Source organism: Eleginops maclovinus, chromosome 9 (genome assembly GCF_036324505.1).
Source record: "Eleginops maclovinus isolate JMC-PN-2008 ecotype Puerto Natales chromosome 9, JC_Emac_rtc_rv5, whole genome shotgun sequence".
NCBI lineage: Eukaryota > Metazoa > Chordata > Actinopteri > Perciformes > Eleginopidae > Eleginops > Eleginops maclovinus.
The window spans coordinates 14,006,338-14,267,092 of NC_086357.1; the positions used below are offsets into that span (position 1 = coordinate 14,006,338).

At 40.3% G+C, this 260,755-nt stretch overlaps 15 protein-coding genes across 28 annotated transcripts in view; 9 read left to right on the plus strand and 6 right to left on the minus strand.

Annotated features, from left to right (window-relative positions):
- The window catches only part of pdcb (phosducin b), a 3,620-nt gene extending 3,549 nt beyond the window's left edge, over positions 1-71 (plus strand). The window contains exon 4 of the mRNA XM_063890897.1: positions 1-71. This exon is cut by the window's left edge and continues 1,010 nt beyond it. The gene's annotated coding sequence lies outside the window, so the exon portion shown is untranslated.
- A 5,606-nt stretch (positions 72-5,677) lies between these two features.
- tprb (translocated promoter region b, nuclear basket protein) lies at positions 5,678-27,980 on the plus strand. 3 transcript variants are annotated; one of them, XM_063891107.1, is made up of 52 exons: positions 5,678-5,834; positions 6,158-6,262; positions 6,811-6,884; positions 7,466-7,562; positions 7,669-7,772; positions 7,901-8,065; positions 8,368-8,460; positions 8,632-8,712; positions 9,030-9,117; positions 9,276-9,416; positions 9,530-9,633; positions 9,859-10,056; positions 10,184-10,291; positions 10,388-10,614; positions 10,743-10,906; positions 11,080-11,222; positions 11,744-11,892; positions 11,995-12,157; positions 12,248-12,382; positions 12,464-12,604; positions 12,845-13,013; positions 13,436-13,602; positions 13,824-13,976; positions 14,158-14,274; positions 14,616-14,819; positions 15,050-15,237; positions 15,419-15,566; positions 15,800-15,937; positions 16,028-16,159; positions 16,243-16,373; positions 16,489-16,699; positions 16,874-17,020; positions 17,473-17,671; positions 17,802-17,995; positions 18,334-18,407; positions 18,535-18,728; positions 18,897-19,187; positions 19,511-19,665; positions 19,820-19,900; positions 20,321-20,503; positions 20,603-20,770; positions 21,679-21,772; positions 22,385-22,533; positions 22,729-22,797; positions 22,925-23,004; positions 23,227-23,336; positions 23,550-23,648; positions 23,814-23,949; positions 26,152-26,273; positions 26,385-26,480; positions 27,053-27,121; positions 27,680-27,980. In XM_063891107.1, exons 1-52 carry the CDS (start codon positions 5,684-5,686, stop codon positions 27,727-27,729), a joined length of 7,149 nt encoding a protein of 2,382 aa, XP_063747177.1. In that variant the 5' UTR covers positions 5,678-5,683; the 3' UTR covers positions 27,730-27,980. The 3 variants fall into 3 exon arrangements, with proteins under 3 accessions (XP_063747177.1, XP_063747178.1, XP_063747179.1); XM_063891108.1 differs by having other exon boundaries at positions 27,056-27,121; XM_063891109.1 differs by lacking the exon at positions 27,053-27,121.
- prg4b (proteoglycan 4b) lies at positions 27,489-34,297 on the minus strand. Its single transcript, XM_063891110.1, is given in 16 exon segments — positions 27,489-28,097; positions 28,857-28,985; positions 29,373-29,438; positions 29,441-29,479; positions 29,608-29,764; positions 29,875-30,011; positions 30,200-30,286; positions 30,778-31,524; positions 31,728-32,003; positions 32,101-32,160; positions 32,737-32,793; positions 32,880-32,960; positions 33,039-33,161; positions 33,401-33,517; positions 33,880-33,957; positions 34,043-34,297. Coding segments are annotated over 15 exon segments (2,253 nt in total). The 5' UTR covers positions 33,947-33,957; positions 34,043-34,297; the 3' UTR covers positions 27,489-27,987.
- A 6,823-nt stretch (positions 34,298-41,120) lies between these two features.
- Positions 41,121-86,655, plus strand: fcho1 (FCH and mu domain containing endocytic adaptor 1). Its single transcript, XM_063890857.1, has 27 exons — positions 41,121-41,229; positions 51,032-51,080; positions 64,197-64,288; positions 66,768-66,842; positions 67,951-68,092; positions 68,371-68,523; positions 69,735-69,839; positions 71,221-71,319; positions 71,844-71,940; positions 72,287-72,404; positions 72,543-72,567; positions 74,521-74,581; positions 76,088-76,281; positions 76,781-76,805; positions 76,918-76,974; positions 77,959-78,010; positions 78,392-78,516; positions 78,655-79,752; positions 81,067-81,173; positions 81,733-81,931; positions 82,807-82,921; positions 83,021-83,176; positions 83,256-83,388; positions 83,648-83,844; positions 84,388-84,452; positions 85,254-85,421; positions 85,998-86,655. The coding sequence occupies exons 2-27, from the start codon at positions 51,054-51,056 to the stop codon at positions 86,024-86,026; spliced, it is 3,714 nt and encodes a 1,237-aa protein (XP_063746927.1). The 5' UTR covers positions 41,121-41,229; positions 51,032-51,053; the 3' UTR covers positions 86,027-86,655.
- LOC134869238 (protein FAM200A-like) lies at positions 59,877-62,752 on the plus strand. Its single transcript, XM_063890719.1, has 2 exons — positions 59,877-62,190; positions 62,329-62,752. Exon 1 carries the CDS (start codon positions 60,106-60,108, stop codon positions 62,185-62,187), a length of 2,082 nt encoding a protein of 693 aa, XP_063746789.1. The 5' UTR covers positions 59,877-60,105; the 3' UTR covers positions 62,188-62,190; positions 62,329-62,752.
- On the minus strand, positions 86,652-110,546 carry rfx2 (regulatory factor X, 2 (influences HLA class II expression)). 6 transcript variants are annotated; one of them, XM_063890859.1, is made up of 18 exons: positions 110,332-110,546; positions 100,308-100,416; positions 99,798-99,884; positions 98,421-98,503; positions 97,677-97,947; positions 96,351-96,425; positions 95,045-95,226; positions 94,740-94,859; positions 93,518-93,639; positions 93,123-93,241; positions 90,760-90,872; positions 90,377-90,528; positions 90,097-90,194; positions 89,576-89,725; positions 89,234-89,442; positions 88,994-89,147; positions 88,852-88,894; positions 86,652-88,743 (listed from the first exon to the last, which is right to left on the minus strand). In XM_063890859.1, exons 1-18 carry the CDS (start codon positions 110,520-110,522, stop codon positions 88,622-88,624), a joined length of 2,400 nt encoding a protein of 799 aa, XP_063746929.1. In that variant the 5' UTR covers positions 110,523-110,546; the 3' UTR covers positions 86,652-88,621. The 6 variants fall into 6 exon arrangements, with proteins under 6 accessions (XP_063746929.1, XP_063746928.1, XP_063746933.1 ...); XM_063890858.1 differs by having other exon boundaries at positions 88,852-88,918; XM_063890863.1 differs by lacking the exon at positions 99,798-99,884.
- A 1,408-nt stretch (positions 110,547-111,954) lies between these two features.
- On the plus strand, positions 111,955-131,445 carry acsbg2 (acyl-CoA synthetase bubblegum family member 2). Of its 2 annotated transcripts, none has more exons than XM_063892072.1 (15): positions 111,955-112,086; positions 120,082-120,199; positions 120,837-120,958; positions 122,186-122,457; positions 123,717-123,805; positions 125,413-125,533; positions 126,113-126,193; positions 126,284-126,433; positions 126,920-127,096; positions 127,378-127,559; positions 127,849-128,091; positions 128,198-128,415; positions 128,595-128,734; positions 129,353-129,599; positions 129,902-131,445. In XM_063892072.1, exons 2-15 carry the CDS (start codon positions 120,105-120,107, stop codon positions 130,018-130,020), a joined length of 2,256 nt encoding a protein of 751 aa, XP_063748142.1. In that variant the 5' UTR covers positions 111,955-112,086; positions 120,082-120,104; the 3' UTR covers positions 130,021-131,445. The 2 variants fall into 2 exon arrangements, with proteins under 2 accessions (XP_063748142.1, XP_063748141.1); XM_063892071.1 differs by lacking the exon at positions 111,955-112,086 and adding an exon at positions 116,089-116,277.
- Positions 131,446-132,129: 684 nt separating this feature from the next.
- Positions 132,130-135,005, plus strand: LOC134869245 (protein FAM200A-like). The gene is made up of 2 exons (XM_063890729.1): positions 132,130-134,437; positions 134,576-135,005. The coding sequence occupies exon 1, from the start codon at positions 132,353-132,355 to the stop codon at positions 134,432-134,434; it is 2,082 nt and encodes a 693-aa protein (XP_063746799.1). The 5' UTR covers positions 132,130-132,352; the 3' UTR covers positions 134,435-134,437; positions 134,576-135,005.
- A 296-nt stretch (positions 135,006-135,301) lies between these two features.
- On the minus strand, positions 135,302-153,599 carry mllt1a (MLLT1 super elongation complex subunit a). Of its 2 annotated transcripts, none has more exons than XM_063892137.1 (12): positions 153,505-153,599; positions 148,744-148,924; positions 148,238-148,320; positions 146,943-147,086; positions 145,617-145,742; positions 143,741-144,379; positions 143,314-143,404; positions 143,093-143,204; positions 142,542-142,641; positions 141,966-142,034; positions 141,379-141,450; positions 135,302-140,868 (listed from the first exon to the last, which is right to left on the minus strand). In XM_063892137.1, exons 1-12 carry the CDS (start codon positions 153,514-153,516, stop codon positions 140,740-140,742), a joined length of 1,758 nt encoding a protein of 585 aa, XP_063748207.1. In that variant the 5' UTR covers positions 153,517-153,599; the 3' UTR covers positions 135,302-140,739. The 2 variants fall into 2 exon arrangements, with proteins under 2 accessions (XP_063748207.1, XP_063748206.1); XM_063892136.1 differs by having other exon boundaries at positions 141,957-142,034.
- A 4,626-nt stretch (positions 153,600-158,225) lies between these two features.
- acer1 (alkaline ceramidase 1) lies at positions 158,226-164,988 on the minus strand. The gene is made up of 7 exons (XM_063891753.1): positions 164,838-164,988; positions 163,996-164,108; positions 163,696-163,810; positions 162,873-163,011; positions 160,133-160,270; positions 159,905-160,042; positions 158,226-159,332 (listed from the first exon to the last, which is right to left on the minus strand). The coding sequence occupies exons 1-7, from the start codon at positions 164,842-164,844 to the stop codon at positions 159,155-159,157; spliced, it is 828 nt and encodes a 275-aa protein (XP_063747823.1). The 5' UTR covers positions 164,845-164,988; the 3' UTR covers positions 158,226-159,154.
- A 2,808-nt stretch (positions 164,989-167,796) lies between these two features.
- myo1f (myosin IF) lies at positions 167,797-183,315 on the minus strand. The gene is made up of 28 exons (XM_063890944.1): positions 183,131-183,315; positions 179,829-179,957; positions 178,825-178,914; positions 178,640-178,734; positions 178,442-178,529; positions 178,243-178,332; positions 177,334-177,465; positions 177,066-177,200; positions 176,487-176,619; positions 175,526-175,710; positions 175,292-175,372; positions 175,058-175,144; positions 174,771-174,857; positions 174,428-174,595; positions 173,783-173,868; positions 173,610-173,691; positions 173,366-173,472; positions 173,177-173,275; positions 172,471-172,615; positions 172,269-172,383; positions 172,011-172,180; positions 171,696-171,841; positions 170,893-171,039; positions 170,665-170,813; positions 170,454-170,519; positions 169,710-169,917; positions 168,769-168,929; positions 167,797-168,503 (listed from the first exon to the last, which is right to left on the minus strand). The coding sequence occupies exons 1-28, from the start codon at positions 183,131-183,133 to the stop codon at positions 168,427-168,429; spliced, it is 3,261 nt and encodes a 1,086-aa protein (XP_063747014.1). The 5' UTR covers positions 183,134-183,315; the 3' UTR covers positions 167,797-168,426.
- On the minus strand, positions 183,170-222,590 carry adamts10 (ADAM metallopeptidase with thrombospondin type 1 motif, 10). 4 transcript variants are annotated; one of them, XR_010166410.1, is made up of 28 exons: positions 222,494-222,590; positions 217,614-218,002; positions 212,270-212,409; positions 211,945-212,154; positions 209,479-209,647; positions 208,820-209,022; positions 207,612-207,695; positions 205,379-205,524; positions 203,823-203,866; positions 203,163-203,268; positions 201,294-201,440; positions 200,926-201,067; positions 199,945-200,052; positions 199,304-199,449; positions 198,356-198,419; positions 198,081-198,183; positions 195,804-195,937; positions 193,465-193,588; positions 190,656-190,736; positions 190,257-190,420; positions 190,011-190,137; positions 189,382-189,511; positions 188,761-188,965; positions 188,026-188,202; positions 187,777-187,942; positions 187,377-187,529; positions 184,662-184,748; positions 183,170-183,296 (listed from the first exon to the last, which is right to left on the minus strand). XR_010166410.1 is itself a non-coding variant. In XM_063890942.1 (27 exons), the coding sequence occupies exons 2-26, from the start codon at positions 217,714-217,716 to the stop codon at positions 187,420-187,422; spliced, it is 3,333 nt and encodes a 1,110-aa protein (XP_063747012.1). In that variant the 5' UTR covers positions 217,717-218,002; positions 222,494-222,590; the 3' UTR covers positions 184,887-187,266; positions 187,377-187,419. The 4 variants fall into 4 exon arrangements, 3 of the variants coding, with proteins under 3 accessions (XP_063747012.1, XP_063747011.1, XP_063747013.1); XM_063890942.1 differs by lacking the exons at positions 183,170-183,296; positions 184,662-184,748 and adding an exon at positions 184,887-187,266; XM_063890941.1 differs by lacking the exons at positions 183,170-183,296; positions 184,662-184,748 and having other exon boundaries at positions 184,887-187,529.
- A 2,980-nt stretch (positions 222,591-225,570) lies between these two features.
- Positions 225,571-236,805, plus strand: LOC134869337 (tyrosine-protein kinase ZAP-70). 2 transcript variants are annotated; one of them, XM_063890881.1, is made up of 13 exons: positions 225,571-225,736; positions 229,661-230,125; positions 230,992-231,152; positions 231,248-231,386; positions 231,500-231,581; positions 231,779-231,801; positions 231,883-231,922; positions 232,584-232,776; positions 232,901-233,107; positions 233,519-233,711; positions 234,319-234,459; positions 234,546-234,658; positions 235,344-236,805. In XM_063890881.1, exons 2-13 carry the CDS (start codon positions 229,721-229,723, stop codon positions 235,459-235,461), a joined length of 1,815 nt encoding a protein of 604 aa, XP_063746951.1. In that variant the 5' UTR covers positions 225,571-225,736; positions 229,661-229,720; the 3' UTR covers positions 235,462-236,805. The 2 variants fall into 2 exon arrangements, with proteins under 2 accessions (XP_063746951.1, XP_063746952.1); XM_063890882.1 differs by lacking the exon at positions 225,571-225,736 and adding an exon at positions 228,471-229,459.
- Positions 236,806-237,010: 205 nt separating this feature from the next.
- mob3a (MOB kinase activator 3A) lies at positions 237,011-243,290 on the plus strand. The gene is made up of 4 exons (XM_063890883.1): positions 237,011-237,259; positions 238,545-239,110; positions 240,862-241,064; positions 242,574-243,290. The coding sequence occupies exons 2-4, from the start codon at positions 238,693-238,695 to the stop codon at positions 242,601-242,603; spliced, it is 651 nt and encodes a 216-aa protein (XP_063746953.1). The 5' UTR covers positions 237,011-237,259; positions 238,545-238,692; the 3' UTR covers positions 242,604-243,290.
- Positions 243,291-248,335: 5,045 nt separating this feature from the next.
- mknk2b (MAPK interacting serine/threonine kinase 2b) lies at positions 248,336-260,629 on the plus strand. The gene is made up of 14 exons (XM_063891117.1): positions 248,336-248,551; positions 249,068-249,282; positions 249,741-249,828; positions 250,048-250,149; positions 250,255-250,352; positions 252,636-252,715; positions 252,852-252,925; positions 253,039-253,143; positions 253,363-253,418; positions 253,539-253,634; positions 256,891-257,085; positions 257,175-257,339; positions 257,435-257,475; positions 257,575-260,629. Exons 2-14 carry the CDS (start codon positions 249,232-249,234, stop codon positions 257,846-257,848), a joined length of 1,425 nt encoding a protein of 474 aa, XP_063747187.1. The 5' UTR covers positions 248,336-248,551; positions 249,068-249,231; the 3' UTR covers positions 257,849-260,629.
- Positions 260,630-260,755: the final 126 nt, after the last annotated feature.

A 260,755-nucleotide genomic window follows, 5' to 3' on the forward strand; every position in this document is an offset into this window, starting at 1 on the left:
GTGTGTTAACATGTCTTCCAGGTGTATTTTGTTTCTGGAATAAACATTTATAAGCCTCTGATTGACCATCATCAGTGAAGAGTTTGCACATGATTGTATCTTACTGTATTACTGTATTATATACATGTGAAATATGACTTGGCACTTGTCAATTATCATCTTTGTCATATTTGATTTTGCTATGGATTTGGGTACTTTACTAAACTGTGTTCCGAAATATTTGAAACATAGTCCAATGTATGTGTTGTCAAGAATAAAAACAATAACAAAATTGCATAAAATTATAAAGTTTTGCATTGCACATTTTTGATGTATGATACTGGCGACTTCATTGTGACTGCAAGACGTAGGAAGTGTCATTTTAAAACTTTTTTTTGCAATGAATAAACAAACTAAACTACCCAGAATAGGGCTCCATCATCTAAATGTTCTAGGAGGGGGTCATTACATAAACCCTCTGTCTTTAAGGGGCTTGGTATGCATCCTTTTGGAGTATTTCACTTCCCAAGAGGATTGTACAACATAATACTTATTTAATATCTTTACTATGGAAAAATTAAAACATTTAACAAAAATCATACAACTGCAGTGTATTCAAAAACAGAGGCCACAAGCGAAGAAACCTGCAAAATGCATGCAGGGGTACATACCACTGCAGCAGACTCCACTCCTGTTAAAGCAGGCTGTCACATGTTAAATAATCTCATCAATTATTGTTGTAGCATAGACTTGACTCCACTATGACCCCAACAGGCTGAAGGTATGTCATAACCAAAACATAAAGCCGGATTTGATTTTGAAGTAAAGGCTTGCCAACACTCTGATACGTTAAGAATTAAATTAAATTTGTTCATGTCTGTACTGAATCTGCCAAACACCGTGCTACATAAACACATTCACTGGTACTGTAGGACACAGATTTCTGTAATAAAGGTAGACCAGTACACATTCTTATAAAGGTATGTGTAAGTTACTATTTTATCCATTTAGTCAGTTCAACTTTGTTATTTTAAAACTTGATGAACATTGTCATGATCTTTTGAAGATGCGTTGTTATTGTTTTTCACTTTTGCAAGTCTTCTGTTAGTTACATTACATTATACAGTTAAATCCTTATCTACTGATTTAACTTTACTTACATCGATTCAGTGTCATTTTTACTATGCTTAACATATTCTTTATATCAGGTGGCAACATGTGACGCTTCCATCAAAGAGTGTCATTTGCTGCGTAGGGCAGAGATCTATGCTGAGTTAATCAGGCTAATCCTTTTAGAGGATTAAGGTCGTACCTTTACTAGTAGTGGTATACCAATTTGGGGCGGCAGTGTGTCAGGATCAGATAGAGTGGGTTATCCACCAATCAGAAGACATGCGGTTCAATCCAGTCTGCATGTTGAAGTGTTGTTTGGCGAGAAACTTACACCCCAGATGCGTGAGTGCATGTACGAATGAACATTTGATTGGATGATGTTTTTGGCACCTGGTATTGCCATCAGTGTTTGATTGTTGGCAGGTGGTGTAAAAGCACTTTGAGTGATCAGAAGACTTGGAAAAGTGTTATATTAAAACTTTGTAAAAAAAAAACTATATAAATAGAGGTCTATGTTTATTAATATTATTTATCTGTTTTCGTTCAAATACAAAACAGGGTAAAAGTTAGCTCAGTCCTCCTGCTAAATTGCATAATTTGAAATGTTATAATAATAAGCGTGTGCCAGCTTTATACCTTTGCAAAACACCTCAAAGCTAATTCTTAACTGTCTACTTTTATGTGGTTTTCTGTAAGTACATTCTAATGATCTCTTAACATATTGCCTGCAAAGAAGCTCTTGATTTTCTAATTACTCAAAATGGAAGAGCTTTAATTGTGAAAGGCTAACACATATTTCTCTGACGATATACCTGTCTGTTTTTCCACAGCCACGCATCTGGCACAGCAAGCATAGCCTCTAGCTTCTAACACCTAATGTTCTTACTGTAGCGTGCCTAAAATTGATCAAAACCTTTTGGATACCTCCCTTAGGAAAGAGAGATTTTCCTGAGGTGCCCAAACATGTCAGCTAGACACGGTGCTGCTGACCTAACTGCATGCAAGAGTTGCAGCCAAGTAGCCAAAACTACTTTGTGTGCCTCAATTGGCCCACAAGATTCATCTCACAGAGTTGTACAGTACTGTATGATTGGCAATCTTCCAAGAGGGATTAAGAATTAGTGAGTGCAACAAAAACCACTGAGAGTCCAGCCAAGGGATGAGAGAAGATTCACTTCAAAACAAGATTACTCATATGTAAACTCGGAATAAACAATAAACCATTAAGATGTGAGTAGGCGTACTTTGCCTCAACATTTTGAAGAACATACATTTGCATTGGCTTCTTTTACAATGCAGGTTCACCGAGTAATCTGGGTAGTTCTAAAAATCTAAATTCAGAACTGGCAATATCCAGGTTTTAGGGTTTTCGAGGTTTATGCAATAGCTACCATGTGGATTGCTTCTTGGAACAGGCCAAAGAGCATGAATTGACTCATCTCTCCCCTCAAACTAATGTTTACCTAAATGTTTACCGCACAAATGACCACATGATCCGCCCCCATTCTGACGTTTTGATTCCCCCTTTGTTTACACTGGTCCGCTAATTAGACAACTTTTGTGATTTTTGTGTTTGGACTCTTGGAAAGCCAGGCTGCTGCGCTCTAGTTCACCCAAATAAAACACAATTTTACTGAAGGATGAAATGACATGGCAGCGGAGACCTTGTTTATGCCGTGTTTGGCCCCTATGACCACATTTGGACAACGGATGCGTGCGAGAGGACATAACCAAAAACAGCTCACTGCTGTCACCCTAAACGTAAACCTATTTTAAATCACTTTGTTTAGATATTTTAAAGTTCCTTGTGACTCATTATTTTAAATTGTAAAGTGATGATTTAAATGACTCATTTACTCCTGATGAGATTCAACTTGGATGTATTTAAAAGAAACAAACATCTACTTGAGTGAAACTAGTTGATACAATGCAACCACTACACATCAACACAGAACACTATCATGTTATTCTTTCAATAAATGTGTAGTGAGCAAGCAGTTAAAAATAACATGAGGAAGGATAGAGGGGTTAAGAATCAAGGCTTTGAGGATGAGAAACACAGCTCTAACTGTCTCAGAAAATTAATTACACACCACAGTCCACCTTTGGGCTGGTCCTTCCGCTGTTTCTCACGCTAGGCTTTACAAATTGTTTGAATGAATGAAATAGTTAAATGGGTTAATGAAGGGATGGGGGAAGGATTCGGAAGAAGTTACAAATCACAAAATCAGTGGAATTCATAACACATTTCACTTCACATACATTTGTGTTTCAAAGTAGTACAAGAGGTCACTGCATTTGTTTGTCAATGTTTGAGAAACTTGTCAGCACGATTCACACCGTAACTACACATAGATTGCAGGGTGCCTGTGTCCATACTGCTGGGTTTCCCTCTCATGACAAGTGCTGACAACCACCAGCATGATTAACTCAGATTAAGGAGTTTGCAAAGCGATGTTGCTATAGGTTACTGTACATCTCGGTATCTGGGCGTGACAGTTAAGTGTAATAAAAATAGTTATTCTGCCTGGAGCAAACCTTTGCTTTGACATTTCATGTGTTCGTGCCATCAGTATTTTGTTCCTTAGAAGTGGTTATGAATCAATAAACCACTGAGGTATTTGTCAAAACCGGTCCAGACAGAGACTCAATAGAGTGCCCCAGGAACGAGTCATACAACCCGGAAGTAAGTTAGCATTGTACAACTTCCGGTTCCCTCGTCTTAGAGTCAATGCGATTTCTCCATATGATTTTGGAAAATAGCTCAAAATAAGGCCTGTGGTTGACACAAATTTAAGAGAAGGATCACGTCTGGTTCTACGACATTAAATACATCAGCAGTGACCCCACTGGTGATTTTGTCTGAAAAACGGTGGTTGTTAACAAGTGGCTGAATAGGACTAGGCCTACAGAAGTTGTCGAGGACGTTGTACGTCATTACACCGAACACCCCCGTTAAGTTTGTTTTCCACTGTTCTGCTTGAAATACTTCTAGTTAAATTCTGTGTGGCTAAAAGGAAAAGATTTGTTAAAATATGCAAGCGCACGAAATTCAGTTGAAACGATCTTAAATTGGCGTGACATTGAAGTCCTGCGGCCCTGCTGTAGTTCGTTTATAGCATAAGGTTAGCATTTTGCTCCTGGCGATTATATTTATGCTTCGAAAATTCTAAAAGTAGAGAAGACATGTGGAGATTATCCGGCTGAACAAAACGTGCATTTATCAAACAGGTTCGTTTTCCACAGATCTTATTTTTTACAATATTCCAGAAGCCTATGGAGAAATTGCATTGGGTTTTTTTGTCAAAGGAACCCATGCGCAGCTTACTTCCGGGTCAGCCTAAAAACTACGTCATCCCTGTGGAGCTCTATACCCAATACAGACATAAGTCACCAGAGACACAGTTAATAAATTACATGACAAATGTAATGTAGCCGTACGCATAAAAAAAAAGGAAAAACATATTTGATGAAATGTAAACATTCACTCTTTAAATACCTCTTTAAAAAAAAAAATTCTCTGATGTAACATTTTTATATATATATTTAAAAAGAACACCCTCCATGTTTTGTGTTTGTGAGAGTAGAATGTGAACTCTTCTTTGTGTTATTAAATATCCCAAGCACATGAGCTCTGTTTTTCAATGGCAACTATACTTCCCCTGTGTGATTTCTAAAATCTTCCTCATCAACATCACCATCTTGACCTTTTTGATTATATTTCAGGAATGGTTTAAGCATGTCATTTAATAGCAATGCTCTGGTTTATATGTTTTGCTCTGGGCTGTTTGTATTATATTGTTTTTGTTTTTTATCTGTTAGAGGTCAAACTTCTTGGTCATCGATGGACTTTCCAGAAGTGCACAAGTTCTCCAAAGGGAATATACTGGATTACATCCTCCCTCTGTGACACGTGCACACACACAGGCACATACTGATTGATACTGGCAAATGCAGGCCTGCACATAAAGAGCGTTGGTGCCATCTGGTGACCATATTTGACTAAGAGTGCGTTCAGCATAAGAGGTCATTAAACAAGACAAATAATCTTCCATTATATTCAATTGTTGCTTTTGACATGGACATTACACTAAGTAGGCCTAAATCTGAGATATATATAATAATTGGAAGAAATGTCATTAGGAGTGGCCACACATTTGGGATACTGGAAACAAAGGATGAAAATGCATTACAGCGAGAAGTGGGCCCAGTGATGAAAGCTAAACGGTGCAATTAGGATGAGAGTATCCTGAGGGAGGGTGTAATGTATAGGCAAAAAAACAGTGGAGCATGTCATTTCCCACTGCCAAACAGAACTAGAGAACAGAGAAAAGGGAAAGAGAAATCAGGGAGCATAGAGTGGAATAGCTGAGACTCTATTACAATATTTGAAAGAATAAAGCTGATCAAAATAATTAAATGTTAAGTGATATATTATTATTTTATTTATAAGGGGTTAGATAATTGTGGTGCATTCTCCAACACAGTAGGTGGCAGTAATGCCCACAGCTATTAAACCGAAAAGCACGAAGAAGAAGAATGAGAAGACGTCAAAATTAAATAGCCAACTGCGGCTGCTCGCGCTGGAAAAATGGCGGCACTGCTATTGCAGGAGTTGGAGGCCAGTGATATTTCAAAGTTACCAAAAACTATTCAAAACAAACTCGAAAAGATTTTTTCTGATCAGCAATATGAAATCGATTCTTTGAAAGCGCAACAGGAACAGTTTCGAGTTGACAGCGGTAAGGGTTTGCCTGGTATTGGCTAGCGGTGCGAGTGTGCTGTAGTGTGCTCATCATGCACACATAGCTTAACCTGGGCAGAACAAAGTTGCACTTATGGTTTGAACTTAGCCTACTAACACATTGACATCATTCCGTTACTTGTATGTCTATCAACTGTTTTGGGAATATATAATTAACGCTATGCCACACGGCCGGTTATCAGTAACTACTATTAGATGATAGTGCTAGTGTTAGCTACTGAGCTAACGTTAACGTCAACAAGATGACATTGATCAGTAAATAACTGTATAACGTTTCGTGCTTTTGCTCCCTCATTACAGAGCAACACTTCTTCGAAAAAGTGAAACAACTTGCTCAGTGCCAGGAAGAATATCTGTCCACGACTCAAGAACATCTTAAACTCAAAGAGGAGTTTGCCAAGCAAGGTAAGAATGAAATTATGGCCAGTGGTGCAATGTAACTGAGCACATTTACTCTGTACTTAAGAAATGGAGGTACTTGCACTTTACAGGAGTAATTTAACATTATATTACCTCATCATCTTTTACGTCACTACATTTTGTGGCAAATGTAAGTTTATGACCACTAAATTCTTTTATATATTTACTTGCCGATTTAGGTTATTAATATTAATAATATTTTGACAGGTTATTATATTATTATAGGTTAAGCTACCCGTTAGTGTATAAAGTAAGTACTTTCAAAATATATTTAGCTTAAAAGGGCTATTTTCCATAACGAGTGCTTTTCCTTTTGGTACTTAAAGTCATTTTTAATGCTAATACTTTTTTACTTTTACTTAAGTACAATTTTTAATGCAGGACTTTTACTTATACCTGAATATTTTTAGCCTGCAATATAGCTGCTTTTAGAGTCCTTGCTCCACCTCTGCTTATTGCAATACACATTTTACTTGACTTGGCTTGTTTGTGTTGAATGACTTTATCGTCTTTTTCCAAATCTCCACTTTTAGAGGAAGATGTTAAAAGCTTGCATGAGAAAAACAGGGAATATGAATCCTCTCAAGAGAGGCTCTCATCAGAGCAGGTAAGAAAAACACAACATGCCATGTTTTTGTCACATACCTGGTGGTTATACTTTGTTTCTTCATTTTTACTGATTTTGTCATAATAAACACAAACTATAACACATGTTGAGATGCTTTCTTGTTAGAAGTAGTTTTGTGGTAATGTCATAGTTTGTCTATACTTTGTCATTCAACCTATCTGCATATTTGAGTACCACTCGATGTATTCTAAACGATAAGAATTGCCCATATTAGTTTACTTAATTGTTTTCTTTATATTTACAATCCTCTTTCCACACATTAGTTTGAACTAGCTTTTGTCAATATGTAAAGTAACCAAAAAAGATGTATTGTTGGCTTTTTGGAAATACAGTACGTGTTGATGATGTCAGTGGTTTGCAAGAGGTACATTTGGTTAGTGTCTTTGTTTGACATATTTGACAAAGAATACACTTTGAACCACGTAAAGAGATGGAGAATGAACCATCCCTTTGGTTAGTTAAGTTGTTCGTTTAACTAAGGAAAATATTGCTGTCACCAAAATTCCAGATATACATTTTAAATGACACACTGTGGTCAAAAAATGCTTCTCGTTTTTCAGACTTTGCTGTCAAAAGCCAAAGATGAATTGGAAGCAGAGAAGCGAGTGCTTTTGAGGACACTGGAGAAGAGATCCTTAGAAGTTGAGCATTTAAATGGTATGGTATGACAGATGAATTTGTCTGGAGACACTTGTCAAAACTTTCATTTCTGTCTGGTAAATACTAATATTCACTTTGACGTTGTAACAAATTTGCCCATCAGATGACTTCAGGCATCTCAATGATAAGTTGGCTGAGGTCAACACCTCTAAGATGGCTCTGCAGATGAAGTTAGATGACCTGGAGTCGGCTGAAGTCAGCATCAAAGTAAGTTATATTTGCTTTGATTAAATAATATCTTCACATCAGATTTTTCTTTAGAAGAAGTGGCTTTTCGAACATCTATTCGAATAAAACCTATAAGTGAAAAATGTTGTGGTGATTTGTCATGACAGTACAAGGAGAAGCGTATGGAACAAGAGAAGGAGCTGCTGAATGGCCAATCATCTTGGCTTAAGGAGGAATTGAAGGCTAAGAGTGAGGAACTGCTGTCCCTATCCCGACAGAAGGGAAACGACATCCTGGAGCTGAAGTGCAACCTGGAGAACAACGAAGATGAGGCATGTCTCTTTCTGTTTACATTAAATATTTATAGAGCTGAATGACAGAAAGAGAGACATGATAGTAGAAGCAACACATACAATGATCAAGCTGGCACGAGAGTTTGCCATTTTCTAAATCACAACACATTACACATAGTTCTGGGTGTGATTTGCCAACTATTGACCAATAGTTGTGTTCCTACAGTAAATAGATATGTAACATGATGGAGTTTTTTTTAGATGCGTCCCTAACACTACTGTTGAAACGCATTTTAAATTGTGGTCATTACTAAATACGTTGTTTTGCTTGCGGCTTTCAGTTGAATAGATTCAAAGAGCAAGTGACCAGTTTGAAGTCTTCAAATGAACAACTTCAGAAACAGAACGAGGACATGATCAGCAAACTAAGAGAAGTATGTGTATAGTATTTCCTACAGCCCAGTTTCCATCCTGTCTTGTTTTACAGAGAAACAGGATTTCAGTTTTTGTCGTACTGAATATTCTGCAACAAACTGACCAGTTTTGGTCCGCTTTTCAATCATGTTAAATCATTAAGTGTTTGACTGGATCTTTGCTTGTGCTAGGCCAAGGAACAACAAGCCACCATGGAGGAAAAGTTCAGAAATGAGCTGAATGCCAACATTAAGCTTTCCAATCTATACAAGGTATGTATATGCATGACAGCAAGCTGATCTGGCTTGGGATTTTGTAACACCAAGGCCTTTACTCCCAGTGATTAATTTCAGTTAATGTGTCACTATTTTTAATTTCTGAAATAATTCAGCGCACATCATGTCTTTTTGCTGATTTTTGTTTATACAGAACATTACTTATTTGTTCTCATGAAACAAATTCCGTAAGACAAAGGTTGCATATTTCTTTCACCTATGCTTATATTAGTATGCTTTATACTAACCAGGACCAATATGATTTACGCTTTGCCATTATTTTGCCAACTCTTACCCTCTTGTTGTGGTTGCAGGGAGCAGCAGCGGATTCTGAGGCAAAAAGTGAAGAGCTGAGTCTGGCAGTCGAAGAGCTGCATAAACTCCTGAAGGATGCTGGAGAAGGTGCAAAGCTATAAAATATTTATCAAATGATTTATGACTTGCCTTCTACTTCGATGGAAAAAGTCTATATTTTTTGTTAAGCTTAGTGGTTTATCTGTTCATTTAATTTCCAGTTGTTTGTATTCTCTGACATTGGCTATGTTCACTTTCTTTCACAGCCAACAAGGCTCTTGAGGAGAAGTTGCAGGATATGAATGGTGCCACAGACAAGAGTGTTGCTGAGCTAAAGGAGAGGATCCAGGTTCTTGAGAAAGAGTTGGACAATACCAACGAGTTGCTATCAAGTTCCAAACTTAGAGGTCTGTTGGGTTGATTGCGTTATTTTGTTGAATTTGAAATAAGCCAAAATCAAGCCTTGTAGGGGATTTCTTGAAATGACCTGTGATCTCGTCTCTGCTTGTTGAATGTCCAGGTCCTATTGGTTCAACATCTGTGATGAAAGAAGAACAACTGACAACAATGTCTCCAACAGCAGCAGCTGTGTCCAAAATCAAGCCTGGAATGAGGTTGACAGAGGTATGCTCTACAGAATTCTAATACCACGTTATTTTTTATTATTGGTAATTCCGCATGAAAATGTGTTTTTATATGAATTGAAGTACAATAAACACAATAGAGTTCAAACACTGTTGAAGGGTGTGCATTCTATAGATTATTTTTACGATTAAAAAGCGCTGAGCTCAGTTGTCTGCCCTGGTCATTTTTACTTACTTCAATATAAGATGGCATCTGCATTTTCAGTTGTATACAGCATATTTGGAGAGCCAGGAGCATCTGCAGTTGGAGCGATTAGAAAACAAGCGGATCAACAAGTACCTGGATGACATTGTGCAGGAAGTGGAAGCCAAATCCCCTATCCTCAAACGGCAGAGGGATGAACATGAGCGCATGCAAAAGTCGGTGGCAAGCCTTTCTGCTAAGCTGGAGAAAGCTGTTATGGTGAGCAATACAGAGACATGTTCACTGTGGGTTAAAATAAGACTCAACATTACAATAACAAACAAAACACTCTGACTGCCTCACATAATACCTTCTGCCCTTTACAATTATCTTCTTCTTTTTACAGGAAGTTCACCGTCTGCAAAAGGAAGCTGATGAAGCTAACAAGCGCTCGTCTGTTCTGGAAAGGGACAACCAGAGATCTGAACTGCAGCTGGGAGACATGGCTCAGCAAGTGAGTGCTCACACTCAGTTATTTTGCATGCAATTTATAATATCCGATTTCTCCAAAATCTTATTGTCTTTGCCTTCCTTGGTCTTTTTCTGCCAGGTGCGTGTGCTGCTCATCGAGCTGGAAGAGGCTCGTGGAAACTATGTGCTTCATGAGGAGGATGTGAGCTCAGCTGATGTTAGCAGCACATCAGAAGTGATCAGCCAACACTTGGTGACCTTCCGCGGTGTAGAGGAGCTGCAGAAGCAGAACCAGCGTCTTCTGGTGGCCCTCAGGGAGCTCAGTGAGGTCCAGGAGAAAGAGGAGATTGAGGCCTCTGGTGGCAAGTACGTAAGACTGTGCTGATTTGTATTTTAGTTTTTTGCAATCAAAATTCAAAATTGGAGAAAAAGGAATCCTAACGATCAAGAATGCTTGGGACTGTGCTAAGGCTAAGAAAGATGATCTGTTACAGACGTGGTGAACTGGAGCAGAGTTTGGGTAAAGCCCAGGTAGAGCTGGAGGCTCTGAGGGAGCAACGCGCCCAACAGATAAAGATGGCAGAGTCCATCGTGAGGCAGAGGGACATGTACCGTGTGCTGCTGGCTCAGGCAACAGGAGTCAGCTTCCCCCAGCAAGGTAAGAGATAAACCAAGTTATATATTGTACTTGACAATACATCCACTACGTACAGATTTACTGTTACAATGTGGGTTCAAAGCAACTAATAGTAGCGGTCGGATGGCAAAGGCTGATAAAGAATTGTGAAGATGTTTTTCTATTTGGCTGAACTTTTGATTGATGTCCTAAAGGTACACCACCTGAGGATTTCTCCATGACATCCACCCCCCGACGCTCACCAGCAGCCATTGCCACCTCAGGAACTCCCACTGCACTTGTCTCCATGACAACAGAGTCTACTGAAGCCTTGGAGGCCAAGGCAGCTTTGCGACAGGTAAGCAAACATTTTAATACTTTTAAAATAATTTTAACAATGCAACAAGCTTTACAAGGCTAGCTTCTGCTGTATCTTTATCACTGAATATAGCAACGCTATTTTTGGATCAGCATTTATGGACATGGTCACCCACTGCACTTATGGGCTTTACTTGTTACCATTGTCTTCCACTCTTTAGAAATGGGTTTATATTAAGACGTATGCATACACTTTAGATGATCTATTCCATATTTTTCCTTAAATATAAACTGACGTTAAGAAAGCAAAAAGAACAAATAAAGATGAAACCTTTTCTTTTTATATTGATTAACTCATCAGATAATGCATACAGTGGATGTCTATTAAAACCACAGTTGCAGACCCCGATTTTCTTTTACTGATGCAATTTCTCTTTGGTAGTGCTCACAAATGAATAGGTCAAAGGCTGGTGTAACGTGCGTTTTGTCCCCAATGAATATTTATTTGACAACTACTACATTATGCTGACTTTAAGTCAAAGTGTCTGGTTGCCTCTGTAGTTGCAGGAGGTGTTCTCCACCTATAAGAAGGAGCGCATGGAGAGTGACAAGGCACTGAATGGGCAGAGTGAGAAGCTACAGGAGCAGCTCTCAGACCTCAACTCCCAGAATGCCAAGGTATCCACTCAGCTTGAGTTCGCCTCCAAGAGGTAAGTTAGTTTGAAAACAAAAGTCTAGTTTACCCAACAATATTTTTTGTATAAATAATGCAAAAGACGGCACTGAAAACAATGTCTTTCTCAATATATCAGGTATGAAATGCTGCAGGACAATGTTGAGCGCTACAGGAAAGAGATTGCTTCCCTCAGAGAGAAAGAACAGAAGACGGCTGCTGCCACACAGAAGCACGAGCAGACCATACACTCTTTGAATGAGGATCTGAGAGCTGCCAAAGAGAAACTCTCCATGGCCGAGGTTTGTCTTTGTTCCAGTAACCTTTTGATGTATTCATCATTATTGGGGGAATTGTAAAACCATTGAGACTTCTCTCCCTCTGTTTTTCAGGGAAAAGCTGAGAGCCTGCGTAGGGAGAGAGACATGTTGAAACTGGTGGAGTCCAGGCTGAACCAGGAGAAGGAGTCACTCCAGAGCCAACAACAGAGCCAGAACCAGCTGATGACCAACCTCCATGCCATTCAGGTAATCTAGAAGTACGAAATGTCACTTATTGTCTCAAACACACACAAACAGTCCAACATTTGAACTACTGTGTGCTTCCAGGCCACTCTTGAGCGTTCAGAGACTGATACACGTCAGCGTTTGAATGACCAGTTGGAGAAGCAGGAACGAGAGATCTCCCAGCTGCAGAAGAGGCTGGAGAATGAGGTGGAACAGCGCCACCTGCTCAGCAGAAACCAGGAGGTAAGGATTCAATTGAAAGGCTGTTTCTGCTGATATACAAGCTAACAATGTCGGCCTTGGTCATTTAAACCTTTTTTAGTGTGTACTGATAAATTAGCACTGTTACAGAAGAACTTCTGAGCCTGATTTAATCTTGAACACACAACCTTTACAAATATAAATACAACAACTGTCAAACCAGATACAATATGCGGGAATTCAATAGTTAGCTTACTTCTGAATGTCAATGGTCCCTCACAGATCCAGTTGATGGATGCAAAGAGGCAGCTGGAGATACAGGTGCCGTTACACCAGAAGACCAAGGAGCTGCTGAATGCTGCAGAGTTTGAGATCAAAACCCTCAGAATGCAACTCGGCAGCGGCGAAGCACGTCACTCCCTGAGCTCCCCCTCCACGCCTATTCTCAGAGGTTGGCACAAACACACATACAGGAACATTTGCACAACACAACTGCACAATATACAGAGGAATCAATACTGGTTGTAATCAAATCCCATGACCACGATTGAAGCCAAATTATTTTATTAGTTTTTGAAGTTATAGGCACTGTTGATTTGTTGAAGTGAAATGACCAAGTTTCATACTTGAAGGCAAGGATGCTATGGTCTCACTCTCATGTTGCTGAGATGGGGTCACACTACAAAGATGATAAAATAGACAACTTTTCAGTCATTATAAAACATCTGAGACATACTTTTGTTTTTGTTTTGCTGTTAGTCTGTTTAAGGCACAAACCCATTCATTAAATGGGTCTGCATCCTTAGCATCATTGCCCTTTTTCTCATGATGCTGCGGTCAAACACGTCTGCCTCTGATCCTTCCTGCTGTCAGGCTTACCGTATTCAGATCAAGACCGAGAGGAGCTACAGGGCCGCCTGCGGCTTGCTGAAACCCGAGCAGAGGAGCTGGCAGAGAGCCTCAGGGCTGTCACCTCCAGCATGGAGCAGTACAGAGCCATGGCTCAGAGTCTGGAGGAATCCCTGGACAAAGAGAAAAAGGTACACAAAAAAAGAGAGCCTGTCAGTGTTCCACATCTCCTAAAAGCACATCTATAGGTAATGATCAGGCAAACATGTCTATATAAAGACAAAGATCAATTTTGCAGTCAGTTGTTTTGAAAACGTGTTGATAAGCAGTTATTTATGTATTTTTTATCAAAACACCAAAAGGAGATGGCTGGCCTTATAACATTTTAAATTTGCCCATGCCTAATGACCAGGTGACGGAGCAGGCACGCTCGTCCATTGAAGCCCGTTTGAAGGAGGCTGAGAAGCAGCACCAAATGCTGGAGCAGAAACTTCTGGAGGTTGAGAAAGAGAAACAAAACTCAGAGGAGCAGAAGAGAAGCGCCCTGGCCTCTCTGGAGGAACAGGTATATTACATCTCATATTATTAGCACACTGTACACATACTAAGTCTCTAAACAATAGATTAAAAAAGAATCATCAGTTCACAAAAGTTTTTCCGTCACTACGTTTGATCCTCCTGGCACTTCGTTATATTTACATTATGCAAGAACACTGTTCATTTTACTTTTCCCTCCTGTCTGTTAGATGGAGAGTCTCAGGAGGAGTCTCAGCAGTGCCCACGCAGAGCACCAGGCGGTGCTGCAGTGCTTAACTGTAGCTGAAGGTCAGCAGCAACAAGCACTGCAAGACAGCCAGGAGCAGGTAAGCAGCATTTATAAGATGTACACAAGAGGAATATGAATATGTTCTCTACCCAATACATCTTACATGAGGATTTCATGCATACAACTATTAAAGAAAAAAAAAAGATATTTTTGAAAGTACAAATTCATAACATCTTGTTGTGTTCCCTCAAACGTTTTAATCTGTAGTTGCCGTCTTTTTTCTGCATCTGTTAGTGAAGAGGATTTTGAGTCCGTTTTTTTTCTTTAGCACGTTGCAGCACCACCTATTGAGATTTGAGCTTTTTTTCAAATAATTAGTGCATCTCCATGTTTATTGCATAGCAATGATGAATTAAAATCCTCTTCCCCCTTTGAAAGGCTAAGCTGGCAGCTGAAGCACAAGATAAGTATGAGCGGGAGATGATGCTGCATGCCGCAGACGTGGAGGCTCTGCAGGCTGCTAAGGCTCAGGCCCTGCAGGCCGTCGAGCTCCGACTCCAGCTGGATGAGAGATCCCAGAGAGTCAGCGCTGAGCTGCTGGAGGCCAGGGTCTCATGGGAGACACAGGAAAAGATCATCAAGGTGATGACTAGACCAGATTAGATAAAACAACATGGACTTCACAAAATCACAGAGACATCTATTGCATAGTCTCCAATAAATAATTAACTAAATACGCCCAACTACAACCTTTATTTTAGGGCAGATTGATTTCATCATATTGTAGATGTCATGCTATTTTCGCTTACACGTATTAGTACGAGAAATTGGCCATTGCACCTTCAATCTTCATTTTGTTGCTCTTATTACAGGAGGAGATGGCGAAGATGGAGAGCCGTTACGATGAGCTGCAGAAGCAGAACACTCTCCTGCATGAGCAGATCCAGACGATGAGCAGGAAGATGGCTGACACTTTGCAACATGCTGCCAACGAGAGTCCGATGAACATCTCCCTGACTGAGGAGGGCAAATCTCAAGACCAAGTCCTTGAGATTCTCAGGTAATACATGTTCATGTCAACTTCGACTCGAGGAGTCTTAAAAATCAATGTTTTAATTTTAGAATCAACATAAAAGGTAAAATAAGCAAAGCAAAGAGTTCAGACATCGCTATTATGCCATCCTAAACCTATTATACTAGTCTTGTTCCTCACATTTTTTTCAATTTCTCCTTTTTCCAAGGTTTGTGCGTCGGGAGAAGGAGATTGCAGAGTCTCGTTTTGAGGTCGCCCAAGGGGAGAGCTTCCGTTACCGCCTGAGGGTGGAGCACCTGGAACGAGAGCTGAAGGAGATGCAGGACAGCTTGAGTGCGGCTAAGGAGAGGATGCAGGTATGTTTGTAACTCACTGATACTCCTTTCCACTAAATGTCTTGCTGTTTGACTTTCAGATTTTTTTTTTTTTAATAGTAAGAATGAGAATATATGTATGTATATGTGTAAAAAAAAAAATCCTCCATTTGCTCAAATTCCTTAACGTCAAGGACATTTGACCTGTGTCTAACCTGCCCCCTGAAACATAGAGATAGCACATGTATCTTAAACCCAACTCTAATCTTACTTAGGTCACAGCGAAGACACTGGCACAGCACGATGAGCTGATGAAGAAAACAGAAACTATGAGCATCCTGATGGAGACCAACAAGATGCTGAGAGAGGAGAAGATCAAGATGGAGCAAGACCTTCAACAAACCCAAGCAAAAGTATTGTTTGCATGTTGTATTAACTTTTAAACACCCGATTGACACTCGCAACTGCAGACTGTTTCAACTGTCGATATGTTTGTGTTTCAGTTACAAAAGCTGGAGTCGGACATCATGCCACTACAGCAGGCCAACTCTGAGCTGAGCGAGAAGAGTGGCATGCTGCAAGCGGAGAAGAAGATACTGGAAGAGGACATCAAGCGCTGGAAAGCTCGGACACAGGTCAGTGAAAAGAACAGAAGGAGAAATACTGTAAATGATGCATCCATTTTCTAATTACTATCTTGTTGATCATGTTCTTTTAGCATTTGGTGAGCCAGCAAAAGGATTCAGATCCAGAAGAGTACAAGCGGCTGCACTCAGAGAAGGAGGCCCATCTGAAACGCATTCAGCAGCTCACTGAGGAGTGTGTCCGACTTAAAGCAGAGGTTACCAGGTAAGACACTGTATCATGATGCAGCTATTGAAATGTTTACCTTGTCAGAGTTATTCAACCCTACCAGTCATTTTTTGGCCACTTTAAACTTTTTTGATGCACTTTCTCTTTATAGGACCAATAATCTAACCACGTCTCTGCAAAGCCAGATACAGAACTTGCGTAACAATATGAGTAAGATTACTGAGGAGAGGAATACACTGAAAAAGGATGTGGAGACTAAGAACCAGGAACTTGAGGCGAAATTGCGAAACATCGCTCAGGTCAAGAAGATCGGACGTCGCTACAAGACTCAGTATGATGAACTCAAAGTGGAACATGACAAGGTGAGGGCCCTGTTCATGTCACTGCCCTTGTGATCTGTAATCCAAAGGTTTAAACAATAAGGACATGGTTGTACTACTGTTTCTTTCAACCCATCTTTAATAGTTGCTCAAAGGACACCCCTGTTGTAATTATTGGAGCATACTAATTGATATTTCATCCTGTGTTTTCTCCAGTTGGTGGCTGAGGCAGCAGCAGGCCCATCCCAGGAAGAGGAGGCTCGTCAAGCCTCGGTTCAGGAGCTACAGAGCCTCAGAGATTCTCTAAGCCACGCTGAAGCAAAGACCAAAGAGCTAGAAGGGCAACTGGAGAATATCAACAAGGTGAACCCAGAAGTTCCAGCAAAGTTGTTTTAAAAGAACTGTCCATTCTGAAGTTGAAAGGCTACAGAGAACACTAGAGAGAGAGGGAGGCCATGCTTATCATACACTGTGATCAGTTTGTTAGTTAACTGCTTATAGCTGGCGTATTTCACACCATGAAAAACTGACTTAGTAAAGATCGAACAATAATCAGCTTTCAAATTTAATTGTTATCCAAATTGCAATTAGTTGTTGCAGTAAAACAAGGTGCAGTGCTATAAACATCTTTTGTAGCTTTTAATTTAACATTGCTCAAAAGCGTCTAGACTAAGTGTTGTGTTCTTAATGACACTTTTTCCTTTTTACTGCAAATGTAAATTGGTTTTAAATATATTTAATCGGCATATATTGATAACTCATTCTTCTCAACATGCACACCTTAATTTGTATCTTATCTTTCTGTCCTGTCTCAGGTGGTTACGGAGCGTGAGACTGAAGGGCGTAATGCCCAGGAACAGTCCACCAGGCTGCAGGCAGAGCTGACCAGGCTGAGGCAGGAGCTGCAGGATAAATCTACGCAGGAGGAAACGCTGAAGAAGCAGATGACTGAGAAGGAGGACAAGACCAGAAAGGCCATCGTTTATGCCAAGCAGAAGATCAACCAGCTCACAAGTGAGAGGGTGTTCTTCTTTTTACAACCATGATACATTCTTTATTTTATAGATCCCTCTTCTATTGGCCACTATTGTAGTGTTGCTTGTTTAGGTTCTTTGAATCTCAGACCCAAATGATTTATGTCCAGGCTCCAAAGACCAGCTGCAGAAGGAAAATGAGGAGCTGAAGCAACAGCGTGAGGAGCTGGAGGTGCGAGTGAGCGCTCTCAAGTCTCAATACGAGGGCCGCCTGAGTCGCCAGGAGAGAGAGCTGAGAGACCTGCGAGGCCAACAGGAGAGACAAGAGCAGAGAGACGAGCCGCCTGAGGCAGGGCCAAGCAAGGTGACACTCCCCTCAGAGTTTTCATGTTGTTGTTGAATGTAACCAGAAGTCATACCAAAAAAAAGTATATGCAGTTGGATAAATGTTCAGTGTTTGGGAAGCATTCAGTCATGATTTAATGCAGATTCCTACAAACAAACAAACATACTGTTAACAAAGGCAGGCCGATGCTAAAAACAGGTTGTCAAGGAAAGAGGTGGAAGCCGCAGTGTTTTGTTTACCAGGGCAGCATATTGCATAAGGGATATTGTTGCACATTTTTGTGGAAATACTGTATTGTGAATCCACTCCTTGTTGGTTACCATCATTACTTTTGCCATTCTTTCCTGATTATTTAGACCCAGGAACAGCAGAGGAGCACAGAACAGAGACAGATCAGTCTGAAGACAACCCCAGCTGCAGACAGGGGCAGGTATGATATGACCACTAAAACTATTAACTGTTGTTAAGATGCTAACCTGCTTTTAGTTGTTATTTTAGAAATGAATTGCATACATTAGTAAAGTCTTAATTCATCTCCTTATCTTTGCGTCTGTCAGTGCCAGCACATCTGAGCCTCCAACAGCCAACATCAAGCCCACACCTGTGGCGACAGGCAGCAAGCAGCCTGTCAATCCCGGGAACAAACCCACCCCAAGAGCAAGCATCCGGCCCATGATCACCCCAGCCACTGTGCCCACCCCAACACCCACTGCTACTGTCATGCCCACCACACAGGTGGAGACCCAGGAAGGTAAGATATAAGCTTCCAATCTAATGTAGGAAAATAACCAAAGGAGCATTGCCCCCAAAGAGAAGCATCAGCAGATATACGTGTATGTCATAAGGACTTTTCCCTGTGTGTTTGTTTAGTCCAATTTGAAAAGTAAATTCTGTTTTCCCCAATAAAAACCGTCTACAGCCATGCAGAGCACTGAGGGCCCCCCAGTGGAGCATGTGACTGTGTACGGCAGTGCCAGCGGCTCTGTGCGCTCCTCCAGCCCCAACGTCCAGACCACCTTAGCTAGTCCCATGCTGAATGTGCAGCAGACCCAGACACAGGCTACAGCATTTGTCCAACCAACTCAACAACAGAGCGTGAGCCATGCCGAGCCAACCAATCAGGAGCCGCCTCCCGTGGTCATCGAGGCGACACCTAGCTCGCAGGTGGAATGGCCTTCAACGTCCTCCACCTCCTCTGTGTTTGGGACTGGTGAGAAGCCTAACCTTTTTGTTATTGAGCTGATTGTAGCTTGATTTGGAATAACATTTTATTTGGATAATAGGATGGAAAAAGTACATTTCAATGAGAAACAAAACAGATACAATAGTTTATTGTGGTGTTGATTAGGTGTATACAAAAGCACATTTTTGGAATTGTGTCATAAGAAATGGGAATCAGTCCATTTTGCATAATTGCAACATGTTGCAGAATAAAATATATTTTTGTTTACTGCTTTTGAAAAGAAAACTAATACTTAAAATGTATTCTCAAGTCCAAATGGTTAGTCAAAGGTGCCAATGCCTTCTCTTTAGTTTCAGCTACTCCAGGAAGTTCCTCCATGTCAAAGAGGCCTCGGGAGGAGGAGGAGAACACCACCATGCTTACTGACACAGAGTCCACCCAGGAGGATTCCTCCCGGGCTCCTATACCTAAGAAGCTACGCATCATCCAGATAGTGGGTCCAGAGGTGAGGAGGGGGGTTATGAGGTTCTATGGGACGGATACCTTTATTCTGATTCTGATATGTGGAAATCTTGATGGGTGTTTTCTTTGTTTTTATTGATCCTAAAGCTAGCAATATGATGTCATGGCCCTCATGAAGTGTTTTGTGTTCTCCTCAGGAGGAGGTGCTGGCTGGAGACAGTGCTGAGGCTGAGGGGGTGGTGCCAACAGACAGCCAAGATGGCGCAGAAACAAGTCAGGTAGGCCAAATAACACATCCCATAGACATCCCTAACAGTATCTCATAGTAATAAGGTTTTTAGCGTGTCCTAATATTACTTTAACATTGTTAATGATGGAAAGAGGCTCTTTGGTCAGTTAGAAGCGTTTTCTTTTGCTTTTCTCAGAGGATAAATACTGCATGTGTTTTACCCTTCCTGCCATTGGAAGAGTTATAGCCTGCAGCATTTTTTGTAATCTTACAGTGAAATCATGTCACTGATAAACGCTGTTTCGGTAAATGCAGTGTAACATGCAGGAGTAGCAGTAGAATGACACAATAATTAATACCTGTTGATAATAAATCTATTTTTTGGTGCAAGAGTTGGTTTGTAATGCGAAGTTGTATAGAATGAATAAAAAGCATGTTGTTCATTGGTGTCCATTGTTTCGCCCTGCAGACAGAGGAGTTTCAAGACCTGGAAGAGGGAGACGAGGGTACAGCCACCCAGTCCGTCATGATGGAGCAAGAGGTCACCCTGTCCAAAAGTGACACCCCCGAACAGCTGCAGCACGAAGTAATTGTCATAGTAACAGACACAGAGAGTGAGGATGAAGAGGAGGATGAAGAGGAAGAAGAGCAGGTAGGGAGTTTCCATTGAGAATGTTAAGTGACATTAGACGGCTATCAGAATTTAAAAGGACCCTGTTTCATGCCACGATTTTGACCCTACTAACTGCAGGATTACGATGAGGAGGAGGAGGAGGAGGAAGAAGAAGAGGAGGAAGATGAAGAGGACGAGGAAGACGACGATGAGGAGGAGGACGATGGAGAGATGGGGGAGGAAGGAGAGGACAGTAACGAGGGCAGCGGAGACGGGAACGAGGCTTACGAAGGAGACGACACAGAGGTCTGATCACCCGTGACGCATGCTAACTCACAGCAACAGCGCTGACCTTTTTACACATTCACTCCCACACAGGGCTCTCACATCCCATACACCGTGTTAACCCCTTTCCCACACTCAGTTTTTCCACACTGTCATCTCAGGGTCACTTCATTATGCCCCTGTTTCGTAACTTTCTGTCTGTTAAAGCTGTGCGGGTGTCGCTCTGGATGTTTACCCTTTTACTCTGGTCTTAGTCCTGCATGTTCAGTGGGATGAGACAGTGTCTGCGAAGGGACAGCTAACGGTCTTTCACTTGAAATCTAGATCTTTGGGGGGTCATCAGTTCAACATTCCTATTTAGAGCATTAACAATAGCAGCACATGGCTATAATCAGCGATGGGCCTGTCAAATATGTGTTTGTGTGGTATACGGTTTGTTATTACGGTGTTACCTATACTTTGGCAAACTGCCAGCGTTTTACAATGAACAAAACATAGTTTTACACATCTCAGCGGATGGACTGGCACATTTCCTGCACCGGTGATGATAATGAACCAACATACCCATCTCGTTAACAGTGCTTTGTATTTTTTTTAATCAATGTTTGCCTGCTGCCTGGCTTAGGATGGTAAACATTTTGAGCAAATTCATATGGAGTTTTTTTATTTTTGGCCCTTTCTGAAGGGCATCTTTGTTCCATATAGGGACAAAATGAATCATAATCTGTATGTGTTCTTTGCCAATATAGTGTGTGGAAACCATCCCATAACCTGCTTCCTATAATTTGTTCTTTTCTACCCATTTTACGTCCTTTACAATTTTTCATTTATTTACCATAGTTAGACTTTTTTTAAACTCTCCTTGTGGTTATCCTTTTCACTGACCACATTTTCTCTTTTTTTTCCCCTTTTGATCTCTCCTTTCTCAGGGAGCTGATGTAACAGACCCGGGCACTGAGACAGAGGAAAGTTTGGGGGCGTCTGACTCAACCCAGAGGCCGGCAGATTCCCAGACACCCAGCTGTAAGATCCAGGAAACCCTTTGAAATGCACATTCACCTCAGACTCTCCACATGCTCTCACAAACTGTGCCGCCATTCAATTAGTTATCTGACACATGACGATGCCCGTGAAAGATGTAATGTGTTGTTGTCTGTCTGAAGGGAAGAGTACAACCTCTGTTTGTGAAAAAACATTCAACTAAAACTTAAAGTCTAAAAACAATAGACCAATTGGGGCCCATAGTTGGTAAAACATTACTGATTCCATTAGGGAACCAGCAAGATTAAGTGTTTTATGTTTATTTTAACTATTTTATAAATCCACTTCTTTAACAGATATACTAATGTATTTAATTTAAAGCATTTTTTCTCTTGAGCATTCCTAATCCCCTCAAATCATGTTGACATTCCCTTGTATATCGTTAGGATGCTTTCAGGTAAACAATTTTTTCTTTAAAACTAAAAGTTGTGTCTTTTCCAATTGAATTTTAGTACTTAATAATTGAACAAGTAAATTGGTAGAGTTTTTTTTTTGTTTTTTTTAAGGAGGTTTGTCCAGTTCTTACAGCTCTGATCAAATGTGTTTTGTTTAAAAATGGACCTCTGTTTTATTTGAGCATTTTTGTTGTTTTAGTTGAAGGCAGTGCAATGGAGGCCTTCTCTACTGATCAACCTATCACAAGCTCTGGTTCTCGAATGCCCCAATCTCCACGGAGACCAACACATCAGCTGCCCTCTCGAATGAGCATCGCCCCCACATCAGACCTGGGACCACCTACTCAGGTATGAAGGAAGAAGAATCTTTCGTAATAAATAAACAGGACGTTCCTCGTAAGGAAAAGAAAAAGAAAAATATGTTTTTAAAGATATTTAATTACTCTTTCAAAAATTGATTTTCACAGTATTTATCTTGGGTCATCTCTGTGTAAATCAAAAGTGAACTTCTGTTAATCACATATGTAAAATGTAACTTCACAGCGTAACCCCGTCCGTCGTCAGTCAGTGGGAAGAGTTCCTCAGCTCACCTCCGGGGTGCAGGGCACTTCTGTAAGTCCTCTAAAACCTCAGAGAATTTATAGCCATTACATTATTTAAGCAAATTTCAGTGTGAAACCTTTACTCTGTTCCATCTGTTTGTATCCAACCCTTTCTGCCACCTCTCGCACTGCAACAGCATTTCTTTGAAGAGGATGACAGGATAGTTCCCAGCACTCCCACTCTGGTGGTGCCGCACCTCTCCGAAGGACTTGACAAGTAAGTCTCACAAACATAGACAGAGACAAGCAAGTCAGATTGCCCAGAAAAAAAACCTGTAACGTTGTTTAGTAGTAACAAAACTATTGGTACTAGGTCAGACACTGACACTGACATTAGACACTGAATAAATAACATGGTTTAACTTTGTTGTTGGTTGCCTCTTACAATGTTTCTATTTCAATATTTAACTAAAACATTAAACGTTTGTTTGTTTGTTAGTTCCTCCCAAGTGGCTGGTGTGCCTCGCTTCAGGTTTGGTCTTTCAGACGACATGTCTCAGACCAGCTCATCTTCACACTCTGACCTGGGACAGCTCGCATCACAAGGAGGTACATATCCACAGCATGCAGAGATGCAGATTATGAACAACAATATTAAAAGCCAAAGGGAAAACAAAAGAAAATGCAGAATAAAACAAATAAACATTAATTGTTTTAATTTAAAATATACACATTTAATAGTTTACCACAATTTGTAATTAACAGCTGAAGAAACCAAATGCCTGTTGTGTTTATTCAGAGATATGTTTTTCTTGTTATCAGGTCTTGGAATGTTTGACAGCCCCTTGTTCCAAGCACCTCATGAAGAGGAGTCGGGAGGACGCAGCGTTCCCACCACACCATCACAAGTTGCAGCACCAGGTATCCGTCTTTGTCAGTTCTGTCTGTGTACCGAAACACCCTTTTCCCCCATGTACTCAACACAGTTTACAGAAAGCCGGGTAGAAATTGTCAGTTTTGGGAGTGCTAGCAAAGGCTATGACAAAATCAATGAGTTTATCTTGTGTTTGTGTGCTTCTATTCCAGCTCAGTCCGACACCACAGAGAACGCCTCTCAGTCAGTACCCACCGTGAGCATGTCCACGCCAGGCCTGGTGGTACCAGGAGCCGCTGGGGCAGGGGAGGACAGAGACGACGCCCTCCTGGAGCCAGACACTGATCGGTGAGGCTCACTCCTCTCTGCTGTCATTTCATTTCTTTTTTTGACTGTTGCTGGAATTCAGCAAGAATTCCCCTGTCCTTTTATCAGCAATATTTATTATTTGTTGACAAGTGGGCTTCATCAGGAATGTGACCCTTTCTTTTTTTTAATGGAAATCTGGTTATCTTTTCACTGTTAGTATTTACAGCTGAGTCTTATATACAGTGGGGAGAACAAGTATTATTTTATTTTTTTCAAGGTTTTGATACACTGCCGATTTTGCAGGTTTTCCCACTTACAAAGCATGTACAAAATCACATTGTATGATTTTTAAGTGACAAGTATTTGATACATCAGAGAAACAGAACTTAATATTTGGTACAGAAACCTTTGTTTGCAATTACAGAGATCAGACATTTCCTGTAGTTCTTGACCAGGTTTGCACACACTGCAGCAGGCCCATTTTGGCCCACTCTTCTCCAGATCCTTCAGGTTTCGGGGCTGTCGCTGGGCAATACGGACTTTCAGCTCCCTCCAAAGGTTTTCTATTGGGTTCAGGTCGGGAGACTGGCTAGGCCACTCCAAGACCTTGAGATGCTTCTTACGGAGCCACTCCTTAGTTGCCCTGGCTGTGTGTTTCGGGTCGTTGTCATGCTGGAAGACCCAGCCACGACCCATCTTCAAAGCTCTTACTGAGGGAAGGAGGTTGTTAGCCAAGATCTCCCGATAGATGGCCTCATCCATCCTCCCCTCATTACGGTGCAGTCGTCCTGTCCCCTTTGCAGAAAAGCATCCCTAAAGAATGATGTTTCCACCTCCATGCTTCACGTTTGGGATGGTGTTCTTGGGGTTGTACTTATCCTTCTTCTTCCTCCAAACACGGCGAGTGGAGTTTAGACCAGAAAGCTCTATTTTTGCCTCATCAGACCACATGACCTTCTCCCATTCCTCCTCTGGATCATCCGGATGGTCATTGGCAAACTTCAGACGGGCCAGGACATGCAGTGTCTTGAGCAGGGGGACCTTGCGTGCGCTGCAGGATTTCAATCCATGACGGCGTAGTGTGTTACTAATGGTTTTCTTTGAGACTGTGGTCCCAGCTCTCTTCAGGTCATTGACCAGGTCCTGCCGTGTAGTTCTGGGCTGATCCTTCACCTTCCTCATGATCATTGATGCCCCACGAGGTGAGATCTTGCATGGAGCCCCAGACCGAGGGAGATTGACCGTCATCTTGAACTTCTTCCATTTTCTAATAATTGCGCCAACAGTTGTTGCCTTCTCACCAAGCTGCTTGCCTATTGTCCTGTAGCCCATCCCAGCCTTGTGCAGGTCTACAATTTTATCCCTGATGTCCTTACACAGCTCTCTGGTCTTGGCCATTGTGGAGAGGTTGGAGTCTGTTTGATTGAGTGTGTGGACAGGTGTCTTTTTATACAGGTAACAAGTTCAAACAGGTGCAGTTAATACAGGTAATGAGTGGAGAACAGGAGGGCTTCTTAAAGAAAAACTTACAGGTCTGTGAGAGCCGGAATTCTTACTGGTTGGTAGGTGATCAAATACTTATGTCATGCAGTAAAATGCAAATGAATTATTTAAAAATCATACAATGTGATTTTTCTGGATTTTTGTTTTAGATTCTGCTCTCACAGTTGAAGTGTACCTTTGATAAAAATGACAGACCTCTACATGCTTTGTAAGTGGGAAAACCTGCAAAATCGGCAGTGTATCAAATACTTGTTCTCCCCACTGTACAGCCGCGGAAAAAATTATGAGACCATTTCAGCATTATCATTTTCTCTTGTTTTATTATTTATAGACATGTCTTCGACTTAAATTATTTTTATTTTTTTTGTATTCTATAAACTACTGACAATTTTTCTCTGTTGGAATTCAACAGACACTGGAATTGCCATACATGTAGAGATAAACATTTAAGAAACATTTTGTGTGGTCTCAATTTTTTCCGGAGCTGTATACAGTGTATATACATTTATATAACTATTCTGTTAGACCTTTTTCCAATAGGTTCCTTGAATTTCTTTGAATTCAAGTGGGGGGAAAGGTAGGACCCTAAAAGTTTTTGAAAATGGACAGTGCGCGAGTCTTTATATACATTTTACAAGAATAGAAACTGATATTCTTTTGCTTGGTTCTGGAACTGGAAAAACACCTTTCTGCCTTTTATTGCCCAACTCAACTGTTGTGGTGTTCTGTTCACCGCAGGCCCAGTGGAGATGTGTCACTAGATTCAGTGGTCTCTCAGGGGGATGTAGAAGAGCCAGGTCAGCAGTCTGACAAGGCCAGCCTCCCCTCCACCAGCCAGGAGCCCTCCTCAAGCTCTGCAGGTACACGTTAGCCTCATGGCTTTGCAGATCCCTTCTGTATATTCAGATAGATCTCTATATGGACCCTAATGAGTGTTCAGTTCTGATTGCCATGTTGTTTTATTCTTCTAGATACAAGGAGTGCTCCACCTAAACCCTCCAGACCTGGATCCAGCAGACAGCTCCAGCGCTGGCCGGAGCACCGCGGTGGCCGCATGAAGAGAGGAGGTAACAAATGGTTGGGTGGTGATGGAGCAATTATAACTTGTGAGCATAACACTGTACAAGACCCATAGTGGCTATAGGCTTATTAAGTCCATTGCTTTTTTGCAAGATGATAAATCCGGGCAAAACAGTTTCCAAAACTCAAATCAAATGATCACAAATGTATTATAAATATTTGTGCATGATTTAATATTGTGAATAACAGCAGCAGAAATTTAAAAAATGATGTTCAAAATGTGTATCACAGGATCAAAATGACTGATCATAGTCACTCAAAAAATCAAAGCATGAAATCGAAGCATTAGCAACAAGAGAAACGGCTGCATCAATAGAGGAATATCCTGTTTCTTCTGGAGAGACACTGCACGTTGAGCACAGTTTTCTTTTTGATAAGCGTCCTGCACAGTTGTGTGACTGTGTGCTCTCCATACTTTGTCCAGACATTTTATTTGGCTGGTCATACCACACTGGTTTTGTTCTGTTTTTGCAATGACAGTTAAGTCTGGTTCCAAGCATCTGGCATGCTGAATGTGATGCTGTTTCACAACATGTTTGTCTTCTCACATCAAAATCAGCAGCATGGGAGGCGCCAAGGTGGCCTAGGGGCTCAAGGCTGTCCATGAACCACAACCAACAATCTTCTGGTCTGGGACCTTCCTTACACTACATTTAGCATTTCTCATGTACAAGTAAAAACATTAAAATACTGTAAAATAGGCAGAGTAAAAACCCACCGCAGCAATTTATCTATGAGAGTTTTATATGAATGACTCTAGTGGGCACTTTCCAAATTGTTACAGACTTGGGGGGAACAAAAACATTGAACAAAATATAGTATGTTTACTTTAGTAATGAATTAAATTAAAATATTATTGTAATTTGTTGAAAAGTTGTAGTGAATCAACCTAAACTTGTCTCGTTATTGACTCATTTAAAATGCACATTATTAGTAGTGCAACATTCTTTTTGACAGCCGTGCTATCATTCATATATATATTCACACACAAAGCATTTGTTTCGTTAATCACCATTCATGGCATTTAATACATGTTTGTGTATTATAATACGGTTACATCTTAATGAGAATAACAGATGAAACACCACCTCTGTTTACATGTCATACAAGTTTTATACAGCCACTGTACAGAATCTTTATATCAGTATAGCAGGCTTCATTTTAACAAAATACTGTATCCCTACAGGCCAGGGATTTCCTTCTCGGGGTTTACATGGAAGACGATTTGCAAGATGAAGCACTCATCACAAAGCTTGGAGACGGAGGTGACTAGGAGGAGATGTCATTCCCTTTTAAGAATTACATTACACATTTTCCAATCAGCGTGCTCAGATTCTGTATTCAGCTTTGATAGTGTTCACTTGTTCCGAGGCCTGTTATTTTCATTTTTGCTTTTGTTTTTTAATGTACTAAAGTACCTTGTTTGATCAGTCCATGCTGGAGCGGTGTGTTTTATGAAGAATGTAATAAACTATAAGAAAACAAAATCTTTCATCAGACTTTCTTTTGGCATTTGAAGGGGTCTGTGCTCTTAGGTGACTTGTTGGCTGTTGGCGCAGCAACCACGGGACGTTCCCCTCCAGTCTTCACGTTGTAGGATGTGGCTGCAAACAGAGCAGAAAGAAACATTAGGCATTTTCATTAATGCATCGTGTACAGGATGGTCTTTATATCCGTGAACATGCCAATTTCCATTTTAGTGAGCATGAATTTGGCATAAAAAGAATCTCAAGCATCTTTAAACAGTCTTGAGTTTTAACAACATTAATTTGAATAGCTTTTGGCCACAGTAGGACATAAATCTTAATAACTGGAGGCTTTCTTAAATGACAAACGACTAGACGGTAAAACACTCCTAACGTAGGCTTAAACTAAGTACGTTTTTCACTCAGACAGGGATTACAGTACTGTTTATACAGTATGCATCACCATTAAATCTTTTACTGTGGTTACTTCAAAATGAACTTGAGCTGTAGGTGAATAGAAACCGCCCTCAATGACCTTTACATCTGCCTAATATCCCACCCCACCCTGACACACCCAGACACACATGGTCCTCATTAGGCATGTCTGACCTGAATGAGGCTAACAGAAAGTCAGCCTGATGTTTTGTTCAATTTGTCCACAATTACTACTTAAAAACTATTTCATCCTATTTTATTTAACTGGATGTGTTAGGAGTTAATCCGAAATAAGGCGAAGATGTCTGTCTTCTATATTAACCTATATAAATGTAAGCCTTGTTTGGAACACAGCCTTACAACTTTACTAGACTGATCCAAGAGAAAATATCCTTAAATAATACTGAAACCATTCCCTTAATCTGTTTAAAGGAGAGATATATAAATACAACAAGTATTTACATCTGGAGAAGACATAGTATTTGTATCCCTCCGGTTCTGTGCGGCTGGGCACGGACACAGCAGCTGTGATGGTCGAAGGGAAACCTTTCCATGATGTCCGGATGTTGATGGATGGCCCTAAGAGAGATACTGAAATCAAAAGAGTTGAGAGGAAAATGAGTTGACTTGTATAATAGTTGCTGCATATTTATGTCTTCGCTTTTCCATTCTTCTACTTATAAGCGGCAGTCCCTTAAACATCAAACGGGTGACTTATTTCCACTTGCAAAGTATTTATAAGGTAGACCTTGCTGCACCTTTCACCTCTTCAAAAGCATGACGCACTTTTTCAGAGAACTAAATGTGCTGCAACTCAAGTAAAACATGTTACATCAGCTAAGTAAATCTAAGTAAAATGTCGCATTTTTACAGACCACCAAAATGAGGAGTGAAAATGCAATTGATGGCATAGTTAAGAAGTATTTCTGAAATACCAGTTTATTCTTATCCTGTATGAATTTCTAATTCTTAGAATACCTGCTTGTCGAACCATTCTGCTGCCGCCTGTGTACACAGCGTTGTGGACTTTCTTGCCACATGTTGACTGGTGCCAAAATGGTAGGAATATTTCTGCACAGTTCCCCCTGAAAGAAACAGTCAAGAATCACGTTTCACAATGTATGAATTCATTCAGGTCAATTGAAAAATACAGTAACATAAGCAATAAATAAAGTACACATATATCAAGTAGCTTGTAACAGTAGTTTATCACCTCTTTTGAAGAAGTAAACTGACTCTCTCCTCCTCTGGTACTGAGGCACAGACAGAGCTGCTGTGATTTGGCCTCGTAGTCCATCAAAGCCCACTTGAACAATCTTTGGATAGTGAGGATCCAACACACCGTTTTCAAATCTCCAGTATTGGGGTCCCTGAAAAAACACAAAAACATCAACCCCAGGCAAATAAATTAAAAACATGCAGCTCCTCACAGAGGGGGATAGATTAATTAAAGAAATTCATTCTGATATAGTGCAGGTACCTTAAAAATGTATGTTTTGCCCTGGCAGTTGCAGCGGGTGAACACAGTGTCGATGGGGGAAGGGACCCCCCACATCTGTGTGATGCTCTGCGCTGGACTAGGCACCATGTGTCTGTCAAGAAGCCAGAAGTAGTGTCCTGGAAAGTAAAATAGCAGATAAGGTTTATCATCGAAATCATTCGTATCTTAATCTTTTTACTGTCAAGGTATAAACAGTACATTCTTTATTAATGTATAGCTGTACTTTTTTTGTTTTCTTTTCTGAATAAAAAAATCTTAAAAGTACTACAAACTTTTATGTAATGTTTAGATGGCAGACACTCACCTCTGAAAACGACCATGGTGCCGTTCCTCAGTGTGGTGACTGCACCGACCGGTCGTCCGTTGCACAGATTTGTATCATTGCTGTCATCTGAGAAAAAGGATTAATATGTGAGAAAAACCATCTGTTTGGATAAAAAAGCAATATTACAAAGAAATGTGCAATAACTGAGTTTACTAGGTGTTAAACATAATGTTGTGCTCCGGGAGTTGTGGGCACTTGTTTCCATTCTTTAAAGTATCTGAGCTTGCCAAATTCAAAGGAGTGTTTGATTCATTTACACAGTGGGAAAACAACCACCTCCGTCACTTAATATATTGTTGTATTGTTGCACTGCTTTGACGCATGCTCTATTCACCAAGAGGGATAATGTCAAAAACAAGCTCATAAAGCAGGCTGAGAGCCGTAAACAAATAAAATAACCATAATATACTGTAGAAGCAGCAGAGCCAACAGGAAAAACATTTCAATACTTACATTGAAAATGATCTTCTCAGAGTCACAAAATCATCTTTAAGGCAATTTGTTTTTCCTGGATGTTGTGTTATTAATGTGAACCAGAAATAAGAAAGGTTTCTAACCTGCTTGGTAGTCTTTAGGATTGTCTATGCTGAGGGTTTGTGTGGGGATCAGAGGCTTAGTCTCAGAATTGGAGCCGGGTTTAGGTGATGTTGGTTTAGTTTGTGATGGCGTGTTTGGAGCTGGTTTGTCTTGGGGTGTCGCGGTGACTTCAAATGGAGTGTTTTTGGTTGGGTCTGGGGTGACATTAGGCAGATCGACAGTGGTTACTCCTGATGTATGGTCCTTTGTTGTGTCATCCTGCAGTGCATCTGTAAACAATGGCGTTTGGGTGGTCAGGGCATCGAGGTCTGGCAGGTCCCCGGGCCCTTTTGGAGAAACACTGGACGTGGGGGCTGTTGTGACACTGTCTGTACTGCTCTCAGCATCAGCTGGTCCGGGGTCTGAGGCTGTTGCTTCAGTGATGGGTGTCAGGTCCAGTGCTAATGAAGAGATGGTGGTGCCCTGAGAGTCTTCCAGGACTGTGGAGGAGCCCTGAGTGGGTCCTGTGGATCTTGAATCCACAGGTGTGTGGGGGGAAGTAGATAGGGTTGTAACTTCTAGGTCATCTGAGTAAGCTAAAGTCATTTCTCCGAGAAGAATGTCAACCTCTGCCTGTCCCCCTGCCTGGAGGTGTTGGGTGTTGGCTGTAGGAGAAAAGTCAGATTGGGGTGCTGTAGTTGGGGGAGGGTGACTGGAGACAGCTGCTGCTGTTGTGGGCTGAGGGAGAGCTGTTCCTGTGGTGGATGAACTAGAAACATCCCTGGCATCTGGAAGAGGACAAACATGATTATGAATTCTTACATTTGAATCAATGTAAAACAATGGTATTAAAAAGCTTATCAATCAATGTTGGAAATAATGGTGTAACAATGGTGTATTTTTTAATTAGGCTCTTCATTTTGTTTTTGTTTTTGTTTAATTTGCTGGCCATCTCTTTGTTATTTCAAAGTAATCCCTGGATGTCACATACCTATGCTCTCAGTGGGGTATAGGGTGGAGGGGCTGACATCGAACTGTGTTGATTCACTATCTGGGAGAGTAGTCTGTGTTTCAGAGGTGGCGGTAAACGTCTCTGTGCTGAGCTGCAGACGATCTGGATCCTGGGTGGGTTCAGTAGATATTTGATCCAACAGGTCAGCTGCAGACAATTCGTAGCCACTGGTGCTCTGTGGGACTGGACCTGCCTCCGGGTCCTCAGCTCCATTGTTGGAAAACTCATCATTGGGAAAAACCTGGCTGTACATATCTAGAGGAATGTGGGACGATGGCACACCTGGATGTCATACTCGTGAAAGTTTACTGGTGGAAAAATACGTAGCTAGATTTATTACATCATTGCTCACCGTCACCGAAATCATCTTGTGGATATGATGATGGACTGACCAGAGGAAGGGAACTGTCTTCTGTGGACAAATGAGCCAACATCAAATGTAAATGTCAATGTTTGCCATTGCTGACACAACTTTTTAGTTCATACTACCTAACAGTATATTTTCCCTGCATTTGTTTTTTTTGAGCGTCACTGACTGAATGTCTTGACATCCTATACGGAAATCTCACAACAGATGCAAGAGTATCTCCACCCACCAATCTATTCCAACAAACTCCTGAATTAAATCCTCCAAGAAAATGTTCAGTCATCCTTTCTTGGCTTCATTTTGTGCTTTCCTCTCTCGTTACTGAGCCTGTGCCCGTTACCCTCCTACACACTCTCATGACAACACTGCTTCCTTGTGTTTCTTTTGGCCAGTGCGGTTTATGCTCTTGGCTTGTTCTGGTGAGACTTGGCCTCCAAAGCAAACCACAGCAACAGAGCCACAGTGTGGCAGTCCACCGTAAACATCTGCCTGCCGCTTTCCTGACATATGCCTTTTAAATTCCAATGAGTTCAGCTTAAAATCATCATTATATTTAAGTAATCTTAAACAAATAGCTTTATGGTTATGGGTTATTTCATTAAGAGAATTTCCACAATTCACCTGCATGGTTTTCCTCGCTGAATTTAGAAATATCTGTCGCTTCAGTCAGAGTCGGCTCTGTGGGAAAATGAATAGAGGTTAAAGAAAGTGAACAGTGTAATCCTCAAAATCCTAAATGACAAAAATTGCCAAGTTGAAAATACCTTTTGGCTTGTTATCATTTATGCTATTACATGAATTAGTCTTCATTGGTGCTGGTATACTGGCTGCTCCACTGATTGCTTCTGTGGTAATTATCCAACACAGAAAATATTGTCAAATGTATTGGTGCAGATTACTGCAATAGTGCTGACAAGGCTTACCTTCTGCATCACAGTGCATCTTGTGATCAGGACAACACTGGTTGAACTTAGCACAGTCAGAGTCGCAGTTACAATGTCGGCCTCTTTTGAAACCTTCTCCACACCGTCCCTTACAGGAGGTTTCTGTAGCACACAAACACAACAGACTTGTCCAAAGAGGCTACATATGCTGATTATAAAATAATGTTTGTTGGACTTGGGAAATATGTAATACATTTCCATTCAAACACATTTTTATTCATAGTATAAAGAAGTTTAATCAGTAACACAAATCGTTACCAAAGTCTATACATTGAAACCAGAGTACTTTTTGGTAGTACTAGCATTAGGGCTATATTTAAATCAGAAAGGAAAGCTCTCACTTGTGGTGCATTGGGATGCATAGTCTCTGCAGCACTCTCCATACTCTAGGCAGCCGTAATCACACTGGCACATGTTACCCCTGTTGTACTCATTGCCACATAGACCTTTACAGCTTGCTGTTCATCAAAAGAGCACAAGGAAAAAGAAAAGAATATCAGACGGATGATAAGGCATCTGTGACTTTAAAGATTTACATCATCTTTGGTCCAACCATGTCATCGTGTGTAAATAATAAAGCTGTGCCCGAAATTGATTTTTGAATAAATGACAAATACAAACTGTTTGTCCCCGCTCTAGAAAATAATTATTAACAGAGTAAACATGAACAAGTACAACAACAGAAACACATAGTACATTTCAGGAAAGCGCTTAATAAAAGCATACTTACGTCAATCAGAACTTTAAATTAAATGAATGTTACATTTCAGTTAAGTTAGGTTTCCCTACACAAAACAAATGTCACAGTAGTTATACTCACTCTGAGCTGCGCTAAATGTCAAAGCACATGCTAGCAGAGTAACAGCACAAAGTACAGTGGAAGACATCTTCAGTGAACCTGAAACAAAGCATAAAGAATAAATAAATCAGAGTGTATTCACGCTCATGACTGAAAATCCTGAATGAAGGGAATGGTGACCTACCTTGTGTGAGCCTCTGTCAGCGTTCTGCTGGAGGTTGGACTCGGCTGCTTTTAAAAGGCTGAGAGGGACCGGCGGACTTTCTGTTAATTGGCGGATCTGGTCTAATTAAAAGTGTGATGATCTCAGAGGCTGTAGGGAGGATCCTACACTGCAGACCAGACTATAGGTCCAGACATCATGAATCCACACAAACAGCTGGAAGCACATCAACACATATCTGTGCCAGACAGACCGATGACTCCAAACACTTCTGAACAACATGAGGAGGAAAACTGTTTCCAGTCACAAATGGGTCAAAAGTGAACACTTTCACTAGCTCACGGACTTGGCTTGTCAATCAGTGCCATAACAGAAGTGAAGTAATGCTTTTCTATTTCGACGATCAGCAGCGTTAAAATTCAGTCTTTTAAAAAGGGAGGGGATGACTGCTAATAATTTTGGGTGAAGTATTTTTCTTGAGTAAAAACAGCAATACCACACTACTACAAAAAAACTTGTAAAGTTTTATCCCTCAATTTGTTTTATTCCACTTATACAGGACAAATACAGGATTTTTTTCTAAATATGACTTTCATGTTATGGCTCATGAAGTAGAACTAATCTTTACTGCCTTGTAAACTTTGAACAGTTTAATCAATAAGATTTGTTTTATTTATAAATGCATCATACATTTTTTTATGTAAGATTATAACTATGAAATAAATATTGTTAAGTAAAAAAAAATGCAGGGTAGAAGTTTAACGTTCTTATAAGTAAAGCACTTAGATTGTTCCCAAGCCCTTCAAACGTACTTCAACAAGTAACTTAGTTACTTACCATTGCTTAAAGGGGCATTGAGTACAATATAGCACCAGTTCAGGCTATTATTAAAGATGAAAGATTACTCTATCTTTATTTTAAATAAATAAATGTTTTCCGATATGGTTTAAGTAAATCAGTTTACATGTACTGAAGCATCTTGGTAACTGTTGACTTAATGAAGTTTCCCCGAACAGTGTGACCACAGTGCAGTAGCGGTTTTGGGCATGGGCGAAGCGGGCAGCCGCCGGGGGCGGCATTTCATGGGGGGCGGCACGAGCGAGGACTTAAAGAACAAAAGTTCAGAGGGGATCTCGCCCGGGGTGTAATTCCATGTAGAACCGCCACTGCCACAGTGACTTTATGGTAAACTGTGTGATTATCTTATTTATCCCTGAAAATCTATGTATCCAATAATTCACTTAAATTCCACTTGACTTTTAGCTGTGTTTTGTTCTAATGTGAACAGATGTAAAGTATTTCTTAGTATTTATCCCATTTATTGTCATTACAGGGTGACAACCATAGACCCACTTACTGTACAAGACTGAACTCTGTGTTGATGTATTTTTATAATTAAGGGCACGTCTACACTGTGGATATTTTGTGACTGGAAGTGCTGATGCCTTTGGTATTTTCTCATCTTGTCATGGTCCAATTAGAGGAAAAGCACTCATTAGTGCTCTTGTGTCAAAACAATAATGATAACAGATGTGGTATAAATGACTAGGCCAATCAAACAGTCAGGCAAACAGACAACATGGGTCAACAATTCCACCACTACAGCACCATAGAAATAGGAAGTATCAAGCCCTTGACATGTTGGATTAAAAACACTAGCCCAGACACAACTCTGCCACTGAGAAGTGGACTGGGTCATGCTGAAGGTTTAGAAAGTATGATCAGTGCACCCCCTTGTGTTAAAAAGTTGTCTCAGTTTAATTTCTGCTCTGCAATAGTTTGACAGCTAATCGCACATGTTGACATTACAAGATGTTGAACTGTCAAGCTTGTTGTCGCAATTAAAGTTTACCAACTAAAAAGTTTGTGGACGCTGTCATCTTTTACTAGACTATTGTGTCTTTGCTCTACTGCACTTGTTTTTACTTCAGTGTGTAGAAACTGCGCTCTCGTTCAGACATTTAACAAAGTGAATGTGCTGTGAGGGTGACATGGCAGTCTTACGATTACAGAAATAAACTTGTGGTCCATTTTGATGTGTGAATTCAACTGTATGAAGGATCTTTTCAATTTACTTTCACCAAGTCTAAATATCTATCCAAAATATATAAATATATATTATGCCACTTTATCTCTCATCATATTTCAGTTTATTTTTTCAATCTGAGTCGTATTTAAAATATTTGAGTAATTCAATTGCTACTTGCTTGAGTGTAACACTTATTATGTGATGGCTCTCGCCTGGGAAATGCACTCTGGTTTATGAAGGGGGCCAATTTTGTTCTCTAGCAGCTGAGATTGAAATAAGACAAACCTCTCGTGAATTTGATCTGTACTGTCATTTTTGTTGTACTAAAATAGTTTTGTAAGCTGATGTGTACAAAATGAAAGTTAAGCTAATACTCAATTTGTGCATTATACTGTGAGTCTCTAAAAACTCTTTGAAAGTACTACTTAACCAGACAAATTCCAGTTCAGTGAAGCACTGGAGATTATCAGTCTAATGAGGCAAGAATAGCAGCAAAAAAAGTATTCTGCTTTAATGTTGATTCTGAACAGGACGTACACTAATGTACAAGTAATGCATAATAAGTTAGATACAGTATATGTTATGGATTTCTGGCATGAAATACAAAACGATCATTGAATAACATTAGTTCACAGACATGGGCAGCAGTATTCCTGTTCACCTCCCTGCAGGCCAGCAGAGACCTGACATATAGGGAAGGTAAAGGTCAGCAAAAGGGAGTGATGCCTCTGAGACGAGACACAAAGCCCTGATTATCACAAATAGAGGTTCAACACATTGGATCTCCTGGGGAGGGGAGAGGAGCCCTGAGGTGAGAGCTTTTTCTGGATCCAAAACTGTGTGTGTGCTTTGTCAGCAGTGGAGGTCGTTTTCAGTGTTGGCTGCTTTAATCAGCCAGGCTGTTCAGAGCCCTCCATGAGAGGCAGAAACACAGGAGGAGAGGTGATGCACAGCATGAGGGTGTACACATCGGGGTTCATTCGTAGTAGATTCATTTTGCTGTTGCCTTCTTCCAAGTTGAAAAGAGTCAGTCACTTTCTGGCTGCGTTTTTGGCAAAATGGTTTAAAACAGGAAACAATACAACAATCTTACACTTCTATTATCAGAGGACACGCACAAAACAACTGATCTTTTTCAGTTTGACTCCTGTTCCAGTTTATATAAATATGTACTTATTGTGCTTGATTAGGCAGGCTAAAGAAAACTAAGTTGTTCATCACACATCTATGAAATGATCCAGCCATTGAAAACCCACTTACTGTACAAGACTGAACTCTGTGTTGATGTATTTTTATAATTAAGGGCACGTCTACACTGTGGATATTTTGTGGTTGGAAGTGCTGATGCTTTTGGTATTTTCTCCTCTTGTCATGGTCCAATTAGAGGAAAAGCACTCATTAGTGCTCTTGTGTCAAAACAATAATGATAACAGATGTGGTATAGATGACTAGGCCAATCAAACAGTCAGGCAAACAGACAACATGGGTCAACAATTCCACCACTACAGCACCATAGAAATAGGAAGTATCAAGCCCTTGACATGTTGGATTAAAAACACTAGCCCAGACACAACTCTGCCACTGAGAAGTGGACTGGGTCATGCTGAAGGTTTAGAAAGTATGATCAGTGCACCCCCTTGTGTTAAAAAGTTGTCTCAGTTTAATTTCTGCTCTGCAATAGTTTGACAGCTAATCGCACATGTTGACATTACAAGATGTTGAACTGTCAAGCTTGTTGTCGCAATTAAAGTTTACCAACTAAAAAGTTTGTGGACGCTGTCATCTTTTACTAGACTATTGTGTCTTTGCTCCACTGCACTTGTTTTTACTTCAGTGTGTAGAAACTGCGCTCTCGTTCAGACATTTAACAAAGTGAATGTGCTGTGAGGGTGACATAAACTTGTGGTCCATTTTGATGTGTGAATTCAACTGTATGAAGGATCTTTTCAATTTACTTTCACCAAGTCTAAATATATATCCAAAATATATAAATATATATTATGCCACTTTATCTCTCATCATATTTCAGTTTATTTTATTATTCATTTTGCTGTTGCCTTCTTCCAAGTTGAAAAGAGTCAGTCACTTTCTGGCTGCGTTTTTGGCAAAATGGTTTAAAACAGGAAACAATACAACAATCTTACACTTCTATTATCAGAGGACACGCACAAAACAACTGATCTTTTTCAGTTTGACTCCTGTTCAAGTTTAAATAAATATATATTTATTATGCTTGATTAGGCAGGCTAAAGAAAACTAAGTTATTCATCACACATCTATGAAATGATCCAGCCATTGAAAACCCTTCATCTGCTAAACCTAGATAAAATTATGAAAATGCTTATCACAAAATATTCAACAGAGTATTGATTTGATGAATAGAACATGATCACAAAAGACCTTTAGAGGGAGACAAATGAGAGCGTATCAGCGGCTGTTTGAAGCAACACTCACACAGGACAAGAATAGGAGCACCAACAGGTGATAGGCACTAATGAGACATAATTAAATCTGACAGCTCATTTCATTTTATTTAGAAGATTTTTCCATGGATTAAAAGCTTATCATGCTTTTTATATTTGTTAGCAGATGGAAGCAAGGGAGCACTGCCAGCAGACAGTTTACAGTAAGATAGAGTTTGTATATAACCACACAGCTTGTATTTTACACTCTTGTATGTACACTCAACATATGGATGCATAATAATGTACAGGATTTATATGTCTTAGATATGTTGCCTTGTGACTGTGGTAAAGTGTTTGCTTCCTGTGAGGTGATGATTATCTAATCTTACTAAACAGGAAGTGTATTCTAAACTTACTGTCTTTGACATTATGATCCATAGCAGCCTGTCTTGATTTGAATATTTAATCAGTTAGCATCACATCAAGCATCAACACCTCTAGCAGAGGCCTCTCACTGTTCACTTCTTTGATGTGTAAAAACACCTGAAAGGACACAAGAAGCTGAAGCAGTGCGTCATAAAATCTGTGCTTGTTTGCTCTTGGTGTTAACCAAGAAACCATTTGCTGAGATGGAAAATGGCCACATGTATACAATGAGTAGTGAGCTGCAGCCTCTGTCTAAACATATTTAATCAGTGAATTTCTCATTTAGGACAGACCCAAAACAGACTCAGCTGTTAATGCCGAGATGAAGACACACTGCCTGTTTGCTAGAGGTTGTGTCATACACAAACGGGGATCTGAACACTAGGAGTGTATTTTCCTGGTTTATCATCCACAGCAGAGTATCTTTATTTGGCTTCACATTTTGCAGCAAATAAAATTGCACCATATGTTACAAGAAGGAGAGAACTCAATTCCCATCAATCAACATGCTCCTCACCAGTGATGCTAGCATAGCCTCCTGCTGGACAACTGCCTGCATCTCACCCATCTTATCTGATTTTAAGAAGGAGTTTGGCTCAGAAGTATATTTATACATGTATTCATGGCCATCAAGAAATATGCTTATTTCGTATCTAGAAATTATTATTTTTATTCCCTATCAATCTCCACAACTCATTTCCTGTACCAAGAGTATTCTGACTGACAATTACATTATAAAATATCTAAAAACTTCAGCTATGTGGTAAGGTTTTTAGGGCCATGTATTGACGAACATTTCTTTGTTATCACACTGGTATAGTGGGGGCCCTGCAGCTTCAAGAGTGACTAAAGGACAAGCTTATCCCAAAGACACAAAACAATTGAACAAAGACATTGTGTTGTGGTTATAAATTACACCTGTTGTGACTGTATGCAAAAGGCCATGTACACACCCTTCCATATTGGTGGTAAAAAACAGGGTATATTTAGTCTCCCAAGAGGCCTGACTGTAGAGATATACAGAAGTCAATATGATTGATACGGGTTGATTGATGAGAAACACAAAGCTCAGTTCCTTAAATTTGCCTGAGGCTTTTCTTGTTTTAACCACTAATACTACACTTAGTGATTTCAAACTCATGAAGTTCAGCCAACCATTGTTTAAGTGTACATCGTAGAGTTTCCAACCAGATCTGATATAGTATACCTGACTACATGTTTAGGGAAATACATTATGTTCCTTTATTGTCTACTTTGTGCATGCAGAAGGCTCACATGTGTTTTTGGTTTGCATGTTTAAAATCCAATTGACAAAGGTAAAATAAAACACACCCTATCACATCTGGAGAGGATGCATTTAAAAAAAACTTAACAGCAGGTACCCACTGGTGAGGGCTGAATTAAGCCTATATACAAATAAAATGTTATGGGCAAAGGGCACAAAATGGCTAACAGAAGCCTCTGTTCATATTGATTACACAAATGATGATCATAGGTGTTTTCGTTTGCACAGGTGACAGTACTTTTGACCTGAGGGCAGCAGTAGCTCAAAGATGTGATGGAATGCCTGTGATTAGGTGAGATTTTTAAACTTAAGCTTTGGATTGCTTGCATTGTTGATAGGACACTGGGCTTGCTTTGGAGTTGGTCACGAATTAAGATGAAACAACTGAAGAAAAATGTTGTAAATTACGTTTCAGGATAAAAACAACAACAGATTAAACAGTCTGCATGTGTTTATGTGTTGTACATGATTATGTTTGCATTGACATCATCGTTTTGTATTGTGTGCATTGAAGTGTATGCGTGGGTATTTCGGAGAATATCCATTTAAAACACATTCAATCATTAAATCATCATCAAATAGCTTCAATGCGAGGAAGGAACGACCTAATATATAATATATACAGTATATGATAATGTCAGACAGTAATGTTAAGATGGTGTAATATTAATCTCTAAATAGCTAAACTTGGCTTTGTTTGATCTTGATGCAGACAGGCAGATTATAGAAGCCACGTCCTTCAGGTTCCTTACACTTCGTTTATACGCTCTGTATTTTGTGGGCGTTGCACTGGAAACAAATACCCAATAGACTGCCAGTATTCTCCCTAAGACCCGCCTTTTTATGGTTGCTATGCCTACAACACGTTTCTCTCTGAATGACGGACAGAGAAACCAATCGGTTACGCGCTGGGCGGGAATTTTTGCGCACTCTGAAAACTGCCTGGTGAATTTCTACTACTATGATCAGACCGCTCAGGGTGCACGTTAGTCTTGGACCGTGGCAGCCAAAAACACTGGGGATGGAAACTATACTATAAACGCTGTTGGGAAAGTCTACGAAGGTAATCAAGTATTCGTTGTCTTTTATTCACCACCTTGTGTTACTTGAATATAATTGGCTCGAAAGACTCAGCTAATGCTAAGCTATATCAAAATATCGAGTGGGTCCTGCATGGCTGTGACATTGTTGAATTAAAACTGTCTAGCAGCAGCAGGAGACACGTTTGTTTGACACATGAAAGGAGGGAAATAAAGCTTACGTCAAAAAGTTATCGGGAGACAATTGAAATATCTTAAAATATCGCCTTATTGAAATGCAGAATTTAAACTTTAGTATACATTGTTCACTCTAAACAAATATGTCAGAATGTCTCAATCTCAAAAAGTCCTACTGACATGCATTCATTTGACACTGACTTCATGTCCGAGGATATTTCTGTCATCTAATGCTAGTTCTGAGTAATTTGTTATGTGGATGGTGGATTTTTAGTCTGTCAATTGTGTTTTGTACCGGATATGTTTACTTGAAATATATCGTATGCATTCATGTACCACAATGATCTGCTGCGTATCGATGTATCTGTCATAAACTGAATTTGGCAAATAATATCAAATGAAACCACTTGTGACACCACCTGCCTTGGATATTTGCTTGTGAGTAGTTATTATAAATATTACAGTAACACATGTGAATACTGACTATTCAGCACAATATCTGATTGCTGGAGGTCAGAAACACATTATTGAGTTTCTAGGTTATGGAGAGAGAGACATTTTGATGCCCGCAAATGTTTCATGTGCATTCTTATAGGTGTGAATGCATTGGAGAATGGTACACAATGGAGAAGGACTAGCCCACCTCATGTTAACACTGTCTTGATGATTGATACTGTCTTGAATGGAAATGATCTAGCTGTGACAACACTGCATTGGTGCATTTCAGTCACTATCATTACCTGATAGACCCATTTAGTTTTGTTATTTAAAAAGGATTATCTGTAATAAAAAAATCATTAAACAAACTCCTGAGAATGAAACACAGGAGGGGAGCCAGGCAACACTGTCAAATTGGTAGGTCAATGTTAATTATAAAAAAGTTATGTTCATAAACATTAAATTATGAATGTGAATATTCTTTCAACGTTATGGTAAAACCAAACATATTGGGATTTTACTGCACACTACTTGTCTGTGACCACACCATATCCTTTGATTTCCCTTTTTTTCAACATTTCTTTCCTCTCTACTGTATACTATCGAACGTAATAAAACGTGGTAAAAAGAAACGATTATTCTGTCATTTGTGAGCCAATGGGACGATTCCGCTTTGGTAATTCTCACAATATTGTTTATCTTGTGAAAGTAAGACAGGTTTATTTAGGCTGGTTTAGGGTTTTGAGGTAAAGATCCTCTTTTTATTGCATCATTTAAAAGATATGCTACCACTGTCTGGTGGCACCAAAGAAACAGATCTGGAATTCCCCTTTAACTGCCTCCATAGATGTTTAATTTCAAAAGAGCTGAAGCACAAACCACTGTATTTGCATCGTTACTTTGCAGCCCAGCTGTCCTCTTGTGCCACAGTGGTCTGTCTGCCAGTGTTGTTTTTTCTCTCTCTGCCTCTCAAGCTAATGTCAGGAGTTGAGTGCTGCTGGGTCTTTCGATATCAGAGACATAAACAACGTTCTCTGGTGCCTTGACTTCAACAGGAGATGGACTTTTTCTTTGCTGAATGCTCAGAAAGTGAGTCAGGATGGGTGGGATGAAAAGAAAGAGACAGAGTGAACAAAAGAGAGTTCGCTGTCATTAAATAAGCAAAAACTGGATGAAATTGTCTGCAGACATTCCATCCAGTAGATCAACAAGCCAAATACTTAAAGTTATTTAAAGTCTGATCATCAACTGAGGTGGATGCCTTGCAGGCAAAAGCACCAGCAATCTAAAATCTAACCCTGAAATTACATTTAGAAACCTACTGTGACTATTCCTGTAAGTGTGTTGGGGACACTCAGTCCGAGCTTGTAAATGATGCTGGCTGAGTGAGAAAAGCTCTGCGCTAAATGCTAGCATTGTCAGTACACCAAGATAATGATGAGGACTTTATTGTACCATTTTGCATAGTTCTTCTAATAGCTCAAAAGTGACCACACACTGTGACATGTTTACTGGATTTGAAAACATATCCCCCCCAAAAACACACACACACACACACACACACACACACACACACACACACACACACACACACACACACACACACACACACACACACACACACACACACACACACACACACACACACATACACCACCCCCCTCCCTACATACTCGCTCAACTTTGACAGGTTTTTGTCCCTCAATGTTCACATAGACCAACATTAGCTATTAACAGTGTCATGAACAATTTGACATGGCATACCCCTGCTATCACATCAACATTTAATAAAATGAAAGCATAAACGGACACATTACTCCAGGTGAGATATGTAGTTACACTTTTTCATTAAGGGGATCACAGAAAGTGAGGGGGCTGGCAACCAAGTTCCCAAACACCACCAGCTTTTGTTGACAGGCTGCTTCCTCACAACCATGCAACACACAACCAATTACTAAACCACAAACACCTCTGTAAAGCCTGATGCTATTTTAGACTTTCATTTTAACTTCTACAGACATTAATTGTGGCTCACATAAAAAAAGGGGAATGTGACAAGAGAAAAAGAAACGGTGAATTAACAAGAGCTCCCTGTTTTGCATTTATATTTGAATAAAGGAACAACATTCATTCGCACACAGTTGCACCCATGCATGAGCCGGACTCTTCACCTCACTTGATCACTCTCTTTCCTCCTCTTTGACCCATAAGTATCTTCTTACTTTTACTCTTTGGGAGCCTGCCCACCTCCTCCCCTATTGGCACTCCCACAGCCCATTATATGGTGCCAATGACAAATATTAATTATACATGCGTAGTCTCTCATATTTAGGCTAGAGTGCTGCTAGGCCTCTGCTATGCCAAGAAGGGCAGGACCCTGAGGCAGGAAACATGAGGCAGGAAACCATAAAGTTAACCTGTAATGTAATGTAATGAAAACACAAACAGAACTACTTAGCCCTGTCAATTCAAAGCTCTGAGTAACAAAGTGCAATACAGGTTGAGTGCCGTTATGACTACAGGTCTAAAAGTTCATTTGACTACCATTTAACAGTAAAATCATGTAAAACCATGACCTGTGCCTGAGGTCTCTTCATGGCAGATGGGAGGATCCTGGAGCAGAATAGTCCTGGAACTATTTCTGGGTTACTGGTTTATTGTATAATCTGCTGTGCTCAAAAGCTAAAAGTGATAGGGAGAAGAAAACATTTCAGTTGATTTGCTTAAAGCAGCATGAAGTATGATTTAAATTCAAGAATACTTTAATATAAAAGGAATTGGCCACAGTCACAAGGAGGAAAACACTCTGATTATAATGATAGGTTTAAACTGTTTGGCTATATAACGATGTGAATAACTTAGTCACATTCGTAATTGCTTCTTCTAGAATGCTGTCTTTTTCTTATTCATTATTCATAGAACAGTTATCAGATATCCAAAGCTGAAATGGTTAGTCTGTTAATCAATGCACTAATTAAGTCATTACATCTTCTGAAATGTAAATGCTGCTTTTCTCTAATTGTAAATTGAAAATCTTGGTTTGGATGGATATTTTGTAGACCAAACAATGAATCAGTTAATCAACAAAACAAAAGGCAGTTCTGTACAAACGTTTTTGTTTGTATGTATTTAAAATGCTGTCTGATCCGTTTCCCTTATATTACTCATTGTATTGTAAACCTGCCTGTTTGTAAAAGGTCCGATGCTGGGACTGTGGATTTGCCGCTTTCTGACTTTCTTGATAATTGTCGCAGCTAGAAGTTCAGACGTCATGCTGAAATAAGCAGAGCCCTGAAGCATCGCTGCTGCATAGAGCGATGTTCGCTTGTTCATTAATTTGATCAATTGCACCAAATCCGTTGCTGAACGCCCAGCAATATACTCACAAGTGTGAAGTAGATTAAACACTTCTCAAGTTATGCGAAGGACTGACACACTCCCCCAACCACCTATAGATTGAATTCATGTTCACACTAAACGTTTTATGCAGTTCTTTAAATGTAAGGATTAGCTGTTTCTTAATTGTGTAAAAAAAAGTGTAAAATTGGAACAGTTAATTAGTTAAGCTTTTATGGTTTACTAGAAGAGAATACTAAGAGCTGTTAATATATCCTCAGTCTCTCTTCAGATACAATAAACTAGTGTTAGACTGAGCTGCTGCACTGCTGCCAACATGCTCCTCTCTAGCTGTCTACACATGTTGACCAGTTTTGTGTTTGCTGGTCATGCCAGTGCTTGGTGATGCCCGCCTGGCACGAGGTCATAGACTGGACTGGACCCGGGCTGTATGCTGCAGTGACAAAAGCACATTGAGGCCAGGACAATAGGGAGCTGCCAGCCGGAGTTGTGTTTACCACTGTGCTTCTCTCTGTTTCTCTCTGCCTCCTGTCTATTGTGTTTGCTGTCTCACTGCTTCTCTCGTTCGGTCTCAGTCACTGAGAGCTCCCGCACGCGCTCAGTCGGCAGCCTGTTTACAGCTTTGACAGAATAAATCTGTGCAGTGCTGCTGAAGCTGCTCTAGTCATCAAACACAGGCTGTCATTAAATTGGTGGTGATGTGATGTTGGTTCCAGTGTGTCATAGTTAAAGTGCAGGCTTCGGTTTTACTGTTTTGGTGCTGTTGTTGACACATTAGGCTTTGTGGGCTGTGCCAACAATATGATTGCAGCAATTATCTTTCTCTTCATATTAGACATGCAATGAATCACCATGCGGATACTGCATATCATGTGAGATCATATTAAATATAGATAAATGTATATATTTTTGACTGATGGAAAGAAAGTTGAATAGGCCACCTTGTGATATTGTAAATCTTTGACGTTTTGGAATAGAACATCTACAAATCTAAAGATAGGAAATAATCCTTAGTTTGAACCCTGCAATGGTTCTTCATTCATTTTTTGGCACAGGTTTATAATCTCTCTCAGCATAGGACCAATGAAGGTTCACATTACGGTCATGTGATGACTCCTGAGCAGCTCTGTTCTCTGAATGAAGACTAGCATTGATAGCTCTGAATCAATTGTTGACCTTTGGAGCTTCACCATATGTTGTCGCCTAAGGTCAAGCACTTCACTGCTGGAGATCCCCCTGGAGTTCATGTGTTTGCGCTGACAGTCAATGGTGATGATGCAGACAGGAGCATCTAGTTGTGGAAAGACATAATTATAGAGAATATACGGTGGAGGAAATACGTATTTTCTCCATGCAGAAATAAAAATCAATTCACAATGGAAGTGGAAACTCAATTGGATGTCATCAGTACAGATGAACTGAAAGCTTGTATAGTGTTTGTCTTATCATATCCACCCACACAGGTTTTTTATTCAGGCACGAAAGTCCACCGTGAAGTCTTGCTTTAAATTACCAGCCGCAGTGAGTCACGCTGCATGAGAGTGCAGAAGGCTGTCTGGTGGCGGCGAAGGGGGAAATTAGGCCTGACACAGAATGATCTCTCCTCCACGCTTCGCCAAATCAGGTTTAAAACTAATACTGAGGGACAGACGAGTCGATCTGCAGTGCAGTAGACTGTAAGCCTGAAGTTGCTCCATGAAGTCAGTCCGTTTGTCCTTGTCCTACCTCTCGGGGCCACATGCTCATCGGAGGTTAGCTGGTATGCTGATTTTAGCATCCAGTTTAAAGCACTGCTCTGCTTCTGTAAAGCCTAACAGAGCAAATTGAATCGCAGTTTGTACATGATCAATTTCTGACAATCAAGTTATGAACTTCATTTTTTCCACATTAAAAATTAAGTTTTTTGAGCTTCAGTAGATTTCCAACTGCAACTATCCCTTTGTCATCTTTTGTTCATTTGAACACACCTGTCTCAAACATGGCTTTGAATCAGTTGCGTGTTAGATGACGGCCTTTATTTGTCTTACTCATGCTAGAGCCAATATGTCGCTTCACTTCACACGTTCGTCTCATTTCTTCATCTGGTTCCGCGTTTGTAGACGTACTTGTGTTTACCTGTCTGATTCTATCACTCCTGAGATCACCATCAGCCCATTTTGTTCAATTTCTATGTGGCATTTCTTTCCTCCTGCTCTCTGAATGTGTTAGTGTTCAGAGGTTAAATAAAGATGAGTTCTTTATTCCAGACCTTGCTGTGTACTGACATTTGTGCAGTTCAATTTCCTTTTGCATTTTGAGCTTGAGGAGGAAGCTGGTCTCTGGTTTTTGAAAATAGTGTGAGAAGTGTCATGGTGAGTAATCCTGTCCAACCTCTCTCATCTCTTCTCTCACGCCGAGCAGGGAGAGAGGCAGGTGGAGGTGGTGAGGAAGCCTTTATTACTTTGTTGACCCACCCTCTCTCCCAGCCTTAAGAGAGACATCTGGTATTAGATTGCTCTCTGGCAAAAGAAAAAGGAAATAAATACAGAAAGGCTTGTGTTGGCAGAAAGGATGAGCCATTAATAATTATGTTGTTGACATAGTTTTCTGTGTAAGACAATTTATTTCAGTCCTCTCCATCTGCTTTTCTTGAGTCCTAATTCTTCATGGCAGCCATCTATTTGTTGTCAGGCAGTTTAAGGACGGCAGAGGGCAAAATAAGGGGTCAGTGTGTCTTCATTGATAAGGCTGGTTGCTTGTATCTCTACTGTTTGCTGATGATATGATCCTCACCTCAAACCTTGTGTTTATTTTCTTACCCTCCTATCTGTGTGACTGCTGCTGCTCTCTCTCACTCCACACTCTGGTCCTGAGAGAGAATATTGACAAGGAAACAGGATTACAAGACATGGATAGTACTGTAGGTATTTTATGCTCAATCTCAATAGTTGTGCAGGACCAAAAAAGCTGGATTTACCAAAACGTATTTCCTTTTTGCTGGACTTTTAAACTTTTTAAAAAGCACAAATTCATTTTTGAACTCTGTCCAGGAGTCTGTTCCGCATTGGTCCCAGGTCTGCAACGCATCAATAACCACACTGACTTGTTACGAATCCTGTTTCACTTAGCAACACTAGACTGGTTCCTTGGCTACATACCATTAGCATTAGGGAATGTATTGATATTGGAAGAAACCAAATGTGTGAAGCACTAAGCTTTGTATTGAACTATTTGTTTTTCCACCTTTTTCATTTTTGTATTTATTTTATTCTTTTGCTAACAGGCAGAATTGATGATTTCTTTCAATGTTCATTGGAGATTACAGACCTGCAGTCCTTGTAAGAAAGGGCCACGTCATTGCACTTAATCATCCTCTTACATTGCAATATTGGAATAATAACCATATTTTTCCAACCTTTTTTATCTGAGAATATCATTATTAGCTACCCGTTTATAAAGTCACTGGCTGGCACTCAGAGGAATGCACAGAGGCAACTTAAAATATCCAGTATATGTACATTTATTTATATAGTTTCCCCTTTGACTATCCGTTTCTCACAGTAGTGTATTTGTGTCTGCAGTAGGTGGAGATTTGCTGCTGTGATTAATATGTACATGGGGGTAGGCACAGAAAGACCAACATTTGTGCAGGCATTTAATTTTTTGAATAAAAAATGATCTTGAGCATGAGGAATCAAGGTCAGAGTGTGTCCCACTTCTTCTCGGGGCTTTGTTTGCCTCAGAGCGGATTTCAGCTGAGCGTTTCGTTAGAAGCAGATGGAGAATGCTGGATGTCAGCTTCTTCTATACATCCCACCATGGCTGCTATCCACATGGGGTCCCGGGGCACACCTCTCTGCCTTTTGGTTTCTGGATCGTGCTGTGTCAACACAGTAAAGATTAAAACAAAGCAGCTAATTATTAGCTCAGATCTACAGTATGCTTCAATATGCCGCAGCAGACTGTCACAATAAGAGAACAACAGGCTTCTGTCATCCCTCACCATCACAGCATTTTTATCTGTTGCCCCCCTTTGTCCCCTCTGTCTGCTCCCCTGAAAACCATCTGGTGGTTTGTTCAGGATCTCTGTCCCTGCATGGGAATTCTGTTTTATTTTGCAGTGTGCCGGTGACCTATAGAAATCTTGCATCACCGATTGGCTGTGTTTATGTTCCTCTTTGTTTTGTTTTATTTAAGACCTACATTTTCTCCAGAGCTTGGAAGTACATGGACATGATATCTACATCAGTATCGTGACCAGTTAAAGTCAAAATATAACATGATATAAAAATCATTCAACCTTCAAGAATTACTGTACTGTATCAGAAACTGTGACCGAACGTAAGATTTATTAAGCTTTTTCTATAAAATAATGTAGATTTTATTACGGTCAGCAATCCTACACACTAAGTCAAAGATCTGTCAAGCGTAACTGTGTGATTTGTTCAAAAATCTGTTACCGACTGATCATTTTTTTTTGTTCTGTCTTATATTTGCCCTTGTGCATCTACTGTTCATCATTGCAAATACTGTGTACTCACTAGCCATGATCAGGGATTTCCTTTTTATTGAATCTAAAGAACTGTGTCTAACTTTTCATCCAGTGTTAATATTTATTTTCTAAATTTTAAATATTCCTCGTTTGTACAGAAAGTATGATTTTATGTTTATTGCCAAAATGACCCTAAGATATTGTTCACAAATTACAGCTGAGCAGCACATTTGATTTATTGACCTTATGAATATTTTAAAGATTCACTAAATACATTTTATGAATCCCTAAAAAGTTCAGAGAATCCTTAAAAAATCAAATCAAAAATCCTTCAGCGGTAGCTCTGTATGAATCCTGTGCAGAGCTAACCTGCTCTGCCAAACAGAACGCAGCCTGCAGGGAACTCCATCCCAACCCTGAGCTAATTAACAAGGTGTGAGGTGTGAGGTGTGTGTGTTGTGTGTTGGTGTAGTGGGTCGTGCTGTGTTTGATTCTGCGTGTTGGGCTGCCAGGTCACCAGGTCTGGGCAGAGGTTCTGTCAACGTATTGAAAGGGCTGTTGTCAGCACACAGAAAAACATACACAGGGTCAGCAGAATACCAGCAAACAGAGCACCTGTATGAGAGCAGCTCTGGGCAACACTTGCATTATAGATTCTCTGTGAGAGGGCTCGACCACATTCCAGTGCAGGTGTGTGTGTAGGGGGTCTGAAGGTGTATTCAGCTGCTGATACAATATAATCCCTCCTGAAGATCATCAAATTAAAACCTCATAAAAACACTGCAGTCAGGACAACTTCAAATAAATACATGTTTTGTTGCTCCTAGAGTTTTTGGTTTCTTCTCTTTCTAGATTACAATAAGTTTTGATCTGCTGATTTTTTTACGACTGGTGTGCAATGTTACACAAATGAGACAACTTAATTGACAAAAACCTGGCATGTGACTCTTAAGGTGACTCAGCCAATAGGGGAGGAGCACTGCAGCCTCCGGTTTTAGAAGATGTAATCATCTCCTTGGAGGATTGCTCCGCAGCGTTCCCTGCATCGATTTATCTCCCCTCCCCTGTATTCCCTCACCAACCGCCCCCATCTCCGCTGTCACTCCTCCTCCCTGCTTCCTTCCTCAGCTCCCTCCATCCTCTGAGTTTATCCTTTGAAGTTATCCGTTTGGCTCTCCTCTGTCCTCCTTTAGGACTTCCCTTCCCCATCAAAGGTGTCCTGGGAGATTTTGTGAAGTCAGGTTTCTCTGGAGGCTTTTTTATGTGTAATTCGAGAGATTATAATGCAGCAGTTTAAAGTCATAGGGCAGATGAAATGCTTGTCGAGCACATAAGAAAAGTATTAATGTCACTTTCTCTAATACTTTTTTTCTCCCCCACAGATCGCCTAGAATCTGAGTGAAGATGGCCTTATTTAAGAACAACTTCTGGGTAAGTGTCTGGATAACACCTTTAAATGAGTCCATATGATTTTAATCATCAACCTGTTCGACCATGAGCCGTTAAGCTTCACCTATTTATACTTAGCCAAGCCTCTGGCCTCCTGCTAATCCTCAAAAACACACCACTGTCTCCCACCTTCAATCGTTAGCACATAAAAGCCTACGGATGGATTTTATTTTCATCTATCTGTTAATATTCTGCTACATGGAGGGCAATGTAATTCATATAATTCTTGTTATCAGACATGATGACACTTTTTTCAGGCACTACAAAAGCTAAGTTTCTGCCCTAAATCCAGAGTCGAGCTTTTTTTAAATACCTTAGATTGGGGAATATGAATTTGTTGTACAAGCAAATGCCATCTGGAGATGAATGCTGTAAGATGCTCTTGAAAAGTTGTAGAGAAATCCAAAAAGTGCGTCTTGCGAATAATAGTTTGGCTCTGGTTTGGTTCGTTAATCTCTGAAGTGAAGTTTTGTCAACTCAAAAACACAATTTGATAGAAAGTTGATTCTGGGGTTCCCATGTCGCTCCCCAAAATTCCGATGTATTAATATTCTGACGATATAATAAAAAAATACCATGAAGTCACTCAACTCTTGAATGCAGTGTCAACAAAAAGCTGATAACCAAAAAGCCTTAAGGGTCTCTGAAAGGATTCATAATATTGAATGCATTACTTTTTACAAGTATAATCTGGTAATAAAACATAGCTGTACAAGTGTAATTGAGGCAGTATTTAGATGAATGTGTGCAGTAATGAATGGACTCACTAGCAGCTTTCCACAGAGGTGAAGAGGGAGGAGGGAAATCTGTCTTTAATCCCCCCAACACTCCTCTCATCACCTAGTGACTTTGTCAGCTGTTACAAGGTCTCTATCTCTTCCTCATTTTCTTCTCCATCCTCACTTCCTCCTCTCTGCTCCATCCCTGCACACCTCGTACATCTATTTAAAGTGCGCCCTACTTCCTCTCCATTGCCTCATCACTCTTCTCAGAGTCCTCTGTAATGTTTTACCCGTTGAACTTTAAAATGAGGCTCTCTGAATCAGACACAGAAATGAGACTCAGGTGGGGTGAGGAGCATATTTAATCAGCACGGCGTCAGGTTCTTTATATAAGATTATTTCCCCTTTATTGAATCTGTATCCAGGCTTCTGTACCTGGAGATTAGGAGGAGTGATAGCGTATAGATCCTTCTCCATTTGACGGTTCTGTCCATTAATCAAAGTTGGCATCTTAAAAATTAAGCCGATAAGTGTAAATGTTTATAATTAAAGGCCATTCATCAATATAGATGGTACTCAAAAAGCTTGTGGGGATGCATGTCAATTTTCAATGGATAATTAAAAATGCTGAGTCTATTGTAGCTTTATTTAAAAAAGTGTGCTCTGCTTAGTTGTTCTGTAGCCTGCTAAACATCCATCTATGATCCATGTTGCAGTGTTTGTGCTGCAGGAAGCAGACAGGCAGGTCTGCAGTCAGAGAGTCTAGTAGAAAAACAAGAAAATGAGAGCAAACTGGCAGGGAGGGAAGCAAGCGGACAGGGAGTCATGATGCAGATTTTCAGCCAGGTCGCAGAACATCTGAGCTTCTTGTCTCACAAAGAAGATTACATTTTAGGCTTTGTCACAGTGTTCTCAATCACAGCTCCCTTATTTGTACCATTTAGGCTTGTATGTGTTATTTGTGTGCTTGCATGTCTTTGCATATATCTGTGTGTCCTACCCAGCCTGCATCCACACACACGCACACGCACACGCACACGCACACACACACACACACGCACACGCAGCTGTGTAATACAAATCAGCCCTTCACTTAATTAGGCAACCCTGCCACATGGGAACAAGTCGCATACACAGAGCCTCGTCTTGTTTGGTTCAATAACATTACCCGGTGCTCACAAGGCCTCCGCACACATGGCATGCTGTCCTTCTCATTATGAGCTGCGGTTGTGGCCCACAGGGGGACCATCGGTTATCATTAAGTACATCTTGGTAAATAAAGGAACGGTTAGTCTGAAGGTTCGGTGCTGCTTAGTTGTTCTTGGAATTAAATGTTTTAATTCTCAGAAAGATGTTATGCTTCAGAATCCCCTCAATAGAGATGTTGGAAAATGTACGTTTTTTTCCACTAGTTGTGAAAAATGACATTCATTCATTTAATAAAGAAACAACCATTATCCTTCCTCTGCCATCATTTGAGTTTTTTCGAAATTAGGATCGGCTCCTCTACTTCTTTCTGCACTGTGGGCTTTCTTTAGCCCACATCATACTCAAAACCTGCTTAAAATTAGTATGTATATTTCATATGGGGAAACCACTTAAGACACCAGGAAGGTAAGGTTGCATTCCCACAGAGAGTTCAGTTATATTTGATTTAGGATCATGTAGCTTTAAATGAGAAAAAAGGAAATACCTCGATACTTTTGAGTTTATACTCAGTTCATAATTTGAGCCTGGACTGTTTCCCTGCAGAAATTAGCCTCACTGTGGTAGGATTTTTGTTGGTTGAAATCAACACCTCATAACTGGATAATGTTGACATGATATCCAAGAGATTTGAAGAAGAAATTTTTTCAAAGAACTATGGTCATAAATCTGTTCTGTTTTGAGGCTCAACAGTATTCAGAATGGTTTTCATTTCTTAGGAGCAGCTCGTTCTCAGCCCGTAGATACAAGAGTGTGTGCATAGAAACAAACAAACAACGCCCAGCAGCTTTTTATTGTGCCTGCTTCTCCATTTAGTGATGCCAATGTTGTTGCCCTCCCACAACTTTGAGTCATGGTTTTTTTTTTTACTTGGGATGAAGAACAGTAAACAAGTGTCACATTTTTTCTCCTTTCAATGTTTCCATTCCTCTAATTGTATATTTCCTCCTCTGTTCTCTGATCTGTTCTGTGGCAAGTTGGATTAAGAGCCAAGATAGAAATGGATTGTAGAGTTATTGTATTTGTTATCATGTGACAGCGTGTGGGAATAAAGCATGAAATCGAAGTCGGTACAGATTTGTTAACCTTTAGAGATTTTGCTATGGGGGATGAAAAACCTTTTTAAAGAATGTATAATTCTCTTGATCAGCCATGAACCATTTCTCATTTGATTCAAACTTAATCATAATACCAATATCTCAAATTTCCCCATGGGGATTAATAAGGTACATCTTATCTTAATATCATTCATAAAAGCAACGTTTAAAATGACAGGTACTGTATAATGACAGAAGATAGGTGCATCTTCCCAGGAACTGTTTCTTCTCCTCCAAAAACAGAAGCAGCTTAGAAAGCAAGCGGCACACAACAGATCACTCTGGAGCCATCACAGCTGACAGGCGGCTGCTACCTGCCCCTGATATTATTGACACCTCTCTGCTGTGGGACTATTCGTTCTACTCACCCTGCTGCGTCAGCATAGATAGTTTCTGTGAGTCAGCAAAACTCTCCGCAGCACTGACAGACCGGTGGCTCGGTGATATACCGCCTGATGCAGGGTGGGAATGTCTTCAGATTTACTTTTGACAACTGTCTGATTTTTTGCAGCTACATTGTGTGGTGTGCAGAGCTGATCTGTATTTAGATCGATTTGTAGTCTATCAAAATCGGAAGTAAATTCTATTTCATTTACCCGGGATTTTACCTTTGGAATTTGCCTCTATGGAAACCAGTGTAGCCAGATAAAAACATAAGAATAAAATACAGATATAGTTTAGGGTATATAGGTAGATGCCTGAAAAGTGTCAAAAAGCCATGTCACATATAGCAAATGAAATAGAGAGAAGTAAACATTTCAAATAAATAACTGCTGTTGAATATTAGATTTATTCCTGCAGGAGGAAAGAGACTTAACAGAGGAAACATAATGCAAAACAAAAATGTACCATTCTCATGCAGAAATTCAAATGTCAAATATGCAGTTAGTTCTGAATTTCTACAGCAGTCATCTCAAACGAATAAGGTGCCGCCTGAGCTTCAGTCGTGAATACAGCATTAATGGAGGCGTAATTTTGGGGCGCTGTCGCAATTTGAATGAATATGACAGTCTGGTGTCTGTTCATAACATCAATCCCTCTCTGGTGAACTTGCTGGCAATGTTTTGTTGTTTTCTCTGTGAAGTTACTGCACACATCTTTCAATTCGTCATGCAGACCAACAGGTCAAGCTGTTTCAGTCTATTCTGAATGCAGCGTGTTTGAAACGGAGACAAAGAATGGACTCACCCAAGTTATATGTAAACGAGTATGAGAGAAAAACGCAATCCTCTCAGAGCGACCACCCTGCTCACTGGCCCATGTGAAGCATAATTCCAGTTTTTGTCTTCTGCCTTTTTTTCTGCTCAGTACTTTTAGTTTCATTGGACTATTGGGCTGTATTACACAGCAAGAATGTCCTCAGACACTGGATCCCATCTCAGACTGACTGTAAAGACAGATTAGCCAGAACTAAAGGCACCGCCATAGACATTGCTGTAGAATAAAGCGCTGTATTATAAAGACTAAGACAGCGAGCCTGAGCGACACTTTTCCTGGTCACACATGTTGAAATCCACAAAGCAGAAAGGAGAAGTCCAGGCGAAAACACACTTATGAATGGGCAGTGTTAAAGGAGATATTTTACTTCAGTAAAGCTTTCCAGATAAAAGTGTTAAGATACTCTGTTACAAGTAAAAGTCTTCCAAAAGACTGCAAAGTGTCGACATTGAAATTAACTTTAACTACAAAAAGAAAAATAGTCATTATGCAGATTCCAGAATAATGTATTGAATGTTGTGCATGTGCTACTTTAATATAAAAGTAGCATAAATGGAAATACTGAAAATGTGAATGTGCTTAAATAGACTGCTTGAGGGTTCAGCTAGACTAACTTGTTGTATTGCTGGGATCAGTATATTCTGCAGCATCAGAATACTCCAGGGAGTAAGTGTCATTTTCTGATGATGAAAGATTTGTTGTTTTCTTAAAAATAAATTGGTGACATTTACAAGCATCACCAACTCTTCTGCTGCAGTCAGTCGATTTACTGTTGCACCATCATACTGTCCTTCAGTAACAAATTGGTAACATTTTTCGAGCAGGTTTTCTGGAGATCCAACGTTTATTCCCCAGGACGTTGGTAAAAGACGTGAAACTGTTTGCTAATTTGATTTCGATATGCTTGTGCTTGTTCCACACTGGTCTGCACCCACTAGAGGTAGAGAGTACATACTGTTCTTTACAGTCTTTTCAATTTATGCCTCAAATATATTCAAAATCAGATTTTTGGTGGATAGTTTAGGAGAATTGTGTTCATCCAGTCAGGTGTGGAAGAGGTTCCTGCTGAAGACCGAGTAAAGGAGACCGCTGTCAATCATCTATTATTCAGCAAATTGTTATTGTGTTCATAGCAATAAGAAAGCAAACATGAAATTGTGGACAGTTGTTGGCTTCCTAAGAGCTAGACCTTTACCTTTAACAGAGATTTTGTGGATAAAATGTTTGCAACCGTATGTTTAGTTCAAGAATAAACTCCAACTGAGATATCTTGTCACTGTCTAGTCCGCTCTGTCTGTGGTCGTCTGCACAACTCAGACATTTAAGTCAAATATGCAGATGAAGGTGTTTTTATTTGTTGTAGTAAAGCAGCTGTGACGCAGACCCTGCAGCGTTCAGTTTGGTTCAGTCCAGATTTCTCGCTCTCTGTAATTAGTTTAGTACGAGCCTGAGGGGAGGTCTGAAAATGTGTTTAATTAGAATCAAGTGAAAGTGGTTAGATCAGCAAAATGCACACACACACACACACACACACACACACACACACACACACACACACACACACACACACACACACACACACACACACACACACACACATTGTAAGATGACTGAGGTGGAAAATGTGCTAGTTGGCTCAGATACTGTAAAATAAGAAGTGTTCAGTTATCAAAAAACTGTGTGACATAAAAAAGAAGAAGAATTGCATCCCAGAAACTAATGACAGTTTCTTTCAAATCGTAATAGATACAAAGATAAAGTTAAACTACTTTCTTTCAAACTGTTTTATTAATTAGCTGTATGCAATATTTTGAGACTAACCTGATGTCTATGGAGGAGGTGCTGAGTAATTGATTAGAAGACTTTATTAACTGATCGGACGTAGAGTATTAAACTTGTCAGTGTCCTAATGTAGGTGCAGTATATGATCGTGAAAGAAAGATCTAGGTGAACTACTGAACGGGCCAATTCTATACTGTATATCAAGCCAATTATTCTGATGATTTCTTTATGAAATTAGTATTGAATAAATATAATGGCCTGTGTCTTCACAGCACACGTTGCCTCCACCAATAAAAAGGCTGAAGGAGCTGACTCGAAGGAGCTGACTCTGAGCTGAAACTAGGTGTCCACCCATTTGTGTTGTCTTCCTTTAAAAACCTTTGCCAGGCCTCTGATTTGTATTTTTTACACGTTTTGAAGGGAGACTGCTCGTATGTCAAATCTACCGCCAATGTTGTGCATCAATTTGTTTTAGAAGAATGAAGGTCAGCACACTTGTCTTTAAAGCTCATAAAGTTTAATGGCCCTTTAAAATGTAACAATAAACAGATTGAGGACGGGAGGAAAAACTCAAGGGAGCAGTGTTGCCGTCTGATTTACTGAGATAAAATGATCATTTCCCTGCTGCTCACCCTCCCCCTTCACACATTTCTGCAGATCCCCCACAGCTCTCAGTGGTCTTCAAAAGTCTTCATGAGAAACTTGTCCCTGTACAGCTTTTACACCTCCCAGCACACCCCCCTCCTTCCTCTCTTCTGCTCTCCCATCATTCCCCTTATTGTCATGCTAATGTGCTCCCTCATGCGTAACCAAAACGGTCAACTTAATTGATGAAAAAGAAATCACCAAGAGGGGAGCAAGAGGGGGTTTGCATATATCAGACATGAAGGATTTAAGTCACTTGTCTTGAGGAATACATTAGGACACTTGAAGACACTTGAAGCAGACTTTCCTTTAGTTGGCAGCTTTCATGTAATGTACTTCAGATTGTTTGGCATCCACAAGTACCAACTCACAGCTGTTTGCTCCATCAATAACATCAACAGTACTAAACGTGCACAAGTGTTGTTCTGTATTATAGAAGAGGGACCCGTCAGTGTGGTCACACTCATTTCATTTTTGTTGCACCTGCCAGTCTGAGGCATGTGTTCCCATTCAATGAGCCACACCAGACTCTCTTTTTGTATATCTGCGCATATTCCCTCCTGGAAGAAATTCATAGTGTTGCACTTGGCTATGCAAACAAAATGTGACAGAAATAGTTGTCTAACAAATGAAGAACAGACAGTGTGAAATAGGTGTGAATGTTGGACCCCCGTCTCCCAGTCTGACGTTGGTGTGGGTCGAGAGGATCTGAACGAAGCTATTTGAGCATCTGACAAACACTTGTGATGGAGAATTCTGGCATACTTAGGGGCGTCAAAACATAGAAATCGAAACTGGAACTAAATGGGAGTGGTGTCTGGAAAATAGGTATCTACTTTATGTCAAATTCTGATGATGATTATGGAGTCATAGTGAGCAGTTTTCCTGACAAGATCATGAGTAAATATTCAAGCATTTGCGAAAGTAAACATACATTGCTAAACCACTGAAATGCTCCCGCAGTAAAGTGACTACATAGCACAGACTGCTCATCCTTTTAATTTTAACATATACAACAAGAATTTTAACTGGCATTTATCATGATCAAACAAACACTATAATAATGGTGATGTGGACAACCTATCTTTTGTAACAGCGAACAGCCAAGCCTGCGAGCAGTGTGTGTGTGTGTGTGTGTGTGTGTGTGTGTGTGTGTGTGTGTGTGTGTGTGTGTAGGCTTAGCCTCAGCTCACCTTTCTGTGGCGAGAGTAGAGTTTCAACAAAAGGCGTCTGGCAACTGTCCCTGCCACTGAACACCACTACACTGTCTGTCTGCAGATTGCCCATTGTTTATAAAAGAGCTCATGTCAAAAGATGGTATAATAACTCAAAACCTATCCTTTAACAAATTAAATATAATATTTTAACATGGATGGGATTAAAACCCTGATATGGGGTTAATGCTATATTCAGTGTAATTAAGCCAAACATGACCTTTGAATTAATTCTAATTTACAATTAAATTAAATCCTAAATCCCACTGTTCTTTTTCAGGGTTCTGTAACTTGCCTCAAAAACACTGCATCATTGATAGTAGTTATTATTATTATTATCAGTATTATTATTATTATTATTTACATAATGGTGTATAGTAACATAAAAGGGCATCATCAAATCAAGTTTGTGAAATACATTCAGATCAGATGTCTACCGCCTCGATACAGTTATGGTGATAGGATGTAACTAGTGGTGCTCACAATACTGAAAAATGATATTTGAAAAACTTGACTCCCTGAGTTGTCCGGCCAGAATCATTGCCCAACAAACGTCTGTTGATAAAAATATACTGTGCGTTTGTTCAATTGAGCTGGCCTTTACTTAACAGCAAATCTGACATTTGTCTCAGAAAATGCGAATATTTCTCCAGCCTTTGCTTTTTGTTATGGAAAAAAAGACGCAAAACTGAAAGTTGTGTTCACATTCTGCCTAATGTGACATTTAAAATAACTTGATTCGTCGGACAAGCAACCAATGCTAAAACCTGTTACCCAAAAGAAAAACATAAGATGCAAATCTTCACAGTTTACAACCCCAGATTGTTTAACCTCATTGCTTTCAAAATGACTTAAACGATTAATCAGTTATTTAAATATTTTATCAACTAGCAGGGGTTTTCAACCGGTGGTCCGCGGACCCCTGGTGGTCCGCGGCGGCATTGCATGTGGTCCGTGACAAGAGCCTATGTTGATCAGTTCACCATTGTTTTTTTTTTAATATAAATTCGCTTTGATATTTCAACACATTTCCAGAATACCGTTACATATCGTGAAAAATATGTTTAAAATAATATAAAGGAAATTCAAGCTGACAGAATGTAGCCTTGCGCCTATCCAGTCTATGGTAGCCTGTGATTCGCTAATGGTAATGAGTTGCGTCGCTAACCTCACTTATTATTCATTACGTACAGTCTTGCGAGCAAAGTTGACACACATTTATAAGCATAGCCGACGAGAGTATTTTAAGATAGGTTGTAGTACAGCAAACATTTGTTACATATGTACTAGTCTAGCTATATATCTAGCACCAATGGATCGTTTTGTAGTGAGGAAAGTGCCAGAGGGACAGGCTGCCATGACAGAGGGTCAGGCTGCCACGACAGAGGGACAGGCCGCCACGATAGGGCAAGGACAGGCTTCCGAAGCGTCAACTTCGCAAAAAAGACGAAAAAGAAAATACAATGAGGAATATGTTAAATATGGATTCACAGTGACGACAGACAGAGCAGGAGAGGAGGTACCACTGTGTTTCGTATGTTCAACAATTCTCTGTAATGAAGCTATGAAGCCGTCGAAACTTACGCGGCATATGGAGACGCATCACGTCCACTTGAAGGCCAAACCCGTTGAGTACATGCAACAGATGTTGCGTGATTTCAAAGGACAGCAGGCTACCATGAGGAAGAGTGCAAAAATAAATGAAAACGCACTGAAAGCATCGTATCTGGTCGCTCTCAGGGTTGCAAAAAGTAAGAAGCCCCATACCATTGCAGAGCAGCTTATATTGCCAGCAGCCATAGATATGTGCAGAGCTATGGTAAGCGAAGAATGTGCCAACAAATTAAAAACTATTCCGTTGTCAGACAACACAATCGGAAGACGAATTGGGGAAATGGCAAATGATGTCAAAGACCAGCTGATGGCAAAACTTCAGACAGTTCTGTTTTCCCTTCAAATCGACGAGACGACAGATGTTACTAATGATGCGCAACTGTTAACATTTGTGCGATACGAGGACAGTGGCACTATGTGCGAGGAATTTCTTTTTTGCAAACCACTGCCCGGGCGAACTACCGGTGTAGAAATATTTAAAGCACTGGACGATTTTTTCACGGAGCACAATATCTCGTGGCAGAGGTGCGTTGCATTATGCAGCGATGGGGCCCGAGCCATGAGTGGCAGCAAGACTGGACTGTTTGCGCATGTAAGGAGGGTGGCTCCGGGGGTAATTTGGACACACTGCCTGATTCATAGAGAGGCTCTCGCCTCCAAAGATCTCAGTGTTGAGCTCAGTGGTGTGTTTGATGTCGTTGTCAAGACGGTCAACTTCATAAAACGAAACGCATTGAATACACGCCTGTTTTCATCCCTATGCCATGACTTGGGAAGTGAACACAGCTCTCTCCTTTATCATTCAGAGGTGCGTTGGCTGTCTCGCGGCGCTGTGCTCGCCCGTGTGTTTGAACTACGCGGAGCTATCTACGAGTTCTTGTGCGAGAAGCATTCTGATCTGGCTTCCAATTTCAACGATAGTTACTGGTTAACTAAGCTGGCGTACCTCACAGATGTTTTTGCAGAGCTGAACAAGTTGAACAGCTCCATGCAAGGGAGAGATGCAAACGTCATGCAGCTCTACGAGAAGCTCGACGCATTTGTGAAAAAAATGTCAAAGTGGATCGAACGAGTGGAGAGCAATAACTTGGCGATGTTTCCTTCAGTTGAGGAATACCCTGACAGCACTGACATCAACGACACTATATGTGAGCATTTGAGGAAGCTTGTGCGTCAATTCGCAAAGTACTTCACTGATTCGGAAGAGTGGCGCCGTGACAGCAAGTGGATCCTGCTCCCATTCAGTGACGATGCATCAGTAGGGTCAAGTCTGACGGCTGTGGAAGAGGATAAGCTGATTGAGATGTCCACAGACTCTGTCAGGAGGCATATGTACGACACACAGCCCCTTGTTAAATTCTGGATAAGTTGCCAGACAGAATTTCCACAGCTTGCTGCAAAAGCAATGAGGTGTCTTTTGCCCTTTCCAACCACATACCTGTGTGAGAGTGGTTTTTCTACACTGGCGTACTTAAAGAATAAGTACAGGGCTAGGCTTGATCCAGAGAATGACATGAGACTGTCTCTGTCTACCATTTCGCCACGAATAGACAGGCTGTGTGGACTTCACCACGCCCAGATATCACACTGACAGGTAGGCCTAATTCTCCCATGTTTTCACTGTTACGACCCTGGCGGGTTTAGGCCCCGCCCTGTGTTAATGGTAAGCCTGTTCTCTCTCCCTGCTTTTCTCAATCTCTCTCTGCTTTTCTCAATCTCTCTGTCTCTACAGCAGGTGATTGGTGACAGGTCTGTCCTGGCTGGGTTATAAAAGCCCTGACCAGCCAGCAGTTGAGGCTGCCTTGGTCTTCATTTGTTGGATTTTGGTTCTCCGGTGTTGTTGGATTTTTGTTCTCCGTTGTTGTTTTGTCACACACCTAGACTGACTTTGCATGACATTTTTAGTTACTTTTCCCAATACTGAATTGCACAACACTTTATTATTCTTTATTCTTTCTTTAAAATAATCTTTAATTTAATTTAATTTAATAAATCTACTTTTATTATTATAAAATCTGCGTGGCCTCTCTTTCATGTTTCATGCATTGAGCTATGCATGTAACACCAAATACACACGCGCACGCGCAGGCACATCAGTGGGCCGCGGATTGCTTTCTAGTCCGAATGGTGGTCCCTGGGACAAAACCAGTTGAAAACCCCTGAACTAAGGAACAAATCATCCTTTTTCTTCTAATGCGCTGTCAGATGTAGATACAGTATATAGATGGATGCATTTATGGCTCAACTGCTATTTCACATGAATTTAAAATATTTAAAAAATAGATCCACATAAATAGATGTTAACCAAAATGGATAACAGTTGTTCAGAGTCCAGTCCTCCACCTCATTTTCTCTATTTTACAGTATATGATCTCTCTACTGTGAGAAAAGGCTCTGGGAAAGTGACCGTCTGATGGCTGAAGTGATGATTTTAGTGGCTGTCAGTTACGTGTCGTCAAACTGTCTGAGACGCCTCGAAAAACAACCAATTCTCTTCCTGACCACTGGGTGTCTAAAGTCCAGTGAGCGTGTCTTTGCATGCTCACTGTGCAGGTAGACCATCACTGTGTGTGTGTGTGTGTGTGTGTGTGTGTGTGTGTGTGTGTGTGTGTGTGTGTGTGTGTGTGTGTGTGTGTGTGTGTGTGTGTGTGTGTGTGTGTGTGGTTTTGGGTGACCCTTAACTTTGCATTCCAGCCATTCCCCTGGTACCTGGGAACTCGTCTGTTCTCCTCCTGCGATGGGTATTTTTAGGTCCTGAGAAGCAGCTGTGTGCGTCTCTGTCTGCACAGACAGCCCGGCTGTCTGTTGACTCAAAAATGTGAGGCTCAAGAAACGACACGGTGTATTAGTAGCACTGTTGCATCATTCAGGCTCTTTTTAGGATTATGAAGATTTAAGTTTTCCCAGGTGTATGTTTGTGTGATACGTAATATATGCATCTGTCCATACCTGCTCATTCAACAACCTTGTCAGTAAAAAAAACATGTTGAATTGGGGTTCATTAAAACCAAAAGCAACAATGGCTGCAATTGATGTCTGTTAGTGTCTTGTTTTGTAAGTCCAACAATTCTAAGATACTCAAATGCTCAAAGTCAAATGCTCTTATAAATGTGAGCAGAGACACATTGGTCCTTCAGATTTGTGATGTTTACCACACCAACACTTTTTACATTTACAATGGGTACAAGGTGATCCTGTGACACCTTGTACCTTATTAAATACTATGGCTGACCCGGACATTGAAAATCTTTCTTAATGTATAATTCAGTCGGGGATAACCAGCGTCAATATACAAACAAATGGGTACTTCTTTTGAAATACTATTGAGAAAACTGCTGTATCACTGGTAAAGGCAATCTTTTTGTCCTTTTTTTCAAAGATTAGTGCTGGGTTTCTACATGGATGCACTTTCATCTGCCATCTGTTTTTTTCTACTTGACAAATGTCTGTTTGTATTCCTTTAACTTTCAACGCAAGGCGGTGCGAGGCAGAGATCTGAGACTGAACTGACGCCAGCTTTTTGAACTTTTCTAATGTTGGTCTGATGTTCCTTGTTAGGGTGCTAACAGACGGTGTGTTTGTTTTTTTCCACCTTGGCAGGGGGAGAAAAATGCTGGCTTTGACGTGCTCTACCACAACATGAAGCACGGCCAGCTGGCAACCAAGGAGCTAGCCGAGTTTGTCCGTGAGAGGTACGTTTTGTGTATTTGTGAATATGCATGTGGGAGGTGGTGTTAGTGATGGGACATAGAGATGAAATGTATTTTAAAGAAACTTGAACAAGTCTTTCTTTGTAAAAAAACCAACCACTTCAGTCTTCTATCTGCGCTCTGACCTCTGACCCCTGTCCTCACTACTATGCTACTTTTGAAGCACACTATCTCTCAAACAAACAAGCCTTACAGGTTGGATTATCTGCCTGCTTCAGATGTTTATTTTCTACTCGTGATTGCAACTTACCATATTGATCAAATCCCAAATTAAAACATGGCCTTTTTTACTTGAAGGTTGAAGAGTGAAACATGGGGCTTGAAGAAAGAAACAAAAATAGCCTGATTAATAGACGCAAATCAAACTAATACAGGCAGAAATAAATAATTTATATGTAAATCCTGACAGTTGCCAAAGAGCTGTTAGCTTTTCAGTCATTTTCTATGTGTGGTATCATGTATGCGTCCTCGGGTGCTTAGTACAGACCCTTTTACTAGATTTTCCTTTTATAAGTCATACATACATATCTTTTTAAACAACATTTAAGCTTACATTAGCTGAGTTTGCTGGGCTTGCTATCTGAGGAAATCTGCTGATAAGAACCCTTTGTTGACTAAGAATTTTGAGTTCTAATTGAGATTTGAGTTATCATTATATAATGCTGAGCGGGAACTGAAAGCCCAGCAATAGCTACGGGGGGCCGTCAATTTCCTAATTTAAATGGTCCCCTCAAAGTGGGTAGTTTGTTATATTAAGTGCTTTGTCCTCTAATTAGGAAGTTATCAGTGAGTAAATTGAGGGTCGTAATGAGCTTCCCACAGGGGTTTGTGCTCTCACAGCTGGAAGTTAACAGACTGCTCTGTCAGACCAGGGAAATAATCCTGAAACTGATTCAGAGCGCCTGCTCACATTCCTCACGGGGGAAATTCACTTATCTGCTCGGACAGCAGCAGACAACAAATCAGCAGTGAGGAAATGAAGTAGGGCCAGAGTAGTGTGTTATCCCGCAGGACGGAGGACAGGCCATTGTTTTGATACATTTCCTCCATCTTTCTCTTTCGCCACTCGTCTTAAAGGTCAATTCGATAAATGACACCAGATGAAACGCTCAGCTAAAGCATCACCACGAGTGCAACCAAATTGTCAAGGTTTCTTGCTTAATCCGTGGTATATACATATCACCCTGCTATTATGTTTTTTAGAGATGTACTGCTGCTTCTTAATGGGGGGGGACCATTAATATTGGGAACACAATAGAGGCTCTAAGTAGTGCTGAAACAACAATCTATTCATTAAGTGCCCAAAACAAAATGAATCGGGACCTGCGGTATTATAATTATTTATTTTTCCCTTTTTTATTAATGTTTTTCTAGTTTCAGACATTTTCTAATGAGTAAATTAGGAATATATATTTAATTGTTAGTTGCAGATCTAAATCAGTGAATGGGTCGTGGTGTTGTAAAGACACATCTTATAACAGATAATGATAGTTATCTTTATTAAATCCGCTTGTAGTAGGGTTTTATCACAGGTCAAACTAACTGATCATCTGATTGAGATCTCAACTTTGTGTTTTGCGTTGTAAGCCACTGGTACTTATTTACAAATCCAGCAGTTACCATTTCAAGTCGTACTACTTTGTCAAATTGTCACTCTCTTTTAGCTCAGTGTTTGGTCTCTACCAACTCCTAAATTACCTATCTAGCTCTTAAGCTGCTAAATGCTCTACTGTGTTCACCAGCGGTTCTCTAACTGTGCCTCTCTGCTGACTGGTGCGGGGCAGGAAGTGTGCACAGGTTCGAGTCATAATATTAGGTACAGCCGCTTTGAATTCACATTTTAAGTTTGGAGTTAGTGTGCAGGTGTTCCTTTCTATATGGATAAAAAAAAGGATGTGTTAAACTTGTTTTAATAGGCATTGTGTTCCAACTTGAGTTTCTAACACAATGTCTGCTGCGCTGTTCAAGAGCTATAGTCTGTTTGTTTGTGACTCTCAGGAGCAGGTTGTTGTGATCACCCTCAGGATATTTGGATCACTGCTGCTTCCTCCTTTCTCCTCAGGGTCTACATATGTGCCCACACATGCAAAACAAGTCCATTCATCATTTAGTTGTGGCTTATTACAACATTTACCCAACACTGATGAAAATGACTCTTTATCTGGCTTCCTCTAAATGTGGCTGCTCAGAGATTGGGCCGAGCTAAGCTCTAGATAACAGTATAATATATGAGGCCATTAGCCGAGTGAGGAAGTGCTATTTCAGTACATTACTTTCCCCAGACTAAAAGTTATTTAGAAGAGTTTAAATCTTAAAGGAAGCAAAAAACTTCAGTCTTCCTGTCGTTTTGGCTGCAACTCCTGTAGAGATACACAAATGCATAAAAGCACACACCGGTTTTATATAAAAGCTATTGTATCAGTTAATCCTCTAATAATAATATGTGTGTTTGTTATTGCAGTGCTGCTATTCAGGAGACTTATTCCAAATCTATGAGCAAACTGGCCAAGATGGCAAGCAACGGAAGTCCACTGGGGTGAGTAACACTTTAAAAACTCCTAACATTAAGGCAACTCGTCCTTATCCCCTACAGTTAAATTCATACTGTTGGAAAGTGTTCGTTACTGTCATTATAAATGTAATGTTCATATGGCTGCATATGACATATGAATGAGTACCATCTGCATCACCAAATGTTCATACTGTGAGATAATGCCCCCTCTGCTACTTAGCCTGTATGGTTTCATACATAGAGAATGTTTTCTGTTTTACGACACGTTTCCTTATAAAAACTAAATGTATATATGTAGTGCTAAGTAGTTGGATTAAAGAACAAATAAAGCGAACTTGTTTTAAAGGTGATGACATATAAACCATTGAAGAGCACATTAAGACATTAAAGGCTGATTCATTGATTAAACTGTTTCCTGCTATGAATGATAGCAGTCGGTTTAATATGAGCGTTTTCGAACTCGAGAAATGTCTGAATGTAAGATTCTGTTTCAGTGCTCAGTCCACAGCACTCAGATGAAGCAGAGTGGTTAAATGTTAAAAGTCTTAATAAATCATACCTTATGATGTTTCCTCCTACTAAATTTGACTCTTTCCATATAGGGCATCTTTCCATGTCTTCGTAAATTGCTATATTTTATCAAAATGTTTTTTTTTCTTCTAAGTCATATAATAATAATAATAATAATAATAATAATAATAATAATAATAATAATAATAATAATAAAGCTTTATTTATAGGACCTTTCATGCAAGATGCAGCCCAAAGCTTTACAGATACAAAATAAAGATGGAGAAACATACTGTAATTAAAAACAAGTTATAAACATACAGAAAGAGTTATATTACAGAACCATACAATTATAAAACATGAACAATGATGCAACTAAAATGACCCCAAAGAAAAGCCAAATTAAAAAGATAGGTCTTCATTTTAATTTTAAAAACTCCAATGGAGTTTGCTGTTCTAAGATCCAATGGGAGGCTGCATGAAATCAGAAAGCAGTATAATACCATGTTGTATGGCTGTGTGGAGTAAGACAACGTTGTAACCACAGTATGGCACTTAATCTTAAATGGAGAGAGAGTTTTAACCTAGCAGTGTCATTGATGCTTGTGTGTATTTTTCCCAGGACTTTTGCTCCCATGTGGGATGTGTTCAGAGTGTCTTCAGACAAACTGGCCCTCTGCCACCTCGAGCTGATGAAGAAGATGAATGATCTCATCCGGGACATCAACAAGTACGGAGATGAGCAGGTCAAAATTCACCGCAAGGTATGGGCCTGGGATCTTTATCGTAAGCTTTAAAACTATCCTGAAATCTGGTTGATTTTTGTTGTGCCTGTCTGTTTTTCTGTGAGGATAGACTTAGTTCTCTTTTCATTGTGTGCCCTTCATCGAGCCTCCCTCATCCTGATCTAATTAATCTAACCAAAATCTCATTACTGTCTCCTCCCTTCACAGTAATTGCTGCATATTCCCAAAAGTACAATGATGATATGTACAGGATGTCCATTTGTTTTGTTTTGTGTGTGCGTGTGTGTGTCAACCAGACAAAGGAGGAGATGGTGGGGACAGTGGAGGCGGTGCAGGCGCTGCAGGTTCAGAGCGGCCACCTTCAGAAATCAAAGGAGGGTTACCACGCCAAGTGTTTGGAGCTGGACCGGCTCAGGAAGGAGGGAGCTCCACAGAAAGAACAGGAGAAAGTTAGCCATCACTCTCTCTATTTTCAGATTTTTGTCAGATTTCAAACGGTCTTATCAAGTATCATTTAGAAGAAAATTAAAGGGTTGGTTCACAGAAAATGAACCAACACATCAATGAAAGCGATTAGAAAACTATTTCACAGCAGTAACTCAAAGTTTTTCAAGGTTTCACGGGATAATTAACAGACCTAAAAGTCTAAGAGTAAAATTGTGAATAAGCACCATTCTTACTCTTCTTTAGTTTGTGTTCAAATCAGCTAAGTGTTGCAGTGCCCAGAGGAAAGACAGCTGCACTCTGTACTATGACAGTGTTTTGAAGCGCTGATCGATGTATCTTTAGCACAAACATTTTTCCTAATGCAGGAGTGTGAGTTAGTTTACCTTCAGCTAGATATTACTGAGAAATAGTCCCTCCTATATCTTTTGACATTGATATTTTGTAATGTGGGAGGAGCGATTCATTAAACAATGAGGCTTTCAAGTGAAAAAAATAACAGATTTTTGGCAGTAACTTAGCATCGATCAGAGTATTTAGTGAGTATTCAGTTATCTGGTGTTGTACTGATGAAACTATGGGAAGTATAAATGTATACTAAATGTACCATTGGAGCCGCTCTCAAGGTATTTTTTACCTGGCCTTTATTTGTGATCACTGTTATTTGTCAGTGCAAGCTATACCTCTATAATTCAATTCAAATGTTATTTTAAAAAAGCCTTGAAAAAGTAGTTTGTCAAAACACTCCCAACCTAAGGTTCTCTTTTCTGCTGCTCAGTCTACTTCTGGTCTTCATTTGTAATAATCTGTGTTATTACTTTGGTATGCAACATCATTTTGGTACCAGTTTGAGTGAGCTAGGCTTATATTTGAGGAACTAATTAGAATATGAATAGATGATGTGACATCTTTTGTACTTAATACAGGTCCAAAAGCTGCTCCTCGTGTCCTGCATCGATTTTCCTAAGTAGGCTCTGGGACGTTGTGTTAGTGTCTGTCTTGTGACCCTAAATCCATCTTACGTTTGTTTATTGTTTTCCATTTATGAGACAATAGTTTCTGTTTTATGGTGGTTACTTGTTTTGTTTTTAATGTACTGACTGAATACTGAATGAAGTAGTTAAACTGGAGGCAGAAATTGTTCTCAGGTGTGTGAATGAGAGTCTTTAGCTAGAGGCCATTGTTTTCCTCACCCTTTCCTTTCCTTTCTCACTAGGCGGAGCTGAAGTCTAAGAAAGCAGCTGAGTCATTTGGGCTGTGCATCGAAAAGTACAACCGCGTGGGAGGAGAGTTTGAGCAGAAGATGAGCGAGTCTTCGCAGGTCAGCTCTGACACCAGCTGGGCCGTGGGGCCGCTTTTTCTCTGTCTCTCCCCCCTCCCCTCTGCTTTGGTGTTTTGATGTGTTTCTCCGTCTCTCAGGCTTTATCTCTCTTTAGCTTCTGACTCACCCTCTCCGTAACCTCCTCCCCACATCAGAACTCCATCTTATGTCTTATGCCTAATACCTTCCCAAAAATAGAAACCTCAACCCCCGACTCCTAAACACCCACCCACCTGCACATCGTGCACATCCTGCCCCCCCTGCTCATTACCTTTCATCTCTGCCTCCACACTTCCATGGTAACTGCTGCCGTTTCCATGGAAATCCTTAACAAAACCCCAAATGAGTGCGTCTGTGTCTTACATTTGAAATGATGACTGAAATCCTTTTGAACAATTATCTCTAGAAATAGCTGTGAGGGGGAAGATTCGGCCGTTAGCATGAAGGTTTGTGTGGTTCCTGGAAGATAACAAGTCAACAAATCAAAGGAGACGTGGAAGAAGACATAATAAATAACCGATCAGTAAATAAGGTGCTTTTATCAAATAAAATAGTTTGGCTCATTCAGTCCAGACTAGGGATAATGCAAGATGTAGAACGCATTCAGTGGACAGTTGGGGATTGCTCAAATGCTGACTGAACACAAGGTGTGCGTTAAGACTTAAACTACAGACTAGTCTGAAATATCTGTGAAATTGGCCCCTGGAGTCCTGTCACATGGCAGATGGAAGTAAAGTACCTGAAAGCTGAAAGCAGTTGTGAGGAGTGGGAGGGGAATGTTTTATCTTTGCACTCTATCCAGTTAATTGGAGCAAAGAAACTGGCAAAGCACACTGCCCACAAACTCACTTCACAAACAAAAGCCAACAGCACTATATCAAGCCAATTGCCCTGAACCAGACAGCGACAAATGAGCTGGCTGAATTAAAAGCAGGATCAAACCTAAATACTAAATCCTTTTAAATTATCGCTTGTTTACGGACCTGGCAACCCAGTGCCTCTTCTGCTGGCTGAACGCTCCTCTGCAGCGACTCCTGATGGCGCAGATCTCCTTATAAAGCTAATTTCTGTATGTGCAGGTGCAGGTTTCTATTTGATTTATTTCTGTTCTTCTCTTACCACCCCTAATTTGAGAAGCTAGAAAGTTTCCTTTTTATGTTTTTTTATTTAGAGACTTAAGCATACATTGAAACTGAAAGAATTAGCCAACTCTCATTATCATTACTTAAAAAGTTGTCTCAAATTCATCTTTTTAGAAGTTGAACAGAACATCTTGGATTTAACGTAGGAGTAGCTTTGACGTTATGTGGTTGGGTTTTGAAAGGATTTAATAAACAATGTAAAACATTCTTTTTGTTTTTCCTCTCTATTATGTGTGTAGAAGTTTCAGGAAATCGAGGAGGCCCACCTGCGACAGATGAAACAGCTGATCAAAGCTTACTCTCACTCCATAGAAGACACCCATGTTCAAGTGGGACAGGTATGTTCAACCTGAGGCTTTTCAAAGCCTGAATCCGTGAGCCTCCCCTGAGACAAAGGTTGGCAAAAGGGGCCCCCTTTGTTTAATTGCTTAGTCTTGTGATGTATCATCATTATAATATTTGATTTGATATTTGCTATTGATAATTGACATACCTGCAGACTTAACCAGATACTGTTAAACAAAGGTCTGTCTTGAAGCATGTATGTATACTCAAGTTTCTTACTTTTTTAAAAATATATGGGAGAGCATCCCTCATTTCATGTCAGAATTAAGGACAAATGAGTAGCCATCATGTACAAACATCACCGACAGTTTCATTTACTTAGAAGTAACTTTTGGAGTAGTGTTTATTTAAAGCTAAGTGGAATCATTCAGCAGATCAATGGCATTAGGAATTTTAGTTTTGTTCTTCTTGATAACATTTCAATATAAATCTCTTCATCACACAAAGTTTCGTTAAAAAAAACAATCATTTCAGTGCAACTTTGTCAAATAATACTTCTTGTTCTGCTCTGTTACAGGTCCACGAGGAATTCAAGCAGAATGTGGAAAACATCGGCATTGATAACCTCATCCAGAAATTTGCGGAGCAGAAGGGCACGGGGAAAGAAAGGCCTGGTAAAGTTCAGCTCACCATGATTCATTCTGGCTAATTTCTAGTTGGAGTGAAATGAACACAAAACTTCCCCAGCTTGCATCACAATCAAAACAGTATTGTGGAGGTGGATTAGTTCATTCTGAAACACAAGTGAGCTAGTGGTTCAACTGAAAGCCTGTATTTATATATGTGTGTGTGTGTGTGTGTGTGTGTGTGTGTGTGTGTGTGTGTGTGTGTGTGTGTGTGTGTGTGTGTGTGTGTGTGTGTGTGTGTGTGTGTGTGTGTGTGTGTGTGTGTGTGTGTGTGTGTGTGTGTGTGTGTGTGTGTGTGTGTGTGTGTGTGTGTGTGTGTGTGTGTCACCTGCAGCTCTGGTTGGTTTTGAGGAGTACATGACAGCTTTGGCACCAGAAGTTGGGAAGAAGAGTCGGGCAAAAGCTTTCAGGATCCCTGGCCTCGGCAAGAGGGACAAGGAGCCAGACTCTACGTGAGTGTGTGCACAAACAAACAGGGAGAAACAAACGTGCTGTGCTCCACAAGCTCTGATCTTGTTAGTCTTCCTTTTTTGCTGCTGCATTCAGTCTGACTTTCTTTTAAATGCATCTATGTGTTTTTGTATTTGCAGTGACTCCACTGCACCAGAAACCCTGGTGAGTATCTGATATAACACACACCCATACACTGCAGCTCCAAAGCCACTGACTTAATTATCAGTCCTGTCAGACTCCTAAATATTCAGTTCCCTACAGACTAATGTGATTTAGGTCTGCCTTTTGAGAAGGGTGTACGCCTTTTTATGAAAGATGGTGGAAAGATAATCATGTACATGTGTGTGTGTTTGAGAAAAGAGAGTGGGCAGGAATCATCTGTCTGATTATTACATCACTGATGGTGTGGGGTTTCCAAGGTTTATTCCGGTACTTCTGAGAAGAGGTTTCTGAGATACTTGGCAGCCAGAGGGGAAGTGCGTTATTGTGTACGACAGTGTGTGTGCTTTCCTGTGTGCAAGTGGTGTGTGTTTGTGTGTGAATGGGCTTTGGACGTGATCTGACAGCCTGACGTGGAAGAGAAGAGTAAACAGCAGATCACATTGGTGCAGTTATTCAACTCTTTCAAGGGCATTATGTTTCTGAATATAGTGTGACGCTTACTAGTAGTAAAAGCAGAGGTCGCCTGTTGCATAAGAGTGTACATGCAGCAACACAGTCCATTCACCATCTAGATTTCACAATGTAAGTTATTATCGAAACAAAAACTCGGAAAAAGTGCAAATAAATACTGTCCATTACTTTTATGTTTAAATATATATATATATAATATGACTGGGACATTTGGGGGTGTGCTGATCTGCTGTCTTAATCTTTAAAGGGGTGTTCACTTTATTGAATTGGTAGCTGGATAACATTTAGAAAGGAGTTTAAGACAAGGGGAAAGCCTGTACTACTTAAAGCTGCATTTAGTGATTTCTGACAACTAGACGGCAGGATAACCGTACCCCAAGCTGACAACACCCACTATTGACTAAACAACACCTTTATACATGTGTTTTCAGTAATGTGAAAGAGATGAAGCAGAAAAATGTCTTCATCTTTTGAAGTCGTGTTTCTGTTTATTGGAAGAATAACAGTAGTAACTCTTTCTCTCTGCTGTTGCTGGTAAACAGGCGGTGTAAGAGCTTTTTTTTTGCCTAAAACGGCTGCCTTTTCTATTAAGAGGGAACCAAAACAGTTAACTTGTTTGCTGTACCGCTAAACAACGAGCTGAAACTCACAAAAAGCTCAGTAAAGCCGAGGGGAAGCTACACAATCAGGAGCTAATTCTCCGTAGGCTCATCACGTCCAGCCTTAAACATTGTTTTTAAAACATTTTTAGAAAAATATATAGTACTGCTGCCCTAAATATATGTGAGTGAGTCTCACTACTAGCCTTATCACGCACTATTCTCTTCTGTTAGTATTGTTCGTAGTATTCAAAAATCAGATTTCCTTTCACTATTATCTGATAAAAAGTATACAAAATGGGAACAGTTACACGTGACCTACGGCGATCTGTTGACTGAAACCAGATCTCATCAGACACCATCTGTATATGTTCACACTCAGTCTAAAAATATCTGCTCTTACGTTGACTGAATTGTAAATAAGGCCTCCCTCATCTGTTATTTTGAAGATCATATGACCACAGCTGACATCTATCCAGACGTCCCGACCCTAAGAAATGTTTCTAAATCTACAGAAAGCTTAACTGCAGCTGCGCTGTTTGACCTGTTGGTAATAACACTTGTAGGAGTGAGTCACTGACACACCGTCCGCATTTTTAGGGGTCTGTTTATCCTCTCACACACTCTCTCACAGAAGGCTCTCAGTGGTACATGTAGGCTGCAGTTACACAGTATGACAAAGCACTTCTGTGTGTCCGATATGTGGCTGAAGTGCCATTTGTCTCCCTGACCCAGCTGGTGTCCGAACCCCTCTCTTACTTGTGTGTGTGTGTGTGTGTGTGTGTGTGTGTGTGTGTGTGTGTGTGTGTGTGTGTGTGTGTGTGTGTGTGTGTGTGTGTGTGTGTGTGTGTGTGTGTGTGTGTCTGTGTTCCCTTTGATACAGAATTCACCCCTGGAGGTAGACGACGAGGGATTTGTCATCCGAGCTGACAGCACTCACAATGATATCCTTTTTTGTGCTCACACATGTTCTGCCAGAATATTCACCATAACATCATATTAACACTTTTCATTCTTTATTCATTCCTCAAATGTTCCTGATTATAGGTGAGTCATGTAACTGCCAACAGGTGCTTGATCTGCGATAACTATTTGATGAATAAAAGGAAAAATAACGTTGCTCCTCCTCGACAAAAATTCACAAAGACACTTTAGATTTTTAAAGAAATGAATATCTTTCTTACAGAAATACAGATTATGTTTCAAACTAAATTCCTATTTTTTCATCAACAAAATTGCGCTTTGATATCGTTAGAGTTGGTTTTTAATGATATTGGTGCTGTCTTGTCATCATATCAGTCGTTGAAAAAAGTATATATATTTCCTATTTTTCAATAAAATGCACATCCCTTTACAGATGACTTTTTTGTGGTGAAATTCAAAAACATATATGCTTGTACATACAACCCTCGCGATGTTGCTGTTCTTAGTATTTCACCATGAAACATTTTTGCTGAATAGACTCTTAAGAGCACCCTTGCTAAGATGGAGGCGTTTCAAATGAAGTGTAGTCAGAAGGTTGGTGGGCGAGAGGCAGGTTCAACCAATTTGTTCACACAAGCGGCCGCATCCATCGCCTCATTAACTGCAGAGTTGTAGACAATTACAAAGGTCAATGCTCTATTCGTTGGAGCCAATTATTAAGTGACTGACTTTATCAGTTGCAGCTCTCAGCCCTCAGCGCTCCAAGATAAAAACTCTTCCTGACTTCTCCCCATCGGCCCCCGCCTGCTCAGAACACATGGTTTACATTCATCATACAGCCTCCTGCTGCATTAAGCGTCTTTGTCCGAATCTTCTAAATAACACGAGGCAAATACACTTCACATGATGTGTCGCAACACTTCTGCGTGCAGCAGAGTGCATTCCAGAGGAAGAGGAAGAAGGGGGGGACTTTCATTGAGGGTGATGGTGCAGCAGGAAGTTGCAGTTTGCAGGTGTGTAGCTCTGCAGTCCTCTCCTCCATCACACCAGGCAGTTCTTTTTCCTTTATTTGTGTTTTGCATAGTGTTTGTGTTGCACTGCACTCTAATCGGCTGCCTGCTTCACACTCATTTCCTGATTTAATCAATCTTACAATAAATCAAAACTACTCTTCGCTCTTGAAGGAAGTCATAGCATTTGTACAAATGGTAATTAAACAGTGGTATTGGTTTTATTTTTGAGCAAAGTTCTCAGAGAATAATCGATTTAGCTGAAGCCTACTTGACAGTATTTTACAATTTCTTAGGCTTTTCTACAACTAAATGTCATGGCACAAATTAAGGCCTTTTTTTTCATTCTGTTTTGAAAATTTAGCCAAAACAATCCTGAAGTACAGTAACATAAGCTAAAATGGACCTTTGTGCCATAACTCTTGCATTTCTTGATTAGCTCTTACCAATCAACATCACTTTTCCCTCCCTGTTTACACCGTGAGCTTGTTCTCCTTGACCATCCTCTCTCGGTACGCTGCTCTGTGGACAAGGAGAACAACTTTTACTCCAGTGACTCGGACTTCGATGACGAGGAGCCCAAAAAGTTCCACATCCAGATCAGACCGGTCACCAGCAGCAGTCGCAGTAACTCCGCTGCGACGGAGAAAGAGCTGAAAGCCACCGTCGGGTCGCTCACTCTGCCGCCCAACAGAGTCGCCCGGCCACAGGTCGAGTTTGTTTTGATGTTTCTGCCACGTTCTGTGTGTTTGTCAGAATCCCCCTGAAGTCCTTTTTACTCACCTATTCCCTGAGCTAGAACCATTTCCTAAAAGAGTTTTGGATAATCTTAAGTATAGATACCTTACAAGAAACTATTAGAAACACATCCTTTTTCCACTGTGTGACATGCCCCTTTATTACGCTGAACATGAGAGATTTAGATTATGGTTTAGCTTTGCTTCTGTAAATAGTCATTAAATCCCCAGAAACATATTATTTTGCAGCTGAAAATAACTAGAAACAAGCCCTATTCCTTTTGGACAAGCTGATCTGAGGTTTCCAGCTGTTTAAAGTTCAGACCGTATTTATCCATTCGTTGTTATTTTGAGATTTTTAAAGAAACAGGATTTTTTTTTTTACATTTTAAGAACAATATAGAATTCCATCATACATTTCTTCAACATGAGTCCTCTGTATTGACCATATGTCCCCACTTTTGAATTTCAGGTGACTGTGAAGCGGCAACTCTCCAGTAAGTTTAGTCAAATGTGTCCAAATGTGTTTGTCTGTTTTTGGAGTCGTTGTCAGTGTTAATGTACTTTAGTTTATAGCACAGACTTCTGAATGCTGATGTTTCTCTGCAGGAAACTCAAGTACTGCAGGACTTCGCTCAGAAGAGGGCGAAGGTGCCTCCCACAGGGGTGAGTCAGATTTAAGTCTCTAATTTTTCTTTATCTAACCATTTTATCAATCTGTCAACACCTTTTTCTATGTCCATTGTATAAACCTGAAGCAATGAATGTCTTTAATACATTCACAGAAAACAAATCTGCAACTATTTGGATTTTATGGGAATATATATTTAGGAATATGTATGTAATGTACACATTGGATGATTGGAAAAGTTTAACAACACAGGCTATAACCAACAAAAAACAACTCTAAACATTGGATACTATGGGGTTGATATAACACATGTTTTTTTCTATTGAACAAAAGATGAACTGATTTATCAAGAAAATAATGAAAGATTTAAATATAATTAAGGATAAAGTCATTTTTCAGACACAACCACATCTGCAGGACTAAATTGAGTATCAGCCTCTGTTGCCCTCTACACAGCCTATCTCCATTAGTCACACCCGGCCCTCTGCTCCTGCTCCACAGCATGTTTTATCACGGAGAGGATCGTTAGCGGCGGAAGGTTAGGCTGAAGGTTTCACAGCAGCAGGGAGTCTCTCTCTAAAGTCAGGAGGCAGCAGGATTAATGATTAGCTTCTGATTGAAGCGGTTGCTCTGCAGCGACCGCAGCAGCAGCAGCGGTGGCTGGAGCTTAGAAAGACCTGGATAATTGCTGGTATTTGTCACAGAGGAGGTAATGGCTGATGGGTTTTCCCCACGTGTCGTCCTATCTCAGTCGATCTCTCCCTGCCATCAGCGCTGTGACGAAGAACACTGCTGCTGATTAGTCCTGATTGGGAAACGTGCTCTGCAGTGAGTCGCTGTGTCTAACTTAAGGTGTGTGTGTGTGTGTGTGTGTGTGTGTGTGTGTGTGTGTGTGTGTGTGTGTGTGTGTGTGTGTGTGTGTGTGTGTGTGTGTGTGTGTGTGTGTGTGTGTGTGTGTGTGTGTGTGTGTGTGTGTGTGTGTGTGTGTGTGTGTGTGTGTGTGTGTGGTCTCATTACAGATGGAGAGCAGGAAGGCCTCCGCAGGTCCACCTCCAGTCCTGATCACAGCAGGTGAGACGGCTCTGCTCTACATATCTCATATCTGTCAGACGGGGAGACTAATTTGGAGGATCAATAACATCAACAGTGGACTTTACAGCTGAAACTCTTCCGATTTCATCCACAATCACTATCTTTTTATTTAAAATCTTTCAATTTCAATCTAAAATTATGTCAGACCCCCCTTGCAATAGATACGAAATGTCTTATTGCAAAATCTAAATGTACTTTAATAACAGGCTCCACTCTACTGTACATGCACAATAGCAGCAGTGATGTTTTTGTTTGTTGTTATAAGCTGTCCAGTTCATCCAAAATTCCAATCACTCCCTCAACCCCTCCTCCGCCCTCTTCTGATGTGTCTTCTTTGTTTCCTCTTGGTCACTTTACCAGGTTGAGTTCAACACCGTTGAGTTCTGACAGTCTTTTCGGACCGCCGCTGGAATCTGCCTTCAAGTCCAAAAGCTTTGATGGTCGAGACCAACTCAGAGAGCAGAGCGCCTTTGGTGCCTCTGAATGTATGAAATGTGTTAAATATATTCATTTAAATATTTTATTTATTACATTTAAATACCATATTGTAGTATTGACATTAGTATGAGTGTTTTGTTTCCAATTGGTATTCATCTCACTGGTGTCTAATGCTTTTGTTTCAGACGCTGCCTTCTCATCTGACTCCTCTTCTCCAGAGAACGTTGAAGACTCTGGCCTGGACTCGCCTTCTCATCAGCCTCTTGGGCCCTCCCCAGAGCCGGTGGGTTGGGCGGCTTGGCCTCCTGTGTCACAGAGTAAAGAACCAACACAAACACTGGCGCGACCTGCGGACCCTTTCCTCTCTGCTTTCCGTGACCCCTCCCATGGTCGTAGTCCTCACCCTCAGGACGACCCTGCCAGCGCCTGGTCCGTCGCCTCGTCACGTCCCTCTCGGGCCCCCCGAGACAAGGACCCCTCTTCCATGCGTTTCCCTGCATTCCCCCAGTCCCTCCCCCTGCCTGAGATGGAGTCGTCTGTGTGGAACTGCAAACACATCCCCGCCGAGGACCCCTTCCTCGCTGCGTTTGAGAGGAGCGTCACCCAGGAGAATGTGAACCTGTCTGACGCCTGGTCGCGTCCGCCGCCTCGCCCAGCCCAGGAGGGGAGGGGGGGGGAGGTGCGAGGGGAGTCATTTTCAATCACCTTTAACAACACAAAGACACTCCCAGCCTCATCCTCTTCCTCCTCCTCTTCATCCGCCTCCAATCGTAAAAACAGAGACAGGAAACGAGACCAGAGCCTCCCTCCTCCCGTTACTTCTGATGACCCATTTGCGATCACGATGATCGGCAGCCCAACGCACCAGTCTACGCTGGCTGCAGCAGCGGGGTTGATCCTTCCACACAGCAGCAGCAGCAGCAGCAAAGGGGCTGGGGGGGGCTCCACCAACAGCAATAGGCTGGTACTCGATGCTAATTCAAACTCTCTGCCCACGGCTCAGCCCAAGAAGGAGCTGATGCACTGGAACTCTGTCCACAACCCGTTTAGTGAAAGTGTCTCTGGAGGGCTGGGCAGCTCCAAGACACTCGAAGGAGGAGGAAAAGGAGAGGGAGGAGGAGAGAGGAGGAAACATCGGTCATCAGAGAGCGAGCCACGCAGGAACGCCCCTCCACTCACCAGGCACTCAGGACCACAGGAGGATCTGTGTTTCTCCACAGACAAAGATCAAGACTGCCTTGATCTGAACACCCCGATATCCTGCAGTATCGTTCCACACAAGGGTACGCATTTCTTTATCATTACTACGGCTGCATGTCCAACTTCACATCATTTCAGGATTACAGGAGTAGACATTATCAGTAACCTTGTTTTAAAAACTAAGAAAGTATTTTATAAAATAGAATGGTATCCCAATGCTTGTGCCATGGCCTCCCCACATGCACAATCTTGCAATGTAAACAAAGTGAAGAATAATTTGTGTAATTCCCAGTGAGTGTGATACACCCCAAAATCTAATATGATTTTTCCTTGGCTCATGCTTCACGATTCCACCAAGTTTGATTAAAATTCAGAGCAGTAGTTTTTCTGTAATCCTGCAGTCAGACAAACATACCAAGCTGACATAATACCTCCATGGCAATAAAAACAAGGTACCTTCAAAAGGGAAATACTCAGCAGTTTGATGAAATGAGGTTTTAAGCTATGATTGAGTTATAGCACTCAATCTCTACCTATTCTGGCAAAGCTCTGTACAAATGAGAGACATGGATTAAGAAGATCAGGAGGATTCTGCGACCCTCACGCTGGCATGTTTCCCCTCACACTAACTACACAAGACTACAGTGCACTATGAAATACCCTCTGATATATTTGGTATTTGAGATCTACCCCATACCACTATCTACCACACTTCCGAAACCAAACCTTAAATGAAGATACGTTTTCTTTCTTTATTTTACGCATTACATCCATTTCATTTTGATTTCTAACAAAAGCACAACAGCCTTTTTAATTAGTCAACATTGAGGTTAATCTCTCCATCAGAGGCCTGCCTGCTCAGTGGTGTATTAAGGGCTGAATCAGCTAAACCTTCTACTAGTTGATTAATAAGCCGCAATTTCTGATGCATGTTTCCTGGCTGATGACTAAACATATTAGCTGGATCTTTGTACCATGCTGATCTGAGTGGATACCAGATGAATAATTAGTAAAACGACTATTTTTTCGTCTATTAGTCTTCTGAGAAAGAGACGCAGGTACTCCGACTGGAGAACCAAAGGAATCCCAAACAATGTGCAAGGTTCACAAACAAATAAACAAGACATCGCTAGGAAGTAGGAATTGGGCAGGATTGTTTTTGTTGTTCTTTTACATATCTGTGAAGAAATCTCAGATACCATCAGGATGCTAAATCCTCTATTAATCCAATCCAAATCAAATGTTGTTTTGAGCCAGCTTGTATTGGCAGCGCGCCTCGTTCAGCTGTTCTGGACACTACTTCTGATTTCAGAGGATGTGTGTCTCTCGTCATCGTGTTTCACCGTTCGATTTCAAAATTGGCTATTAGTGACTTTGTGTGTTTGTGTGTCTGTAAGGGTCCAAGCTGAACTTCAGACAGGACACAAGTGAAGTGCTCACAGCTGCTCCTCCGAAAGTGACCCGGGCCAAGAGGACTTTAGGCCGACTCAGCGGCTGTGAGAGAGTGAGATATTTATTCATATTCTCCTAATATAAAGGTGTGGTTTCTTTAGTACAACTTGGCTTGATTACAAGTCTCATAGAATTATAACTTCAGCCCTTAAATTATGGTCATTCTCAACTAAATTAGAGCTATAACATGGCAGATGAGGAAAACCTTACTGAGTTTGGAAAATGAAAACTCCAGATTCAATCCAACCAGTATAATAATCTTCTGACCATAATAATGTAGACTGAATATGACGTGACCATTTCTGGCCATATAATGGCTGTTAAGGAACTTTTGACTCTCTTTACCTCCATTTTTCAAGTGCAGTTCTTTGTCAACAGTGTCTGAAGGTCAATTTCATTTATAGTTTGTTTCACATTCCAATTTCATGATATTCTTAAGAATGAAATGTGATTGCACTTTGTGTATATCTGCTATCATTATATCTGTGGCATCAATTGCTTTAAAATCACAATAGGATCATTAATCTGAAATATCCCTGGCACAGAATTTGGTCCAATGAAAGTAGTTATTGGGACAGGCCTGGCCTAAATAACCACTGCTTGTGTTTCAGTCGCGGTCTCTGTGCTCCTCCCCACTGCCGGAGCCCAGCCATTCCCTCACCTCCTCCTCCTCCTCCTCCAGCCCCAGTGAGTGGGGCCCTCAAGCCAGGGACATCGATTGGGCGAGTCAGAACCGAGCACCCAGTCCTGCTCGGGTAGGACAAGCCTCCCCGCTTACCTTCCAGCACCAGGACCTCCCACAGAGACAGTGTAAGCCTCCGAACGTGAATAAAGTTACTCTACAGGACTGATGTTATAAAGTAGAGGCACGATTAAAGACATTTACTTTAAGGAACTATTTGATAGTTTCGAAAAGGAGGCTTAATCACTTTCTTGGAACTAGATAAAAAGATCGATTGAAACTGTCATGTTTGATATTATGTAGCTTCAGCCAGCACACCGTTAGCCTAGCTTAGCATAAAGACAAGAGGCGGGGGAAACAGCTAGCCTGTACATCCTGAACTTCCTGGAATACTTTGATTCCCCACATTGGGGCGGTGGTGGCGGCGAAGTCCATAGGGGCTTGGCCTGGGAACTGGAAGGTCACCAGTTCAAGTCCCCGAAAGACCAAGTGCCACCGTGGTGTCCCTGAGCAAGACACTGGTTACCTACACTGCTCCCCGGGCGCCGTACATAATGGCAGCCCACTGCTCCTAACACTAGGATGGGTCAAATGCAGAGACTGCATTTCGTTGTCCTAGTACTTGTACTCTGTGAAATGACAATAAAGTTGAATCTTTCATCTTTCTTTCATCTTTCATTTGATGATTTAAGTCTTTGTTCCTTGTACAAATCAAACAAACAAGTTATTACATGGAAGTAAATTAATTAAAAAGATATTGGCGTGGATTTTGTTACATTAAATGAAGTCGAGTTTGCTGTTTTCCTCTGATCCTGGTATATGTATCTCCTGATTGAAGCTTTATATTTACTGTTCAAACATCAGAGTGGTGTTGATCCTCTTATCTAACTTTTAGCAACAAAGCCGATAAAAGCATTTTTCCATAACTGCCAAATGATCCATTAAAGTGACTTATTCATGTAAAAATCCTGATATTAACTGCACTTGTCACATCTGTTTGCAGTGCACCTGTCGCGAGGCCCCAGTCCCATTTCCCTCAGCACACAGGAGGCCTGGCCCGTGGCTGCTGCCATCACAGAATATATCAATGCCTATTTCAAAGGTGGACAGCACAACCGGTCAGTAAAGGGATACTTATTAAAACAATTGGTCTTGTTTACAGAATCAAAGTTTTTAAAAAGGATTCATTTTAATTTAGGTTTTCCTTCTTTCCCCAGTTGTCTGGTGAAGATCACAGGTGACCTGACAATGTCCTTCCCTGCTGGCATTACCAGGATTTTCTCTGCCAACCCCAACGTTCCTGTACTCAGCTTCAGACTGGTGAACATCGCGAGGATCGATCACTTCCTGCCAAACCAGAAGCTGCTTTACAGGTCAGCTGCCTCCTGCGTGTTGAGACTCTGTTTGTGACTGTAGTGTGACGCTGAGCGTTCCCTCTCCCTGTTCTTGCAGTGATCCGTCCCAGAGTGACCCGGACACCCGAGACTTCTGGTTCAACATGCAGGCTCTGCAGCTCTACCTGCAGAGAGAGGCTGAGCTAAACCCTCAGGCCTCATACTACAACGTCGGCCTGCTCAAGTATCAGGTCGGGATTTCAAACGCTCACCCTCAATTACTCAGATGTTCTGCTTATTTGTGACATTTAATTACAATATCTCCTCATCACTCCCACATCTTAGACATAGGATTGTGGGCATTAAATTAACTGATTTTTTGAGAATTAGCAGTTATCAGGGACCTAGATTTGATTTAAGACCCCATTCGCTTAGCCTACCTCTTTCAATTGTATACGACTTTAGGATTGCACCTTGAGACTGACTGATGATCCTTCGTCCCCCCCTAAGGTGTCATCTCAGGACCCGGGCCGCGCCCCCCTCCTGCTGTCTGCAGAGTGTCAGCGCAGCGGCACTGTGACCCGGGTGTCCCTGGATTACCACTGCTGCCCTGCCACCGCGCCCTCCACCCAGCTGGCTGCGGTCCAGGTGCTGCTGCCGTTAGACCACACCGCCACAGACCTGCAGTGCCAGCCGCCCGCATCCTGGTGAGTTAGGAAGTGATGAAACAGCGTCTGTGGGTTGTTAACACATGAAGCTGGAGTCTGTCCAGTTATTTACTTTATTAATATAATCAACAACGTGATCTGTAATGGAAGAATACAATTTGAGATGAACCATATAATCATATCCTATGAGCTACTAAACCACGCAGTTTTATCAGTTATATGTATTTTATTATTTCCTTTGTCAAAAAATCTTTTCATTTTCTTTAATAATCACCTGTTTTGTAAAATGTCAGGAATGTTGAAAATATGTCTGGCTTTGTTTGACAAACTGTCCAGTTCAAGTTTGAAGTTGTGTTTTTGTCTTTAACCCTGTAAACTGTTAATGTATTCAACAAAACAGATATATATTCCACTATTTTCTTTTATAATTAGTGATCAAACACAAAAATAATAAACTGAACAATTGATTACGAAACATAATGCAGGTTGTTGCTCTAAAACAAAAGCGTACCGTCTGAATATCTCTGGTAAGACATGATTTAATAATTGGAGTCAGGCCTCTAACTTTCTGCTCCTCTGCAGGAACGCTGAGGAAAGACGGCTGCTGTGGAAACTCCCCAACCTCTCCCCGACCAACCACAGCAAAGGTCAGATCTCTGCTGCTCTCAGTTTATACCTTTTTATTTATTAACCTCTTTTGAACATTGAAGTTTACAAAGAAAGTTCTAGATGCAAGAAGAGAAAAACGTTTCCTGAAAGACACACAGACACACTGCTTGTGTCTATCCTCAGCCAGCTTCTTAATAAAATGAGTGCTAGTTTTTATACTTTATTGCCTTCTTGTCAGGTTCACATCGGCACATCGTGTTGGACAAATGTAGAAATGAAATCTCTTCCCTCTATATCCTTCTCTTTTTGAAAAGTCTGAAGCTTATCATTACCTTTTGACAGCAGCATTAGCTTTTGAACGTGGCAGCTGCTCCACTCCAATGACATAAAGGCGAGCGTGAACTGTTCCTTTTCTATTTTAGTGTCAAATGGATTGTTGATCTCAATGTTTCCTTCACCTGCGTGCAGACACCAACATTTCTTGATAAATTGTTACCTCGGTGTGAAGCTGCCGGCAGGGAGAACAGAGAAAATAGACTATTGATAGTCATCAGTGATAGATGGGAGGTTGAAATGTTTATAGTCTAAGACTTCTCTGGTTTATGAGCCAATGACAAAGCACTGAAAGGTCACCATAACTCCTGCATGTTATTTCTGATAATACTTTTTTCCTGCACAATGTTTTTTGTGAGCGTTGCTTCAGTAACGTCTGGCTGTTTTGAGTCAGTAAACTGAGCTGGAGAAGACATCTCTCAGCTTAATGTGATTAATTAAATGTGAAGAAGAAGCTCAGTATTTCATGTTTATGTCTCTCTCTCCGCCTGCGGGTGGTGTCCCAGGCTCAGGGACCCTGTGCGCCAGCTGGCAGTGCCTGGAGGCCCCCCGCGGCCCCCCACCCAGCCTGGCTGTTCAGTTTGTGGGCTCCGGGGCCTCGCTGGCGGGCCTGGACGTGGAGCTGGTGGGCAGCCGCTACCGCATGTCACTGGTCAAGAAGAGATTCGCCACAGGTGATTCTGAACTCCCACACACTCACACTTATTTATTACTTCCTTTCTTCTTTTATTATTACTTTGTGAAATACTGGATTATGACCCTAACCCTATTTTCATGACATTAAATAGAATACTATGCTGACTTTAAAATGTTTTACGACCTATTGTACTGTAATGTTCTTTGTTACTTTTTGTTGTACCAGATCTTTTTAGTGACACACACCAATACTTTTGATGACATGAAAACAATCATAAACTGTAGCCCTGAAAATCAGTTTGTAGTTTAGGAACTTGTCTGATACTAATCGGCTTTTATTGTCCTTAATTGAAATAACTATTTTAGTAACTAAAGTTGTTGAATGTTTATAAGTTGAGCATATAAAGCATCTGTAAAACACAAGATGCAAGGTATATTAAATATTAAAAATTAAGGTAGTTTACTGTAGCATAAGCATGTTCGAGTGTGCTTTGTAAACTGCAGGGAGAAGAACCTTTGTTTTCCGAAAATATAACTTATATAATATTCTGTTGGTAATTTTGTTCACATACAGTACGTCTGGTTTAATGCTTATTTCCTGTTGGTTTTTACAGGGAAGTACATGGCCGGCTGCTCCCTGTGAACAGTGTGAAGGACCGTCGCTGCAGGTTCAGAGAACTTTGCACTTTTTCAAAATCAAAGGCCAGGAAGAGATGACCGAAACAAACAGCTCAGCCTTAAAGGACGATGTGCACTTACTTCTGACAGTGTCGTGCTGTTTGAGGACCAAGCCTTTCCTCTCCCCTCTAACTTAAGGTGTGTGTGTGTGTGTGTGTGTGTGTGTGTGTGTGTGTGTGTGTGTGTGTGTGTGTGTGTGTGTGTGTGTGTGTGTGTGTGTGTGTGTGTGTGTGTGTGTGTGTGTGTGTGTGTGTGTGTGTGTGTGTGTGTGTGTGTGTGTGTGTGTGTGTGTGTGTGACACTCAGTCGTTCTGCGTTTAGCGGGAGGAAACCTCTTTTTGTATTGAAACCTTGTGTTCTGAGACTGCAAACTGAGCTGGATGTCAGAACTTTTCTTGAATTGTAGAAAACTGAAAAACATGTGAATATAAGTTGCCATGGAAACTAGAATTTTAAATTATACTGTATGGAAGAAATCCCCTAAAGATCTTGTACCAAACCTTAGAAAAATAAATGTTTGTAAATCCGCTGTTTGTTTCAAATAAAAGTTTTGTGATGTTGATGTTTGATAAAAAAATAAATGTGCTCAAACGTTTTGGTTTACACCAATTTATTACACGTTGTGACCAAGTACAAAATACAGCTGAACTATGCAGTTTATTACAGACCGGCATCTGTCCTTATGATAGTTAAAGTGTAGTCAAGAACAGGTTTAAAAATGCACAAAAATAAGGGTTCAGTATACTTGTAAGAAGAACCAAATCTAGTTCAATAAAAAATAATCCTCCGCCAAAAATCTAAAACAGCCTTACAAAACATTACAAAGTACACACAGAAATAACTCTTTTCTCCAAAGCACTTAAAGGCAAATTACTGTGACAGGCACGAGTTACAAAAAGCCTTAATAAACTCAAGCTCAAGGATTCTCATCGCTACAACAAAATCATTCGAAGGGGGAAAAATAAATCAACCAAAACTATTGAAACACAAAGCTGATGTCAATCAGGTCAAAAAAAGCTCATAAATAGAAGTGTATCTTGTGACAGTTTAGTAGCGCAGAAACGCCACGGATATAACTGAATTTATTACATTGACAAAATTGAGATTGGAAACTAATTTATCACACACGCCTTTCTAAATCAATTACACATCAAAGCGTTTTCTTTTGATACAATGGGACCAACCGAGCACAGTGTGAAGAGAGATTAGACCGAAGGCCACAGAGCACACACTTTCTACATCATACAAAGATATATATATTTATATAATTTATTATGGACAAACTCCCCAAATAACGCACGGTATTTCTCTATCTAATAAAAACAGAACATAAGACTTTAATCTGAGTAACAGCATGAGGTCAGTTTCTGAAGTCAGGGAGCTGTGCGGGCTCTGAGCTCCTCTATTGTGTAAGAGTTTTGGTTTTACAGGTCCATCGTCTATTGATTTATCCTAAGATGAAATGTACAACCACTTTTTTATTTTTAATCAGAAAATGAGGCTCATTGAGACAGACCGGATTCCAGTTTGGGTTTTAAAATCCCTTCTCCATTAGGTGGATTCCTCTGGATTTATTCCCAACTCTGTGGCAGATGAGTGCACCGCCACAGGGCTGCACACGAGTCCCTGAATGCATCCTCACAAAACACGCAGGCGCAATCACAGGATTAAACTATATACATGAAAGGAAATTAGAGTGGGAGACACAGCCGCAACAGTGGCTACATTTTTTTACTTTTTCTTTTTTTTATACTTGCTTCATGTCATCTGAGCCAAACAGCATAGAAATCTATTGAGGTAAACAAACCAACATCTCACACAGCCAGGGCCACGCCGAGTTCCCTGCCTCCTGACTACTGCGACACTACGAGGCCTACAGAGCCACGACTGCGGCCGAGCTAGTGGAGACGACTGAGGGAAAGGTCCTTTGGGTCAGTAGGTTGCATGTTTTCTCTGTGTGTGTGTGTGTGTGTGTGCGTGTGTGTGTGTGCTGCAAGCTGCAGCAGAGGCAACAAGGAGTATACACACCTAAATATGTTGAAGGTGCTTTGAATGTCTGAGGTTTGGAGACGATACATTCATACTGCGGTAGAGGCACAGCTGAGGGACAGATAGACATCTGTAGTGGTGGTTTCAAGGTTAGCGATCTAAGGCACTCAAATGACACTATGGCACAGCTAGTTAAGGTTAGAAAAAGAGAGAGAAGGAGAATCACAAACACCACCGCTTAAAGTTACACATCCCATAAAAAGGTACTGCACAAAGTCATTCACAGTTGCAACAGAAACGGAAAGAAAATCAGACCTGTGTTACACTCCTGCGAGTAAAAAAACAAACGGAAAAAAAGAGGTGAGCTCCCGGGTAGAAAGACCACTATCATTATAAACACTAGTAAGGGGGGGGGGGGGGGGGGGTTGCTACTTTCTTCTTTATATACATTGCACACTGACTGCAGGAGGACGCAGGGCGCCACTGCGTCCCAAAGGGCCCCTGAAGCCACCCCTTTTCACGGAGAGATGCTGGTCCTCGTGGGTTTCACTCTGGCCCCGCGGCGACCGGACTCACATCTCCTGCAGAGGGTGGCTCATCTCAATCCTCTCTCTCTTCACTGCGGGTTCAGTCGGCCCTCTGGACGCGTCGGCATCGCTGCCAAGGTCACTCATCTCATCGGAGAAGGACGCGTCTAGAGGCACAGGGAGGGAAGGTGAGTGGAAACAGTTTGGACCCTAACAGCAGTAACCCTGTCCCTCTCAGTACTGTCTGTATTTGATATTAAATAATAAAGGCTTACCTTTTTCCATGAGTGATGGCATCATGGAGGTCAAGTCACTGAACTGTGATGAAACGGAACAAAACAACTATCAAACCATATTGTTCGAGGTCTTTTCATTATTTCTGAAAACCAGCGCTGTTTTAAATATAGTCGTTCTTACCTCTCCCATGACGGCTATAGGAGTTTCTCCGGTTGCCTGAGCCACGCGGTGCTCCACCAGGTAAAACATGTACTCGTCATAAAGCAGGCGGATCAGGTGGAAGGAGCCGAAACTAGCAGCACTGCGCAGGGTCAGGTCTCTGATCACCATGGAGCTGCAGAGAGGAAGGAGTGTTTAAACTGTGTGTGTGTGTGTTTTATTCTGCTGGTGTAGAAGCTGACGCACTCTCTCTGCTCGTACCTGTAGAAGGACCACTTGAGCAGGAACTGGCGCGCAGCTTTGGGGAAGCTGGGGCTGCCCTGGTGCGGCTTCAGGACCTGAGACACCACGTTGTCCAGCCAGGTGGCCCACTGGTCCAGAGAGCTCTGCTGCTGCAGCGTCACCTTAAAGTCCTGCTCCAGACGCTGAACCACACTCTCGTCACACTGACACACCCACGAGGCCTGCTCCTGTGAGAGAAAACAAACACACCCGACCACATTGAGCAAGGAACCACGACACAGCGAGGCGGGATATACAGAGAGCCTGACGTTTAAACATCATGTCCCAATGATAAACACAGGAAGCAGTCAGACATCATACCTGGACGTTGGCAAAGTCCACACGGTTGAGGTCGGAGAGCATCTGATTGATCTGGGAGGTGTTCTGCAGGACGGCTCGGGCCGCCTGGGCCAGGTGGTTTAGACTGGTGTAACGTCTCAGGGTCTGGGCAAATGCACTGACCACCGCCACCTACACCGGAGGAGACAGGACACACCCCGAACGCTTAGATCACTCACAGTTGTTACAGCTTATGATGAAATGATGTCTGACATCAGAGGGATTCTGTGATGAAGTTACATTCAGTTGAGGGTTGCACTGAATAGTTTGAAGCTTTAAATATATATTTTTTAAGGTTTTCAAAAACAAAATGTACTGAAAAAGATATAGATTTAATCAATGATTTAAATGTTTTAGTCTAACAAAATACTCAGCTTGAACCCAAATCTGTTTTCCAAAACATTTCCACTGCAGTCCAAAATGATTTGCAGCACAACTATCACAGACCACCGGGGATAACCGGTAACCATGAAGGCTTTGAGGTGTTTTAACTTTCTGGTTACCTTGGTGCGGATGATCTCTTGAGGGAAGTTGGTCATGGCGTTGGTCAGCCAGCCCTCCAGACTCTTGGCGAAGTTACGGATGGCTTGAGTGAGAGTGCCTGAAGGAACAGAACATGCTGGATATCAAACTGAGAGCATGGACCAATGAGAATGTTCCCTGTGAAACATAAACTCTCTTTGTTCTGTATGGTTTTTAGATTTGTTTATTTGATACCTGTTGGTTTTATGTTTGTAAACCTCAATAAAAACTGACATTTATTAAAATAGGAATAGTACTGACTGGGAACAGGACGCAGCACATCAGGGATGAGGATCTCCACCAGAGCCTGGTACAGGATGTGGTCACAGCTCCTCATCCACAGTCTGATTGGTTCATATTTACACAGAGCCAGCAGCTTCTCTCGGGGGATCACACCCTCCAGGTCATCATCACTGCACACATGGGGGGGGGGGGGCACAGATGTTATAAACTGCAGTCTTTCAAATCAAACCATGCAATTCAAATAGAAAACGGCATTTAGCTTGGACTAAAATCTGACTTGAAAAATAGTTATTTTCTTTTATAGACAAGCTAACATCGCATCTTATAGACTTGAGCTTTTTACACATAACCCATTATAAATACATGGATATTCTTTACACACACACACACACACACACAACCTGTTGGAGATGGAGGTGTTTCCGTCACTAGATGGCGGTGTTGAATACCAAAAGGTCTGCCAGAGTTTCTCAATGTAGTGAAACTGGAGGTTCATCACCACATCCAAAGTCGCCTGCAGGAGAGCAGCGAGGGAGGGGGGAGGGAGAAGAGAGGCAGGAAGAGGGGACAAAACACACAGAGCTGAACCATGGCAACCAGACACACAACAAAGTTTCTGCAGGCAGGCGAGCAGCCTCTCCTTCACTGCAGGCCCTCCTGGTTAGACAATGCCAGCTCACACACAGCTCCACATGAATCACCGGAGGATCCTAAAGGCCATGCTCATCTGGAGCTTTTTATACTCTTTCCCTCAGTTATTTTTAATCCTTTATAGAGCAGATTAGTCTTGTAGATGTATGCATGCATTTGCCTCTTTTAGTGGCGAAGCAATGACCTAATCTAACCCATGCGATTTCCTCTTTCTTGTTCATATGCATGACGCTCTTAGAGAGCAGAGCATACGGCACGTATAGGAACAATGCAGAGGAAGCAGTGGCTGGGGATCGAAAAGATAAACAACAGTTTCAAAACCCTGAGCCTGGTTAGAAAAAGAGTGAACAGATAAACTCAACACTTATCTTAGTACAAGTTAAACAGATCAGACTCTTCAGTTTTTGTTCTCTGTTATATTTCTGCGCAGAGACTGAAAGCGTGCCCGGAGATTCTCCTCTGTATCTGGCAGGAAACGCACTTGCCGCTAGATCTTGTTACACAGCAGTTGTAGGCTTTAATCACATGATATGTTTTTGCTTCCTCTGCAGCCGTTGCCTTGACAACCTTGTTTACGGTTGCCTAGAGCAACAGGTCAAACACAGAACTCCAAAACAAAAAGAAGAATTCCCCATCCCCTCTGAACGAGAGCGTTTTGCCGCCACAGTTTGCGCCACATAGGAAAAACAAGTTGCCTTCAAGAAAAAAGAAAAAGTCTGGAGGAGAAGAAACACACACGGTCACACACAGAAAGAGAGATTCCCCCGATCCTAACCTCTCAGATCTGAGCACACACACCACTACTGCGGTTTACAGTGTGATTAGTTAACACCTAATCGGTTTTGCTTAAACATTTATTTCATGACACTGCTGATCCCTGAGTATGTGGCTGTTGTTGCCATGACATTAACAAAGACATGGCTGACAGCTGATACAAGTTAATTCACAGCCCTGTTAAAATAACCCTCCTTTAACTGCTTGAAGTAAAGTATTTTGTTTATGCTTAAGAAAACTATTGTATTTGTGTTCTAACTTTAGATTATGTCAATTCAAGCCTGTGCTAACAGGTCACGGTTGGCTCAAATCTAAAAAGTGGAGAGAAGAAAAAAAGTAAAATGCATAAACATTAAACACAGAGGCAGTGCGAGCTGTGAGAGTGACAGAAATGCGCCGGCAGACAAAGGCAGGAGCCCATGTGCCTGTCCACAGACAAGGCAACACAAAGGGCCGAGGGGAGGCCACCACAAAGACACCAAGATGTCCACCCAGCGCGCTGAAAGGTTAATTGGCATGTCTTGAAAGCTGCACAGAGATGAAAAGACGGCTGGAACAAAGGGAGCGTGGTGAGGCTGGACCAGGGGAGGGCAGGGATAATATGATAAAGCCAGAGCTCCGCAGCTTTAATCACAGCCCCTCTCCAGCCTGTGGAGCCTCCTAAAATGTTTAGGGTTCAATATTATTATTACTGTCCTCCCTGTTCCGCTCCATCCTGAAGGGTTATTCTTCTGCCTACAGAGATTCACCTTCCTACCAAGAGAGGATGAGCTATGCCCTTCAACCTGTGAAATGTGGTTACGCAATATGCCCTTCCTTCATATGTTTTCCTAATACAGTTCTCCCCCTGCTGACTGCTGGAAGGTGCTTTAATTGTAGGACGCTAATTTATTAACCGTCTTAAACTAACAATGATTTCAATTCTTTTGAGTGACAACATACTGTTCTTTCTTTGATCCGTTTTAAAATGGGTCACGGTATTGAATAAGGTTTGTAACTAAAGGTTGATTATCGTTTTTAAATCAGCAGGGCACTGGAGTTTCACGAGAAACCTGACTCAAATAGCAGTGCATTTGTTGGGGACTATTTTCAGTGGACTAATACACATTTGCTGCTCTGATGAGAATGTACAACAGCAGGATCTTCTCTAAACTGAAATCAGTGTTCACAGTAATGAATGTGACATGACTTGAGGAACGACTTTACATAACCAGGTTTATGCAACTTTCTCCCCAGTCGCAGCCCTCAGACCTGCCCACACAATTGAAGCCACTTCTCCTTAAAGCCATTTACATTCACAAGTCAATGGAGCCTCAGTGAAACATTCGTAGAGCCGCACCTCGCAGTGTTCTCTGTAGAGCGTCTGCAGCTTCTTGATATCATTCATGTGGATGCGCTCCGGCAGGGGCTGGGTGCCCAAGACAGGAGAGGGAAACGGAGGCAAGTTGTGGGACGTATCTGAATGAGAAAGAAAACAGACAGGTGTCAATCTTACACACACACACACACACACACTGTAGAGACAGAATATAAATAAATAGAACCTAAACAGAAATAAAGAATATCATTTTCTCCACAAACACACGCCTATCTATTCATTTTACTGTAATTACACGTGTCAAGAAAAGCCAACATGTGGCCAAACATCTAGTGGTGTTAATAAAGATCAGCTCGGAAAGAAGAATGATCAACAAACAATGCTAAACATCTGTGGACAAGGCGCTCGCTCCTCACCGATGTACTGCTGGTGGTGCTGGCTTTGAGCGGCCACTGACTGCTCTGGGGTGCTGCTGCAGTGCTGAGAGCTCCCACACAGGCTGTCAGACATACCGTCCACCTTCTGCAGAGGCTTGAACCTAAGCACACGGTAGGAGATGGGACATGTATGTTAGCTGGGCTTTCAAAGGACTTACACACACAAAATGTCAGATCCAGTGCCACACAGAAAGTGCTCGGGTTAGAACTCCTTCAATAAAAGCTACAAAGTTAAATTCCAAAGTCTGTTTTAAGGGAAATGATATTTGTATAAAGTGTGCAACATTTGATATATTTCCTTAATGTTTGACATAGAGATGGGATAGTTTTGCGAGTGTGTCTAGTTTCAAATCCATTAACTACTGTACATCGCAGCAGTGACCTATATATATATATATATATATAAGCCAGCCGCTGTGACGTACGTATACACAATAGCCACTGAAGAAGCAGTAGTGGTTAAACCAGTTATTATGGGTGATTGAATCTTTTCCCACGCCAGTAGACAAGTATGCCTTTTTTTCTTTCTCTTGTGTCACTGTCAACGCAAGTTACAGATGCCCTGGAGGAGGAGGAGGAGGAGTGGTTTCTTTATTTGATACATCTGCTACATTATTATAATTGTGATTGTAAATTATTATAAATATGATTTCATTTAGCTGACACTTTGTTTAAAACAGCTTACAGTAAGTGCAATAAACCATACAACTCATACAAACTCAGAACTAGAGCTGATCAGCTGGTACTCAAAGAGGAACATGCATTTGTGCACATTAGATAAGATGTAGTTTATGGATCTGAAATTGGGATAATTCATTGTTTTCATAGTTGCCACAATAGCTGCTACTGGTCAAGTCACTGAATAAAGCAAAAGTAAAATATGAAAACATTATGGCAGTTTAGAAGCAGCTTTAATGTTTGGGTAGAAACTAGAAGATGGGTGAGTAAAAGAAACAGGAAGTGAAAATGGCAAATCAAAAGCAGCACAAAATTGTCAGAGGAGATAAATGAAGATGGCGCACAGCGAGCAGCAGAGACTGGTCAGTGACAGCGAGGCAGCTCTCACATGGGAAACGGTAACAAAAGTTAGATTTGTTTCACACATGATGTTCAGAAAGAAAAAACATCTGTTGCCATGAAACAAAAATAAGCAACAAAATGAAAGGCGTGAAGAAAGGTCACAATGGCAGACAGGGCTGACCTTTGTTTCTGGTGGACAGGCTGCTGCCTCATGGCCATGTACTGGGTGTCCTCCTGCAGCCGGTTGAGCGGTGAGTCAGGCTTCACCCGGATGCCATAGTAATGATACTTAGAGTTGCCTCTGTTGGATTCATGAGAGAAGAGAGAGAAAACAGTGAGGCGGAGATGATTTGTCACAGGTGCAATCACTGTTATTATCGGCCATCATGCATTCTCCGATGCCTCTGAGCACCATCGTTCCCGTCACATCTTTGATTGTATATGATTATGATAAGTGATTACAGTTATAAGCGTGTGCCTGTGTACCTGGTGCCGAGGCGGCGTGTCCTCAGGCCCATGAAGACCGAGCGGATGAGCTTGCCGAAGGAGGCAGCGTTGACGGGATCCAGCTTCTGCTCCTGACAGTGCCTCAGGTAATGGTTGTACAGGGAGCAGCGCGGCAAGCTCACCCCCTCCGCCGTCTCGTAGTTGTCCAGCAGCCACTGCAGCTACAAACACACAGAAGAACGCAGTTGCGCAATCAGTGATCCGCAGGCGAGACACTCTGCGATAGCCTCCTGGCCAGAAAATAAGAGTAGCTGGGCATCTTATTTACACATCAAAAAGACACACACACACACACACACACACACACACACACACACACACACACACACACACACACACACACACACACACACACACACACACACACACACACACACACACACACACACACACACACACACACACACACACACACACACACACACACACACACACACACACACACACACACACACACACACACACACACACACACACACACACACACACACACACACACACACACACACACACACGTGAGACCATTGCACTCCAGCTGTGACAACGCTTTATAATCTATATTTCCAATCTTGCCTTGGCTACGGAATAAAGAATGGCTGATTGAGTTAAAACTCCAAACATCTGAAGAGTGCTTTTCATTCTGTCAGATAAATCTCACAGATAAGTCCATCTTGAGAGATTCATTGCGCTGTCGGTAACTGCACAATCATAGAGAATTTGCGTAAAAAGCTTAAATTATAAATATTCAAAGCAGATTCACAGCAGCTCCTTAAAACAGGATTTATAAATATTGGTCACAATTGAAATGGGGTTGGAAGTTTGAAAAGTCGGAAAAGCATCTCAATCATATTTCCATGGGAGTAATGGATGTAATAAAACACTACTGCTTAATTATTTGTATTTGATTTTCATTATAACTGTCGAACAATGGATAAAGTAATATTGCAATAAGCTTGTGTGACACTGAGTGCATGTCCTGCTGTACTTAGAAGTGACACATTCAGAAATCAATCAATTTAAGGCCATGCAGGGTGGAAAAGATGTATGAAAGATGCATTATTAAGCAAAAAGCGATAGCAAATGCAAGTTCAGATGAAGGATGGAAATTAATTGAGACAATTTCAGTGGGACAGTGCAGAGTAGGTTACGCTAGCTGTACACAGTGCGTTTAACGTTGCAGTACACAAGTCAAACACACTGCCTAAACGTTCAGCTTTTGTTTGTTTGTTTGTTGTTTTTTATTTATCCTCATGTCCTTTTCAAAGAAAGTTCCTGGTTAACTTACATGGCTGTTGAGCAGGCTGCTTTTGTGACTTGCAATTCCTTCAGACTTTTGGAGGTTTTCAATCGCCATTTCAAGCTAAAGAAAGAAGAAGCATGCAAAAAAAGGAGAAGAGGTGGACACAGAAGAGGGAGGAGGCGGGAGAGAGAGAGAGTGATAGAAGAGGAGAATGGGACAGAAATAAGCAGGGGGGGTATATGAAGAAAAACACAAAAAAAATTAAAACAGATAAAGGAAATAAGACTGTTAGCAAGCAGCCAGATCTCTGCATTTCCATTAAATCAGTCAGTGTAGCGCCAAATCCATTACAGGCCGACAAAAGCATGCAAATCAAGGGGCTTCTGGGTTAAGCTGCTCAGTGAAGGTTTGCGGTCAGACACCCTAATGTATGCGTATAGGAACCACAAACAGGGGCACAGGTCGCGTCAAGTCTGAGGACAATAGGTCAACAATGCCCAACCCCACCCAGCCCCCAACATGTAAACAATGTGCCTGAAATGTTTTAGTTGAAAAACTAAAAATCAGATGGTTAGTTGTTGCTACAACATGAGAGAGAGTGACATGATATTAAAGACATAGGCATATTATTCTTTCTTTGGACAAAAAAAAATAATGCAGTCCAACTGGCGGGCAAAGTGAATGACAAAACCAAAGACCTTCTATTGAGCCGTAGAAGAAAACCAAAGTCAAAAAAGAAAAGATATGTGGTATTGCAGCCAAACTGGAGACATAGAAGAAAAGGAAAAAGAAGCAGGCAGTGTTCCAAGCCTTAAGAAGGTTCCAGAGGGCTCATGGCCAAATGGTAATGAGCCCCAGGGGTTGCTTTGTTTCGCAGGGCGCTCAAGTGCCTGTGAAAACCTCTGAAACAAGGCAGTGCTGAATTATTTAAGCCAGTGTCCCGGTTCTACAGGCTCTCTGCCCTGTGCTGCTCTGCTCTCGGTGTGCTACTGCAGAGCCAGGAGGCCCCAACTCAGGTTCCTGTAAACCCTGTGTGCCTCCCCCTGCCTTTCAGGCTGGTCCAGGAGCCGGGCCATTCTGGACACAGGCTCAGGTAGCAGGGACAACAGTCATCACCATCTCACAACACCTGGTAGTGGGGATTTCTCTCAGTAGGCCTTGCAGTAACAACTCATTTACGTACTTTAAAGAATAAAAACTTTAATTCGACCAGCAGTTTTGAGGAAAGATTCAAACACCGTAATCATGAGGTCTTTGGCGGGTGTAAACCTCTGATAAACAGTTAGGCTATTGTTTTCACTGCCACAATTATTCCCAATACATTTGAAAACGTGCATCAGAGCAACAAAGACATTGGTATGTGTCGCTCACCATGGCGGAGGATGAGCGTGATGAGTGTGATATGTGGTTGCGGCTCCCCTCCATGCTTCCACCGTGAATCAGGTAGGTGCTTCCACTGGAAATTATGTGGCTGCTGCCCACATCCATAGCGATGCCCACCATGCCGTGAGGGGCCACCCCCCCACTGGCAGAGGAGACCACCGTGGTGACATGAGCTCCACCCGCCTGCGAGTCAAAGTAGGGGCCCCCGCTGCTCTGCCCGTACAACTGAGCCTCGGGGTTGTAGGAGTAGGCTGTTCGGCTGGGGAGAGATCACTGCAGTTAGCTTTTAGTGAAGGCTTTCACCCTGATGCCACGTTACGTTTTTAGAAAGCAGATGAAGAGCAGTTACAGTCTTCAGGTTTTTAAATCCAAATCCAAAAAACAAGAGCACAGGAATTGATGAATGACACAGTAGATCACTTTGTAAACAAAGACTAAAATATAAGTGATATCAAAATATTTGGCTTTGCTAGAATCACATTGAAATAACTTTTTTTTTTAAAGAATTTACGTTATTATACTAATACAGCGCACAGCAAATCATTGTCATGGTTTTACATTCTGACATGGTAACATCCCAGTTTTTATTGTTATTATTAAGATCTATTTCAATAAAATAGTAGGCTTCACTGGGTTGAATTCAACTATATTCTGTAGTGTACATAAGCCACACAATGCAAAACATATTTCATATCCCTAATAATAATTGTGGGGTAATACAACATTACTTACATAGTTCCATTAGTGTAAACGGTCTCTCCGCTTTCTCCTACATATTGGACTTGGGATGGGTAGACATGTTGCACCTGCTGAACCTGCAGAGAGACAACAGGAACTTGGAATCAGGAAAAACAATTGATTTCCCAACTTACATTTGTATTCCCAACTCCCCATTTGTGCAAATGTAAAACAAACTGCGACTATAACTATAGAGTAACAGACAATTGTTTATCATAAAAGTCGGTAAAATGAAAAGACTTGTTTGTGAGTGTAGGCTTTTGCAGATCTATTAGTGTGTATGAAGTGCAGTGAAAAGCTCTGTACACACCTTTGGTTTTTGCATGATAATCAAACCCGAAGCCTCATTATTTATAAATCCAATACCTATTGTATTTAGTTCTACCGAGAATAAGTTCTATAATACTTGAAATGCAAAATAAGTGTGTTACATTAAAAAGGCGATGGGGAGATAAATGATTTGAAACAGTTTATGTAAAATAATAATGAAAGCTTGAACTGATAAACCTACATTCGGTTCAATAAAGACAAACTTGGTTCTACAAACATGCATTCAAATGGTGAAAAGCACGTAATGACTTGTCCATCTGCTATTGGCTTACCGTCTTATATTTCACCCTGAAATATAAGACAGGTACGTATGACAAGCTAATAGCAGACAGTCAGTTCACCTACTGGATTTCACATTAGATCCTCAACACAGAATTTGGTTCAAGTGCCTAAAAACCAGAAGGCTGTGGAGCAAGGTAACAAAACACCCTTGGATGCAGAGAAGCCATTCACACCATCACAAAAGCAGCAGCAAGTCAAACTTAGAGAAATGTTCAGCATCAAACACACAATAATACCAACCATTTGAGCCACGGTTTATGAGAAGCCTCCAAGAGTTGTATAAGATGTTAGTTTCATGTTATTCATGTACACAGGCAGTGGGCCAGGCTCAGCCAGAGAAAGACAACTTTGCACACCCATGAGGAGCACAGGAAGCAGGAGAAACAGTTTGGCACATGCTTGGGAAGAGCAGCTTTTGGAAGAATGAATGGGCTGCCATGTTGGGATCTTCATTCAATGGTAAACACGAGCATGGTTTGGTTACTGTTCAACTTGTTTACTAAAGCAAACCTGCAACACACTGTATCATTTCACTTTGATGTAAATTCAAACCCCACGAGATGAGAAGTTGACAAAACATTTGTTTGAAATAATCCCGGTGAAACAGGCCTTCTTTTGCTTATTTAATCGTAATTATGAAAGATAACAGTATATGTCTCAGGCTCAGTCGAAATAGCTAGAACTGAGAGAAAGAAGTAAAACCTCGAGGGGTGTACAAGTATTTTCACAGCACTGTATAGTATGTACAGCACTGTGTACCTGCTGAGAGACTTGAACCCTGGGTACTGAAAGCTGCTGTGCTTGTCCTCCTTTCTGAGCTGAGCCTGTAGCTTGAACCAGCACCCTCTGTGTGGATACAAGACATAACTCAATTACACAGGTATGCACCATGTACAATCACATACACACATAATTATTAACATATGACAATCGACACAAGACGGGCAAACATTTCAACACCCCCCCCCCCCCCCCAACAACACTTTAAGCTAGTGCGGATCGATTTATGCCAATATAATAAACATAAATGACTGCACAGACCTCTCCCTGCCAGGCATTGGTTTTTTTTGCGTGTACTCCATTGACAGTGCCATTTCATTTCAGACACCGAGCACAAGCTCTTCTTTAGTGAGGAGCAGGTTTGGGCTTTAAAAAAAATACTTATATTTTATATTTGAAAAGAAAAAAAGATGGAACCCTTTAGTCACAACAGACTTTCCACATGTGCCCTGTTATTGATGTTGGAGTGGAGTAGAGGTAATGACCTACCTGCTGGGAGGCTGGGACCGGCTGTACCACAGGGGCCTGAGCTGATGATGACGTCCGCAGCGCTGCCACGCTGGTCGTGGTGTCTGACCCTCCCTCGGAGCTCTGCATGCTGGGTTGTAGGAGATATGAAGAAGTGGAAGAGAGGAAAGACAGTACGAGGGATTTAATTCCAGACTGAATACTCATATTGGTAAGACTGGCTTTACATGGACAGTACTAAAGAAACGCTCTCCTACACCACCCCTTCTCTCTTGGAGCCTCCATGGCATCCATTGTGTGCAGGGGGGTTTCTGCCTTTAACAAGTCAAGCCGAGTCAGTGAAGCGCTGAGAGGCGGCCCACCTTTGGCCTTAAATCACAGACAATATAAAGAGCCCAACAGTTTTGCACAGACACTCTGAGTCATGCTGACAGACCGGCAGGCCAGGCAGAAAGTTACAGTGAAGTCATTTGAGTTACCAATAGGACTGAACTTCCTGCTCAGGACCGAACGGACTGCCGCCACTCGGCTTTCCACTGGGTGACAATGTGCACAGCATAGCAAAGGGGAACTAAAAATGGAGTGCAACAAAGGCTCTCTCTTTAGGGATAGAGAGGGAAAGAGCGGGAGTAAGGCAGGGTCAAGAGAAGAATGGAACTGCAAGGGGGAGTAAGTGGATAAAAAACAACTTCCCCACTCTCTAGAAAAATGTAAAAACTAAGGGGAGAAAGATGAGAATGGCAGTGGGGCTCCGGCCCCTGCCAGGGTCCTGATGATATCCAGCAATTGTTTGGTACGAGAGCCGTTCTCTGAGGGCTTCAATAATCCAGCTGATATGAGGAAATTCCTCAATGCTTTGTAAACGTTTGTCGGTTGCTATGGTGAGGAATCCATGACGACCACCCCCAACTCCACACCCCCTTCTACCTCCCCGTTCACTCCTCTATTTCCCCCCCTCTTTATAAAGCTCTTCCAGAGGAACTTTCGAGCGCGACCGCAGAGAGAAGAGAAGAGGGGGAGGAGGATTAGAATAAGGGAGAAGGAGATACAGCACAGTTCTGGGGGGGGGGGGTAGAAAATCCAGGAGCAACAGGATACCTCAGAAGGTAAATGGTGGGATGGTGTTCACTGGGAGCATTACTGAGAAGGACTGCAAGACAAACCCTGCTCCAAACATACTGGGATTAGTCACAACACGGCACGCTACAGTGAGACTTTAACTCCCTCTGAGAGAGACACCAGGCTGCAGTACTGTGGAGGCTAGGCTTTTACAGAGAGGCAACAGGTGCAGCAACGCACGCTTCTGGCTTTCCAAACCAACATTTCTCACCAGATAAATGGTCAAAGCTAGTAAACTTTTATAAAATCAAACCTCTGCTTGCATAAGAATGAAAAACACCTTTCTCCCTCAGTGTGATCAAACCTCTGGGTTTATCAATAAAGGACATGCTGCGTTATATTCTGTGTAAAAAAACCTCACAGTCAAGAAAACCCCCAGGCGATAGATAGGAAGAGAAATACCAAAATGTGAACGCCAAAAAAAAGAAGGTTATACTTTCTGTTGTGGACATTTTTTAAAGTTCAGCTGTCATACAGGATAACAGCATTCCTTTATTCAACCACCTAATTGTTGCCAAACACAACATGAAGAAGCCGTCAGACACTACCACGGGATCTACCGCACATGACCAAGCCGTTCCCACAGGGAAAAGGAGATTAAAGGGTAAATGTTATGCTACAAGAGGGTTTTGCTTCAGATATCAACACCCTAATGGTTATCTCTACTAAAGAGTATAAAAGAATGATTCTCAATTTATCCAGAATCATGCCGCACAACTTTTGACAAACTCAAGATTCTGTCAAGCGATGCACCCTACATGTTAACTCAAAGGAGGAGCGAGGCCGGTACTTTTGCTTTTTATTTTGGTATCAAATTGTTAACAGCATCACATTTCCACAGTATGTGATCAAAATACAATGTAATGCTATTAACAGAGCAGGCCCCCTGAAAGAACCAAAAAGACATCATGACAAATTGAACACTATTGAACTACGTTTAAGATAAATAAAACTACAGATTTGGGTGTGCCACCACTGGCCTTTTCCATAGATGGAGATGTTGACACAGTTAGCAATGTGACTAACAGCCTGAGTGGAGGAGGTCTATGTTGAAATGTCTGATATGTGTCAATCTCCAGGCAAACACATGGTCCTACCATACCCAGTCTACCCTGAGCAGCCATCTGAGCTGTTATCTTCGATGTATTTGTTAGCACAGGGCACAATTAGCACTTCCATGTAGCGACTCTCACATTACATTTACATTTGTCTCCTTCTTGTATGTTATTAAAGGACCAAAAGCCTATAATCACAATGATTCTAACAGTCAACAAATCATTTTAAAAGCCGCTGCGATGCTTAACCGTTTTTCTAAAGCATCGAATTTGTCTTTGGGGTGTTACTTGATTTATACATGCACGTAACAATCTCATCATTTATTTTCAGACTTGTCATTTTCACCAGAGGAAGTGACACAAGTCTGCAGGCTTTTTCGTGCCACTAAGGAGTGGGTGGCTACATGGTGATGGATTAGGAATTAGAGAACGCAGGTTTTTAGTGGTTGAAGCTCAACTAAAGGTACTGGCTTTAATATCTATGGTGAGTTATACTGAATCCTTGTGCTGGAGGGGGACAGACAGGAGTAAAGTAAACAGGAGTCTGCTTAGTGTTCAGGAAAGGTTAAAAGCCACACAAATTCCCCACAGCAGCTCTGAAAAGCACAAAGGTAGGACACAGTGGGAGACATAGAACACTGCTGCAAAACTGTTACTCCGGATGGGCTGGCGTCTAAGGCCACAAGTCCGTTTTCATGTCTAGTCTGGGAGCCTGGTTGCATTCAGGCAAATCCCAGATGAGCACTTTACAACATGAACAACAGCCCCTCCTTTCAAGAGTTACCTGACTTTTAAAAGGTAAACGGAAACAAGGAACGACACATTTAAAGAACCCAGAAGACTCACAAAACCTAACTGAAGCTATAATCTCAAATGTTCACAGTGCAGACAGGATTTAAACACATGTCACTGACAGATCTAACTTAAACAAGGCTCAATCAGAGAAAAACACATACAGATGTTCAATTAAAGCAGGAGCCCACAGACTTGGCTCGTGTTTGCACTGGCCCACATTGTTTGCAGAGCAACAACGGTTGCTAGTGGCAACACCGTCCACTCCCGTTTCCAGGAGCCTGTTGCTATGCAACCAACAGAATACTTCCCAAACCAAACAATGCCATCCCCCCACCTGATCCCTCTATCTCACGCTAAGAAGAAACTTACAACAATAAATACTATGCAAGCTAATCATTTCCGACACCAGGGGACACGGAGGTAGACTGATCCCTGTGCTGCAGTTATATCAAATGTACAGACTTTATGCTGGTTTAGACTTGATTGAAGAGGACAGGGGGAAGTGCCCTGTTTTTCTAACTACTCAGAGCTCGAAAGAAGGGGAATGTTCCAGTCATCTGGGAGACAACAGTCTATTCTTCAAGGTTACTTTACACTCTTGTTACCCAAAAACAACACTTCTAAAAGCAAGTTCAGTCTTTCTAAAGTTATTTGGATAGGAAAGACAGTTAATCAGCTTTAGCAGAGCAAAAATGTTATTAATAGAAGGAATTAGGCAGAGACAGCGGCGTGCAGCTCCTAAAAGGACATGATGAAGAAGCAGTAATCAGCACTATGCTTAGCCTATGTCAAACCCTCCGTATAAAAGAGAGGAGCAACAGGTGTCTGATGAAGCTTCAACATGTGTTCCCCAATTTGGTAATTATATGTTTTATTGTAAAACAAGTTAATTGAGATGGGGGGTGGGGGGGCTCTTTGATTTAATTTAAAAAACCTATAAGATCACAGAGGCACACGCGCTCACACAAAGAGGGAATTAAGATATGATAAGAGATTTCCACAACAGAGGCTGTTCTTCAAGCCTGTCTCATTAATTCATGGCTAATCCAATCAAAGCAGCTCTTGGGGTCTGCAGATGGCAGAGTTTAAGGGGGAGAGGAAAAGAGAGAGAGAGTAAGAGAGAAAGCATGAGAGGACGTATAGGGGGCACAGACCACTGTCTCTGATCCAAGAGCCCTCCTCCCCTCTCCACACTGGTCATCAGCTCAACCTGTCCACTCCGTCACCATGTGTGCTGCAGGCCTGACAGCCACAGAGAGAAAGATCAAACCGTTGCCATGGAGATTGTGTGTTCGCCCAAGCTCTACACTAGCAACTTCCTCCCCCAACACCCAACCTCTTCTAACCCTTTCCAGATTTCCACTGCCCCCCACTTCCACCCATCCCCAGCCTTCATCCTGAGTATTTAACATCTCTAGATGAAGAATGAGGATTGGAACCTGAACATGTTGACAAGTTAAACTGGAAAACCCACCACAAGAAGAGATGGTGCACACTGGAAATGTAATCGGCTTATGCTCATACGAGTAGGCGTCTTTCTCTTTCACGGTATTTATCTAATGTGATCCAAGGCTGCCTGATGGCACAAAAGAGAGGACTTCACTAAAGTCACCTGGCTGCCTTTGGGGTATTCTCCAGTTGGGACTCTAGTTATCCGTTTTATTCACCATTTTACACCGCTTTATGACAAGTGTTTGGCATACCCAAAAACACATTACGGTTGATCATTTAATTACATTGTAATCTTACAATTCACTTCAAGGACCTTTGTTTTTGCATAAGATGTTAAAAATAGCTAAAATCTCAATTTAAATAGGGTTATTATAACCACATCCAAAGCATATAGGATGAGAGGACCCCTTTAAAGCCATGACATCCCGGAACATATTCACAAATCCAGATACAAACTCAGAGAGCACCTACCCCTGCCAAGGCAGCACAATCTTCTAGATCTTCTTTTTACATTAAAAAAATAAGTAAATATTAAAACATTTCAAAAAAATGTTTTTCTTTGAAAGCAGTATTTCAAGAGAACATTTAAAAAGTGTATTATGACGTTAAAATGTCTTATTTTTCAAGGTGTTTCTACTAAAAGGATCCAAGATTTAGATCTTCATTACCCTAATCCCTTACTGATAGGGCCACTGCCTACCTTTTCACCTAATCTTATCAAATCTAGTTCACTTCATTTCCTTTCTAACTATCAGGCCAATAAATAGGACTGCAAAGATAGATAGAACGATATGTAGTTGTCAATTCAAAACCAATGACCAAGTCTGACAACTTGGAATGATTAGGTATTCTAACACTTTTGTCTAACCCAGACTTGCAACCTATTCTGTGGAAGAATAACAGTTTCACTCCAGACATTCGTGTAATCTGCGGTCCTTTACACTTTGAAAGATGTGTTTCCAACCTGTGGAGTTGCATTTCCAAGGGAACCACATTCTGCAGAGATGACCTCAGATGCTGGCAGTGAGCTGTGTCATTTTTGACCCATGAACCTGAGATGAGTGAGTGCTTGCCCTGGAAGACTCTGTCCTTTTAGTAAGCATTCACTTAACACAAATTTGACTCTGAACATCACCGTACGGTAGGTACAGTACATGTGTAGGCACTACTTGACACAAATAATGACTCATCAGTTGATGCCTGAATTATGAAACAGATCCAAGTGTCTGTTGTTTTTGCAGTAAATACTGCACCAATACTTGGCACCACTCAGATTTAAGTATTTAGGGTTATATAAAGAATCAAAGACTAGCATGGAATATAACTCCATTGCGATCAACCTTTCATACAGAAACCTCTATTTTTTCTGCAGCCTTATACGTGGCATGCTTCAGACATGAAAATATAATGCCAGTAGCATTTACTCCCTAATTCAGCAAAGCCTATTCAGTGTCATTTCCAGAACATTAGGCATTGAATAACTTAAAGACTTAACAAGTGTTCCTGCAGGGCAATTTGCATCAAGATGGCATTCATAGCTCATACAGTGAGAGGTTGTGACAGGATGCAGTTGACATCCTGTCTACACATTGCTGCTCCTCAAGTTGTTGATTAAAAAAAACGCCCTCATCTGGTATTTTTTTATACCTTTTGTTTTTCAAAATGTCTGTTTGACACTTTGCCACTTTTTAGACCTAGACGGTTACAATTTGTAAAACTCTTTAGTCAGGCAACACTTACGCCATGAATTTCACATGAAAACAATTAGCATACAATGTTTCATTTAAATTGAACATTGCAACATTAACATATGCTCGCCTTTCAAGCTAGTGAGCTGGTAAGAGAGGGTGGCCAATCATCAGGAATGGGTGACTGCACTAAAAAGGACTTCCACCATTTAGCTGAAACTGGGTTGTTTCCACATGGGACAATGGCATCCTCTGCACCAAATCTCCTAATTAAAGAGCTTTTGAAAAGCAATGCTGAAGACCCAGCTAATTCAATCTAAAAATACTGTCTGGGTCTACTACTCTTTTGTAAATCTGGTCAAATCTCCCTTTCCTTAATCTTGGTGTTGGCATTTCATTTGTAGCAAGTTATACTGACAAGTTACCTTTAAGCCAAATAAACATCTCTAACAACCTAGCATAAAACACTACAAAAGAAAGGAAAAGTGAGGAGAGAATGGGGGGCTGCTGCTATATTTGACTGAAATAGCAAGGGGGGGGGTCAGTTTTTGTAATGCAAATGTCACTGCCTTGTCTGCTGTTTGTGGCAGGAAATTTAATTAGCAGTTGTGTAGCTACGATACAAACAGGTGGAATGTTGAGAATGTTGTGATGACACAGACAGATAGAAGAGACAGACGGGGGGGAAAAATCATTTCACAACGAGTTTCAACTTGTTGCCACCGTGCGAGGGCCAATCAGTGGCAACATTTTTTTGGTATGGACAAGATTTATTTCTCCGTAACCTAGCAGCATAAGCCTACAATGATTCCTAAAAACACTTCAAGTGGAAGACGTGATGTGAGAGTCCTTAGGACACCTTCACTATTTTCCTTCCAACAAATTCTTGTGGAACGGTAACAGCACATCAAGTCAAATAAAAAGCCCTTTACGGATAAATAAAAGACGAAGCTCATGAAACTGTAACATTTCATCTGAATAAATGGCACTATTAATTTGCACTTAACAAGCACCACAAGGGATTCTCCTCAGTTCTTCGGCTTTGCTTTGTGATTTTCTGAGATGTCTGGAGTTATGGGACAGCCCATTAAATATATGTTAATATCAGACAATACAATTTGCAAAAGCCAGGCAGTTAAGTAAGCACAGCGGTAGGGTAATCCAACTAGAATGTGATCGACTATAAACAGCTACGACAGAACCAATGGCAGTGACAGGTCTGTGTGTATCAGGCTATTGGATTGAGAACTTCTCCCCGAGGCAACACAAGGCAAGACAAACTAAATAAAGCACGAGCAAACACACATAGGCTACACAGGCACATCCACACAGCACACTCATGTATGTGCACACACACACACACACCCACACACACACAAAACATGTGACCAAAAGCTGTGTCAGGTCACCCGCTGTCCAAGAGACCACTGCAGCTGTCCTATTGATAGCTGAACTGTACTGCACACACGGGTCCATTAAACACTCAAAATGGCACACGGGGAACGGTGGACTCTTCTTTGCACAATCATACGAGCAACTCCAGTTTTCCATAGAGGTTAGTTCTAAAGAACAAGCACCATTTCTGTAAATTACAGATCAGTATGGTATTTGTTGAAAATAAAACAATGTACGATCATGTCATAGGTTGCGGTCAAGACCAAAAAAGGCATATAGAGACACATTACAAGCACCCTACAACAAGCAAATAAGACTTTCCTACGTAATTGGCATACTACCAGCTGCTCTCCAGTTCGTCTCCTGTCTGAGCAGCATTTCTTTCGGATCCACCTCCCTGCAAGTCAAATCTATTAACTCTAAAGAAAGAGATTAAATGAACCCGATTAAAAACACTCACTTTTAAAAGAATAACATGTCAGCCCCTGGCCCACTCCATCCCATTTCTTTCCATGACTTGGGTGTATTTGTATATCAAGTTGCTATGTAAACATAACAATGTCATGCTCAAATTGGGGAATGGGGTTGGTGGGGGTTATACACAGCGCTGTCATCTCTTTATTTTCTTTTTAGCTGCAGTGAGTTGTCAGACCAATCAAAGTGAACTTTCTTTCTCTGACACTCAAAACCAGCCAAGTCTTCTGTCAGTGCTCATTCAACACCTTCTTCAAATAGCTCAAATAGAGAAAAATCCTGCTGTCGAAAGCTTCACAGAATAAAATATAAAGCAGCCTAGATAATTATTATGATTAACATAACCATACTCGTACTGCATTTTGATCTCTTTTACATTGAAGGAAATAGATAAGTGGCATCAATGACATTCAACCTTATATATATATTATTCAGGTCTCTTCCTTTTCAAGATAAATACTTTATGTAAATAAATAAAATAAGTCAATTCATTGGTACACAGAGAGGGTTTTAATTAGAGAAACGAAGTGCTGCAGAGATCCTTGATGCCGCACTAGCAAACATTACATATGACAGAGCACCTGATGGCTGTATAGCTTATAGTCCATTAGAATTCATTTAACTCTTGGGACAAAAAATACTAAATCCCAAGACAAGAAAAAATGAGCTATGTAAGGTGCTGGAAACCAGCCACATTGTAAAGGTAATGAAAATGGGAATTTAAAATCATTTGGGGGTCTACATTTCGTTTGGTTTCTTATTATTGCTATGGCACTGTTTGATATTAGCCCTCAGCTTTAAAGAGATCAAACATCCAACCTAATGAGACCTGCCACCCAAACAACGGAGCAGTGCAACTTTGCTATTAGCAAACAATTTGCCTTCAGGTCTTTTCAACTAGTTTGGCATACGATTAGTAGATGGAGCGAAACTACTTGTGATGAAATGAGACACATCAGGTAAAATCATTAATTCAACTTAATATGAAGTGCACAAGTGTATCTTCTTCATGCAAAGATTCAAAAGCACATGTAAAAACAGTACTTTAAATACTACATTTCCCACCCAAGAGACTGTACCAACAAGACAGAGCCGTATACTACCAAAGAACCATCGTAGCACCACCTAGCTGTTACATTTTAAGTTATTCAAGTCATTTCTGAAACATTAAAACAGCCAAACTATGTGAAGTACCCACTTTTTTCCAATTTAGATCGTAACGTTAGTTAAACTGATTAAGAGAGTAGTTCCTCTCTCCTGAGATAGAGACCAGTGGAAGCACCAAGTTACGTTGTAGCCAAACAGCGAGCTTCGTATATCGCCAGTAGAAGTTCTTATATCCGCGCTCGACAGCGTAACGTTAAAAATGTATTTCCACGATATCATATGAGACTGAAGGCTGCTTAAGGAGGCTGGCAAACTGCCAGCATAAAGGAAACTTATCCTCCTGCTCAGTTCACGTTTGCTCGCAGCGGACGTTAGTTTTCAGTTGAGCACCAAAACCAACGTTGCTAACGCTAGCTATCCACATTTCCACCTGCTTAAAAATATCGTTCTCGAGAAAGACACAACAGGAAATAAGTTTTTCCGTAATGTGACAAACAAGACAGAGCTGCCGCAAACTGCGCAACACACGGTTAAACAGAATGAACTCGAAGTTATTGCTGCTAGTTGTCCGAGTTAGCATTAGCTGTAGCTTGACTGCCTAGCCTTACCATCCATCCTGCTGGGATTGAGCTGCAAGTGCGTTCAGAGCTCGAAACACACACACAACACACAACGTAGCAACAAGTGTATGAATGTTGAGTTGGAGTGACGCTGAGAACAACGTTCAAGAAAAGTGTAGAAAATTTGAAGAAGGGGTGAAACGGATATTTTTCCAGGTACACAAAGCTGTTGCCAAGCAATAGGTGAACGTCAGTTAAATGGAGAGTAGAACGCCGTTCAAAGAAGGGAAAGTTTGGTTGTGGAAAATAACCACGACTGCTAGCAAAGCACTTGATCACAGAGTATTTTTTCCAAATGAAGAAAAACTTAGCATCTAAATGCTGTGAAGATAATAGTCACCTTAGCCTTGAGAAAAGTTCTACCCTGGCTCTGCTCTCTTTCCCCTCTCTCCCACTCGCTCGGTGACTTCCAGATGCTGCTGCTGCTGCTGTTGCTGAGTGTTGCGCCCGTTGGTAAGTAACTGTCTCCACGGCTACAGTCACTGTGGCGCGACGGGGTCTCGAGGCAACTGTTGCTACCCTCGAATGCATACGTCAGGGTCCTCACTATGCAAGGGAGGGACCGAAGGGAACAGAGGCCCGCCCAGTTCAATAAGACTGTAAATATTAATTTAACCACATGGGGGCAGTCTTGACTAGGTAACTGGTCGAAGTGCATTACTTAAATAAATTGATTTCATTCAAAATATGTTTTTCGAGATTTAAGTTCTATATGATCATATGCATATAATACAAAGAAGCAGCAATATTTTTTTATACACAGGCTCCATTATTGAGTGGAGTCTATTCAACCTCAGGCTGCATTCAATAATGCTGATTAAATATGTAGCCAATAATAATAATAATAATAATAATAATAATAATAATAATAATAATAATAAAAGAAATAACATCGTCATAGCTCACCCTACCTATACATCCAACTTGGAAAATAGTAATCCTTCGTTTAAAAAAAAGTATATATATGGCTTTATATATATAGCCTTGCCATATATACTTTTTTGCATATATATGGCCTATGCATATAAGAACTTTATTTAACAAAGGAATCATTCCATCCAGCACACCACTCACATGTCCTCTTCTTTATTATAGCTATGTTAATGTACTTACTTTCTTGGTGATATTAAGCTTTCTTTAACTGCATTTCAGATCTTTCTCACATGGTGGCAGCATATGTCTATTTTGTGACACAAGATAGTCACATTGTGACGCTTGCAAATAGTCTATAACCTTTTATTGATTGATTTGATTTAATTGATATGCATTTTGGAGCCAAAGATTGAGGTTGATAAAAGTCTTCTGTTGTGCCAAAACAACAAATGAGGAAGCTAAAATAATGTTTAAGAGCTTCCTGGGGTTGATGTGAAATATTCCAAATATCAAAAGCAGGTTTAAAATGTAAAATATCAATGACTATCGTGTCCTAGTTCAAACAGTAGCTATATATTTTTAGTCTACACTTACACTTTTTCTTTGAAAGAATTGCATAGGAATTATTAGGACAGAATAGATGAACTGAATTGAAGCACAACTCTTACAAAAACACGAATGTTTCAAGTCTAGTTTATATTTGAGTTGAAAAAAGCTTTTTCTGATTTTCTCTGGTAACTATCAATGCAATATTATTTTTAAAGAAAAGAAACCTTGTTATTAATATGTTTCTGAAAAAACAATGTCCCATTAATGTCCAATTCATATTTCCAAAGAAGGGGAGAATAAAAACCTTTAACATTTAGAACATTGTGTTGGCAATTAGACCCACAACCACAGTGTATTCCCACACTCCTGACCAAAACCCTATTTTTCCCATATAATCGAATGCCCACGTTGTTTTCACTGTGTATATTACAGGAGCTTTTACTCCACAATATCGTGTAGGCTATACTTCACATGAAATGCAGGGGGAAATTTCAACTGTTTGTTGTCTGAAGCCATAAAAGCGACAGCTGTCTCCAACAGGTGCGGTAGAGCAGCAGCTCTGCTCCACTCGCTCTGAATGTGACTTTCTGCCAGTGAAAAGACTCGATCACAAGTTGCTGACACTCACATGCAGGAAAGGAAAGGCACTGTCAACATTGTGAACATAGTCGTGGTGAGTCATGCCGTATGATTTAAGGCAATATCATTTACCTTGTTTATTTTAACATCAGCATCAAGCCGCATCAGTGACGTTGTTTGTCATATACACTATTATTTGTATGTAGCAATTAATGTCACGCAAATTATGTATTTAAGCTGTTAAACTTCTAACGTTACCACGCCGCGAAGCCTCTTCACATGAATAAGGAAATCATCACACAGGAGATACATGTAAAACATTTAAATGACTACATGGCTAACTAAGATATAGTTACACTTTATCCATATTTTTTGACTTAAAAAACACTTCTCTTTATACATCAATGCTTGAAATGTTGGCCATTTCTGTTTTTTACCGGGAAGCGTATTCAACGAGTCCCAACCAATAGCGAAGCCGCATTCGCAGCAACAACGGCAGGACTGCGGAGGAAACTCCGCCCCTTAGCTAGCTAGGTTAGCAACTACTCGGTTAGCATCTTCAGATCTTTAAAAATACAAACGTTGACACATGTTACTGAAGTTTCTGCTCATCATCTAAGCTAAATATTTTCTTAATGCTGTACTGGATAGTCAAATTTGAACCCATCCTCATTTTACCTTGGATAAAAATACTATTATTTGATAAGCACTTCATGCTCCATGAGTCTTAGCCATTTTTAGGCTGTCAAAGGTTTCTGGGAGTTGTAGTTTTGATCTTTTACAAAGTACTCTTTTGAAATGTGATTGTCCATGCAGTAAGTGCTCTCTTTGATAAGTATCGATACATTTCAAATGTGTTCATCTAAAATTGATTTAAAACTCTGGTAGGAAGAACCACTGAGTGTCTTTTAACCTTATAACTATAATTCATATAAACATTTGTTTAAGATGATTGTCAAGTGTGAATTGGATATTTATATTTGTTGAAATACATATTGACACGTGTTTTACTCCAATGCCGTACTGCGCAAACTGGCTTTTGTTATCTTGATCAGGAAAGTCGTTTGCAGTCAAATATTTATTTGAGATATGAAAAGACAGACTAATTTCCTCCTCTCTAGTGTTACATAAAGTCACATTATTAGCCTACTTGAGAATATGCTGCATGATGTGTTTTTTAAAACATTTTAAATGTAATTCATCAGAAATATCTTTACAGATATCAAACTACTACAGTCTAGCTATATTGTTTTGTAAACACACCTGCCATTGTTTTACAAAGACTTGATTTCATCCCCAGTGGTGAGAACCAAGTGTTCTATATTTAATCACTGTACTAACATTTGTATTTATGGTACTTTATTTTCTAGCAGTATTTTTCTGTAACTGTATACTTCTATTCTATATTTTAGATATCATTTACTAGTGAATCCAAACCTTAGTGACTTTTTTTTGCATCTAATCAATGTTTTGTGTTAAGGATTCAACTAGCAAACGTTACGTTAAATAGGCCTACTTAAAAACACATTTCAACATTCACATGCTCATAACATGTTCTAATGAAATTATTCAATTATATAATTGACTAATAAATAAAACAATGTAAATCTAAACTAAATAACAACTAACATACATGTCACTTGTCATTTTACTTAAGTGCTAATAATTGCTAAAAAAATGTGGTGTTTTTCTATAAAATGAAAAGGTATTTTTTGTAAATGTTTTCATGAACACTTAATTTCAGAACAGAATCCTTTTTTTCATATAACACAGATAAGAAATCATAGTTCAATAGGCTGCTTTTTATCTTAGTGTAAATGTTTAATTTTTCATCATTGGATTTTGACATTTGATCAAATAGAGTCTATTCAGAGCACTGCCTCTGCAGAGTGAGGGCTGGGAGAGGATGTCACCGACCGACAGTAACCTCAGTGCAGGGTGCATCAGCACTAAACACATCCTGCAGCATTTCAGCGCTTGCGCATGAGCACTCCGCCTCTGGATGTCATGTGACGCTGTGGTGTGGTGGATCTGCATTTTCGTCTCTCATGGCAATTGGCTGAGGCTGATCTTTCTATAGAGTAGTGATGACAACATCTGCACAGTTGGGTTATTTTTAGACTTATCATAAAAAGCAAGCCACAAGAAAATAATTACATAATCTTTATATTCCGACGCATGCTTAAATTGATTTCATGTGCATATACAGCCCTTATATCCCTTTTGCAGAGTGTATGTTTTTTTTTACGTTGTGTCACCTTATGGTCATTATACAATACAGCATTGCATAGGAAATGGAGTTGTACCTGCTGCTCAAGTCTAGAAAGAAAGAAAATGCATAAACAGATATTTAAAGAATAAAACTAAGATTTGACTTAGACAATAAGACTGGCAATAAAATACAACCAAGTTTATAAATGTTTAATCAAGGCAGTTCTATTGAACTGTCTTACATCTGTCAGTACAAACATTTTGCTGTTAGGTTAAATATAAAATGTCAGCTTTTGCTTGAGCCAAATTTGAGTTATTTTTATGTCTTAATCAGGAAATAAGATTGAGCAGAAATGTGCTTTCTTCCTCCTGTTTGACCTTTTGAACTTAAGAGGTAGGAGTTGAGAGGAAATATTGTAAAGGAAATTCCTTTGAGTGTACTCCGCCAGCAGTGAGACTAGTTATTTCTTTACCGCAAGTGATGCTTGTGTATTTCTCTAAGGATGTTTACAGTGTATATAAATGGCAACTTACTCTCATTTGGAAGTACACACAGAAAGTGGAAATGTGAGGCCTAATTGGCTGTGAATCTCCACCCAAACTTCACAGAGGCGTGCACGTTTACAAGTAGTAATGTTTACATTGTCACTCCTTTATTTATTTTTTAGAGTAATGTTCGCCAACAGCCAACTCATTTATGATAGGGGAAGTTCCTTAAACTATAGTGTTCCTCATGCTGCATTTGTTTCCTCTCTAGAGCTGCTGTCTTTGTAAAGCAGCCTGTATATCAGGTCATTGCTCAAAAAAACTAGATTGACTTGTTAACTGTAATTGGGCTGACGGCTTTGATTTTCAGCCTAAGGTCTAAAATCCGGTTTGCAAACATTGTCATGAGTAATGTTGTCAGAATGTTGTGAAATTAGTCTATCAGAAGAGGTTTCACATTCGTTCAGGTATATGTAAAACTGTTTCAATGCAGTGAGCACGGTTTGTATTTTCATAAGAGCTTTGGCATCCAGTGTGTGATCTATATTTCAGCTATTGAGCAAGTACAACACACTGTAAAAGTACTGCTTTGGAAATGTCACTATTGCTGTTAAATTGTAAAAAAAAATCCCATGATTATCCCTGCTGATGCATCAACTAGTGTTTTAACTAATTGATTAAGCATATCATGCAGTTAGGTCCTATGATGTTTAACAATATTTGTTCCATATTCTACAAGTTTGATATACATTGAGTTTATATAGTAACTGTAGCTTTTTGTGAGTTTTTTTTTACATTATAGACAGATTACATTTCAAATATATATATTTTTTCACACTTTATAGACAAAACAACCAGTCCATCAATCAAGAATATAATCTGTGGATGATTTGAAATTGTAAATAATCCATATTTGCAGACATAAACAATTTTAAATGTCTTCAAATTGAGGAATATGCAAAGGAGCTTGGAGATAAATGTTATATTTTTATGAATGTAGGTCAACGAGTGGGCATGTTTGCATTGTGCACAAGAATGATTTCTTCAATGAAAGTTCAAAAAGTATCCCAGCTGAACCTGAGTTACGTTTCGTCTGAGAGTAACCCAGCAGAGCAGCAATGTGTGTTTAAGTGTGTGAAAGTGTGTGTGTGCAGGGAGTATCTCCATGGGGGATGGTGCTAGAGTTTCATAGCATCATCTGTGAAGTGTGTGTCTGTGGGAGTCGTCCCCCCCCCCCCCCACCTTTTTCATTTGGATGCGTGGCCTTATATGGAAAATGGATCTCGTGTGGTGTGAGCAGTTTCAGCCAATCAGATTGGTTTGCGATGATGGAGGAGGGAGGGGTGTATGCCTGGAGGAAGCTGTCGAATCTGGACTGGGTGGGGTTTTCAGGGGGTGGGGTCAACCAAGCCGGCTGGCGTTTGAAAATGAATGATATGCTGCTGGAGTTGTAGAAAAAGTGGGCTGTCGGCGTGTTTGTGTACGAGTGTTTAGGACCAGACCGCATTTACAGAAAGGGAAAAGTGGACCATTCCAGGGAAAACCTGAAATACAAACCGGGGGAAAAAAATATTTCCTACAATGCAATGTGAGTAGCTCTATGTATTTGTTTTATTTAATGTAGCTGTGATGTAGCCCTCTTAAGCTCAGTTTTTACTCAGTCAGATCAGGTTTGGTAAGAAACTGGTTGGGAATGATGCCTGAGTTAACAGCTTGACTATATGTAGGTTTCATGTATGATACTACCATTTTATATAAATTCATGTAATTTGTTCTTTTATTGTCTTCTTAATTTAATGCCATATGTGTGATTTCCCCTGGTAATTGGCTGTGGTATTCCCTTTACCGTTTCAACTAAAGAGGACATTGCCTGATTTGAGCACAAATGCCATAGCTTTATACACACTTTAATACAATATTTATTTTTGGTAATGTTAATAGAGAATGAGAAATGAATTGTGTGTCTCTGCAAAAAATGAACATCTGCTCTCCTGTAATAGGGTGTAACCCCTCAGATCTGTGTATATCTGCCAGATGACAATTATTGTTATAAGGATGCCTTTAAAGCCTTTCCCTTTTGTTTTCTTTTTATAAAAATGAATGCATTATTTGAAACTGGGTCAAAAAAGTTGAGCTTTACTGGTAGCTGTGTAAGGATGCTAGAGATTACGCCCAGTCTTGAAGTGCTCTGCTGGGATCTGTTGAGAGGCAGCAGCTGGCCAAGGATGCAGATCGTTCAGACTCAGAGGATGTATTAACAGAAATCCTCTTAATTTCACTTGTTTTGGGTAACATTAGCTTAAGACAGTGAAGGGGAGATGGCTGTTATCTTGGACAAGGGGAGACATAGATGCATGAGAAAGAGATGCAACAAAAGGGAGGGAGGGGTCTTTGTCTGTTCTGTTTGACAGGGGATTAACCAAACTGAAGTTTTCAAGCTTTTTGTTATTGTGCTATGGACAGACCCTTTTTTTAACATTCAGTTTTTAGTTGTTTTTTTTAAGGTTGGGTCGTTATAATTGTCTGTTTTCTAAATTAACGAGGCACTGTTATACACTAATCAATAATGAAACAAGTGGTGTTATCTTTCAAACTGTTGCATTTTCCCTTTCTGAATCAACAGCTGTTATGCACAACTCTGCTCTACATTTTTAATCCTGTTCTGATTCCATGAATGTGGTTGCATTAACGATGTCACTGTAGAGGGGGCTTAGTCTTTTAGATAATTAATCCTGGTCAATAACTGTGCCGACACATGACAAGGAAAAGTAATTTGAAAAGTAAATGAATATGGACATTTTTAGGTCAGATATTTGAATAAGAAACTATTTTAATAGTCAATTTGTCTTGTTTGTAGCCAAGATATTGCTTGTTCCAGCTACCCCAACATTAAAGACTGCTGCTTTAACTGTTATATCTTTGCATATTTAAAAATCTTTTGGTTTTGGATGTTGATCAAACACAACAAGACATTTGAAGATGGCACATTGGCACTCGGGTTCATTTTTCACTATTTTCTGACAATCTAAATATCAGTTGTTCGGCAGGTTAAACTGAACTGGGGAAAAAAACACAAGTTTAAGCAAAAAATAGGTCAATTAGGAAGCAGGAAGTTCAAGTGTAGGGGAAGCCCACAAACGTTTCTCTATCGGTAAACCACACCTTTACCAGAAATGGATTATAACAAATCTGAAAGGGATAGTTGCATCACAAGGCATGGGGTTTATTTTTGTGCAAATCCTGCATAAATTTCTTGGTAACCTCCATAGGACATATGATATTTGTTTTTAGGCATGTGTCACTGCCTGAAAAGATGCATGGGGTCATCACACCATTTGTTGAATCAGAAAAATGCGTCTCAGCCTAAACGGTGATCTAAACTTGATGAGCTCATGTGATCAAAAACTACAAGGGAGCAAACAAAAAAGTTGCCTTAGGGCCTTGTGAAGTCTGATGTTGGAGGCTAAATTGTCCAGACCTCGAGGGTACAAGTGACTGAACCTTTTCTTAAGATCAATGTCAGGCCCCTCACCCATGTCATTTGTTCATCTCCATGCTGGAAGACAAAACAGACACAGCCTAAAGACATACGAGGAGGAGGAGGAGGGGATTTTTCGGATATCTCACTGCCCATACCACACCCCAGGTCACATATCCGCCTGCCTCCAACCTCAACTTAACTCTCTTAATACTGCTGCAAACTCCCATCCACTCACATATGTGTCTTTGAGGAATCTGCAGCTGCATTGGAAGGTAGAAGCCAAATAGAAATAGCAGCGATGGTGAGAGATCCCCCTGTGACATCCGTCCCTTTGGCTGAAAGACCTTGCGGCCTCTGTATGTAGGACTCATTAACAAAACCTCTTTGGGGTCAGCTGGTCACTGTCCCATGACTTGAGTAGGATTGATTTTCTTTTACAACAATGATGACAGCTTGAGTGGAGGCCTACTGATCCCTCTAGATCCAGAATTTCAGGAATGCTGGTATTTTAGCTCTGGCCATTTTGGACACAATTCGCTCATGGTGAGTCGGTCTGTTTTTGTAGTTATGTACCGGAAGGCGTGGTTGCTTGATGGAAAATATTTTGGTTCCTGCTCTCTGACCTCTCTGGGGCCCAATTGTACCTGACAAGAGAGTCATGATAGGCTGCATTCACAATAGGCAGACGAAGCCGCTGGTATGTGTTTTCAGACTGCTAAAATAAACATAGCAGCAGCAGCAGCTCTGACCTGTGTTAGCAAACAGAGAGGCTTGAATGAGTGCCATGGAGGTGTGGGTTTTATGGTGGCCGAGTGGTGATGCTTTATTTGGAGGCTTTGACATGTTTCCTGTGAGGAGGTAATGGCAAATGCAGAAAACAATTATCTTTAAAATGGAACTGATTACCTTTCAAAATGCTGTTACAGCATTGTATTAATGCAAGTTGATTGATCACATGTATTTTTATATATATATATATTTATATATATATATTTGTTGACAAAGCACACTAAAGAAGGGCATTAGCGGCAGGACAATCTTATCTGTAGCATGACTTTCTACTTTCCACAGCTCCATGTTTCCCACACTGTTGCCACACAACCCAATTTTGTCAACAGAGCAGTCATAGTAAAGGCAAATACGATGTTTGTTTAGCAGCTCATAAAGTCGGCTATAAAGGTTGACAACATGTCAGCATTTGTACACATTACAGTTGTTCCTTATTTTTATATGATCTCAGGATGTCAGTCACCATCACAATATTTCCTCAAAAGTATTTTATGCCCAAGAGACAGAGAGCAAGACTGGGTGCGTAAAATTACCCCAACTACAGTTGTTGGGAAAGTAATGTGACCTGCTGCCAACATCACTCAGGTGTGAGTCTTCTGTGAACTAAAAGCTATCGGCTGTCACACATTGGCGTGACTGTCTCGCAATTAGGGGAGTAATGCTTTTCTTTTTTTTAGGTCATAAGTTATCTTCTCAAAAGAGTGTGTCTAGTCTTCCTAAAGTATCAACACATTTTAAGAAAAAACTATATTTTAGAGACATGATAGTCAATAGTTCGCAACAAACCTTCAAGTTCCTAGTTGTTCGAATCCCTAGAAATAGTGACATAATGAGTCCGTATTTGTGACTGACCCATTATAAAAACAGACTAATTAATAATAATGTGCAAAAAATGAACAAATATCGGTTTTCATAGTTGTTCAAAATCAAAGCTGGAAGTGGATTGTCAAAATAATTACAGAGCAACTACTTAAGTCTTTCCAAAGCATGCATTTAGTTTTTGTCTTGTTGCATATGTACCTTTTACTGAAGTTATCACCTGTGACAGCCTTAATTTATGTTGTGCCTGTCACATATAGAGTACAGCAGCTAAACAGCTCTGTCCCCCCTCTCTCCTCACAGTGACAGTGTGTGAGCCCCCCGCCATGTCCGAAGCCGTGTCGGAGCCTCACAGAGCAGGCGGTTTCCTGGAGTCCTCCTGCGCAGCTTCCCTCGAGGACGGCATAATGGATACAGCAAAGTACGTCCACATAAATATATCCGGCACATCTTGACACTATCAGGACCCAAAATCCAAAATGTTGATATCAACTTTTGCTCCAGCTACTGACAACTCACAGATGTTAGAATAAGAAGAATAAGGCAGATAAGCAGCAGTCAGAGAAAAAAGTCTTCCAGTAAATGTTTTTTAATAAATAACACAGTCCAGATGCTAAACAGGGATTTCTATAAATCTAAATGAAACTAAAGAAAAGGAAAATGAACAAATAGAAAGGAGTTTGCAGCTTCACAGAAAGCTGCAAACTCCTTTCTTTACCTCCCCTTAATTCGGTGAATGGCATTTCCCCTTCTCCTAACTCAAACCCAGTACCTCCCCAGGTGATTATAGGATGAGCTCAACAAAGCAAGCACCCAAATCACACAGATATATGAACAACCAATAAGACAACATCTCTAAGTTACTGCTGGATTCTCAATCCATCTATAGGCACCCATCCATCCCAATAAGCTCACTAAGTATTAAAGACTATTTGTGTGTTATGATGAGTGAATGTGTTGGGAGCCACAGATGCTTGACTCAGAGCAGGTTTCGATTTCTGCTTCTGGATTTCCCCCTGGATTTGTGGCTAATATATTTTCCCTTTCTCTGTCATCAGTGAATCTTCAGAGGAAGAGTCCACAGGGGAAAGGGAAGAGGAAATTGGTGCACATGATCAAACCACCAGCAGCACCAAGACGACAGAGGTCCCTGCTGGACAGACGTCAAACACACAAACAGGTGAGAGCTAATGAGTGTAGCTTTAATGTGTTTACCCTCACTGAACGGAGGGTGGTGCAGCCAAATGTAGTTTATTTTAAGCTGTACACAGACAAACAACGTGCCTATCTTCTAGGTTGGCTTCAGGCACTGTGTTGGCTCTAGTTGCTGAAGTCAGCATTTGTGGATGTGTTTTCTCCTCTGACCTTTTATCCTCAGGAAGTCAGCCAAATCAAAGTGGGCAAACTCAACATTCTTTGGCACAACAAACTTGACTTCCCTTTTCCTGTCCAGTTTTTCCTGTTCGCACTTTGACATTCCTTTCTCTCTAAGTCACTGAGGGAAAATCCTGGCAATAGCACCTTTTAGTCCTTGACATTTGTTTAGTTTTTCTTTGACTACGATATGTACTTACGAGAAGCTTCATAAGTTTACTATGAATAATTAGGTTTGTTGTCATCTGGTGAATAGATTATAATATATACACTAAATACACTAACATCATCTTTTACAGTTTTTCTTAAATATATCCTATTGCTGAACTATTATTGCACATGTATGCTGCTGGTAGAGACAATAAGAAAAGAGTAATTGTACTGATAACCAGCTGGGTGTGTTTGGCAATAAATCCACCATCATTTAATTTGTGTGTCTGGAAGAAGACTCCATCATATACTAAATACATCCTGCTGGCTGTCCGCTCACTGACTATCTTTTCTTTCAGAGTGCATTTACTTTATAACATTTAAGTGTTATAGATTATCTAAACCAAAATACAATAAGATGTTAGATCACTTATCATGTTGCTAAGAATTGAACGAGGAAGTTCCTCTGCAAACTATGATCGACTTTTACTACAAGTTTTTGTTTTCTTTCAAAAAAGTTTGATTCATTTGACAAATGGGGAAAAAAATGTTTTTGTTAATAATAACGATTCACTTGATTTATGGAAGGCATACATTGAGAGAGAGTTTTTCTGTCAAACACTTGAAAGCCTTTGCGGTTGGTAAATGGTGAATTCTTAACTTCACTGTTTCTAAGAAATCTTTATCTAGCCAACAAGAGGTAATGACTTCCATCGTCCTTCACTATGTATCCTGAGGTTAGCCAGAGGATGTTATTACAGGGTGTCTGTTGCATCTCTCATGGAGTTTAGAGGAATAAGCAGAGAGTTTAGTTCTGCATGTTTTTCGGAAAATCTCCTGACCACTGTTTGCTTATCGTTTTTTTTTTTTTTTTTAATCCCAGTGAGTGCCCAGCGACCAAACTCCCTACAGGTGCAAGCAGCAGGAGAGCCTGGCCTATGGACATCACAGGGTGACGCTGAGGTGAAACTCAGGATGGGGGAGTCTGGCCTGGCTGCTGAGACCCCTCTGACCGTCAACCAGATGTTCAACTCAGCTGTGGAGCGCTTTGGTGACTATATGGCTCTGAGCTGGAAAGAGGGCGAGCAGCAGAAGAGCCTGAACTACAAGGAATACTATCAGACGTGCCGTACTGCTGCCAAGAGCTTTCTTAAGGTAGTTAATCAACCATTGAGAGAAACTCGTATAAATCCAAGTGTTATATGAGAGGATTACACAATCATCTGTTCAGTATTCTTTTATTTTTTAGGTTTCATTACAATAATCTTTGGGAGAATATTAGCAGCACAAACCATGAGTACCACCTGTTGTGAAGCATTATTGATTTTACTGCCTAGCCTCATAGAATGTTTTTTTTCAGCTGTCGGGGTAGTAAAGCAATTAAATTGATTAGGTAATCAACAGAGGATTGTTCCTCAGCTATTTTCATAATCATTTTTAAAGTGGAGGAATTTCAGCTTTTCTCTGTTATTATTATTATAGATTTGTTGATTGGCGTTCCTCAATTAGAGCAATTCCTCAGAGAAGTCTCATTTCAAAATGTAAACATATTTTTTATTGTGCAATCAAGAATAAGTACTATTTCTCAATTGCACAACCTTTATCCTACCTTTTTTTTTAAACTGAGGACAGTAGTATCCGCAAAGTGTATGCTCCCTTTTGTTTCAATCAACTCGCACAACATTTAGTGGTTTTGTTTTAAAAAATACAGTTGTGTACAGCCAGTCTAGACAACACATGACGCATCACAGTGTCGGGGCGAAGTTTGCATTGACTGTTTTTGTACAGTAGCGCTTTATTGTTAACCATGAAACTCAACACAGTTATTAGCATTGAGACTCTTATTGTGTACACACACGAAACGACATACCTACAGTTATCTCTCTGAACTCAAGCATACAAACTAACCTGAACCTGCACACACGCCGACACTTTGACATGGCAACATGATCTGTTGGGCTTCAGATGTCAGACTACGTATTGTACCCTCTGTTGTGAAAGACTTCATGAGTAATTTAAAAAAGCTCATTGGTATCGATTTCCATTCCTGGCAGTCTCATTTGTACACTCGGCTGTATATATGTTTCCATGCCAACACCTGTCATCGCAATGTGCTGGATAAAAGCTGATCTGCCGCTGGCAGCTCAAAACTGTCTCCAAAGTTTTCAGAAGTTTAACAAGCTTTGGTTTAGAATGATATCAGTGATTTTAAAAACGTTTTTAAAAATTATTATCATCATTAGTTTTTCTCCCTCACTTCCACAGGACAGTGTCAAGTTTCCTCTTTAAAAATGTAAAATCACTTTCAATAGCAATATTTACATTGCCTTATTTCTCTCTAGACCATTCTAGAAATATTTAACAATGTATTCATTTATTTATACTTAATAAATACTACTTACTTTTTTTTGCAGCTGGGTTTGCAGCGCTACCACGGTGTCGGAATCCTCGGCTTCAACTCGGCTGAGTGGTTCATCTCTGACATCGCAGCTATTTTGGCAGGGTGAGTTTCATCTTCACTCTGAATTTGTAAGCGATGAGCGCAGTGTTCCCTCACTCAGCTCTGTGTTTATATGTACATGTCTTCCATACGAGAGTGGTGTGATCCAAGACTTGAAATGTGAGTTCAGCAGAACTTTTGCATGTCAACCAATCCAGCATGTAGCCTCTGAGCGGAAAGACATTGTGATTAATGGGTTGCAGCAGTACCAAACAGAAAGCTGATGAACTGCACTGTTGGACAGCAGCTATATACATTCACTTAACTTAAGTTTGACAATTGATACTAAGTTTATTTGCCGTACATATTTATTTACTTGTGTGTGTAACATGTGCAATATACATTACATCAACATACAAGGATTTCAGAACTTGTTCCACCTAAAAGTAATAACACGCCTATCTGCGGTGATTGCATCATTATTCAGCATCGACGGCCCCAACCGAAAACAGAAGCCTTGTGCTTTCTTCAGCGTGCTAAAAGGGAAATGTTAACTCCCATCTAAGAATCTAAAAATTCCCAGTAATTAGGAAAGCTGAACACATGGATTGGTCAAGGGCAGATTTGTCTCAGCTGAGCTGGAAACCCACCGAACATCTGTGACAGGACATCGTTTTTTTGTTGTGCTGGCAGCTGCCCGATTTAAGCCACGATTATGGTGACAATTTGTATTTAATGCAATTCCTGAAAGGCTGATGACAAGATTGCCTTGCATGAAAAGGGTCTGGTCATACAAAAGATCAGGACATTTCATTTCTATTGTTTGCTAAGAAAACAGTGCAATACATAAACCGATACTGTGAGCGAATCCTCCAGTTTCCCACGCCTACCATCTGCTGAGTGCTGCTGAATAGCAAGAGCGTATTGAAACTGCAGTTAACTCGTCAAACCAGTGCCATAAATTCCAGGTCAATTTTACAAACTGAGTTGTCACTTACATTAGCTGCAGGTAAAAAAACAGCAACAATGCTGTAAGGTCAGGTTGTTTTAATTGTCTTATTTTTACAAAAAATAGGGCAGGAAAAAAAGAAAAGAAGACGGCTCACAAGACCAATACCTTCAACCTAAGGATTGACAAGAATAAGAGTTACAGTGCAGTGTAGAAATGCAATGATTGTTTGACTAGTCAATCGACAATAAAAGTATTTTAATAATCGGTTAATCGTTCTTTTCATGCAAACATGGCAGAAAATATCTTAAACATCTTTTGGTTTTGAACTGAGAAAACGAGACATTTAGAGAAAAGAATTTGGACATGGAAAAACTGGGATGGACATTATCAGAAATCGTCTCCAAATAATTCAATAATGAAAATAAAAGTTAGTTGAAGCCCTGTTGAAGTTTAAGAAATGTATAATTATTACATTTTATAAAAGGCAACGGCAAACAAGACAGCTTAATTTCAAGAAAAGTATTGCTGCGAGTTCGTTGCAGATGTATGGTGCATTAAACTTAGAGATCTGCAAAGTTTATAATGAAGCAGAAGATCATAAATCTTTCCTGGCCCTAGAACATTGAGTGCTGTAATATTTTCCATCATTACACAAGGGAAGAGTTTCATCTGAATCTCTTTGAATGTGATTATGACATTATCCTTTTGTCTGTTGCAGGGGCTTTGCTGTTGGCATCTACACCACCAACTCTCCAGAGGCATGCCAGTATGTAGCAGAAAACTGCAAGGCCAATATCATAGTGGTGGAGAACCAGAAACAGCTGCAGAAGATCCTTCAGGTGAGATCAGAAGGACACATGGACATGTCTATAAAACAATAGATAACTATGAATTAAAGATAGCAGTACAGGTTATTTTTTTTATCAACAATTTAGTTGTACCTGTTATTCTAGTAGTGGTATTTGCATTTTGTTGCCATTATTCATTGCCGAGTCAACCATAACAAAAAAATGTGACTTGACAGCATCTTGTGCAATTGGATAGTCATTGAGTGACAAAAGTATAACGACCTGTCAGATGTATTTTACAAACAAGGTGTCAAGTAGGACATTTCTGTGGAATGAAGTGATGGCTAAATGCTTTTGCAAACTTCAAGTTATTTTGGGATTTGTTTTGCTTTTCAGCCATGAACAATTTATTCAAGTTTACTTTGTGCATTACTTTTTGTACATCTGTATCACACTCAACATCAAGGGGTTATTAATCTGCTATGACAGTATTAGATCCTAATTGTACTTTTTTAGACTAATATAGCACTATTGTTCAAATTTTTTGTCAAACAATAATAAATACTTACACAGCCACTCATCTTCTTGTTGACTATTGCCTGTATGGAATTGTATTCTGTTTGTTAACAGGTTGAAGACAAGCTGCCACACTTGAAAGCCATTATCCAGTACAAAGATGCACTTAAAGAGAAGAGACCAAATCTGTACACAGTAAGAACCCAATCTGTTCATGGCAAACATGGAAAGATTTATTTGGTTAAAGAAGCATCATCCAAGTGATCCTGTTTTTTTGTATTACAGTGGGCGGAGTTCATGGAGCTCGGCCGGGATGAGCCTGACACTCCCCTCGATGCGATCATCTCCAGCCAGAAGCCCAACCAGTGCTGCACCCTCATCTACACCTCAGGCACCACCGGCCAGCCCAAAGGAGTCATGCTGAGCCACGATAATGTGAGTAATAGTGTGTTTGTACTTTGAAGATACACACACATTTATAAATACTAAAGCATAAATATTAAAGCACAGACGCAGCTGACATGTTAAAAAAGTGCTACACGTTAGTCAGGTTTCTATTAAGGTTCAGCCAAATACCTCAGGTGATTACAATGACTCAACCATTGAGTACTGTGTGTTCAAGAACATGGAACACAGGCCGTAGAAAGTGTTGGAATTTAAATTTACACCCTAGTTAAGGACATTTTAAAAGGTAGTTCTACTTTAAATATTTCCATTTATTTTAACTTGTTTTCATACACATATTTTATTCTTGTCAAAGTTCACTTATAAAAAATGCAAGCCGTTGGTCGTAAACATTCACTGTTGTTTTTGTGTACCTATCTGTATCTCGTTAAAGCTGTGTTTGTATGTTTCCTGCCATACATAAAATAGTTGGCATACCTCATATCTGGAGCTGTTTTCCTCTCTGCTTGCCCTCAGATAACCTGGACCGCGCTCTCCACCTGCCGTCATGTGCGTCTGACGGACGCCACCGTGTCTCAGGAGGCGGTGGTCAGCTACCTGCCGCTCAGCCACATCGCTGCTCAGATGGTCGACATCTGGGTCACCATGAGGGTTGGGGGGGCGACATATTTTGCTCAGCCAGATGCACTAAAGGTAAAACACAATAGTTCACAAACACATGAAAAATGTATGGCTTGTTTTTTACGGCAGAGATTTACAATAACTGTTTCATAAAAAGAAAACTGGGTATTTTTCCTTCCAACATCATCCCCTCTACACATTCATTAAAATATCCTGAGGGTAGACCTATTTAGTTTCATTTTAGTTATCCAAAGAATGTTGTGGTGGCTGATTTAATTTGTTATGCCTATTTCATCTTGATGTGACCTTTGAACCGCATTTGACATTATGAGTAAAACTCTCTTTTGTTGCAGGGCTCTCTGGTAAACACTTTGAAGGAAGTGCGCCCAACAGCCTTCATGGGCGTCCCACGTGTCTGGGAGAAGATGCAGGAGAAGATGAAGTCTGTGGGAGCCAAGTCCTCCGCTGTGCGCAGGAAAATTGCTGTCTGGGCAAAAGATGTCGGCCTGCAGACGAATCTGACCAAGATGAATCAGTACGTATATGATATGAAATAACAGCTTTATTTAAACAACGCTAGGTCCCACCTGAGCTAAATGCTAGTGTCACCATGCTAACATGCTTTTGCCAAGCAGGTTTACTCAGTCCTGTTCAGTTGTACTTTTGACCCAATAATAGCGATAGAGTGTTTAATTGGAAACCCATCCAGAAGTTATAGATATTTCAGTGTGAACCCACAGACTGACTGATATTACCGTCACTAGAGCCGATGCTGTAAGTCTGGCTCATAACACTCACGCTTGGTGTTTTTTGTCTTTCCTCAGAAGCGTAGCAACTGGCCGCACACCGCTCAGCTATAAATTAGCTAAAAAGATTGTGTTCAAAAAGGTGCGTAAGGCTCTGGGCCTGGATCGCTGCACTAAGTGCTACACGGGAGCCGCTCCCATCACCAAAGACACCCTGGAGTTCTTCCTCAGTCTGGACATCCCTCTGTACGAGCTGTACGGCATGAGTGAGAGCACCGGGCCTCACACCATCTCCATCCCTGAAGCCTTCAAGCTCACCAGGTATGTTTTTACTTCTAAATCTGACACAGAATTTCTTTGAGTTGACAAATCAGAACCAATCCATAAGTTATGCCTGGTGGGGAAATTCAAATGTTTTGTTTTGCAGCTGTGGGAAAGAGATCCCGGGGTGCAAGACGAAGCTGCACAACCCAGACGAGGAGGGGAACGGAGAGATCTGCTTCTGGGGCCGTCATGTCTTCATGGGTTACCTCAACATGGCCGACAAGACGGAGGAGGCTCTTGATGCAGAGGGCTGGCTGCACTCGGGTGACCTGGGCAAACACGACGAGAATGGATTCCTCTTCATCACTGGAAGAATCAAAGGTACATTGATATTACTTGTAGAGCTTGTAGAGCTGGACAACAGTCAAACAAGTGGATTTGTAACGTTTACTACATATGGAGGGATTGTCCTTTACAGCTTGAGGAACATTTTTCTTTTCCCTTTGATCAATAAACATGCCTGTTACTTAACCTGTGTGTGTCTTTGTATTGACTTTTAGAGCTGATCATCACAGCAGGCGGCGAGAACATCCCTCCGGTTCCTACCGAGGATGCGGTGAAGGAGGCTGTGCCGCTGATTAGTAACGCCATGCTGATTGGAGACAAGAAGAAGTTTCTGTCTATGCTGCTCACCATTAAGGTGAGTCTTTTAAACTGAGACCTGAGCCAAGATGCATGGAACATTGTATGTGTGAACGACAGAAATATGAATTATTTTGGTCAGATTTATGAAGCTGCACACATGCCTGGTTGTTTTATAAATCTCAAGTTTATGTGTGGGAAATGGCATATACATGTTTTTTGTGAATGTGTATGCGTTATACATCTCGCCCTGGGTGAAGACTTGAACTTTAATCTCATTTGAACTAGAGGACAGCAGGCCACTGTAGTGAGAACTGCTCCTGTAGATAACACAGGATGTAACAGGCTGTTGAACAGAGTCAAAGGTATCATGTACAGACTGAAGATGTATCTTGTCAGCAACACTGTATCTAAGCCTTGTAAACATCCTATCTTTACACCTTTGTCATCTTATCACATCTCAGTATGTCAGTCTTATCTGATAAAAAAGGATCAGCTGTTAAAAGTGAAGCTCAGCCATAGCTAAGATTTCAGATGCTGCCATCTAGTGGGCATTAAAGAACTGCAGGCTTTTGTAGTTAAAACAATTATAATGTTTAAATGCTTTAAGCTGCATGAGCAAGAACATTTAAATATTTGGCAATAAAATAACATTTTCAAATGTTTTACCCTCCAGTGCCAGGTAAACGCAGACTCAGGGGAACCAGAGGACGAGCTGACTCCTGAAGCTGTAGAGCTCTGCAGGAGGCTGGGCAGCAACGCCACGAGAGTCTCTGAGATCACAGGCGGCCGAGACCGGTTGATCCATGCCGCCATTCAGGAGGGAATCAACCGAGTCAACGAGAAAGCATGCTCCAACGCTCAGTGCATTCAGAAGTGGATCATTCTGGATCGGGATTTCTCGCTTCCAGGAGGAGAGCTGGGTGAGTGTGGCTGCTGGTCTTTATTCATTTTTTCCCCCTCACTTTTTCAATTACACAAATCAATTAATTTGCCATCGTAAAAGTGTTTCCTCCATAATATTGTGGTGAAGGGTAAGTATATACATTTTCAGAAATAAATCCAGTTGTTTTAGAAGAGTGAAGAAATCTGTCGTTGTGCTTAACTCTGACCATGAATCCCTGCAGCTGGGTTTAGACTAAAACGGATGCAGTTCAAAATACAGTTTAAAGAAGCCACATGCTCTTATTTAAAGTGCTTAACAATATATTCCTTACTTCCGCAGGCCCAACCATGAAGCTGAAGAGGCCGGTGGTGGTGAAGATGTACAGGGAGCAGATTGAGAACTTTTACAAGGAGCTAGCAACTCCAACAACCCCCGACAACCAGCTGCCTCCCAAATAGAGCTGCTCCTCCACCTGCAAGGAGATCCATCTTGTCTGAGCCCCCACCTCCTTTATCCAACCATTGTTCTCATGTAAAAAAAAATGTTTGCCTTAAGTTGTTGTCGTTCTGTCTCTGTTTACATTTGTGGGTGTACAAAAAAGGTAGCCGGCATAAGAAGCTATTGTTAAATTTCTGAATGATTTTGAAGACGGTATCAATAAGCTGAAGTCAACTATTTATGTGTATTACTAAGGTGAGCAGTAATACAGATTAGATGGGATAGTAGCTGCTTTATGTAGGAAAATGTTTATTGCACTGCGATACTTGAGATGAAAAGACAGAATCCCAAAAAATGAAGTTTATATGATGTTTCTTTAAAAAAAAAAAAAAGTAATTTTTGTTTCTTATTTCTTAATTTATTTTGGGTTTGCCAAAGTTTACATGGGCCAAATGAGCTTCAAAATACAGCATTTGTGATTCAACAATCATATCTAAATGTTTATTGGCCTACATGCACGTGGTGCTTTTTTATGTGTCTTCAACATCCGGGTTTCAAAAATTGTTTATTTTGTACGTGTTGAATTTTTCTGCAAAGGAAGCTGCAGTAACAAAAAGTTGTGTTGAAATCTATCTATCTCAGAACTAAGCATCCAAATGTTTTTCTTGTGCTGTGAAAACACGTCATTGAAGCCATATCTATTGCCTTTTGTAATTGTGACGTCAGACTCTGTTGTTCTGCTTGCTGACTCAATGCAGATCATAACACACCTGCCTGGTCCTGTGGAAATGTTTTCTAACAGTCCCTCTGTGTGTGGACCTGCTTTGAGTTTTGTGGACCTGCTTTGAGTTTTGTGAAATATTGTAAATATAATTTGCCTGCATCGTCATCATCACTTGTTTTTACTTTACAGTAGGTTTTTCAGCAGTTCAGAATTTGCATGAATAGTATTTTGGACTCAAACACGAAAGAAATTGCACCTAGACATAAATGTACACAAATTAGATTATATGTAACTTTATGGCGAGTATATCAACCTGTCTGTGCCATCTCTTATGTATCATCTCACATAAACATGTTTTGACCCAGACTACATATCTTCAGCCTCTTTGAAGACATTTCCTACGCCCTTCAAAGCAAAAGACCTTGTATATAAATTAATTGTGTATATAATAAGCATAGCATAGTTATTTGTAGCACTCGAGTTAATTAAGGTAAAGAAGGGTTTTGGTTCTCTCAAAGTAATGAAGTTCAGGGTATACAATAAAATAAGGAAATGACGGTGATTCAGTGTGTCTGATTTACCTGACCCGAAAGATCTGTTGTTTGTATCAGGGTTGAAAAAGATGGAAATCTGCATGAAGCTGCAGAAAAAGGATGCAGGCCTGTTTCTGTCAACAGACATGTGAATGTTTGAGTGTGAGAATAAAAGATGATTAAGCTGATGTGCTGAACTTTGTTGCTCTTCTGTTTGTCTTTTTATGATGTTTTCTATGATATTCTACCATGTGAACAAGCTAAATTAATACAAATTAACTCATTTTCATCTTCCTGGACTGGAGCTGTTATGTTTTTAGTAACACCTGTGCTTCTCCTGGTACGAGTCAAAATATCTGCTTCACTTAATTAGTGCTTGATTAGAAGCAAGTGTGTTCAGCTGACATCAACACAACAGGTTGAAAATGGTCAATGAAGTGAAAATTCAAAAACATTTCTCAGTTGATTTGTACACATTTGTTATATGTTCAGGTTAAAAATAAAAGGATAATTCACCGTGAAAATAAGATACTTCCTAGCTCTGTATGTAATGTTACATTGCAGTTTCAAATTATTTTCTTTATCAATCCGGCCTAGAACAAGTCAAAAAATATAAAAAATAAATCTTGTTCTTCCAGTGACTTCTTCTTCTTTCTTTTTAAAGGACTAAAACCACAGTTGTTGATTTGCTAATGGACTTATCAACTAACTAAATAATTGTTTCATTCATGTTTTGCAATATAGTTCATGTTTAAATTGATAAATGTAATTTTATTCTATATTCACTATTTAATAAAAAATAAAAAAAACATCCGTACGGACTCCTCAATATTAATTTGTATCTTGGCTCCCTATGGCCTAGCACAGGGGTTTTCAACCGGTGGTCCGCGGACCCCTGGTGGTCCGCGGCGGCATTGCATGTGGTCCGTGACAAGAGCCTATGTTGATCAGTTCACCATTGTTTTTTTTTAATATAAATTCGCTTTGATATTTCAACACATTTCCAGAATACCGTTACATATCGTGAAAAATATGTTTAAAATAATATAAAGGAAATTCAAGCTGACAGAATGTAGCCTTGCGCCTATCCAGTCTATGGTAGCCTGTGATTCGCTAATGGTAATGAGTTGCGTCGCTAACCTCACTTATTATTCATTACGTACAGTCTTGCGAGCAAAGTTGACACACATTTATAAGCATAGCCGACGAGAGTATTTTAAGATAGGTTGTAGTACAGCAAACATTTGTTACATATGTACTAGTCTAGCTATATATCTAGCACCAATGGATCGTTTTGTAGTGAGGAAAGTGCCAGAGGGACAGGCTGCCATGACAGAGGGTCAGGCTGCCACGACAGAGGGACAGGCCGCCACGATAGGGCAAGGACAGGCTTCCGAAGCGTCAACTTCGCAAAAAAGACGAAAAAGAAAATACAATGAGGAATATGTTAAATATGGATTCACAGTGACGACAGACAGAGCAGGAGAGGAGGTACCACTGTGTTTCGTATGTTCAACAATTCTCTGTAATGAAGCTATGAAGCCGTCGAAACTTACGCGGCATATGGAGACGCATCACGTCCACTTGAAGGCCAAACCCGTTGAGTACATGCAACAGATGTTGCGTGATTTCAAAGGACAGCAGGCTACCATGAGGAAGAGTGCAAAAATAAATGAAAACGCACTGAAAGCATCGTATCTGGTCGCTCTCAGGGTTGCAAAAAGTAAGAAGCCCCATACCATTGCAGAGCAGCTTATATTGCCAGCAGCCATAGATATGTGCAGAGCTATGGTAAGCGAAGAATGTGCCAACAAATTAAAAACTATTCCGTTGTCAGACAACACAATCGGAAGACGAATTGGGGAAATGGCAAATGATGTCAAAGACCAGCTGATGGCAAAACTTCAGACAGTTCTGTTTTCCCTTCAAATCGACGAGACGACAGATGTTACTAATGATGCGCAACTGTTAACATTTGTGCGATACGAGGACAGTGGCACTATGTGCGAGGAATTTCTTTTTTGCAAACCACTGCCCGGGCGAACTACCGGTGTAGAAATATTTAAAGCACTGGACGATTTTTTCACGGAGCACAATATCTCGTGGCAGAGGTGCGTTGCATTATGCAGCGATGGGGCCCGAGCCATGAGTGGCAGCAAGACTGGACTGTTTGCGCATGTAAGGAGGGTGGCTCCGGGGGTAATTTGGACACACTGCCTGATTCATAGAGAGGCTCTCGCCTCCAAAGATCTCAGTGTTGAGCTCAGTGGTGTGTTTGATGTCGTTGTCAAGACGGTCAACTTCATAAAACGAAACGCATTGAATACACGCCTGTTTTCATCCCTATGCCATGACTTGGGAAGTGAACACAGCTCTCTCCTTTATCATTCAGAGGTGCGTTGGCTGTCTCGCGGCGCTGTGCTCGCCCGTGTGTTTGAACTACGCGGAGCTATCTACGAGTTCTTGTGCGAGAAGCATTCTGATCTGGCTTCCAATTTCAACGATAGTTACTGGTTAACTAAGCTGGCGTACCTCACAGATGTTTTTGCAGAGCTGAACAAGTTGAACAGCTCCATGCAAGGGAGAGATGCAAACGTCATGCAGCTCTACGAGAAGCTCGACGCATTTGTGAAAAAAATGTCAAAGTGGATCGAACGAGTGGAGAGCAATAACTTGGCGATGTTTCCTTCAGTTGAGGAATACCCTGACAGCACTGACATCAACGACACTATATGTGAGCATTTGAGGAAGCTTGTGCGTCAATTCGCAAAGTACTTCACTGATTCGGAAGAGTGGCGCCGTGACAGCAAGTGGATCCTGCTCCCATTCAGTGACGATGCATCAGTAGGGTCAAGTCTGACGGCTGTGGAAGAGGATAAGCTGATTGAGATGTCCACAGACTCTGTCAGGAGGCATATGTACGACACACAGCCCCTTGTTAAATTCTGGATAAGTTGCCAGACAGAATTTCCACAGCTTGCTGCAAAAGCAATGAGGTGTCTTTTGCCCTTTCCAACCACATACCTGTGTGAGAGTGGTTTTTCTACACTGGCGTACTTAAAGAATAAGTACAGGGCTAGGCTTGATCCAGAGAATGACATGAGACTGTCTCTGTCTACCATTTCGCCACGAATAGACAGGCTGTGTGGACTTCACCACGCCCAGATATCACACTGACAGGTAGGCCTAATTCTCCCATGTTTTCACTGTTACGACCCTGGCGGGTTTAGGCCCCGCCCTGTGTTAATGGTAAGCCTGTTCTCTCTCCCTGCTTTTCTCAATCTCTCTCTGCTTTTCTCAATCTCTCTGTCTCTACAGCAGGTGATTGGTGACAGGTCTGTCCTGGCTGGGTTATAAAAGCCCTGACCAGCCAGCAGTTGAGGCTGCCTTGGTCTTCATTTGTTGGATTTTGGTTCTCCGGTGTTGTTGGATTTTTGTTCTCCGTTGTTGTTTTGTCACACACCTAGACTGACTTTGCATGACATTTTTAGTTACTTTTCCCAATACTGAATTGCACAACACTTTATTATTCTTTATTCTTTCTTTAAAATAATCTTTAATTTAATTTAATTTAATAAATCTACTTTTATTATTATAAAATCTGCGTGGCCTCTCTTTCATGTTTCATGCATTGAGCTATGCATGTAACACCAAATACACACGCGCACGCGCAGGCACATCAGTGGGCCGCGGATTGCTTTCTAGTCCGAATGGTGGTCCCTGGGACAAAACCAGTTGAAAACCCCTGGCCTAGCACACGACATTAAAGAGACAAATGACTTGGTATGAACGGTAAAAACTCACTCTACTTCCTCTCTGTGCAGAGCTGCGTCACAGAGCACAATTTATTGATCAGCCTTCCATCCCTGTAGTGACATTTCCTCGATAGATGGTCAATGCATCATGGGCATTACTGCCCGGCCCGCTGCGTGCCCTTTTCACCCCGCAGACTGCATTGACCGTCACACGACCTTTACGTCAACACTGCACACTCGGCCATGACCGGGTCAAACAGCGGTCAATGATGATCAGACACACAGGAGCAACAGTACTTAATGACTTTATTAATAATATGATTTCGAAATAAAAAATAACATTAAAATAACATGTTTTTCCTTGTTAACAACTTGCATCATATGGCCACATGGTGGCATTGTAATGCCAAGTCTTTATTTTCAAAAAATACCAAATTGTTCTGCACATCCAGTTCATTTGTTCTGCTTGGACCACATATATGGAACACATTTCAGACTCCACCCCCCTCCCTCCTTTACCCTCAGTTAAAAAAATCAAACCTTTATAAATACAGGCAACCCTGTGCCCCTGTCACAGACACATTATGACGACCACTGACACAGGAAACATCCGTCTGCACATGCCCCCTCCCACCCCCCTCCACATATTTGCAACAATTTGCTCTAAATAAAAAAAAAGTTTTTTCCTCCACCTTTAAAGATCCACACAGTAGATATTCTACCTTCGCTGTATTATACATGTATTATATATAATATTGTCTCAGCTGAAATGATGCCGCACTCCCACAGACCTTCACAGAGTTGCTGAGTGAGCGGGACCTGAAGTGTTTTGCTTCCCCATTTGCTTTTATTTATATCCTCAGTGTTGCCCAACAAATAAACACAGAACTCTTCCGGATATTGTACTGATCACAAATGTTAAAATAGGATCACAAATTGCTACAATTTCTTTATTACATTACAAGTTTCTGAGACAAGTCTCTATGGCTTGGCGGAAAGTTTCTAAATACTACTCCACCCATGAGCCCCCGCACTCTTTGCCATGGAGGAGTCAGTCAGAAGCAGACGCAATATTTGCCAAATGTATGTATTATTGACCACAAAAAGAAAAGTGAACAGAGTTGAACTTAAAAACTTGGTGATTACATGATTCTTGCCTCAATGCTCCTTGGGAGTTGTAGTTAATCAACCAGATATGTCCCAAATGGTTTGTTCATGATTTTCGACTAAATGATTGAATCGGAAGAGTTTATTGCTAAAACAAAGCAACACTGCGCGACAAAATGAGAGGCAGAACGAAACACAACAGCTCCCCCCCACTTCACAACTCTATTGTTTCCTATGATGTGTTTCTTCAGGCTTCAAGTTATCACAACATAACTACATTAGGTGACAGTTTCTGTTTGGGTAAAAACAATGAATGTGTTGAGAGGACATGAGGCAGAAAAAATACAACTTCAGTTCCCTGAACCAAAGTGTTTTTACTTCTCTTGTCCATATTCTGGTTCAGTTTTTCCTACTGGAAGAAGAGGTGTTAAGCTCATCCAGCAAACGTTTTCCTACACCTGCCTCTTGGTGTTGGTGTCATCAGAATCATGACACACAAAAACATACCAGAGACTTCCCCCATAATGTTTCACGCCTAAAATAGATCCAACAGGCATGTTTGTTTGTGAATAATAGTGACAAATCATGCCAAAATAAAGACAATTAAATAAGAAACAAACAAAAAATGGTTGGCAAAGAAAAAAAAAATCAATTCATATCGTATTGCATGTAAATATTGTATAAAATCCTTAAAAATACAGTTCAGGTAACTACGTAAGTACTGAAGTCATCACAGCCAAAAGTGCAGAGGTCCATAAATAAAACATTGACTGTGGGCAGACAGTGGGGCTTCTCTCGAGTCCCCAAGTAACCTCCCCTTCTCAACCACCGCAGGGGACTGAAAGAGTGCCTGGTCAAAGGTCAGAGTTCATGAACGAGGACTTTAAAGTTCCCACATCGATGCACAGAGGAGAGGACAGGAAGGTCGCTTTTCTTTAAATCTCTCCCATCGCTGACAAACACACTCTCAGATGCAAACGCACTCACACAAGTTGCAAAGTTCATTCTCAGTAATTACGGCCTCACGGAAGTTCAGTTGTCAGAGGCACACCTAGAGAAAAGGAGAGCAGGACCGGGGAAGAAGTGAGGGCAGGAGGGGGGTTACTGCAGGGCACATAAGGCGGCAGGAATCCAGGTTATTTTTCGGTTTTTGAGAAGTTTTCGTGTTCAGACAGCGTTTACAGTAAGGGCATAAGGGACTGTGTACGTGTTGATGAGCCAGGCAGGCAACAGAAAAAAGAGAGAAGTATTAAAGCTATAGTAACGTCAGAATAAAAACACTGTCGGCAAGAAGAAAACAGAGGAGGGGAGGGAGGGAATCACTCATTGACGGTTTGTACCACAGTGGGCTTGTGTGTGTGAAGCCTAAAGGGGCCACAGGAACTAACACACCAGGGGCCTGAATCAAGAAGCAAGTTCCCCTCATTGGCTTTCTTTGGGTGTTTTCTGGCTTCACAAAAACACTGGTGATCCTAGAAACCGGTCTCAAAAAGCTGGCTCTTTTAACCCACAATATGTGTAACAACAAGTCAGTGAGGTTATTATGGAACAAACTGTGGATATCTCTTTTCTGGAAATGTGGACAGTGCAGTAGCAAAAAGTTATATTCAGTGAGTTAAAAAAAGATACAAAAAGATTTTAAAATGTACAGTAAATGTAACAATATTTACATATATAACATTACTAGTAAAGAATAATGCTCAAATAATGCAATAATCAACTACTACAAGTAATAGACCATAGCTAATAGCGGGCATTGTTTTATTGGCTTAATTATCTTTTCTTTATCAACTCCATTATTAACATGATCTAGAGTGATAAGAAATGGATAAAGGTCATTTGTGCTTCAGTGTTTGTCGATGATTAACTAATTTATAAGTAACACTGTCTGATGCAAAAAGCTGGAGAGTTTTAGTTCTCAATTATTGCTCATAATTCTACGGCCAAAGTAAATCAAGGACCCCTCTAGTTGGCTTTCAGCTGTATATTTGAGGAGTTTAAACATATACCTACCTGAAACTTGGATCCGGTCAGTGCAAAATTGAGTTTGAATTGTTTTAAAATCAGTGCACGAGATATATTAAACTATATATCCACAGCAACTAAACTAAAGCTTTGCAGTGGCATGCCAGTGAACTCTGTAAACGATGATCTCACCAGATTTATTTCCTTTGTAAAGTGGGATAAGTGTGATAATGATGTTTCCTGTTCTTAAATGACTCAACATAAGTTCATAACCTTCTATAAGCTTAGTGTGTGAATACGATTTGTTCAAATTATGATACCATTAGGGAGTATTTCTCTTTACTCATGATCAACGTCCATTTAAAATATTTTGTGTTTGTGCTACAGCCATACCTTAAATGTGTTCTTTAGCTAGCATATAAAGCCAAGTGAGTCTACTAATGAGTAAACATGTTGCTTTGTGCTCGGTATTACTAATGGTTTACAGGGTTTGATGTACTCCTTTCAAGTGAAACTTCTCTGAAGCGGCACCGGTTTAGTGATCTAACCTGGTTAAAGTGAGCCAGCTTTGTGAGACTTGGTTAAAGTTATCAGCCTAAAACACTTACTTCCTGTTTCAGGCCTCTGAGATATGCATTTCAGATATTTAGGGTAAGAAAACCCAAGGAGGGTTTTCTTTAGCTTATTTTTCTCTTACAAACCCTTTGTGAATGCTTTTCAAGTTCCCGGCATTCAGCATCAAATACTTCACCCTTAGTACTTATTCTTCAAACAGCTTGAAGAGGGAACCCCGACCCTATTCAACGACAACCGTCCCACAAAACACACGACAAAGCTGAATCAACTGTTACTAGAGCTAATTAATGTGATCAACTACCACACAGACCTCTTCAAAACACTGAACCTAAATCTCACAAAGCAGGAACATGAAGACACGGCCACCATCAGGGAAAGATAGCAGTCGCTGCTAAAATAACAACAGCCATAAAGACACTGGAAAAGGAGAAGCAGGGATGGAAGCCGTTAAGACAATACTGGATTTTCAGGCATCCCTTCTAACACTTGTTTCCCCGAGGGGGGTATTTGGGGGGGGGGGGTTCAATCTGTGTGACCATGGCTAACAGAGCGCACACCCCCCCTCACACTGCAAGTCGCAGAAAAAGGCACTAGAGTGGGGCTGTTGCTAGCCGTAGAAAAGTAAAAGCGATATACATTCATAGCTCACAGGTTATCTTAACCGCAGTCTGGGAATAAATACACAAAATGCACTTGTAGAAAAATAAAATGTAAAAAAGCGTGGCCCCTATTAAATTGTTTCTTATTTTTGGATTCTGGGAGACAAGTATGGCTACTTTTTCACGGCTTTTTAAACCCCCTTCCCACCCTTCCCACCACTTAGAAGGCAATTCAGGAGTGATCCTCCACTGCTCTGGCCGCGAGCAGTCGAGCCCTTTCATGCACGCCGATATGAGAAACTGGGAGGAGGAGGAGGGATGAGTTGAGGGGGCTTCAGAGGGAAGGGGGGGGGGCATTGGTAGGAGGTCAAGGCTCAGCTTTCAGTGCGAGGAAGTAGAGGAGAAACTCAACAGAACGTGTGTTCAGACAACACAGAAACCTCATGCAGGACAGACTCACACGTCTCAGTGTTGTGTGTACAGTGATAGCAACTGAGACACAATTTCTGGGTACCCCTTTACTTTAACCCCCCTTTCATGATTTATAAGAACTGCAAAGATTTAAAAGGTTTATAAAACAATGCAATGCGGTTATAAGCACATATAACAGCATTTAAAGTGTTTGTTAAGGAACAGTAGCTGGCCATTGTTTGTATTTTTCAATAGTGTAAGTGTATTCATTATTAGTTTAAAAAAAACCCTCCACGAAGAAGAAGTTATAGTACCTATATCTGGTTACAACTACAATATAGTACTTATTCATCATCTTAAAGAAACTAATTGGGGGGTTTAAAGTAAAGGATGACCTGAATGTGTGTTTGTTTGGCCTGGTGTGAAAGAGGCAAACCGGCTGTTTGTGCCCGAGCTTCACAAAAAGAGAGAAGTCGGTTCCACAAAGACAACATCTCCTCTTAAACCTCAGCAGCGATCGCATGCACGCACGCACACACACGCACACACGCACACAAACTGCACAGTCAACACACACATGACTTAAAGAGTATGTGGGGAGAGAAATGAGCTCCAGCTGACGGCAGGGGGAAGGGGACTGAAGTGTTCTGCCGAGTAAGGAGTGTGCGTGTGAAGGGGGAGGAAGAGGAGGAGGGGAAGTATTGGGTTTGCAAAGACGGGAGTACAGGAGGGTGAAGGAGGGGGTGTGGGGTGCATACCACAGCTTCGCACAGGCTCAGAAGTATAGAGATGTGTAGTGGATATCCTGACTGTAGACTGAGTTCAGTCACTCCGCTCCTCCTCCTTCAGTTTCCCCCGCAGTGTCACGTGAAGGCGGTGTGTCTTCATGTGTGCTTGCTCGCGTGTTTCTGTTTGTATGGTAGTTATTCGGCGGTTCAGTCAGGCCTGTGAAACAACTGCGACGTGATGTGGTTGCTCCTCCTCTCCTTAAAAAGAGGAGATGGTGCAGAGTCTACCTCCGCCTCCTCCATCCACATGCCGCTTTCCCCATGCCAGTCGCCACTTCCTGTCACGTGGCCGTCGCCTCTAGGTAGCTCTGTAGTTTGCGGACGGTGGACTCGTCCAGTGAAAAGAGGTCAAAGTCAAAGGTGGTGTTGGTCACATTGAAGTGGCCCGTCTCCTCGATCAAGTTCACAATCTGAGAACAGAAAGTGCATCTATCATTAATAACCTTAAAACTATTTGGCTCATCAGATCAATATGTTCCTGAAAATATTAAAGTTTAAAACTTTTCTAGAGAAAGCCCTTTAATGCTTGTTCCACAGCCATCATAAAAGCCTGATTGAAATCAGAAGGGAGGGTAAGCATAGTACATTTATTATTTTCATGTCACATTTAATCTAATGTATTTCACGGTTGCCCGAACCATACAAATGTGACATAAATAGACAAATACATAAACTAAATAAAAATGATGGATTGAAGTTGAACGGCGCCACAAAGATGTTTTCTCCGAACTGTTCCATACAAGGTTCTCCACTTTTCAAAAATGCAATTTTTATTTTAGTTTATTTGTGCATCTAATCATCTAGTTTATTTTGCATGAATTCATATTATATTGGATAAGTAGTTCCAATTCGATTTCCAGAAGTAAACTTATGAAGTATGGCATGATGTTTATCTATGATGGACAGTGTGAAACACACACCTGCTGCAGGACGTTTCGCTCCCTTAAAGCCATCAGTCGGCGGTGGAGGTCCACCAGTTCTTCCGTGTACGCCTGCAGAGTGAACATGGTCAGTGTTAAACAGGAGCTAAAGAAGTCACAGCTTTTCATTCTCGATTGAAATGTGAAGTTCTGTATGGGCATTACTGTAGATACAGCAACAATATAGGTGGAAAAACTGATGATAAAGTCAAATTAAAGCATTTTTGCTCAGATCTTTCCTTTATTTTTTTAAGTATCGAGGCATCATTTGAAATCAATCATTATGGGATTTAAACTGTTCTTCTGTCTCAACAAATGCAACTGAAATGATTTAATGCGTAAGGACCGAAATAGGATCGGTTTACCAGAGTTAATATCATCACTCCATGAATAATCTCGCTACAAAGAAGAAAAGGAGATTTCTGGGCAAGGGCTCACAGGCCAGAGTCTGCCTGCACATCTGGATCAATTCACTGTCTATCACTCCATCTGGAATTCATTATGCATTCATTGAATGTGACAGAACACAGCATGTATGTGTAAGTGAGATAAAGTGTAAAAAAAAAAGTTTGATTTACCCTTCCTACCTTGTCGTATCCCTTCTTCAACACCTTTTCTGAACGAAACGAGGAATCTGGACTCTTTCTGCCTGAAACCTGCAGAAAGGAGAGCAAAAAAGAGGGAAAGAGGGGAGACATTAAAGAAAGAGGGGATACAACAAAGACAGGAAGTGATGTGAGCCATGAGAGCATCTGGAACACTGATGAGAGACAGTGGAAGCCTGATGCTGTTCCGTGGTTAAAATGTCTTAGGGTTGTTTTAGGGTTCTGAGGGAAACAAGAAGGTTAGAAATAAACCATTTAATGAAATTAAGTATTTAGACGTCGACATCTAAATTAGCCTTGCCCTGTTCTTTTGATATTGTAGATTTTTAAATTCAATACGGGAATAGAAGACTCACAATATCTTACTTGCCTTGTCTTAGCATTTAAGACTTAGTAAGGATTAATTAAGGAAATGTAATACCAATTTGCCCTATTCTTTTACCAATTTTAATGGATATGTAGGAACCCTGTCTGCTGTTCCTTTTCTACTCAAACAAATTTCCTTTCCTGTCAACACATCAATGAAAGCAGGGAGTAAATGAAGTGTGTGCGACTCACTTTGTTGTTGGAGGAGTTGTGTTTCTGGGGGGGCCGGGCGGAGTCGCGACCGGGGCTGTGCGAGCCGTCACTGCTGTCACTCTCACTGTCCAGGCTGAGTCTGAGAGGGGTCAGGAGTCAGAGGTCAATCTCACAGACGGACAGAGACAGACATAACACAACTCATGTTGCTTAACTTGCTGCAAATATTGAGCCTGTTCAGTCAAGGAGACAACCGACCCGACAAGAGTAAACAATACTGAGAAGAGACACAACACCCGAGGTGGGGACAGTTAGTTCACTGGGGAAGATCTATCTATAAAAAAATGTCAGATTATGTGATAAAAGCCAATTCAATTGTAGGGAAGGGTTGATAGGCTTAAGTGTTAGGCAGTCGCACTGTATTTTCAGAAAAAACCCCACTTGAACCATAATGCTGGAAACAAGATGAAAGCGTAAGCCCGTCGCAGACCTCTTTTATCAGGAGCGCGATGACATCTGTGTTAATTTATCAAGGACTGCTGTTTTTGACTGACGATCAAAGATGTCAGGGGACTTTTTAAGGGACTGACCGTGAGTCGCGGTTGGGGGGGTTGGTCTTGATGGGCGTCTCTTCCTCTGAGCTGCTGTCATCATCATCCGACTCCTCTGACTGGATCTCCTCCACCATCGATCGCAGTGGGCCTGGGAGAGAAATACAAACTATAACACAACTCACCTCAAACCTTCAGAAACCTCTTGCCATGCCAGGATTAATATCCATCTCTGCTTTAAAACAAGGGGAGCCTCCTACCTTGCCCTTGTTTCTGTCCTGGCTCAAAGTCCGAATCTGAGCTGGAGTCGGAACTCGAACTGGAGTTGGAAGCACTGGAAGGAGCCGACTGCTGTAAGAGGGGGAGACGAGGAAATGATGAGAAGGGAAGGAAGTGAGGAAAGAAATTAACAAAATAGGTAAACAGTTCATGGGCTAAAAAAAAAGGTAAACTGGCTGAACAAATCCAGAGGAATATTTTTGACATCTGGATTGTTGTCTTTTTCAATTATGGCATTTAATTCAAACATTTCACAATTTGGGATAAAGTAAATGTCTATCTATCTAACTAGCTCCCATCTCAAAACACTTTTATGCCTCTCAATGAAACGATTAGTTGATTATTCATCAATGAACTGACACAAACATTGCCTCTGTTTCTCATCTGGGAGCTGACTAACAGGCTGACCTCTGATTTCGACGATGCCTCGTCCTCTGAATTCGACTCTTCAGATTCTGGAAGTTTCTTGGGCTCCTTCGGTTCCTGCGTGTCATTTTTGCTTTTGGCCCAGCGACCTTTTTCCTTTGGGGGTTTCTTCTCTGCGTACGGCTGACTGGCTGCAGACGAGGAGGAGACTCGGGGAGAAGTTCCCGTGAAGGCCCCGCTCGCTGGCGCCTTCGGGCCCTCCGAGCTGCCCTTCTTCTTCTTCGCACTGGGTTTGGGAGACTCCACAGTGGAAGGTCGTTTCCCCGGGGCTTTAGACTCTGAGGACACTCCTCCGCCGCCTCCTCCCCCACCACCCCCTCCACTCCCCGCCCCCCCTCCTTTAGGGGACATGCCCTCCATCTTTGACTCCTTCAGGGTGAGTTTAGGCTCTTTGAAGGCAGCCTTGGGCAGGACCTTCACTTCATCTTTTACTTTGATATCTGATGGCTTTTTAGAAGACGAGGAAGAGGAAGGGTCGCGGCCACTCTTGCTGCTCCCGTCGTTGTCTCCTTTCGACGTGGCTTTGCTCTCTGAGTCTTTTCGGGGCCGTTCACGGTGCTCCTTGGTCAGTTTGTGCGGTTTGGGTCCTTTGCTGCTGCCACTCCCCTCTTTGCTGGGTTCCTAGAGAGAGATAAGCAGCGTCATCAACAATAATCAACTCTTAGAGCACTCAGCTACAGGCCTCATAAAAAAGGCAAGAACAGGCTCAGCTGCACATCAAGTTGCCAATCCAACCTGTACTGTCATCACATATTTACTGAGAAAGATAAGTCAAATTTAGCATTCTGGTGAGGGTGAACTGCCAAACATTCTCTCAAGTAATTTGTATAAAAACCAGCTTATTAAATCCTCTTCACTGTGAAATAACAAGCCTAAGATGCTCCCAGCTGAGACTGTACTTTGACACAGCTGTGTTTTGAGCTAAATGGTAAAGTAAGCATGATGACAAGATGATGTTTGACAGGTTTAATGCTTACCATGTTCACAATATTAGTTTAGTCTTATAGTGAGCTAATGTTCGCTTATTAGCAAATAAACACAGTTGATGCTCAAGTTAGAGGATTCATTATTTGGTAACAATGGATGTCTTTACTATATATCATGGTAATACTTTCAATAGTTGTTGAGGTATTTTTAGCCTGGTACCAAACTTGTAGAACCAACAGATAGCGACATCCCTGGTGCGACACTTCTAGCAAGGCCCTTTAAGAACGCTGGTTGTACACTCAATACAGACAGGGAATTTTTCATGTGTGAATTTTCAGAGGTGGCTATCATTGACTTTTTCTATAATCAGCAGATGGACACAGCTGGACAACACCAAGTCCAAGCCAAAGCTCAACATACACCCACTCATTCTACAATTATAATGTGGACTGAAAAAACCTGCCTTTCTATGTCAAAATGGGACACCCGATTTTACCCGATAAAGTTCTGTCATCAGCACAGCCTAAAATAATTCACAAAAGTGGTTACCCAAAATCTGATTGTGGATCACAACTTCAACACAATAAGACAAATACACAAGATGAACTATACAAAGCTATGAATAAAATACCACGGGCAATTTAATTTCATCAAATTATAAAGACCCGCTCACTGTCCTGGTCTGTGAAAGGTACAGAACAAAACAGTGTCCGGAGGGGAAAATGTAACAGGATCAGTTTCCTGTTTCATCCCGATAACTCAAAAACAGATCGATATGATAAAAAGGGTCTCTTTGATCTCAACACCAGGTTAATGCTTTTGTCAATGTTCATTAAGACATTTGGCCCTTTCAATATATGTCATATTTTGCGTGAAATTCTCCTCCAAAAAATGACAAAGCTAGGGATATAGTTAAGATATAATAACCAACCTTTGACACATGAGGGGTCTTAGTCTTCTTGGGGTCTGAGAAGGCCGAGAGAGGGATGGTGGGCAGCATCGGGTAGTCAGGACTGGGCCGGGACACAGCTTCAGCCCCCTCTGGAACCACCATCACCTGGAAATAAAGAGACGAGAGTTATGAAGCTCGGCACGTACTATTGAATATACGCCGTTAATTCTCATATAGTGCCAGGGAGCCTTTATTCAATTCCACTGAAGACAGAACCAGGTTTTTATCATTATTTTCACCAAAATATTATGTGATTCACAGTTGTCTACAGCTTGAATCATCAGTACAAACACGTTTTACACAATACCAGTTTTAAAAGTCGAAGGTGCATAACAATGTGAGAAGTTAACTACAACTCTAATGTGCATTACAGCAAGAAAAATCCTATTATTTTAGTGTTGAGAAAACTGACAGAGGAAACAGAGAATCCGGCATACTGTCCATAACTTGTACTCAATGTACTAACACTTTTGTCCTCAGACCCTCATAAAGCGAAGTTTATAAACAACAACATCTACAAATCTGACTTTATGGTGTGCAAAATATTTTTAGAAATGGTTACCTGGCTATGAGGAAAACCGACTACATCTTAAATCACTTCACCTTCAGATTCAATTTTGGAATAATTCAGCAGCTATACCAAAAAGGGTTGTTCTCAATTGAAAAGACAAGATGTGTCTGGTGGTGGTTTACTAACTCTCCGACTCCTTATGAGAAGTTACATTAACAGAATGTCTGTGGGACTCAACAAGGGAAATTTAGGTTTGAAACATGAAAGTATGATGGGTAAACAGTAGGGAGACAAAGGGCCTATAACATTATTTTCTCATGATAAACTATTTATTAAATGAATACAGATAAGTCATAGAAAAATGGACAGATGGATTAAGTAATTAAACACAATAAATAACGTTTTTGTTAAAGTTGATGCTTGTTTGTGTCTACTCGTCTAACAGACTCCACGACAGAGGGGATTTAATAGCCCCTCACATGCAGAATTGACTGTCGCAACACTACTACTTTTAGTGTTTGTTTTATGCATAATATCTCAGAACAACCTGCAATTGCTAACAAAAACACTTCAAAAATAAAACATGACCATAAGGCAGGAGAAGAAAATGCTCAAATGCTTTCCATTCCTGCAGATACACTACATTGAGGATAAAGGACTTCCAGAACCAGCAGCTGCCTCACAACTCATGATGAAATGCATGACCTGGTACTGTAGTCCTATAACAGGTATAGTGTTTGCTGTTGACTCTAGTCACTCATTAAGCCATCAGTCCAGTGAACCAGCAGCCTCACCCCTCCAGCTTTGATCAGCTTTCTCCTGAATTCTTTGGTGGGGTTGTTGAAGGTGAGCTTTTCACAGCGCAGGTGGTTGACGGGTGGGTTTCCTTCCAAGTTGAGAAATAGGTCATAGTTGAAACACACCTTTTTTGGCTCCTCCTAAAGTAAGACAAATGAAAAGACATGTTCAAAACCCGCTCTGACAGCACGCGGGACATAAACAAATGTTGCTTTCTGCATTAAACTGGTACATTTTACGACAAAAGATAAAGGCTGAATGAATGGACCATCACCCAGGAAGTCATTAAAACAGATAGACGTAGCTGGAGCCGGCGCCCTGATAAGAATCAACTAAAATTCCTGGGAAACGCAGGAGAGAAGTCAACAATTACAGCTGCGGAAAAGGCATCGAGACACACAAATATATCTTAATCAAATGAGATGGATTAATGGTGGTGCTGATATTTACTTCACTAGGCTTTTAAGTATTACCTTGATCATTTTAACAGACTTATCCAATGTGTTATAGCATGTAGGCAGAGGATGTAACGTTCTTGGCTGCTGTCCAGGGGTTTAATATTATAAAAGACCTGCATGAGACAAGTCCACTAATGTGCGCATTCCTCTTAAGCACCGTCCTTATCTTATAATGAGAGTAAAGTGGGTCTTTCTTTCTTTCATCGTTCATTTTAATGGTTCATGGAGACTTAAAGGTGCCGGCATAATAGTATGTGGTCTGTTTATTTCTCTCGCTTAAAGAGAGAAATGCTCCCCTCATAAAAATTTAACCAACACAATCGTGCAGTTTGATTGGCTGAGTGCATTTATTACAACTGCTACTACACAGTGTGTTAGTATGGCCCTCCAGAGTCAAGCCATTCACAAAACAAATGGTCAAAGAAGGTTTTTAAACCATCGCTCCACTGCACTTATACAATCTACATGCACTTAAAGTAATCGGATTATTCTTGCCTTTGGACAATAACCTGATTTCAGAATCATCATGTAAAAAGGAACAACCAGTTTTCTTTAATCAAGTTAACGAGTTAACCTGGTTAACATGACTGGATTCCAGCATGTACCAGGCAGTCTATGCTCAACCTTCTTCAGTTTGTAAATATTTCGGTGTTCAAGTAGTACATCCATAATAATTGTAGATTCCATCAGGTAACACCCACAACATGTATAAATCAATTTACAAATACAAACCATATTAGATTTGTTACTCACTTAACTTATATACTTTGCCGGCAGTCTAAATGTCTTTTTTTGCTAATTCAGTAACTACACAGATTCGATTAGTATCTCACCTTGTTTTTGAAGTAAACCTCAATAGGCATGAGGAAGCCTGCGTAGCCCGACTCCTCCACTTTGTACGGCGGCTCCTTGCATACTGCAGACAGACACAGGCATGCCGACGGCAGTACTTAAATACTCACATTACATTTATCAATAGGCTGAGCTCTATTAACTACATTCAATCCAAGAAAAAAATAGAAGTTGAAGTCTCTCATAAATGGAAAACAAGTTATGTCACATTCATTTGAGAACAACAGCCTTGGCAAACAATAAAGTACCAAGAAATCAATGTGACAAACAATAACCTGATGACTGGAAACATAATTATAATGATAATATGAGTGCTGTCCACATCGCACAGTTTAAGATTTTTGTTTACTTAAACACAAAACAGTGACACAAAAAGAAATCATTCATTGGTTCCAACTTGTTAAGGGATTTTCAGGATGGACAGTGAGGACACATTTATAAAAACATTATGCTTTTTTCTCTGCGACGTAATATCCACTACTCTCACCTCTCTTGGGTTTGGGGAAACTCTCGTGCAGGCGAAACACGACCTTCTCTACAAAGTGCTGGATGTCACCGGTCTCTGGCCCTCGGACAAACACCATCCAGTCGTGGGTGAAGCCTTCTGATGTCACCTTCTTCCTCAGCTGGGCTCTGTGGCCCAACTCCAGCTTCACCTGCACCGTGCACTGGAAAGAGACATATACAAACAAAGAGTCAAATACTGTTTACTACTACACTAGCCCTGTAGACGTAGGAGAATATATACACAAGTCGGAGATAGGAGAAATGTACACTTAAAGAGGCAATATTCTGCAGATCAAGAAACATATTGAGATGATGGATAAAGAAGCAAACGGCAGGAAAGTTCAAAACAATAGTCAAATCAACACAATAAATGCCTTAAAGTCTTCTTCCCCCAGTGAGTGATTCAACTGCCAGTGGATTCATGTTTCCTAACAGTAGAAAGATGTATAACTTATTTAAAACATTTGTTTGAGGTTTACATGTAAAACGTATGCAACCCAAATTATTTATTATTCTGTAGAGTATTTTTGAACAATCAGGATCAAACATCACTTTGTCCAAAAATGGTTTCAAACCCCAAGTCAAGTAAGTAAGCGAGAAGGTAAAATGATTGATTGCTTAATTAAAAGTTATTTCAGAATTGTTGCTTAATTGATTTGTTCATTCAGCTCTAGTAAATCCTTGGCTTTTTTCACAAGTTAATTAAACATTTAAAAGCTTTTTTGCTTTGTTTTTTTCAAGTCTCTTGCATCAGATCTTACTAACCTTTAAAAAAAAAACAATCAAGAAAATGACCTGCAGCTCAATTAATGATGAAAATATTTTTGGTCACAGCGGTCTGCTACAGATTGCTCTATAGTGGCTAAAACCCATTGAGGTTTTCTCCAGAAATAATCAAAGCAAATCTAGAATTGAGATTAAACTAAGAGGCCATTATTTATTAGTGGCTGATACTTCCTTGAACAAAAACCTCTTAATGTCTATTTTGGAGTGTGTGGACTCTCTTAGAAAGAGAGCAAAGCTGAACACTTGTTCTGGACAAACACAAAGCTGGACCGGTGTCGGGACGCTCCCTGAGGAACCGCAGCGGCGATAAGCTGCCCGAGCCGACTCATCTCAAAAGGTTTGTGCAGAAGACGGACACATTTTGGGCTAACTCTCTCTGCCAAGAACAATGACAGCGATCGGACAAGCTAATGACACCGCGCTGCTGCGGCGGGGTGATTGGCATAGCAAGTGAAGAGGCTATGGAGATGGGAGTGTAGAAGGGAACAAGGAGGTAGGGGGGGTACGAGAGGGGACAGAAAGGCACTTTATGTCCAGGGGAGGACTAAAGAATGTGGGGATTTGGCCCCAGCACAGAGCAGCTTGTGAGCTGGGACTGAGTGGGGGGATTAGAGGGGACAGGATTGAGATGAGCTAGTCTGGCACTCCCTGGCCAACTCTCTCTGACACACACACACACACACCACACACACACACACACACACACCTCCCCTGCCTGGCGCTCTGCCCAGTCATTCTGTGGCAGTAATGCCCTTAAACTCCAGACTCCACCACACCCACAAAAGCAGACCCAGAGTCCCTTCAATCATCAATATACCCCCCCCATACCCCATCCACCCCCGGACAAATCTGTGGAATCAAAACGGTAATAGTGACAAAACAAAAATCAGGAAGATAATGAGTCAAACACGAAGACGGTGACTCTTTATACAAGATAAAAGGGAACAATACACTGGAAGGATGGAGGGAAAATGACAGACATTTTCACATCATCAAAAAATTAAGAAACCTGGAGGGATTATGAGGCTGAGAATATGAGAGCTGAATTGATAAGCTAATAAATTGATAAACAGAATAATTAATCGGGAACAATAAGCATAACATTTAATAATTGCCATCAACTTGAAATCATCCCTTTGGGACTTTTTTTTCTGGGCTCTTTACTAAATATAGCGCAAATTATTTTTACATTTATCAAGAAAACTATTGGCAGATTTAGGGTTTATCCGCTCTGTTGATTCTCTATTGAAATTAATAAAAAATGTGATTATGATGCGTTTAGTGCACAAGTTGATATTGCGATTGCAAAAATGCAATATAGTGTGCAGCCCTACTGATAAAGACATTTGCAGCATGAATTTGAATATGTCAAACTGTCTGAAAATGTCTGAAGGACCATGTTCTAAATACTGCTGATTAAAGTTTCTAACAATAAGCACCAATAACCTTGATGGAGATGGAATCAAACTGCAGGGCACTGTCGGAAAACATCAAACATCAGTGACCTACATCTCAAAAACTACTGGTGGCAACATATTTATTTAGCTTTCCTCTATCAAAGGCAACACAACCAGTCAACAAAAAGCAGCTAACATTGATATGGTGCATGCATCTCTCTTTCTCCTACACAGAGCTACGATGGAGAGGAAATACACATTTTGGCAGACTGACTGGCTCCCATGAAAACAATGAACTCCCAGCTGACATGTAAATAACACCCCTCGTGACCATGTTAATCTATTTCAGCTAATAAACAATTACAATAAAAAAGTCCAAAAGTTTCCCTCAGAGGACACACACAAACAATCGTAACAGCTGTTCTCTGATGAAGCTGCAGGTTCCAGCTTAATCCTTCATCCTCACATCAAACCTCACTCCTAAAACAGATGAAACAGCTACTCGATTGCAAAATGGTCAATCCCATAGAGCAGCGGGGAGTCACAAATAGCCTATCTGCTGCTCCCAAGGAAAACAACTGAGTATTGGAAACAGGGTGTGTGAGTCAATGTGTGGGGATTACAAAAAGCTGCGTGACCCCTCAGCCTGTCATCTCAACACAGTGTTTATAAATGCAGATATCAATGATTAAATAGCAAAGATCTCCGTATTTTTACATAAAGTCGTGACCCTGCTTCATACTCATGAAGCACTTTGGCTTTGTCATGCTGTAATGTGCAATAATTCAATTAAATGCAACATTTACAGACTGAACTTGACTCTCGCTCTTGACTCTGCATTTGATTGACTAAACTGCAGGTTAGTTGACCTATCTATAACTAATGCAGTGAAAAATTACCCTGCAATATAGTTTAACCTTCATTCTTGTTAAAGTGAGGGTTTATTAGAAACAACTTTTAGTACAAATGAATACAATACTAACCTGAGGCTCTCAAATGAACAGAGTTAAATCAACACCTCACTAAAACAGGTTAAAATCAATACAACGTTTTAACCGTCATGTTACATTTCATTGCTATGCTGCATTGCATCTGTCCATACCTCCTCATTCAACAGTGTAAAGTATTTAAATACTCTCAATGTATTCCACATATGTATATATTTCACATCCTCAAATCTGTATTGTTGTTATTGTAAATATTCTTCTCTCTTTTTCACTATTTTATTTATCTTTTGCACCATGTATGTTGAGTTGTTGGAGGAGCACGCGACATAAGATTTTCATTGCCAACATATACGCTGTATCTGCTGTGCATATGACAAATAAAACCTTGAAACCTTGAAACCTTGAAAGCATTGCTTTTAGCTGTGTACCAATAAACAATGCAACTGTACATGCATGATACAAATTAAATATCATGCAACTCTTGCACAAAGTGTTATTCATCACAGTAATACAACTACACCCTTCTTATAACTTGCAGCAGAAGACTTCCTCTGGATGAACATGCTCAGATCTAGTTAAAACTTCAAAGGGGCCAAAGCTGAATGGGGAATAGCTCCAAGAAAGTAGCATAGCCACTGTCCGTGTGTGTGTGTGTGTGTGTGTGTGTGTGTGTGTGTGGCCTAACCTTCTGAAATATAGTCCTGAATAACCTCAGGCATTTAGAGAGTGGCCTATTTTAAAGCAATATCTCCCTCACAGTTTGCAATTTGGTTTACCCACTTTTCTTCAAAATAAATGATGTCGTTTTCAGGATGACAAGAATCTTAACTTTGCAAGTTTAAACATGCATGCAAAAAGTATTACAGTGAAAGAAGCAGACCACTGAACCCTTAAAATTATGTTTTATTCTCTGGGTTCTTTGCTTTAAAATCATGGGTGGTCATCATGACTGCACACAGATCAGCTTTACCACCATGCTGCATGCATCTACAATCAAGAATGTGGGAAGTTTTAAACATTAACCAACTCTTGGCAAATAATGCAATGATAAAGCAGAAGGTGCATAGTCGTCGCTGGCTTAATTAACCTTGCATGTGAGGCTTCAGGCCGCTGGCAGTGGAGACACCACCCCGCCTCTCAGCCCAACCTGGAGAGGCAAATCTTTTCCCCGGCGCCTTGTAGCGGCTCCTTAGCCTTTAGCCAACGGCCGACACTCTCCTGATAGGTAGACTAGCTTAGCTTAGCTACAACAAAACCTCGACTCACATTGCTCTGCATGCTGCTAAACACTGTGCATGAGTGTTTAAAACACAGCAGGGCAGAATAAACCCCAGGTGTAAATCTCTTTGTGTGCCTGGTTGAGGCTACAGCTATGCAGCGGTGGTGAATGGTGTGGTAGACTGAAGCTAGCTAGCGGTAAATACCGATGTATGAGTGGCCAGCTAGCATAGCTCCAGAGCCAAACAACTACGAGTTCATTAGCAGCAGGAGCATTTTTTTCTTCTGGCTAGCAGCACAGAGGATTCATTCCTGCCCTGCCAGCAAACAGCCTGCTGCCGTTTCTTCCGTGAAAAGTTCAGATTCCACAAGGAGACACAAAAGCCACTGTACCTGGTTCTCCATGTTTCTCTGGCCTCAGTGATTGTTGTATTTATTTACAGCGGCGTTTGTGGAGCGTCTCCCCAGCCTCTGCTCCTCATTGTGTGTCAATCCAGCCCAGAAGCGGAAGGCAGACGGCTCCCCTCCCCTTCCAGACGGCTGCTGGCAGGCAACCAAAACAGAAAGCTCTCTCAGCCAATCAGGGAGCGGGAAATGTAAGCACTCTTGAAAGAGACCAATAAGTACACTCGGAAGGCGGGGCAGCCGCTGAGCTGCAAATACAATTAAAGCATTTTCTGCTGGTTTTCTCGAGTGACAGCAAGCCTGTCCCAATGGCTACGGCTCTGATTCAATTGTAAAATGCACATGATGCTAATTGATTAATCGGTGTTCGATTGCATGGCTTTGACATTTCAGCTATCGCTATTATTCTGGCAAATGCAAAATCAATATAATTTTCAATGAGACTTATAACTTACTCATACAACTTTATTCATTGTTTTGTACAATGTGAATATTGGAAACCTATTGATATGTTTGCACTGTTGCCTATATGCATGGCTGATGACTTTTCTGTGTCCCACAATACTCATATGTTCATAAATAATAAGTATTATTATTGTAATGGCAATACCTACGCCACGTTTTCAAAAAAGTTCACAATTTCCACTTTGTATCACAACTTTAATTTAGTCAGCATTTTGAATAGCTTTATTTGTCAATTATATATTTTATTTAGTTCCAGCAAGTGCTTTTCTTATTTTTCTATTTGAATGTATTTTGAATGCAGGACCTTTTTGTGTGGAACTAGACCTTGATCATCTGCATATTATTTCCATGTCCAAGCAAAAGTACACATTTGAATTTCAGTGTTGATAAAACCATGCAAAAAAAATATGTCCCAGCGATACATGTTAAATGTTTTATAAAAATATCTCTAAATTAATTTATTATGGCATCTAAAAATAATCCGTCTGCTTAAAAATGTTTTAATCTGGAAATAAAGCAGTACGTTTTTTTATTGAAGACATCTCTCAGAGAGCGAGGGCCCATTGCAGTCAGGGCTCTGTGGTGGTCAGACTTTGATGTGAGATTATCGGGCCTCAGCTATGGGACAGAAGGTCACTGCTCTCTCTTGTGGCTCCTCTTCTTCCCCTGCCGCTCAAATGTGAGAAAAAGAAATCCCACCTTGCGGGAAGACACCAGGGTGTCCCACCGCTGGTATTGAGATATCAACCTCTAAATCCTCCTTTTCAAAATGTAAGAAAAGGAGAAATACAAAATAAAGCCATGTCCAACAGGTTTCACACATAACACTGTTTGATTGTAAGTATTAAGAAAAATGGTTATCAACAAGTACAATTTTTGAAGGATTTTTAGAGACCCGAAGAGAAAGATTTCAAAGGAGAAAAACAAAGTGAAACAAAATGTCAGACTAAGACTGGACAGTTTTGGCAGTAGCAACACATCCTTTTTTGGTGATCAAAGTGACACCATTAACATTGTGCTCACATTAGTGATCAGGTAACTTTGTCTACCATTTTAGCTTTAAGCATGAGTTTAGGCTGATTGGAATTATCATAAAACTTATCCATGAAGAAAGTTTAGGACAAATTTAAATGTTGACCTGATGATGGCGTCAGAGGGATTAAAATGCTTGTTGTCTTTAATGGAGATCCATCTAATCGTTGTTTAGATATTTCACTCATAACCACAAATGTCAACCTTTTTGCATTACTTGGAAAAGTCAGGGGATACCGAAATGAAAGTCATTTGGATTTTTTGTCTGGCAGCACTAACTCTCCACTAGATTTTGATGTCACAGGTGAAGTGAAAACCTCAACAGGCAGGGGTAGATTTCAAATTCAAAGGATTCATCCCCTGGCAACCATGAATGTCAACTATCCAAAGTGGTGAATTGACTGACATTGCCATCACTCAAGCTGAAAATATTTGGTGACTCCAGAAATGTATAAACACTTTGGTTGGAAAACAATTGATCTAAAACTCCCAAACTGTAAAGCTATTACTTATTACAGTGCCCTCCAGAATTATTGGCACCCCTTTGGACAAAAATGAGCAAAAAAAGTTGAAATAAATATTTTTCTCCAGAACATCTGTGCCACAATTATTGGCACCCCTTCATTTAATATTTCGTGCAGCCTCCTTCAGCCAGGATTACAGCTCTGAGTCTCCTCCTGTAATGCCTGATGAGGTTGGTGAACACATGGCACGGGATCTGAGACTATTCGTCCATACAGAATGTCTCCAGATCCTTCAGTTCCGAGGTTGGTGCTTGTGGACTCTCCTCTTCAGCTCCTCTCACATATTTTCAACGGGATTTAGGTCTGGGGACTGTGATGGCCATGGCAAAGTCTTTATTCTGTGGTCAGTAAACCTTTTTTGAGTAGATTTTGAGGTACAGTTCGGATCGTTGTCCTGCTGGAAGGTCCAATCATGGCCCATCTTAAGCTTGGGTCCATGATACTATGTATCCTAACAAGATGTCCAGGGCGTTTGTAAGAAAAACAGCCCCACTACATCAAAGATCCACCACCATATTTAACAGTGGGTATGAGGTGCTTTTCTGTATGGCTATCTTTCTGTCTATGCCAAACCCACCTTTGATGTTTGTTGTCAAAAAGCTCTATTTTGGTCTCATCTGACCATATAACCCTGTCCCATTCGAAGTCCCAGTTACGTTTGGCAAACTAGACGCTTAAGTTTGTTGATAATCGAAAGCAATGTTTTTTTCCTGGCAACCCTTCCAAACAATGATGGTCCTTTTGGAGACTTTCTCACCCCAATACTCAACTGACCTCTCCAATTCTCCAGCTGTGATACTTGGAGATACTTTTGCAGGTCAAACCATCCTCTTCACAGTGTGTGGTGTCAATGTACACACAAGTCTTCTTCCAGGCTGATTCTTAACATCTTCTGTTGCTTGATGCTTCTTAATTATTGCCCTGGTAGTGGAAATGGGAATTTTCAACTGTTTTGAGATTTTCTTATATCCATCTCCTAATTTGTGCAGCTCAACAACTTTTTTTTCATAGATCATCACTGTGTTCTCTGGTCTTTCCCATAGTGATGAATGACAATGGGTATTTTGGCCTGTGTCACCTCATATTTATACCCCAGTGAAACAAGAAGTCATGGTTGACCTCTTAAGAGTTCCTAATCAAACAGGTGAACCTAAAAATGTAAGTTATGAATGGAAATATACTTCAGTTAGATCTTAATCAAATGTTTTTATAGGGGTGCCAATAATTGTGGCACACATGTTTTGGAGAGAAATATTTATTTAAAGTCAACATTTTATTTTTATAATTTTACTTCAGTGAAAATGTTAGATTTTTGTTAATATTTCGAATTAAATATTATGAGGAAAACAATAAAGACAGTTTTTGCATCTTGTTTTGCCTATTTTTACTAAAAGGGTGTCAATAATTCTGGAGGGCACTGTATCTCTAGACAAGGTGGTGAGTTACAGATATAGGATTGTAAGGTCTTTTAAATTCTGCTCCCCCCCCCCCCCCCCCCTCCTCCTCTCCGCTCCTCATCCGGCTGTCACCATTTAATATTTAGAGATTACTTTTATAAAAAGCCACTGACTGCTTTCAAATCCTTCATCATCACCCAGAGGTCAGTTTTGAACATTGAAATCCAGAGAATGCCTGTGTGCATTTTCTATTGTTGCATCCTTTGTATCCTTCAGGAAGGATCATGTGAGCAGAGGCCTAATGTACCTGAATATTCTCAAACATCCCCCAAGTCAAGAGCTTTTTGAGAGAGAAAGAAAAGCATGTGATTGTGCGGTCATGAATGAAACTAAAAATAGATATTAGTTGAAAGTTAGTAATGACTGAAATAATGTCATAAAGATAAACACTTACGATTGTTTATTGTTTGTTTATCAGCCTGTTTTGTATTAGCACAATATGAGACCAAACTCAGTTCAGGTAAAGCAGCTCCAAAGACTCTGGGAACCACCATGAAATACCACCACATGCGTAGGCATAATAAATTCAATGTAAATGATTTTAACATTTAAACATCAAATGTGTATTAATTTCTTCAAATTAAATAACAGCAATTGATTTATACAAATAAAATTGCTTAATTGCCAAAGAATTTTAACTTTTAAAACTTGCATACAAATTCTCAAATGTTCAAATGTATTAAATATTTTATGAGCTATTCATGTCGCAAACTTTGAAAGTCATCATCTTTAATGTCCATCAATATTCACACATAAGTGCTATATCAGTCAACTCTTAACACCAGCAATCCTCCATGTCTGTTGATAACAGAATTAGTTTTTTATATTTTAAGTTTTCCCCAAAAACGCTGATGTTTCGGTAATCAAAAATGTTTCATCAAAAAGTGAGCTTTAATCAAAAAGCCGATTACAATTAAACAAGAAAGAACTTAACATGTATTACAGGGAGCATGACTGAGACAAACATGGAGACAACAAGAAATGAGTTACAGACCATGGGGAAAGCGACGACGACCAAACAAGGAGTAAAAGGAAAGACTAAATACACAGAAGGGTCATCACAGGACAAGACACAGGTGGGGAGGGGAGGAGAGACACAAGGGCAACAGGTGACCACAATGACACAATCAGGCACAGGAGGGAAACTCAAACAGGAAGAGAAACTAAACATGGCACAAGAGCGGAAAACATTTCAAAATAACACAGGAAACAGCAAACAAGACAAGGATGATAACATAAACAATGTTTATATTTTAATTACATTTTATTTTTACTTCGATAAATACTGTAGATGATAACACATATGTTGTGTTTCTCATATATCAACAATTGCAATAGCCCTGTGGTTATTAGAGTAAAAAATAGAGGACTTATTAAACAATGGGCCTCTTGGCAAAGACACAAAACACAGTTCGATCTAACAATTTGTTATAGAGCATCATTTATGTTTTTAATCTTGGCCTATAGTGAAATAAAACTCTTGATTTTAATAATTTACTCATCTATCAATATCTTATTCATTTACAAATCCTGTTTTTCCTGTTCAGGAGAAAATAAACATGCTACAAACCTTTACACCCTCACACTGTGGCTGTCTGGGTGAGAAAAAAAAGCCAGGCTTTACACTTTTCTCCTAAGCTCCCCCTTTTTATTATGATCACAAATATTTCTACCACTTTCTTATGTGCGCGATGTAAGGCAACAGTATGAATGTCTTCCAGGATTTATTGCCTCCTTCCTGTCTGAAAATATGTGCTGCTAATCCCAATATTAAAACTATTAGCCCTCTCTCTCTATCCTGGCAAGCTCCCCCCCCCCCCCATTTTCAGAGTGAATGTTCAGAACAACTATGAATATGTTTGTTTTCAAAGGTTAAGGTGCAAATTAGTTCTGTTAAAACCTGTTAAAACTCATCTCATAGGGCCTCCTGACCCCTCAGACCCCAGCAAGCCCATTTGGTAATGCAGCTTTAGTGTAAACAATATTCTAACGGAATCAGAAAACAATCTTAACCTATGCAATCAAGTCATAATCCTATGTTTTGATTGAAAGTGACTATTTCCTCCCAGAGTGTGTGTTTAAGGTAAGAAGCATCCATGAACACCTGTATTGGTGATGCGTTCTGATGCAAATGTTCTGCCGACGTTACACATTACTTTGTTAGCACCGTTTCTGTGTTTTGGTCGTGCCCTTCAGGACAATGTGAGGTATTCCAATAGCCCATTTATCACAGGGCCAGTACTGCAGTCCCGGCAGAGAATACGGGATCTCGTAGATGGCATCAATGTAAGCTATCAGGGTGCTGCCATAGGCCACTGCTATCACTATTAGAATGTGCCTGCAGGAAACAGATAATGGAGATCAATACACACGAGCATGCATTTAAAAAAACTAAAAAAACAACCCTGTATCAATAACGAGTGTAAACTACTTAATTCAATTCAAGAAACATAATTTGCTGAATGGATTATGTGCTCAGATAATGACTAGCTACATTTACATTAAAAAATGAATTAACAGCGTTCAGTAAAATGGCGTGTATTTTGTGTCCAATAGTTCTTAATCCATATGCTTTTCGATAATCTAAGGTAACTATGTAGATATGTGAAGGGTTTAGGGAAAGCTGTGGCTTTTATAATATGTAAAATACAGGGAGATCATTGTTGATTGTTTTCAAACATGTAACCAACCTCACTGTGAATAAGTGATAAAATATAACTATACAAAGTGTCATCTTGATTTAGTTTTAAGATATAGTTAGTGTATTTTTGTAGATATTTTCAGTCAAAAATATTCAGGTGGTGGTAAGTTTCTTACTGAATGTATTCGTAAAGGAAACAGAGTTTCAAGATAAGAGAAAGTTATGGAAAGGAAAGGACAGGAAAAGTAGACAAGTAAGCCAGGACTTACCAGATACCGTGCAGGTAGCAGAAATTTAAACTCTGCCAGAAGCTGCAGCCAAAGCGGTCACTAATCCAGCAGGAGATGGCGAGCACCCACACAACCATCGACAGCTTGCAGAGACGCAAAGCTTTCTGGTCATTGCAGCTGAGGAAGAGATAATACTGGTTATCCTAGCAAATCAACACTGCACCAAAACCAGTGACAGATGCTGGAAAAGCACCAAAGTTTACTTACCATCTCATCTCAACAGCCAGAACGTAAACCATGTGAAGGCCAAAGCAGTTTAAAGCGTAGGCGTTGGCTGTAGGTTTGACAAATGATGAAAGCGTGGATACGATAGTAACCACCAGGACAAGAATTGAAAATGCGGACCTGCAAATGAACAGGCAGAGAGAAAGAATAAGCTACAAGTCAAGGTTTTAAGGTTTAAAGTCATTAACATCTCTTCAACTGAAATTCTGCCTAAACGACAACTGTAAGGCGCTGCTGTTGATAAAAAAAATTAAAAACACCAGAAATTCAGTGTTTAGCAGAAATGACTGACAGCAGATCCATGCTTGCTTTCCTCTGCAGAAATATCCGAAATATATAACATTAAAAAGTTCTGTTTCCTTAAAGCTGCAATCAATAATCAATCATTTTTGTGGTTCGGGTTAGGGGATGTCAGCCAGTTGTGAACACAAATGTGTCATATCAAAGCTTTGAAAGTTTGTTTGGTAACCTTGTGAACAAACTGTTACTTATTTACATACCCAGTAGTTAAGGGTTTGGTTATCATTGACTTGTAAGTCCGATATTTGCTCTGTTTCGGTCTCTACCAACTCCTGAGGGAAATATATTCCTCATCAACCACGTAATTTCCACTTGTTCACCTTGCTAGCTTTGCATATCTGTTGTTTGGTGTCAAAAAGGTAGTGTACAATGAGTATTTAGAACTTTTTCACTGAAACAGCTGCCTGCTTTGGCAGAAAAAAGAACAATGAGCGTGCTGAGAGTGAACCAAAATAGTGAAGTTACATAGAAAGGGGCAAAGGCATAAGACTATTAATCACCTGAGCTCTTTAAAGTGCCTCTACAAAGCATTCATCTGTTTGCATCTTGCAATTTATTAAGATAAGATAAGATGTACCTTTATTAATCCCTGTGGGGAAATTCTGAAGTTAAAGCATCAACAGAATAAGAATGAAAAAGAGGATAGTATGGTTTCACACATTGGGTCTGTTTAGCTTAGGAAGGTTCCTAACGGAGCAAAATGACCCGGAAGTGCCCAAGTGGCCGCCATGATAAGAGCTGTTCAAATTCTCGAGATGATAGGAAAGGAGCTTTGAAACTTCTTTATAAGCTCCTTTAGTTTAGGAAACACTGGACCTTCCTTGACGAAAGGAAAGGAGAACATGCTGTCCCACAATGCTTTGCGGCCGCAACATTTACCATGACACAACATTCGGCCGTTCACCGGACACAGCCCATCGTGACGGAGAACTGCGTTTCATGAAAGTTACAGTGCTTATTGAGCAGTTTAAACGTATGCCGTAACTTGCTAAAGTACTTTGTTTGAACGTTCAACACTGTATTAATCAAAAAGAAAAATATAAGCGTTACTTTTTTACTGAAATGTTCAAATAAATTCCACATTTCAGTGTTTACTGAGCTGTGTGGGGTTTCTTAAACGTTTTAAAACATGTTTGAATTGTGATATACAAAGTGATAGGTTAAGGCATAACTAGTTTATAATAAACACATTTGTATTTATTTCAAAAATATTTTCATACAGTATAATCATACGTGGGCCTGTTGGGATTCATGTGGGTTAATACGTGTGGACTGGAGGGTGAGGGTGACAAGCATAATTTCACTTTCCTTTTTATTTTAATTCCAACTTCTGTAATGAAGAATATATGTCTCACTGTTGTCCACATTCATAAAGCATAAAACAACACCATCAGAGAGCATGATGCAAAGTCTCAAGGTGCGCTTACAGTAGTCCGCTTTATAGGAAACTGTAGTTTCCCCACAGCAGACGCACATTAATAACGTCCGCTGGCGCATCATAAATACGTCGGATAGTGTAAGTGCAGTCGGATTCTCAAAGCCCCGCAGTCTCTTTTCCTAAGTCCTTTTGAATTCTCCTATCCACTATTCCTTAACCCCATGACGTTTCACACAAAGGTCAAGAAGCTGATTTTTTGACAATTCGACCATACCCCCTGTTTATTATCTAAATATCATATTCCATTTACATGTATAGACTTCTTCTTGCACTATTTTGTATTATTTACATGCACATTTTGCAACATTCTCTTGCACTATTTGTATTGGTTTTATTTGTTTCATGTCTTATATATATTATGTTGCATTTTTGGAGGAGGAGCCTGGGACTTTTCAGTTTTTCATAGCCATATCTGCACTGTAGCTACTGTGCATATGACAATAAAGCCTTGAATCTTGAATCAAGGTGCCCCCTGACCTCTGGTACCTCTGTGTCTGTGTCCGGTGGGAGAGTTTACTAATATTTCATTCAGGAGGACCAACCCATGACTTTAAATAACTGGAATATCAACATGACATTCTCGAAAAACCGCTGAGGGATTCTTTTCATATGCTCATCAAAATTTCAGTCATCGTTCTCTACCTTGTGGTGAAATATTTACACAGGTTGGGTGGAACTTCTTTTCTATACAATAGTGAGAGCCCCTATCTGTCACTTGCATGTGCAGACTGCAGCACCACATTGTTTCTTTGTCACGATTAGTCCAGTTGATTCAGTCAAACAGGCTGCACGACAGTACAGGTTGTGTTTCACAGTGGCGTGCCTCAGAAATGAACTCTCATTGTTTGTTTTTGGTCTTGTTAAAGGATTATTCAGCTGTGTTTGCGAGTCCATAGTTACACATGGAGATGAATAAAGACATAAACAAAGACCTTTGACTAACTTGTGTGTTGTTGTTGGGCAATTGCTGTACGGTTGCTTTACCTGTCTTTAATAAAAGAAGGGAAGAGTCTGCGGGGGAACCAGACTGCATATACCATCGCCAACACCCACAGGATGGACAGCTCATCTAACATCTGGCCAACGAAACTAAGTGTCATGTGGAAGTACGCTGAGAACAGACCTGCAAAAAAAGACACAACTGAATTTTTAAAATGTAAACATTTATGTTTTCATATGGAAGAAAAAACAAATAGGGACAAAATAAAAAATGACTAAAGGGGGCAACAATGAATGTAAAGTCAAACATTATTTAGGTACAAAACATACCTCCTAACTCCCTGACATTGCTATTGTTTATTTTTAATGACTGGGGATTTTACTTCACATGCAAGTAGAGCTGCAACTAACATGATTTTCATTAACAACAAATAATGGTTTGGTTTGGTTTGGTCCATTAAATTGTCAAAAAGCCACTATGACAAAAACTCCCTTTCTACATTTTGTCCCAAAGTGTGATTTTTGTTTAAAAAATAGCCCCACTCACTGAGTTTATAACACAATGCTGCTATGAGAGTTTTGTACTTTGCAGCTGCCTAACGTGCGGTCTGTGTGAGCAGGATGTACGCTGAGAACACAGTGATTTGTGCTCACATTCCCCGCTGTGGGACTAATAAAGGATTTCTGATTAAGATGTCCAATCAACAACCTAAACCAACCGTGCACAATAACAATGATGCATAAGTCGTGACTCAGTGTCTGATGTTAATCTAAAGAAACTTTTTTTGACAATTCCAAGAGACAACATATCTAAAATGGAGGAAGAGACATACCATTTATGAATAAAGGAAAATGAAGAGTGACTGACCGACAAATATCATCATGGTCCAGACCATGTGAATCGCTAGGTTCCTCTCTTTGGCATAGGGGTGCAGAAGATAGAGCATGATGGGAGATATAATGAAGAAGAAAAAGCTGCTGATCTGCAGGAAACATATAAATGAATCAATCAGCAAAACAACGAATCAACCAACCAAATCATTCACATCAGACATTTATTTCCTACTTAAGAAAGGTAAAATATGACTGTCACTAGCTTGATCATAGATATTCTTCTGCTAACTCAAAGGATGAATTGACATAAATGCTGCAGCTCTGCGATACTTACAGTGTTGAAGTACTCCACTATATGTTCGGAGTGTTTGTAGTTGTCTTCACACCAGTCGATTTCTGAACTCTCATAGGAGAAAACTCCTGCCATCTTTTCGCTGGAATAGAAACCTGTCAGATAGAGAGAGGGTGAACAATAAAGACCAGTGCAGTGTCACAGACGTTAGTGTCAGTTGTTCCCTCAGCAGATAAATTGAGTCTATCTCAGGGAGATTGCTGTGAGTGTTTGTATAGGTGGTTTATGGAAATCAGTTTCCTGAGGTGTGTTTTGTATTCAAATGGACCATTGTACTCTTTCGCAGAACGTTTAAGATATTCGTTTATGATATTCGTATATGATAGTCCTTTAAATGATCTGTGAAAAAAAGACAAATCGCAACTCTTTCTGATAATGTGTTTATTTAGTGTATGCTAAGAACAATTAAAAAAGGACCAAAAATATTTATATCCATTAGGAAAATTGTCTTAGTAAGCATTACCATATTATAAACATATATGAAAATAAAAACAAAACAAAACAGTTTGAATATACAGTAAATGCATTGTAAGAGTAGAGTTTCTAATGTTAGCCACCTAATTAATAGGGAGGACAGGTAACCATGTAACCAGGTACCACATTTAACTCATTAGTAATTAATTATAAACAATTTATTTGTCAATAAAACTTTGCTGTTGTATTTTATACAGGTGTCCCTAATGAAGTAGCTCCTGAGTGTATAAATCACTGAGCAAACAGAGGATATCACTCTTCTAGTGATAACGTGCTAGTTAAAAGTAAATTCTTAATAAATAAAAAAAGGTCAATTTATATTACAATCATCAGAGAGTAATGGATCTTACCTCCCATGCTGCCGTCTCAACCTGCAGTCCGTCGGCCGTCGGTGTTGCTCTGCTCCAGGTGGATCATCAGTTGTATCGAAACGCTCCCAAGCCTGTTGCACGAGACCGTGACGTCACTGATAAGCACGCTGAACGGGTTCACATCCTTCGGGCAAAGATGCACTCGAGGGAAAATGTCTGGAATGGGTTTGCTTTGTTTCATCATTTAAAATGTTAGCCTTTAATGGGATAACAGATGACAAATATTACAAAATAAAACCATCAAGTTTGGTAAAAATGACTTCAAAGAAATATCGAATATTTGATTGATTACACAGCATTTTAGGCTTCATTGTTTACAAGTCAGAAATCTATTATTTTAATATCATAATGCAAGAGTGATATGGAACAGAATGATCACAGCAACAGGTGTTACAGGAAGTAGCTGCTGGATTTAGGTCGCCTCTGTAAAGAAGGTTCAACCGGTCCCACTGCTTTGCTTCGTCAATGTAACCTATTCAAACTCCAGAATACAAGCATAAACGTTATCAGTGGGCGGAAGAGGAGGTGTGTGTGTGTGTGTGTGTGTGTGTGTGTGTGTGTGTGTGTGTGTGTGTGTGTGTGTGTGTGTGTGTGTGTCTCACATTCAATTTGTAGCTGTATACTTGTGTTAAAAATGCATTAGGTGTAGAAGCATTTATTGTTTAATTACTTTAAGAATAGAAAAAAATACATGACTGCTGATGCTGATTTTAATTTTTTGGACAGCTTACCCAATCATAATATTTTACAAATTTTACCAATTGATTTATACATAAATAATCCGAACCTTAAAAGTAGCTCTGAAAGTATAAAGCAGCAAAAACGGAAATACTCAAGAGAAATACAAGTGCATTCTTCACTTCTGTCCTTGCCTCAGTTTAGGTTTCTCTGTCTGTAGGCCTACAGAGAGCAGTTATTTGGCCTTGAGTTTAGGGTGTCCTTTAGTATGAAGACTATACTGGCTTCTGTTTTGTCGTACTCTTTATCAGCTGGGAAAGACGAGCCCCTTCTTACTTTTGAATATGCATAAAGCAAGGTTGTAGACATTCTGTCCGTCTGATAATGATAGGACTAAACATGCTATGTGCCGGAGAGTACATCCAGGTCTTCTGGAGTCTGCTTATCAGTAACAAACGTAACTGGTTACCAGGGGCGTAGCCAACGAACGGGCCTGACGGGCCTACGACCGTCCTAAAGATGCACAGGCCAGTCCTAAAGATGCATAAGCCCCCTCAGTTAGGATGGAATTATTTAATTTAATACTGGTTGATAATGTAACTAAAATATCACCACAAACGCTCCTGAAATAAAGAAAATGTGTGATTTTGTATTTGCTTGACAGGTTTGACTGACATCTGTATTAGCCAATAATGAAGTTCGATTGGCTCAGTCAGGTTGCGCCAATGTGTGTAGTGTGTTCAACTAACTTCTCCAGCCAGTTGTTTGTAATGAAATGAAGTTTCCGCTTGCACTAGAGTTTACTTTCTTTTCTGTAATCCCTTTGGTGAGTAGCAGCAGCGATGAAGAATTCTATTAAATATTACTTTTAAAAAGCCCGCACTGACACAGAGTGTAGTGGCCTGGTGCAGGCAGCAGATGCTAATGCTAATTCACGAGCCGTTGAAGAGTCCAGCCAGCTAGCCAGCTCTGGCTCTGGTCCATCAACCATAACACAGCCATCACCCGACACCAACCCGTCAACTGCAGGTCTCTGCAGGAGTGCGACCCAACAGCTCAACTCACCCAGACACAGGTTTCTGACCCAACTGTTGAAGGATGCCCATCTACCTCTGGAAGTGACCGCAGCATCGATAGTGGGAGAATGCTAGGGCTGCCATCAGATCTGTCAGGAGTGCATGAACTAGCAACCCAGCCACGTCTTAAAACATTCCCTACCAGTGTGAGATCTGGAAAAGGACGGTGCTTCTCAAGCCGATGGTATGATGCATTCAATTGGATTGAGTACAGTAGCCTAAGACTATGGATGCAATATTTTGCAAGGCATGCAGGCACTTTCCTCACAACCATATGCTGGTTATATCTGCACGCAGGTAGGCTAATGTGTTTTTTGTGTTTTTTTCTCTCTGCCTGCGGTGGCACATATCGTACTATATGTGTATATTATATGTTTCTGTTATAAGGGGAGGTTGGACATTGTGGTGACTCCTGAACTTTGTGCGTTTTGGATTTAAATCAATCGATCTTAAAGTGTGTTTGATCCAATGACTGTAAAATAAGCTTGATCAATAAAAATGTGGTTACAGATTCCGTTTCATTAATAACGATAGATTGGACAGGCTTGGTTATTGAGTACGCTACAGTTGCGATAGGGGGTGTCTGACCTGTCTTTCAGTTTAGCAGTAGGTTATAAAGATTAGGCTACTGAGGTGGACGGTGAGTCGTGCCCGCTCACTTTTGCCGAGGCCCGTCCGAAAATACATTTCTGGCTACGCCACTGCTGGAATATTTTCATAACCAGCTGTATATTAGTACAGGTGGAACTTTAGGGAACTTCAAGAGTTGGTATGGGCCGAGGCTGTGTCACTTCTGTTTTTTCAGCAAAACTGGGCCATATTTTTGGTGTCTGACATTCATTCAAAGCTCTTCTTGTGTTTCCAGTTCTTGGCTCCAAGAATTTCATCACATACATCACTTGCCTAAATATAATCAGTTAAATGTATGTACCTGTATGTAAAAAAAATCTGAGTGATTCAGAGTTTTAATACTCTTTATTTGTCCATACAAAAACACATATTGATTGACTGTGAGAGAATTACATTATTTTACAAAATCATCCAAAAATTTAAAAAAGCTAAAATAATAAAGCAGGAATAAACACATTTAAAATGTAAAGTTAATTAGATATTTCTTTCAGTTTTTTTATTTAGAAATATGTTATAACTTACTGATGATAACACAAAAACCAGTGCAAAATCCCTTGAGGTAAAAAATATGAAAATATATTTCTTGTTTTTTATTTAGGTGAAAAAATATATGGGAGTAAATACTAACAGTGATATATGTATTTATTTAAAACAGTGAGATCAAATGTATTGCGGCTTTCAAGGTATTTAATTGATGTGAACAGGTTAAAGGTTTAAACACAACACTATTGTATTTTTGAATATCTACTTTTACTTGATTTCATGCCGCTTTCTTAATCACAAATACTGAGCAGTATTGGAAGTTGGAGAAGCCTCAGGAAAAAATACAAACACTGTAGACACCAAAAAGCAATGCATTATTTTCAGGACACTTTTCTGTAACTTAAACTTTGAGTCATTTTCAGGGAAGTAAGAGCTCAGAGAAAGCTGTTGTGGGAGAGGAGGTAAAACCAAAACTATTGTCATTCAGAACAACAATAGATAAAACCTGAGCAGCTCTTTGCAGTGGATCTGTTTTTTAATTATCCTGACCATCAGGATGCCAAACAAGTTATATGTTGCTCCAATGTCAGCGAAGTCCACCTTAGACAACCTACCATACAACCAGGCAGTTTTTTAAGCAAACAAATGTGCTGTTTTTAAACAAAATACACACATTTCTCCAAAGACAGATCAAGTCCTTTTCAGATCTTTTCCACATAATTACCAGGGAAGAGACCTTCCCTTCCTTGATGCCTGCCCGTCCACCAGCCTGATGCATCTACAGAGAAGATGAATGAGCGGAGAGAAATATAATGAATCACTGTGGTGCATTTAAAACCTGTCAGATATATAATTATTATTAGTTTATTACACAAGTACCGTGCAGATGCCATATTTAATTATTATACAATTTCCATCTGCATCCCTGAGAAGGCTTTTATAGATAAATATAATCAGCATATAAATACCAACACATTAACCTAGTACAGCTATATAATCATAATTTATAACAATTAAAAAATCCAACATGTCTGGCTGGTTACCTTCTTTGACGAGGTCGAACACGTCATTGACCTCAAAGCTGATCTCGTCTGTGTCCTGGCCGGTGTACTGGTAAATCGCCCGGCAGCGAGGCCCCTGGGGCCGCGGCTGTGGTTTAGGAGCAGGAGGAGGTCGCTGACTGATGCTCCTCTTCCTCTGCTTCCTGTGAGATAAATGTTACAATGAGATTAAAGGAGCTGCTGATGAGAGAGACTTGTAAAGTTTCTGTAAGGCTAAATGACGTACGGGGGGAGTCAAACCACAGAGAGCACTTTCAGGTTTGTCTGCCTTATTTGTGCAAACCTTTAATAAACAAGTTCTGTTCCAAAAGTTCACATTAACAATACACTGTACAGACTCATACAAAAACCGTTCCTCTCAATGGTCGCTTATGACCCACAAGAAGTATGTAATTATGTCTGCATCTGCTAAAAACCCTCTGTTGATTTGTCTTTTGATTTTCCTAGAGGAAGGTACAGAGATGGCGCACAAAGCAACGAAAAAACCCATTATACCGAGGCAAAAATGCAAGGGAGACTTGTTACAAAATCCAAGGCTTGATTTCACATGCTGGCTAGCATAAGAAACCTTGTTGAGTCATGGACAAGGGTCAAAACATGCCTGACAATGCAGTTGCATGTGTATGAGAACAACATTTTTTTAGGAGACGATCCTTATTGTGATGAATATACCCTGGCCTTTACAGACACTAGTGGAGTAGCAGCTAGCCTGGAGTTGTCATCAGGACTTCAGCTCTCTATAAACAGGTTTATCTACCTCAATACGAAACTAATATACTAGTTTGGCCTTAGTGAGTGTTACGCCTCACCCTGTCGTGCATTGACTCATAAAGCGTGTGTACTGAATATCTGTGACTAATCAGCTCCACCCACACATGCTGTGATCATCCCCCCCTTCCTCTTTTATTTAATGTCCTTCTTACCCTGACATGCCCTGATCAGGCACATTGAGGAAGTCCATGTTGCCCTGGTTGTGCTGGTTGTGGACTGGGACTCGAGGGGCCCTCTGGGAGCCCAGTTTGGGTGGTGCTGTGCTGGGTGGACGGCCATGTTTGTGCGGGGCAGAGTACGTGATTTCGGATGGTTGGCTCTGAGGGGCTCTGGAAAACTTGGCTGCTCCATTCTGGTGCCCTGAGGAGAGAGGAAGGGGAATAAAAGTAAGTATAACACCCAAACAACCTGCAGACATCAATATATACAATACTGCTGATTTACTGTATACACTTTTAATACCCAATACCCAACAGTGTTATATCATACAACTAGATTTTTTGTTATTAATGCATCAATGTGTATGTATTGGTTGAAGTAAAGCGGATTCTATTACTTTACATACTGTTGGGGAGTTTATCTACAACAAGTCATATTTTACAAGATCTTTGACATCAGTTTTGTATGTTAAACCTAATCTTCAAGCAAGTTGTATCTGTAGCTGTGATAAGTGTTAGTGGAGTTAAACGTTTGAATATTTAAGTATGAAGTTGAAAAGCAAACAAATGCACGTAATCAAAAAAAGTTCCCTAAACCACACAGTAAATGCATTTAGACTTTAAGAGTTATACAGTATATAAGAGATAAGAATCAGAATCGGTTTTATTACCAAGTAGCTTTACTCATACGAGGAATTTACTTTGAACAATGACAGTTAGGTAGAGTTGAGACTTTACCTCTGTTGCCACCATTATTTCTCCCTCCACCACCCCGAGACTGTGGGGCAGTCTTTCTGGTTGGCTCTAAAGAAAAACATGCAACATTTGTGTTAACAATAATCTCTGTAAAGGAATACATTTTGAAAACAAAATCTTAAAATGCTCTAATGTTTTGCCTTGCTCGTTGTTATATCAAGGCTGCAGTATTTCATAATTTCTTTATACTTACTGGAAGACTTTGGCAGACCGTCCCCTACTGTGATGGTGAGTGTCTTCCCACCGGGTTTGATCTGAGCCAAGTCCCCTTGGCCACTAAGGAACACCACCATCCTGGAGCCTCCTCCACCCCAGCCCTCCTTCTTCACTCTGAACTCCAACCTGACCAGGAACAAAGTGTGTCAGTGGTTTGTGTTTTCTATGCAAACGTCTGGCTGTCTGAGTGTGCGTACTGGTCCACCTGTCGGTGAAGGAGATAGTCAGTTTTCTCTTGGTGACGTCCTCGTAGCGTTTGGAAAGCAGACTAAGGAACTCCGTCTTAAAGTTGGACTCCAGCAGACTGTCGTACTGGGCCTCATGTAGGATGAAGAAATCATCCTGTCTCGTACTAAAGAGAAAAGAAAAAACATTTAGAGCTTCTCAGCAAACATACAAATAAAACTAGCACTTTAAATTGTGATAATGAAAATAGTTTACATTTCAGTAAGTTTAATGAATAAACTTAAAGTGTCCGTTTAAGTGATTAGGCAGTGGAAAACATACATGTCTTGCCTTTAAATTCTTACTTTACTACGGAAATATAGTGTTGGCACAAGTGTAAAGAAGCATAAACTAAGGATTGGAACAATTGTTCTTAGCCTATACATAAGTTAAAGTAGTAAAACCACAATGTATTTCTCCTATATTATTTGATCTTTAAAGACTTATTTAAGCGGAAACATTGTGAACAGTTTAATGGGGAAATGTATTTTTAGTTGAACTGCAAATACCTCAGCATTTGCATTAATTCTTTTTATTCTGTTGTGAAACTGGCCCTGAAAATGTCACGCTGTCGGCTGATGAAGAGATAAAAAGAAGCCTGTTTTCTGAGAACTTTCTGTACAATATGTTCATCTGTTATATTTACTCGTGCTACAAACTGCGAGTTCTCATATGTGGTTATTGACCGACAGGGCAGCATTTTAGTTCTTGTATTCACCACCACAATTTCAGCCACAATTCTCAGCATTGCCAGGTGTAGTACTTTTTAAACTGGATACCCACCTGAGAGACACACCACTGATGCTCCCAAACTCCAGCTTTCGTTTCAGCACCTCCTTTATCTGCCCCTTCTCGGGTCCTTTCTTCACTTTCTCTCGACCAATCAGATAGATGCCCTTTGGGGTCAAGATCAAGTCTCTCTTGATAGACTGGGTGTTGGAAAAAAAAGGAAGTGAGAACTGTGAGCAAGTCAGGAAGGAGAAGTCCACAAAGAGAACCCTTACCTAAAGCTTTAAAAGAGGAAGATGTTTGCACATTTCTAACATCAGAAGTTTTCTTGTTGATCAACATTAAAGCATAAGCTTCATAGAGGTTCACCTTGAATCTGCGATCAAACTTGTTGACAGAGTCGGCGAAGTCAACACGCTCCCTCTTGGCGAGGAACTGCCGCAGCTCAGGCCTCTGCTCCAGGCCGAGGTAGTCTCCGACAAAGTTTCTGTTGATGCTGTTCCTCCTTCGCTCCTTCGAGTTGTACAGGATGTCTGAAGCTGTGTCGCAAGAAAGGGAAGAACATTAAGAATCACAGCTCCATTAGTTTGGTAGTAACATAGTGGTGGTGTTTTGTCTGTAACTCACCCTCCTCTCTCATCTGCTCATACTTCTTCCTGGCAATGAATCTCCTCCAGGATTTCTGAATGATCCTGGCAAAAGTGTCAAACTTCCTCTCCCTCATCTCCTCTAGCAGGAAAAGCTGTGGAGCATACAGCGTGAGGAAGGGGGTTCAATGTATCATGTATTTTTGAATCTTGTCTATATATATATATAAAACATTTGTTACCGATTCAGGGTTCTTCACAAAGACCTTGTTGCGGCCCATCTGGTATTGGTCAGTATCCATATGGACAGAGCGGAGGAGGTGAAGGACCCCCTGCTGCTCAGGACCCTTCCAACCTGGCCACGTCTCCGCTGTCAGAATGGCATACCTGCACAAGAAGTGCACACACACACACACATACATTATGTACACACATACTATAAGCCAGGGGGGAAACGTTTCTTGATATTGCTGCTGCTGGAAAGTTATCCGACACTCCAACTAAAAATGTGTCAAGCTACTTTGTCTGATTTGTAGTAACAAAGTTTTGCTGTTATAGAGTAATTTTTTTTACAATATAAATGTTTTAGATTCTGAGAACAGGCAGCATTTACATTTCATGGATACATTTTACATTTTGTATTAGGTTTGCCTTTGTGTGATTTCAATATTGCATCAGTTTATTTCCAATATATAGGAACTCCAAACTCATATACACACTTTACTCATGTCATGCTGTCCTGTCATAATTTGCCACACCACCTTCATTAGCTCACAGCGGACTGCAAAGAACCTGTAATTGGCAACTCTATGTCAAATATATACGGAAATAACTTCAACAAAAACCAAACCAACATTTATTTTGAGAGACTTTGTGTCTGAGCTGTTTTCTTCTTCATGTAGACGAATGCAGAAACAGTCGCAACTATTTAAAGAAGATTAAATTCACCTCATCAGAAACTTATTGAAGGGTCTGCGGTACGCGAATCCAGCCCTTCTTACACGAATGTTTTCCCGAAGTCCGAGATATTCAACCTGATGCCTCGCCCTGAAAACAAAAGTAATACCACCATTCATAGAAATGAAGAAAAAGTGTTAACTGTGAGTCTATGTGGTTTGTCACAGTGAGGGTGCTGACCTGCTCTCCTCCCAGTCTTTCGGTCTTTTTGTCTCATTGGGTTTGATGCAGCGGATATAGTGTGGAGTACATTTCATCAGCGTTTTCACCAGATCATTGGCTTGTTTCTGTTGAAAGCACAAGAAATGCAATGTTACACACAAAAAAAACCCTCTTTATTCTGTTTTTGGATGTTAAAACTGAGGGGAAAATAAAGGGTACATTGATGGAAGGACTTTAAGTCACTCGTAGGTTAAACTCTCACCTTGATCTTTGAGCTGGCTGTGGTCGGCCTGCTTTTCTTATCTGTGTTGAGTTTTTCAGGGAACAAGCTACAGATGAAGTGACTGCAGAGAGAAATTCAATTTTTTATTTGAATGAATTTTTTTTACTAAACAAACCAAGATTGGAAGCACCAGAAAAGTAGAAGAGACTCACTATTCACTGCTTTGCATGAGCTCGATGAGGTCCGGGAAAAGCACATCCCGGTTCCTTTCACAGAAGCCTTTGATATCGTACGACACCTGAGAGGGCACAACGTTAGGACTGCAGTTTAGACTTTATAAACCCGGCAACCATTATTATTGTTATTTGGGAGAGAACATCCTTAGGTTATTTCTTATACAGTTTTGAAATGTGCTTGCAGTATAATGTGATCGTACAACACATGACCAACACATCAAGCACACATCTGCCAACCATTACACAAGTAAGACGATTTCAAATAAAAAAGTATATTATGTTGTCTATTCAGGTTAAATTATGCATTCACAAGTGGAAGTTATATGTTTGTGAATAGTGCCTATCTTTCATTCTGTGTTTTGGAATTTCATGTACAATGTATGAATCAAATAATTGCTTTCAAAATGTAATTTTAATTTTAATAGCATTAACGGATATAGTATCTGCACTTGTTTTAAGCACAGTGGACTGATTGAAGATTTTATCTGTTTGTTGTTGTCCTTATATATATGTATTTAATACAAAGTCCATACTGATATGGATATATGCGTCAGAAATGAAGTTGTATTAGTAATTAGTAAAAATATGTAATATTTCTCTCCAGGAGTGACATGTTCCTACCTTTCCAGCATAGTGATGTACAACGAAACCAGAGTTCCAGCTGTTGAAATGTTCGTGCGTTCCCACAGCGGCCTGCAGTTTCTGCAGCAGAGTGCCATCTGCACCCTCTCCTTTGGCGTGCATGGTGGCACACACGTCATCCAGCACGCTCATTATGCCTGGAGGGTTCTGCAAGGAGGGTATGGTGTGAATGAATTTACCACTTGAAACTGACATTACACATTTGGTGTGTTGGAAGAAAAAAGAAAAAAGAAAAATAAAGATCCTGTTTCTTTGTCTGAAGCACTTCAAATTCATCTGTGTAAAGCCTGAATATATTAATTTACTGCGGTTAAGAGCTTACCAATTTATTCTCAATCAGGTCGCACACAATCTTGTTATTGAAGTAGTCAATGGGAGTCCATTTGATGCCCTCCTGAACGTACTCTTCCTAAGAGAAATTGAAAGAAAATATAAGAAAAGTTTAATGGAAAAGTGAAATATTTTTAAGAGATTGTATTTAAAATATTTACAACCATACTCAGAATTAAATCAATTGAACCCCAAAACATGGTGCATTTGTTAAGAGACAAGAAGGCTAATTAAGAGGTATGGCAGAGGTTAGGAAAGCAATAAAAGCAGTTCAGCTACCTGCTCAGCCTTCAGAGTCAGTTCAATAAAGATCTGTTGCAGTTTCTCGTTCACAAAGTTGATACAGAACTGCTCAAAGCCGTTTTTCTGCGCGGGGGGAAAACAGGTCAATGTGAGATTATCACCACAGTAAAACAAAACCTGCTGTGCTGCACCATCTGTTAAACTAACATCTGTTTTTTTTCAGTGGCTGTCTTTCAATGTTATGGAACTGTTAGCTGTAAGAGGACAAACCTGGAATATCTCAAAGCCATAAATGTCAAGTACTCCGGTGCTGAATTCTTCATATGGTTTTTGAATGGCTTTATTTATGGCCTGCAGAAAACAGACAGGGTAAAGCCAGAAGGGAAATATTAAATTCAAATGCATACAGTATCTCAACAGGCATTGGTATCGCTGTAAAAAGAGGATGTTTCTTCCTTTCATTTAATCTCTTTCTGTTGTTGCTGGGATAAAAGGTTTAAATACCTCCACCAGGTAGTCGAAGAGGCGTGCATAGAGGGCTTTGGCGAGGGCATCTCGTGTGTAGGTGGCCTGCTCCTGGTTCAGAGTCACTTTGATGGTCTCTCCCTTGCCGTCCCACTTACGGCTGATCAGCTTGTCCTGCAGACGATTGGGATCGATGCCCAGCAGATAGGCGGGGAAAGCAAGCACTGAAGCAAAGGAAAGCCAAAGATTTATAATAAACAAAGAATATCAATTATGCCTACGAGAGGCTTATAATAAAGATCCAGATGTGTTCAGCTTTGAGATTGAATATTGTTTATTTTGTATAATAAACACATTGGGAAAGATGCAATATTGAAGTCAGATCTTTTTTTGTTAGTTGTAAGACTGAACCAGTAGGTAAATTCACTTAAACATGTAAATGTATTGTTATTTTCTTTTTTTGTGGCGTTTGTGTTAAGTTCTATTTTCAATAAAAATGTGTTGGCTATAACTTCGTTTCTTTTTTGATTTAGCAAGAAGAGTATTTAAGCAGAATACCGAAAGCATGGCAAAACTGAATACCCATAGTATATTTTTATTTATTACAATTTTTTTTCGCAAGTAATATCGTTATCTCAATATTCAAAAATGCTAGTTAATATGTTCCTCATATTATGCAGCCTTATATCTTTCCGCAGTAAATGTAGACCTAACTGAATGAAATCTGCAGTAGCTTTAATTGCATGATGCTAGCAGATGTAAACACCAATTATCTATTGTGCAGGGAATCCCCAGGCAGCAAACAAAGGAGTAGATAAACAAGGTGGTACTGATGTTCACCAACTCTATTAATTAGCAGGCTGTCCGCCATGGGACTGCATTTTTATTGTGAGCTGTAATTTGCTCATATCCCTCGGGGAGAAAATGGGACATCTTATAAGTCGGGTGGGAATGTTTGTGTAGCTGCATGGATGATTGAATCCATGTGTGTCGCACTCACAGTCTGTGCTCTCCACCTGCCCATAGTTGCCTGCCTCTATAAAGCTGATGTTTCCCAGGTGGAGGATGCCTGCCACAATCTGCAGCACCTGAGCCTGGATGTCGCCCGGGATCCCAATCACCTGCATGGCCTCCTGGAGACAATTGACACAAAAACAGACAGTGAAGGCAGCAGTTTGTAGGCGGATGAGATAAAGATAAAAAATGTGACTGTCAATAAAGTTTGGTTTATTTGATGATTAAAACTATATTTTGTTCTTTTTGATTGGGAAATCCTTCTAAGTGGCTCTGAGCTATTAATGCCATTATGATACTTTATTTTGCATCTGGTCCCATAAAATAATGCATTTTCTGCAAACTTGCGTCACAGTCAGCATAGGATCTATAAATCTGATCATCAAAGGTGGAGATTCCCCCCCCAAACTCCACAGATTGCTTCTTTTGAATACACATTTTAACACCAAATGATATCAACAATATAGTTATATATTATAAAAAAGCACAAGTTGGAGAAAAGTAAGAAAACCCATCAGAGGGTCCGGACCACTGCTGTGTCTTTCCTGTATATAAATATACCTACCATAGTTTCTTGGAAGTCTTTGCTGTCATTGGTCCCGTCCACCTTGTAGGTCCCAGACTGGTTGAGGTAGTAGTAATAGTCTGGCGTCATGATGCCCAGGCCCTCTTTCTGCTGAGCGCTTGCGCCCTCTATCATCTACAAGACAACAGTGCAGGAGGAAGAGCAGGTAAACATGAATACATAAGGGAGTGGGCACCAACATTTAGGGAATAGGAGCTTCCAAAGAAGGAAGTTTCTTTAGTCATTTTTCAGAGGCTGTGACTCTGACCTGATAGTAAATGTGGAAGTTCCTCTCGTTTTCATTCTGGTTTACCACCCTCGACTTCTCCAGCAGGAAGTTTGAGATTTTGCCGCCGTCTGGCTCTCCTCCTCTGCTGAACTGAATCTCAAAGTATTTCCCCTGGTGGATGCAAAAATTGAAAGGAACAAACAGTCAGCAGATAAATCCTATCAACTTAACAGGTGCAAAGGTTAAGCAGAGTTACAGTATTTCACCTCATTGTGTATACCCATCCTGACAAAAAACGAAAACCTTATTTTAGACTAAAATACAAGTAAATAAACCTAGCATACATATAATGAAGATGTCCTAAATGACTGCCGTCAGAAGGACACTATTCTGAACAAATGCAGCATTTCTTTTTCAGATATTAACTGTGACTTCCATCATGGCTACATCTGCATAAGCTCGAAGTTTTCTGCATATATCCAACTGCATTGACCTGTGGACCTTCATGCTGCATCAATGCCTTTCATGTCCTGAAGCTGCACACGTGCAGACTGATGTGGTTTTTAGGTGTGAAATTTAATCATCAAGACCACTGGGGAGAAAAACTAGTGGTTGCAACGAAATGTATTTTTGTAAGCGCTAAACCTCAGAAGCTGCTCGCTGAAACTGAATTCATGCTGTGCTTTGTAATGCCACATTGACAGACACTTTGGCTACTGAATATTTTTCATACACATATATATATATATATATCATCACAGGATTCACTAAACTTTTTTTCCAAATAAAAAGTAAAGTTCCCTGAGGGCGTTTCTGAGGTATCACGTTATGAAAACAAAACACATGATGCAACTGGCCACGGCTCTCAGTGACGTGTGGGGCAAACAAATGCTTCTGTAAATAAATTGCCTCCCCAAGCTTTAGGTCGTGTCTGCAGATCATACTTACAAAACGACTGGAGTTGTTGTTGCGCACGGTCTTGGCGTTACCGAAGGCTTCCAGCAGAGGATTTGACTGTAGGATGATGTCTTTTACATGCTGACACAGACACACAAACAGTGACTCAGTGTGAGAAACGACATAAATAACTCTACTTCACGCTGCTGGGTATTTAAAGAGGTCTAGAGTCATTGCTTTCTGTCTCTACCTGAACTTTGGATCCTCCTCCAGATACTTTGGAAATGTATCCCATGATATATTTGGCAGCCACCGTCTTTCCTGCACCGCTCTCACCGCTAACACACCATGAAAATAAGCCATGCCACAAATCAACGCCATATTGCTCAAACACTGATAGTCTAATGAGAGACAGCTAACGAAAACACCAAGAGGCAAAGCAACTCACCTAATGATGACACACTGATTCTCTGCATCGATCATCATGTTTCTGTACATGTAGTCAGACAAGGCGTAGATGTGGGGGGGGTTCTCATATTGGGCCTAAAGACACACACAGACAGAAAGATAATGGATTAACAAAAACAACACACTTTAACAGGATATTGGAGATGAAATGCCTCGTTTACTCACAGCTCCTTGGTAGAGTTCGATCTCTCTGTCAGTGAAATAGGGCATCTGTTTGAATGGGTTGACTGATATCAGCACGGGACCGATGTATGTCTGAGCAGCCAAGTTCAGGAACCAAGGGACAAATAAGATACAGTACATCACAGGTAGAACTATTGCCTCAATTAAATAGTTGACACAAACAGATATCAGCTGCAACATATGAGTTACCACAGAAGAGCAATATTAAAAAACTAAAGTTTAAATAAAAATGTTAATGGCTGAACGGGACTCAATGACTGATGTTTCACTATTAGTCATTCTTAAAAAACTACGAATCCCTTGTAATCATAACTAAATTGTGCAGAGAATTCATATCTGAGGTGATGTCAGCTGATCTTGCTTGTGGATTTAATGTCAATTATGTTTCCTGACTCTAAATATGGGTTTGAAATTCAGTTGTGTTTTAAGAAGACGGAAGTGAGCTGTTGAGTCACTTGGTGAATGCAAAAGAGGAAGAGCTTAATTTGGTTTGTGCCCTTATATGTTTATGTGTTTGTGTATTTATATGTATACATGTAGTTAGTTTCTACAGTAATGTGTGCTTGTGTTTTGTGTCAGCATGTTCAAGTGGAGATGGATGTTTTTGATTCCCCACATTTCACCAAATTAGGATTTTTTTTCACCAGCGATTTTGAGAGATAAAAAGTTATCCTAGGCATGAGGCCTGGACCTGACAAACAGGATTAAATCATTGACACATATTGGCTTAACGTCGTGTCCCACAGACATCCAAACTTCTTTGCCACAGATACTGCATCTCAACAAGACTTTCTTTGTTTTAAAAAATAATCTGATGCCAGCTCAGTCTGTAGCTTTTGATAATCTTCCTAATGTCTGGGTTGTGAAAAGTTAGAAATTCTAAATAAATATTTCAACCATCAACCACTATTAAAGACAGACCAGAATTAAAAACAAAATAGATCAATATGAGAAAACTAAAATCCAAATGTGTGGTTGCAGGATACAAAGATGTAGTCGTCCATGTATCTTTTCTTGAGGTTTTCCACAATGGCATCCTCAGTGATTTTGGACAGCAGCACCATGTCGTCCACGCCGCTTTGCTTCACATTTTGACTCTGCCAGTGGTACTTCGCCTGAAACACACCAGAGAAAGACACACGTACATTCATCATATTGTCGAGGTGTCGCTTTCATTGCGAATTCATTATTATTTATAAGCTTTCTATTATTTGTTAAAGTTTGGCTTAGGCTTTGAGACCATGTTTTTTTATAGAAAGGGAAAAGGCTGGTATTGAATCCACTATTTTACAGAGCGTGACCTACTTGAGACATTATGTGCATTATGATCTGTGTCTTACTTAAAGTTAGAGTAACTTTAGTTAAAGTACACACTGCTACATCTTAAATAATGTAACTTAAAAAAAACAGCAAGAAAAAAAGAACCAAGTAAGAAATGAAAAGTACAACAAACAAACAAAAAGCAAATGAAAATGACAGAAATAAACAAATTAAATCAAACAAAAATAAGCAAAATCAAATAATGAAATACAGAAAGAAAACATTAAGAAACAATGTTAAATAAACAAAACAATAAACACATAAGCAAAATACATGGAACTTAGAAGCAAACAACACATGAAAAACCAAAAACAAACAAACAAATGGTAGAAAAGGAGCAGTCCAGCCTTTGGGGCACTTTAACCTCTGTAATAAAGCAGGTAAATGATGATGTGTGTGTGTGTGTTTTAAACGTCACAAACTGTGGTCACCATTACAGGAAGCTGGGGCTTGTTGCCAAGCAACAGGTTATGGATTAGTTGAGCTAACTTTCTAAAATGGACATTTTTAAAGAAGCACCGCCAGACTTAGTGATGTTTCTGACTATATGTTAAAATGTATTTAATACCTGATCAAGGACAGTCTCAGATGAATAACTGTAGTGTTGTTATGATCAGACTTCACCAGACATGTTTCCTGTTGACTTGTTAATGACTTGTTAATTAACCTGGGGGTAAACTCAGCTGCTGTGTGTTTAGGTTTTCCCTAAAAATTTGGGTTGTTTGATGTGTGAAGTCTAACAGGTTCTGGCATGGTGGTTGGGCTGTGGTCTCAGCTTCAATCTACACCTTCTGGTCACAGGGAAATGTATACAGGTACACTTTATATGGTGCACCTCAGACTGGAAGTCACTAGAAGAAAAAACATGACAGTACAAAGGACAGAGCTGCCCAATATTACAAATTGCTTCTCTTGAGTGTTCATTCAGACACAATAATACACATAACACACACAACAATATGAAAATGACTATATAACCCCACAAAAAAAGTTTTCTTTCACTTAATTTTCCTTAATTTGTTTTAACTTTGTCATCTTCTGCATAAACAAGAGTTCAAGGAAATTCAAGAACACTAAAATCACTAATTCCCCTATAAAAATACTTTAACTACGGGAATGAGGATGAAAAAAGAAGAAATTCTCAATATGAAACGTTGGTACAAAGTTGTGCAAGCGTGGAAGTTTTAATATACTAAATAGGCCAGAGAATGCTTTAGCTTACTAAAGAGGCTATTTCTTACTTCTATAATTTAAACATCCACAAGGGAAATTCAGAGGGAAGTCATGACTGTTAATCTAAATAAAACTTATGAAACCAAAACTCAAAAAGCTATCAATCAGTGTAAGAAGTAACACATCTCACAGTGCCACGGTGTGAATTGTGGATACCGACTATAGTAACTAACACAGAAGGGGTTTTAGTTGTTAGCCAGGTGTTTATTTTTCTATCTGTCTGTGTACAGATGTTTTCCCCACTGCCATTACCGTGGAAGATGCATACACAAATACAGATGTGTAGACGGCGAGCGGAAGGTGTGTCATTTTTCTGTCATTGCTGAAGATCGACTGATGTCAACTGTAACCAGTTTCCATTGATAGACCTTTTTCCGCTTTTTAAACATCAGACAGTTTCTAGAGAAACTCTGCTGTCGAACTGATGTGCAAAATGTAGATAACCACCGACAAAACGCCAGTCAACTGTGTCTTATTGTGGTTAATGGCAGAAGAGGCAGCAGTCCTGATCATAAAAACCTTGCCCCAACAAAAAGGAACTTTCTGCATGGTCGTAAAAAAATGTAAAATGTTGTGCGAGCTGACCCTTGACCCCTCACCCTGCCTGGCAGCAGATGTAATAACCTGTGGCTTCCTCAGGTCTATGCACTTGAATGTAATCGTGACTCTTATTTTGAAAGGATAGTCATTTAAAACATAAAGTGGTCGGAGAGAAAACAAAGGTAGTTAAATTAATCTGCACATTGTCACTTTAAATACTGCTCTTTGAGATTAATTTAAAAGATGTTATAGACTTTGGCTGCATGTCATGACTTTTGCAATAGAGCTGTGTGAGTTATGAGGTCTGAGGACCGCTCTGTGTGTCAGGAGGAAGTGTTGTGACAGAAACAGCAGGCATCTTCTGTAGTCCACTTCCTCCTTTCACACCTCATCTCTACCTCTTGTGAAACTCGACAAACTTTGTACATGCTACTGGTTCTCTTCCTGCAACGGCCTGCTGCTCACAGGAGGGGCTGCCAGAGCTGTTTGCAACACTATGTGAGAGAAATCTACCAAACTGAGATTACACTGCAGCTCACTAACTCCACTGTACATCATTATTTCTCTCTGAACACTTCAACACAAACAACTACATGTTATGTTGATTTCTTATCTGTAAAGCTCCTAATTAAATGAGTCAAAATTAACATTATTTTAAATCTTAAATTTGATGTAGTTTCATTTAATTCTGTGTCTTACTTGTCTGTGCTATGTATGTTCCTACCATGGAAAGGAAAGTGGTCCTTGAGAACAAACGATAAACTATCTTGCGATATATCTATTTGAACTGTGTTAAATTGAAAGGGCTGAAAGGTCTCAAAAAGAGGAAACTCACTCTGCTGCTGATGTTTTCCTGAAGAGATTACCTTATAAGACACACTATCATATCCTTTATCATGTCACAACGGAACTTAAAGTGTGGAATACCCTCTTGTGTCTTATCAGATATAAAGTGCTGCATTGAAATGCAGGTCATTGTGAGCTGTTGTCATTTTTAAAGTCAGAAAAAACAGACTTTAAAAAATCAGTTTTGCTTTAGCAAAAAGATTTGTAGTAAAACTGTCTGAGATCATCTAAATATATGTTAAGATAACATACATAGGTTGTGATCTTGAAGCGTTCACACATATTACAGCTCCCCATAGGTGTGTGCCTGTGTGTGACATAGCAAATGAATGAAGGTGTGGTACTGTACCATTGTTCCAGCGGGCCTCCTCTCCTCTTCAGTTGTCCAACGTTGAGAGAAAGTGTGTCTGTGTGTGTGTGGTTATAATCCACAGGTTGACCTCCTCAGACTGCAGCCTCCACAGGGCAGGCAGACGGTCCGAGCCAACAGCAGCCTGCGACCTGCAAAACATCCACTGCAAGAACCAAACAGTTACTTCCTCATACTCCCACAGATGCAGTGTGTGAAACAAGAACTACACTCTGACACACACACACACACACACACACACACACACACACACACACACACACACACACACACACACACACACACACACACACACACACACACACACACACACACACACACACACACACACACACACACACACACACAACTACTTCTGTATTTCTGATTTATCTTGTTAAAAGTCATTTGAGCAACAATAAAACAATGACTTCACTTCTCTGTCTGTGGCAGGTCTGAAGGTAAAAAGGCACAATTAGTTACTCTAATTCATCTGGCCAGCAGCAACCTAGAGTCGATGGCTCAACAAACATAAAGTGGTAATTATCTGTTGACAAATTATGGTGTTTCAGTTGTAAGCTGCCAGCTCCACCCAGGCTGTGGTTTCTTCATGTTTTGATTGTGTCTTCAGTCACAGGCTACTACTTCCAAACGCCCATAATAAGTGATGCAGCTTCACCCAGAGGTCGAGAGTGCACCGTGCTGCCAGGAGTATGTCTCTGTATTGGTGTCATCTCTGTCGTTTGGCTTTTTATGTTTTTTAGGGTGAGAATGTTTTTGTGTGAGATTGCAAAACCTTCTGTAGATCAATATGGATCTGGTCCTGTTCAGGGCGGCTAGAGACTTTTGAATTGCAGGTAATATTTGGAAAAATAAATGTAGGCTCTGTTTCTTTATTATAATAAACTGTACATGATTTACTGTTTAGTAAGATGTATTTATTGTAATACAAATATTGTCAACAAATAGCTATTTTTAATATCAATGTGTATGCACGCAGGTGTAAGGGGCCCACCACCACTCCTAAAGAAAAAACAACTCCTTAAGCTTTAGTTTAGCTGTTTTACGTCTGGTTTTATGTTTCTGGTCGTCTACTATTAGTGTTTTTTGCGTGTTTGGTCCTTAAGTATGTTTTGTTGCCATTTTTTGTCTTTTTCAAATCATTTTCGTACTCTGTATCCGTACTTTTCGTGGGTGACTTTCAATTATGTATTGTCTTTTTGAATCTGTGGTTTCTTTACGTCATGTTGTGATCTTTTTGTGATCTTTTTTGCAACTTGTTTTGCATGTAGTTTTCATCGTTTTGTTTATTTTGGTAGTTTTGTTTGACTTTGGAAACCAAAATGCAAACATTAACAAGTTGTTAGCAGGTTTTCTTGTTCAGTTGGGTGTTTTTCCAGCATGTGGAATAGTGTTCATTTTGAATTTAAGAGAGTACATGTAAGGAGAGTAGAAAGCATAAATCTAAACACTTTATGGGGAAACACGTGTGCACATGCAGTATATGTACATACACACACAATCAACTCACCCCTTTATTTTTCATCCGATGGACGAGGATGTTTCAGCGTCATTCAGACAAAATGAAGAAGTTCTTGCTTCATCTTTTCCATCGAGTCTGTCAGATCCAGAAATAGATCACTGATGATCTCAACCTCTGTCTGGATGCTAAAATGTGCAATTTAAGCACAAGTCCACTGAGGACAAAAATATAAAATGACCACATTCTTTTTTTTTGCGTGAATAAACAATGCACCATGTTTAATCAATTTAATATTTCCTTTTAAAAGGATGTACATGGAGGAAAAATGGATTCATATTCTATAGTATTTAACAACATACAGTACATGTCATGTTATAATTAGCATGTGACGAAGAAATAAACAATTACCGGTACTGTCCCTCATATTAACTTGGATAAAACAGGCCCACTTCTCAGTGTGAACCTTCATTTTAAGCACAGGTAGATACAGAGAAATTGCCTAAAGAATAACTTCTGAAACTATGTGCAACAGAAATCACTACAATCTAGTTTTACTATGTTCATTCCTGAACCAAAAATGTTTTGGGGGGCACAATCTGAGAAAGTAACATTTCTATAAGTGTTTGAAACCCATAAATGCCACCAAAATAGGTTTTATTATAAGGCTCAAATTGTTAAGAGCTTAGGAACATTTTTTTCAGTGGCCCTTTAAATGTTACAGTATTTGATTTAAGTTTAGGATCTGCATGGTGAACTACATTTGGAGTTTTTGATGCATTACTGGCCACTTTAAAAAGTCAGGAAGTGTAAATTAAACTGAAATTAACCATGAAGCCAAACTTGGCACCCACCTATAACAATTCTGCATCTTGGTATTATTAAAAACAAAATCAAATTTACTTCTAAAACATTTAAAGCACAATTGTTAAAATGATAACGACAACAACAGTGAACCGATAGCACCAATCCAAACCAAAGCACCACATAAAAAAAGGAAAGGAACCGCATGGCAGCAAATCCCCATAAAGACAAACTGTTGATTCTTTACAATGAAATGATGAGACATGTGGTGTAAGAACTGCTTTCAGAGCACAGTGGATGTCACAGTGATGACTGATCTCTGACACAGCCTTTCTGAATGTTTTTAAGGATAAACAAACAGCTGAAACTGCATCTTTTTCAATAAAAAAACTTCAATGAAATTTGCGCTGCAAAGATTTGAGTCAGGTGATTTGTTTCCTTTACAACAGCAAGAAGCAGTGACTTTTAGGATGAAATAGTCACAAAACTATCTTTAGAAGGACAAAGCTGACATTTTTCCTTTCAATATTTTAGCATCCAGCTCATACAGTGCGTGTAATGCGATAAAGCAGTTATAACTGATTTTCTTTTTACCAATACAAATCCCAATATATGAAATGAGGATGTGAATAGGCTCTTTACAAAACCCCCATTCACATGGGCATGTGGGCAAAAATAAATCCAACTTAATGATAATCTTGTTCAGTTTAAGAATGATGTGTTAATGTTTGCTAACATGTTCAATGTATTAACAAAAAAAGTAATATGTCAGTGTTGCTTATGCTGCCTCCATGTGGCCAAACAGAATCAGCTATTACCCTAATTAAAACTGGCTCTAGTTTTTTTTTCTAAATGAGGCAGGAATCTTTCCATAGTAACTTAAATGATGGTCTTAGCCTGTCGTTAATTTATCATATCTGTGCCACAATGAAATCTGATATTTTATGTGTGTGCTAATCCATCCTCAAATTAGCACTCCTACTATCAAATGCAGTTTGAAAGAAAGTACGGTCAGAGGTCTCCACTCGTCCTCCCTCTGGACCTGTTCCTGCTGGCAGAGCTGACTCAACTGTGTCTCACTGTGCTCTGAATTTACACTCACAATAAAAGTTACTGCACATGCTCCCACAGTCGGCAGCCACAAAATAACATCCTATAATCTGAAAATGTCCTGTCTTGCATCACAAAATACTAAAGGCAGAGTTTCTGTTTGTCCTGTGCAGCTCTGTTTTACTGTAAAGGTTAAAACATGTTGGTTTTTTTGAGCAAATGACACAAAATGGCAAGACCACGGCAGGTTTACTGCAGTGACACATTGATAGCTTTCACAAATATATCAAGACAAAACAAACAAAACACTCAAATCCTCTGACTGCTGACACTGTGCAAATCAAACTCTGCTCATACTTCAGCTAAATAACAGCCAGGACTTCATGAGTACGTTGATCTGGAGTTAAGCGATGGCATTAAAACAATGTGTTCAGGTAACAACTATTAGATAACATAGAAACAGATCTTTCATTTAATAGCACAAGATATTCTTTTTCATGAGGGAAAATATCAGGATAAATCATATTCTTGAAGTGGATTTTTTAAAAACTCATAACAAAGAAAATATCACCTGTTACGATACAGGTTTAAGATAGTACGGTGACCAGGCCTGCGGCCAAATAAAAATATAGTAGCACCAAAATTTTACAACAGAGGGATCATTAGAAAGACAGACGACGGAGGGAAGATACTCTCTCACTCTGTCTGCAGGTTTCAGCAGCCCTCCCTCCAGTGGAATGTAAAACTCAGCCAAGGCTGTTTAGGCCCAGCTCAGCTCGGAGAGGTTTGTGCTGGATTCTGGCTGAAAAAAAAAAGTCCCTCTTTAACAGTACCAGGACTAGATGTTTGCTCGACAGCGTCCCAGTTGTGAGGGCTGCTGTAAAAGGCTCAGTGGGAAGGATTCAAGCTTACTGTGAGATTGTACAGGGCCCAGAGAATGGATGCTGTGTCCAGGTCAGTGTCCTTGGCAGGTCTTGCAGCACATTTGTCTGAAATATGGCCGGCTGCAGAACTTGAACCTGAGCACCAGGGGGCAGTAGGCCACAGTGTTCACATCTTTACACTCTGCAGGGAAGACATAAAATAAGCTGTTTGTAATTAATGCATGAACATTTTATTTTATTAGTAAGAATTCAATGTAAATACCAAGAATGTTCCCACTTATGTCCACATTTATTGTTCAAACTAATACTTGTGTTTGATGGAATCTGGCTCCATATGATAAAAAACGTTTTTTGACTCTTAGCAGTTTATCTTTCTATAATTTTTTTTTCTATGACACATGAAGCGGAGCCATGATTTGACCTCTGACCTTCAGGGTTGTCTGCGCTGATGGCAAGATTGAGGTCACATTTGCTCTTGCACTGCTGCATGGCTGCTGGCCGCTGATGTTCCAGACACTCATTGGACGGCTGGCCGGTGGGAGTCAGACACTGCACCGAACGCATCTCCTGACCCAGCCCACACCTGGAAGAACACTAACACATTGGGGATCCTATGTAAGTAAAAGATACTACAAAATACTGAATACTACAAAGACTAAACCAAAAGCCTGTCTTACTTCTCCCCAGGGACCCGTCAACCACTGAGGGGGAGGGCAGCGCTGCAGGTTACAGCGCACCCTGGAGGTTGGTCGGCCATGTTTGGGGCACTTGGACTCTGACAGGTTGTCTCCGCTCTCCCCACTCTTACACAACACCACACGGTGCCTGTAGCCAGGACCACAGCTGGGCGTACACTGCAAAGACGGGATGATGAAGAAAGAGGGATAGGAAAACAGAATGGAGTTGATGGGAGGGTGCAACTGCAGGTCATTGCAATCAAAAAACATGCTAAAGAAACTTTTGTAATCCACTCAGAAGAGGGCAGCTGCTCTATTGGAAACAAAGTCAAGAGCCTGATCAGTTCCTGGAAGTTAGCCGGACAAATTCCTTTTCTGTGTGTGTCACTGCTACATTTCACGAACTCCAGATAAAAGTGGAAAAATATATTTTACAGTTCTGCAAGAGCATAAAAGACACTTATGAACTTCTACAGACTCTTGACTAAGGGTCAACATTACAAACAGGTCAGGGATTCCCCACATCACAAATGTAAATGTTACAACTGTAACAAATTGTTCACCGTGATGTTTTTGTCTACTCTGTGATTCTGTTGCATATTGCATGGTTATACTCTCCTGCGCTGATGTCTGGATTTCTAATGTTTCAACTGGACAAACTTCATATAAGATGAATTCTGCTGGATTCTGGTTGAAATTCTACTGGTAATGAATGTAAGACTGAAGCCCTGTTACCTCTGACCAGTCCAGGGCCAGCCACTCGGGGGGGCAGCTGTGGTTGCTGCAGGGCTCAGTGAGAGGAGGCCGTGGCATCGCACAGGCGGAGTCGTCCAGGACCTTCTCCTCCGTCACAGAGAGCCGCCTTTTACAGAACACCTCCCGAGTCCGCAGGCCGCCATTACAGCTGCGACTGCACTCCGACCATACTCCTGTCCACCAGCTAGCAGCAGAGAGGGGTCTTTTTGTTTTTACATTCCTTATTGCAGTGCACAATATAGTGAAGACAAGATACTAAAAAAAAACCCAGGATGAAATACGATTTTCCCAGCAACACAGTAAGTGAACATAGATAGCATCACAATTAGAATACACAAGTAAGTGTTTATGAACAGTTAACAGTTAAAAAAGACAAAGGAAATCTGAAATAAAATGACTCAAAGGGGGTTGTAGAATTAACCCTGAACAATCACTTTACTGATGTACAGAATAAAAACTGAGAGGAAAACAATCCAAAGAACAAACATTCAAATACTTTTATCTGGTTAAACAAAAATGTACGAACAAATGTACAAAATCATGAGAAATACGTTTTTCTATAACGCATGAAGAAAATCTTTTCAACACGAGACTACTCACGATGGAGAGCACGGCTCAGTGTTGCAGGATCTTTTCCTTTCTTTAAGTTTGTTCTTCTTGTCACAGAAGTGATTGTAGGCGACTGAATTATCTGCCTGCTTCCTACACACCACCTGCTGTGTCTGCACACCTGCGACAACATGAGACACACAGGCATTATAAAAGTGAACGCATACATTAACATCTCCATGTTAGTTGTGTTGGACCCTGCCTCGTTGCTGAGATTAGTTATGCGGGAAATAGCTTCAGTATGTTGAAGAAAGTGAGAAACAAAATCTACTCTACTAGCATTTTTTTAAATCTATTACTTCCTCTCAGTGTATTGCCATAGACAGTGTGTTGATGTAAAACTGTCATTCATAACAAAGTGAAACAATTTTACAGGCTGATTGAAGGTCCTTTGGGACTCAATTTACTTCTCAGAGGTGAGAATTAGCTCTTAAACTAAAAAAGATCAGTGAGGAAAAGGGAGATTGGCTGTGTGTGATATCTCCAACCTCAGAGTCAGTGATCTACCCAAATGATTCAACATGGACTGTACGTTTTGCCCTTTTTGTCCTTAACCTTTATGTGTCATTGAACATTTATGACTGGGTTCAATCCTGGGTGTGTGTGTGTATGTGTGTTACCTCCAGCGCAGAGAGCTGAGCAGCGTGACCAGGAGGTGTAGTGCCAGGCAAAGCCCATCAGAGGTTCCCTGTTAATAGGGGGGTTGAAGCGATAGTGGATCCCCGGGTTCTCCTCCCGCACCAGCACCTAAACATGCAAACATAAATACATGATGGTAAAACTTTTTGAGGATCCTATTTTTTTTTAACACCTGTGGAAAATAAATCTAAATCTAAATACGCTTAGAATTTCAGATCCTTTCTTACCATGACAATCAGGGTCATGTTTGTTGGCCCCAGAGCTTCAAGAGTCTCTGGTCCGTCAGTGGGTCGCCTATAGTGGAAGATGGTACCGGCGACATCAAACCTGCGCGGCGTGTCAATGGTCAGCTTCCCATTGATAAAGTACTGGTCCCCTTTACTCTTTAGCACTTGGAACCAGAGGAGAGGGACAATACGTTGGAGGATAAAACAGTAGAAGGTAGAAATAAATGGTAAGATGGCAAATTTCCCAAAATCAACAATTTCCATTTGGATAAATAAAGTACTTTATATTTATATTCTTTGATTAGCATATTAACAGCTTTGTAGTGTTTCATCATAGATATTATGTATGTTTCTCCAACCAACCACATGTACAGGCAATAAGCTTGAATATAATCTTACCAAGGTAGTTGAGGGAGATGTTGAGCTCTTGTATGTTGATGAACACTGAGCCTTTAGGAATTCTGACTACTTCTTCATAACCTGAGACACACAAAGTCAAAAAGCTGCAGAAGGGGATAACAATGCATAAGCAGTTTTAAGCTCTGCAGGACGCCAATGGACTAAGCAGAGGCTTCAGATTCCAGCAGCATTCCTGGGCAGCCGGCCTCAGCTCGGCTCTTTGCTAGAGAACTAGAACCAAGCCAAGAGCCCGCTTCTCCCCTAGTGTTCATATTCATCTCGTTCTTTCATCTGGTTTGGTCTCTCGTCCTTTTTCTTTTTACGCACATCTCACCTCTGCAGAGAAAACCAGCCCTTTACAGTGAGTGCGCTGTAAATACCTTCAGCCACAGTAAAAGAATAAAAACGGATGAAGGAATTAAATGATTCCTTTCAAAGCTTTGACCACAAAAGGAGAGGTTTGGCTTGTGACCTCCCTATGGAGCTCTGCGAGGTCAGACTGACCCTGCTTTGGGTTCCTGGATGGAGGCGAGAAAGATTAGAGCAACAGCTTTGGAGATTTTTGGCCACAAAGACTGGGAGAACAAAAGTGTGAGAAAGGTTTGTTCGGTTAAGAATTGGGAACCTGTGTGGTACAGCCTACCAGAGCCACAGGCCGGACAGATGGAAATAGTTTTTAAGAGACATTATAGAGCACAGAGAATAGACTAAATATTGCATTAAATATCAAATAAGGTCAACTTTCCTTAATCCGGGATGTAAGGAGCTTTATTAGTTATGTCCTTTCCCCTTCTTTTTACAGTGTAAGTTCGTTGGCTTGATCCCAGACCACATTTAAATGCCTTGAGCAGAGAAGAGAAGCGCTGGCTAAAGGCTTTAGGAGTTCAGAGTAATCAAAAGCTTGTTATAGACATGACCAAGTGATTCATAAATCATTCTGTATCCAGAATAAACCTCCGGAGATGTTTGAGTGGCTCTGGAGTTTGAGTTTGCTTCGAGATGAGAACAGGCTGTATGGAAGTCAACCGAGTTCTGACTTTAAGGACTTCTGACAGGTTAGTAAAATGGAAACTTAAGTGACCTCCGTTTACTTATGTTTGAATTGGCAAGAATGTAAATGACATGACCAAACCTAAAGACACTACTATCTTTGCACCTTTGACCCCGACTTCAACATCACCTTTGGGATGAATGAAAGCCTGGCCTCATTGCCTAACACCAGTATTGACTTCACTGCATGAAGATGCATATTGTGCTTTCTTGTGGAAAAAACGTCTATAGTTTGGGCTATTGCTTTAAGTTTGCACTGGTGGCAACAACTGCAATGCATGCTGGGAAAACAGCTCATTAAAGGAGCACTACACTGTTTTAGGACATGAGTGTAATTGTCATGAGGACTACAAGTAAACCTGTAAACCCCCCTTTAATAAAAACACTGACCATAAATACTATCCCCAGATCACAAAACACTTGACTCAACAGCGTACTCTTTGACTTCAGCTATCCTAATGGATTATTTTTAGGGTAACAGTAATGTCAGATATTTGGCAGATAGTTGCGACCTCAGCTGGAGTTGACCGGCTGGCCTGGCCACTGCGGTTAAGAGCACAGCTGCCTGCTCAGGGTGAGTCCCTTCCGAGGAATCCTGGAAGGGGGTGAGTTGACAGTTGGGTGAGAAACTCTGAAGCCGGTGTTGCAGGGAGAAATGAAACCCAGAATAGATCCCAAAGCAGCTGGACCTCAAGCCACACTGGTCCGACCTCAGCTAAATCTGTCTGCCATGTGTTCCTGGGTAGCTGGTGGATAAATATATGAATGCATATACAGCATATGGTATTGTATATGCATATATTTCTGTGTGCCTTATGGGCTAAAAGTGTTTAACCCATGCTGGCCTTTTCTTAATCTTAACCCTGATTGACCTTACAGCTGTTTTTGCCACTTAAGCAACGTGGCTCTTTAGTGATTTATATTTTTGACGGACATCTTTTTGTAAGACTTGGTAGCTTCATTTTAGACGAGGAAACCTAAAAGGGTTCATTCAGGGTCCTATATCTTTGTCTTTGTATAAGATTACCCTTGGTCATGTCATAGGTAGACGTATTACATTGTTTGTATCCAGAGGATATACAATTAGATCTTCCTGTTAACCCTATTCTATGTCCATTTTTACAGACAGTGAGAAAGTTGAACTTACAAGGCCTTCCAATAAGACTATAGAGCAATTTATAGGGGTTGTGATAATGCAACATAATAATAAGAAATGTCATGAAAAAACTAATGTAGACACAATGATGGATAAGACTAGCGACTGTTTCTATCTGTAATGCCAGCTTTAAATCTGGGCTGCTTCAACTGTAAATGGTTGGATATACAAATCATTTATCTCATAGCAGAGCAGGTGCTGGAATAAATGCTTCTGCTGTCGGCTTAATCTAACAAATAGCTGTAACAGTATGTTGTTGTGGACAGAGGTTGCATGTGAGCAGAGAATTATGTGATACACTTTGAATATCTGAGGTATCCTAACTCACATTGCAAGGCAGCTTTCCAAGATGCATTTACTGTCCAGACTATCCAAATCCAAATGTTGATTGAGTACAAACCAAATAGGTTGCATAACCTCTCACTGTAAATGCATCCTGTTAATTTAATCTGAATCTCAGGAGAGCAGAGATATTTCAATGTTTATTAAAACTTTCTTTTGCCATGAAATCATCTTTCTGTATGTGCAAAAACCTCTGGGGCCACAGCTCTGCATTTAAAAAATGTACAAGTAGCCTAGTGCTTGAGTGTTTGAGTTCTGTACCTCCTTCGGGCAGCGAGTCGTTGAAGAGTCCCTCCACAGAGACACAGCTGCTTCCATCACCCCCACAGATCCGGCAGCGATCATCACGCACGTCCGAGCCGAGGACTCTATCACAGCCTACGTGCTGCAAGAAGGGAGAAACAAGTGTGCTAAAGGGTCAGTCAGGGTCACGGGGCACAGTCAGTAAGTCGAGAGGTGTCGGGGGCCAGGCTGAGGGATTACCTCTAATGTCTTCAAGACCACTTTTCCAAAACACAGAATTATCAGATGGTAAGACCAGATGTGTTTTTTGATCCTGTGCAGACATAATGCTCTGAGGTTGCTAAACTCATAGCTGTCGACATAAATAAGTTTCATGATGAGTGAAGCAGGTGGTTTCACTCAAACTCTTTAACAGGGAACCAAACCTAAACAAAAGGGTAGACAATGAATGGCAACAGCTCTCACACTCATATATTCATATGGCAGTTGTTTATTGTAGGGAGGGATAATGAGAACGACGTTTATTATTACTTTTACACTGAATATATCACATTTCAAAAGTAAAGCCAGAGTTGCAACTGAGATTCAACTCACAGTTATCGGCTTTTTAATGTCGGTAGTAAGATGTCTCTAAACGAACAGGTTCAGACAATTACAAGTCTTACATATGGCTTTGTGCGATGCTGAAATATCTGCTTTAAAAAAATGAACTTTGACGACACAATTAATGAACAAAAAGTGTAGGAAGGTTTTGGTTTGTATTCATTAAACTAAAGTCACTTCAGACTCAAAGTTAATGTATGTTTAGCTTTGCACTTGGTTTGGCATTGACTGCATATCAGAACCATCTTTTTATTTCATATAAATGTTACATACATATGTTTTTTTAATGGGTTTTGTTTTACAAAATAATGAGCATGGTTACTCATTTATGTTTATTTGCATTGTCCCTTTAATCAAAATAACCATAAAAGCGAATCCCACCTCTAAACTAAGGAGCTCTACTTCACACGTCTGTAGAAGCTTAATAACAACAGGTGCAGTCCAGGAGCTAACTGAAAACTGTGCCACATGTTAACAGAAAGCCATTATCATAGTAAATCTGGCCCTGTATATTTTGTCCAAGCGATCTGGGATAAAGGTGCTCTCACTGATGTGCCTTTTGTCTGCAGCAGAATATTTTCCATCTGTTCTCAGGTCCTTTTCCTATATCCAGCACTTCACTCTGTTTCTCCCCTCTGTATTATTGTCAGACCGCAATCATAAAACTGAAACCAACTTGAGGCTTAAACCAAGAGACATATATTTCTCCTAAGTGTTTTTTAGGTTTAATTTGAATTTTAAATATAAAATATGTGACAGGTTACATGATGGAGAAGAATAATGGGAAGGAAGAAGCTCTGAGTGCAATGCAGAGAAAAATGGAGAAAACAAAAGGAGGGATGGGATGAAGAGAGTCTGAAAGGGGAAGAGAAAAAGAGAACGATAATGAAACTGCAGTGGATAAAGCTTGCCTGCAGTGCAGACCGACAAATAGCTGAGCAGCAGGGTCACTGAGTTCTTTCAGATCAGAAGAGAGCAAAGCATGGGGGAAATCAGAGAAGTGCTGCAGGAGGAGAGAACAGAGGAGATGTTGATAAACAAAACTCTCTTTTTGGATTGCGTTCAGCCTCCCTTACATAACCTTAGAGACCCTTCAAATAAGCAAGATCATGGGGGGTGGGAGCCATGACAAGGGCAGATGAAAATGATTTAGTTTGGCACTCAGCAGCAACCCACAAGACAACAAGCTGAAAATCATGATTTTTTTCTTTCTTCTGTCCTCACATTTTTTACTTTCCATCGAACATTTTTACTTACTTTCTGGAAAATGCTACATCCAAAATAAACAACAAGTGGATCAATTTAGCTGCACGTCATTACCATTCATTTGGTCTACAGCCCTTAACAAATGGACAATGTGGTTGCCAAAACGGGTTACAGGAACCTTTTGGAGCTCCAGGTGGTCTTCACTTTGAGATGAGCATCTAGATGTTTTGTTTTCATTAACAGCCGAGATTAAGAGAGCTCATAGTTGTATGGGAATGTAGATCACTGCCAAAGTTAAAACAATTTCTCAGTTAAGCAGCTGATTGTGATGATCGTCAGCAGTCAGTGTGTAAACTACACAGTGGCGGCATTCCAGGGTTTGGAGAGAGAGTATAAACAACATTATCTCATTCGTGAGTTGATCCTCTATTCTGCTGCTCCAACTTCAACTCTCTGCTAACATGCAGATGTCTAATGGCTCTAATTTATTTCAATTAAATGCTAACATGAATGCTTACAAAAACACACAAGGAAAAGCCTTATCTCACCTTACACTCTCCATTTACACACACATCCAAAGAGTCGTCTCGACAAGGCGTGCCGTCCACCACGGCTGGAGCACGCTCCGTGTAGAAGTTGTATCCTTCTGCCAGGCAGTTGAGGGAACAGGGCTTCACCCCGCCTAAACACAAAAGCATATACACAAGGCACACCACACAGTGTCAGTAATCCAGATGTTTAGCACACAAACACTGACATTAACCCATTCTATTTAAGCTGCAAGCACAGGCCAAGATGTGACTACAATAAACATGTAGTGTATTATTTCTTCACAAATCCAAACACAATAATCATGCACGCGGTCACAGGGTAAACTAAAAAAATATATGGCTAAAATTTCAGAATTTGAATGGAGGCTGATAAAAAAGTTACGAAGGCAGCACTCAATTATCCAGCAAGGCCAACTTCCAAGCTGTACAATCTGCGGTGTGTTGGGGTTTAATTATTTTGTTATGCCTTGTTGAACATTTAAATATTTATGCTTTAAATATTAATGCAACAATAGAAACATGGTAGTAAAATCTATTCAGAACATCATCTGTGATACATTAATGAGGCATATGGATGTAAATATTATCATATGGTGTGACTGGTTGCATGTCTTTCGCACATGTTCTCCTGAATGCAGCACATCCTTATGAGAGATGCAGACAGAAAAGGCAGGTTCTGACTAACAGAGAACAAGCAGCTGAATGTGAATCTATAAATCATTTTGTAACCCACCACTATATTTAGGTAATGTTTATTATTGTCTAACATGATACATAATAATGAGAAGCACATTATAATTAGACAACTTGTGTTTTCAAACCATAGAAAATGATATGTACTTTTTCAAATTTCCATTTCCAAACAGTTGAAAGACTTTTAAAATGTTCCATAATAGAAGACAAATGACTGTATTTGTGTTTTTAGATTTCTAGTGATTTGTAAATGTTTTGTGACAAAGGAAATCCACGAGTGATTTGCACTATACCATATTTTCTCACACACACGCCCCCACTAACACACTGAGGTCTTGTCTGGTCATGTTGTTTATATCCTTCATTTAGCCGTGCAGCTCTCCAACAGCTCCACTATTTGAGTGGCTGTTGACATCAATCTGGGCTATGTTTGTTTGTGTTGGCAGCGCTGTAGCAGGTACATTATGTACTGGAATGGAGAAAAAGGGAGAGAGAGCATGTACTAGGATGACCTGTAGACGATTAAGTGGTCAGACCATGGAAACTACAATTCCCATGGTGCCTAGCTTTGGCAGGGCAATCGCGGCTCACGGCAGGGTGTGTTTTATGGAGTGTGAAGGTTGAATGTAAAAGCGGTTGGACTAAGAACAGCAATGTGCAACAGCTTGTTTGTTAAAAAAAACCCAGCTTAAACAACAGACCTTTTTTAATGAACTGTCTTTGGCTGCGTGAGCGGAGAGAGAAAGGCTGCCTCTGTTCTCAATGTCAGCAGAGAGAGAGAGATTGCATAACGTTGAACTAAATAAAGTGAGAGAAAGAGAGACCAGAGCAGTAAGGACAAAGCAAAAAAAGCAAAGGAAAGGAAGCTGTCTTCGTGGAGTGAGAGGGTAAAAGTGAAAGGAGGTAAGCTGAAATGAGAATGTGACAAGAGTGAGAGGGCTGCAGAGGACAGCAGAGGGGCTGGGCGGTTTGATATGGCCTTAACGCAGGGCAGAGACTATGGCACCGTTCCTATTTTAACAGCTGCAAGGGATTTCCATTGTAAAATCAGCTGACTTGATGAAAGGAGCACTTGTTGCCTGAAGTTGGATTTGGCTGGCCGGCCATCTCTGTAAGCCATTATGTTATTGGAGGGATAGATTAAAGGCAGTTATGTCGTTCAAGATATTTCTCTTTCGCACAGTGCTCATCAGGAGCGAGGAATTCTCGCAAAGCATTTTGGGAATGCATGGCGATCTGCAGCCAGCATCTGCCGTCCAGACAAGAAGCAGTCTGCAGCTTTAATTCACTTTCACCTCTCTCTCCAAGAGCACCCATGCACACACCGCACACACACACACAAGCTACGCCCTCCAACTCGTGTGCTGATCGTCTCACGTCAACTTTTTCTTTCGGCCGAAATCTTTCTCTTTTATCTGATTGGGAACCTACTACTCAAACTACTATAGATGTACTCTTTAACTCGTATATTTTACGGTGGATGTCCATCCCCCAAAATGTGCTTAAAGACACTAAAACATTCGATAGAGCAAAGGGGGATGTTAAGGGCAATGAGGTACAGACACACATTTATTTACTCACCCCCTCTGTATGGCTTCCAGGTGTAAAACTTTCCCCGGAAAGGAACACTGTCAAAATCTGCACACTGCATAACCCGGAAATCCCGAGAGCCTGCAGGGCACTCCTGTAACACACACACACATTTATATACACGCAAAGCCATGTGTATATCCAAACACATTCAAGCAGCAGAGTCCCATGCAAAATACCACACACAAACAAATTAAATAACTTATATTCACGTTTTAGATTATGGTATGTTGACCATGACGGCGATGAAGAGCAGCAATACTCACATCAATATTGCAGGACCTGAAGCGCTTTCTCTCCCCCAGACAATACTTTCCACCGATAGTTGGCCTACAACCAAACACAAAGTCAGTGACATCTGAATACAATTTTAAAATATCTAACCTCCATCACATCCCCACACAACACTGGCTCCTGATCCCTGCATTGTCTGCCTGCATCAGTGTGTTTTCAATCTCACTGTCTGTACCTTTTATTGCTTTATTGTCTATTACAGACTGGCACGACAACACCTTTACATAAAAACACATTTTAAAGAAATCTCAGGCCAGCCGCTGACGAATAGTTACCTCAGCTCAACTTTCAGTAAATTGAAACAGAATGTAGCCAAAACAAATGTGCAAATGATTCTCAAAAATGATAAGAAAGAAAACTGTTGGCCTCAGATTTGGGTCAGTTTATTCTCAGTTTAATCAATTCAAGATGTGGGATCTGGTGACTGCAATTCAAAAGCAAGTCTGCCAGTGGTTTGGTGATGACTCATCTGAATTGTTTTATACACAATAAAAAAAGTGGCACTGTTGCCTGTAAATAAATGTGAGCTGTGGTGCTTTGTGCGGTGATTTTGCATGTTTATACTAATAAGGGGATTCTTTTTTTAGGGAAGTTGTCAAGTTTCCTCTGGCAGGTATTTGATGTTTCTTTCATTTGCAAGGTAGCATGAGACCGTAATGTCAGATATTTTTCTTTATCGTAAGTGAAGACATGTACTAACCAAGATCCCTCAAGACTTTTAATTATACATATCAAGAAAAGGTTTTAATTGTATTTCACAACAACAGGAACTAAACAGAGTTTGGAATGTGGATCAGTACCTTCAAGTTGATACTTGAACCATTTAATATCGGCAACAGATAATGATCCGCTATATACTGAAGTTCGTCTCAAACCCCAAAAGAAAAGAATTTCAGAGGGGTCACAGTTGAGAGTCATACCTGGGGCTGTCACAGTGTCTGATGGATGAGGAGACTCCTCCACCACACGTCCTGCTGCACTCCTCCCAGGGTGACCACAGACCCCAACCCCCATCCACTCCCTCCGGACGAGTCCCGTACAACACACACACCCTTTTGTAGCACCACTGCAATTCAAAAACACCATTTTTTATACATCAGTTCAGATACATAGACTTCAAATGTCAACAATGAATTTAGAAACATTTTCAAGTTTGTTAAGCAAATGTAATACTACACAGGACACATTAAGAACAGTGGTTTTTACTTTGTTAAATTGATTAAATCACGTTTCTATTTTTGGGGTCATCATGCTTTAGATAAAAAACACACCAAGATGAGTCAGCGATACTGTATGTAATTATTGCCATACCAATTATGCTATAATTAAGTAAGTGCTGGATTGAATACCTCTATGTTTTACATTTTACATTCAAGGCTTCTATTGAGGTCTTCAAATTAAGATTTGAATGATTGTAGTCATATAATAAACCCTGGTTTAATAGACATGAAGGAAAAGAGAGAAGCAGCAGAGAAAGTTGTCCTACGTGTATCCTTTCTTGCAGGCTACAGGGCCCTTTCTGCCCTCAAATAAAAATGTAAGACAATTGTTCAGTATTTACCCCTTTCTCTATGGTGTTGGTCTGACAGATGGTTCCCTCTGCGGCAGGGATGCTGCTGGTGATGCAACGGTTGCTCTTGCTCATGCACCACAGTTCACTGCAGACTTCCTGCGTGTGAGTGAAAGGAGAATAAAAACATAAAAGAGAAATAAAACCTATCAGTTAGTGTTTCTTTACAAGCTCATTATAAGGAAACAAGAGCAGACACTCTCATCCTCCTTCTGCTCTCTCTACAGTGATGCCTATAACACATGGGATATGTTTTATTGAGTACATATGCTCTGACCATATAGTATCAATAGTAATGACTCTATAAAGCTGTATACACGCTGTTCCAGATGTCCATTCCCTCTGAATCTGGCACCATAAAACTTGACCAAGCAATAAAGTGGATGCAATTCAGCAAAGGTATTCCAAGATGTTTCACGTTGTCAGAGAGGCCAACTTGAAGAAGAGGGGCGGATGAATAAAAATCAGAAGTGAGGTAAACAACTTTAATTAAGATTAGATCTTTTATTAGATAAGGATTAAGTCAGCCTGGTCCCATTATAAATAACAATAGGAATACATATTTTTATTATCAAACATCAAAGAGCTTTCATCTGGTGTTTGTAATGGTACGATTGGCAAAGGCTCTTGGACAAGTGATGAAAAATAAGAAAGGTGTAAAAACTGAAACAGCAATGGCAGTACTCTTGAATTAAGACTTCAAGATGCATGTTGTATTACTTGGGTGGCTGATCAAAAATAAGAAGTCTGAAAAAATAATCATTATCCCTACAGTATAGGACTCTTATAGAGCGAAGGAAAGAGAAAACTTTAAAACAGAGAGTTTGACAGCTGTTATTTCCGAGGTTAATGCACTAAACTAAGATGGCCTTAGACTTTACACTTGCTTTCATCAGCAGGTAAACATATTGTTCTTCACTGACTTGAGAACAAGAATTAATGAAATATAAGGAACTATACCAGAGCACTTACCGCATATTTACATTGTCGAGATCTGACACCGTACTGGAAGCGGCACTGTTCGTCTGCGTCGTAGGCCTGACCCGGTGCTGTGGTGGGGTACACAAACTCCTGCTTCAGGGGGATGTTGTTCAGACAGGAACCCATACCTGAGCTAAAGCACAGACAACAAGGAGGGGGATTGAAATAGAGAAAAAAAACAAAGTAATAGGCTACAGGTAATTAAATTGAAAGGGATTTGTCCTCTGTCAAGACCAATCTGCGTCTGTGCCTTTCTGACCGTCAAAAATGTTACTCTGACACCCAAGACAGTTGTTATTTCTAAACCTCTGATTACCAAATGATTTGTGATGGTACAGATATATGATAGGCTGACTCACTCCAGGAAGCTGGTGATGTAGTCCCGGCTACAGGCAGACCAGATGAATGGGTTTGTCTTCATGGTGATATGGTCAGCCATCAGCTTGGCGGTCTCCTGGCTGCGGGGCCCGCAGGCATTCCCCATCCCATCATGGTTCATCCCAAACCTAATGCATATAATCATACAATGACAACACTTTGAGGTTGTTTGGTCAGGTAAAAGTTGCTACAGCAGGGACCAAGAGAGTGGAAAAAAGATAACAGTGGATAACCAAGTGTTTATTATAGAAGTCGAGTGCCAGTAAGACCCCTCTGACAAAATGAATAAAATGAACATCAAACAAAAGAAACTATATATGACCTGAAACATAAACCCACTGGAAATATAACTATTTACTTTATGCTCATCAAATACAAATCTGTGACCACATGTTGAAATCATGACTAAAACATAAGCAATCAACCATCCCCATTAACCACAAAGTGCCTCATTTGTATGCATCTCTTATGTCAAATAAAGTAAACAGGCGAAACATAAGTAATATAATAGAACAATGGACAATGCTCTTTAATACATCAATACAAAAACAAAAATGTATCACTGTCTAATGTAATAACAAAATGATCATATATGAAAATGGTTGCAAATCAATTGTTCCAGGATAACTTTTCATTCCATTCCCATATGCAACATATTGCATCAGCATGCAGGATAGAAAGAAAACAGAGCTCTGGGTCCCCAGATCAGGTTTGAACCCCCCTGACCTAAATAATGAAATACTGAAATATGGAAAGTCCTGCCCAAAATGTAGTATTTACTAATAGTTTACCAGCTGTATTAGGTTACTGTGTTAGTGGTCCATTTGGTGTTGTTTAAAACTCACAGTAGCTGTGTTTGAGCCTGAAATATAAATGTTCTGCAAGCATTTCATCCCTCAGTCATTTCTGTCTGGTACACTCTTTTCATGTTGGTACCCTAAACCACAAACAGGCCTGCATTTAATCTGAAGCTGCAATGTGATGTCAAAAGACTTATAGGACAATTAAAAACACATGTTGATTGTGTTGAGGAAAAAGATTGTATATACCAGCACACTACTGTATATGCAGTCATGATGGCTAGCAAGCCTTGTAGTCTTTAGTATCTATTCATTAAGGAGGCAGGACCCCAAACGATCCACCATCTGCATTAATGCTTCTTTGGGCTGTGTGCGATGATAATGCAACGTGACACTCTATTACTCTGAGCAAGTAAGATACTAAAATAAACCATGGGAAGAAAGAGGGATGGAAAAAATAACTTCTCTTACTGTATTCGTGACAGAAATAAAGCACATTGGAAGACAGAATTGCATGTTGCTAAGTGATACAGATCAGCATTATCAGGCAAATGAGTAAAACACAGTTTCCAAACAACACAGGGAATCCAGATTTAAAGAAAAATAACGTGGCATCTCCAGGTGCATCACCAACCCCACATGTAACTAATTGCACATATAAATAGTGTGATGAAAGACAATATACAACTTGGAAATGACTCATGGTGTTGGAGATTACATTAACTCTCTCCAAAGATCTGGGGGAGTAATTTGAGGAGGGAGGGATCCTCTCAGACCAGTATACAAGAAAAAAACAAATGAGACACCTCAAGGATTTGTTCAGGGACGTTTTGTATTTCAGCCTCAGCTGAAAAACAACAACAATAGATCTGGTAGGGATTCAGGGGTGGATTCACGTTTTTAGAAAATTGCTGTTTAAACTGCACAAATAAAACGTGTAATTCACAAAGCACCCATAAAGGATAACATTCATTATGGATTTGTTTGGGGTTTCAAATAAGGAGATAAGTGTGAAAAAGTGTATTGTGCCTGTGTGTGTGTTTCACTCACGTATGTCCTATCTCGTGGGCGATAGTGAAGGCTGTTCCCAGTCCGATGTCCTCATTGATGCTGCAGCTCCTCTCCGGCTCACACATCCCTCCTACAGGAGCCAGACCTGTAACACACACACACACACACACACACACACACACACACACACACACACACACACACACACACACACACACACACACACACACACACACACACACACACACACACACACACACACACACACACACACACACACACACACACACACACACACACACACACACACAAATCAGTACTATACAGTACGTAAGATTATGTGAGCTCTGTAATATCTGTCTTTCGGCCGATTTTGAGTTTCAAGTTATTGAGCCAGTCTATACGTCGGGACAAACCTTTAAATGTTGAGGTCTAAGACTTGGTTTTAGGGTTGCACTTAGAATTCCATTTTAGTTCGGTTTAGTGTATAGGTTGAGGTTAGGCATTCAGTTGTATGGCTTATGGTCAGGCTGAGGGTTGAGGGAAAGCAGTGAGGGTTCTCATAAGAATAGAACAGTGAGTATAATATTTGAAAATTAAAAATGTGTGTGTGTGTGTGTGTGTGTGTGTGTGTGTGTGTGTGTGTGTGTGTGTGTGTGTGTGTGTGTGTGTGTGTGTGTGTGTGTGTGTGTGTATTACCTAGGGTTTCACAGGGCTTGTTCTTTTGGATGCAGATGTCATATCTGTAGACACAAATGGGGAAAGAAAGGCTGTTAAGACCAATAACTATATGACAAACTCACCACTTAATAGATATAATCAAACAGTGTTATGCAATTATGCAGACTCCTACAAAGTATTCAGATATTATTTCTTATTGCTACAGGAAACATAGCAAAGTCCTGCTTTCAAAATCTTACCCAAGTTCAAGTAAAACAGTACTACCATCTAAAGACACTCAAGTAACTTCTTTAAGAGTACTCAATATGCATCATGTTATTGCACTATTGTTGGTGAAGTGATGTGCTCATCACTTATTGAATCTGATAAATGTAAGGTTGATTGTAACTCTTGTTTTCTGCCAAATAAATGTATCATCATTTTTAAAGCAGTGGAGAGAAGGACAATATCCCCCTCTAAGATGGGAGTATAAACTAGCATAACATGGAAAGTACATGGGCCTCAAAATGTTTTACTTAAGACTACTTCAGTAAATATATATTTAATTTCATTCTATCACCGCACATTGACATTGAGATGTAGTAACTTTCCCAGATGGTGACACTCACAGAGACAGACGCTATAGTCAGAAAGTGGACAGCGGTGATAGCAGACAGATATAGATTTAAAAGAACAAAAGCAGGAAACCATGGACGGTCACTGTGGTGTCATCTGTCTGGACAGTTTCCATCCTCTGCTTGATAAATCCTCCCATAAAACCCAAGTGTTCTCACAAAGCCACCACCAAAACCACAAAACAATAATCAATCTGACCCCTTATATAGGTTTATAGCACATTCTATGAGGAAGAATAGAAATGTATTTGAGTGGCAGCTCTGACCGGCCCTGTGTCACTCAGATGACCCTGTCCAAACCATGGTTGTGTTGTTAGCGGTTGCACATTCTTCAGTCAATAGCACATTGTTGAGCTGCTTAATATGCGTCTACCACTGTTGTCTGTTTCCTCCAGTATTAGTAACGGAAAGGGCAGTTAAAGAAATAACGGAAGATCACGGGAATGAAGCCCTGTAAGATTCACTGCAGTTTGTATTTGATTTCTGCCCACTTTCTTATCCTGTCCATTTTCTGTGGGCTGTTTCTTCAAAACATAAATCTATCACTTGCTCTCTTTTCATATCTCTCTTTTACATTTTCTTTCCAGATGCTGAGTTGGGCAGAGCCGCCACTGCTATCGTCACCTCAAACAGGACAAGATACAGCCTAACCCTCTGGACTTGGCTTGATGAAAACCTATGAGGATAAGGGCTGGGAATGTAGGAATTCAGCTAAGAGGAAATGCTGCTTTAACCCTTTTTTGCCCTGGGAATCGGCCTTAACATATTTTTATTTACAAGTCGCAGTAGGTTATGTAAGCCCAGTTCAGCTTCCTGTCGTGCACCCACATATTGTGAAGTTTTGGGTTGGTCTTACAAACAATGTCTTCATTCAAATTTTCCTTTGTTAAGTCATTTATAAAGAAAGCTCTAAAACAGAGTTAGTGTTTAGTTATAACTGCTTTGACAAAGGTTTCTTACCTGGTGATAAGCACAGCAGTGTCATGGTGAGCAATCCCGTTGTCTGGTATGGCGTTACCGTAGCTGCTCCGGTGCTGGATGTTTTTCTGCCACTTACAGAAGCTGTCTAAAGACTTCCCTGCATGGTGGTTGATCTCTAGTGTTGGCTTGAAGAAAGACAACAGAGGAAATAAATAGTCAAAAGCAAATTAGGAAAATAATATTATCTTGAACGCAAAAAAGGAGAAAACAATTCCAGCAATTTGATATATCTCAACCATCAGATGATAAGCCAAATAATGCTATGATAACCCAGCCTCAGTCTTCCTGTATTGCATTGTTTAACCTTCTACACCAGTTATTCTTACTGTCCTGTGAAAACCATGAATCTCTAAAATTCAAAAAAGTTTTTTTTTTAGGTTTGTTTTGTTGTTTGGCATTAAATTCTTCAGATTATCCAATGGTTTTAAATGGTTTTATTTGAAGAAGTTGGTATTTTCTCAATACATAAAGAACCACATAATTTAAAATCAGAACATTCAACGATACATGGTTTTCATTAGATTGCAACCTCACTGAGCTATGTGTCGTGGTGAGATAAAACCTAAGGATTACAGTTTTAAAGGCTTAAGAAACTTCCTTGGCTTCGCTGCAAGTGAATGCTAAGGCAGGAATACAGTGAAAGATCTCTATAGTATAATGAGAGTGCACAGAGAAGAAAAAGAGAAGGGAGTGCTGTGCTGGCCACAGCTGGAGAGAACCCGTAACCAAGGAATGCATGTGGTGACATAACTAGTAATTGTCTCATCCCACAGTCCCTCATTTCTGGTCCCGATGCTGGCCTGGTTTTATTTTCCAGGGGCAGCTTGCCGTTTTCAGAGCTGGAAACCAGCAGCAGGACTCTTGCCGAGACTACTCTCTATCCTGTCCCGAACTCAACCTCCACAGTCCATGGAGAAAGAATAACAACACTAATATTGCCCACCACAAATGATCCAAACATGAACTTCTTTACTCTGTCAAAATGATGAACACATCCAAGAGGTAAATTATGGTACTAATTTTGAGGCAGTATGAATCATAAATGTTCCCTTATAAGACATTTATGGAGGAAATCTAAAACCACACAGTAATACCTACTATTTAATTCAGTATGATTCAGCTGTCAGATTGCTAGAAGGTCAACATTACAACCGCCGCACCGTCTCACCACATGCGGTTAATGGCCTGCTAATAAGGACATTTAAGAAGTATTCAGAGGGCCCAGTCATCTCCCTGGCTGTGCCAATAAGGTCATGCACTTTATATTAGCTGAACCTTAGCCTTGAGGTCAGGTGTGGATTCAGACTCTGCACTTTTGATAACATCCATTCACTCACTTATGTCATACAACAAGAGACATGCAAGCTAACAAACCCGTGAGGCTCAGCACAGCAATGCTTTGAGCTACATGTTGATGTCAGCATGCTCATAATCATACAATAACCTTGTAAAATGCCAATATTTGCATAGTGTTTCATGTTCACTTTCTTAGTTCATGTGTTAGCATGCACACTTAGCAGGTATTTAGTCGGAAGTCAAATAAAAGTTTTAACTTGAAGGTCTAAATGTAAAAATCACAAATATATTTGCAAAGAATCCTGGGGAAAAGCTAGATATCTATACTAACATTTATGGTAATTTGCCCAAACAGTTTTTGAGACATTTCAGTCTGGACAAAGTGGTGGACCAGGTAACCGACCGCAATCCCACACTGTTCCCACATTGTTAATTTGGATCATGATGTTGTTCTTATGGGACTTTATTTAGAGACTGATGTGTTTTGTATCAGCAGCTGAATCTACCTTCAAGATTTTCCACACCCTGGATGTGCGTCATAGCAACGCTCATAGAGGTCACTGTTCATCAGAGTGAACCAGCAGGATAGTTACAAAGCTGCTCTGTCTGAAAGGTACAGACCCCCCCTCATATCCTTACTTTTCCACCTTACCTCACCAATCTACCTCTTCCTTACAACCTCTCGTCTATTTCATTACAGCCACCATTCACAAGACCCACTTACACACTCAGAGACCTGGGATCTTGGAGGAAAAGATTCTTAAGCCAATAATTTGATTCCACAAGGAGCTCATAGATGATTGTCAGGGAAGAGTTTTTTGCAGTCAGCAAAGGAAAGACAAGCACAGAAAGAGATTCAGAGAGAAGAGGAGAACCTTGCCCAACTTTATTAGAGGAGGTGGCAATGTCTATTTACCTGATCTTCCATCAGCAGGATGAGCCGTGTCACTACAATGTTGACTGCATTCCCCAGGCTAGAATCCTGGAACAGTTTGGCAACCTGACCTCCAGGGAAACAAGAAAAGACCAGTCTTAAAAAGAGTTGATAGACCAGAGGAGCACAGAACATTGGAGCCCAGACAACATGCAGTTGTAGTAAGAGATGCTCAATGACAAGAGAGAACAGAAGAGTGCTTTGAACTCATCCCTGTCTTTTCCTCTACCAAGATCAATTTTACGTTATAACCAAACACTTTTCTAGAAAACAGACTGGTCTGAGAATTTTAAAAAGTCTGTAAAGTCAGTGCACCACAAGTGTAAATAATGATTAAAGAGTTAAAGCACCAACACGAATAAAAACAACTAGAGTTAGAACCACTACTACAGACACTTATCATTAGTGGTGTCTGCTGTAATTTGTCCTGCTTTGTTTCGCACCACTCAGGAGACGCTGTTGGTTTCAGTGATTCTGTAACACTCCGGATGCAACCTGCTTTGTTACAATAGTGGCTGACCAACCCTTCATTACCTACATTCCTAACATGCGTGTGTATGGGTTTAAAGTGATTAACTGTGTGTGTGAGAAGATTTGCAGTGACAAAAAAACGGTTTAGATGATGACATGCAACCTGAGCGTGACTGACAAAATGTGGACTAGGATAAAATAGAAAAGGTTTAAGCATTTGTTTTCCTTTCTGTCTCTAACCATTAATCGTGCAACTACATTAGTCCAAATATGAGCATTTTATTTATAAATAAACAAGTTTCATTTCCAACGGTTAATTGGCCTGAATCTACTTTACTTGGATTTTTAACTGGTTTTAACATGTTTCTTCATGAACACACAATGGCATCACTATAGTATCTCTAAAAAATGATATATTTCCTTTTCACAAAAACGTTGAGTTACACACTAAACTTTTATTGCACACTGTAAACACATGTATTCTTTAATCTGAACTTGACTCCAACCTGCTCTCTGTTTTGTTTAGATCTCAAGTAAACAAACCACAATTACCCGATTGATTCCTTTCGAAAGCTTACAAAACAAAACAACATCTTGTCTTAAAGCTTAAAGATCTGCCATGCATGAGAAATGAATTCATCAGTAATTACTCCAATAACACTGGGAAAGTGGTTTGTCAATACATTGTGAATTTGCATCTCTGGTGTTGTGAAACTTACAATATTCATGACAGCCAGGATGTACTGCTCGATGTCTCTGCGACCATGGTAACCCACCATCATCTTGTCAGCTACTACTAGCGTTTCCACGTAGCGCTCGCGGCTAACTGAACGCTTTAGAGGCAGTTGGCCACGACCGACATGATGGGGAGGCGTCTTTAGAGTTCGCTGCCACCATGACGCACCTTTCATTGGCTTCTCATCTGCGAGAGATCACACAAACACGATTTGATGGCATATAGTAGGAAAACAAATTTCACAAAATCACAGTAGCAATTCAGCCAATTATACAATGAAAAAGGAATCCCTCACTATATTTTTTCCGTTTGGTCTAACTGGCCGAGAGATTAATGATGATTAAAACACTCTACCAACCAGACTGATGTCTGAACACAATTTCAATTGATATACAGCAGGCTAAACATGGTTAGCTTTGGGTTGTTTTTAACTTTTTATTTGTAACAATATTGTTTTCTGAAAATACTTTTGCAGCAACGCCCTGCAACATAGACTCAGTCACACCCAATCACAAGTGGGAACTCAGACACAACCACAATCTGCTGCTGCTGGCTGCTATGCAAATCAGTCCGGGGACGTTTACTCCTCCAGTCTGGACCAACGTTCTGCTAATAAAAAGTCCAGAATATGTCTCCTCTTACCAACGACTCCACAGGATTTGCCCTTGTATTGATGGCGGAGCGATGACCGTTTGTAAACCACATGGGGGCGCCCCTCTGCTCTCTCCCCCCGCTCCGTCCTGGTCTGGTTATCTGGTGAGACAAGGGGTTCAATCAGGTACTCCTCTCCCCCTGCAACAATCACCCCCTGCTGCAGAGAGACAGAGACGTAGAATAGAAATGAATAGAATAACAGGAATAATTGTTTTCATGAAACAAATGTCACATTATTAAATAACACATATCATGCAAAATGCTCCATTAATGATACAACCAACATCAATCACTTATGTTCTTCAGAGACAGCAAAACAAAGAGCAACAAAGCAGGCAAGGTAAATTAAGGTGAGCAGAAGTGAGTCTGAGGCCCTCTGAGGGATCCTCCTGCTAATGGGTCAGAAATTGGCAGCTGGAGAGGGTCAGGCTTCATAACAACCTCTGGGCTTCCACTGCAGCAGATTTTGAGCACAGGGTTTAGTTTTGTTGACATTTCTGAACTCCATGTACGATCACTTTCTATGTAGTTTATTTGAAAATGAGAACTTTTCATAGTGAGTGAAAGAGGCACATCAGTTTATATTACGTTAGCAGTCATAATATAATTTCTTCGTTAACATGTGTTGAGTACAATACTAGCAGCAGTTACAAAGCCTTTAGTGAGAGATATTCGATTCACAAACACAAAAACTCACAATCACACATGAGAGCATGAAAGAGTGAATGAGAGCGGGAAAAATGAGAGTGAGACAGAGAGTGATACACTAACACTTCCTTTGAATCTGCTCAGATGTGTTGGCCCAGTCAGAGCGAGCGTCTCACCTCGACTCACTGCGGCGGCCTTTAAAGTGCCTTTAATCCCATAATAAAGTTAGTGATGCTCCCCTGGACACACCACCCGCTCGCTGGTGAATGTGCTCATGCTGGTCTGACCAACCGTAATTAAGTGTGCTGCTTATTAACGCTTTGTGAGCACATCTAATCCTCAGCTGTGTATACAACTGTTATTTTGGAGCCTGCTGTTTGTAGTGAGAGGATACACAGTTACACAGTGCTGTGAATGCGTGAACATTATTTCAGCCAACAAAATGATGCATGACAATTAGGTTATCCAGTCCAGTGATTCATATATGGAACTAACTTTGATCGTTTTTTGTGGCAGTAACACGCTGATGACTTTATGAGAGTGGGAAATATACAAAATGAAATTGATGATTTGCATTGATGACATTATGCATTGTGGGTTATAGGTAGATGTTACACGTCAAACAAAGTGCTGAAGGTGCTGATCTGTTTAACAACACCCATGCATTGTTCCCATGCCAGAACAGGGCTCACTTAACAAAGCTTTAGGGAGGATTTGCATTTCTTTCTACGTTAAAAAAAAAACTATTCATTCTTTATGGATTTACTTTAATCACTTATGTTAAATCGAGTGCTGAATATCATCATTTCTACAAATTGAGTCTTGCCTAAAAAGAGTGTTAACATCTAGAGCCAGTGTCATTGTATTTGAGTGTTTTTCTGTGGTGTGTTTCTTTTACATTTTTTCATTATGTTAAGCACTTCAAATGTCATTGTTGCTGAATGGTTTAAATCAACACTAATATATATATATATATATATATATATATATATATAATCTTAATTTGCCTCATCAAGTTTGTTCAATTCATACATGGCCATGCCAGGTCGTATTTGAGTTATGGTTATTACAAGTTTCCAACTTTAAATAGTGTTCAGATCAAAATCCAAGTAATTTAAACAGGAAAACTTTGACTTGGCACTATTTTAGATGAAACTGCCTGAAAACCAAACAAACATAAACACCAATGTCTGCCAAAGTTTATCTTTCATGATAAATAAACCAACATTTCTGTAGTTTAAGTATTAGATTGTCAATGCACAACTTCTGTTACCCCTCCATTCTATATGGCTTGTTGTGAACATGGCAAAAATCTTTTGAAAGACCAAAGGGAATCGAAAAGTAATATGTAGATTTCTTTTAGTTTATTAGTATATAGAACATGGGCCATGCAGAACACACATTTTGAGCCGGAATTAGCTATAAAGCTTGTTTGCATCTGCAGGTACCTGAAGGTTAAATGGTGGTCAAAGTTTGTAGGCCTGAAGTTGTTGCACTGGATATTTAACAACATCATCATAATGTCCTATAAACGCGATTAAATATCTGCATGGATACAAATCTATAACACAAATAATTATAGTACCTTTTTTAGGATTTCATTTCCAGTGCCTTCTCATTTTTGAGGAACACACTGGTTGGTTTGAAAGATTAAAGCAGGCTCGAGTGCTCAAACCTTATTTAATTGTCAAGCTTTGATGTCCAAATCAAGCATAGCTGATCCCTCATTTGCTTGGCCAGCACGGCTGCCGCTGACCTCACTCAGTGTATTAGATGTGGATTAGACTTGCAGGTTTTAAGTCTTACCAGGCCGTTACAGTTGCTCAGGGCCACTTTGCTTGAATGCGGCTGGTCTTGGAGGTGTCCTACATAATGGCAATGGGGAGAGTAAGGATGACTCCAGGCTAAACGACCTTTCTTCCAATACTCCACCCTGAACTGCCGGGACAGCAGGCCTCCCTGCAGCGTCAGGTTCAGCAGGAAGTTGTTACGTGACGTGGACAGCTGGTAGAAGAGCTAATAGATAGAGAAGGAGAGAGTTCAGTTAAAAAAATCTCTAATTTAACAATAATTTATGTGCATACATTAAAGACAAACAAAACTAAAAAGTGATTTTCCAAAAGTATATTACAGAGTCAGGTAGTCTGTCTTCAGTGCTGCGTCTTCTTCTTCTGTGATGTGGAGGCGTTTCTGCATCCATAGTCTCGCCATTTGGTTCTACACGTATTGGGATGGCTATCTCATACTGGCCTAGACTGGACAGGAAGGCAGCTAGAGGGAGAGAAACAAATCAGAGTTTAACTTAATAAAGCCAAAACGCAGCTTAATCTGATTGACCCTAATTAAAATAGTCCAGGATTTGGGGATTGCTTATTTTGAATAACACTGTGTGTCTTTTTATTGAGAGAGTAACCCAGTTGGCAAAGAGAAACTTGCAGGCTTTTTGGCCCATTACTGACAAGTTCCCTCCACTCCATGAGCTCCTTCCCGCATGAGGCCAAAGGGATGTTGCCATAGTTACCCTGAAACTGTATACTTCCTGTCTCTCCCAGTCTGTGCCGGGCCTGGTGGAGATTTATTGTCCAAACATACACGGCTCCAAACAGCCAACGTCAGCTAACTAACGGGGAAAGGTCACCAGCAAATGAGCCCAGTTTTCATCAAATCTTTGGCCTCACTTGGTGGGGCCGCAGCCCCTTCCCACACTGAGTAATTACCCAGAGATCAGAGTTCCCTGGTACAGACTTGGAGAGCTCTGTTATAGGAAAAAACTCTCTGAAGGCAGCGGATACGTCTGGCTTGAATAAACAGTAAGCACAATTATAAATGCTGCCTTCACATGGAACTTGTGAAGTTGCACTGTATTTTCAAAATGGAGAATAAAGTTAAAAATATACTCTGCATTTTAGGGCTAAGTCACAAAAATGGGCAATGGCTTTGTTTAACAAATGGTGAATGAAACATTTTTAGTATTTTTATTTGAAGTTTAAGTTTCTTCCACTTGGTATGTCGGTGCACTTCTTGAAATGAGGGTTTGAGAAAGAGGGACAGCCTGTGAAGTTTTAGCTTGAAATGCTTGTAAAACCCTGAAAACACAAGACAGCTCAATGATGGATACACATCAGAGAAAGATGCAATGCAATTCCAAGATTAGGCACAAAAAGGGTATTTTTTTACTGTGTTAGTAACACTATGTGTAAAACCATGTGTAAATATTGCTCTTAACATTTTCTGCCTGTGAGGGGTGGGTTTAATTCATAACTGTTTCACTGAACTATTACATTTACACAGAATAACGACTCCCTCTCGATACATCAAGCGCTACTTGCCTAAAAATCTATTAATCTGTCTATATTGTTTTCAGACCTCAAAAGAAATCAGCCCATCCATATACTAATGTCAAACATCAACAGCTAGCTCTAACGTTGCATTAGCAACAGGTTAGCTTAAGACATTTAGGTAGTTGACTTAACTTTTAACTGATAACAGAAACTCTAATTTAAGATCTAAAATTACACACACAGCGGCTGGGTAGCAATAATGAAGGCAGCGGCTATAGATAACAATCAAATGAGGGAAGTAGGAGATTTTGGGGGGGAAGTTTGGAAAAAAGAACAGATGTACACTATATAGACAAAAGTATTGAGACACTCCTCTTCATCATTTAATTCAGGTGTTTCAGCCAGTCCCATTGCCACAGGTGTATAAAATCAAGCACCTAGCCATGCAGTCTGCCTATATAAACATTTGTGAAAGAAAGGGGTGGTTCAAAAGAGCTCACTGGATTTGAATGTGGTACTGTAATATGTTGCCGGCCAGTTTGTGAAATTTATTCTCTCCTAGATATTCCACGATCAACTGCAAGAGGTATTATTGCAAAGTGGAAATGTTAGGAAGGACAGCAACTCAGCCACGGAGTAGCAGACCACATAAAGTTACAGATCAGGGTCGTCGAGTGCTGAGGCGCACAGTGCGTAAAAGTGGCTAAAGCTCTGCTGACTCAATAAATGAAGAGTTCCAAACCTGCTCTGGCATTAATATCAGCACCAAAACTGTGTGCCGGGAGCTTCATGACATGGGTTTTCATGGTCGAGAAGCTGCATGAAAGTCTTACATCACCAAGCACAACGCCAAGCGTCGGATGGAGTGGTGTAAAGCGCGCCGCCACTGGACTCTGGAGCAGTGGAAACATGTTTTGTGGAGTGACCAATCACGCTTCTCTATCTGGCAGTCTGATGGATGAGTCTGGGTTTGGTGAATGCCAGGAGAATGTTACCTGCCTGACTGCATTGTGCCAACTGTAAAGTTAGGTGGAGGAGGGATAATGCTATTGGGTGTTTTCTCTGCGGTTGGCCTCGGCCCCTAAGTTCCAGTGAAAGGGATTCTTAATACTTCATCTTACCAAGTCATTTTGGACAATTCTAAGCTTCCAACTTTGTGGAAACAGTTTGGGGAAGGCCCTTTTCTGTTCCAGCATGGCTGTGCCCCAGTGCACAAAGCAAGGTCCATAAAGGCATGGCAGGATGAGTTTGGTGTGGAAGAACTTCACAGGTCTGCACAGAGCCGTGACCTCTACCCCACTGAACAACTTCGGGATGAACTACAACGGAGATTGCGAGCCAGGCCCTCTTGTCCAACATTAGTGTCTGACCTCACAAATTCTCTTCTGGATGAATGGGCAAAAATTCCCACTGACACACTCCAAAATCTTGTAGAAAGCCTTCCCAGAACAGTGGAAGTTGTTTTAGCTGCAAAGGGGGGACCAACATCATATTAATGCCGAAGAATTTGTAATGGAATGTCATAAAAGCTCCTGTAGGTGTGATCCGAGGTGTCCCAATACTTTTCTCTATATCGTGTATCAACGTCAGTTTAATTGCTCAGGAGGGTTTGTAAACAAACTAGCGCTAGCAAAGCAGCAGGTAGTCATGGCAAGCTTTCATGCTCATCAGATTAAATTAACCGATCCGCAAACGCTTGATCGACCCACACTCAGTTTCTTGCTCTCATTTATATTAACGTGATTTAAGCGAGCCATGTTATAAATAACTTGTTTAACTTAGCTAAACATGCCTGCGGCCCACTGGACTCATGGGAAGCCGTTATGCCTCTGTGCAGTGCCGTAAGTCCAAGAAAGAGGCAAGTGTTGTGGTTAGTTTAAATAATCTGGTTAAAATCATTTGAACAGTACAAGTGACGTTTAGACTATGTTAATGGTAATCAATAGATTACAAACTGGTTTACAAACAAACCTAACCATCCTGGAAACTGATGGTTCAACTCTTGCTTTCCCAGAAATACATCCTTCCTGCCCTGAAAAAACACCACAAGTTATAAGGCAGGTGGGATAACCATTACCTTTGAAGCAAAGGAAAAGCTCCAGGAGAGAAAATAAGGGTAGGGTGTTAATGAAGTAGATGTACCTCACCTCCAAGGAAGAAATTAATGAGACCTCACACAGAATAAAATGTAGACTAATGAAAACCAGTAAAACTAATTACTATGTAGTTTGAACTAAACGTTTAAGCGGAAGTATTTTATGACTTAATGAAATGGATGAGGAATGTTTTAAGACTTTTTACAACTGCATTCTATCAAAATACCTCCAATTTCTACTATTTCTACGTATATACATTAGTTTTACACTATATGCAATGAGACTATTCATTCACAGTGTTCTTAAGTCGACCCTGAGAGAATTCAATAGTACACATATTTGATATAATATCCTTTAACAGTTTGCAAACTGAGCCCTTAGCTATTCAGCATTTGACTATGTTACAGTAAGTACACATCAAAGCAAAGAGCAAACAGAGTGGAAACATGCCTGCTAAATTTAACAGGACCCCTGAAAGGTTTCACCCTGAAGCAGGCATCACCCTGTTTTCTGTTATCAGCAAATACAAATAGTGGAAGGAAATATTCTGGATGGAAACTGTCCCTCCCTAAACCCAGACACACCTTAATGGCAATTCAGACCAAAATGCCTTGTTTCAAAAAACTACTTTATGGGTAGGAATAATCTGTGACCATTCCATCAGTACTAACTACAAGAGAGAGAATTGGTGGCACGAGTGCTCACTGTAGGATGATCATTCTCTGTCTTCCTCCTGTAAACAGGAAGATGATATATGTATGCACTTAGATCCTTTAACAGTTGGCAAAAAAGCTTTTGTGGCTTATTCAGCTGCCCTCTACGGTTTGAAAACACAATTGATTGGAGCAGGTTTGCTGAAGAGAAAACAGTTCTTGGTAGGTTCATCGCTAAAACAACCCCTCTTAAATTATACAGAGTTATTTGTTCTTGGTAATTCAAAAAAGTTAGGTATTGCAGGCTTTAGGACCAAACAATCTGTACCTGTGGAATGAGCCACATCAGGGTTGGAGGGGAGGGTTATTTAAGAGAGCAGCGTGGCAGACAATTTGAGACAAATGGCTGGAGGGGGTCAAAGGTTAAGTTTAGGAAATACACAATCATAGCCTTGTTCAGGGTGACGAGACAGGGACACTGCAAATGTAATTCTTTGCCTTCAGGGGTTTTCAGGCGCTCCAGCTTCTCTTTGAACATGAGAGACTGTGTTGTTTGAGATGGTGGGGGGCACGTGGCTGTACCACAGCCACATGATTTGTTGAAGCGGAGTTCAAGTTCAGCAGCCACAGACCTGTAGGTCTGAAGTGTACCTCAGATGGTCAGGCTGACCTGAACATTTTTTTCTACAGCTCAGGAAGAAAAATAATACTTTCTACGAGGAACAAACAAGGAATCCTTTAATGACAAGTAAAGAATAAATTAAATATAGAAAACGTTATTATTTTCTTCACATGGGTATGGTTAATGTAATGTAATGAGTAGATTGTGTTTAAATAAAAACACTGATTTCACTCTGGTCGCCGTAAAGTAAAATATATTGAAAGGCTCTGAAAATAAAATATATAATATAACATAATATACTGTGGGTTTAATTCTAACTCTGGTTTGGTCGACCAGTGTTATGCAACCTCGCATTAGACCTGCTCAAAGACTGGGGCGGCTGACTTTGCTGTTTTTGGTGGGAAATCATTAACACATGTTCATATATTACCAGGTTTTGGGTAATAGCTATAGAATAGAGGGTATACCTAAAACTGATTTTGATTAACTGTTAGGCATACTAAGATACTTGTGAATTTTGTTTAAAATGGTTTGACATTTTAAATTCATCCATTTAATAATAGGACAGTACACGTCTCAGTCCTCAGGCCTTTTTCAATACCAACACTCCTGAGTTGGTGACTCTTAGTTTCAGATCTATTTATCCATCATTGGAGCTTTGGCCATAACATTCATACTGTGGTACCTATCCTTACTTCCTGTGGGTACATTAGCCTATTGTGGGCCGTGATCCATATCAATTTACAAGATTGGCTACGGTTATTTTTTTGTTATTACTATAATTTGTCAGGTATTTGATGTGTATGTAATCACCTCCTCTCACCTTGTGACTGGGCGAACTCATCTCTGTGACCTCCTTCGACCTCTGTGGCAACCATGACGATGATGACAGTGCAAAACAGACCCGTCCTCCATAGCGTTTCCATGGTTACTACAGTAGTTGCTATAGTAACAGATTTCAGTGCAGTGGTCCCCGGGCCTCTGTCCCAACATGTCTTCTGCCCTCTCGGATGCCCCAACGCCTAGCAGTGGGACGGCTCAGCGCTTGTTTTGGCCATGGCTGCTGTAGACCTGTGGGATCAGATAGACATGGCTCCGCTGCAGTTTGTGGATCAGCAGGTGTGGAGGGAGCCTTGAAGAGTCCTCAGAGGAGAAGAGACAGATCTGAAGGGGCTCAGCAGCAGTGTCAGGTTCAGACTCCTTTCTATATCCCTGTGAAAGAGAAGTTGTTTAATGAGGAAGGCCAGGAAATGGAGGGGAATAATGGTGTGAGAGTCAGATTTAGGCTAAAAAGGGAGGAACAAAGCAGGCATAGTAAAACTCAGGTTAAATAAGAGAGAGCATGAGATCTCTTTGACCCATGCAGTTCCCAGTTTAACAGCACAAATCTACCCAGTTCATATTCAGTGTCCAATTAAGGACTGCCCAGTCCTGCTTTGTTCCTTCAGCTAATCAATCTTGGCTTTGGCGAAGGGCAAACACCCTGTCTTTCACTCTGATGACTGGAGACAACAGCAGGTCCCAACCTGGGGCCCCTGAGGCTCCGCTCTTTAAGCTGCCTGCCCACCGGAAAGAGTTCAAACACAAAGAAAGCCATTGATCTTGTAAAAAGCTGCGCTTAATGCCCAAACAGGGCTTGAAGTGGGTATTATGTCAGAGGCTCTGTGGGTAAAATGAGCCAATTTGAGAGGAGCAGCAGGTAGCCATCACTGCTTCGCTGACTGTGGTGGTGGGTTGTATGCCTGAGTGACTTGCTGGCTGGTTGCCTGACTGTACAGCTTACTAATTGGCAGGCATGCAGACGGATGGTATAAGTGCCTATATGAAGCTTGTTTACATTTGAGAAAGTGTAGATTACTGTGATAATTATAGCCTAAACAAAAGTTTTAAAGTACTTTCACATAACATGAACAACACTCTTAATATGGGTCCTTTTAGATATTTAGTTTTATGATTTTACTAATATATATATTGAGCTGAACATAAATTTTATGGAAAAACCTTTTGTCATTGCTCCTTGGTGGAGAAACAAAATCCAGCACCAATTATTGCTTTTCCACTACTGCTACTGCTTTTTTTTAAATAAGATTCATGCTACGACATTGTCATTGAATTGCGTGAAATTATTGATTACCGAGGTCTTCATTTCAGCAGAGCACTTATTACAGGACACATTGGTGGGACCAGTTAATTATCTGGCCACTTAGTTGAATGTCATTTGCATACTACTTCACAATGCCAGTGAAATTCATTGTTTTTCTCAACCAGTAAACGCTAATTATGGTTTAACATTTTAGAAGAGACAGCGCTAAATTATCATTTGGAGGTAACAGTTCGACCAGACTTACATCAAAGATGTAAAACTTGGGTCTCTTGTTCATTTTCCAAACTACTAATTTAAATGTCCTGCACTAAACATAAACCAACTTATTTTAATTGGGTTCTTTACTGACAAACCAACATAAGAGGATCTGTTTTTATAATGACAAAGGAAAACGACCCACAGTACCAATTATGAAGAAGACCAGAGCCAAGCTCGGGACTCACATTTTATGGGTGCCCTTCTGTTTGACTTGTGTTTCTTGACTATGGATTGCAGCGTCAGATAAAATAAACCAATCCTTGCTATTCTCCAGAAAAGTTTGCCCACCCGGCTCACTCTTGTCCTCCCCTGCCTCCCCTTCATCCTTCCCTCAGTGCCGTCTGGGGAGAAAAGAGCGAGCGGAGACGCCACACTGCCCCAGATGGCTGGCGGCAAACCAACTGCAGCCAAAGGTAATCGGAAGCAGATGGGAAACCTTTTGGTGACGAGAGCAGGGGGAACAAGTTGCCTCCTGAAAAGAGGAGGGAAAAAACGAATGCAAAGCCCGAGGGGAATGAAAGAGAGACAGTGGAGTGTAAGTTGTTCGAGCCAGCTGGGAGAACCATTCTTGAGTTTTAGTGCTGAACTGAGTGTGAAGGAATGACTTTGAAAAGAGCACTAATGTGCCTTTTATTTCATTTGAAAAACAATGAGAAGGTATAGTAAAAAGAGAGCTTTCTTTAAAAACACTGAGGGGGCTTTTTAATGTTGCAGCTTCTCTCATACGTGGTACAACGGAAAGTCTTTCTCTCTTCCCTCCCTAAGGCTTTCTCCCAGTCATTTCCTGCAAAAGCCAAACTTTACTCCATTTTCATTACTTCTTCTGCTCCCTCTCTCAATTTATTGTGGGGTTATTAAACTTGCTGCTTGATATCAAATGCTTTTCATTACATCTTACTCTCATTGTTTATTTAAACAAGAAAAAAAGGGGGAAACCGACCCCCCAGTGCTTTCCCTTGGTGGTTTTAAGTGAAGCTGCTTAAAGAGATTTGTGAACAGCCTTCAAAAGATCCTCACAACAACACTGCCTTCTTGGTAAATTATTGCCCCATTATAAACCACACAGAATTGCAGCTAAATTAAGAGAGAGCTGTCTTGCAGAGGTGATGGTGTCATAGATCTTCTGCGGTCTGTTGTGTAAAACCTTCCCTCTGGGCTGTATCACTTTTGAGCAAAATAAAAAACGTATGTTTGTCAGCAAGCCAAGCTCTCCGACTCTCCGCTCTGTGTTTTCCTTGGATTAGCTGCAAATATCGAGCATGAAGCTGCAATCGCGGCCAAGAGAGAAAGTGGTCTGAGCTGCAGACAGGCCACACAATTTCCAACGCAATCACAATTTGCAAAAGAGAAAAGAACAAGGGGAGAAGAAAGGGGTCATTGTTAACAAGAGAGAAAAGTTGGACCGCTCAGGATAATAAGGTGGGGATTTTAGGACGGGCCCAAATGGCAATGCAATCACGCCAGTGGATCCAGTTTGACACGTCGTTTTTTCATCTTGTCATCCACTACTGACAGCTGCTTTTAATGTGGTTTAAGGGATGTACAGTGAGTTTTTTCTTTTTCTTTTAAAGACTACAGCTAACTATGCTGTCCTTGTCTTTAACTGTTGCCAGGGAAAGTGGAGCTATCCGAAAAACTAGCACGTTAATCAAAACCATATGACCGGCTCAAAGTAAAGTCTGTGTGGAGCGAACAGATGCTAAGTGTCCCTCAGCTTAGCTTCAAGTCTAGCACTCCCCCCACTCACATACACATACATACTGCTTCCACTTTGATCCGGGAGTAGCTCATGAATCAGCTTTAGGTTCAGTTTATTATTTCAGTAAACTAGTGGTGTGGATTCTCCTTCCTAATAACACTGTGAGGCTGTGTAAATAACTAAATAAGACGAATGTCACAAGTCAGATGGAGTGTTTCAGAATGCCTCAGCAAAAATGACTCCTTCCATAAGACTATAGCTTCAAAAAGAGCTCCACATGAAACCCTGAACAGGTGATAGAAATAAAGCAAAGAACCGGGGGATATTTCCTAGACTAAACCCTCATTCTCTCTGTCTGCTACCAAGACAGAAAGAGAAAGAGGCAGGCATTCCTTTCTCAATTTCCCCAAATAAACAGTGTGCAGATGAAAAGTGGGAACATAAACAGGCCACAGAACCTCGGATGTGCTCCCCTAACTCTGAAAATGTGCCTCTCGAGTCTGAAACAATATTTAGTGAGAGAGAGAGAGAGAGAGAGAGAGAGAGAGAGAGAGAGAGAGAGAGAGAGAGAGAGAGAGAGAGAGAGAAAGACAGAAAGACAGAGAGAGAGAGAGAGCTGACTCAACACTAAGTAAGTCAGCCAGCAGCACTGGGAACACAGCACAGATGGTAGAGGAAGGTTTTCTCTTTCTGTCTTTTATCATATTAATTTCTCCATAGTTGTTTGTATCTTCTTAAGGACTACAAAGACACCAAATATACTCAGTTTAGTCACATTGGCAGACATCAGTCCACATCAGTTATCAACATGCATAAAGTAATGCAGATTGTGCATCTAATGTGAAAAAAACGTGAAAAACAGATCTTATAATATATCTACCACCAGAATATGCAAACAAATATGTCAATCACATTTTAAGAGGATATATTAATTCTACCAAAAACTGATGAATGACTCACAAATATCAATAATGCATGACCTAACCCTAAACCTGCAGATTTCTTGCAAAGTCAGAAAAGACTCATTTCTGATGCATTTTGAGGGACCAAATATTGGCATGCACAAACAAGTCCTACATATAATCACATTATGTTTTTTCCAGTAGATAATATAAAAACTGCCTTTTTGAAGTATAATAAATCAATCCCTACAATACATACAATATAGTATCCTTATAGATAGTGTTTTCCTGCTGAATTACTGCAGTTGTTTTCAATCAATGAGCTACATGTTACTCCTAGTCAATGTACCTGACGTCTGCTGTCAGCCACATCATCCTTGCACACACATGCACACACATGCACACACACACACTGGACTGTCTTGCTATCAGCCAATGAGGCGATTCAAACCATAAATATTTTATCTTGAGCTAATTAAAACGTTGAGCTTAGGAGAAATACCCTAATGTAGTACACAAATATATTAGAGCAAATTTGAATTCTTACATGCATACCATGATCCTTTGGTAACAATATAAAAGCTAAGAGGCAAAACGAGCGACATTCGAAGTCTGCAAATGAAAAGGAAAAATAAGCCTTTTTGTAGTTGAGAGCAGCTTCACGTCCGCATCATGGCATGACCGCTTTCCTCCAGAGGTGTGCATTTAAACAGAGAGTGTGGCCGGGCTCGCTGACCTACCTTCCCCGTGTCCCCTGCAGAAGTTTCCGCTGTGAGTCTGTCCTCTGTCCACCGCAGCGGAGCGGAGAAGAGGCGGCGCCGGCGGGTGACTGAGGAGACTCAACTTCTTCCACTTCCAGCAGCACGGAGCAACAGATTTGTCGACTCACCCACACTTACTTTATTGGACTTCCGGTTGCAGCTTGCAAAATAAAAGTCGGAACTGCAAAGGACATTTGCAGTTTTTGGGTCAAATAATGAGCTGAATTGAGTGTGTATGGTCACACAGCTGGTATAGTTAAATACTTATGTTTATTATAATCCTTATTGTTAATTGCATTACTGCTCTGTACACTTTTTATTTTAGGCAACAAACAAAAGCACTGACCTTGGTTCAGCCGTAGCCCCATGACTTCTCTCCTATATCATCAATGAACTGAAGATATATGTTAACAGCTGCATCATACATCAAACAATTTGGTTTGCATAGTTTTCTTTTTCGCCTGGCACAAGCAATGGCCCATTCCCATTATGGGCCAAGGGAGGAGTCACTGTATGAGAGATTGCAACCCTGAGATGTTTCCTTAATGTTTTAATAACAAAGGAGGGTTTGCATTATATTTTTTGTCAAATGACATTACTTTTCCTTAAACATGTTATTTTATTGTAGGTCCTATGTTAGGTAAAGACATGCTGATAAAGTAAATACAAATTAAAACTCTATGTTGTGTTTCCTAAAATTAGGTTAATACCATGTTTTAGGCTAAGATTGACTGAATTTGTCGTTAATAAGTAAAAGTATAGCCTTTATTCATTTCGATTATTTCAAACTTTTTGAGAGCAGAGAAGTCTACTGGAGCTATAATGTAACCGCGGCCGTGCACAAGGCCTAAAGTTAGCTGTTCTACTGATCAAATTGGCCCTTTATCTCAAATCTATCAAACAACAAAACTCCTCAGATTCAATTAGAAAGACGATACAGTTGGCAGTCAACAAAAAGGATCAAGACAAGGATTTACTCCCAAGAGTATGATATTTATTTATAAATAATCAGACAAATGTAATACATTATAAACAGTACTTCAACCAGTAAAAGCAACAATTTATGAGGAATTCAGCAACAACAATATTATTTAAAATGGTATCCAGCCTAGAAAAACTGACCACACACACACACACACACACACACACACACACACACACACACACACACACACACACACACACACACACACACACACACACACACACACACACACACACACACACACACACACACACACACACACACACACACACACACACACACACACACACACACACACACACACACACACACACACACACACACACACACACACACACACACACACACACACACACACACACACACACACACACACACACACACACACACACACACACACACACACACACACACACACACACACACACACACACGGGCGCTGGATCCCTCGTAAAAGACACAAAACACAACAGTATATCAGCTCATTGGATACAGATTTACACAGATAATGAAAACACTAATACTCTTGGAAGATTAGAAATTGGAACAACAATGTAAACAAAGGCATCAAAAACGAACTACTTTAACAAATCAAAACAGCAGTGGCGGACAATCTTATGTATCTCGGAAAGCGCACCCCCTCACTAACCCACACAGTACCGCTGGTCTTGTTACCGTCACGGACAAAGCTACATTCTGCTGGAGTAAGGTATAAAAGTCAGCAACCAGAGCCTAACAGTGCCACTACCTCGATGATTGTGGAGTCTTACCGGAAACGTCTCGCTCGAACGGGACAGAACTATCAGGTATCAGATGTTTAAATATTGTTTACCAAGTGAATGGAATGCAGAAGTGGGCGGTAGCACAATACTACGGTGGCCAAAAGGTAGTTTACATTTATGGTCGGCTACATTCACATTCTTATAATATTCAATGAAAAAAAACAACCCCAATGATGGCACTAATTCACACTGCATGAACGTTTGCCAACTTTTTTCGGGGTTATCATTTCTCGTAATCCTCTGCTGTGTTTAAAAATAAAAAGTATACACATTCAAACCAAGCGCAGACTCCACTTTTTATTTTCTCAAAACATACATGCCTACTAATGTTTAAGTCATAACCTTTGTATATATTGAAAAGAGTGTAGAGTATATTGTGATTGAAACTGCTGCTTTTAAACGGAGAACTCTTGTTTACAAGAACACTGGTATCAAAAGACTGAATGAACATGCTGCTTTTATTTTGAAGGCACGCATCTTGTCTTCCAGTTTGCTTTAGTGTGTTGATGTCAGGCTTGATTGAGGGGGATCTGCTGATTGGCTGACTGATCTGATACCGAGGAAGCAGCTGCTGCGTCAGGTGAGGGTTTTGTTTGAGGGGCAACTTTAGTATCTCTGATATTTGTACTGTGGTTATTACACAAGTGTTGTGGGTGTACGTGTCATAACGGTTCGTCTGTATTGAAAAGTACAACACACATCACATAGAAATGAAGAAAGATAAAATAATTGTATTGCCACCACTGTGTACATACATTCACATTAACATGAATTAGCAAGACATAAAACAGGAGTACGCTTAGCTAACTGTAAAGACTGCAACATGGGGACGACGGTCCACATTTAAATTGTAAACACAACGTTTCTATTTGATGATTTTGGGTACAATTTATTGCCTTTGGATGGATGCTTACTGTTGTTTCCACTATATATGTAAAGCTATTACAAATTGTAAAAAACATGTTTCCAATATATATTGGCAGATAGTAGGAAGATGACCAACATTTATACAACGCACAAATGAGAGTTGGGGTTGCTGTTTTCCTTTTACTATCAGCGAGAAAGCAAATACATAATAGTTCCAAAAGGTGACAACAAAGATATTTCTTTAATGTTGTGTTAATCAAGCTTGTATATTTTGACACAGCATTCTACCGTCTGAAGTTCAATCAGGATTTAAAGAGCTCCAAACAACAACTTCACAAGTGACAAACGTTATTCACAATCCTATAGATGTATAGTATATGTATAGTATATGTATAGTGTGTGTGTGTGTGTGCGTGTGTGTGTGTGTGTGTGTGTGTGTGTGTGTGTGTGTGTGTGCGCGCGCGCGCGCGCGTCTAACCCCAACTTTTTCACAGCACCTTACTCCACTGTCAGATCAACAGATTCTGTATATCTTTGTCTCTGTTGCAACAACACGCTCTTCTAAGTGGTGAAGCAGGAGAACGTACTGTAAGTATCTTTAATTGTCAATGTTTATCTGATTTAACAACAGCTATGCTTTGTATTGTTGGAATACACATTTTTAAATGAACAAAACCATACATTTTGCACTTAGTATGATTAGGTTAAGACTGGGCTTGGGGAAAAGTTGTGCAATATGTCACCAAAAACGTTTACTTTTTATAATGTAATTCCCTTAAAATCAGTGTTTCTCTTTAATCAGAAATACTTTCCACTAAACATGTATCCATACAACTGTTTATTAGGGGTTTGACTGTGTTAAAAGTTAGTTTTAATACCTTTTATCGTTAGTTTTTTACATAAACACCCTGTAATTTAAATCTAAATTTAGTGTGTAACCTAAATTTGGTATTTATATTCTAATGTTCCTTTTCAATTTAAGCCAAACATCCACAGTGTTTTTCTATATTTCCATATCCTTGTCTGAGTAGTAAAAATGAATAGAAGTGTGTGTGTTACAACGTTTGGCTGAGGCATTGTTGCTTTGGCTTACAGAAGTAGAGATAACATGTGCAAAAATATAAATAGCTGCTTTCTTTGTGCCTTGGAAAAAAATGGGTAAAAGAACTGTGTGTGTGTGTGTGTGTGTGTGTGTGTGTGTGTGTGTGTGTGTGTGTGTGTGTGTGTGTGTGTGTGTGTGTGTGTGTGTGTGTGTGTCTTTTATCGCTTGTTACTTTTCTTGAAATGAGTCGATGTATTTTTGGTGCTGGACTGAAGCATGAAATGTTCCAGCCACGGTCTGACGATATCGGTGTGGGTAGCCAAAAGGTTTATGTACTAAAAAATGTGCTTGTTAATTCTCAATGTCAGTGTGAGAGTGTTTACTGACATTCAATTTATTTCCAGCTGAAACCAAAGTTGACACCAAAGCCTCATTATAATAGGTTTAACTGACAGATGACAGATAATTTCATGTATGATGGTTGGCTGTTGCCTACAAGTTCTCTAATACTGATGTACGTATGGAGTAATGCGTTGAGTAACATAACAACAACCTTACTTCCTGATAGCATAACTCAAATAGTCATGATTTAAAATAACATAAATAGCTCAATAGTTATCACTGGAATGTTTTTGATTGAGTTATCTACAGAATAACAGCCTTTCCGTGTTAAAGAAGCAAATGAAATCACTGACCTCATGGTATTACTCACACGTATGATTCATGAGAATAAATAGTTTAAATGACATTGTAGGAAGGACTTTAAGGTGGACGCTGTTGAGGGCTTTGTGCTTTGTGCTTTCACTCTCTATAAACAGACATAAAGAGTTCAATATTTATCTGACCCCAACTTGATCCTGCAGCTTCAGCGTACCACTGAAGTTTTTTAGATGTTTGGGTGCAATGTTATAATGAAAAGGCGTAGACAATTATATCACGTCAAATGTTTTATTTTCCACAGTGTCATATTTATTTTTACAACATTGAAATATAGCCTTTTAGATTTATGCAAAATATTGTATAACTTAACAAAAATGTTGGCATTGACACAAAACAAACAGAGAAACTTCTAAACAAAAAGACTCCTATTTAATAAAAAAAAAAATCAAGCTCGGAAACTACATTTTCAACAGAAGTAAGTCAGTTATTTGATCATAGGTCAAATCTAAACCGTTTACATTACGAGTGAAGGGCTTCATATGTTTTCAAATATACACATTGTTGTTTAAGTCTGTTTCAGCCAATGCCAATGGCTCTGTGGATGACAGTGTAGGTTTGTCAGTCCATTACATTGGTCCAGAATGATAAATCGCAAATACTGTTAAATTAATTTCTTCAAGCTTACTTTTGTTTGTTGTTTTATGTCTTAATTGAGGCCATAAAGTATAAATGGGAGCGTAACACTCTTTAGGCGTGGACTATAGCACTGCTAGTGTAAAAAAGTGTATAGACTCATTTGGGAAGCAGGGGCACAAGCCAATCCTGAAAGGACTAGAAACGATAAGTTAAGGTAAGAATTTTTGGCCTCTTGAAGTATTATCTATAGTGTTGAATTGAAAGTGTATAACTAAAAATTGTCTATCCACTCAGTTAAGCGGTGCCTCTCAATCACTGGCATAAATAACCTGTACGATAAAAAAAAACACATTCAGTTTCTGTAGACAAAAGCTTGACTAGATGATAACAAGATGGGTTCTGTTTTGTATTTGATAAAATCTACTTTGCGTATGAGGACTTCACTGTGGAAAACCAACAGTCACCTCGTTGAACTGCGACTGACTCACAGGTGGTACTCCACTGCTCACTGTCTGCACACTCTGACACTCTTCATTTGCGAAAGTATTTTTCTCTTTGAATTCGGCTAGTTTCGGTCTTTTAAAGAAGGCTTTCTTTTGAAAAAAGGAGGAAGGATACAACTCAACACTGGTTTCAAGGTCTTCATGTGTCAGCTAGGCACAAATTAGAGGAGAAAAAACATACAAATATAATAAACACGAGTTGAATAAAGAGTTGCCTTCTGAATTAGATTAAAATATTTGTATGTCTTGTTGAAAGTCTGTAAAAGCTCATGTATTACATTCAGTGTGACCAATATTCTTTCCATGCTTTCTAAGGAAAGCATCTTGGTGTGTTATAAATGTCATATTCTCTTTAGTTGGAGTCTATTTAAGTAATATTACTGTCTGTGATTAATATAGGAATAGTGTCACAACTGTAATGCTATACCCTAAGGAAACATCATATAAACAGGTGCAGGTGTAGTTAATGAAGCCTTGTTGTGTGCGTGCGGGTATCTGTGTGTCCACATCGTCGGCTCTAGAGATCTTTGTTGTGGGGGTCTTGTTTCTTGCGGTGGCTTTGTGTTTCTCATCAGTTGTCCATTATGGATGTGGGCAAGAATCACAAGTTTGTAGCCAGGAAGCTGAGGTTTTACTCACTTCCTTCATTACTTTTCACAATTTTAGGTGTTACAAAATGTCTGATCAGGTTCAAGTAAATAAATAAGAATTTATTTCTTAATAATGTGAGCTTTCCATTCATATATACAACATAGATAAAGTACTCAAATTATAAATCAATTATTACTTAAATTAAATCATAAATTAATTTTCTGTAACGGTTGAACTAAATCATTTCAGCACGACAAGCTGTGGTTTTAGCTCTTACTCTTTCCTCTTTCTTCTTTATTATAGTGGGATTTTATAAAATCTCAATCTTTATTCCAAGCACATCTGCGAATTCAAGTTATCTACTTTCTGTGTGGTGTGCCTGACGCATTTTGATCATTGTCAGTTTCATTTTGATCTCCAACAGGCATTTTCCGCCTGCTATCACATTTTTACACTGCAGTCAAAACCTGCTTGACGTTTGTCTTATCTTTAAGTCTTCATGTAACATTTCCCCTAAAGTTTAAAATCCAATTTTATATTTCATTCATAACATTGTAGTTGTTTTCAATATGTAGTGAGGGGGATTTCCTAAATAAAGTCTCCTCTTATTAAGGAAAACTTTCAAATTCGAGTTTCCAAAGCAGAATGATCTCAAAGCAAAAAGCACCTGTTCAACGGAAGAACAAGATGCTGGAGAAAAGAGGCTGTGAGGGCGGACTGCAGCTTCCTGTTGTGGCTTTGTCACCAGTTTGTTACTGTGAAAGCTCCATGCAGCCATAATGTGTGGGTGCTTAATGCTAAATATCACGTCAGTGTAAAGTTGGCTGTACTGAAAAAACTAACTTTTTCTTGGTGTGTCAGAGAAGAGAAGGAGTAGAGGTGAAACTAATATGATTAATGCTTGCTAAATGTTGATTTTGTAAACTGTAATTTCACGACTGGTTTGTAATTTGGTATATGAGAATTAAAAAATGTTTTAGCAGGCATTGGAGGGAACACGGGTGCTTAAAGGTGGAAAGGTCAGAGATCAAACGCTTTTAGCCTTTTAAATGCAATTTTTGCCTTTCTTTCTCTCTTTAGTTAATATCCACCAACCGGAACTCAAAGCCAAATTCCAGTTCTTCTCTCACAGCTCGCACCATGTCCATCGACCAAGCAGCCGAGCTCCCTTTCTACTACGGCAGCATCAGTCGCTCGGATGCGGAGCAGCACCTGAAGCTGGCGGGGATGGTCGATGGGATGTTCCTGCTGCGACAGTGTCTTCGCAGTCTTGGAGGCTATGTTCTGTCTGTTGTGTTTAACCTGGAGTTTAATCATTACTCTATAGACAAGCAGCTTAATGGGACCTACTGCATCACAGGGGGGAAGCCTCACTGTGGGCCAGCAGAGCTCTGTGAATTTTACAGCAAAGACCCTGAAGGGCTGGTGTGCATCCTGAGGAAACCCTGTCTGCGCTCCCCGGACACACCGATACGTCCCGGCGTGTTCGACACCATGAGAGAAAATATGATGAGGGAGTACGTAAAGCAGACCTGGAATTTGGAGGTGAGGCTGCTCTTCATCATTTAGAAGTTTTATAAAAGTGAAATGAATTCCTATTTTTCAAATAGTTAAAATAAGTTGTTCAGTAATCAACTAGGTTAACAGAGGAGATACATTTACAAATTAAGGTTCCAATGCAACTAATTAGTTTTATTCAAGTACCAATTTACATTTTTTGAAATGCTTGCAATCTTTTTCAAATATTTATATTACTTACTTGTTTGTTTTTATGTTACTGTATATCATAAAACTCAACAAAAGCCTTTACAATACAAACAGGATTAAGGGTTAGCAATTATTCAAAACATAAAATAGTCACCATTTTAGAGTGTCTTTGTTTATTGCATTTGAGGTCTGGCCATCTGTAGTAGGATTTCAATCTGAAGTCCTGCAGTTTTATGATTTGTCTCCTGCTGCAGACATTCACACACTGACAACCAGTAGCACTGGTGGGCTTCTGCTTAACAGCCAAACTGGCTCCAGATGTCTGCCGACCCCCCTGCAGGGACAAAAAGGAGACAATCATAAGCCTCTGTCTGCAATAGATGCAACTAATGTTAGAAGTTGTGAAAAGTAACGAAGTGTTTTAGCAAATTAGCAAATCACATAAAAAACATATAAAAGTCGAACATATTACATATATTTAAGTAACGTTTTGCTACAAAAAAATATAAATGCATAACGTGATGTGCACCTCTTTAAGAGTTTATATTAAAATATATTTCAGTGGGTTTTCAGGGGTCCAGAGGCAAAAATATTTTACAGACATCGCTGAATGAATGTATGTATTTAGGAATACCATTTGGAATAACTGACAGAGTAACTATACTCTTAATCAATGTGTGAATTCTGTCTGTTTTTCTGCTCAGGGAGAAGCGATGGAGCAGGCCATCATCAGTCAAGCTCCTCAGCTGGAGAAACTGATCGCCACCACGGCCCACGAGAAGATGCCCTGGTACCACGGTAAAATCAACCGGCAGGAAGGAGAGAGGCGACTTTACTCTGGTGGACAACCCGACGGCAAGTTTCTGTAAGTTGCTCAAGGTGATGTTTCTTTTCTTTATCAGCTAAAGGTCAAAGACAACAATGGTGTTTTTAAAGCAACTCTGTTTTTTTGTTTCTCAGAGTGAGAGAAAAAGAGCAGCCAAGTACTTTTGCTCTCTCCATGGTGTACGGAAAAACAGTGTATCACTACCAGATACTCCAAGACAAGTCAGGGAAATACTCCATGCCAGAGGGAACAAAGTTTGACACAATCTGGCAGGTCTGACCTCCATAATACTCTTCTCTTCTTTCATTATCTATTGATTAGGTAGAAGCCGATGGTGTTTGTGCTGATGTTTTGTTTAAAATATAATGTTTTCTTAATCTCTCTAGCTGGTTGAATACCAGAAGATGAAAGCTGATGGCCTGATGACTATTCTCAGGGAGGCGTGCCTGAATGGCAAAACTGCTGAAAGTACTGAACATCTTATTCACGTTTCACAGTCCTGTTAACATTTTGTAATGGCTGCAAAACCGTAACCATAATCCTAACTGCGTTCCCAGTTCATGATTGTGGGTTATTTGTAACATTTAACCTTGATGATCATTACACTTAATACTGAAACTAATGATATATATATATATTTTTTTTTTCTCTTAACAACCTTTCAGAGACTCCCAGTATTCCTCGAATAGTAAGTACTGAGTACATCCTGCACTGTTTAAGTCAGCATGTTATTCTTTCTCTGAGATTAATTTGAATGTCACTTTTTCAGAGGCGTGCTCCAGCAAATGGATACACACCGCCACCTAATGGTCAGTCACCGGAAGTACAACCTACTCATACCACAGTTAAATGCTCAGTGATATGTGCTTGCAGCAAAGTTACTTTTCTTTAAGTCGATTTTAGGGACAATGTTTTAACCGACACCAAACACCACGGAATTTATCATCTAAGCTTGTTTCTAATCTCTCCCTATGTTCAAATACATAAAACTGAACAAAATAATAAAATAACAATACATTTTATTTCGGGGACCTTCACGACACCCAAGGATGTTTTGCAATTCAAGTACTTAAATAAAATGGCTAAAATCACAAACAATCAAAAGTGAAAAATGTATTAAGATTTTAATTTTGAAAAAACAACAATAGAAAAAGCTAAAGATTATCTATAGTACAAGGGCTACTATTAAAACACATTTAAAGGGGTATAATCAGAAAAATGTACTTAAATGACTTACTGTAATGAAGTGGCCTAAAGCTGTACAAAAACACTTACTCATCACTGCCTACAAGAATTTAACAGTAACTGCAGCTCTATTTCAAAACTTCACAGAACCACACACTATCTTTTTAAAGCAATGTTTTGAAGAAAACAAAAGACTGCTAGTGTCCTATCATCAGGTTATTAGCATGTACAGCATAAAACCATAAGAAATTGTGTTTCAACCCTATATGGTCTGCACCCTCACAGCACCCGATCTGGCCACCACTGTGCCTGTAGACCGCGAAGTGCTGCCGATGGACTGCGGGGGATTTAATCCGTACCACAACCCAAATGAAGTGAAGAGGTTCAACATCCAGAGGAATCAGCTGCTGATCGATGAAGTGGAGCTCGGCTCAGGGAACTTTGGCTGCGTCAAGAAAGGAGTCCTCAAGACTGATTCGTGAGGACTGGAACATTGTATAACAAAACCAAGTTGACTCTTAAACCCAGAAGTGGTTTCCGAGCAGTTTACTGCACCATCTCTTGAGGTAATCCACAATGTTTTGCTGTTTGTTTTCTCTCAGGGGCCAGCTTGATGTGGCCATCAAAGTGCTAAAGAGTGACAATGAGAAGCTGGTGAGGGAGGAGATGATGAGGGAGGCAGAGATCATGCACCAGCTCAACAACCCCTTCATCGTCCGCATGCTGGGTCTGTGCAACGCGGAGAATCTGATGCTGGTCATGGAGATGGCCTCTGCTGGGCCTCTCAACAAGTTTCTTTCCTCAAATAAGTAAGTTAAACTTTAAAAGATAAGGATCAGAATTGGTACAGTTGGTCCTCTCACGTTGTCATTCTTAGTAGGGCTACTAGTAAAGTATTTTTAAATAAATATGTAAAAATAACAATTCTTCAACGGGTTTTTTTTCATGTTACCACTTAATGGTGTCAACATGTACTTTTTGTGGGCTTTAGTTAAAGTTATTATACGTTTAAAGAGTGATTTCTACTTCTCAAAGGGTTGCATTTAAAGGATGGTGGTAAAAGTACCCCATGGTTAGAATAAAGTGTCATACAAGCCCATCAATCCTCAGACCTTTGATTTGGATAAGGACAAAACAAGATTCTAATAGAGGAAAAAAATGGAATGAATATTCTTCATCATCTCCTGATTTTGTGACAATCAGTGTTTTTGTCCCCACAGGGACACAGTAACCGTGGAGAACATTGTGAACCTAATGCACCAGGTGTCGATGGGAATGAAGTATCTGGAGGAGAAAAACTTTGTGCACAGAGACTTAGCAGCTCGTAATGTCCTGCTGGTCAACAAAAAGTTCGCCAAAATCAGTGACTTTGGGCTCTCCAAGGCCATTGGAGCAGATGAAAACTATTACAGGGTACATATATTGTCAGATGTTACAGAGTTTCTTGACAATGAAGACATAAAACACAACAATAAAACACACAGTCCCATTTAAATAACCTGGCAAGCATAAAAACAAAAGTGTGATAACAACCGAAAACTATGAGTGATTATACTGCACTTTATTCTCAAAGTCAATAGCAAAGCATAGCATAAATCAATAAAGAATAAAAATCAATCACAAAATAATACGAGATTAAAAAAAAAGAAAAACATGAAATAATAATAATACCAAGTGAAATTATAATGGCCTGTGTTGGACTTACAGATACATTTTTATATATCTTTAATCATTTAGAAAAGTAATTATTAGCATATGTTATTTTTATATGTATTGGATATTTCTCCTGCTCTGGTAACAATGGTAAATGTAATCAAATGTTGCGGAAGTAAAAATCACCCAAAAAATGTAAGTTGAGAAAAGTTGCATGCCAAAATGTAAATGATCAAATCTTGCAGCATTTTGTGTCCATTTTTCAGACTTAAAGTCCTTCACACATTGTAATCTACTATTAGCAATACTGATGCAGGCTGCCTCTCATTTACATGCTGCTTTTTGTCATACATGTTGTGTTGTTCAGGCTCGTACTGCAGGTAAATGGCCTTTGAAGTGGTACGCTCCAGAATGCATAAGCTTCCGCAAATTCTCCAGTAAAAGTGATGTGTGGAGTTTTGGTGTGACCATGTGGGAGGCCTTTTCCTTCGGAGGGAAACCTTACAAGGTACCAGAGCACAATCAAAGTCCTGTACCAATCACAGTACATATTAAAGTGAATTACAACTTTTTCTGTGTCACAATTATGTATAGAAAATGAAAGGCCCAGAGGTGATGCGCTTCATTGAAAGTGAAGGCCGCATGGAGTGTCCGGCAGTGTGTCCAGAGCGAATGTATACAGTGATGAAAGAATGCTGGACATACAAGTAAGAAAGTGATCATCTGATGCCTTTGCAACTTTACTTGTTACATGTGCAATACATACACATAAGAACACAATTCAGTCACACAAAGCCATCAACTCACATACAACAATTAATCCTTGTTATTATAGAAATACCCTTGTCCTAGAACTACTATGGATTAATCTAAAATGTCCACTTCCACTGTGTTAATTGCTTCAATCAAAATCAGTCTTTTAAGTTGTATTGTTTTCTGTAAACTAAAAGTTTGGGGATGTTTGAATCACACACGTCAGTGCTCCATTATACAGCAGTTATGAACAGTGAAAGTAGCATGTATTTTTGCTATAGGGCAAAGATTTTTTTTAAATACCTCAATGTAATGGAATATATAAACAACTTTAATTGTCAAGTCAGGGCTCTGCAACAAAAGCCTGATCAAATTGGAGCAGATCTTTAAAGAGTGAAGATGAACAGTCATGCACTACAGCAGCTAGTCAGATATTGTGTTATTATCAAGTCTAAAGCATGACTGCTGGGGCTGAAGGAAAGTACTTTCCTCACTCAGAACTAAAGACAATGGACCATGTCATGTGTTGTATTTGACATTCGTTCAGCGTCAGACGGTAATGTGACCTCATCTGGTTGCATTGCCTCCCTCTAATCACAACCTTTCAAACATCTGCTCCTGTCTTCCGTCTCTCCCCAGGCACGAGGACCGTCCTGACTTCAAGAAGGTTGAGGAGTCCATGAGGTCTTACCATTACTCCATATCGAACAAGGCCAAGCCTGAGGGAGCTGCAGCCGCTGCCGAGCCTATCAAGTAGACAGAAACAAGGCACATTCTGTCCCCATGCTGCACAAAGCATCCTTTCAGCTGGCCATTAGAGAACCCAAACAAAGAGCTTTTTATGAACAGTGCACACTGACCAGCTTCAACTACAGTACCAATACAGTTAAACAGGCCTTGATGATAATAAATGTGCATTGTAAATTGGACTTCAGTAGGTCGACCACGTAAGAAGGATCTGTGTCTCTCTGTCTGTCTGTCATGATTTGAATGTTAAGTTTTTACATCTTTGCATTGTTGAACAATTTCATTTTATATTGTGGTATTTTGGAGTATAATGGGAGTATATAGTGCTTATGCAATTGGTTTTTCACAGTATCTTTTTTATGCCAAATAATGTAGAAGATACTGATAGAACTGTACACTTTAATATGGTTCTTTTAACATTCCTGTGAAGTCAATGATTACTTCTGTTAACCTGTTACACAGGTTTAAACGTGGAGTTTATAATCAGATTGACCTACATGCACTTTTGTTTTTTAGATATCATGAAGTAAAAACAATAGAACACATAACAGTGTAACTATATAATCATTGATTACTCTTTCTGCTGACTTACACAGGGATGTCCCACGTGTTTCAACCTATAGCAGACATATATGGGAATAAAGTATTTGAAACATGCCTTGTACACATGTGCAAAGCTCTTCATCTGCATTGGAAAAATCGTTTTTTAGAATTGTATAGAGAAACATAGCAGTTGTATGATGATTTATATAGTATCCTTCAAAGTAAATAAATAATAAATATAAATAAAAGGGACATTAGGATTATGTGTTGAAATACATATTCATCTTGAACCATTTAAACTAATTTAAATCAGAGTTTACTGTGTTTTTCCTCTCAATAATCCAAACATGATGTATTATGGTTTATTATGACTGTGTTCTCTGCCCCTTAAGCTGCCAGGCAACAACTGAAGGGCACGCAACACAGGAAGTTAAGGGATTACTCTTCAAAATAATGGCGAAATGTTTTGAAGGATAACTTTAGGCCTACACTTGGCATGTTGCATTCAAGGGCTGTATCGATTGAGATCGCCTTTTCTTCAATTACTAAACATTGAACACAAAAATTGAAAGATGATCTTTTACAAGTTTAAGCATTTAGAATGTACTTGAGTTATAATAAACTATTGTACTAGATGCAATGTTTTCAAGAACCATTATTAACATAAAAGTAAGGAAATATACAAATATGGTGGTAGGACATCCTAAATGCCTAAAATAAATAATATACTCACTTAAAACCCAAACTATTCGTAGAATAAATGCTCAATTAAGGTGTATTTTTGATATTAAAATAAGTTGTTATTTTTATATTAAGGATCTGTTTTTTCTCTTAAACAAGGATTTTGCAGTTAACTTATGCCATGCAACCATGCCTGTTGTGCTATCCTTATTTCATCATAATAAATAAATGTGTTCGGTCTTTCTTAACGTCAGATGTTGTAAGGGTAGATTTCTACAATAAAGAGATGCCAACAAAATGACATTGTTCAAACGGTTACGTTGTTTTGAAGGTCCTGTCCGGAAGTAGCCACCGACGGATTTAACTCGACACTGGTGTACTTTTCGTTTGGTAGGGAGGAGTCAGACATTAGTTTCTTTATTGAAGTGAGATGTTTATTGAATTAGGAGTAATTATTCATCATGTATCACGTATCAATAATGTAGGTCGTGGATGCTGTATATTTAAAACTATTGATCGGTAACAAGATAATCTTCTATAAGAAAAGATCGAAGCAAAGTGAGCGGAACAGGAAGGCGGAACAAGTAAGTTCGTGAAAGTGGTGTTTCAACTATGCGATTTCGTCACCGTTTCATCGTCCGTCTAATATAATACATGCTTCCATACGGTTTTTATTCACATGGGATGTTACTTTAATATGAAGGATGTGGGGTTTGTCTTGTTTACGTGTGTAGCTGCTTTAGAAAGCAACAAGTCAGCCCGAGTTAGCATGTCGCGTCACGAATAAACTTCGTTCAGTCGTCATGTGCCCTGCTGTTTAATCTGTTGTATCCTTGAAAGTGTGCTTAAAACGATTTAAAATCCGTATCATTGTGAAGATGACGGTGCTGTTTTTAGATCGATGTATGAATACAGCTAGTAATGCTGTGTTATATTGGTAGTAGACGATGTGACTTGGTTTTATTGTCATTCCGTAGATTCTTGGTTTTTCACGGCGGAATTAGTGGATGAAATAGGAAATGACTCATGGCCACTTCAGGCCGATGTTTCATCTTTAATGCAAGCTGCTGCCACTGTTGAGACTTCAGGTCTACCTGAAATGTTCAGGTTGCCATTACTGTATTTTGCTTCATCACTTCTTCACAGGGTTGTGCTTAGATAAAATCATAATGAAGTAAAAACTCAGGCATTTCGTGATAATCATTGGCTTTTCACATTTATTTATGTTTTTGTAGGATACAAAAAAGGTTAAAAAGGTTGATATAACCTCCACCTTTCTTGACAACACTTAAGATTTATATATATATTTTTTTAAAGGTGTGTGCGTGTTTTATACTTTGCTGTATCTCTGCAAGCAACTCTAGGCCCAAGACAATGCAATAACTGGAACACAGATGCTATTGTTATGTAAAGCCAGCTCTGGTGTATTACATTTTTAATAATCATGGGTAATGTAGGTATAAGTATTTATATAATTTGAAAATAATTTAGGTCTTTTTAAAAAGCATGAATGCCACATGTATAACAATATTCAGGTTTCTCACTTGTGAGGATTTGCTGCTTGTGTTCAGGTTCTTTGACTCTTTGGAATTGTGTTGGACAGTTCTCTCTCTTTTCTCTGACATCTGATATGACAAATGATAAACTTATTATTACTAAGAAAAAAAAATGTTGAGTTATCAATAATGACAACAGTTGAAGATGCACCTATAAATTGGAATAGTTTTGTGATTCATGAGGAATAGGTGATATATCATATATCCTCATATCATGCTTGATAGAAAGTATGTATACAAGTGAAAATATACTTCTATTAATACAACTTTGTTCCTTTCTTTCTTTCTCTTCCCTTCTTTTTGTCATACGCAGGATCACAGTCGAAAAACAAATACCAGAAGACAGTTGATAACACAAACTGTTCATTGGTTGTTTAAACAACCTTTTAACTTTCCAATTTAACAGTAAATAACACACACAAAACATTCAAACAAATCGCCTGGCACTGCCTCACTCAACCATGTCCATGGCTCTTAAACAAGTCTTCAACAAAGACAGGACATTCCGGCCCAAGCGCAAGTTTGAGCCCGGGACGCAGCGCTTCGATCTGCACAAGAAGGCCCAGGCATCTCTGAATGCAGGGCTGGACCTGAAGATGGCCGTGCAGCTGCCCCACGGCGAGGACCTCAACGACTGGGTCGCCGTCCACGTGGTGGACTTCTTCAACCGTATTAACCTCATCTACGGCACCATCAGCGACTCCTGCACCGATCAAACGTGCCCCGTCATGTCAGGTGGGCCCAGGTACGAATACCGCTGGCAGGACGAGCACAAATATAAGAAACCGACAGCCCTGTCGGCCCCCAAATACATGAGTCTGCTCATGGATTGGATTGAGGTACAAATCAACAATGAGAACATCTTCCCCACCAATGTCGGTAAGTGTTGAGATTATGGTGTTAAGACTTTAGTGTCATAAACTCTTTATCCTGAGATCCAGAATTAGGTCACAGACTTTTGTTTTTTTGCGTGTCCTATGAAAGAGTAAAAATGTATCTTAACTGTCAACATTCAACAAGGCTGCTGTGAAGAATCTTAGACTATTGGTTCAAACCACTATTACTCACATCAATTAAATCAACTACATTAGGCTATTTCAATTCCTATTCTGGTCCACAGATAATGATCAGTGCCCAGACAGAATTACACAGTTTTCAAAGTGATTTACAATAGTAAAGCCCCTAGTGATGTTTGATAAATAAGGATTCAGGTTCTCACAGTTTTGTAACCCAGTGGTCCCCAACCATGGTGTCGGGACCCCCGCAATGGATGGCAGGATACATATGAAGGGTCAGAAAACAACAGAAGAGGAAAATGGAGCATATTTATGCCACACAAAGTTATATTACTTTATAAGATTTCCCTCTAATTTATACTTTTGTCCTGTAAAGTAAATAAAAAATGTAGATTGTGGGGGACTTTGTGATTACTCACTTGGTCATAACTGGTAGACCTACTGTCTGCAACAGATGATAAAGGGTTACAAGTAGAGATAGTCTGTTTTTAAAGAGGTTCATGAACCTGTAGAGAGCAAATATTATGTTGTGTTTCCACTGGATGGTACGTCTTTGCTAGACTAGACTTCAATCTCTTTTGTACCAGGTGCTGTTCTCTATTTATTTTTTTCCACTCCACAGTACCTTCTCAGTGTAGGAAGGATTGTTAACTCATCCACATAACAAAGCCGTGTGAAACTGACGTGACGTCATCTTCAACACAACACTCGCTGATTCATTTTTGCAACCAAACAACGTCTTTCACACTGTAGAGTTGCAGGTTGATATTTAAATACAAATCTGGGACGAAAGATACAACATTTTAGTTACTAATATTGATGGCAGTTTTGTTATTTAAAAATGCCAGGTCATAAGCGAAAGAATAAAAAGTAAAACATTGTTTAGTATTTCTTTCAATTGAATAATCATGCCAGCACTAGTCATAGTAAATAATAATAAACATGTAATGAAGGCAATGGAAAGTTTAAATGAGGTACAGATACAATTCTGCAGAGGTGAAGGCATTTAACAATCTGATAACCAAAATATGTATTAGATTAAATCTGGGAGGCCACATTTATTACGTTACCCACAGTGTTACACATTGCAAACATGACTTGTAAACCTTCTGCTGCCGTGGCATTGACGGTGTCTCATTCTGTAGCTTTGTGCATACCCTTTGCTGTGGCGCCCCATCTGACGCAGAAACATCCAAGCAATGGATTCAAATATGGGTCACACAATATACACGAGGCTATAATTAGATGACTTCTGACTAATTTGTCCTTTGGAACAGATTCCTGAAATATTATTGAATTAGTCAAAGCAATACGGCATACCAAATGAATAACTTGGTGAGATCAGAGGCTTATCACTCAGACTAAGATGCGTTGATTTTCCGTTTACATATGTGGTGATACTGTGTGGGCCCTTCCGCATGCTGGTATCATACCTAAAGAATTCCATAGGACAAAGAAACATACTGAAAAGTTAAACTCTTCTGAATAAAATATTCTGTTACCATTGCATTAAACACATCGGGATTTCGAATGTATTCCTCTGTGAAGCAAATGTCGAAAGGTAATGCTGGATTGACATCAGTGTTGTCTCGTCTCTATCTGTCTGACCCACAGGTACTCCCTTCCCTAAGACCTTCATGCAGGTGGCTAAGAAGATTTTGTCTCGTCTGTTCCGGGTGTTTGTTCACGTCTACATCCACCACTTTGACCGTGTGAGCCAGATGGGGGCCGAGGCTCATGTCAATACCTGCTATAAGCATTTCTATTACTTTGTCACTGAGTTCAACCTCACAGATCACAAAGAGCTGGAGCCTCTGGTGAGTGATGGAGCTGGCACAAAAAGTAGATCAGGTTTAAAATATTGATTTAAAAAAACCTCATTGTTGATGTAAAGTTTGTATTTGAAGAAGTAAGTAAGTAATCAGAATCACTTGTATTTTGTGTTAAATAATTGCAACCAAGATACTTACTACCTAACTGTGCATTTTACAGTAGATAAATAAACTTAAATAAAAAGTAAATAGTGGGGATTAACAAAATGAGATCATTTCTTCTTGTTAAAATGTTAAGATTTAAAATATCAAAACAAAATGTGCTTGCACACCATGCATGAATATACAATAGCCTGGTATGACTCACATTTATCAGCAACTTGCCCGAGACAATCATTTGTTAAACAGGATGCATGGTGATCTGCATGTAAGCAGCAAAACTAATAAGGTCCCTTATGTCAAACAGGACCCTGGCTTTGGACCTTTTGTTGCAAGTATAATAAACAGTGGAATTCAATAAAAAAAATTATATGTTTGTTCCCAAATCGAGCAACTTAGATTTATTTTTAAAGGATCTCTATAAATCATATTTTAACCAAATGTTTTTGTTGAATTTCTTGAATCAATCATAGATTACTATACTGCCCCAATTTATGTGATAATGGGATTGATTGTGTGCTGATTGTTTATTGATTGCGTCTGATGCCTCCACCATTTGTGGGAGTCTCTTAGTTCTGTGTGTGTTGGGCATGAGTTGAACTGTAACAAAGGCCCGTGTGACCAAAAGCTTACGACAATAAGCTGGATGTTTGCGATGGAGATTAGCAGGGCCGCACGCATGGTTTGAAGCTTCATTCATAACGTTGACATTCAAATTATAAATCAACATCAGAATGCTGCGCAACTTTTTTCTTTGCATTTTCTTTTCATTCTGTTTTTAGTATTTTTCTGTTCGTAGAATTTGATTCCTGTGGTGGCTGCTTAGGACTTTTTCCACCTTGTGTGATCCAAACATTTCCAATATCCCAAAATTTCAAACATCTTTTTATCTATATCCATATTTGTTTGTGTTTAGCTTTTCATAATTGTTCCAGGGACCCAAAAAAAAACGTTTGCTGTATTGTTTGCCGCACGCAAAGGGGGGCAGTTTCACAATCTAACAGCAACATTTTTAACAACAGGTTAAATTATATGACAACACACATTCAAAGCTTCATTTGATACCCTCAAAAGAAGCATTAGAGTAAATAAAACGACTCTTAGCACATCCCTAGAGATTAGTCTGCAGATATTTTTATCTTTATTATTTGATATACCTAGCAACGTGTTATATTGTGGTGATGTGCTGTAGCTTCTCTAAGCCCCTACAATACTATATCTCAATATGTTGCTTTGCTTTCTATATTTGTTGCTTTTATTCAAATATTATCTTCTCTACATAAGCTTAAAGTTATATATAAATAACATGCTTATTGCATCCTAATGTCTGGTAACATCTCAAGGGGTTTTTCCTGTATTTTCTAACTGGGTGTTCTGTGTGTCTCATTTCTGCAGAAAGAGATGACTTCCCGGATGTGTCACTAAAGGGAGACAACTGATCGGATGACAAACGCCGGACAAACTCATCCGTCCATCAAGAAGACTGCAGAACTAAAAGAACAAACAAATTAGAAAAGAGTCTATTTTTATATTTAAGTACTGTAATCTATTTTAGCCACATACTGTAGGTTTTAAGCTTGTGAGATGAGGCGTTCTGTTCTTTTTAAAAAAGTTTTCAAACATTTTATCAGAGCAAAGTATTAAGAGGTGTATGTTTGTTTCGATGTTTTGTATTTTATTTGAATCTCAATCATTCCAGGATGCTCTTGTCTATTTGTCTGTAAAACAATCTAAAATTAGATTTCTTACTGTACTATATAAAATCACTATGTTGTTACATCAAAATGATTATGTACTCTGTTATAAATTGAATTTGATAATCAGTATTTAAATTTACACTGACTGACATTTGTTTCTGAAGCTTATAGTGCTGGGCTCCGACCTAAACAAATCTATTTAATTGCTATTTTAGTCCCAGGTTTAGTCAGTTTAATCCCTCACATCTGAACAATCAATGTAGTAATTTTGTATTTTCTCTGGCAAAGAGTATAATGTACAAATGTTACAATGAGTAAAACACATTTTTCTTTCTGAGAGTGGTTATACAAACATGAAGTTCTACACATAACTAAAAAAACAAACAATACAGTATTGGTCTACTGGTGACTCACACATCAAGTCTGATTCATTGCACACTTTCGGCCTCGGGCCGCCAGGCAGGTTCTCAGATGACCAACCTGCAGGTGTTGGTTGCAGCTGAAGGTCACACAAGACTCAAACCTCTGTGCCATAACTGTTGGCAGCACTCTTGTAAAAGACTAAATATAAAACTGTCCACTGGGTGGCATCAGACACCAAAATGGTAAATAGTGAGAAAATAACTAATCCTACAGTTTAATGTAGAAGGCTTTATGCAATCTGCCCAATGTCCCAGTTATTGTCATGAAAAGGAAATTGCGGTCTTTCTGGACCTGACTGGAGTAAATGATTGGATAAAGCTGGTTATGCAAGCAACATACCAGATTGTGCTGAGCAGAATACATAGAGAGTTTGTTTTGAGTGAGGCCAGCTCTGCATGATCGGGTCAACAATGGTCATGAATAAGCTTGTTGGTCTGGTTTAGAAGTTAACAGTCATAAAGGTTTGGATCATGTGAACAATGAGGAGCAATTATTCACACAGGAAACACCTCACAAATAACACAATTACAAAATACAATTGAAGGAGCCATAAAGAAGTAAAGCAAAACGAAATGGAGCCAAGTATGGTGATTTAAAAAAATAATAATTGGGTAATATGAAGTAAAAAAGGTATGAAATAGTAGTGAATTACCAAAAAAGTTACTAAAACGAATTAAAAGTATTAAATTAGTAAATTAAAACTATTAAAAGTATTAAATTAGTAAATTAAAACTATTAAAAGTATATTCAATGCTAGGATATATTATTTATATTTTCCCCTTCTTCATTCACGCTTTATTATTAATAAACATGATGTAATTTTCCTTCCATTACCATAAACCACTGTAATGTGACCTGGTTGCCTGCTGAAACCTGATCCTCTTACAGGATTGTACCCTCCTCTCAGCAGAGTCATTTCCTCCCTGACTCTCCACTGTACTCTCGCAGCATGTGTTACGTCTGTACCCGCCTTTTGCTCTTCGATCCCTCTGCTATGTTTTTCCCTTCTGGAATGTACCAGACTGCCCCTGAAGGGGTTGCAAGACGAAGGAAAGTACTGGAAAGAAGCCAAGAAAAGGGGGAAGGAGCTCAGGCTACAGCCAATCAGAATGGAGCATGTCCAGCTCTGTCAGTGTGTATAGAGCTTTGTTTTGATGATACAGTGTGATTATTTGCACAGAGTAAAGGGTTTGGGAGATAATGTGACTCGGCAAATGTTCGAGCACACACCCTAACCGTTTTCTGGCTTGTGAGTTGTTCACCCCGAGCAAAACTGTAGGTAGTTTAGCAAGGAAAATTATAACATTAAGGGGATTTTAACGCTGAGGAGGATCGACACAAGCACTAGTATGAAAATAAATTATTTAAAAGGGGGGAACAGAAGATAATTATCTGAATTGATGCAACCTAAACCAATGCTCTGTTTTAATAACTGTTAATCAAATTATTTTTAAGGCAGAAACCTTTAGTTTATGCAAGTTTCTAATACTCTTTCACTGTGATTAAACAGGCCAAACAATAAATTAAGGAAACGAAGTGCAGAAACGGACCCTAAAAGAAATAATTGGTTGCATCCCTGACCCCTCACAATGGAAGCCAATCTTCCCATAGAAGATATTAAAATGTCACATGATTACATAACCAACATTTCCATGTCTATGTTGTCTTAAACCACTAGAAGAGCGAAGGCGTGATGACCTATAACATGCACACATAAGACATTCATACATTAAAAATAGTGACAAAAACACTGCAGCCCAGCCCCATAACATTATTGAAATAACATTTGAGCTGTTGCTGACAAGTTTCAGATTGTATTTGTTGATGCATTACCCAATCTGCATGGAGATTCTAAGAATTTAAAACATGACTGACTTGAAAATGCTGTGTTATGTTACGTAACAAGAGCACAGTCTGGAGAAAAAAAGGTGTTCCCGGAAACAAAGTTGGAACAAAACAAAGGCTATTGCCAAATGCTCGGTAACTCCTTCTGTGTTTAAAGAGTTTGGCTAAATATTGGATTCATATCAGTGCCCCAGTATGGCTTGTTTCTACTGTAATACATAGAAGATATAGTTTCAGGCTTTTCCAAACCGCAGGCTACTTGTTTCTAGGAAGTTTGCTCTGGGAGTTTTCTTGGAAAGGGTATGACCAGCACCTCCCACTAGAGAAGAGTAGGCAATGTATTGCAATCGTGTGCTGTAAGACATGGCTGTTTGTTTCTAGCATATATGTCATGTTTGACAGTTTTATTTGGCATGCCAGACAGGTGCTTATAATGAATACATTTAAGACCGACAACATTATACTTCAGGTGCACAGACACGTGTAGCATGAAGTCCTTTTGTAATAGATACAGGATTGTTCTTGCAAATAATCTTGCTGGTTTAAACTAATGTTCATTTTAACATGTCAATCAAAATGACTTCTAACTACTAACAAAGTGCTATCAGTGTAGGTTTTTACTATGATATGGTCATATGTGTAAGGTTTGATTTTGCACAGAGGATATTGGCATTTAGGGGTATTATTAGTGCCTTTCACATTAAATGTTTTAGTTCATACTAAGTAGCTTTAAGGTTTCATACAGTATCATACATACATAATGTTTTAATACAGTGCAACCTGAGTACATATGAAAAGGTAATTTAGCAAAAAATTGTGGACATTATGCAGATGTAAACGTATACTTGCACAAATACCTGCAGCTTCATCTCCATACGGTATCAGGACTAACCTCTGCACTGCAGTGTCCCCAAGCACAACAACAGACACACCTCTGTAGGATTTCAAACTGGAATAACCTCTGCCTAAAAGCAGAGCCCCCCTCCCCCTGAGTATCTCCTGATGAGGGCCATTGATGTCAGAAATGAGCTTGTTGCCACCAGAAGATATTTATGATGGCTCATCCCACTTCCTTATGACCTGTAGTGACACAGGCCCACCCCTCGTACTTCAATGTGTGATCTTGTTTTCCTGCTAAATCTGGGACTACACCATGTGCTCCTGGCTAGGGATAGTCAGCCAACAGCTTGCGTAATGTTTGCTACCACTAAGTTTATGTTTAAGGGATAGAAGTTGAAAGGAGGAGAAGAGGCAGAGAGCCTCCGGTCACAAGACAGCTAGGTCCTGAAAACAACCCGTACATGGTTTAACTTGAACACCTTTGATAAACAATAAATTAATACTAAACAGAACATGAATGTGGATAAGGGATTAAATGCATATGAAAGAGGACATACTGTACAGTCTGCTAACAAAGCAATTGGGATAATCACTAACATTTCTTGGCGTATACTGTAATTCGACATGTGGTCTGGTTTTCAGTCAGTATCTAAACTTAATTGAGGAGATTCATGAAAAACAATAATAGAAATATGAAATAACAAATGGGTTTACAATCCCTCTATTGTGCCTCTGTCTAAATAACATGTATTTTCATCTCTTGAAATACTGTATGGACTTGTCATGTCCGTGGCAATACTGCTTTGGCATCTCACAATAAGCAGATGGGTTTTTTACAACATCAGAGTTCTTGGATTTCTTTCATTATCACAACTGTGATACAGCGTCTGCACCCTCTTGAAAATAGCCTCCTCCTCAGGCTACAACACGTGCCATCTATGCATTTTCACAAGTCAAATAATGTGTTGGGGGGTGCAACTGGCCATTGTGCCCACCTCCTCTGTCAAAACTAATGCTAACATCTTTTCATTACATTACATTTCAAAATGAGCAAAATGTAATTATCAAAATTGTTTAATTTTCCAAAGGCAAATACTATTAAAATCTATTAAGTGTATGATTTATATCTAAATATTAGAAATATTCTTTATGTATCCAGTGCTGGAAAGTAACCACGTGCATCTACTCAAATGCTGTGCACAGTTTTGTTAATTTCCCTGCTGTGGGACTAATAAAGCAATTCTTATTCTTAGATACATTTCAACCCGGCATTAAACAAAAAATACTATTGTGGCTTTACTTTAAGCAACCATATAAAAAATACTGCACACACAGTCATCTGCAATAACTTGCCAGTATTACAATAAAAAACGGACAGGAGTCACTGATTCCGCCTGCATTATGAGTATTTGAACACCTGACTCTTTCTCTAGATTGCGCGAGAGTTTGTTTGTTAATGTGATACTGAAAGGCCCCAGGAGCTGATGTCATGCCACTGCCCCAGTCTGAGTGACTCAGATGGGGATTTCTTTGAACACCCATTTGCTCAAGGCCATTCATCACTGCGTGTGAGAATAAAGTTTAGGGTGCTATAAATGTTTAAATAAGGTTACATTTCTGAGATACTAAAATAGTAAGCCATGCTCAACCCTTTTTCTTATTTTGTTTAATATTAAATCTGCTTTTTCTTAATTGTATTTACATTCAATTTCGGTTTCAAGTAGACAAAGTAGGTCAAATAATGTTTATTTTATTTGTTTTCATTATTTTCATGCCTATTTAACAAAACGCATTTCAGGGGGGTTTATCCTCTCCAAAAATGCAAAATAATGTTTATTTTGTGATCTGTGTTCATATAATTAACACAAAACAGCACAACGCTGAAAAAGTTTTCTTGTGTGTACTAACTCCTATTTATAATGTTGCCTTGATATCCAGTCATGTAAACTGGTGTACATGTTGCAACAGTCCCGTCTCTCCCTCTCCACCTCCATTTAGATCTCTTACTGCAGAACAGCCGTAGGTGCTGAATGTGATGACAGTGAGTGTTGATGTGCACTTACTCGCCGTTTAGCTCCTTCATACATGCCATGGTGGGCCTCTAGAACAAAACACAACTCACTGGCTGGGTACCATTTCGTGTGTCATGACTTTTGCACTTACCATTTTTCCTAAAATGTGTTCAGATGTTCACCTAGGTCAATGTTAAACTATTTATGAGACAAACTTCATTGACTAATGTCTTATTTTACGTATTTTGCACCACACTGAGCAGCTATTCTTAGCTTGAGACGAGGTGAAGTAGTTGAAGGGATACCAAACGGTATCGAGCCACAATAACCGTTTCTAGAAGACTCGTGATGCATCGGGTCTGTTGGTGCAGTCCTGAGGAGGGCGGAGACAAGGAGGAGTCAGCAGGGAGGTTATAAAAGCACCTACGCAGAAGTTCTTTCACCACCTTCCACGCACTCACTATCCGGCGATATACCCCTTGACCGTCCTCTGCGGCTTTTGAAGCAGTAGGTCAGACAACGACGCTAACACTGGAGCTGTAAAATTAACTACGGGGTGAGTGAACAAAGTAGCTCATGCAAGCATTTATTCATTTGAGCCTTTTGTATTGGGCTTTTAAGAATTGACCGTTTTTCGACGTTAGGCCATTAACTGTCGCTAACCGTTGTTGTCTGAAGTTAAATGTACATCTGTCCGTTACGTTTTGATGTTAGCTAAATGTTAGCCTCGCTGCAGCAACCTCTACCATTAAACTGAAAACATGGGGGGGTTCCGACATATGTTTTCATGTTATCAACACGTAGCTATTGTAAAGGCATTTGTCTTAACTTGTCTTTTCAAACGACTGCCTCTAACCGACCTTACAGCTAACTGTAAGAAGTGGGTGGCGCTGCAGTTAGCTATCACTGGTGTTGCACGGTTTTTATTACCCCGTGAACACGTGAATGATGTTAGCTAGTCGGACTCGTATTATTCTTTTAAAAGTTAGTTAAACGTTACTGATTATATCATTGAGTAAGCGACTTGTTGTTGTAATATGGGTTGTAACGCTGTGTTTTGTATCGTCCACAGGGCTCCCGTTCAACGCGCCGCATCAAGCTGACCAGCTAGCGCAGTGTAATCACTTGCGACTCTCTCTGAAACGATATTTCTGTTTCGGAGAAGTGCAAATTGATATCCCAAGAAAAATCACTGCCGCCGCCACATATCCACCAAAAATCGAAAATCGAATAAAAATGGTGCAAAATAAGATCACCGAAATCACTGGGTTCCATCGCTCTTTCAAGGTGAGTCTGAGGTTTATTGAGGGCAAAATGCTGATGTGCCATCATCATGCTTTTTGGGAAGACTCTATAATCAGAGAGCACTTTTGTCAGCATGTATGAGAGGACCTCACATCGCTATATTTAAACACATGTGTTGCCCTCCCACGTCTTATGGCTGTCTAACTATGTGGCTTGGTGCACGTTTATGTTAAAGCATTTCCTAGATATGTGCTCTTTTGCTCATATTTAGCAAGATTGTTATATAGTTATAGACCATACGGGTCTTTATGTTAGTTGATGGTTGGAAATCAAATGTTCTTGGTTGTTTTGAAAGTGTCCACCAATCAGCTGTTTTGAATCTAATTTATGTTTTTTTCTGAGAGAACAAAGCCTCTTATAACTAACACTTGAGCCTCTCAGCTAAATGGCTCATTGGTAAGATTGCATTCCTTGACAAGCACATGTTTATTTTTCTCTAGGGCCAAAATCCCTTTGAATCTGACGACTTCACCAAAAATGGATCCCTTATTGACTCATCCTTTAATTTTGATTCCTCCCCAAGACATGGTGAGTATTCAATGTTTTTAGAGCTGTTTTCTGAATTCTACCAATGTAATCTCAAATTATTTAGTTGATACATTAAGCCTGGATTCTCCAGTTTAGCGTATATGGTCTCACTTTCAACAATAACTCTTTTGATTTCTTCTCCTTTATGTCCTTTCTTGGTATTTGTTTAGGTTGTTTCTTCCCTAGCAAGTGATAATTAAGCCACTCATATTTTGACAGACATACCTTCCAGCCAGCCTATCGACATCCCCGATGCCAAGAAGAGAAACAAGAAGAAAAAGCGTTGCCGGGCAACTGACAGTTTCTCAGGGAGATTCGAAGGTAAAAGCCATTTTGCTATTATACAAACTCTGCTTTAAACATTGATTTGTGCATTTTTTATTCTGTTAGGTAGTGTTTCTTGACATGTGAAACTTTATGCCACAGATGTCTACAGACTGCACGAAGAGCTACTAGGAGAGGGTGCTTATGCCCGAGTGCAAACATGCTTCAACCTCATCACCAACAAGGAGTATGCTGTCAAGGTGAGAAGGCAAGAATACACACTTGATGGATGACTGTGCATCGCCTTTTGATTTTCTGCAAGTCAGTCCTCCTGTCTCACAAGTGTGTGAATTTCGTTGTTGCCACATAACACTTCGCTGTTATTTGTGTGAGGCCCCACGGCTAGTAATCGATATAAAGACGTTACATTTCTAGGACAGCGCTCGTTTTCTACATTATGAACTCTGCAGATGCAAGTTAAGTAATGAAGTGCCTTTGCACAAGAATGAATCCTAAGCCATTTCATGCTTATTAAGAGCTATATGTATGAATGCTGGAAAAAACATTGTGTTCCTCCTTTTCACTGGGCATTCTTTAGAAATCTTGTCAAGGGAAGTTTTGATCCAGGGGCAAGATGTTTCTTTTCTTAGTTCAGCTCTCTATAGTGGATGTCTGCAGGCTCTTGTCTGTGTTGTGCTACTGCTGCACTTTTTTTTCTCCTCCTGAGTGTGCAACACTAGCTGCTGTTAGACACGTCCCCTCACTGTTTTTACAGATGGCCAGCCTATCACAGAGCTCGGAGGAATACACCCACCCCTTTTCTTTACTCCTATTGCCTACAGAGGACGCTCGTTGTGAGAACACAGTGTACTAGTAACTGTGCCAAAACAAAATCCACAGAGGAAGGAGGGGTGAGGGTTGTGACCCATGGTGTTTACACTGCTTTGTTCTCCTTTTCACTCGCTACAGTTTTACTTTTTCCTTTGAAATTGGGTGTGGGCTTGTGAAAACATGTCTTTACTTCCATTTTTTATTGGATTTTTTTACGTGTAATGCACATTTCATAAATGTTGGAACAAAACATTGTGAAAGATTGTTCTTTGGCAGAACTGTTTAAAAGTGACTCTAAGGCTTGTTTTTCTTTTTGTATATTCTTGACTCTTAACCCACTCATTCCATTAGGACATTTGATGTCAACACCAAGCTATTTTTTTATAACTTTTAATTCTTATTTGCACTTTAATTGTGTTAAACATTTTAGATAAAGGTAGTGTTGATAGTTCAAGGCTAGGTCCTCATAGAGCAAATCTCCATATCATACCAGTTAATATTTCAGAGGAATCGGGACACAACTTCTGTCATGTGACAATGTCCCGTTAGCCTTGTTGACGTGGGTTTGGTAGATCCCTTGGGACTTAGCTGTTCTAGGGAAGGAGGCACAAGGGTTGGAGGTCATTTAAGAGTCGGAGGGGGCTCCTGCCAGATGTCCTGTCTCACCCCACTCTGAAGGGGGAGGGGAGAGTTGCATGTCAGGGCTACTTGTGTTGCAACTGCAACAAAAGCCACTGAGCACCAAGGGCTAACTTGCAACCAGACTATTTGAGCCTTGTTTTGCAGCAGGTTGTTGTGATGCTGATCTGCTATATGGATAATCAACCATAAATCTAATACATCTCTAACACCTGTCCAACTTATCACGGTGAAAATGCATTTTTCATCTATGTTTCGCATTTTCATGTATCTGCAAATCATTATCACCCTGATATGATGAGCAAGGCTTGTGTAGGGATCAGGAGAAAGTGAGTTGATTGGGAGTTGTCTGTGCTGCTGACTCAGACGGGAACAGTACAGAGGCTTTGGACCGCTCACAGGCCCCTTGTCTGTATATTAATCCTAGATACACACTGCAACTCTGGCCCCACTGGGCCTCAAAAGCAGCTGTAATCCAGCCACCAGGAAGAGAAACATGCACAGCCTCCCAAGCAGACAATAACCAACCTGGGCTGGAAAATTCAGGCCTTTTGCTTGGTGTCAGCAGTCTGTCTTTCTGTCTCTCTTGGCATCGCTCAGCTGGCGGTGGCCCCTCGTGGTTTAGTTCCAGGCAGCACAAAGCTATATTTAGCAAGCGTTTTTTGTTTATCGTAAACGGGTTTGGATTAACCCATCGTGTTTCAAAGAACGCAATCGGCTCCTTAAGAGTGCTTAAGATTTAAATATGGGTCACACATGAAATGCTAAATAAAGAGATGCCATGACTTGTTATATTCTCATTCAGAGGCCTCTGCTTCGGCAGGCAGCATGGAAAGTAGGTTAAACTATCTTTACAACTGTCACAAGTTGGGGGAGGAAAGCTCTGGAAGAATACTGGTACAATAATCTGTGCTATACATTCATTGTAAAAGCGTTTTTTCTGGCAGTTTTTTTATCCGATTTTTTGAGCCATTAGATATTGTCCTTTATCTTTCTGCTGTGGAAAACATAGAATTCAGGCTTCAGTGGAATAATTTAAGGTTAGGTGGCTGAATTGTCATCTTCTATTTCAGATCATTGAGAAAAGACCGGGTCACAGCCGCAGCCGTGTCTTTCGAGAGGTTGAGATGCTCTATCAGTGCCAGGGACACAGGTAATGAAATATGGCCAGGCTTCTGCTGAGGCCCATCAGTCCTCTTACTGTTTAGTCCAGAATTCACTTTAAATGTTTGCTAGAGTGGATGCTTCTTTTACAACTGGCTCACGTTGTATTTAAACATTTTTTTTAGTAACATCCTGGAGCTGGTAGAGTTCTTTGAAGAGGAAGACAAATTCTACCTGGTGTTTGAAAAGCTAAGAGGAGGTAAGTGAATTCAACACTGTAGCCAGTTGTTTATCAGCATTCAGAGGAACTTTTATAATATGATTTTTACTTGTAAATGGAGCTGCTGTTCTCAACTTTTTGCTCTTTAATAGGCTCCATCTTGGCACACATTCACAAACGACGACACTTCAGCGAACAGGAAGCCAGTGTTGTCGTACAGGAAATCGCCAGTGCTCTGGATTTCCTGCATAACAAGGGTAAGAAGACTCGTACAAAATATCATTTTATCACTCATGATCTACCAGATCATGAGTGATAAAATGGAGAATGGAACAGACTTGCGTTATCCTCTTACAAACTGGTGCAGGAAAAATTGGGTGCTTGCTGATATATAGAAACAAACTTTATGTTGATTCTTACATGGTGTCCTGATATTTAAAACAAACTGATTGCTTCCCTATTATTATTTTTCCTAGGAATGGCACATAGAGACCTCAAACCCGAAAACATTCTCTGTAAGAGTGCAGACAAGGTGAGTTAGCCACATGCCCAATTCGTTGAAAGGACAACACGTTGATATAAACTGTTATAATGTGCCCAGCTTATCAAAATGTGACTCGTATTAAGGATTCTAAATCTGTCTCTTTGTCAGATTTCCCCAGTCAAGATCTGTGACTTTGACCTGGGCAGTGGAATCAAGCTGAACAGCGACAGCTCACCCATCTCCACCCCTGAGCTCCTCACTCCTGTAAGTCCTCCTTCATATTCTGCTAATGTTTGCACTACATTTATTTAATGGGAACAGGATAGTACAGGAAATGCAGGCCAGCAATGTATTAGTGTAGCTTTGTTGCATGGTAACATTTGCCTATAGTGGTGTGACCTTGTTGTGCACAGGCAGGGTGTTTCCAGGCTGTAAAACAATGCCTTTATCAAGTTAAATGGGCTGGCTTTCTATTGGGCAATACTGAGTGGCGTAAGCTGCAGGGCAGCTCACTGATAGGGAGAGATAAAATGCTGTGTTTTGAGGTTAAGGCAGTTCAGTGTGGGCAGTTTCTGTGTAATGACAGGGATTGCTTCCTCTGTCACAATCGGGCAGCGCTTACCCCCTGGAATATCAGTAACACTTGGATAGATAGCTCAATGTCAACGTCCTGTTACTTATCATTCTCAAATATTGAGGCCTATTTGTTTGGGGGTTACGATTGTTCAACTCTCCTGTTGTCACAACACCAGTAAAGTCCTCTGAACACTGCCCTGAAAATCCCTTGCAACCTCAAAGGGGAACAGTAAAGTTAAACTGGCAAGAGTTCTACTTGTCAACACGTACTGTCTGCTGGATAGATGGACCGGAGCAGGTGAAGGATGGCAGTTTAGGCTGCAGGAATGTGGGGGTGGGTGGGGGGTTTCTTCAATGGTAACTTCATCTTCCTTTAGCAGAACTAATGGATGGAGCCTATCCCTGAGCTATTTGAAGTGGGGGGATAGATTTGTGGTCCATCATGCCTCGTGTTTAGTTTACATGGACTTCGATGTGTGGCCTGAATGATAAAGTATGTGTTTAGTCGTGCACTTCCATTTATTAAATATGGCCTGCTTCTTTACCATTTCATCCCTAAATATTGTTGTGCATAACTATACGTCATCTTGCTGAAAAGTCCGGGCCTGAGGGCAGAATACATTGTGATGTCCTGTGGTATGAAGTTACAGAGAAACCAAAACACACCAACTCTTGCTCATGTCCCTTTTCTCTCTGCGGTTGTAGGGAGAAAAACATCCACCCTCCTCTCTCGCACTGCTTAGTCTCCACCCAGTGGCCCCAACCACGCTTGTGCTTGTCTGCGCTTTCTTTATGATCATTATACAAAGGTTGTGCATGAGGCTTGTTCTAGAAATGTTAGTCTTTCCCCTATACCTAGCAACTGAGATGTGATTGGCTAGACCAGGGGGTGGGGGGAGGGTAACTGGGAGGGACAAATACCCAGTCTGCTCATGCGCTCTGACTTGTTTTCGATGCCTTGATCACAGGAACAATGTTATCTGATTTTCATCTCACTATTGGCACTCACCCCCCAAGCCCCCCCTTACCCAAATTTCAACAGATGCTGTTGCACAATATAACACCCGTTAGTGTTCCTGATCCCACCAAATGTGTTATCACCTTGATCTGGGGGCTATTTCAGGGAGCTGTGGAAGTGTGCTCTCTAGAACAGCAGACGGAGCAGAACAAACTGTATTTTGTAGGAGAAAGCTCCTTATAGTTTCCAAATAATGCTCCCCAGGTGAATCCTGTGCTTTCTGCCTGGCATAAAGTCAGACTGTTCAAATGTCACTCTATGTACAGCAGCTCTGAATTGGGGAACTGAAAATTTAAGACGATAAACAGAAGCATCTTAGACCGCATCTGTTATTTGCAGGTGCAGCTGCATGGTGACAGAACAGGTCTCCTTCCTGTAAGCCTCTCCAGTAAATCACGTAGTTTACAAACAGCGGAGGCGTGGTTCATCAGCGGTGTCAGTATGGCCTGACTAGTCACATGGTTTCAGGAAAGCCCCAGGTTGCGATACCCACTAATCATGTGGTGACTGCAGCTGATTAGCAAGAACATCTCCAGCTTACAGGAAAGTTTGAGCATGTAACTGACACAAGCTCACCAGGTGTCTGCGGCGGCACAGGAAGAACCAATGTTATTTCACTGCACACATCAACTCTTTGTCACCGGCAGGAATAGCTTTTACTTTACTGACTTGTAGTATGTTTATTGTATTTGAGTGACTTTGAAACAAAATTAGTCTTGATGGCTGTTTTCCTTTAACGTGTACTTTTGGGGCACCTTGGTAGGCAAAGTAACCCTTTGTCTGTTATTGCTGTGGCAGCTGCATTTGGCCTGAATCCTGGGGGCTTGTATGTGGAGGCAGGCGCCCCAGACATGATGTTGTTGGTGTTAACGTGGGGGTTGGGGTATTCTCGCTCGACAGAAGCAGCTTTGTCTGAGACAAGATTGCTGTGCAGCAGATTTCATTACATAAGGGTGCAGCAGGGTGGAGGAGGAGTCAGGAGACAGCTGGGATATGGTACTGGGACACAATGGTTGCATGTTCAATATAAGCACGCTCGACCAAAGATGGAAATAAGGATGTAGGCCACAGTGCATTGAAAGGATGCAGGCCATGATTTGCCTTGGTCTGGATTCTGCTATAACTTACTTTGGTAGCTCATCAGGCAAAGGATGGATTACTGGGTATTTTCAGAGCAGGCTCTCAGCATTTACCAGTAGTTTTCTATATTTAGGATGTTTCTTGAAATCCATCCTTTTTTAATTTGCAACATCTTTATTCAAATTAAAGGTTCCTGTTGCCGTTCAGTGACTGAGAGGACAATGGAATCTTTCTCCTGCTGAACTAATGACCTGCTGCTCTGTTCCTAAAGAATTAAACCGCATTTGGTGTTTGTTTCAAAGTTGCGTAACTGACTAGGGCTCAGCCCAGTCTCTGCAGGACAACCAATCCTCTTTTCCCCGTTCGTAGTTTGGCCTAATTTCTTTCTGAGCTACAAAACAAGGTACTATCAGAGCTGAGCTAAACTGTGCCCTTGGCCCGTTCAGCCTGGCTTGTGTACAGCTGTATGGTCGACGCAGTGAGTCACTGCTGCTGCCTACTCAGGCTGCCCTGCTTAATTATAGTCCCACGCTTCCGCCTACACTTGATGTGTAATTGTACACAATGTTCCTACTTAGCTGTCCTTAAAACATTGATAGAAGCTGTATAGCCCATTTTAAATGAAACAACCACTGTACATAAGCATGCGGCTGTCACATAGTCTGCCCCCCTCTCCCAGCCTGAGAGTAGGCCCTACGCTTTAACACGAAGACACGAGGAATCAGCTGAACAGAGGAATGTGGGCAGCAGCCATGAGAGGCTTCTGTTTCCTTGAGTTCTGCTGAAGTTGCTGCTTTCTGTCGTCCCGGAGGCTAATGAACTTGTGATTTTGTTTTTTTGTTTCAGTGTGGCTCAGCAGAGTACATGGCACCTGAGGTGGTAGAGGCCTTCAGTGAGGAGGCCACTATTTATGACAAGCGCTGTGACCTGTGGAGCCTTGGAGTCATCCTTTACATCATGCTGAGCGGCTACCCACCCTTCGTGGGCCGCTGTGGTGGGGGTTGCGGCTGGGAGTTGGGGGAACCCTGCCACACCTGCCAGGTAAGACAGAATTGACATTAGTGAAACCTAAACGAAGCATCTCCATCGAGGGCACAGTGACTGATGCATGATGTTATGTCTATTTTTAGAACACTCTGTTTGAGAGTATCCAGGAAGGAAAATACGAGTTTCCAGAAAAAGACTGGGCTCACATCTCCTCAAGTGCCAAAGACCTAATATCCAAACTTCTGGTTCGGGATGCCAAAAATCGCCTGAGTGCCAGCCAGGTGCTACGACACCCTTGGGTGCAGAGGGTAAGTCTTAAATCATCAGGTCTCTTTTGCAGATCTGTCAGACTTTCTTAGTTTGGGTTTTGTTAGTCACTTCTTCTTTTCTTTTTTTGATTCAGGGCGCATCTGACACTTTATCAACATCAGTCCTGCATCAAAGGTAAGAAACATTAGTTACAGCATGCTGTGTTACGTTAAGGACACTTCAGCCTCAAATATATGAACTTTGTGTTGAATTTGTTTTGCTCTCGTCCCGTAGAACCAGCATTGCCAGGGATCTGACATTCTTTGCTGACAAAGCCATGGCTGTGAACCGGCAGCTAGCTGAACAGGATGGCATGGAAGACCAGCAGCAGCAGGAAGTCCCGTTTGTTATTACCACTACTGGCTCTTCTATTCGCCTCTCCCTTTCTTCCAACTCCAAGCTGGCCCGGCGCCGGCAGCAAAACAGCCAGCCCAAGACGGGGCCCGTTTCTGCGGCAGAGCTCCGCCAGCTGCTGGCCCCTCTGGTTATTGTGGGAGACTGTGCCTGAACCTTCTCAACCCTGACCTCCGACCTTCTGTTAAGATTCAAGTCCAGATCCAGACTACCCTGAGGCTCTCTTATCAATTCTGGCCCCCCTCTCCGACTGTTGCTGGCCTTGGTTCCTCTGCCATTGGGCTTTCTTGCCTCGCTGTAAGGGAGATGCTGCTTGCAGCCCCTTCCTCTAAATGCCTTCTGCCCTTCTGCAGCACTTTTGAAGCACATCAACCCAAGGCCTGCAAACACACGCGCACACACATGTGCACATCAATGTTTGGGAGGAGGGCCAGTTAATGATTTGGGGGAGAAGTATTCTCGAAGTTATTTTTCTTCATAAAAATAAGTTCAGAAGAGAGCAAGAACACTTATCTTCAAAACTAAGCTCCGACACCAAAGGACAACCTGTTGTGCTGCTCCCACGTAACAACTGGATCCACTGTGAAATAATTTATCTGGAATGTTCTCTTTGCCTGTATGTATATGCATGAATGGCCCATCTGCAGATACGTACAAGCTTATGCAATATGCCGAGTAGGCTGTCCTGTATCGGAGGGATTTATAGGAGGGGTTGAAAGGGCTGTAAGCCAATGCTGTCCGTGCCTGGTGTGGTCCATTAATATGGCTGGAGACTTAAAGGGTTTTTTGTCTCAATTTAAGATAAATTCCAACACTGAGCGCTTCTTCTATAAATTTCTAAGTTAAAACATGCACTCATCGAGCTTGGTGACCATGCACTTAATGCTCCCAGAGCAAAGAATGTTTGTCTGTTCACAGCAAGGCACATCTCATGCTTACGGCCATTCATAGTTTATTTCATCTATGCCAAATCAGCAGCGCATCATTCAGTGTTAATGAGACCATACCTCAGATGGTGTTTGGACTAACATATTTTCCTTGGTTTATGATGCATGGCCACCCCAAAATACTCTGACCTAGTTCTTAAGTATATCTGGTTTGTTGGTACAAGCTAATTATTGTTGATTCGCTAAGCTAGTGAAACTGGGTCAGTGTTACTTTCATCAAAGAATTCTAGACATGTCCCTTTGCTGTAACCAGGACTTAATAATTATTATTATTTTTCTTTATTTTTGTCTCTAAAATTCAATAGATTGAACCTTGAATATTTTGGCAGTAAGGTTTACAAGCACATTTTGGCCAATGTGACAGTATCTTTTTGTTTATAGAGTACACACATTTGGACCCTTTTTTTTCTTTTACCCCCTAAAGGTTCACCGTTCTTTTTGTTTGAAAAACACCATTCAAAAAAATTGACATTACAAAATCTCATCACAAAATAAGAGGGAAATGAGATGTCGAAAAAGAAACATTAAAAAAGGAAACATTCCACAAAAAGAAAAACAAAAGTCTTCCGGGCACGTAGCTGTTTTAAGTTTACTTTATTTTTCATGTTTGAAACTCCATGTCATTGTGCCACACTGATTTCTTTTTCTTTTTTTTGTACGGCTGTTGATAAGCTTATTTTCTATATAATGACTTTCATGCAGGTTCAGTTCAGGTGAAACACCGGATGTTTTCCTTGTTTTGCAATTTTTTAAAGTTCCAAGTATGTGGAGATGGGAAAGAGTTTAAGTTGATCTGGAGCGTTCTTGCCCAGTGAAGGAGAGTTTTTAAGTTTTATTTGTAAGAGTTGGCAATAATCTTTTTTTTTTTTTGTTCTGTTATTCAGATTAAGTTGAAGCTCATTCTGAAACGGATAGGTAATGGACTGGTTATGAGGTCTCACAACACTGTAACCATTTCACCAAAGAGGTTTCGTCCTGATTGAACATGTGATCATCACCTAGATATGAGCAGTGGGGATTCTGATAACCCGTGTCCTTTTGCCAGCACTGCAGCGATGGTACGCTTTGCTCTCTTGGTGTCATTATGCTGACAATGGGACACTGTAATAGATCTAAAATACCTTTCTACAGATGCATCGTTATGGGGTTTTATGTCTTATACTAAGACTTACTTGAATTTGTGTATGCAGCTGTTTCTTCTCCATTTGGGAAACTACTTTGCTACAGGTAAATCTCTTTAAGCATTAAGCTGATGATTAAGGCAATCTTGGGGTTTCTAAAATACCTAATACAGTTCAGTATTCTGCCTTTGTCTCTTTTTTTGAGCATCAGACAAGTTGGACCCTACTTTCCTGAAAGGGTCCAATACTCAAACGCACAGTTTCTGGCCATACTCTTAACAACCTGGATGGTATGATTAGAGTTCTCTTTGTCATGACCATTTCTACTTTTGTCAAACGGCAGTAGCGTTTTGGACTGCGTTTTATTGGGGCAGGGCAAATGGGTCAATGATATCCTTAAGCCTCGCAATTTTTATATTGTAAGTCATTTTGAAGTAAGGATGTGTTTAATATCCAGTCATTCATTCAAATCGACAGTCCATCAATCTCCCCAAATTTGAATGTAGCCCACAGGCAAAAGCATTTACAATCCAGCAACATTGATCAAATGTTTTATAAAGAGTTCTTCTCGTGGACACTGGAAATATCCTATGTATGTGTATTCAGTCCTCAATCTTTTTTTTATTGAGAGTTGACATCTGATTTTTATCACTGAATGCACAAAGACCATCATGTCCATGAAAAGATATTTGAAATAAATACATCCTTTCAAATACGAAACATATTTTTGAGTTAAAATAAGCACTTTACTGTACCATGTGAATGATTGCAGTTCATTCAAGGCAACATTTATGACCGTTGCTACAGAATTTTGTATTGTTTTTCTAAAAAAAAAAAAAAAAAAATGCAATAAAATGCTTTAAACTACTCACTGGTTTGTCTGATTACTGTGTAGTCTTTGTTTTACTTAAAGGACTGAAGTGAAAACAACTGTACTTTCTCTATCACTAGTTTCATATTAACCTGCAGTTTATCGGTTGGTCAAGGTTGAGG

What these genes read in the sequence shown, in the direction of transcription:
- adamts10 (XM_063890942.1), bottom strand. Translation starts at nt 217,716, where the DNA reads ATGGAAACGCTATGGAGGACGGGTCTGTTTTGCACTGTCATCATCGTC. An exon ending in AAGACAGACTACCTGACTCT is followed by an intron (nt 212,155 to 212,269) that starts GTAATATACTTT and finishes TCTATCTATTAG; the next exon opens with CTCTTCTACCAGCTGTCCAC. An exon ending in CTCAGCTCTCTGCGCTGGAG is followed by an intron (nt 189,512 to 190,010) that starts GTAACACACATA and finishes ATGTTGTCGCAG; the next exon opens with GTGTGCAGACACAGCAGGTG.
- rfx2 (XM_063890858.1), bottom strand. Translation starts at nt 110,522, where the DNA reads ATGCATTCGAGGGTAGCAACAGTTGCCTCGAGACCCCGTCGCGCCACA. An exon ending in GCACCACCAGCAGTACATCG is followed by an intron (nt 93,242 to 93,517) that starts GTGAGGAGCGAG and finishes TTTCTCATTCAG; the next exon opens with ATACGTCCCACAACTTGCCT. An exon ending in TGGACTTTGCCAACGTCCAG is followed by an intron (nt 89,443 to 89,575) that starts GTATGATGTCTG and finishes TTTCTCTCACAG; the next exon opens with GAGCAGGCCTCGTGGGTGTG.
- mllt1a (XM_063892136.1), bottom strand. An exon ending in AGACCCCTCATGTGTCAAAG is followed by an intron (nt 144,380 to 145,616) that starts GTTGGTTATTAT and finishes ATCTCTCTCTAG; the next exon opens with GAACCCAGCAAAGAGGGGAG. An exon ending in AGCGAAACGTCCTGCAGCAG is followed by an intron (nt 140,869 to 141,378) that starts GTGTGTGTTTCA and finishes TTCTGTTCTCAG; the next exon opens with ATTGTGAACTTGATCGAGGA.
- acsbg2 (XM_063892071.1), top strand. An exon ending in GAAGCCTTCAAGCTCACCAG is followed by an intron (nt 128,092 to 128,197) that starts GTATGTTTTTAC and finishes TTTGTTTTGCAG; the next exon opens with CTGTGGGAAAGAGATCCCGG. An exon ending in CATCACTGGAAGAATCAAAG is followed by an intron (nt 128,416 to 128,594) that starts GTACATTGATAT and finishes ATTGACTTTTAG; the next exon opens with AGCTGATCATCACAGCAGGC.
- LOC134869245 (XM_063890729.1), top strand. Translation starts at nt 132,353, where the DNA reads ATGGTAGCCTGTGATTCGCTAATGGTAATGAGTTGCGTCGCTAACCTC.
- acer1 (XM_063891753.1), bottom strand. An exon ending in GACCATGATGATATTTGTCG is followed by an intron (nt 163,012 to 163,695) that starts GTCAGTCACTCT and finishes CTTTTTTTGCAG; the next exon opens with GTCTGTTCTCAGCGTACTTC. An exon ending in CCTTCTTTTATTAAAGACAG is followed by an intron (nt 160,271 to 162,872) that starts GTAAAGCAACCG and finishes GTTCATTTGCAG; the next exon opens with GTCCGCATTTTCAATTCTTG.
- mknk2b (XM_063891117.1), top strand. Translation starts at nt 249,232, where the DNA reads ATGGTGCAAAATAAGATCACCGAAATCACTGGGTTCCATCGCTCTTTC. An exon ending in TCTGTAAGAGTGCAGACAAG is followed by an intron (nt 253,419 to 253,538) that starts GTGAGTTAGCCA and finishes TCTCTTTGTCAG; the next exon opens with ATTTCCCCAGTCAAGATCTG. An exon ending in AACCCTGCCACACCTGCCAG is followed by an intron (nt 257,086 to 257,174) that starts GTAAGACAGAAT and finishes GTCTATTTTTAG; the next exon opens with AACACTCTGTTTGAGAGTAT.
- myo1f (XM_063890944.1), bottom strand. An exon ending in ACATGGACGACTACATCTTT is followed by an intron (nt 178,915 to 179,828) that starts GTATCCTGCAAC and finishes TTGGCTGCTCAG; the next exon opens with ACATACATCGGTCCCGTGCT. An exon ending in TCGAACTCTACCAAGGAGCT is followed by an intron (nt 178,735 to 178,824) that starts GTGAGTAAACGA and finishes GTGTGTCTTTAG; the next exon opens with GCCCAATATGAGAACCCCCC.
- LOC134869238 (XM_063890719.1), top strand. Translation starts at nt 60,106, where the DNA reads ATGGTAGCCTGTGATTCGCTAATGGTAATGAGTTGCGTCGCTAACCTC.
- mob3a (XM_063890883.1), top strand. Translation starts at nt 238,693, where the DNA reads ATGTCCATGGCTCTTAAACAAGTCTTCAACAAAGACAGGACATTCCGG. An exon ending in CATCTTCCCCACCAATGTCG is followed by an intron (nt 239,111 to 240,861) that starts GTAAGTGTTGAG and finishes TCTGACCCACAG; the next exon opens with GTACTCCCTTCCCTAAGACC. An exon ending in ACAAAGAGCTGGAGCCTCTG is followed by an intron (nt 241,065 to 242,573) that starts GTGAGTGATGGA and finishes TCATTTCTGCAG; the next exon opens with AAAGAGATGACTTCCCGGAT.
- LOC134869337 (XM_063890881.1), top strand. Translation starts at nt 229,721, where the DNA reads ATGTCCATCGACCAAGCAGCCGAGCTCCCTTTCTACTACGGCAGCATC. An exon ending in CTCCCAGTATTCCTCGAATA is followed by an intron (nt 231,802 to 231,882) that starts GTAAGTACTGAG and finishes TCACTTTTTCAG; the next exon opens with AGGCGTGCTCCAGCAAATGG. An exon ending in AAAGAATGCTGGACATACAA is followed by an intron (nt 234,659 to 235,343) that starts GTAAGAAAGTGA and finishes GTCTCTCCCCAG; the next exon opens with GCACGAGGACCGTCCTGACT.
- tprb (XM_063891107.1), top strand. Translation starts at nt 5,684, where the DNA reads ATGGCGGCACTGCTATTGCAGGAGTTGGAGGCCAGTGATATTTCAAAG. An exon ending in AGAAGTTGAGCATTTAAATG is followed by an intron (nt 7,563 to 7,668) that starts GTATGGTATGAC and finishes TTTGCCCATCAG; the next exon opens with ATGACTTCAGGCATCTCAAT. An exon ending in CGGCTAAGGAGAGGATGCAG is followed by an intron (nt 15,567 to 15,799) that starts GTATGTTTGTAA and finishes AATCTTACTTAG; the next exon opens with GTCACAGCGAAGACACTGGC.
- fcho1 (XM_063890857.1), top strand. Translation starts at nt 51,054, where the DNA reads ATGGCCTTATTTAAGAACAACTTCTGG. An exon ending in AACCAGAAGCTGCTTTACAG is followed by an intron (nt 83,177 to 83,255) that starts GTCAGCTGCCTC and finishes CTGTTCTTGCAG; the next exon opens with TGATCCGTCCCAGAGTGACC. An exon ending in CCCGACCAACCACAGCAAAG is followed by an intron (nt 84,453 to 85,253) that starts GTCAGATCTCTG and finishes GTGGTGTCCCAG; the next exon opens with GCTCAGGGACCCTGTGCGCC.